The sequence below is a fragment of the Somniosus microcephalus genome, chromosome 30, assembly GCF_052327205.1.
Source record: "Somniosus microcephalus isolate GS21.2 chromosome 30, FLI_Smic_1.0, whole genome shotgun sequence".
NCBI lineage: Eukaryota > Metazoa > Chordata > Chondrichthyes > Squaliformes > Somniosidae > Somniosus > Somniosus microcephalus.
In genome coordinates this window covers 19,051,457-19,295,249 of record NC_141016.1, presented here as the reverse complement: position 1 = coordinate 19,295,249, position 243,793 = coordinate 19,051,457, and the positions used below count along the sequence as shown (strand labels likewise).

Genomic DNA, 243,793 nt, shown 5'->3' with positions numbered 1-243,793 from the left:
GAAAGACTTGCATTTATATAGCGCCTCTCATGGAGGTCCCAAAGTGCTTTATAGAAACATACTTTTGAAGTCCAATCACAGTTGTAATGTGGGAAACGCAGCAGCCAATATGCGCACTGCCACAAACAACGATGTGATAATGACCAGATAATCATTTTTATTACAGTGATGTTGAGTGAGGGACTGACCGGGACCATGAGAACAACTCCCCTGGCTCTTCTTCGAAATAGTGCCGCGGGATCTTTTACATCCACCTGAGAGAGCAGACGGGGCCTCATCCGAAAGACGGCACCACCGACAGTGCAGCACTCCCTCGGCGCCGCACTGGGTGTGTCAGCCTGGATTTTTGTGCTGGAGGCTCTGGAGTGGGACTTGAACCCACAACCTTCTGACTCAGGAGGTGGGAGTAAAAATGGGTAGCATTCATTTTAAAATGGGTAGCATTAATTTTAAAATGGGTAACATTCATTTAAAATGGGTGACATTCATTTAAAATGGGTGACATTCATTTAAAATGGGTAACATTCATTTTAAAATGGGTAACATTCATTTAAAATGGGTAGCATTCATTTTAAAATCGGTAACATTCATTTAAAATGGGTAACATTCATTTAAAATGGGTAACATTCATTAAAAATGGGTAGCATTCATTTTAAAATGGGTAACATTCATTTAAAATGGGTAGCATTCATTTTAAAATGGGTAACATTCATTTAAAATGGGTGACATTCATTTAAAATGGGTGACATTCATTTAAAATGGGTAGCATTAATTTTAAAATGGGTAACATTCATTTAAAATGGGTAGCATTCATTTTAAAATCGGTAACATTCATTTAAAATGGGTAACATTCATTTAAAATGGGTAACATTCATTTAAAATGGGTAACATTCATTTTAAAATGGGTAACATTGATTTTGAAATGGGTAACATTAATTTTAAAATGGGTAACATTCATTTAAAATGGGTAACATTCATTTAAAATGGGTAACATTGATTTTGAAATGGGTAACATTGATTTTGAAATGGGTAACATTAATTTTAAAATGGGTAACATTCATTTAAAATGGGTAACATTGATTTTGAAATGGGTAACATTGATTTTGAAATGGGTAACATTAATTTTAAAATGGGTAACATTCATTTAAAATGGGTAACATTCATTTAAAATGGGTAACATTGATTTTGAAATGGGTAACATTGATTTTGAAATGGGTAACATTGATTTTAAAATGGAGGAGAGACAGAGAGATAAACAGACTTACCACCTCATTGAAGCGCGTGTCCTGGAGGCCCCCGGGTCCCACGCGCCCCAACCGTTAACGGCTTCGGCTCGCGCCTTGCACAGCGCGTGAGACCGAGCGGCCGTTCATTGTTCATTCTTCTTCTTCTTCCACTATCGCAGCTGGGGAGAAAAAAAAACTCAGGTAAACCTTTAGGAAATCGGAACATTATTATTTGCTTTAAAATGCAATCATAGATGGCGCGTGTCCCGAGCTCGAGCACCACTTGCCCTCCCCCTGAAATATCTGCGCCATTTCATAAGCTGTTTTTTTTATGCCTCCTATATATCTATATAAAGATTTCTAACTGCAATGTATATCTTCCCACTGCTCCCCCCCCCACACACAAATTTGACTTCTTTTCACCCCAGTTCAAGATCAGTCAACCATCCTTCAGCTTTTTTGGGGGTTCCCCATGCCTATTTATCGAATGCTTAAAACAAATGCAGTTAAACATTTCATTAAAAAAAAATAAAGACTTACATTTATTTAGCGCCTTGCGCAACCTCGGGACGTCCCTAAGTGCTTTACAGCCAAGTAAGTACTTTTTTTGAAGTTTTTTAAATTTGTTTATGGGATGTGGGCATCACTGGCAAGGTCAGCATTTACAGTATTGCCCATTCCTTATTGCCTTTGAGAAGGTGGTGGTGAGTCGCCTTCTTGAACCGCTGCAGTCCGTGTGGTGAAGGTGCTCCCACAGTGCTGTTAGGGAGGGAGCTCCAGGATTTTGACCCAGCGGCGGTGAAGGAGCGTCCGATATACTTCTAAGTCAGGATGGTGTGTGACTTGGAGGGGAACTTGGAGGGGGTGGTGTTCCCATGCGCCTGCTGCCCTTGTCCTTCTAGGTGGAAGAGGTCGCGGGTTTGGGAAGTGCTGCCGAAGAAGCCTCGGTGAGTTACTGCAGTGCATCTTGTAGATGGTACACACTGCACCCACGGTACGCCAGTGGTGGAGGGAGTGAATGTTTAAGGTGGTGGATGGGGTGCCAATCAAGCGGGCTACTTTGTCCCGGATGGTGCCGAGCTTCTTGAGTGTTGTTGGAGCTGCACTCATCCAGGCAAGTGGAGAGTAAGGCACTCCTTACTTGTGCCTTGTAGATTGTGGAAAGTGATTGGGGAGTCAGGAGGTGAGACACTTGTCGCAGAATACCCAGCCTCTGACCTGCTCTTGTTGCCACAGTATTTATGTGGCTGATCCAGTTAAGTTTCTGGTCAATGTTGAAGCCACAGGATGTTGGTGGTGGGGGATTTAGCTATTGTAATGCCATTGAATGTCAAGGGATGGTGGTTAGACTCTCGCTTGTTGGAGAAGGTCATTGCCTGGCACTTGTGTAGCGCGAATGTTACCTGCCACTTATCAGCCCAAGCCTGAATGTCGTCCAGGCCTTGCTGCATGCCGGCATAGACTGCTTCATTATCTGAGGCGTTGCGAATGGCACTGAACACCGTGCAGTCATCAGCGAACATCCCCACTTCTGACCTTATGATGGAGGGAAGGCCATTGATGAAACAGCTGAAGATGGTTGGGCCGAGGACACTGACCTGAGAAACTCCTGCAGCGATGTTCTGGGGCTGTGATGATTGACCTCCAACCACCACAACCATCTTCCTTTGTGATAGGTATGACTCCAGCCAGTGGAGAGTTTTCCCCCCGATTCCCATTGACTTCAGTTTTACTAGGGCTCCTTGATGCCACACTCGGTCAAATGCTGCCTTGATGTCAAGGGCAGTCACTCTCACCTCACCTCTGGAATTCAGCTCCTTTGTCCATGTTTGGACGAAGGCTGTAATGCGGTCTGGAGCCGAGTGGTCCTGGTGGAACCCAAACTGGGCATCAGTGAGCAGATTATTGGTGAGTAAGCGCCACTTGATAGCACTGTCGATGACACCTTCCATCACTTTGCTGATGATTGAGAGTAGACTGATGGGGCGGTAATTGGCTGGATTTGGATTTGTCCTGCTTTTTGTGGACAGGACATACCTGGGCTGTTTTCCACGTTGTTGGATAGCTGCCAGTGATGTAGCTGTAATGGAACAGCTTGGCTAGAGGTGCGGCTAGTTCTGAGGAACATGTCTTCAGAAAGACAGCCGGCATGTTGTCAGGGCCCATAGTCTTTGCTGTATCCAGTGTGCTCAGCCATTTCTTGATATCACGTAGAGTGAATCGAATTGGCTGAATACTGGCTTCTGTGATGGTGGGGACCTCAGGAGGAGGCCGATATGGATCATCCACTCGGCACTTCTGGCTGAAGATGGTTGCAAACACTTCAGCCTTGTCTTTTGCACTAATGTGCTGGGCTCCACCATCATTGAGGATGGGAATATTCATGGAGCCTCCTCCTCCTGTTAGTTGTTTAATGGTCCACCACCATTCACAACTGGATATGGCAGGACTGCTGAGCTTTGATCTGATCCGTTGATTGTGGGATTGCTTAGTCCTGTCTATAGCACGCTGCTTCTGCTTTTTAGCATGCATGTAGTCTTGTATTGCAGCTTCCCTAGGTTGGCACCTCATTTTTAGGTATGCCTGGTGCTGCTCCTGGCATGCTCTTCGACACTCCTTATTGAACCAGAGTTGGTTCCCTTGCTTGATGGTACTGGTAGGGTGAGGGATATGCCAGGCCGTGAGGTTACAGATTGTGGGGGAATACAATTCTGCTGCAGCTGATGGCCCACAACGTCACAGATGCCCAGTTTTGAATCTATCCCATTTAGCACCGTGGCAATGCCACACAAAATGATGGAGGGTGCCCTCAGTGTGACGATGGAACTTCGTCTCCACAATGACTGTGCGGTGGTCACTGCTACCAATGCTGTCATGGACAGATGCATCTGCGACAGGTAGATTGGTGAGGACGAGGTCAAGTAGGTTTTTTCCCCGTGTTGGTTCCCTCACCACCTGCCGCAGGCCCAGTCTGGCAGTTATGTCTTTCAGGACTCGGCCAGCTCGGTCAGTAGCGGTGCTACCGAGCCACTCTTGGTGATGGACATTGAAGTCCCCAAACCAGAGTACATTCTGTGCGCTTGCTACTCTCAGTGCTTCTTCCAAGTGGTGTTCAACATGGAGGAGTACTGATTCATCAGCTGAGGGAGGGCGGTAGGTGGTAATCAGCAGGCGGTTACCTTGCCCATGATTGACCTGAAGCCATGAGACTTCATGGGGTCCAGAGTCAATGTTGAGGACTCCCAGGGCCACTCTCTTCCAACTGTATACCACTGTGCCGCCATCCCTGGTGGGTCTATCCTGCCGGTGGGACAGAACATACCCAGGGATGGTGATGGAGGAGTCTGGGATATTGGCTGAAAGGTATTGTCTGTGAGAATGACTATGTCAGGCTGTTGCTTTACTAGTCTGTGGGACAGCTCTCCCAATTTTGGCACAAGTCCCCAAATGTTTGTGAGGAGGACTTTGCAGGGTGGACTAGGCTAGGTGTGCCATTGTCGTGTCTGTAGCCAATGCCGAAGTCGATGCCGGGTGGTCCATCTGGTTTTATTCTACTTATGGTTTTTCGTAGCAGTTGTGTTCAACTGAGTGGCTCACTAGGCCATTTCAGAGGGCAGTTAACAGTCAACCACATTGCTGTGGGTCTGGAGTCACATATAGGCCAGACCGGGTAAGGGCGGCAGATTTCCTTTCCTAAAGGACATTAGTGAACCAGATGGGTTTTTATGACAATCCGGTAGTTTCATGGTCACCGTTACTGATGCTAGCTTTTTATTCCAGCTTTATTTAATTAACTGAATTTCAATTCCCCAGCTGCCGTGGTGGAATTTGAACTCGCGTCTCTGGATCAAAGACTAAACTTGATTAAACTAAATAAGACTAAATTTATCCACTATAATTAGAACAAATTGCCAGAGTAATGTTACATTTTTAAACAATATTGCTTGTTGCATATTTTGTGAAGTTGTCAGTATAACCAATAAATTAGTACATACTTGACGAGCAAAAGCCCCCTTTTGCAGCTGCATGGATGGATAGGGCATATTCTAGCATGCAGTACATTCTGGGTCGCGTCATCCGCCATTTATTGCCCATCTCTAGTTGCCCTTGATAATGTTGTGGTGAGCCACCTTCTTAAACCGCTGCAGTCCGTGTGGTGAAGGTGCTCCCACAGTGCTGGTAGGGAGGGAGTTCCAGGATTTCGACCCAGCAACGATGAAAGAACGACGATTAGGGCCCAGGATCGCGGAACGGATCCAATTACGGCCGAGCCGGGAGAATTGCGTTTGGAGCAGGGAATTGATCAGTTGAATTATTACTGTGCGTTCCCTGGCTGCATTTCGGGCCCATCTTATGTGAGGGGGGATGTGAGGGAAAACATTTTTATTATGCAGCGAGTGGTGATGACCTGGAAGTCGCTGCCGACGGAATTGGTGGAAGTGGACACACTCAATGTTTTCAAGGGGAGACTGGATAGGCACTTGAGGGAAATAAATTTACAGGGCTCCGGGGATAGAGCGGGGGAATGGGACTGACTGGATTGCTCTACAGAGAGCAGGCACGGACTCGATGGGCCGAATGATCTCCCTCTGTGCTGTTATGACTCCAGGGGCACGATCTTGCCAGCCCTGGGGAGGCGGATATGGAGGCGGGACTGCCGGGAAAATGGCAGAATCTGGGGGCGGGTGCCCAACCCGCCCCCAACCCGCCTCCATGCCATCTTCCCAGGAAGCGGGTAGCCGACTCGCGCCGGGTCCCGTCTCCTGGAGGCGGGAAGGGGATTACAGCCACTTAACTGCCTGTTAACAGTTAACAGGCCGATAAGAGGATTATCCCCATTTTACCCACACAAGTGCGGGCATCCCGAAGGCTCCGAACCCCGCCAGGGTCAGCGAGGCGAGCAGTGGGTCTGCGGGGGTCGGAGGAGTGCAAAAATGCGCTGTGAAGTTAAGTGATGGGTGCAAGTGTTGAGAGGTGAGTATGTGAGGTGAGTGGAAAGTGTTAGAAAAAGTTTACTTACCTTTGTTTCTTCCTGCAGGCTTCAATCGTTGGGGATGCGGAGAGTCTCGCATCTCACCGGCAGAGATTACAGATGGCTGCTGCATTCTCCAATGCAACAACCATCTAATTTCTGCTAAAGAAACAAGGACTCATCAAACAACAGAGAATGTCAGTGTTTGACAGCTTCACAGAGCTGTCAAACGATGACAATTCGGCTTCCCCTTAATTGGCTTGCTAAGCCCGTTGGGCGGGCTTAACAAGGTCAATCGAGGGAAAATAGCGTGGGTTGGCCAGAAGTTGATGGAGGCGGGACTAAAACCCGACAAGTGGGAGTCCCGTCTCCAATGCGCCCCCATTGGCAAAGTTCCCCCCTCGGACTCTATCTCTGACTCACAAGAAGTGAAAGTGCAAACCACAAATATAAAGTATTTTTCTCCTGGGTTGGCAGCAGTAGGGCCCGGGGAGACCAAACCTCCATTCCGGTATACTCCTGGACATTGTTGAAGGGTTGGCAAACCTAAGTCCAGCAGATATGCTGGAAGTCTGGTCATTTGGATGTTTTAGGTTTAATCAGCTAATAAATTGCTTGCAATTTTGTAAGGGAAGTTGTCTGCTTTCACCATTACAAGGATACAAAGATGCTGGAATTCAATAGAATACAGCAAAGGTTTGCATGTGAAACATGGCATTTGTTTACTGCACACCAAAAACATGACATGTGGGAAACTTGCCTATTTTGATTGAATCTATAAAGGTGACACAGGGCTACCTCAGTGTCACTAACCGGAAAAAAAAAACAATTCTACAAGTGCCACCTCATCTGAGGAGGCATCATTAATATAATAGTCCAAACGTGAAGTCCAATCAAAATAAAACAGGCTACAGGACGATATACGATAGCAAAATACTGCAGATGCTGGAAATCCAAAATAACAACAGAGAATGCTGGAAAAACTCAACAGGTCAGGCAACATCCGTGGAGAGAAATTTAAGTTTACGTTTCGGGTTGAAACCCTTCTTCAAAACTGGAAAGAAAATAAAAAGATCGAAGGCAAAGCTGCGATCGAACAAAAGAAGAAAAGAGACAATAAAAGGTATGCAAAGCCAGATGAGATGGTAATGGGCCTGTGGAGACAAAAGGCAGCTGAGATTAGGTGTGAAGTGTGCTGGCAGGTAAGAGACAGCTGCCAGGTGAGAGAGAGAAACAAAAGGAAAGGAGGGGGGGGCGGGGGAGAAAAAAAGGGCCCAAAACAAAGGGGTGGAAAAAATTTAAAGGAAAAAAGTAATAGAGGCCTGTGGCGGATCGCCACCTAAATGGGCGCAATCCACTTTTCCGTCCGTGGACAATAAATCGGGCACCTTGCCTTTAAGAAGCATGCTGCCTTTAAGGCATGACAAAGGAGCGGGCGTCGCCCTCAGTGTGTACACAAAAGCGCGGGCGTCACCCTCATTCTGTTTTCGGGTTTAGCAGAGAGAAGAGCTGGGGCAGCCATCTCTCAAGAGAATGTAATAAAAAGCCATGTGTTCCTCAGATCGGTTCGGCCTCCATTCGTGTTCCGCGGCAGCCTCAACATTGGTGACCCCGATGCTCAGAACGTATTCCAAGCACTGCAATGGTGGACACGAACGCAGTTTCCGTGAAACTGCCGGAGTTTTGGGAAAACCAGCCCGAAGCCTGGTTCCTCCAAGTTGAGTCCCGATTCCGGCTGCGACACATCACCACAGATGGGACGAAGTATGACTACCTCGTCGCATCACTCGGTAGCTCCACAGTCACGAAGGTCTGGATAGCGCTGCAGAACTCACCAGAGGAGGGCAAGTGTGCACATCTTAAGGCCGCGCTCCTTAAAACATTTATGACCTCGACATACCAGCGAAACTGCCGCCTCCTCGACCTTCCAGGCCTCGGTGACGCCTCACCGTCAGACCTCCTCTCCCACATGCTCTCACTCACCGACGAGAGCCCACCCGGGTCCCTCTTCCGCATGCTGTTCATCCGCCAGCTACCTCCCAGCATCCGCCCAGCGATCGTGGCGTCCGGCCTCACGGACCTAGAAGCCCTGGCCGACAAGGCCGACAAGCTGCTGTCCGCTCACTCCAGCCGCGACGTCGCTCCGGACCTGGCAGCCACAGCCTGGGTGCGCCCCTCACCGGCCACCACGCGGCCACAAGGCCCAGCCACGGGGCCCACGGGGCCTTCGCGCCCCACAAACCCGGGCTACTGTTACTACCACGCACGGTTCAGCACCAGGGCACAACGGTGCACACCTCCCTGCTCCTTCAAGTCCGCCCCCGCGATGGCCGTGGGCCACGCGGGCTCCCTGCTGTACGTCACGGATGACAAAACCGGCCGCCGGTTCCTGTGCGACACTGGAACGCAGCACAGCATCATCCCGGCCTCTGCCCTCGACATCCAAAAGGGCGAACGAGGACAGGCGCTGGCTGCCGCTAACGGCTCGGACATCCGGACGTACGGCATCCGCACAGTCACCCTCGACCTCGCTACCGATGGGAGTTCATCACTGCCAAGGTACTCTCCCCTCTCATCGGCGCAGATTTCCTGTGCGCCCACGGCCTACTGGTAGACATCCCTCGACACCGCCTTGTGGACATGAACACCATGTCCCCCATCCTGGGCGCCATGGCCCCCCGTCAACCCGCCGACATGGCGTCACAGTGCCACGCCCGGGCCACGGATGACTACTCGGCACTCCTGGCCGAATTCCCGGCCCTCACCAACCCGACCTTCTCCGCGGAGGTCGCCAAACACGGGGTGGAACACTTCATCCCCACCACAGGCCCCCCAATGTACGCCCACGCCCGCAGGCTGGACCCGGCCAAACTGGAGATCGCGCAGACCGAGTTTGCCACTATGGAACAGCTCGGCATCATCCGCCGCTCCAACAGTCCCTGAGCCTCCCCACTCCACATCGCCCCCAAACCAGGTGGGGGTTGGCGCCCCTGCGGGGATTACCGCCGCCTCAACGACGCCACCACCCCTGATCGGTACCCCGTGCCGCACATTCAGGACTTCTCGGCTAGACTGGCCGGCCGCTCAGTCTTTTCCAAAGTCGACCTGGTGCGCGGCTACCACCAAGTCCCCATCCACCCCGCGGACGTCCCCAAGACGGCCGTAATCACCCCCTTCGGGCTTTTCGAGTTCCTGCGTGTCGAGGAAATTAATTATCAGACGGAGACTTCGAGGTTCGCTTTAGGAATTTATTCCGTGATATCACGGAGAGTCTGCAGCAGTCCCTACTGCTCACCAGCACTCTAAATTACTAATGTACAGCACTCATAGTTATACAGCAAGGTAAACAACTTCAGGTGATTAGCTTACATTACATTTCAACATAAGGTTTCATAGGTTCCATTGTTCTCAAGAAACAGATTAACATGTTCACATTTTATCACCAGATGTCCTAAGCCAAAAGGTCAGCTTGACTTCATTATGGCAGTCAGCAGTTCTTTTAGTTTTAACTAGTTTAGTGTCCTTTGTTCAATTAGTAAAGTGGTCAAGTATCCCAGCATGCCTTAATGTTTAATACGTTTTCTCCCACACTGCGGATGCCCTTCGGCCTCAAAAACGCGGCCCAGGCATTCCAACGGCTCATGGACTCGGTCCTTCGGGACCTGAAGTTCCTGTTCATCTACCTGGACGACATCCTGGTAGCCAGTTTCTCCAAGCAGGAACACCTCGAACACCTTCGCATCCTGTTCGGGCGCCTCAGCGACCACGGGCTCATCTTCAGCCCAGCCAAGTGCCAGTTCGGCCTGGACAAGATCGACTTCCTCGGCCACCACATCACCCATGCTGGGGCCATTCCCCTGCCCACCAAGGTGCAGGCCGTCCAGCAATTTCCCCGCCCCACCACCATCAAAGGACTCCAGGAGTTCCTCGGGATGGTGAATTTCTACAACCGCTTCATCCCCAAAGCGGCGTCCCTCATGAGGCCCCTGTATGAAGCCCTCCGGGGCAGGAGTGGCAGGATGGCAGTCGAATGGACGGCAGACGTATCAGCCGCCTTCAACTCCACCAAGACCGCGCTCGCCGACGCCACCCTGCTCGCGCACCCACGGCCCAATGCCAGAGTAGCGCTCACCACGGACGCCTCCGACCACGCGGTCGGCGCCGTGTACGAGCAGTGGGTCGACGGCGCCTGGCAACCACTTGCCTTCTTCAGCCGCCAACTACGCCCCCCGGAGGTCAAGTACAGCACCTTCGACCGCGAGCTCCTTGCGCTGTACCTGGCGGTCCGCCATTTTTGGTCTTTGCTGGAGGGCCACCCCTTCACTGCGTTTGTCGACCACAAACCCCTGACATTCGCAATGGCAAAGACAACCGACCCCTGGTCCGCCAGGCAGCAGCGCCAGCTCACGGCAGTGTCCGAGTTCACCACGGACATCCAACACGTCTCCGGCCGAGACAACGTGGTAGCCGACTGCCTCTCCCGCCCCGCCATCCATGCTGCACACCTGGCAGTCGACTACGCTCAACTCGCAGCAGACCAGCTCATGGACCCTGATCTGCTCTCCGCACCTACCAACCTACCAGGGCTACGCCTGGCCGACGTCGCCTGCGGCCCGACCGCAGTCACGGTCAAGTGCGACATATCCCTATCTCAACCTCGGCCCGTCGTCCCAGCGTCCTGGCGCCGCCGGGTATTCGAGATTCTCCACAACCTCTCCCACCCCGGCGCCCGCGCATCCATCAAATTGGTAGCCAACCGCTTTGTTTGGCGCGGCCTTCGCAAGGATGTGCATACTTGGGCCAACTCCTGCCTAGCCTGCCAACTGGCCAAGGTGCAGCAACACACGAAAGCACCCCTCGAGGAGTTCACCGTCCCTTCACGTAGATTCGACCACATCCACGTGGACATCGTCGGGCCCCTGCCGCCGTCACAAGGCCACACGCACTTGCTGACGATCGTCGACCGCACCACGCGCTGGCCCGAGGCAATTCCACTGACCTCTACCACCACCGCCGCCATTGCCAGAGCCTTCATCAGCACTTGGGTCGCACGGTTCGGCGTCCCCTCCGACATGACGTCGGACAGAAGTCCGCAATTTACCTCTGAACTCTGGACCGCCATCGCACGCAATCTCGGGGTGACCATTCACCGCACCACAGCGTACCACCCCCAAGCCAACGGACTGTGTGAGCGGTTCCACAGATCCTTGAAGGCATCTCTTCAAGCCAGCCTCCAGGACGGCGCCTGGACCGACTGACTCCCGTGGGTCCTCCTCGGCCTGCGCTCCGCGGTTAAAGAAGACCTCCACGCATCGGCAGCAGAGGTCGCGTACGGCCAGCCACTGCGCGTACCCGGCAAGTTCCTGCCCACCGCCACGACACCCTGGTCAGCCGACCAGCAACGCCACGATTTCGCCTCACCGGCGCTACAGTTCGCCCCGGTGCCCATTGCCCGGCACGGCAAATCCACCTCACACGTCCCGCTAAGCCTGCACCAGGCACGGTTAGTTTTCGTCCGGCACGACGCCCACCGCGGACCCCTTCAACCCCTGTACGACGGGCCCTACAAAGTGCTACAGGCTGGGGACAAATTTTACGCCCTACAAGTGGGCGACAGGACTGAAAAAGTGTCGGTTGACCGACTCAAGCCAGCACACTCGGAGCCCGGTGAGCAGGTCCCAGCAGCTCGTCCACTGCCACGCGGCCGACCTGCCCTCAAGCCAGTACACCCGGCTGCTCCACGCCCGGCCGTTCCACGTCCACCGGCGTCCTACAAGAGCCGCTCCGGCCGGCCCATCAGACCGCCACACCATCTCGTCCACACCTCCTAAGCGGATTCTAGGGGGAGCTGTGTGGCGGATCGCCACCTAAACGGGCGCAATCCACTTTTCCGTCTGTGGACAATAAATCGGGTACCTTGCCTTTAAGAAGCATGCTGCCTTTAAGGCATGACAAAGGAGCGGGCGTCGCCCTCAGTGTGTACACAAAAGCGCGGGCGTCGCCCTCATTCTGTTTTCGGGTTTAGCAGAGCGAAGTGCTGGGGCATCCATCGCTCAAGAGAATGTAATAAAAAGCCATGTGTTCCTCAGATCGGTTCGGCCTCCATTTGTGTTCCGCGGCAGCCTCAACAGGCCGAGGTTAAGATCTGAAATTATTGAACTCGATATTGAGTCCGGAAGGCTGCAAAGTGCCTAATCGGAAGATGATTTGCTGTTCCTCGAGTTTACGTTGAGCTTCCGTGGAACAATACAAGAGGCCAAGGACGGTGAGGTCCGAGTGGGAATGGGGCGGTGAATTAAAATGACAGGCGACCGGAAGCTCGGGGTCACCCTGACGGACTGAACAGAGGTGTTCCGCAAAGCGATCACCCAATCTGCGTTTGGTCTCCCCAATGTAGAGGAGACCACATCGTGAGCAGCGAATACAGTATACTAGATTGCGAGAAGTACAAGTGAATCGCTGTTTCACCTGGAAGGGGTGTTTGGGGCCCTGGACAGTGGGAAGGGGGGAGGTATAGGGGCAGGTGTTACATCTCCTGCGCTTGCACGGATGTTGCCTGACCTGCTGAGTTTTTCCAGCATTCTCTGTTGTTATACAGGACGATATAAACGGGTTGGTTAGACGGGCAGAACAGTGGCAAATGGAATTTAACCCTGAAAAATGTGAGGTGATGCATTTTGGGAGGACTAACAAGGCAAGGGAATACACAATGAATGGTAGGACCCTAGGAAGGACAGAGGATCAGAGGGACCTTGGTGTGCATGTACACAGATCCCTGAAGGCAGCAGGACAGGTAGATAACCTGTTTGAGAGGGGGAGGTTATGATGGAGCTGTACAAAACGCTGGTAAGGCCACAGCTGGAGTACTGTGTGCAGTTCTGGTCGCCACACTATAGGAAGGATGTGATTGCTTTGGAGAGGGTGCAGAGGAGATTTACCAGGATGTTACCTGGGCTGGAGCGCTTCAGCTATGAAGAAAGACTGGACAGGCTGGGGTTGTTTTCCTTGGAGCAGAGAAGGCTGAGGGGGGACCTGATTGAGGTGTACAAAATTATGAGGGGCATAGATAGGGTAGATAGAAAGGAACTTTTCCCCTTAGTAGAGGGGTCAATAACAAGGGGACATAGATTCAAGGTAAGGGGCAGTAGGTTTAGCGGGGATTTGAGGAAAAACTTTTTCACCCAGAGGGTGGTTGGAATCTGGAACTCACTGCCTGAAAGGGTGGTAGAGGCAGGAACCCTCACAACATTCAAGAAGCATTTGGATGAGCACTTGAAATGCCATAGCATACAAGGCTACGGACCAAATGCTGGAAAATGGGATTAGATTAGACAGGGCTTGAAGGTGGCGCAGACGCGATGGGCCGAAGGGCCTCTTTCTGTGCTGTATAACTCTATGACTCTATGGCCTAGAAATTGGGTATTGCCCCACTTGAGGCGTTAGAACTGGCGCTGCGCAAAGTTTATAGCCAGATGAAAGTTATCGCCGCCTGGCGCGATATTGGGTTGCATCGCCCCCAAAGGGGATTGAGGTGCGAATTCAGACGTTGCACGGGCCTCCTAAGGCGCAAAACTTCCGGCGCTACCCAATATCGGCGTGGACGGGCACAGCGCAGGTGATCTCAATTACCGATAACCACGAGACTTCCAGGCGCCGGCCGGCTCTTAAAGGGGTGGGTCAGTCAGCCTCAGCTTCCACACTCAACGCCCTGTAGGCCTCAGAATCGGCGCTCTTCCTTCTCTGGCAGAAAAAACTTGGTCAGGATGGAGAAGGTGAGACAGAGAGCAGAGCGCTTCAGCACTGAGGGTCTGGAGCAGTTGGTGCCCGCAGTGGAGCGCCGTCGAGATGTTCTCTATCCTGACAATGGCAGGAGGCCGAATCAAAAGGTTATGGTTTCTGTTGACATGACGTTGTTATGCTGGAAGGAAGGACTTTTGTGACAATAAAGAAAAGTTTTAATTTGCAATGGTACACGTAACTATTTACAGTCATGCTGGCCTTCAGAGCCTTTCAAAGATCCGAAGTGCGCAGGACGAATGACACCCATCATTCTGACAGAGGGGCCTGGAACCGAGTCCTGATGAGCCTCTGATGGATGGCCCTTCCACTTTCAGGAGCCCTCCCATCTTCCTCCTCCTCCTCCTCCTCCTCCTCCTCGTCCACATGCTGCTCCTCCTCCTCCTCGTCCGCATGCTCCTCCTCGTCCTCCTCGTCCGCCTGCTCGTCCTCCTCCTCCTCCTCCTCGTCCGCCTGCTCTGCTGGACCTTGAGGGACAGCTGGCATTGGCTGGGTGCGTCGAATCGCCAAGTTGTGGAGCATGCAGCAGACGACGATGTGACCCACTTGCTCCGGCGAGTACTGCAGGGCTCCCCCCGAATGGTCCAGACAGCGGAAACGCTGTTTGAGCACACCAATAGTGTGCTCTACAACGTTCCTGGTCGCCTGATGGCTGCTGTTGTACAGCTCTTCTGCTGGGGTGGCGGCCAAACGGAGTGGTGCCATGAGCCATGGGCAGAGAGGATAGCCCTTGTCCCCAAGAAGCCAGCCTCGTGGGCGAGCCGGCCCCTCAAAAAGGTCACAAACTGAGGTCTGCCGCAGGATGAAGGCATCGTGGCTGCTCCCTGGGAATTGGGCGTTGACTGCCATGATGATTTGGCGGTGGTCACAGACCAGCTGCACATTGAGGGAGTGGAACCCCTTGCGGTTGCGGAAGTCCTCAGGATTGAGTAATGGCACCCGCAAAGCCATGTGTGTGCAATCAATCGCCCCCTGCACCATGGGGAAGTCCGCAATAGCAGCGAAGCCCTGCGCGCGCTCCGCCTGCTTCTCCAGGCTCAGAGGGAAGGTGATGAATTGACGCCTTCGTCTATAAAGGGCAGCTGTAACTTGCCGGATGCAACAATGGACTGCAAACTGAGAGATATTCGCAATGTCCCCAGTGGATGACTGAAAGGATCCGGTGGCATAGAAATTGAGGGCAACAGTCACTTTAACGGACACCGACAGAGAGGTCCAACTGCTCCGGACAGGTTTGAAGGTCCCACGTATTCTAAGGCTAAATTCCAAAAAATCTGCTCCACAGTAGCTCACCAACTCTCTCCAGCAATGATCACAATGAACAGGCCAAGTGGCTGCAGCTTTTATACTAGAGCTGTCCCCTTTAAATAGCACCCCCCAACTACGAGAAGGGCCTGGTAACGTTCCATCGAACTGTCACTAACAGCGCTAGGCGCAAAGGTTCCGGGCGCCACCGAATATCTGGTCCAGGGCGCCAAAAAGGTGTTGCACACTGAAATGACATCATGATCTGCCTGCGCCCGCGGGCGCGTGCAAAGAGTTAGCGCCGGCGCTAAAAGGATACTCAATATGGGAGGTGGCGCTATATTCACTGCGTCCGCCCGAACATTGGGTAACGCCCCAATTCTCGGGCTCTTTAGGCACTAATCGCTGGCGCTACCAACCGAATTTCTAGGCCACTGACTCTATGGGGGAGAAATTGGGTGGAGCCACAAACGGGGCGCCAAGCTCGCCTGGGTGCCGGATTTAGCGCAGTGTTTGGAGCAGTAGCGACTGCCGGAAATTCAGCTTGAGCGCCCCAAGAAGGACACGGGGCGAGGCTCGAGGCACTCCGCGTACCTCTTAGGGCGCTGAAACTGAATATCGCAGCGCAACGTGCCGCAGCGCCACACGCTGCGGCACAGCGCGCTGCGGTACTGCAGGCCTTCCTCCCATTATTAAGGGGGAGGGGCCTGCACCAGCGCGATCAGAGATTGCAAGTGCCGGCAAAAGAGCCCGGCACCGAGGAGAAGTGCCGGGCTCTCGGAAAACAGCCGGCAATGCCGCGGGGAGCGATCAGGAGGCCGGGGACGGAGGTGCTGGCAGGCGGCCGCCGGAAAAAACGGCCGCCCCGCAGCTCCACCTTAATTTGCGCCACTGCCACCATAGGAAGGCCCCGTGAACCGGGCGTCATTTGCGAACGGCACTACAGAGGCGGTCGCTGCCAAATATCGAGATCGGGATGGTAGCGGGGCGCTGCACACACCGATGACGTCATCGGAGGCGGCGCAGTGCAACAGGTTAATGCCGCCATTAGCGCCCCAGCTAAATATCGCAGGAGGCGCGGCCAGTTGCGCTAAAGCCACTGAGTGCCCTCTTTAGGCGCTAACTGGTGGCGCTGCCCATCGAATTTCTAGGCCAATGAGTCCTGCGCCCTCCGACGAGGACTCTCCACTGCTGTCCCTGTCTCCAGAATCTGCTGAGGCTCACTTGTGAGCTGTGAAACACCAGGTGACAACACTACTCTATGTCCCGAAGGTCCCCCCGAGGTGTGAGTGTCTGCGCTGGTGCTGGGTGCGCTTACTTCTGCTGACGCTGCGCCCTCAGAGGTTGGAGCTTCCTCTGGGGAGTCTGGCTGCACAGCCTCTTCCTCCTCCACAGTGGGGACGGGGGCTTTGGATGGTCCTGTGGGGGAGTAGAGGAAGGAGCTAGAGATGTGATGCCAAGGTTACATGCACATTCGAGTTGACATCTGCTGACACCTGCATCCATGCAGCCTTGGTCTCAGTGGGAGGCCTCTTCCTGCCTGACCTAGGGAAGAGGACCTCCCTGTGGGCCCTAACCCCATCCAGTAATGCCTGCAGTGAAGCTTCATCGAATTTGGAGGCAGCTCGGGGTCTGGCACTGGCCACAGCAGCTGCAGGCTCCTCTGCCATCCTGTATGGTTCGTTTGGAAGCCAACAGAGGAAGCAATGCTTGCTGTGGACCTTGAAAGCACCACAAATGATGACATCATACTGTGGGGCTTTCTGACTAGAAATGGACAATTAGCAAGGCTGTCCACATGCTGGGAATTAATTGGCCACTTGAGGGAAAATTGCGTGCAACTGGCTGACATTTTTTTGTGGGTCAGAACCCCACATTCGGGGAATCCGACCATTTCCCACACAATCCACAAAATCAGGCCCCATGACTCTATGTTTACATTAAAACTTAATCTTATTATTATCTCTGTCAAATAAACAGTGTACTGAATGTTCTGCATTACCCACATGTAGGAAGTGTTGTATTAATTAAATGGGAGTTTGTGAGGACTTTGAACCACGTTACTTTGTGTACGGCCTTTGACGTGCTGTTTATGCTTGTTGAGGTGAGTCAGCAAAATACTGATTAATGTTTGATTTGAACTTACCAGGAAATGATACTTCTATATTTGCTAGGTTAACAATTTATATGAATTAGTGTTCAGGAAGAACTCCATGTGAACTACTTTCAGGGTAGTTTTTTTTCTTCTTGTGAAACAGTGGTTAAAGTACTGTTATGTGAAAAATGGAAGATTACAAAAAGTTTTGCATTCACTGAATTGAGAAATTATAGTGCTATAGCATCTGTTTGGGACAATATGCTTTGAAAGAAAAAACTTAAATTTATATAGCATCTTTCACGACCTCAGGACGTCCCAAAGTGCTTTACAGCCAATGAAGTACTTTTGAAGTGTAGCCACTGTTGTACCAAATTGCACAGCAGCCAAATTGTGCACAGCAAGCTCTCACAAACAGCTATGTGATAATGGCCAGATAAACAATTTTTAGTGATGTTGGTGGAGGGATAAATATTGGCCAGGACACTGGGGATTATTTGAATAGTGCCATGGAATCTTTTACATTCATCTGAGAGGGCAGATTGGGCCTCGGTTTAACGTCTCATCCGAAAGACAGTGCAGCACTCCCTCAGTACTGCCCTGGAGTGTCAGCTTGGATTATTTGCTCAAGTCTCTGAAGTTGGGCTTGAAGCCAGAACCTTCTGACTCAGAGATGAGAGGTTTCCTACATTACAACTATGACTACACTTCAAAAGTACTTCATTGGCTGTAAAGCTCTTTGGGGCAACCTGAGGTTGTGAAAGGCACTATATAAATGCAAGTAGGGCAGACGTCGACGACGAAGTTCAACACCGCTTTCAGTGTGCCAGTGCAGCCTTCGGTCACCTGAGGAAGAGAGTGTTTGAAGACCAGGACCTCAAACCCGGCACTAAGCTCATGGTCTACAGAGCAGCAGTGATACCTGCCCTGCAGTATGCCTCAGAGACATGGACCACGTACAGCAGGCACCTCAAAGCACTGGCGAGGTACCACCAATGCTGCCTCCGCAAGATCCTGCAAATCCATTGGCAGGATAGGCGCACCAATGTCAGTGTTCTTGCTCAGGCCAACATCCCCAGCATTGAAGCTTTGACCACGCTCAATCAGCTCCGATGGATGGGTCACATTGTCCACATGCCCGATACGAGACTCCCAAAACAAGCGCTCTACTCGGAACTCCGACACGGCAAGAGAGCCCCAGGTGGGCAGAGGAAACGCTTCAAGGACACCCTCAAAGCCTCCTTGAAAAAGTGTAACATCCCCAGCGACACCTGGGAATCCCTGGCCCAAGACTGCACAAAGCGGAGGAGAAGCATCCGGGAAGGCGCCGAACACCTTGAGTCTCTTCGCAGGGAGCAAGCGCAAGCCAAGCGCAGGCAGCGCAAGGAGCGCACGTTAACCCAAGCACCCCACCCACCCGCCCCTTCAACCACCGTCTGCCCCACCTGTGACAGAGACTGTAGGTCCCGCATTGGACTCATCAGTCACCTGAGAACTCATTTTTAATGTGGAAGCAAGTCATCCTCGGTTCCGAGGGACTGCCTAAGAAGAAAAAGATACTACCGTACCAATAGAGAGTAGTATGGCACCATCAAAATATCAGTGGCTCCAAAACATTGCCAATTAAATTTACAATACGTACCAGCAACCAGCAAAAAGGGAGAATATACTAAACCAGGCTAACAGAGACGGGTAGCTGTATAGATATCTCCCTTTAAAACATTTAGGGAATCTGAGCAATTTGATGAGTATTCTGTCGCATACTTTTATATTCTTCTAAAAATGTATTTGAATGCACATTCTATGTATGTAGAAAAAAACAAGTTTCTTCACTAGGGATGTTTTTATTTGTGAATGTAAGCACAATGAAAAGCAAATTCGATAAAATAACTTTTCAATGATAATTTCAGGAATATTTTAGCTGATAAATTTCACGTCGTTAAATTCTGCTTTCACAGTAAACAACAGATAGCACAGTTTAGAGTCTGTTACAAGGCAATGGCACATTGAAACATTACAGAAACTGGAAGATCAAAACTCATCATAGTCACTTGAATCCTGAGCTGTGTTATCTTTTTGAAATACGCTGTGGTGTTTTATTACGCATGGGAGGGACAGTTTTATTTTTCCAACAAGTTTTTGACTTGCTGGCAGATGTTATGTCATTTTAAGTCTACTGCACCATGAGATTTGAATTGCATTGATTTCGTTGCACATTTCAGAGTAATAGCATATCCTGTATATATTGAATAATGAACAATTGGGAGACTACAAGGTAGTACAGGAAACTCTTTGGTATCCGGCACCGACGGGACCAGGATGGTGCCGGTTGATTAAAAATTCCAGATGACAGAGAGGGTTATCTACCGAGGCTATTTTTAACAAACAAAAATTTAAAAATTCAAGAAATGTGCAGTATACAGTAATTGGCGGATTGGAAGAGACTACCGGCAGCGCGGGAGAGTCAGACTCCTGTTATTGAGGCATTCGGACTTCCGACAGCACCAAGAAGCCGAGTAGTGGCAGTTTGGTGAACTACCCCCACTGACTAACTCAGCCACCGCGGGAGACTCGGACTCGGCAACATTTCCAGTTATTGAGGTGTTGTTTTCGGAGTATGAATTTTGCCGGTTAATAGAAAATTTCGGATATTTAGGTACCGTTTAAATGAGAGTTTCCTGTAAATATAATTAACTACAGGAAACTTTTTTTTATCCGGCACGGACGGGACCGACGTGGTGCCGGTTCATCAAAAATTCCAGATAACCGAACGCTATAGTAAAAGATACGGAGCTGAGAGCTCCATATAAAGCAACACACCCTGTTGCTTAGCTTCAGAACAATGTCCACAAGTTGCAAGCGTCTCTGTAGCTTAGCAACAGCTGCAGCCACACCCTTGCCTTCCTCCATTTGTTGCTGTGCAAGTAATAAAAGTTACCTGAACCGACTCCTGAATTTTGCCGGTTAACCGACATTTCCGGTTATTTAGGTGCCGGCAAATCGAAAGTTCCCTGTACTTTGATTATGTGAAAAATGCAAGTCTTTTAATTCCTGTTAAAATGTATTTTTTTTAGTTTAATATTGAAGAAACTGGCACTGAGTGTGTGTATTCTGTGTCATTAATGGTTCATGATGTTTGCACTGAGCGTTTGCCATTACCTGCAATTTTATCAATAAATAATTTGCATTGACTACTGAAAAATTCTACATTAGTTACATATTATAGTACAATAAATCAGTGAATTTCTATTGATGTCATCAAACGTCATCGATCATTACTTTTTTAGTCGTATCTCGGACACTTTTAAGAAGGGACATGATCCCTGAGCCACCCGTTCCCCTTGCTTCTAAGGCGGATGGGGCTTTCCGTACTATATGTGCTGAGCTATTTTGCTTGTCTTTCTCTGATTTTGCTTTGGCTGCATTTATAGTGATGTAGCGAGTGACGACTGTGATGTGATAGTTCCTTAGATCAACAAGCGCGGCTATGCAGTCATTGTATGTCTCACGTAGAACAGGGCTGCAGCTGAACATGATGTACTCTCGCACGGATGGACCTGAGGTTATAGCTTGGATAAATGCCTTGTGTGATGGAGGCATGTAATCCCTCATCCGGTGAAGGAATTCAGCTGTAATACAAAATATAGCGTCAAATTAGATAATCAGATTGGGAACAAATGTTATCAGTGTTGATTTTTGATTATATTTTTCTAAAAGATAACTGTACAGTTGAGCAGATTTTACACAATATAAGCTGCATACTGTCGATCAGGCAGCCCTTGTAAATGCTATTTTGCATGCACTGTACTCCTGCATATCACTTTCCATCATATGAAATGGATCTGCCTGCAGTTAGTATTGCGAAAACATGATTGTATGTTTTATCATATGGTTGAAAACAAAAGAAACATTGCCTGCTACCCGAGTTTAATATTGATACTGTAATATTGATACAACTTATCGGGTCAAGCCTGCCTGTTGGATAAATACCGTACTTAACAGAGTCACAGCAGTAAACCTCTATTTATAACATTGTTGAAGGCAAACCAGTTAAAATTAAAAATAGGTTCCCTGTTGATAGTAACACAGTGACAAGAGTGACGGCCTTGGTCAGGCCTCACTTGGAATACTGTGTCCGGTTTTGGTCTCCTCACGTGGTGGGTGATATTGAGGCTTTGGAAAGGGTGTAGAGGAGGAGCCACTAGACTAATTCCAAGTTTGAAGCATCTTAGTTATCAAGATAGGCTAACAGAGTTGGGACTCTACACTTTAGAGAAGCGTAGACTTGGCGGGGGGGTGGGGGGCGTTGATCTGATTGAGGTTTATAAGATAATGAAGGGAATTGATTGTGCTCCAGTTGACAGTTTGTTCCAATTAAATAGGTTGGGGAGGACCAGGGGTCACAATTTTAAGCTGTACAAGGCTAGATGTACAGGTTAGATGTCAGGAGGAGCTTCTTTTCCCAGAGTATAGCGGACCTCTGGAACAGGCTGCGGGCTCGTGCGGTGGACGCGGACTCGCTGAATTCCTTCAAGCGAGAGCTGGACCTGTTTCAGGCTGGGGCGGAGATCACCTCTTACAGAAGGTGGGTACTCCAGGGCATTCAGGGCCCGAGTGATCTCCTGGACTAGTTTCGATCACCTAGATGGGCCGGAGAGGAATTTCCCAGATTTTTTTCACCCAATTGGCCTGGGTTTTTTAATCTGTGTTTCCGCCTCTCCCAGGAGATCACATGGTTTTGGGTGGGGGTGGAGTTTATATATTGTGATACACAAGGTATCAGAATTGTGTGAGATAGGCTGGATGGACCCGAGGGTCTTTACCCCGTATCATTGCTCGTATGTAACATAAGTCATTTCAATTCATAGTAACACAGTAACAGTTTCAGGCAGGAGAAGGCCTTCAGTACTTCTAGCCCCCTCTCCACAGTATTCCCTTGGTGCACTTCTAATAATACTGAATTCCATTTATTGACAAGAATCTGTCTAGTTCATTGAACAACATTGTTTTTCAGTTGAAATCTAACAGGTGGCAGAAATAGAATAGGTCACGAGTAGCCATGGATGACAATGGATATTTCCCCTTTTGAAGCAAACTGTACATCACATAAGAACATAAGAAATAGGAGCAGGAGTCGGCCATTCAGCCCCTCGAGCCTGCTCCGCCATTCAATAAGATCATGGCTGATCTTCTACCTCATCTCCACTTTCCTGCACTATCCTCATATCCCTTGAATCCCCTAATATCCCTTGTTCCAGCAGCTGGCTTGTGGAGAAATGTCATGCTGCTGCCTTTGATGCAGCCTCTGTAAACAATAAATACTTACCTCAATGCATTCCACGTGGTTTTTAGTTTATCTAATATATACTTTTTGTACTTGCCCACAGTTTTTAAAAATCTTTTTGTTTCTCTCAGAAGATCATTTGCTTAAGTGGTGGGTTGATGGCATGCATGGTTGCACACATCTGCCTGGCCTGTTGGTCTTTTCCTGCCTTTGATTTCATGCATTCATGTCTACATTCGTATTGATTTAGGACTGCCATTTGTTGATGTCATCATGAAAAAGCTATGGGCCTGAAATTCCTACATGCAACTGCCTAACACATTGGCCTGAACTTTCTTCTATATTTTAGCAGTGATATTAATGGCCCAGAACTTGGTGTCGGGGGCTTGCCGCGCGTGCAAGCCCCCGATGTGCACTTACCCGGCGCGCCGACATCTGAAACCTGGCCCGCAGTGGATTTCCTGTAAGTGGCCCGGTTCTGATCTTGGCGCGCTGTGCTAACCTGACCCAGCGGCGTAGTTAGTGCGATGTGCCGGCTGGGATCAGGTGAGCACTGTTCAGCCAATCAGGGGAGGGGAAACTTCATTCATAAGTTTGATAGTAAAGACTGTCAAACTCATGAAAAGTACGGCACCCCAAAACACTACTTAAACTTTAAATAACATTTTAAAAAGCATCCCAATAATTAAATTAACTATGAATAACTTTAAAAAACTATTTTAAACAATTAATCAAATTTTTGAAAAAAATAAAAAAATTTAAAATAGGGTCTAAAACTAAACTTACCTTACTGTAGATTCTTTAAAAATAATAAACCTGTGGGAAAAAAAATTCTAAATTGTACTAAAAGACCACTTACCTGTAAAACTAAGTAGTTACGTGTGGTTTTTCAATGCGTAAAACCCGGAGCCCTTTACACACGCGCAAATCTGTAAAAATACAGGAAATCCAAGTCGCACGCGCTGCCCGATACCGCGCATGCGTTCAGCCTCTTAACCCCTTGGGTCAGAGGACAGGAAATGCCGGTTTTCAGCGCATGCGCTGTGCATGCTGAAAACCGGCAATTCCTCCTGGCACACGCGTGAGTACCCTGTCCGTACTCACGCGTTGTGACAGGAATTACTGGGCCACTTAAGCTAAAATAGCAGAGGGAGGAATTTCAGACTAATGCATTAAATGTTTACACATTCACACCTCATGTAATTTAAGAGCTCAAGGGGGAAAAATTCGTTATCGCCCCGTTTGGGGCGCCGTTATTGGCTGTGCGCAAAGTTTAGCGCCTGGCGCTAATTATCGCCTCCGACAGCAAACTTGGCTTTTATCGCCCCTGGAGGTGATTGGAGCGCTAAATCAGGCGCTTCACACCTCTCAAGGCGCAAAGGCCGAGGAGCGAGGCGCTACCTCAGAGCGCTGGCGAAGCAAGGAAGGGCAAATCAAAATAAACCTGCAAAGTGCTGCTCAGTACCCAAAACTCCTTCACACAGCGTTGAATCTCTCCAGAAGTCTCTCTCTCTCTCTCTCTCTCAGAATGCGTGGTGCAAAAATGTCACCGACAAAAAAGGGTAGGAAGCGGTCGCCTTTAAATAGCGCTCCCCTAGTCCCTTTCTGACAGCAAAACGCTCCCCTCAACCTGTCGTTGCTAGCGGCAGGCGGTAAGGCAGGGGGCGCCACTCAATATCTGGTCCGGGGCGCTAACGGGGCGTTGCGCACTTGAATGACGTCACGATCTGCCGGCGCAGGAGATCGTGGCGGAAGTGTTTAGCGCCGCCGCAAAATGTCTAGTTAATTTCGCGAGCGGCACAAACATCGCCGCGCCCGGCCTCTAGTTGCCTTGCGCCCCATATAGCGCCCTCTTCAGGCGCTAACAGGAGGCGCAAACAACTGAATTTTTCCCCCCCAAGTATCTTCATGGGCTCTGAGAAGACGTAGGCAAGATATTGTAGGCAGTGCTTACCACTTTCCTTGTTGTGACGTATTCCCAAAAACTCATCAAAGGATTGCAGTGTGGAACTCTGTGCAGCGCTCCCACCTGAGAACTGCCTGGGTTTGTCCCACACTCCCTCATACAACAAGCCTTCTGGAAAGGCCGGGTTATCCTTCCATCTGCAAAAAAGGTGAAATGAATCACAGCACATTTCATATAAAGCTTCAGTGCACTCTCATACAGTTGGGTGAGGCATCAGTTTTTAACTCGGCTACGAAGATGGTACTTGGAGTGCAAGTCATTTATTTGGCTATTCAATTTTTTTTATAAATGCCAGGCTTACTCCATGATATATTTTCTCAAAGCCATGCTCAACAAGTTTGTACAATAGATCTAATTTCAGGAAGAAATAATGGATTTCAGTGAAATAATGAATCTTGCTTTCCACATCCTTGTCTTGTACAGCTCTCCTGATTGTAACAAATCAAAAGACAGTGACCTAACAGCTCGACACAGGCGGTGGTTGCTGGATCAATTGACATTTTCAAAACTAAGATTGATAGATTTTTGTTAGGCAAAGGTATTAAGAGATATGCAACAAAGGCAGGAAAATGGATGTTAAGTTACAGATCAGCCATGATCTAACTGAATGGCGAAAGAGGCTTGAGGCACTGAACGGCCTACTCCTGTTCCTATGACCACAGTTGGAGTGCAGTGTGCAGTTTTGTGATGCACATAATAGGCAGGGTGTTGGGGCAATCGAGAGGTACAGTGGGGATTCGAAAGGATACTGCCTAATATGAGGAAATATAGATACAAAGAAAGACTTGAAGAATGAGGCCTTGTTTTTGTTAGAACACAGGAGATTAAGCGACAATAAAAAGCAAAATACTGCAGATGCTGGAAATCGGAAATAAAAACACAAAATGCTGGAAACACTCAGCAGGTCAGGCAGCAGCTGTGCAGAGAGAAACAGTGTTAACGTTTCAAGTCAAGGACCTTTCATCAGAACCAGATTAAGTGCTAATTTGATACTGGTGTTTAACATTATGAAGGGATGGGACAGAATAGATAGAACCAAACTGTTCTAATTGAATAATGGGTCTAGAACGATGAGTCGTGGATACAAGATTAAATCGAAGAGATTTCTGTCAGAGAGCGGGATAAATGTTTTTACATAGAGTGTTGTGAGGCTGTGAAATGCACTACCACATTAGTTAGTGCGTTGAAGCAGAGACCATCTCAGCATTTAAGAATAGGTTAGGTAGGTGGTTGGAGGGAAAGGGAGTACGGGGAAATGGGCACATAGGATTATGGCTACTGCTCCTACATTACGACAGTGACTACACTTCAAAAAGTGCCTCATTGGCTGTAAAGCGCTTTGGTACGTCCGGTGGTCGCGAAAGGCGCTATAGAAATGCAAATCTTTCTTTTTTCTTTTACGTAGACGATAAACATCAACGCAGATAGGTTGGCCTGAACAGAATACAGGAAACTTTTTTTTATCCGGCATGGACAGGACCGACGTAGCGCCAGTTCATCAAAACTTCCGGATAACCGAAAGCTATAGTAAAAGATACGGAGCTGAGAGCTCCGTATAAAGCAACAAACCCTGTTGCTTAGCAACAGGTTCAGAACAATGGCCACAAGTTGCAAGCGTCTCTGTAGCTTAGCAACAGCTGCAGCCACACCCTTGCACAGTAACACATGGAGGAAGGCAAATAATAAAAGTTACCTGAACCTACTCCTGAATTTTGCCGGTTAACCGACATTTCCGGTTATTTAGGTGCCGGTTAATCGAAAGTTTCCTGTATTTACATGTTGTAATTTCTATGTCATTATATATAATAGAAATCAGGCACATGCTTTAATAGTGAAAACGTACCCAGAAAGAAAGAGCCGAATTATCCCATAAAAGGTTGCAGAATCCACGTGCTCTGGGGAGAAGAGACAGAAAAACAGGTTCTCTATGATTAACTGGAACTTGAACTCCTGGGGAACAAAATGGATCAGTTCAAGGAGTAAAGTTCACATGGCAAGTAGCTGGGCTTTGGACTGAAGGCTGGCTGTAGTCTGGCACTCAATCTGAATTAAGTCCACTGAAGTTTTGTTACAGCCCAACATTCAACCTGACTGAAACATTGGCCCAGAAATTCGGGTCGGGGGCTTCCCGCGGGCGTAAGCCCCCGACCTGCACTTACCTTGCGCGCCGACCGTTGAGCTGTGGGCCCGCGTGGAATTCCGATCCGGGGCCTGGTCCAGCTGCCGGCGCGCAGTGCTTGTGTATCCCAGGGGCGCAGTTAGTTCGATGTGTCCCCTGGGATCACGTGGGCCATGGGCAGCCAATCGGAGCAGGGAATGCTCCATTCATAAGCCTGACAGGAAGTGCTGTCAAGACTTATAAATACTACGGCCCCAAAATATCACTAAACCTTCAAATAATTTTTTTTTTAAATCACATTTTTTAAATAAACTATAAATTATATTAAATAACTATTTTAAACAATAATTTAAATTTTTGAAAAAAATAATTTTATATTCTAACGGGGCTAAAAATAAACTTACCTTGCTTTAAAGTATTTAAAAATAATAAACCTGTGGAAAAAATGTTTTAATTTTAATTAATTCACCACTTACCTTGTAAAAAGCAGGCCTTACGCTGGCTTTTTACATTTCTAAATCCTGCAGGCTTACCCTCGCGTGAAAAACCTGTAAAAAAAAAACTAAGTTTGATGCGCACGCGCAGCCCCTCCTGCGCACGCATTTGACCTCTGAACCCCTTCTTTCAGAGGAACGGAAGTGCTGGTTTCCCGCGCATGCACAGTGCATGCAGGAAACCGGCACTTCCGTTGGGCCTTCGGGTGAGTACCCCATGCGTACTCACCCGTGGAGACCTGAATTTCTGGGCCATTAATCATCACCTAATCTTAACTGAGTTCACGGTTTGGACTGAACTGAAAAAACATCAGTGAATTGTGATAACAGTCCATCATCCAAATGAACCATACAGAGCAAACCTTGTAAGTCTATGTCCTTTTCTGAACTAAGTCTGGGAAAGCTAAAAGGTCACAGATTTCATCCTCCACTTGATCTTTCATACCCTTCATATCTGTCAGATGTGCATCCATCACCCTTTTGATCGTTATTATAGCCTTTGGTTTTCCACATGTTCCAATGAAACACAGTTTAAATAGTGATGCTTCTATTTCAGTCATTTAAAGAACCATGCCAGTTTGATCAGTCAGCATTGTATTTGGATGATCAAGCAACCCAATGGCATCAGTATAATTGTGTCTGAACTTACCATCCATCATCTTGAGAGATTGATTCATCTTCCTAATTGATTCAGCCACATCTTGCAAAGCGTTTTTAATTGATTCATCATCATACTTCAATACTGCTTCAGTTGCAATGGAAACAGCCTGGGGAGGGATGGGTGTATAACATAATTTATTATAAATTCAAATACATAGAAACATAGAAGATAGGGGCAGGAGTAGGCCATTCAGCCCCTTGAGCCTGCTCCGTCATTCAATGAGATCATGGATGATCATCCAAATTCAGTACCCTGTCCCTGCCTTCTCCCCATATCCCTTGATCTCTTTAGCCTTAAGAAATATATCCAACTCCTTCTTGAATATATTTAATGAATTGGCCTCCACTGCCTTCTGTGGTAGATAATTCCACAGGTTCACCACTCTCTGGGTGAAGAAATTCCTCCTCATCTCTGTCCTAAATGGCTTACCCCTTATCCTTAGTGTTGGCTGCTCGAGGAATTCCGGCTCCGTGTTGAAGAGCTGGAGTCCGAGCTTCAAACACTGAGACACATCAGGGAGGGGGGAGAGTTACCTGGACTCTGTGTATCAGGAGGTAGTCACACCAATTAGACTAATTAATTCAGATGTAGTCCGTGGCCAGGGTCAGGATGGTGTGACTAGAAGTGAGGCAGGTACGGGGATCCAGGAGGTAGTGTTGGAGGAGTCGCAGCCCTTGCTCTTGTCCAACAGGTTTGAGGCTCTTACTCCCTGTGAGGATGGGAACGGGGACTGCGGGGAGGATGAGCAACCCGGCCACAGCACCGTGGAGCGGGGGGTCATTCAAGTGGGGGGAGATAAAAGAAATGTTGTAGAGGTAGGGGATAGTATCGTTAGGGGGATAGATAGAGTTCTTTGCAGCCGAGAGCGAGAGTCCCGAAGGCTGTGTTGCCTGCCCGGTGCCAGGGTTAAGGACATCTCCTCTGGGCTGGAGAGAAACTTGGAGTGGGAGGGGGAGGATCCAGTTGTCGTGGTCCATGTTGGTACCAACGACATAGATAGGACAAGGAAGGAGGTTCTGCTGAGGGAGTTTGAGCAGCTAGGGGCCAAATTAAAAAGCAGAACCACAAGGGTAATAATCTCTGGATTACTACCTGAGCCACGTGCAAATTTGGCTAGGGTAAATAAAATTAGAGAGTTAAATGCATGGCTCAAAGCCTGGTGTGGGAGAAATGGGTTTTGCTTCCTGGGACACTGGCATCAGTACTGGGACAGGAGAGAGCTGTTCCGTTGGGACGGACTTCACTTGGCCAGTGCTGGGACTAGAGTCCTGGCGAATCGAATAACTAGGGCTGTAGAGAGGGCTTTAAACTAATTAGTGGGGGGGAGGTTTTTAGAGAGCGAAACATAAAAATGACAGCGGAGAAGGCAATAGAGCAAGGTAGCAGTGGGGGAATTAAAAACCAGAGCGTGTCAGGAAGGGACAGAATGTATAATGATAAAGGTAAAGTAGTAAAACGGGTAAAAGCAGGAATAAATTGTCAGAAAACATATTTGAAAGTTCTTTATCTGAATGCACGCAGCATTCATAACAAAATTGACAAGTTGACGGTACAAATAACTACACATGGGTATGATCTGGTGGCCATTACAGAAACATGGCTGCAAGATAATCATGACTGGGAACTAAACATACAAGGGTATTTGACAATTAGGAAGGACAGACAGGAAGGAAAGGGAGGTGGGGTTGCTATGTTAATCAAGGATGGAATCACTGCAATAGTCAGAAATGATATTGGGTCAAAGGATCAGGATAGTGAAATAGTTTGGGTGGAGATAAGGAATAAGAAGGGGAAAAAGTCACTAGTGGGCGTAGTCTATAGGCCTCCTAACAGTTGCAACTCTGTTGGTCGGAGTATAAATCAGGAAATAGTTGGGGCTTGTAATAAGGGAACAGCTATAATCATGGGGGATTTTAACTTTCATATTGACTGGACTAATCAAATTGGGCATGGCAGCCTTGAGGAAGAGTTCATAGAGTGTATTAGGGACGGGTTCCTTGAGCAGTATGTAACTGAACCAACCAGGGGACAGGCAATCTTAGATCTGGTCCTGTGTAATGAAACAGGATTAATAAAAAATGTCCTAGTAAAGGATCCCCTTGGAATGAGTGACCATAATATGGTTGAATTCCAAATTCAGTTTGAGGGTGAGAGAGTTGGATCTCAAACCAGCATACTGAGCTTAAATAAAGGAGACTATGAAGGTATGAGAGTAGAATTGAGAGTAGAATTGACTAAAGTGGACTGGGAAAACAGATTAAAGTGTAAGACAGTACAAGAGCAGTGGTCTACATTCAAGGAGATATTTCACATCTTTCAAGATAAATATATTCCACTGAGGAAAAAGGAGAGTAAAAGAAAAGACAGCCATCCGTGGCTTAGTAAAGTAATAAAGGATAGTATCTGACTGAAAACAAGGGCATATAAAGTAGCCAAATCTAGTCAGAGGATAGAAGATTGGGAAGCATTTAAAAGCCAGCAAACAATAACTAAAAGATTAATTAAGAAAGGGAAGATAGATTATGAAAGTAAACTAGCAAAAAATACAAAAACAGATAGCAAGAGTTTCTACAGCTATATAAAAAGAAAAAGGGTGGCTAAAGTGAACGTTGGTCCCTTAGAGGATGGGACCGGGAAACTAGTGGTGGGGAACATGGAGATGGCAAAGACGCTGAACAAATATTTTGTATCAGTCTTTACAGTAGAGGACACTAAAAATATCCCAACACTGGACAAACAGGGGGCAATGGGGGGGGAGGAGCTAAAGACGATTAAAATCACTAAGGAGATGGTACTCAGTAAAATAATGGGACTTAAGGCAGATAAATCCCCCGGACCTGATGGCCTACATCCTAGGGTCTTGAGAGAAGTGGCGGTAGGGATTGTGGATGCATTGGTGATTATTTTCCAGAACTCCCTGGACTCAGGAAAGGTCCTGGCAGATTGGAAAACTGCTAATGTAACACCCTTATTTAAGAAGGGAAGTAGACAAAAAGCTGGAAAGTATAGACCAGTTAGCCTAACATCTGTGGTTGGCAAAATGTTGGAGTCCATTATTAAGGAAACAGTAACAGAGCATTTGGATAAACATAATTTAATAGGACAGAGTCAGCATGGTTTTATGAAGGGGAAGTCATGTTTGACAAATTTGCTCGAATTCTTTGAGGATGTAACATACAGGGTGGATAAAGGGGAACCAGTGGATGTAGTGTATTTGGACTTCCAAAAGGCATTTGACAAGGTGCCACACAAAAGATTACTGATCAAGATAAGAAATCACGGGATTGGGGGTAATATACTGGCATGGGTGGAAGATTGGCTATCTAACAGAAAACAAAGAGTTGGGATAAATGGTTCATTCTCGGGCTGGCAATCAGTAACTAGTGGTGTTCTGCCGGGATCAGTGCTGGGACCCCAACTCTTTACAATCTATATTAACGATTTGGAGGAAGGGACCGAGTGCAACATATCCAAGTTTGCCGACGATACAAAGATGGGAGGGAAAGCAATGAGTGAGAATGACATAAAAAACCTGCAAAAGGACATAGACAGGCTAAGTGAGTGGGCAGAGATTTGGCAGATGCAATATAATGTTGGAAAGTGTGAGGTTATGCACTTTGGCAGAAAAAAATCAAAGAGCAAGTTATTATCTAAATGGAGAGAAACTGCAAAGTGCTACAGTACAAAGGGATCTGGGGGTCCCGGTGCATGAAACACAAAAAGTTAGTATGCAGGTGCAGCAGGTGATCAGGAAGGCCAATGGAATCTTGGCTTTTATTGCAAGGGGGATGGAGTATAAAAACAGGGACGTCTTGCTGCAGTTATGCAGGGTATTGGTGAGGCCACACCCGGAATACTGCGTGCAGTTTTGGTTTCCATATTTAAGAAAAGATATACTTGCTCTCGAGGCGGTTCAGAAAAGGTTCACTCGGTTGATTCCGGAGATGAGGGGGTTGACGTATGAGGAAAGGTTGAGTAGGGTGGGACTCTACTCATTGGAGTTCAGAAGAATGAGAGGCGATCTTATCGAAACATATAAGATTGTGAGGGGGCTTGATCGGGTGGATGCGGGGAGGATGTTTCCACTGATGGGTGAGACTAGAACTAGGGGGCATAATCTAAGAATAAGGGGCTGCCCTTTCAAAACTGAGATGAGGAGAAACTTCTTCACTCAGAGGGTAGTAAATCTATGGAATTTGCTACCCCAGAGAGCTGTGGAAGCTGCAACATTAAATAAATTTAAAATGGAGATAGACAGTTTCCTAGCAGATAAGGGAATTAGGGGTTACGGGGAGCGGGCAGGGAAGTGGACGTGAGTCTAGATTCGGATCAGCCATGATCCTATTGAATGGCGGAGCAGGCCCGAGGGGCCGTATGGCCTACTCCTGCTCCTACTTCTTATGTTCTTATGTTCTTAGACTGTGACCCCTGGTTCTGGACTCCCCGGCCATCGGGAACATCCTTCCTGCATCCAGTCTGTCCAGTCCTGTTAGAATTTTATACGTTTCAATGAGATCCCCTCTCATTCTTCTAAACTCCAGCGAGTATAAGCCCAATCGACCCAATCTCTCCTCATACGTCATTCACTGCACTCCCTCCATGGCAAGAACATCCTTCCTCAGATAAGGTGACCAAAACTGCACACAATACTCAAGGTGTGGTCTCACCAAGTCCCTGTACAACTGCAGCAAGACATCCTTGTTCTTGTACTCGAACCCTCTCGCTACGAAGGCCAACATACCATTTGCCTTCTTAACCGCCTGCTGCACCTGCATGCTTACCTTCAGTGACTGGTGCACAAGGACACCCTTCTCCCAATCTATTGCACTTCCCCTTCTCCCAATCTATTGCCGTTCAGATAATAATCTGCCTTCCTGTTTTTGCCACCAAAGTGGATAACATCGCATTTATCCACATTATACTGCATCTGCCATGCTTCTGCCCAATCACCCAACCTGTCCAAATACACATGTTTTGATATCATGAAGTTCTGTTCCAATGAATGTGCAAGGAGACAATGGAATGTAGATCACAGTCCTACATTCAAGTATCAGTCTGGTGAGAATTCAACAAAAAAAGGGCTTATCCTTTTTCACAATAGCAAAATACTGCGGATGCTGTAAATCTGAAATAACAGAAAATGCTGGAAACACTCAGCAGGCCAGGCAGCATCCGTGGAGAGAGAAACAGAGTTAATGTTTCCTCTACATTGGGGTCTCCTCTACATTGGGGAGACCAAACATAGATTGGGTGACCGCTTTGCGGATCACCTCCGTTCAGTCCATAAGGGTGACGCCGAACTTCCGGTCACCTGTCACTTTAATTCTCCGCTCCACTCCCAATCTGACCTCTCTGTCCTCGGCCTCTTACACTGTTCCAGTGAAGCTCAACGTAAGCTCGAGGAACAGCACCTCATCTTTCGATTAGGAACTTTACAGCCTTCTGGACTCAACATTGAGTTCAACAATTTCAGACCATAACCCCTGCCCCCATTTTTTCACATGGCAGCTGTTGATGATTCTGCCGTCCCCATTTGCAACATTTAATCTCTCCTGCCTTCCACCCTGGCACGGACCCTCCCTTTTATTCTTTATTCCTCTCCCCCCCACCCCTCTCCCGGCCTCTGCACCTGCTTAAAACCTGTTACATCTCTAACTTTTTCCAGTTCTGACGAAGGGTCACAGACCTGAAACGTTGGGGTAGATTTTCCCGAACCTGTCGGGAAGAAGGCGGGACTTCAACTTTCGGGTTTTTGACCCGCCTACATCGACGTCCGGCCAATCCGCGGGATTTTCCCTTGATTGACCTTGTTGAGCCCGCCCAGCGGGCTCAGCAGGCCAATTAAGGGCCACCCGGCAACAGGTGACGTCACAGACTGCAATTTCATCTGTCAAGATTTCTTGACAGATGAAATATCAGTGCTTCACAGCTGTTTGAAGCTGTGAAACACTGACAGTTTGAGTTCTACCATGAGTCCTTCTGCACAGACTCGGTTAGAACTCTCACCGGCACTCAAAGCTGAAGGCTGTCACTTTTGACAGATCGCAGCCGTTCAGCTTTATGTTCCGGCTGAGTGATGGTCTCCCGACGCCTAGAGGAAGAAAGGCTGTAAAGGTAAGTACAGGTAAGTACACACTTTAGACACACCAAACACACTTACCTTTGCATTCATGCACCCATCACTCACCTGAGCACCGACATTGCGACCCCTCCAACTCCTTCAACCCGACGGCCCGCCTGCTCTAACCTGGCGTGGTTTGGAGCCATCGGGAATCCCACACGAAACCCCTCAAAATGGGGATTAGGCTAAAAATTGCCTGTTAACTACCTGTTAACAGGCAGTTAATTGGCACTAATCCCTTCCCGCCTGGTTTCGGCGGGTCCCAGTGCGGGGCAGGTACCCGCCGCCCCTGAAAGTTGCGTGGGGCGGGGTTTTGGGCGGGATGGTGTCGGGACCCCCAAATTCAGGATTTCCCCCCCCCCCCCTCACACGCCTGAAACCCCGCCTAACGGCTCGGGGAAAATCGGGGCCGTTAACTCTGTTTCTCTCTCCACAGATGCTGCCTGGCCTGCTGAGTGTTTCCAGCATTTTCTGTTCCTTTTTTAAGTTTGTTAAGCCTGCAGCTTGCCATGCTTAGAAAAAGTGATTTTACTGGGTCATCTGTTTTATGGAAACCTTTGTGAATGGTGTAGTTTAATGTAGGCTGTGGCAGAAGCTTGTCAATGTTAACAAACTTCCAGTTCAGCACATGATGACATATGACTGCATTACAACATTTGTTCTGCCAATAGATGGTACTGTCGCAGCCATAGTTAATGTGGCGGCGCTGATGGCCCTGACCCAAGCTGTTCAGCACTAGACCGGTCAACCATTTTTTGAATGGTGTGATCTTGAGCTGAATATCTCATCAAAAATAAAACTGCTGTTGAGAATAGCACAGTAGACAGCGCTAGTGCTGCTATTAACAGCTTAGGCCGGGTACATAGAAACATAAAACATAGACAAATAGGAACAGGAGTGGGCCATTCGGCCCTTTGAGCCTGCTCCACCATTCAATATGATCATGGCTGATCCTCTATCTCAATACAGGAAACTCTCTTTTTACCGGCACCTAAATAACCGGAAATGTCTCTTAACCGGCAAAATTCAGGAGTAGGTTCAGGTAAGTTTTACTTCATATTAGTGGCCGTGTAACCGGGGTTCCTGCACCTGTTGCCATGCAACAGGGACGCCCGGATCTGTGGCCGTGTACGGGGCTCTCGTACCTTAGTAAGTATACCTCTCCGTAATCCGGACTTTTTGATCAACCGGCACCACGCCGGTCCCGTCGGTGCCGGATAAAAAAAAAGAGTTTCCTGTACCACATTCCCGCTCTTTCCCCATACCCCTTCACGCCTTTTGTGTCTAGAAATCTATCGATCTCCTTCTTAAATATATTCAGTGACTTGGCCTCCACAGCCTTCTGTGGTAGAGAATTCCACAGGTTCACCACCCTCTGAGTGAACTGGCAGGGAAAGGGGGGGGGGTGCGGGGAGGGGAAGAAAGAACAAAAGGAACGGTCTGTGATAGGGTGGAAGGCAGGAGAGGTTAAATGTCGCAAATGGGGTTGGCAGAATCATCAACAGCTGCCATGGGAAAAAATAGAGGCAGGGGTTATAGTCTGAACCGCCACAGCAGGTAGAACCGTACCAGCACCACTTTTTGGCAGATTAACAGCATCTATTAAGTTAAAATGCTGACATTGAGCACAATTACAACTCTTATTTTTCACCAAAAATAGTATCTCCTTTCGCAAAAAAAAAATTAAAGTTGTGAATCAAACGGCCCGAGCTGAGATCGTACGAAGCGGCCGCCATAGCCGCTTGCATTTTCCTGCGTACCATGAGTCGTGCAGATGAAGCGACTCTCTTTCAATCCAGTCATCACTTAATTTGTCCCAACCAAGAGAAGCTTAGGACTGAACGATGAGATTGGCCATGCTGCAATTTCAGGAAGAGAGTGTCCTAAATGGAATCAAGGGGATGTGGTTAAGGGAATCAAGGGGATAGGGCAGGAAAGTGGAGTCAATGTAGAAGTTCAGCCACAGTCTTATTGAATGGCGGAGCAGGCTCGATGGGCCGTATGGCCCACTCCTCCTACTGTGTTCTTATGAGCTCCTCATCTCAATGGTGCTGCTATGGAGAGAGATTGAATGGAGGCCTAGCATTCGCCCTATGGACGGAGGGAAAAATGAGGATAGTCATCCGTAAGGGACCGTCACTCTCTTCCTTGAAGAACAGCCAAGGGCGGCATTGGCAGAGGCTTGGCAGGAGGACACTTGTAAACCAGGCAGTGCAGGGTGCTGAGGAAGAAGATTAAGATAGGCAGGTCACACGAGCTTGAGGAAGATATACTACTCCCAGTTTGGAAATAAAGCAACTACAAACCTCAACATAACGGACCAGCACTTATGAATGGTTAACAGTTTATTTTACACTGTCAGCAATTTGAAAGCCAGTGAAAATTGCCGGATAACTAACTTGAACACAATAAATCACAGTAGATTGTATCAGTTATAGGAATATCAATAAATTCGGAACAATACTCTTGGGCCATGCATCACACTTTTACTACTTCAAACTTTTAGCATGTTTTATCATTTCTTGGATGCTTCTATGTGTACCTTGATGCCTTGTACTGCAGCCAATTCCACCTCCAGTGTCACCAGGAAGAATCCCTTCAAGCTGCCTCCTCCAGGCAGTGCAAAGATAATGTCCAAATTTCTGGAAGAAAGGTATTACCATCTAGTGGCCACACAAAGAACCAGCACAATCTTTTCTTTGCCACAATTTGTTCAACTCTTTCAAATTTTCAGCTGTGGCTCAGTGGGTAGCACCCTTGCCTCAGATTCAGAAGGTTGTGGGTTCAAGTCCCACTCCAGAGACTTGAGCATAATAATCTAGGCTGACACTCCCAGTGCAGTGCTGATGGAGTGCTGCACTGTTGGAGGTGTCGTCTTTCAGATGAGACATTAAACCGAGGCCCTGTCTGCTCTCTCAGGTGGATGTAAAAAATCCCATGGCCACTATTTCGAAGAAGACCCAAGGGAGGTGTCCTGGTCAAAATGTATCCCTCAATCAGTATCACAAAAAACAGATTATCTGGTCATTATCACATTGCTGTTTGTGGGAGCTTGCTGTGCACTAATTGGCTGCCCCGTTTCCTACATTACAACAGTGACTACACTTCAAAAGTACTTTGTTGGCTGTAAAATGCTTTGGCACGTCCTGAGGTCATGAAAGCACTACATAAATGCAAGTCTTTTTTAACTACCAATACAATAGAACATACTCAGACGTACAAACCTTATCTCTGCAGGCTTAATCTGTTAAATTTGTTGAACACCTTTTAAATGGAGCCTCAACACTGAACACCATTGGGAGGGAACTTGTTTGACGAGATTATTTGTTCAATTTTCCAACAGCCCAAATCACTATAACATTTAACATATGGCTGCCTACATACAAGAATATCTCAGCGCAGCTTATACAAGAGGAGGAGAAGTTGCTAGGGTATAAGTCAGTAAACATTAAAATAAAAAATGAAAAACAACAAGTTCTGGAAATCTGAAATAAAAACTGCAAATACCTATCCGTTTAGTTAGCATTTATCGAGAGAAAATATAGGTTACGATATTCTGGGTGTCTGCTCTTCTTCAGAACAACAAGCATGTTTTTTTTCTATTGCAGGAGAAATTAAGGAGATGGGAGGAGAAATCAAGGCAATTAGAATTTAAAGGGGCAATTAGGGAGATGCAGGAAAGCAGGTAGTTTTAGGAAAGAGTTCTAAAGAGTGACTGACAGATCCACTTCCAAAAGTAATCTTGAGAGAAAGAGAAGTGTGGTTCTCTATTGCTGGACGGGTATAAGTTTTGGGTTGGGACAGATGGTGGCAAAACTATGGTTAGATAATGTGCAACAAGACTGTAGATCTCAAAGGCGGTGCACTGGGGAACCTTTTCAGTGACAAAGATAACAACAACAACTTGTATTTATATAGCACCTTTACCATAGTAAAACGTCCCAAGGTGCTTCACAGGAGACAAAAAGTTTGATGCCGAGACACATAAGGAGAAATTAGGGCAGGTGACCAAAAGCTTGGTCAAAGAGGTAGATTTTAAGGAACGTCTTAAAGGAGGAAAGAGAGGCGGAGAGGTTTAGGCAGGGAATTCCAGAGCTTAGGGCCTCGGCAACGGAAGGCACGACCACCAATGATTGAGCGATTATAATCAGGGATGCTCAGGAGGCCAGAATTAGAGGAGCTCAGATATCGTGGTGGGGGGTGGGGGGGGGGTGTGGCTGTGGGGCTGAAGGAGATTACAGAGATAGGAGGGGGCGAGGCCACGGAGAGATTTGAAAACAAGGATGAGAATTTTGAAATCGAGGCGTTGCTTAACAGGGAGCCAATGTAGGTCAGCGAGCACAGGGGTGATGGGTGAACGGGACTTGGTGCGAGTTAGGACATGGGCAGCCGAGTTTTAGATCACCTCAAGTTTATGTAGATTAAAATGTGGTAGGCCAGCCAGGAGTGCGTTGGAATAGTCAAGTCTAGAGGTAACAAAGGCATGGATGAGGGTTTCATCAGTGGATGAGTTGAGGCAAGGGTGGAGACGGGCAATGTTACGGAGGTGGAAATAGGCGGTCTTAGTTATGCTGCGGATATGTGGTCGGAAGTTCATTTAAGGGTCAAATATGACACCAAGATTCAAAACAATGTGGTTCAGCCTCAGACCCCACAAAGAGGATTGGGAAAAAATATTTTCAAAAATAGTCATCTCCCATTCAAGCTTTTATTGGGTGAACTTTCATACCTGCCAAGATGACAGGTGCTAGTACTGGGGACTTACTCACTTTTAGCACCCAGTATCAACATCAAGGACCCCAGGTTGGACATAGCAGAGATAGAGTGTCCCTTCTAAAGGCTCCTTCTTAACATCAATAATGTGCATTAACCTCAATATTGGAAAAGCACCAATTATTGCATCCAGCTTGAAATTTTTCATTTTCCGTAGAATCCATCCTTACAGTCTTTCTGCATGAGATTGCTGATTCATGTTGCAGTTAGACATGCCTTTGCAGCATGGACCCCAACAAAGGCTAACATGCCTCAATTGTGTTCTCCAAGTCAGACTGGCTGCACACCCTGAAAGCTCGACCCCCCTCTCAACTTCACAGCACGTGCATGCTGGACATTGTATGTTACATACGTGAATGCACAAGTGTCCCCAGTTTTATCGACAACTGGTGCAACCGGTCGGTGTCGCCAGAATAATCAGGTTTGCACACAGACATTCCTTCTAGCACAGCTTCTGGCAACCTGAGGGATCAGACTCATGCCCACTGTAGGCAAGTAACAACTAACAGCAATGATAGGAAGGATGTGAAGGCCCTTGAGAGGGTGCAGAGGAGATTTACCAGAATGGTTCCGGGGATGGTGGATCTTAGCTACAAGGACAGGTTGGAGAAGCTGGATTTGTTTTCATTAGGGCAAAGGAGGTTAAGGGGTGATTTGATAGAGGTGTACAAGATTATGACGGGTTTGGATAGGCTAGACAGGGAAAGGCTGTTCCCACTAGTTGATGATACAAGGACTAGGGGACACAGATTTAAGGTTTGGGGCAAGAGATACAGGGGGGACATGAGGAGAAACTTTTTTACGCAGCGAGTGGTGAGGATCTGGAACTCGCTGCCGACGGAAGTGGTGGAAGTGGAGACACTCGATGTTTTCAAGGGGAGACTGGATAGGCACTTGAGGGAAATAAACTGGCAGGGCTGCGGGGATAGAGCGCGGGGGAATGGGACTGACTGGATTGCTCTACAGAGAGCTGGCACAGACTCGATGGGCCGAATGGCCTCCTTCTGTGCCGTTATAGCTGTATGACTCTATGATATGATTATTAGCTTCAAGTGTTGCCATGAAGCCAACATGATGTAAATCTATTGCATCACTGCGGCCACATTTCACCCTGGTACTAGAGTTATGTATCATTCTACAGTGACTTTAATGGGACACTAAAAACAATTATAACGTTGATTGTTGCAAATTGTGCACAGATTTGCCCATGATCTTGTCCTAGTTGGAAGTGAATTGAGACTGCTCAAACTCATTTCATGTTGAACCCTTACAAACCAGCAGGGTGAGAAGGCTTTAATTCTTTTCATCTGATCTAGAGATGAATGGATTGTAGGGTAAATTCAGCCGAGAACTGCATCGCTACCTTCCAAAGATAATACATCAAATACCACAATGAACTCGCAAAAGAGGACAAGCATAAATCCATGTTTATCTGAATTTGGATTAATCAACAGAGGTAAACTTAGTGAGGTCAAGGTGTGTTTCCTCATACACCTATACACGTAAGCTTATGCACTCATACAAATGCAATGAAATTGGAAAGTTACCATTAAAAATTTGAGAAAGCATGGAATGAGAAAAGGCTGTCTGGCCCATCATGCCCTCTTTCACAGATCACTACAAACTAGTCATAGACTTGACTCCACCCAGTTAATCTCCAAAGAGGAAATCCTACCAACTTATCTCCTGAGCCCAAAGCTAGTTGAGTAAAAAAAATCAACATTCCTTGTTAACCAAACTGTTTATTGTGTTTGCATCTCTGCATTTTAAGGACACAGATCGGTTTCCCCTTCAACCTTTCTTTATCTAATGGAAAGACATTGGCCTAGAAATTCAGGATCGCCACGTTTGGGGCGCTACAGCCAGGTGTTCGCTAAATTTAGCGCTCGGCGCAACTTAGCGCCACCTTCGCCGAAATTGAGTTGCATCACCCCAAGAGGTTGCTGCTGCGCTAAAGCAGGCGATGCACGACTATCATAAGGCGCTAAGCCGGCGAGCCGAGACGCTAACACCAAGGGCGGGCACAGCACAGGTGCGGCGAGTTGCTGATTGAAGGCAGACACGCTGGCGCCGGTCAGCTCTTAAAGGGGGAGGGTCGACTTGTTTGGCTGCCATGCCCTGCACACTGTAGCCCTGAAGCAAGGCCTGACCATTACTGGTTCATCAGTTCTACGCCCTGGACCATGGGGAAGCCCGCTATTCTTCCAAATCCCATTGCACGCTCTTGCTGCTTGTCCAGGGTCATGGGGAAGGAGATGTACTGACGTCTCCTTCTGAAAAGGGCATTGGTCACCTGGCGGATGCAACAATGTACCGCGAACTGGGAGATGTTGGCAATGTCCCCAGTAGCGGATTGGAAGGAGCCGGTGGCATAGAAGTTGAGAGCCACCGTCACCTTCACTGCCACCGACAGAGATGTCCTGCTCCTCAGCTGCGGCTGCAGATCTCTGCGAAGCAGGTGGCAGATCTCAGTGATCACCGCCCTTTTGAATCGCAGCCTCTGAACACACTGCTCCTCAGACATGTTCAGATATGAGAATTGCTGGCGGTATACCCTGGGTGGGAAACGCCTCCTGTGCCGATGCCTGTTGGCCCTTCTCCGTCTGGCCATGACAGGCGCTCTCTCACGGCGTCTCTGAGCCCTTTGAATGCAATGTAGAAAGCCAACATTTCCACCCATTGCAGCCCCCATTATATGTGGTGACTCAAGGCTATGGCACAAAGTGAAATCCAAGTGCAAAGCTCTGGCCTGAAGCCAGAAGTACCTGTGCGAGCGCTGAGTCAAAGCAGAAAGCTCTCTCCCTTTGTCTCTCTCCAAATATCCGTCTCTCACAAAGAAGGATTGGCACAAAATGGCTGCCACTTATAATGCAGGAGGAGGCCCCTTTAAATAGCGCCCCCCGTGCCCCGCATCGACTGGGAACCGTTCCCCTCTACCAGTCGCTGGGGGTGCCAGGCGCACAGAAGGGCGGCGCCACTGAAGTTCCGGTTCGGGGCGCACCAAGGGCGTTGCACCGTGAAATGACGTCAGGATCTGCGCACGCAGCTGAGCGGGCGCTGCGGTTTTGCGCCGCTGCTAAATCTTGAGTGAAGTTCGCGAGAGGCGCAGATCGCGCCGCGCCCGGGCGCTAGCCGCTTAGCGCCCCACTTCTCCTCCTCCTAAGGCGCTAGCGGCTGGCGCTAACAACTGAATTTCTAGGCCATTTAACTTTATAAACTTGTTTTCACTGAACTGCAGAAAAGGCGAGAAGGTTGGATCTGGCTCAGATTTGATGGGAGGCTATTCTGTCTCTCATCACACTGCTTCCATACATCTTTTCCCAATTTGAAAGGCAGCATTTATAAGGGGGATAGAACAATAAATAGTCCCAATATTTACCTCAGCTCCATAGCCCTGGACAGATTCACCAAGGATTTATGTGAAAGGAATGAAAAAAAAAGTTAGCATTTTCTACAGTTTTGCATTAAAAAGCAAAAATATCAGCCATCTAACACATGATTTTTTTTTTTTTTTAACAGGAAAGGTGAGACATTTAACACGAAAAGTGAGACATGGGTTTGTGACCACAATTCATACAAACTCCCTCATGAAGCAGCGAGTGGAGGCGAGGCACCAGTGGAGGGTGTGGCATGGAGTGGCTTTGCCCAGCAGTATGCTATAAATTATAATTATTTCACATGGATTTTAGCAAGGCCAATCCATGAGGGTGGAGCTACGGCAACTAGGGTTTCTTTCGTGCTTTGGCTCAAGATCCTGTGGACAATACAAATATACAATACTGGATAGGGACTGATAGGTGAAAATTGTCTGTGGTGGTCACAGTTATTGAACGGGGTGCTACGCCAGTCAAAATACTCTAATAGGCTTCGTTTCAGGCCTGAACTAAAGCAACCCACTCAGAAGGTGAGAAGGATTTTTTTTGTTTGTTTTCCATGCACTTAGGCAATAGAAATAATTCAAATGGATTACCTTCCCGTTGATAGGATTTAGAAATTCCTCCAAGTCATTTGCTTATCGTGGAAAAACCTGCTTGTGATCAGAGATGCAAAAAGCTCCTGGGTCAGGTGTGCTTACTGCAGCCTTTCAACTCACCATAGTTTACTTGTTCCAACAGTATAGCGTCACGTCACAGTGACAAGATGGAGAACGTCAGTGAAAGTAATCACCTGTGTTCCATTCATCCTGATCTTATTAAAGGGCTTAGAATTCAAATACTGCATTTTAGCGATTATTACACTGGTAAATTTATCAGTCACAAAACATAAACAACTTGCTCCAGTAACTCCTCGGTTATCAGGGCAGGTTTTACATTTCCATAAATGCTGTTTTTTTGCTATAGTGTGAAATTTGATTTTTTTCGGTAGACTTGAATGTTAAAATCTCAAAACAGTGAGTAGTTTTTTTTAATGTCTTCATCACGTCACTGCTCAAATCTGGCATAAAGTGCCTTGCAATATGTAACTCAGCACTGGGTAAATGCACTGGCTCGGTGGTATTGAGCCGTTCAGACCCAGAAGATCACAGAGTAATTCTCTGTTTATGCTGAGTTAGCTGATTTCAGATGAAGCAGCTTGAAAAATAAAACAGAAATTCAAGGATTTCTGCTCCTGGCCTACTTGAAATGCGCACAAGTAGACATCAGTTGATGGAGCCCGTGACTGGTTAGCCTGCCAGTATTCATTTACAAGGTTCATACGTGATGAATGGACAATTGCCTGAGGTATTGAATGCCCACCAGCACGTGAGACGTCCCAGCAGGTGTCATCGGCAGGCATTGAAAAGTAAAGGAGGAAAGTCAGGAGGAACTGAAGTGTCTTGCAAGAAACTAGACCAATTCACAACATTCATTGAAGGGGAAAAACACCATCACAACAATAATTATGTCCCTATACCTTGAATACTTTTCCTTTATCAAATAATAGTTCTTACCTATTGGCATCCTTTTTCTTCCAATTTGCTAAAACACAGTCTGCATGAACTAAGATAGGTGGGAGTCCAAGGATTTTGGATACTTCACAGTATGGCACTGCAAGGCTCTTGGGCAGCACCTAGTATTGAAAATTCCAAGCAAAAGAAAAATCAATCCTTTATTGCCAGTCATGTAGCCTTCAGCTTCTTGGGCCCCACACTTTGGAATACTAGTGTCAGCTGTGGCTCAGTGGGCGGCACTCTTGCCTGCTGAGTCGGAAGGTTGTGGGTTCAAAGTCCCGCTCCAGAGACTTGAGCACATAATCTAGGCTGTCACTCTGGTGCAGTGCTGAGGGAGTGCTGCACTGTCGGAGGTGCCGTCTTTCAGATGAGATGTTAAACTGAGGCCCTGTCTGCCCTCTCAGGTGGATGTAAAAGATCCCACTGCACTATTTCGAAGAAGAGCACGGTAGAAGACACTAAAAGCATCCCAGTAATAATTCATAATCAAGGGATTATAAGGAGAAAGGAACTTAAAACAATCACTATCACTAGAGAAAAAGTACTAGGCAAACTAATGGGACTAAAGGTGGACAAGTCCCCTGGACCTGATGGCCTGCATCCTAGGATCTTAAAAGAAGTGGCTGCAGAGATAGTGGGTGCGTTGGTTGTAATATACCAAAATTCTCTGGATTCTGGAGAGGTCCCAGTGGATTGGAAAAACGCAAATGTAACTCCCCTATTCAAGAAAGGAGGGAGACAGAAAGCAGGAAACTAAAGGCCAGTTAGCCTAACATCTGCCATTGGAAAAATGCTGCAATCCATTATTAAGGAAGCAATAGTAGGACATTTAGAAAATCACAATACAATCAAGCAGAGTCAACATGGTTTTATGAAAGGGAAATCGTGTTTGACAAATTTACTAGAGTTCTTTGAGGATGTAATGAGCAGGGTGGATGAAGGGGAACCAGTAGATGTAGTGTATTTGGATTTCCAGAAGGCATTTGATAAGGTGCCACATAAAAGGTTATTGCACAAGATAAGAGCTCACGGGGTTGGGGGTAATATATTTGCATGGATAGAGGATTGGCTAACTAACAGAAAACAGAGAGTCGGGATAAATGGGTCATTTTCAGGTTGGCAAACTGTAACTAGTGGGGTGCCACAGGGATCAGTACTGGGGCCTCAACTATTTACAATCTATATTCATGACTTGGATGAAGGGACCATGTGTACTGTAGCCAAATTTGCTGATGATACAAAGACAGGTGGGAAAGCAAGTTGTGAGGAGGACACAAAGGGCTGGATTTTCATTGAGGAGGTGGGTAGGAGGCGGGACTACAACTTTTGGGGTTGTAGTCCCGCCTCCATTGAGTTCTAGCCAACTCACGCGATTTTGACTTGATTGACCTTGTTGAGCCCGCCCAGCGGGGCAGGTACCCACCTCCTTTGAAACTGGCATGGAGACGGGTTGGAGGCGGGATGGGGTCGGGACCCCCGATTTCAGGATTTTCCCCACACACCTCCAATCCCGACTCCATGGCCCAATGAAAATCCAGCCCACAGAGTCTGCAAAGGGATATCGATAGGTTAAGTGAGTGGGCAAAAATTTGGCCGATGGGGTATAATGTGGGAAAATGTGAGGTTATCCACTTTGGTAGGAAGAATAAAAAAGCAAATTATTATTTAAATGGAGAGAGACTACAAAATGCTGCGGTACAGAGGGATCTGGGGGTCCTCGTACACAAAACACAAAAAGTTAGCATGCAGGTACAGCAAGTAATTAGGAAGGCAAATGGAATGTTGGCCCTTATTGCAAAGGGGATGGAGTATAAAAGTAGGGAAGTCTTGCTACAACTGTACAGGGCGCTGGTGAGACCACACCAAGAGTACTGCGTACAGTTTTGGCCTCCTTATTTAAGGAGTGATATACTTGCATTGGAGGCAGTTCAGAGAAGGTTCACGAGGTTGTTTCCTGAGATGAAGGGGCTGTCTTATGAAGAAAGGTTGAGCAGGTTGGGCCTACACTCATTGGAGTTTAGAAGAATGAGAGGTGATCTTATTGAAACATATAAGATTCTGAGGGGGCTCGACAGAGTAGGTCCAGGGAGGATGTTTCCCCTCATGGGGGGAATCTAGAACTAGGGGGCATAATTTCAGGATAAAGGGTCGCCCATTTAAAATGGAGATGAGGAGGAATTTCTTCTCAGAGGGTCGTGAATCTTTGGAATTCTCTACCCCAGAGAGCTGTGGAGGCGGAGTCATTGAATATATTCAAGGCAGAGATAGACAGACATTTGAGCTACAGGGGAGTCAAGGGGTAGGGGGAGCGGGCAGGAAAGTGGAGTTAAGGCCAAGATCAGATCAGCCATGATCTTATTGAATGGCGGAGCAGGCTCGAGGGGCCGACTGGCCTCTTCCAGCTCCTATTTTTTATGTTCTTATCCCCAGGCGCTAATGATCCCCAGCTTTTAAAAATGTGGGTTTTAGCGCTCCAGGAAGGAGCTCCTTCCTGGAGCGCCACAGGCAGCAGGTGGGGCAGTAGGTGAACAGTGCAGCACAATGGGCCGTGCAGCGTTGCCCCGTTTTAAGACTCCTTCCCTCCCTTAAAGGGAAGGGCCATCGCTGCCGGCCCTGCAAGGGAAAATTTTACCTGGTCCCCAATGGCAGCTGCGATCCGGGCCGATCAGCCCGATGCGCTGCAGCAGGGTGCCGGGCTGATCGATCGCTAGCCAAGACAAAGGGAAAAATAAAGAGAAAGAGCATTTCAGAATGTTTTTTACTTACCTCGGTCACCTCGCCTTTAAGTATCGACCCCGAAGCGCCCAGCGTCAGGATGAAGGCATCGTGGAGGTGCCTGTGTTTTCGACCGGCGATGCTGCAGAGGGCGGAACCGAAGTTCGGGTCCGGGGCGCTACTGGGTCACTGCGCAGCTGGATGACATCACGATCTCCGGGCGCAGGAGATCATGGCGCTAGGGGTTACTGCCGCCGCAAACTGCCAGTTGAGTTCCACAGGTGGTAAGTCGTTAGCGCCCTGTTATCACCCCCCGGAGGTGCTAACGGGAGGCGCTAACCAAATGAATTTCTCCCCCATTGACTTGAATTAGGACACCCATCATTTTTTTTGAGCGGTCAGCACGAATTTGGCGTGCAGTCTAAAACATTAGTGCCTGGCGCTAATTCTCCAACTTTTCTAATGACACCACCCATTCCTGGGCGGTAATGAATTTCTAGCCCCATTACTCTAATTCTTTCAACTATATTCCTGGGGATTGCCCAGACTGTACTTGTTGGGGTATATTTTGACCGTGCTATAATGTAAAACAGTTGATGGCAAATCGGCAGCCTAGGAGAGATGTAAAGCAGGCTGCCGATTCACTATCACTCGTTTTACACTATCACACAAAGTCAAAATCTACCCCATTGTCAGTCCACTGATAGCATGGCCCTGCTGACAAACGTACTATATGAAGAATTGTAGAGTGAACCCAACCTGTACAATGACTCAGTTTAATGGTATGCGGACAGACTGTGAAATCAGGATTTTCTACAGCCCAAAAATATTTTTGTGGCTGTAAGTGCGTAAGAATCTAACAGATGAGTTAATGGACAGTGAAAAAAGAAAGAAAGACTTGCATTTATATAGCGCCACAAAACACAAAAACAGCTGTCTGGACCAAGAGTCAATCTAAGTTACTCTTCCGTATCTCCCTGCAGCCTGAAAGAGAGTGGCATTTGGAGATGTCTATGAGCAGATTTCCTACCTACTCTTTAGCTCAGCGAGAACAAGCCAATCGTAAAATAGAAGTAACTTATGAACAAAAGAAAATAGAAGAATAAAAGGCCTGTAGATGAGAGAAGCAGACATTCATACAGGAAACTTTCGATTTACCGGCACCTAAATAACCGGAAATCTCGGTTAACCGGCAAAATTCAGGAGTAGGTTTTACTTCATATTTTTTTGCCTTACTCCATCTGTTGCTGTGCAAGGGTGTGGCTGCAGCTGTTGCTAAGCTACAGAGACGCTTGAAACTTGAGGCCATTGTTCTACAGTTGTTGCTAAGCAACAGGGTTTGTTGATTTATACGGAGCTGTCAGCTCTCCCTATCTTTTACTATAGCGTTCGGTTATCCGGAATTTTTGATGAACCGGCACCACGTCGGTCCCGTCTGTGCCGGATAAAAAAAAGTTTCCTGTAAAAGTTTTGCTTCTCCTGGTTTTCTCATTTCCCGACATCTGCTGTATTTCAGGAAAAGCAGCAACCATTCACAAGGTTGAGCTAGACATCTGAAAGGTTGTGAACTGATTTCACTGCCAGATATATCCTTGGACTGACTTTCAGTCAAGTATTATAACATAAGAGACAAGCATTCGAACCTTTGTACTGTTGTTCTCCCCCTCCTGCCACACATAGCCCATTGTAATAAAGCCGAGTGCCATGTGTGCCAACCGTAGCTGTTTATGTCCGATTAGGAAATGCGTGCTCAGTAGCTGCATCTGTTAAACAAAAGAGAGGAGAGAAATCATTTTTTTAAATTCAAGAGTCGTATTGGAATTCACCCCAACCGATAAAATGTTTTATACCAGTTTCCCCCTCCTGTTTCCAGTTTGCACCATGCTCTCCTGAGGACAATGTTCTATTTAGTTCTACGTACAGTGGCAACCTACTAGTACCTCACTTAAGTGTGAGCCTGGACACCGATTTACTGGAAAGGCAGCGGGATTAAAATCAAAGCTAACTTTTGCCCCTTCTGGGGAAATTACACAGAGGCCACTTGCAGCATCCCCAAATATCATCCAAGACCAGAGGGTCCCAGGTTTAATTCCAAGTCTGTGTTGGCTTAGCTGATGACAGGAGAGGTGGCCGTAGGGGGCAGTATATTTAGTCAGTGCTTCTAGGCTAGCGAAGGGGAATTCAGCCATGGATTCTGCTCCTGATCCCTATACAGTAACACCCGCTGAAAAGTGTGATTGTTGGATCAGGACAGGAATTCTCAATTGTGATGTTTCCGTGATAGAATTGCCCGTTAACCCTTGCTATCGAGAGTTACTCATGAAGCTTGGTCACTTGGGCAAGGTACCAGAAGGCAACGAGATTTGTTGCACTGTATCTCTGCAGGAGTTCATCTTTCCAGTAGAGGGAGAATGGAGAAAAAGGAAGACAATTGGTTAAAATAAAGCTTACAAAGAAGCATGGAAATGGTACCCAGTCGAAGGAACTTTTACTGTTCAAAAATACAGCTACCTCCAGTCCACCAGGTTACTATACTGTGTCGAACCAAAATAAATCCTTCCCATGCTATCTGAGAATAACATGCCCTGTTACTTGAAACTTGAATGGATGTAATCTTGTCTAAAATGACTTGTTGCATCTTCAGTCCACAGGTCAGAAAGTTCTCTGTTGATTCAGATGCAGACGTCGCGGAGATAAGAAAAAAGATGAATTATGATAAGAAATTCCATGCATCAGCGGCATTTAGTGTTGTTTAACCATCTCTCTTTTTAAAATCTACTCGATTTCACTTCTATATAGCCCATGTCTGGTGCCTGTAAACTCAAATCACAGAATCACAGAAACCCCACAGTGCAGATAGAGGCCATTTCGGCCCATCGAGCCTGCACCGACACATATCCCACCCGATCCCTGTAACCCCTACACCAACACATATCCCACCCTATCCCCGCAACCCCACGTATTTAATCCCCCTAACACTAAGGGTCAATTTATCATAGCCAATCAACCTAACCCGCACATCTTTGGACTGTGGGAGGAAACCGGAGCACCCGGGGAAAACCCACGCAAACATAAAGCAATCTACTTCTATGGGCAGAAGGACAAGTAATTTCAATGCAAAATATTTCCCTCATGTCTTGCACAATGGGTAAAAATAAATATTCATTTAAATCCATGCTCTGTTCCTGTATTTAGATTTGATATTTTAGATCAAGGAAATGGTGGAGCTCTTAATTAGTATTTGAGTTGTCCTTTAAGACGCTCCTTAAAACCTACCTCTTTGACCAAGCTTTTGGTCACCTGTCCGGATATGTCCTTCTGTGGCTCGGCGTCAAATTTTGATTTCTAATGCTCTTGTGAAGCACCTTGGGACATTTTGCCCCATTAAAGATGCTATATAAAACGCAAGTTGTTGTTGTGTCTGAACACATTAATCTGCTGGATAAAGGAGTACTTGATTTTTTTGTACACGCAGGGGTGGAGGAGATTTCCTCGGTGTACTAGATAAGGTTAAAGAGTAGCGATTTTGCCACTCCTAACCACAGAGAAAATCTTCCCCAGTTTGCACATCAAGCAGTTCCATGTCAGATGTAACACGATGAGTACGATGCTCGGTAAAGCACCAGCAGCGTTTGTCAAATAATGTGCCTTCACACTACATCAAAAGAACAAGCTGTACTGCACCAATGTGGTATTTCCATTGTCAAAACAGTTTTCTTTATGGGTTTTTAAAGTGCCAATGACCATGTAGGGAGTTGTGTACTAAAGAGTTGCACAAGGAACTGAGGTGAGACTTTTTGATGAAGTAACAGAGAGGATTGATGAAGGGAATTCAATGGATGTTGTCTACATGGATTTTAGGAAGGTGTTTGACAAAGAACCACATAGAAGGCTAGTTAACAAAATTGAGGCTCATGGAATAGGTAGCAGCTTGGATAAGGAATTGGCTTAAGGATAGAAAACAGTGAGTTGTGGTAAAAGACAGTTTTCAGACTGGAGGATGGTAAACAGTGGTGTTTCCCAAGGGTCAGTGCTGGGGCCACTGCTTTTTTTGCTATATATAAATGACCTGGATATTGGAATACAGAATTTCTAAATTTGCCGATGACACCAAACTTGGGGGTGTGGCAAACAGTGAGGACAGGACATAGAAAGGCTAGCAGAATGGGCAGACAAGTGGCAGATGGAATTTAATACAGAGAAGTGTGAGGTCATGCATTTTGGCAGAAGGAACAGGGAGAGGCAATATACACTTAATGGCAGAGCTTTGAAGAGTGTGCAGGGACAGAGGGACCTGGGAGTTAATGTGCATAGGTCCCTGAAGGTGGCAGGACATATGGAGAGAGTGGTTAGCAAAGCATATGGGATCTTGGGTTTTATAAATAGAGGTATTGAGTACAAAAGTAGAGAAGTAACGCTGAACCTTTATAAAGCGCTGGTTAGGCCACAACTGGAGTATTGCGTCCAGTTCTGGTCACCACACTTTAGGAAGGATGTGAAGGCCCTTGAGAGGGTGCAGAGGAAATTTACCAGAATGGTTCCGGGGATAGGGGATCTTCGCTACAAGGACAGGTTGGAGAAGCTGGATTTGTTTTCATTAGAGCAAAGGAGGTTGAGGGGCGATTTGATAGAGGTGTACAAGATTATGACGGGTTTGGATAGGCTAGACGGGGAAAGGCTGTTCCCACTAGTTGATGGTACACGGACTAGGGGACACAGATTTAAAGTTTTGGGCAAGAAATACAGGGGGGGTGTGAAGAAAACTCCGTCAGCAGCGAGTGGTGAGGACCTTGAAACTCGTTGCCGACGGAAGTGGTGGAAGCGGAGACACTCAATGTTTTCAAGGGGAGACTGGATAGGCACTTGAGGGAAATAAACTTGCTGGGCTACGGGGATAGAGCGGGGGAATGGGACTGACTGGATTGCTCTACAGAGAGCCGGCACGGACTCGATGGGCCGAATGGCCTCCTCCTGTGCCGTTATGACTCTAGGACTATCTCAATTCATTTTACATAGCCAAATGAAAGAGAGGAAATTAATTCATGCAGTCTACGTTCCAAAAGTGAAAGCAAAATGTACCAAACATCATGCCACCCAGTAGCTTTCCTTGTCCCTTGCCCACTGCTCCTTATATTGATCTTCACTACTGGAATTTACTCTGCCTGTAAGAAGCATATTTTGAAAGTTTCATTCTACATGCGCTAAAGGGAACATTTTGAGCTGTACGGTAATGGGGGGGAAGTACTGGTGGTTATAGTTCTGTCAGTAGTGGTGACAGAACTTTGAGACGATGAATTAAGCTTCACACAAGAAGCACTATTTTTTTTTCTGTTTTGTATTAGTACGCATTTGCTAAACAAGCCCAATGCCAACACCGTTCATGCAGTAAAAGAGTGGTAAATGAAGAACCTACATTATTCACTTCATGACGAAGCTGATGATGTTCGATCAGATGGGTTAAATTGTTTGCGATTTCCATCCAAGGTCGGTAGAATTTCGGGAGGTCAGACTGGTAAGAAGAATGTAATTATTAACCAAGTGAGCTTGATGTAAATTTTGCAGAACTTGGGTTGGCAAAAATATCTTTGTGTGGTGCTAAAACAAAGCTACTAATGTGTTTTAATTAATTTATCCCTCAATTTCCACTCTGCCACAAGATAAATGGATTACAGCCCCTCAACTCTCTGAGATATCTGCGCTCCTCTAATTCTGGCCTTTTGAGCATCTCTGATTTCAATCGCTCAAACATTGGCGGCCGTGCCTTCAACTACCTGGGCCCTATGCTCTGGAATTCCCTCCCTAAACCTCTCCGCCTCTCTACCTCTCTTTCGTCCTGTAAGTGCTCCTGTAAACTAACCTCTTTGACCAAGCTGTTGATCATCTGCCCTAATATCTCCTCCCGTGGCTTGTGGTGTCAAATTTTGTTTTATAACGCTCCTGTGAAGCACCTTGGGATATTTTACTAGGTTAAAGATGCTATATAAGTACAAGTTGTTGCTGTTGTTGTTGTTGTGGATGCCACTTTTCCATTGTCTAAGTTAACACAATGAACCTTTGAGTTCACTAATGTTATTAAATTACTGGCATTCTTCTTGCATTTGAGCAATAATGTTCAGTGAAATGCTGAAAAGGATCCATTCGGCTTCCAAGCAAAATACAAGCTTTCCCCCTGTTCACTTTGATTCTGACCAGCCCAATAAATCTAGTAACAAAAAATAAATATTTGAGCAGTTTACTTGAGATAAATTGTCAAAGTTTGTTCGGTGAAGTGTGCAGCAGTGGAACAACAGTACACCTAATTTCTTTAGAAACAGCGGCTGGAATTTTCACATTGGAGAGTGTGCGGGTTTGGGGGCGGGTCGGCGCAGAAATTGACAGCGTGTCGGGAACCCGCCGACTTCCGCCTTTCACTGGGAGCGTGTTTCGAGGCGCGCCACGGACCCGCTCGATAGAGGCGGGCGAGCTCATTGAGGTTGTTAACTGCTCGTTTGCAGACCCTTCACTGCCTTTTTAACATCAGCTTTGAACTTTAGCTGGTTGCGCACGGGATTCACGCACCTCGGGAACCTCGCCTGTGAAGGGGAGGAGGGAGCTCAGTGGCCAGTGTGCAAGTTCATTAAGTGACAGCTGGAAAAAACACATAAATACCTTACACCTGCTTCCTTGCCTAAGGGAAAGGCTCTGGCTGACACCATTTTGTGCAGAGATTTAGCTTTCAGGAGTTTGCAGGTGATTTCTGCAACCTCGGAAGCCACTCTCACCACATTGCTAGTCATTCTCGGTACATTGGAGGATTTAACCTCTGATCTCCACTTTACCTGGCACCTATTAGATCAGCATGGGTGCCGCTTATGCTGTCTCACCTTGGACCTCAGAATCGGACCAAGATGAGCCCCAGTACCAACAACACCAGTCACACCAGCAGCAGCAGCAACACCAGCAGCAGCGACCATGCCAGCAGCCTTCTCCTCAAGGACCGGATGCTTCACAGGAGAGAGGGGATCAGCACGGGATGCTCCACGCCAGAGGTGATACCCCCAACCACAGGCTATACAGGCAGAAGATGAGCTTTCTGGACATGACTGAGCAGCAGTGCTTCAGGAGGCTTAGGCTATCGTGCCAGTTCATCGCAGACATGCGCATGTCGACTGCACACATGTGGCCATCAAGGCACCCCCCCCACATTATGAATCGCAAGGGCTTCCACTCCCTCAATGTGCAGCTCGTCTGCAACCATAAAAAGATCATCATGCGTGTGTGCGCCAGATTTCCGGGCAGCTGTCATGATTCTTTCGTGCTGCGTCAGTCCACCCTCCCTCAGCTCTTCACACCTCCAAACAGACTTACCATCTGGCTGCTTGGAGACAAAGGCTATCCATTGAAGATGTAGTTGATGACACCACTGAAGAGGCCAAACAATGAGGCCGAGGAGCGCTATAATGACATCAGATGTGTCTTAGAGCAAGCAATCGGCATGCTGAAGATGCGCTTCAGATACCTTGGCAGACCTGGAGGAGCCCTTCAGTGCACACCAGCCAGGGTCTCCAGAATCATCGTCGTATGCTGCGCGCTGCACAACATAGCGCAGCAGCGAGGATTGGAGCTGCAGGAGGAGCAAGGCGCAGAGCCTCTTCGGTGGAGGAGGAGGAGGAACAGGTGGAACACAAGGAGGATGAGGAGGGACCTGAGGTGGGGATGGCACCAGCAGCAGTGTACATTGCTGCCCGGAAGGCCCAGGGTGGCCTCATAATGTGCCGATTTACCTAACTTGCACAAGTGCACCCATATGGCTCCCAGATGCTGTACCAACTTCCCTGCCCCGCCAACAATACCACAAAGCAGTCCTACAATGACCAAGCCATTCCTGTCACCCAAACCCCCAGTACTCGAGGTTAAGTAATTCTCACCATTCACTCCAAATGACAAAGCCACTTCCCAGGTAGCAGTCAAAATGGACATGACAGGAAAGTAGTGCAAAGAAATAGATTTATGTGCGTCATAAATAGAACTGAAACTTAACACTAACATTTTGGCAAACACCCATGTGCATACCCTTGTGCATCTACGATTGTATCTTTTTTTCTTTTCCGTGTGCTTCTACATGGTGCTACCCCCTGTGGCTTCAGCAGAGGTAGAGGCAGGCTGCTCACTTCCCTGCTGAGACTGCTTTGACACTTTTGGCGGACGTCCTCTGTGTTTTAGGGCCCATGAGGGCCCCGCCAAAAGACGGCTCCTCCTGCAACTGTGCTGGAGCAGACTTGGCCAAGAGGATCCGAGGCAGCATGTGGGGCTCTGACTGAGAGGGAGGCAAGGGGGGAGAAGTGGGAGCGCTTTGAGCAGAGCCCTCACTTCTATGTCCACTCTCACCATCATCCCTCTCATGGGCCACCCGCACCTCCCTGCTAGCAGGAGCTGGAGAGCACCTTGCTGCACATCAGTGGGGCGATGAACACTCAAGCCTATGTTGGTTTTCCCTCCTCGAGATGAGGTCAATGAGAGTCTGCAATCTGTTGATCACAGCAAGCATGTTCTCGTTCGACTGGCGCATTTGCTGCTCCATGCAGGTGGCCATCCTTTCCAGGGAACTGCACATCCTCACCATCGCCCGCGAGATGGTGGTGCTCATGTTGGAGATGGACTCCTCCATTCTCTGTACAGTCGCACACATCGCGGCTGCAAAATCTGCCAGAGCCTCGTGCATTTGTTGCTGCTCCTCCAAGATCACCCTCTTTCTCAACGGCCCCCGAGGCTCAGCACCTGCGTGCAGCTGAGCAGAGCTGGGAGCGTCCTGCGCCCTCCAGCGAGGACTCTCCACTGCTGTTCCTGTCTCCACCATCTGCTCTTGCTCACTTGTGATCTGTGAGACACCGGGTGACAACGCTACTCTATCTCTCGCTGGATGCACTGAGGTGCGCGTATCTGCGCTGATGCTGGGTACGCATGGGTCTGGTGCCGGTGCACCCTCAGAGAGTGGAGCTTCCTCCTGAGGAGTCGTCTTCCTCCTCTGGCTGGACAGTGGTGGGCCGGGGGGGGGGGGGGCGCACTTGATGGACCTGTGGGAGAGTAAAGACATGAATTAGAAATGTAATGATAAGAACTCACAATGTTACCATTATGCACATGATGACATTTCACTGGCTGCTGACATCAAGTCACCATGAGTGACTATTGTACGCCATGTATGATATTTAATTCTGTCACCAGGTTGCTGGGAGGTCCCTCTCTCTCCGTCTCCCACCGCCAGCAGCTCTGCAATTCCAGAGATCTCTAGGGCCTCCTCCTCTGCTGGAGTCAATGTGCTGTAAATTGAAGGGCCACCTCCAGTTTGTTGCCTCCCTGTTGTTCTGGGCTCCCTTCTCCTGCAAGGAGAGAAAGAAGAGAACTTTGAGTGAAGGTGATGGAATGAGTGTAAAAAATGGATGGGCTACAGCTGTAGAGGGTGACTATGAGGGAGTGGCATGACATTCCCAAATGGCCTCCTTCTGTGACGTTACTTACTATAATTGCATTAGGATGAGGGTGAGTGTCAGTGGTGGTTAGTCAGATGGGGATGTGAGTAGGTACATAGAGAGTGAGGATTGTGTGCACCTTGCAAGGTAGGTCAGTGTGAGGATTGATGTGCAGGAGTGGGCTTGGGAAGGCAGAGTGATGTGGTTAGGGTGACACGCACATCAGGATGTAGTTGAGTGTGGCATTGCACTCACCTTTCCTGACCTCATGAAATCATTAAATCTTTTCCGGCGCTGGATCCAGGACCGCCTTACTACATCCCTGCTGCTGACCTCCTCTGCGATCTCCAGCCACGCCCTCTTGGTGTCTCTGGTTGCTCTTTTGCGCCCATCCCCAGGGAACAGGCCCTCCCTGCGTGCTCTGACTCCCTGGACCAGGACTTCCAGGGAGACATCAGAGAATCTGGGCGCGGCCGTCCGTCACTGGGACTCCGTGTCTGCTTGGACCCACACAAATCTCTGCGATATCGAGCAATCGCCGCCTCTCCCAAACACCTTTAGCTCTCCTCCAACAACCTTCATCTGGGATGTGTGCGAGGCTCCTTTAAATGTCTGAGCTGAAAATGAGGCATCGCTGATGTCATCAGACCCGTTCCATTTAATTAGACCGGGAAACCCGCATGACCGTTTCAATGGATGTAACTGAGTTAAGCGCGCAGTGCAAAACGCGCTATTAAAAACTTCGGGATGGTGACCCGCTACGCGGCCCACACACACCAGTCCCGACTCTCAGGTAAAGATTCCGGCTAGTAACTTCTAGCTGGATCTAATACAGTAGGGGGGAAAAACTCATAATTAAAGATGCGTTACATATAAAATACTAAATAATCAAAAGTTGCAGCAAGATTTTTTTTCCCCAGAGTCCCAGGATACATGTGAATAAAAAAATAAAGCAGCAGTATTACTTTTCTAGCAAGTTTTCAAGCACCAGTAGTTCTTACAACAGCCCCCGTTGAAACCCCAATTAAAGAGCACCGTACTGACTGTAGTGCAGATATAGATTCAGCCAACGATATCGCAAATTTTTATTAAAAATGGCGCCAATAAAATCAATGACAAAACATTTTGTAGCGGCATGGATCGCTCGATTGTGACATCTTTGATTTGAAACCGTATAAATGGCTTGAAAGATACTTCACTAGTTGATAATTCAGCAGCAATTAAAGACAAAATTCCCGATGCGTTAAGTTTCCCACGGCAGTGATAGGTGGTTCTCAACGTGATCCACCTGCCTCTTAATTCAGCTGCAGATTAATGCAATGGGTGGGAAGCAAAAACCTTATTTGGAAGCAGGTGAAAGAAAAACGCCCTCAACTTTACCTAATTGTTGTGATCGTTAAATCTCTGGGTAAAAAGCCTGTATAAAATCATATTAAAAATATGCGTGTTTCCATTGTATACTGAAAATCTGAGAAAGGTAACCAACAAATGGAAGTGGGAAATTAAATTCCGATTCAATATTTAACACCAGTAGAAAAACAAATACGTACCAGTGGGTCTGGCAAAATAAACCCATACTCTTTGGAAACATGAAATTCATTCAGATTTATGTAATTTGTGTCTCTTGCCTCCTTTTCTTCTTTCTCCATTGGTTGTTTGGAAGTACTGATATTTCTGGAGTGGAAAATACTTATCCACCAATGTTGGAATATTCCAAATTGCAAGTCTTGTTTGCAAATCGTATTTTAACCACAGGCAGAGGCTGTCAGCACAAAGATGGTGCAAAAAGACCTAACAAAGTGGGCCGAACGTTGGACTTTGCTCCAGGCCTAGGTTGGTTTGGACAGCCTTCTGAATGGCCAATGTGCATCTCATTTCATTGGCAATCTCGAAGCCTTCTGAAATGACTGGCTGAAATGTAAAATTCAGCCAGTGCTTCAGGGGCGGTATCAGGGACAGCCAAATGATGTTTACTCTTTCAGGAGATAGAGTAAATCAAACGGTTCACAAGATAAGAAAATGGAGATAAAGTTCAATTGCATCTAACAGAAGGCAAACAAGGTACATGCCTGTTGGTTACTTGCATTTGTCTACAGCATTAAATAGATGGGACCATATTTTCCTCTGTCTGTTAATTTTCAGGAAAAAAGCCAGACATAAACAAACAGATGAGTATGACTGGTAAGTGAGCAGTGACTCACTTTCTATCACTGGTCTTGCTTCTTTGCAAAAATGTCAATATGAAAATGAGTAATAGAAATATTTGGTTTAAAGGATAATAGGGCAGATGTTATCACAGGTTCAGTCTGCTGGGATACAATGGCTCACCTTTCCTGAAGCAATCACCTTGAGACAGTAAAACCTCTTCCCCCTTGTGAGGAAAGAACAACCCACTCCACAAGACGCCATGAATGGTCAACCTCTTTTGGCACCGGGAAAGTTGATAATCGCAGCAGACATATTTGTTCTCTTAGATTGTATTGAGCATTAAAAAAAAGGTTTCTGGTAGATGTGATTTGTGACACAACAGCATTTTTGTGTTGCTGATAATGGCCCCGAAATTTGCTGTCACGATGACGGCGAACAGACAGCGTTCGCCGTCATTTCACCTTTGAAACTGACGGCAGCTTCAAGGCTTAGCGCACGCGCAGTCTAACGCCAAAATCCTGAAGCTGCGGCCTGTCATTCACTTCTCCTCCACAAGGCTGCGCTGTGGAAACCGCAATTACAGGCCAACGCTATTTTGCACATGTTCACTTACTTGGCAACTATATTTTACAGGTTACTGCATAATGCGACAGTGTGATCTCTCCCCTCCCCATAATAAACACCAAACAGCCAAGTGTAATAATTAAACAGAAATAATTTTTTGTATGAACAGCAAATGCATACAAAGATACAAACCGACTGCAAGAACCACCCTTACCTTGCGCATTGTTTGTTTTCAGGATCTGTACAACATGTTCTGGAGATTAAGAGGTTGTACTTAGTGAAGACTCTCAGCTGTTTCCTTGTATTGAACGTCGCAGTCTACTATTGTTTCACAGTCTTAAAGGAAGGCGACACTTTTGTGGTCCAGATTTCCTATCGTGGCGCCTTTTTCACACTGTCCCCTTTTTTTCCCCAAAAATAGCTTCAATAATGATTGTACACTGGTGTCTGTGGACTGTATTGGTTAAGTTTTATTAGGGACTGTTACTAAGAGCAAAAGCAATTGGAAAGCTTAAAGTATTATAAATTCTGCCATTTATGAGAGTAGTAGATCCACGCCAGTTAAAATATGTATATATAAAGTTAAAATAAAACTCAGCTGAAGATTTAACTAGCAAAAGTTTCAAACTCAGCAGATAACATCTTGTCCACTTCCAATTTATTTTTTAGTTAAGCTTTTATATACGTTTCTTCAAAATGTGCTAGATGTGATTGGCAATGTGCTCACGTTAGATCACGAATTATAAGACTGCACGCAATAATGTGTCTTTCAAGACATTTTACTAGCAGATGCACATTTCCAAACTCAGTAATAGAATTTTTTTTAAACTGCAAAATTACATTTCCTGTTACAATGTGCCTTGCTCTTTGAATCAGCATGGACTGCAGTCTGTAGGAGTTAGCACCTTCAGGACAGGAGGGGGGGAAATGGAGAAGAAAAATGAATTCATGTAAAGTACTAGTTATACAGCACAGAAAGAGGCCCTTCGGCCCATCATGTCCGCGCCGGCCATCAAGCCCTGTCTATTCTAATCCCATTTTCCAGCACTTGGTCTGTAGCCTTGTATGCTATGGAATTTCAAGTGCTCATCTAAATGCTTCTTGAATGTTGTGAGGGTTCCTGCCTCTACCACCCTTTCAGGCAGTGAGTTCCAGATTCCAACCACCCTCTGGGTGAAAAAGGTTTTCCTCAAATCCCCTCTAAACCTCCTGCCCCTTATCTTGAAACTATGCCCCCTGGTTATTGACCCCTCTACTAAGGGGAAAAGTTCCTTTCTATCTACCCTATCTATGCCCCTCATAATTTTGTACACCTCAATCAGGTCCCCCCTCAGCCTTCTCTGCTCTAAGGAATACAACCCCAGCCTGTCCAGTCTCTCTTCATAGCTGAAGCGCTCCAGCCCAGGTAACATCCTGGTGAATCTCCTCTGCACCCTCTCAAATGCAATCACATCCCTCCTATAGTGTGGTGACCAGAACTGCACACAGTATTTGGGGGAAGTTCTCTGAGTTAGCACACTACTTTCACTTCCGAGATCTCAATTTGAATCCAGTACAGAGAAAAATAAGATGAAAGCTACCTCTTTCTGGTCCGCAAAAGCCCTGTGCAATTAGTTTAGTCACCACCCATCTGATGAGGAATGTGAGCCTGCTGTACAAAACTGTCCTCAATTTGAAAGGCTATGAGGTTGGATGTGTGGGAAATAGGAATTTAGCTACAACATTCTGAGTCTGACTGTAACTTGATTCATCTACATTACAATTATCCAACTAGCCTCAATTGTGAAGGTAATCTTGCTCCCAATCCCAGCCTATTTGATTTCAACCTTCCAGAAAAGCGACCCTATTTTTCTATTACAGTATCGATACACTTCTTAAATGAATCCAGTGTCCTGGATTCCATTATCCTTAGTGGCAGCCCATTTCTGCTATCTCTCCAATAATTCCATGGGTACTCTTGGATTGGCCCCCTCTTGTCTGGTTACATTTAGAAACATAGAAGATAGGAGCAGGAGTAGGCCATTCGGCCCTTCGAGCCTGCTCCGCCATTCAATGAGATCATGGCTGATCATCCAAATTCAGTACCCTGTCCCTGCCTTCTCCCCCTATCCCTTGATCCCTTTAGCCTTAAGAAATATATCCAACTCTTTCTTGAATATATTTAATGAACTGGCCTCCACCGCCCTCTGTAGCAGAGAATTCCACAGGTTCACCACTCTCTGGGTGAAGAAATTCCTCCTCATTTCAGTCCTAAATGGCTTACCCCTTATCCTTAGACTATGACCCCTGGTTCTGGACTCCCCGGCCATCAGAAACATCCTTCCTGCATCTAGTCTGTCCAGGCCTGACAGAATTTTATAGGTTTCGATGAGATCCCCTCTCAATCTTCTAAACTCCAGTGAGTATAAGCCCAATCGACACAATCTCTCCTCATACGTCATTCCTGCCATCCCAGGTATCAGCCTGGTGAATCTTCGCTGCACTCCTTCCATGGCAAGAACGTCCTTCCTCAGGTAAGGCGACCAAAACTGCACACAATACTCAAGGTGCGGTCTCACCAAGGCCCTGTACAACTGTAGCAAGACATCCTTGTTCCTGTACTCGAACCCTCTTGCTACGAAGGCCAACATACCATTTGCCTTCTTAACCGCCTGCTGCACCTGCATGCTTACCTTCAGCGACTGGTGCACAAGAACACCCAGGTCTCTTTGCACTTTCCCTTCTCCCAATCTATTGCCATTCAAATAATAATCTGCCTTCCTGTTTTTGCCACCAAAGTGGATAACCTCACATTTATCCACATTATAGTGCATTTGCCATGTTTCTGCCCAATCACCCAACCTGTCTAAATCGTATTGGAGTTTCACGACATCCTCCTCACAGCTTACCCTCCCACCCAGCTTTGTGTCGTCTGCAAATTTGGAGATATTACATCCAATTCTAGTGTATTTATCACACTTTTGTGGACTGGTAATTGTGGAACCATTTTTTTGTATTGTCACAGTTCCTACCTCGCAGTTAGCTTTATTTTGTTGCCCCCGTGTCTATCTTGACTTTTCAACCAACATGCAGACAACCTTAACACCATAAAATTTGATAAACAAGTTAATGTTCAAACAGCTTTTGTGCCTCAGTAATCATTCTTACACATTGATATTTTGCAACTGTAGTTGGGAGAAATACATTGTAATTTCTTGGTTTCCTTTGCAGTCTTTCCGATCTTAATCTTGAGCTCTTAGCCTCAGTACTAACAGATTTCCTGTGACTTTGCTTATAATACTTCAGAGGATCCACTGTTTTATAGGAACATTCAATGCAGGACATCTGAATTCCACGCTGCAAAGGTATTATTAACTGCTCCACAAATTTCTTCCCCATTTTAATTTTTTCAGTTCCATCAGCCTCTTATACCCCAGTCCCTAGCCACTGTGCAGCATGCTTCCTGTTGTGCCATCCTTGACCTAGCTACCAGAAGGTGCACGAGAGTCGTCTTGGAGATGGGTCTTACCTCAACTGTCGTCAGCCAACTGACAATAGTCAAGACCCTGGGCCATTTTCCCTCAGTTTTCTAACTTCAGCCAAGTAGCCAAGAGTGTAAAGCAGCCATGGCCTGCTTTATACTCGTGCAAGTTTTTCACTAAAATTAGGGAGTTTCAGGTCTGAAGTAGGAGCACATTTTCCGTGAGGAGCTTCTACAATCAGACTTTCATTATAGAATACCAATTGGAAGACACAATCATTATCCAGCCGGGTGAATCAGCGGACTAGTTACAGCGAAGCAGTGGCACAAGTTGCTTGCCTGTCTTCTCAGCTGCAAGATGTCTGAAATGGAAGGAAAAGGACAAAATTGTGGGGTGGAGGATAAAACAAGTCAAGTGTGGTAAAGGTGACAGTTCTGGTCCCTCTTATTAAAAAATGATCAACACACACATTTAAAAAAAAAAAATTCAGATCGGATTAAATGAATACTTCAACTTAGAAAAAGAATCATCTTTATTTCATTATTGCTCTTTATACAGATTAAATAAAAGCCCTTTGTAATCCACAGGCGCATAATATCTTTACATCTTTTAAGAAAAAACAGTATTTTTGAAAAATGTAAAACACTACTTATTTTTAAACACAAAGTGCAAATATTCAAGGGACGAAGAGAGAGTTTGGTTACATATAGAGCGATGGATACCTGGGAGTGAATTGTGCAGCTTCAATCAGTTGGTGGCTTCGGCCAATTTAAGTAACCCCCACCAACAAAGCTTTAATCTGTTTATATAGGTTCTCTAAAACTCTACTGGGTTACCACTTTCATTTACATAGTACATATGATGTTTTGCTGTGAAATCTATAAATAGATAGTAAGAACACCCAGCCAGCTGCTGGCTGGCAGCATTCTGTGTTTCACACCAAAGGTCATTGGTGTGATCACCTGGCTCACGGTAAGGTATCATTGCCACAAAAGCAAAGAACACGTGCCTGGGAGTGTGCTTCAATATTGTGATGCATTTATGTGAAATTCAAATTATTTTATAATTTGGGACATGAACCCCAAGACAAAGACCTTTGACAATGCACTCCTCCAGCCAAATTCCAGTAAATGTTTCAATTACTCATTTAAAACTCATGTTCAAGTTAGTCTTTTTATCAGCATAATGGAATAAAGAATGTTGTTCATCTGTCACTTGGATAAGAGCATAGTAATTAGCAGCAGGAGTTGGCCACACGGCCTCTCGAGCCTGCTCCGCCATTCAATAAGATCATGGCTGATCTTCGACCTCAACTCCACTTTCCCGCTCGTTCCCTGCATTCCTTGATTCCCCTAGAGGCCAAAAATCTATCTCAGCCTTGAATATACTCAATGGTTCAGCATCCACAGCCCTTTAGGGTAGAGAATTCCAAAGATTCACAACCCTCTGAGTGAAGAAATTCCTCCTCATCTCAGTCTTAAAAGGCCGGCCCCTTATCCTGAGACTGTGCCCTCTAGTTCTAGACTCTCCAGCCAGGGGAAACAATTTCTCAGCATCTAACCTGTCAAACCCCCTCAGAATCTTACATGTTTCAATGAGATCACATCTCATTCTTCGAAACTCCAGAGCGTATAGGCCTAATCTACTCATTTCTCATAGGAAAATCCCCCCATCCCAGGAATCAATCTAGTTATTTCAGGGAAAGTCATGTTCTCAAGTCCAGAGTATGTTGAAGCCACCCTAATGACAGAATGTTATGCCCAAATTTATTCCTGGAGTCTACTATCGCCTCCTGAATGAACTTAGAGGGCTGGATTTTTCCAGGTCCCACCTGCACGGTGAGGGGGGACCCGGAAGATGCCGGGAAACCTGGAAGTTCGGGTTTCCCAGCACGCTGTGGAGTTTTAACATCAGGGGCTTGACAGGCTGGCTTCCAGTCGTGCGGGGAACTCAGAGAAGGAGGCCGCAGGACAAGGGAAGTGCTGGGCCTGGCGGGGGTGGCGGGGAGGGGTGGTTCCTGACCCCGGGAAGCTGAGCCATGATCCCAGAGGTGGGGAGTATTCCAGGACCGGGGGTGGGGGGGGGGGGGGGGGGGAGGGTTTCATTCTGGGCGTGGTCCAAACCCCAACCCTGGGGAGGGCCAGGCTGATGGTGGGAGAGCTTGGGGGGCCAGGAGGAAGCACACTTGCTCCTCCCGGCCCACAAGCATTGCCCCCTGAGGCTGAGGCCACCTCGTTGCAGCCACTGGGAATCCTGAGCCGCGGCCCACCCCCCCCCCACCCCATCCGCCTGCAGTAAAACCTGCAAAGCAGGCTAAAGTCAAGGCCTCAGGCCTCATATGTAAATTGCAACCTGCCTCTTGGCAGCCAATTGGCAGCCTGCCCTCCCAGAGCGAAAGATGAAAGTGGACGGGTTGGGGTCAAGGTTCACTTTCAACTTTCACTTCCCCCCCCCACCAATGCCTCCAACCCACCAGTTCTTACCTCTGAAAATTCTGGCCCCAGTTTCAGAATCATAGATTTGAAAGCATTACTGACTGCTTCACTATTAGGATTGCAGCGTTTTATTTTGGGAGGCCAATTCGGTTTTTGTTTTTGAAACATGGCAGAAAAAGGTTTTACATGGCTCAGGGTTGCAATGCCATCAGCCAAGAACATTTTAATGAAAAACAAAGTATTCCTACTGGATTTTAATAACAATCCTGTATATAACAACATCCCAAATCAAAGGAGCGCGCAAACCTGGTTTGTTTTTTTGTTGTACATTACAAGGCTATTTGCTTTACAGAATATGTTACATAACAAATCAAGATAACTTGAATCAGAAATGCCAATCAAAAAGGTGCAGTATATCATAAGCAAACTTCAGTTAACACGTTGTAAAAGTAATTCCCAGCAGATGTCTCACATGCCATGTGTCCAGGGTACGTACATTATTTAACAGGAAATGTACAACCTTTATCAAGTACTGTACCCATCAGACATGCTGGGCAGAAACACTTTTTGGTTACCTATGCTATTGATGCTACCTTTGAATAAATTCTGCTCTGTTACAAACAGCATCTGGCGTACAGCACAATATACAGGAGCTCAGCAAGAGAAATAGAGAAACTTTACAGTACCAGATGCAAGTAACGTGTACTGTACAGTATGAGATTTCCATTAACATTTCATTTTAAAAAAAAATGGATATTAAAATAAACATTCAACACCGCAGCAAAAATGTGTGTGCCAAGTGGCTTAAAGTACTTCGTCTGCATACGGAGGCTACTTGTCCCAACAAGCTTCTCCCGAGTTGCCAGTGATACCAAGGAGCAACTTTTCAGCAGCCAATTGAACACACGAGGCAATGTTGTACCACATGGTGGTCAGATATAGGCTCACACTTAAAATTCACTGCATGATATGCACCCAGTGGCGAAGGTTTTTTAAAAAAAAAACTCAAGTCAAAATCAACTTCGACCAGCCTTCGATACCTCCTTGCTGCAAATTACAAGGCAGCACTGGCCAAGGTTGGCAGCCTCCCATCTCATTTGCAGAGTGTCAGCAAGGGACCCAAGAAAAAGCTGTGTTGAGATGTGGAAACAAACCATAAAATAAAAAGTGGCAAGATAGTGTCACATTTGGGGCCTCGGAAACAGTGTTTAAATTTCATACACTCACTTTAAAATAGGCACATATTTTAAGAAGTTGCAAGGAACACAGCAGAAGATCTTTTACACTTGATGGATTGACAAGACAAATTATTCCCGTTCTGGTCTGTTGCAGGCATGAGGGCTTCTGAATGGGTAACCAACAGAGAAAGACTTCTTCACCAAAGTGAGAACACAATATGGAGGCTATTGCACCTTCTGTTGAAAATCTCAATGACAGAATCTTCCACTGGGCAAAAAAAGCTCAGAGTAATGGAACACACTGCTTGCTATATTGTATTGCAATCTTCAAAATAGTAAAATAAATTAGACGTCAGTAGTAATAATTCCCCTCCATACTATTGTGCATCATGTATCCAAGGACTAGTAACCGTAGGCGAGCTTTCAGTATGTTGAAACAGCAGGATTTCTTCTAAGTAAAGCAAACATTACAATCATTTCAGGCAATTATTATTTTTTTAAAAACGTGTAGGAGGTATTCAGTTGCAAATTCCTTTGAAGATTGGTAATGGCAGACAAGGCTTTCTTGGGGAAAAATGAAGCATATGTACAATACAGAAGCTTTGCATTAACTTTAGTATGGCTCAATCAGTAAAGTCCGTTGACACTCTGGGAGGCGGGGGCAAGATTGCAAATGAGCATACATAATAAAACTGTCTGCACCGAGTCCTGTACAGTGTCAAGTGTAATAATAATCTATACCCTTTGGGGCGTAGGAACAGGTCTTGAAGGTACAGGACGTGGTGGTGGTGGCCTGGAAGGAAATAAAAACATTTTTAGGAGAACAAAAATAAATTCATCATTATGCTCAAATAAATTCTTATAATTTCAATTAAATTACAGGGTAGTTCAGGTCATTAACTTAACGTTAAACCCAGTGATTATAAGCTTGAAGTCCTGTACTGCCCGACAGTTAAACATACGGGTTGCATTTAGAACAGGAAAAAAATAAGTCAATTGATGGATACTACCCTCATGGCTAACAATGGAGAGTTATGGTTGGTCACGAAGGTGAGGCCCATGGGCTGCATCCCCCAAACTTCTGGCTGAAAGCTGCTGCCATTTCAGTTTTTGCATAGCTCACGCTTTGCTTGAGAGCTGCCAAACACAGATGTGGATGTTTGAAGGGAAGTAATGGGACCTTTGGAAAACAAAATAACAAAACTCCCACAGACGCTCCATGTGAGGTCTTAGAATAGAGAACATAGGAGGTTTGCCAGGAGCAACAGGGATCACGTGATGGTCAGCTGAATGTCCCCAACCTGAGAATCAAGATCACATGAAAGAAAACTGGAGATTGGTCCTGAATTTCTAAACTCAATGATAAGTGTAACCCAGCAGTGTCCAAGCGTAGCATTTTGGACCAACTCCCTCTTCGTGGAAGCCAGAGATCTTGGGTTTAGATCCCAGTTGAGCCTTTTATATTTTTAGATTTTCACTCAGCTATTTCTCTCACAGTCAGTGCCAAAGACTATTCCTGTAAGCAAACTCCCACTCCTACAAACCAGATTGTGGCTTTATAAGCACAAAATGTCTGATAATGTAACAATGTCTGTGGTCAAAGGGAAACTCTTGTATTAGCTTTCTGGAACTGACCTGAGCCCTCTCGAGTCTGAAGAATAAACAGTCTATCAGATCAAGAGACTTAAGCTATAAACTACAAACCTGGTTTATTAAAAGTAACAAATATTGGCAAAATCAATGCAACTGATCTCACTTGATTGCAGAACGTTTTAACGTGTATACACAAAAATAAATCAAAAGTGCCAATCAAAAATACTAAACCTAGTCCAGCATCCATAACATGACGAGCATCCGTAACATAAAACTTAAGTAAGAAATAACTTGCATTGATACAAACCTTTCACGTTCTCGGGACATCCGAAAGCACCCTGTAAAGTGCCGGAGTTCTCTCCGGCGTCCTTGCCAATTTTTAGCCCTCATCACTAAAACAGATTCTCCGTTATCGTTTATCTCATTGCTATTTCTGGAATCTTGCTGCGCTTAAAAATTGGCTGATGTGTTTCATAGCAATAACTACACTTCAAAATGACTTCATTTGGCTGTAAAGTGCTTTGGGATGTCCGGTGGTCGTGAAAGGTGCTATATAAATGCAAGTTCATTCCTCTCAACCTATCAGGGCCAACCAATATCATTATAACAATACGCAGTTGTTTCTTCTGTCGACCTGTTTTTTTCTCACAATGCAATTTCTAGCCACCCATTCAGATTGTGGATCCACTTCCGCCCAAAGGCCTTCGGCCTACTAGAACATATATTGGGAACGTGGCAGAATTCCCAAGCATCGTAGGACCAGTCGGAACCAAGAGTTGTGTCCACATAAACAGCAGAAAAGTGAAAGTTTTCCTTTACAGGAAAAGAGCAGGAAAATAGGATTAGCATAGCTCACTCCAGTGGAACAAGCTAGCAACTGCACAGGAACAAGGGACCAAATGGCCTACTTCTGTACTTGCTAAGATTCTAAGTAGAATTACTGATCCCAGTGAACTTCAAAAATAATACAAGTTACCCTCCAGTTTGCCGGAATCTATGGCCTAATGAACCTGGGCTTAGCGGCAGGGAGAGCGGAAACCAAGATTGGAAATTGGTGAGCAAACAGAGTAATCGTCAACTATGATCATGTGCAATTGGGAACAAACATACCTTGATGGTGATTGCTGTGGTGGTCTAACTACATATGTTGGCACTGTGGTTCTTGACGTCTGAACGACCTGATTTTTAAAAAAAAGGTTCATCATTTGGAGATACATTACTCGAAACAGCAGTATTTGTACAGAAACAGTTTCAAGAGATAGCATGCCTTTGTCAGTATTATGTGCCAAACATGGATAAAAGGCAAGTGTGCACAACAACATTGTGGGTTGTTCACTGCCATTTTTATCCCTTTTAAACATTACTCAGTTATGTGAAACTGAGTCTAAGAAAATTCTCCAGCATCAATGTTATAAGTGAAGGGTTCCTCTGTATTTCCACTCTCTGGAGTTAACTTGGATGAGTCTTAGAAAGCTCCAGTATTTAAAAAAGATACAAGGGGAAAAATTCGCTAACGACCATTTTGGGTGGCTAACATTGCCTGGGCGCTAAATTTAGCGTCCAGCGAAAAATAGCACCGCCAAACGTTAAATTCAGTTTTAGCACCCCAAGAGGGAGGTGGAGCACTAATTCCAAGCGCTCCACTTCCTTCTTAGAGCGCTAACCCCGAATATGCAGCACTACGCACTGGGCCACGTAGCGCTGCCACATGGAAGGGCTCTTCCCCTCATTAAAGGGGAGGGCCCAAGCCCACCACTCTGAGGGGGCCCTACCTGGACCACCGGGGAGCGGGGTGCCGTGCCAGCGGCCCGACCCACAAGAGGAGGACTGGGCTGCTGGATCGCAGCACGGACCCCGCGTTCAAAGACGCAACGGGCCGCGACAAGTAAGTCGGCAGATTTGTTTCTTCCCCGCCCGCCACCTCCCCTTTACTTAGCGGCCCGCGAGCCTCCTGCCGCTCCGTTCCCACCCACTGAATCGGTCGCGGTCATTCGCCCGGCACAGATTCAGGGGGCTCGGGCCAATTTTGCAGGCGGGGCGAAAATGGGACGTTGCGCATGGTGATGCCGTCGTCATCGCCTGCGCAGCAGAGCGGGGCGCTACCGGTTACCGCCACCGCTAAACTCCCGCTGAATTTAGCGGGTGTCGTTAGCGGTGCCGCGCCCGGGCGAAAAGTCATTTGCACCCCATTAGTGCCCCCCTAACGAGAGGTGCAACTACACCAATTTCTAGCCCACAATCTTTTTTAATTTGCATTTTTCTATGCTCAAGGTGGCAGATAGCTGAGGTGCAAAATGCTGAAGGTTTCCTCCCTCACTGTTTATACTCATTGTTGGGGGCCAAGCACTGCCTGTTCAGATACAGCATGGTCAGGTCCACAGTAAAGGTTTCCTGATCTGCCTTAGCTCCAAACTCAAGAAAACATCCACTACTGGTCTCGGGTAGACATGTTCCATGTGCCAGCCTTCTAGACTCTCTGAATGGGATTGTCAGTTTAGTCTGAGATTGGGGGTAGTTTTTGTGCTGTGCACTTAAGCTCCTGAGAAATGGGTTGCGATGGCCACCTCTCATTTGACAGGCATCAGCGAGACTGGCCTTTTAACACCTCAACCAGAGGTGGATTCAACCTACTGTCCCAGAGCTGAAGGGGCAGTTACCTGCCACCTGGCCTCCTAGAATGTTTTTCTACAACATTCTCTCCTAGCCTTTCTCTCCTAAGAAGAATCTCGTTCTGCGGCGTACTTGTGCGTATCCTGGCGATTCGCCGGCGTAGAATTTGCTGGAGACTTGTGTAATGGCGCAACTATATCATGCAGCACAAAGAGGAAATTGTGACTAAAGTGACTTACCCCTTTACTTACGTCATGCCATAATTTCAGGGACTTGTACTTGACTCTGCCGTTACCCTCGCCGAAACAGTGCAAAGTTAATCATATCTCCGTCGCCCCCCGCCCCCCCCCCCTAAAATCAAAGACAAATCGCAAATTTCCTGAATGAAGGTACTTTTATCACCGCTGCCACTTAAGACTAAATTAATGTTGCTGGTGCACCCTTGGCGACCTGAAAGTGGTGCGATTTATAGATTCGAAGGATCCATCAACAGTTCAATTTACTTCCACCCCTCCGCCCCCCCCCCCCCCCCACCAGTAAAACTGCAGGAAATTACTTTGGCTACTTGCTGGGAGATTTACAGCAATTTTATTACTTTGGCACATTAAATCAGCATTTTATTATTGTGTTGTGATTTAATGAATGCAGCTAACATGTGACCTGTGGCTATAACATTTTAAACCAGGCAAAACGTTAGCCAGCTTTAGAAATATTACTCCACCCACCCACCCGAAAATATCATTGTCTTGTTTGCTATACACTTCGTTTTTGTCGCATTGCAGTTTAATATAATATAAATAAGCTCAAACAATTTTTGTCAAAGTGAAAACAAGTTTGTTTTATACAATGACAATGGAACTAAAGGGATTGTCGGTCGATTGAAACAAAGTAGGTTTTCCTTTAAACTGACGGCTCTGTTCATTTCAGCTGTGGCTCAGTGGGCAGCACACTCGCCTCTGAGTCAGAAGGTTGTGGGTTCAAGTCCCACTCCAGAGACTCGAGCACATAAAGCTAGGCTGACAGTCCAGTGCAGTGCTGAGGGAGTGCTGCGCTGTCGGAGGTGCCGTCTTTCGGATGAGACCTTAAACTACTGCTCTCTCAGGTGGACGTAAAATATCCCGCGGCACTATTTTGAAGAAGAGCAGGGGAGTTATTCCCTGGTGTTCTGGCCAATATTTATCCATCAACCAACATAACAAAAACAGATTATCTGGTCATTATCACATTGCTGTTTGAGGGAGCTTGCTGAACGCAAATTGGCTGCCGCATTTCCCACACTACAACAGTGACTACACTTAAAAAAGTACTTCATTGGCTGTAAATCGCTTTGAGACATCATGGTCATGAAAAGCGCTATATAAATGCAAATCTTTCTTATTGCCTAGTGAACCAGATGGGAGACACCACTCAGCCAGCCAGTCTATTATTAGAACTAAATTATAACCCTGAACAGACACTCAATACATTCTTAATAACACAACTGCACATTGCGACCACTTTACATCGGAGGTTCACTTTGATTTCCATTATTTCTTTGGAAACATGCTGCAGCGAGTCAGAATGCTGAGTGAAAATGTGCACAAAGCTTTTCTGCAATTTATATGCTGCTGAAGCAGTAAATAAGTCACTGGTGAAAAATCGACTTTGTCATTGTATAAAACAAACTTGTTTTCACTTTGACAAAAATTGTTTGAGCTTATTTATATTGTTTTATTTAATTGTAACGCGGCAAAAATGGAGTATACAGCAAACAAGGCAATTATTTTATTGGGTGAGCTGGAGGAGTAATATTTCGTAAACTGCATCGTAACATAGAAACATAGAAGATAGGAGCAGGAGTAGGCCATTCGGCCCTTCGAGCCTGCTCCGCCATTCAATGAGATCATGGATGATCATCCAAATTCAGTACCCTGTCCCTGCCTTCTCCCCATATCCCCTGATCCCTTTAGCCTTAAGAAATATATCCAACTCTTTCTTGAATATATTTAATGAACTGGCCTCCACCGCCCTCTGTGGCAGAGAATTCCACAGGTTCACCACTCTTTGGGTGAAGAAATTCCTCCTCATTTCAGTCCTAAATGTCCTACCCCTTATCCTTAGACTATGACCCCTGGTTCTGGACTCCCCTACCATCGGGAACATCCTTCCAGCATCTAGTCTGTCCAGGCCTGACAGAATTTTATAGGTTTCGATGAGATCCCCTCTCAATCTTCTAAACTCCAGTGAGTATAAACCCAATCGACACAATCTCTCCTCATACGTCATTCCTGCCATCCCAGGTATCAGCCTGGTGAATCTTCGTTGCACTCCTTCCATGGCAAGTACGTCCTTCCTCAGATAAAGCAACCAAAACTGCACACAATACTCAAGGTGCGGTCTCACCAAGGCCCTGTACAACTGCAGCAAGACATCCTTGTTTCTGTACTCGAACCCTCTTGCTACAAAGGCCAACATACCATTTGCCTTCTTAACTGCCTGCTGCACCTGCATGCTTACCTTCAGCGACTGGTGCACAAGAACACCCAGGTCTCTTTGCACTTCCCCTTCTCCCAATCTATTGCCATTCAAATAATAATCTGCCTTCCTGTTTTTGCCACTAAAGTGGATAACCTCACATTTATCCACATTATAGTGCATTTGCCATGTTTCTGCCCAATCACCTAACCTGTCCAAATGTACTGGAGTTTCATGACATCCTCCTCACAGCATACCCTCCCACCCAGCTTTGTGTCGTCTGCAAATTTGGAGATATTACATCCAATTCCCTCGTCCAGATCATTAATATATAATGTGAACAGCTGGGGTCCTAGGACCGATCCTTGCGGTACCCCACTAGTCACTGCCTGCCACTCGGAAAACGACACATTTAATCCAACTCTTTGCTTTCTGTCCGCCAACCAGTTCTCTATCCAAGTCAATACCTTGCCCCCAATCCCATGTGCCTTAATTTTGCACGCTAATCTCTTATGCGGGACCTTATCGAAAGCCTTCTGAAAGTCCAAATACACCACATCCACTGGTTCTCCCTTATCTATTTTACCAGTTACATCCTCAAAAAATTCCAGTAGATTAGTCAAGCATGATTTACCTTTTGTAAATCCATGTTGACTTTGTCCGATCCTGTCACTGCTTTCCAAGTGCTCTGCTATTACATCTTTTATAATGGACTCTAGCATTTTCCCCACTACCGATGTCAGGCTTAGAAATTGGGTGAGTAGCGCCACCTGTTAGCGCCTAAAGAGGCAGTCAGTGGCTGTAGCGCCACTGGCTGCGTCTCCGGCGATATTCAGTAGGGGCGCTAATGGTGGCGTTAGGCATTTGTCATCGGTGTGCGCAGCGCCCCATTCGTGCCCCGTTCGTGATATTTAGTAGCGAACGCCGCAGTTGCGCCGCTCGCTACCCGCGCCCGGTTCATGGGGCCTTACTGTGCCGGCAGCGGCGCAAGTTAAGGTGGAGGTGCGGGGCGGCCGCTTTTTCGGCGGCCGCCTGCCAGCACCTCCGTCCCCGGCCTCCTAACCCCCCCCCCGCAGCATTGCCGGCTGTTTCCCGAGAGCCCGGCACTTCTCCTTGGTGCCGGGCTCATTTGCCGGCACTCGCGATCGGGGTTCGCGCTGTTGCAGGCACCTCCCCCTTAACAGTGGGTGGAAGGCCTGCAGTGCCGCAGCGGGCCGTGCCGCAGCATGTGGCGCTGCGGCACGTTGCGCTGCGATAATCAGTTTCAGCACCCTAAGAGGGACGTGGAGCACCTCGAGCCTTGCCCCGTCTCCCTCGAGGGGCACTGAAACTGAATTTCTAGCGATCGGTATCACTCCGATCGCTGCGCTAAAACCTGTGCTCAGGCGACTTTTGCGCCACTTTGGCGCCCCAACCCAATTTCTAGGCCTAAAATTCCCCGCTTTTTCTCTGCCACCTTTTTTGAATAGTGGGGTAACATTAGCTACCCTCCAATCCGTGGGTACTGTTCCAGAGTCTATTGACTTCTGGAAGATGACCAGCAATGCATCTACTATTTCTAGGGCCACTTCCTTAAGTACCCTGGGATGTAGATTATCAGGCCCTGGGGATTTATCAGCCTTCAGTCCCATCAATTTTCCTAACACCATTTCCCTACAAATACTGATTTCTTTCAGTTCCACCCTTTCATCAGACCCTATGTTCCCTGGTATTTCTGGGAGGTTATTTGTGCCCTCCTTTGTGAAGACAGAACCAAAATATGTATTTAGTTGGTCTGCCATTTCTTTGTTCCCCATTATAAATTCCCCCGATTCTGACTGCAAGGGACCTACGCTTGACTTCACCAATCTTTTTCTCTTCACATATCTATAAAAGCTTTTACAGTCAGTTTTTATGTGCCCTGAAAGCTTACTCTCATATTCTGTTTTCCCTTTCTTAATTAATCCCTTTGTCCTCCTTTGTTGAATCCTAAACTGCTCCCAATCCTCAGGATTATTGCTTTTTCTGGCCAATTTGTATGTCCTCTCCTTGGATCTTATGCTATCCCTAATTTCCCTTGTTAGCCACGGTTGAGTCAACTTTTTTGTTTTATTTTTATGCCAAACTGGGATGAACAAATTCTGTAGTTCATCCATTCGGTCTTTGAATGTTTGCCATTGCCTATCCACCGTCAACCCTTTGAGTGCCATTCCCCAATCAATCCTACCCAACTCGCTCCTCAGACCATCGTAGTTTCCTTTATTTAAATTGAGGACCCTAGTTTCTGAGTCATCTACTACATTCTCCATCTTAATGAAGAATTCGATCATATTATGATCGCTCCGACCCAAGGGGCCTCGTACAACAAGATTGCTAATTAATCCTTTCTCGTTACATAATACCCAGTCTAAGATGGCCTGATCTCTGGTTGGTTCCTCGACATATTGGTCCAGGAATCCATCCCATAAACACTCCAGGAATTCCTCTCCACAGTATTGTTACTAATTTGGTTAGCCCAATCTATATGTAGATTAAAGTCACCCATGATGACTGCTGTGCCCTTATTGCACGCTTCTTTAATTTCCCTTTTAATGCCGTCCCCAACCTCCGCCTTACTGTTTGGAGGTCTATATACCACTCCCACTAATGTTTTTTTCCCCCCTTAGTATTTCTCAATTCTACCCATACAGATTCCACATCATCAGAGCTAATATCCTTCATTACAATTGTGTTAATCCCTTCTTTAACCAGTAATGCTACCCCACCTCCCTTTCCTTTTTGCCTATCTTTCCTGAATATCGAATACCCCTGGATGTTGAGTTCCCAGTCTTGGCCACCCTTGAGCCACGTTTCCGTAATCCCAACCAAATCATATTCATTTACCTCTATTTGCGCAGCCAATTCATCCACCTTATTACAAATGCTCCTCGCATTAAGACACAAAGCCTTCAGGCTTGTTTTTTTAATGCTCTTAGACCTATTAGAATTATTATTTACTGTGGCCACGTTTGATTTAAACCGTTGATTTCTCTGACTGCCACTTTTGTTTTTCTCCTTCCTATCTTTTGCTTTTATCCTTGTTTCCCTTTCCTCTGTCTCCCTGCTCAGGTTCCCAACCCCCTTCCATTTTAGTTTAAACCCTCCCCCACAGCACTGGCAAACAAACCCCCTAGGACATCGGTTCCAGCCCTGCCCAGGTGCAGACCGTCCAGTTTGAACTGGTCCCACCTCCCCCAGAACCGGTTCCAATGTCCCAGGAACTTGAATCCCTCCCCCTGGCACCATTCCTCTAGCCACGTATTCATCTGAAGTATCCTTCTATTTCTACTCTGACTAGCATGTGGCACTGGTAGCAATCCTGAGATTACTACCTTTGAGGTCCTGTTTTTTAATTTACCTCCTAACTCCCTATATTCCGCTTTTAGGACCTCATCCCGCTTTTTACCTATATCGTTGGTGCCTATATGCACCACGACAACTGGCTGTTCATCCTCCCCTTCCAAGATGTTCTGCAGCCGCTCGGAGACATCCTTGACCCTTGCGCCAGGGAGGCAACACACCATCCTGGAGTCTCGTTTGCGGCCGCAGAAACGCCTATCTATTCCCCTTACAATTGAATCCCCTATTACTATAGCTCTACCACTCTTTTTCCTCCCATTCTGTGCAGCAGAGCCACCCCTGGTGCCAGGAAGTTGGCTGCTGCTACCTTCCTCTGATAAACCATCCCCCCAACAGTACTCAAAGTGGTGTATCTGTTGGAGAGGGGGATGGCCACAGGGGACCCCTGCACTACCTGCCTGCGCCTAGTACTCTGCCTGTTGGTCACCCGTTCCCTTTCTTCCTGTCCAACCTCTAGCTGTGGTGTGTCCAACTCCCTAAACATGCTATTCATGATGTCCCGAGCATCGTGAACGCTCCAGTATGCATCCAATTGCAGCTCCAGTGCCGCAATGCGGTCTGTCAGTAGCTGCAGTTGGGTGCACTACCTGCACACGTGGTTGTCAGGGACACAGGAAGTGTCCCTGAGTTCCCACATATCGCAGGAGGAGCAGATCACAGGGCCGGGCTGTCCTGCCATGATTTACCCTTTAATTAATTGAATTTAAATTAAATCAATCAATCCCACTAATTACACTACAGTTAAATAGTTTACCAACAGTGCCCGCTATACCAGAGAGACCTTAGAAACTATAAACCAGAGTTAAAGTTTAAAAAGGAGAGAAATACTCACCAACCAATCACTTACCTGCTTCCTGCTGACGTCACACTTTGATTACTTTTTACCTCTCTCCCCTGCTGCTGAGTTGGTAAGCCTCGTTCGCTGCCGGTTATAAGCTCCGCCTCGCACTGCAAGTCTCACCCAGGTCCGATGCTCTGGTCGGGCCTCGTTCGCTGCCGGTTATAAGCTCCGCCTCGCGCTGCAAGTCTCACCCAGGTCCGATGCTCTGGTCGGGCCTCGTTCGCTGCCGGTTATAAGCTCCGCCTCGCGCTGCAAGTCTCACCCAGGTCCGATGCTCTGGTCGGGCCTCGTTCGCTGCCGGTTATAAGCTCCGCCTCGCACTGCAAGTCTCACCCAGGTCTGATGCTCTGGTCGGGCCTCGTTCGCTGCTGGTTATAAGCTCCGCCTCGCGCTGCAAGTCTCACCCAGGTCCAATGCTCTGGTCGGGCCTCGTTCGCTGCTGGTTATAAACTCCGCCTCGCGCTGCAAGTCTCACCCAGGTCCGATGCTCTGGTCGGGCCTCGTTCGCTGCCGGTTATAAGCTCCGCCTCGCACTGCAAGTCTCACCCAGGTCCGATGCTCTGGTCGGGCCTCGTTCGCTGCCGGTTATAAGCTCCGCCTCGTGCTGCAAGTCTCACCCAGGTCCGATGCTCTGGTCGGGCCTCGTTCGCTGCCGGTTATAAGCTCCGCCTCGCACTGCAAGTCTCACCCAGGTCTGATGCTCTGGTCGGGCCTCGTTCGCTGCCGGTTATAAGCTCCGCCTCGCGCTGCAAGTCTCACCCAGGTCCAATGCTCTGGTCGGGCCTCGTTCGCTGCCGGTTATAAACTCCGCCTCGCGCTGCAAGTCTCACCCAGGTCCGATGCTCTGGTCGGGCCTCGTTCGCTGCCGGTTATAAGCTCCGCCTCGCACTGCAAGTCTCACCCAGGTCTGATGCTCTGGTCGGGCCTCGTTCGCTGCTGGTTATAAGCTCCGCCTCGCGCTGCAAGTCTCACCCAGGTCCAATGCTCTGGTCGGGCCTCGTTCGCTGCTGGTTATAAGCTCCGCCTTGCGCTGCAAGTCTCACCCAGGTCCGATGCTATATATAATGATATATAATGCTAACTAGTCTTTATAATATTTAAGCAGGTCATTGGTGGTGCCCACATCAAGCTAGAATTACAACACGCACCTTTCCTTTAAGCCTTAATACAAAATAGAAAGACTTGCATTGCACGACCTCAGGATGTAACAAAGCGCTTTACAACCAATGAAGTACTTTTGAAGTGTAGTCACTTTTGTAATGTAGGAAACACAGCAGCCAATTTGCGCACAGCAAACAGCAATGTGAAAATGACCCGATAATCTGTTTCAGTGATGTTAGTTGGGAGATAATTATTGACCAGGGCACTGGAGAGAACTCCCCTGCTCTTCATCGAAATGGTGCCGCGGGATCTTTTACGTCCACCTGAGAGAGCAGACGGGGCCTCGGTTTAACGTCTCATCCGAAAGACGGCACCTCCGACAGTTTTAAAAATTCCACACATTATACATACTCCATGAAACAGATACAAGGAAATTAGTAAATTTAAGGCAATCTGACCTCAAAGTGGGGGGGAGGAAGGGCGTTCTGGTAAAGTTTCTAAATTGCAAGAATATATCCCTCTCAATAGATTTACAGCTTTATAACTCGGGTAACCAAAATTCTGTATTTGCAGCGGTTATATATTAAACAACAACAACTTGTATTTATATAGCGCCTTTAACGTAGTAAAACATCCCAAGGTGCTGCACAGGAGTATTTTAAGACAAAGCAAATTTGACACCGATCCACATAAGGAGAAATTAGGGCAGGTGACCAAAAGCTTGGTCAAAGAGGTAGGTTTTAAGGAGCATCTTAAAAGAGGTAGTGAGGCGGAGAGGTTTAGGCAGGGAATTCCAGCGCTCAGGGCCGAGGCAACAGAAGGCACGGCCACCAAAGGTTCAGCGATTATATACAGGGATGCTCAAGAGGGCAGAATTAGAGGAGCGCAGATATCTCGGGGGGTTGTGGGGCTGAAGGAGGTTACAGAGATAGGGAGGGCCGAGGCAATGGAGGGATTTGAAAACAAGGATGAGAATTTTGAAATCGAGGTGCTGCTTAACCGGGAGCCAACGTAGGTCAGCGAGCACAGCGGGTGATGGGCGAACGGGACTTGGTGCGAGTTTTGGATGACCTCAAGTTTACGTAGGGTGGAAAGTGGGAGGCCAGCCAGCCAGCCGACTATAGTAATTTATTAACACTGATCGTTCTCAGAATTTATGCCGCTTTGTTCTCAATTTATAAAAGGTACATTCCGAAGCAGTTCCTGTTAATGTGTATTGACTCTTTCACAACAATTTACAAACTAATATAGGGCAGAGGACAGCTGGTTTAAACACTGGTGTGCGCAGGTTGGTAACAGTAATGAAAATTCCACAGCCAATCGTGACAGAAATTTCCAAACACCAGCCAAGTTAACCACGGTATCGTGAACTTGGCTTGTGATAATGGGAGTAAATCATTTCCCATCTTCAGCCTCTGCTATCCACAAGGCATTTATTACCTCAGTTTAAATCTCCCCAGCGTTTCTAACATTTGGGTAAGTCACCTCCCATTTTAGAAGGTAATCTCAACCACTTGATTTAGCTCAAATTAGTTCAATGAGTTACTCCCCGCAGCTTTGGTGAAATGAGTAAAAACTCCTCCCCCGCGAAGAACTCTTGTGTATTCTTTTCAACTTGAGGTCTTCTGCGCTCTAGTTCTTAACTCTTCACTTCGGGTTTTCAATGAAAAAAAACCATTCACCAGTAGCCTTCCGGCAATGCCACCATTGCTCCAGCATCTGGCAGATGCCCACTCGTAATCGGTGGGTGACTCATCAGCCAATTCAATTCCTTGTTGCCACTTCACCCGCAGGACACGTCAAAGTCAGAAAATAAAAAGGTGACACAGAATCTGGGAAGGGAGGTTGGAAAACCCGTTAACAACAACAACACTTATCTCATTGAAACTTATAAAATTCTAACAGGACTAGACAGACTAGATGCAGGAAGGATGTTCCCGATGGTCGGGGAGTCCAGAACCAGGGGTCACAGTCTAAAGATAAGGGGTAAGCCATTTAGGACAGAGATGAGGAGGAATTTCTTCACCCAGAGAGTGGTGAACCTGTGGAATTCTCTACCACAGAAGGCAGTTGAAGCCAATTCATTAAATATATTCAAGAAGGAGTTAGATATATTTCTTAAGGCTAAAGGGATCAAGGGATATGGGGAGAAGGCGGGGACAGGGTACTGAATTTGGATGATCAGCCATGATCTCATTGAATGGCGGAGCAGGCTCGAGGGGCTGAATGGCCTGCTCCTGCTCCTATCTTCTATGTTTCTATGCCGTAGCACTCTCGGGATTCTTCAGCTTTTACAGCTTCTGTCGGAAGTGTTAGCCGTGGCTCAGTGGGCAGCACCCTTGCCTCTGCGGCAAAAGGTCGCGGGTTCAAAGTCCCGGCTCCCATGACTTGAAGGCAAAAATCCAGTGCAGTGCTGAGGGAGTGCTGCACTGTCGGAGGTGCCGCCTTTCAGATGAGACGTTAAACCGAGAACCAGTCTGCTCTCTCAGGTGGACGTAAAAGATCCCGCGGCCACTATTTCAAAGAAGAGCTGCTGCATTTCCTACATTACAACAGTGACTACACTTCAAAAAGTACTTCATGGGCTGTAAAACGCTTTGGCTATATAAATGCAAATTTTGCTTTTCACTGTATAAACCACACAACACACAGATTATTGCTATAAAATTCATCACAGTAAAATATATTTTGATGAGTAGAGGAAGATTCTTCTATTTGTGGACCCGCCTAAGTAGATTTGAAGACATCAGATGTGAAATTTCAACTTGCGAGTATATGAAAAATCGAGAGTCCAATAACCTACTTCCTGTAAATGTATAGTAGCTGCAGTCTCGCGAGGTTGATTCCTGAGATGAAAGGGTTAACTTATGAGGAAAGGTTGGGCCTATACTCATTGGAGTTTAGAAGAATGAGGTGTGATCTTATTGAAACATATAAGACACTGTGGGGGCTCGACAAGGTAGATGCAGAGAAGATGGTTCCCCTCATGGGGGGAATCTAGAGCTAGGGGGCATAATTTTAGAATAAGGGGGCGCCCATTTAAGACTGAGAGGAGGAGGAATTTCTTCTCTCAGAGGGTTGTAAATCTGTGGAATTCTCTGCCCCAGAGAGCTGTGGAGGCTGGGTCATTGAATATATTTAAGGTGGAGTTATGGATTATGGGGAGTGATGGGTTATGGGGAGCGGGCAGGGAAATGGAGCTGAGCCCAAGATCAGATCAGCCATGATCTCATTAAATGGTGGAGCAGGCTCGAGGGGCCGAATGGCTGACTCCTGCTCCTATTTCTTATGTTCTTACTGTCTTTCCAGCTTCTTCCCACTAGAGGGCAGAGCACACACACACACAGCCACAATTCATAACTTGAGAACATAAGAAATAGGAGCAGGAGTCGGCCATACGGCCCCTCAAGCCTGCTCCGCCATTCAATAAGATCATGGCTGATCTTCCAGCCCAACTCCACTTTTCCGCCCGATCCCCGTATCCCGTGATTCCCTTAGAGTCCAAAAATCTATCGATCGCAGGCTTGAATATACTCAACGACTCAGCATGCACAGCCCTCTGGGGTAGAGAATTCCAAAGATTCACAACCCTCTGAGTGAAGAAATTCCTCATCTCAGTCCTTAATGGCCGAACCCTTATCCTGAGACTCTGCCCACTCGTTCTAGTCTCTCCAGCCAGGGGAAACAGCTCAGCTTCTACCCTGTCAATCCCACTCAGAATCTTATTCATTTCAATGAGATTAACTCCAGAGTATAATCCCATTCTGCTCAATCTCTCCTCATAGGACATTTTCCTATTGACTTGCCATGCAGGATGAGAAATAAATAATAGGAGCAACCAGGCAGCTGGTATTATTGGAGAGCCAGTGCACTATTCAACGGCAGTATATGTTGGCAGGTGGGTAACGAAAGACACCTTCAAAGTCCCACCCTGCGGAGTGCCCAGTTTGACCTCGACTGCAAACTGTAGGAAGGATCTGGACGGAGGCTGGTCACTTGACCGCATGAGGCCAGAGCATACGACCAACAAAGCAAACTGCAGAAGTCACCTCAGACCAAAGTAATGCACGTCTCGGCACCAAAGCGGTGCTGGGAACAAGTAGCACACCTGTCTTGGCGCGTGCCAGGAAGAAAAATGGCGTTTTCATATCTTCAAAAGCACACGAGCAGGTAGAGCAGTCATCATTTGGCAAATGATGCTTATTGAAGACAGTGGCATCATAATGTGCATTAGATACTCAGAAGCAAATCCAACACTCCACAAATGGGCACTCCAATCGGTTAAGTTAAACAATTGTCGATTCCTGTAGTTCCACCTGATGGGCCAAGAGGGAACCAATTTACTACGGCCATTTTTAAATTTTTGTACGGATTTTAGGTCATGGGTTTTAACCGTCATTCCAGATAATTAAATCTTCAACTTAAAAGTAAAAATTACAGAAATTCAGTGAAAAATATTTGAAGGCATTCCAAGGTCAAATGGAAATAATGGCTTAACAGGTAGCCAAGAAAAACGTCAAGTAAAATTCCAAGAGCTTTAAAATGAATGTTATCACCACTACACCCAGCTAAAAAATGAAAACGCATCTTAATTATTAACTTATGAAAGGTTTTTTTTGTTGCATATTTTCTCTCCTTTTTAACCCTTCTCTCAAGGCATTGGGGTAGATTTTCATCATCAGTGCCTGGGCGTAAAGCAACACCTGGGGCTGGATTTTGCCAATGGGGAGCTTTTGGAGGCGGGACTCCCACTTGCCGAGTTTTAGTCCCGCCTCCATCGACTTCTGGCCAACACACGCTATTTTCCCTTGATTGACCTGGTTAAGCCCGCCCAGCGGGCTCAGCAGGCCAATTAAGGGGAAGCCAGTTACAGAGCACGTCAGCGTATGACGTTTCATCTGTCAAAATTTTTGACAGATGAATTGTCATCGACAGCTCTGTGAAGCTGTCAAACACTGACATTCTCTGTAGTTTGATGAATACAAGACCTCATCAAACCTCTTTCTTTAGCAGAAATTAGATGATTGTCGCATTGGAGAATGCAGCGGCCATCTGTCATCTCTGCCGCGGAGGTGCGAGACTCTCCGCATCCCCAACGATTGAAGCCTGCAGGAAAAAACAAAGGTAAGTAAACTTTTTCTAACACTTTGCACTTACCTCAGATACTCTCCCCTCCACACTTGCACCCATCACTTACCTTCACAGCGCACTTTTGAACCCGTCCGACCCCCGCAGACCCACTGCTCGCCTCGGTGACCCTGGTGGGGTTCGGAGCCTTCGGGAAGCCTGCACTTGTGTGGGTAAAATGGGGATAATCCTCTTATCTGCCTGTTAACTACCGTTCAAGGAGACGGGACTCGGTGCGGGTTGGCTACCCGCCTCCTGACAAGATGGCACGGAGGTGGGTTGGGGGCGGGATGGGCACCCGGCCCCAGATTCTGCCATTTTCCCGGCAGTCCCGCCTCCCCAGGGCCGGCAAGATCGCGCCCACAGTCACAGCGCAGAGAGGAAAATCAAGTGACACAGACCGCACAGCGGTAACCAAGTCCGTCTGATATTCCTCTCTGTGCTGCGTCCAAACAATGCTTTATGCCCAGGCACTAAAAGACATAAAGCAACCCCGTTAACTCCTGTTAAGGTACAGTTTCATAATCAGTCAGCCTTAGTGGTTCCATGGATTAGTGGTTCATTCTTCATGCATGAACTTAGCCCAGAACTGTCCTGACTTTGTCGTCAAGGGCCGCTTAGTTGCATACGACGGAGCTTTGTGAAGCACACAAAGTGTAAATCCATGTTTGCATTCATTTACAAGTATCTCAATAGATCTTAGCATTGTGATTTAAGACTTATCCACCAACGAGGCAAACCTCCAGACCCACAGCATTCACATAGGGCTAACCAGCAAATAAAACATTTCAGTGCAAACAGAACAAAGTTGCCTGAACATCATAGGCTGGATTACCAGGGTTCAGGGAGTCATAGAAACACAGAAGATAGGAGCAGGAGTAGGCCATTCAGCCCCTCGAGCCTGCTCCACCATTCAATGCGATCATGGCTGATCATCCAAATTCAGTAGCCGGTCCCTGCTTTCTCCCCATACCCCTTGATCCCTTTAGCCTTAAGAAATATATCCAACTCCTTCTTGAATATATTTAATGAACTGGCCTCCACCGCCTTCTGTGGTAGAGAGTTCCACAGGTTCACCACTCTCTGGGTGAAGAAATTCCTCCTCATTTCTGTCCTAAATGGCATACCCTTTATCCTTAGACTGTGTCCCCTGGTTCTGGACTCCCCGGCCATCGGGAACATCCTTCCTGCATCTAGTCTGTCCAGTCCTGTCAGAATTTTATAAGTTTCAATGAGATCACCTCTCATTCTTCTAAACTCCAGCGAGTACAAGCCTAATCGACCCAATCTCTCCTCATACGTCATTCCTGCCATCCCAGGTATCAGCCTGGTGAATCTTCACACATTTCCTCGATGGGGCATAATGTGGACAGTCATGACTAAGACCAGCACCTTTTGAGTGCTGAATGCCTTTTGGAACTTACGTGTTATATTAACTGCCAAAAATGGATTTTTCAAGCGCTAGTCATAGTGAAGAGAATCCACACATGCAGGCGTTCCAGCGGAGGGTCACTGGATAGCCATCGGGAGCAGGAAACCCAAGCAGATTTTCCCTGACCGATACCAGACGCACTGAAGTCAACTGCACCAGTCCTACCCCCGCCCTAGCTGAAATCAACCCGCACAGGCCTTCGACCAGCTGAACCATTGCAAGAGCCATAATCTGTTCATTAAAAAAAAAAATTAAATATTTGAAATGTAAACGACAACAGTACAGCTGGAGGGATTACTGACCAGGTGTCGAAACACCCATATATGCAGCTATCAGCCTAAGGTAGGAGACGCTGTTGCTTTATCTGTGCAGATTACTTCATTTGTTGTGTGTGTCAGTGAACTCCCTGGCACGAAATTAAATCATGGACACAGCAATCGCTGACTGACAAAAATAATTCAATTTTTAAATAGAGATGAACAGGAATGAGGGGGAGGAGGAAATAGTACACTCCTTGAATTATAGTTGCAGTAAATAAAGAGGGGCCCTGATGGAGAGACCGAATTCCTCCTGGCAACGTCATTCCAAGGTTCTCTTTGTCTTGCCAAAGCTATTTACTTTTGCACCACATTCTCTGATCAGGAGAGCACTGTCTACACACAGCAAAAAGTAGAATTACACACAGGTCAAAGAAATACTGTGGCCGTGAAGATTAAACCACGGTTCATTACTAACTCATTCCACATTCAATACATTTGCCTGCCCAGGAGCTCTGAATCAGAGCTACCCCCATTAAATCACCATTTTACATGCAGAACTAGATTCAAAGCTTTCTCACAATGCACAAAGCTCTTTGACTCTGAATGCACGTGTCTCATCAGCAATTTGGTGGTCGTAAATGACCAATTATCTTTTAGCTGCACATAGCCTCAATATTCCCAAAGGTCAACGTTTGAAAAAAAGTTATAATTAAAAGTCAAGATTTGGTTTCACAACAAAAAGACTGCAGCATTACAGCGGCGAAGACTGTTTCACGACCTCTTTTTAAATGCAGCTCACAGCTTCTGTTGCTCAGTAAATGCAGCTTAGCTTCGATCTACTTTTTACAGCTGATTTTGAAACAAGTTTTCAGTCGTGCACAGAAGGCAGAGGAGCTTTGTGCGTTTGTATTTAAGAGAAATCACCATATTATTGGCGGGAACATTTCACGAAAGCAGAGACAGAACGCAAAGAAATATGAAGGTTCAATAAGATTCATTACCTGTTGACTTGGCAATAAGTGGACCTGGTATATTGAAAATAACAAAATATTACCGCTATGCTTAAAAGATCGTGGCCAATAATCCTAAATGTTGACATTCTGCCCAGGCAGGGACCAGCTTTGTCTTGTCCTCCTTACCCCCACTATCATGACAAGACTGGAATAACCTGGAGTGAAGTAACTATATAGTTATGGCTTGTTAAACACAATGGTGGTTAAATTCAGGAGTGCCCATTTTTGGGTGCCCCCTTCCCTCTGGCGCAGGGTTAATATCCTGTGCACAAATGGTGAGGTCTGGGGCGAGCCGAATATTGGGCCTCGGACCTCATTACAATTGAGATGGCGCTACGGGAGGAGGCAGCGCAAGTTAAGTGCTCCACGTTTGGGCCGCGCACAGGTAAGTGGTTGGACTCGGGATCGCGGAGGTCAGGGAGGGATGGCGTGCCTCAGAGTCGGGATCGCGGGCTTTGGGGCCGGGAGAGAGGGAGGGGAGGAAGGAGGGGAGGGAATGGGAGGGGGGAAGGGAGGAACGAGGGAAGGGGGGGAGGGAACGGTTGAAGGGAGGGAAGGGGGAGGGAGGGAAGGGAGAGGGGGGATAGGGAGAGGGGAGTGGGGGGTGAAGGGAGGGGGAAGGGAAGGGAGGGGGGAGGGAAGGGAGGGAGGAGGGAGGGGGTGGGAGGGAAGGGAGAGGGGAGTGGGAGGTGAAGGGAGAGGGGAGGGAGGGAAGGGAGAGGGGAGTGGGGGTGAAGGAAGAGGGGAGGGGAGAGGGAAGGGAAGGGAAGGAAGGGGGAGGGGTGGCGGGAGGGAGGGCCAGGAGGGGAGGGAGGATGGGAGGGAGGAAGGGATCTCTAGGACCGAGAGCGGCAGCGATCAGGATGGTGATTGCGGTAAGTACTTACTTTTTATTTATTTATGCGATGTTTAGGGTTGGTTTTCCCTGAGGCGCCAGCGTTGGCTGCATCAGGGTAAACCACTGTTGGAGAGGCAACCTGAAGCAGACGTTGGGCTCCTTATTTGGTTGAGCAAAGGGTCTACCGGTCTAGGTGTGGTGCAGTCTGACCAGAATTGGACACGGATTATGAAAGGGTTTGATAGGGTAGACATAGAGAAGATGGTTTCCCTTGTGGGGGGACCAGAACTAGGGGCCATAAATATAAGATAGTCAGTAATGAATCTAATAGGCAATTCAGGAGAAAGGTGGAGGGGGGAGGGGTGGAAGTCAGAAGTTTTATTAAATCGTTAGTTCTCAAGTAACAGTGAGTCCTGCTGATGGGCCGGGGGTTTAGTAGCAGTTCTTTTAGGTCAAGGAACAGCAACAAAAAGAGGGAAAAACCTTTCATTTTGCTTCACAGAAAATCACCATCTTTGGGTCAAAAGGACAATGAACAACTTGGCACCTGTAATACTTGACAGAAATCATCATTCACCCACACCTGGATACGATGGCACCCAGCTATTAGTCCAATGGATGACTGATAACAAGGAACGTGCAAATCACATTCAGAGAACATTTATGAGAATCTGTTTTGTCAAACAGAGACACTTGTATAAAAGCAGGCACTGAACGGGAAAAGCAGACAGATGGAAATTCATGTCAACTAGACAAGCCTTGCTTCTCGCCTCCAATATACATCACCGTTGTTCCAAGGCATGAATTAATGATGATTTTTGGCCATTTAACAGCCAGGCTGAGATTTACGACATCAGAACTGGGTTGCCACTTAAACAAAGTGACCTTCAGCAGCCATTACTTACCCCTTCCTTAGCCAAGTTGTCTGAGGCACCTCTTGGTTCAGCTCTGCTATCAGACCTAATTTAAACACAACAGAACAACCTGATCAATTTTTTTCAGTGATCCATGCAGCCACGTTCTTAAAAATACATATCTTTGACAGTTTCTATTGTACCGCCGATATAAAGTTACAAATTTACGTTGAATTCTGATGCACAATGTCCGTAGACTGGGATGCAAAATAGGTTACAAAGAAGGAATGAATTTGCATTTATGTAACAAGTTATTATGTCCTCCAGACACCTCAACGCATCTCACAATTAATTAATTACTTTTCAAAGGCAGTAACTGTTGTTTTGTAGGTGAACACAGAATTTCAGAGCAACGTCCTATAAACAGAAAACGAGATGAAATGACCAGTTAATCTGTTTTTTTTTTGGTTGTGTTGGTTGATGGACAAATACTGGCCTGAATACGGAGAGAACTTTCTTCTTTTCTTTCAAAAGTGCCATGGGATCTTTTACATCCACCTGAAGAGGCAGATAGGTCCTTGGTTTAACGTCTCATCTGAAAGACGGCACCACTGACACTGCACACCCTCTTTACAGTGAGGAGGAGGCCACGGTGACGAGGAGGACGGAGCGGCTGAGGGACATCGTGCTCCCACTGCCACTGGATGCCAAAGAATTGACTTTCTGAACACAGTGCTGTAAGAATAGCTGACGTGTCCCGACGGGGAGTAAGCATTCCATTGTACTAATTACATATGGCAAATAAAATTGAATTGAATTGAATTGAATAGTGCACTGAAGTGTCAGTCCAGATTGCATTGATGAGACCTTGCTGTGTGCACATTGGCTGCCATGTTTGCCTACTTAACAACAGGACTATCAAGAGCCAGTGAGAAATCTGGACTGTCCAGAAGCCCAGTCAAATGAACTGCATACATGCTGATCAAGTTAGCTGAAGTCAATCCAAATCACTGGTAGCTTTAATCGCCTCTGAGTCAGAAGGTTGTGGGTTCAAGTCCCACTCCAGAGACTTGTGCACAAAAATACAGGCTGACACTCCCAGTGCAGTGCTGAGGGAGTGCTGCACTGTCGGAGGTGCCGTCTTTCGGATGAGACGTTAAACCGAGGCCCCGTCTGCTCTCTCAGGTGGACGTAAAAGATCCCATGGCACAATTCTAAGAAGAGCAGTGGAGTTCTCCCAGTGTTCTGGCCAATATTTATCCCTCAACCATCAATTAAAAAAAAAACAGATTATCTGGTAATTATCATATTGCTGTTTGTGGGATCTTTCTGTGCGCAAAATTGGCTGCTGCTTTTCCTACATTACAACAGTGACTGCACTTCAAAAGTACTTCATTGGCTGTAAAGCGCTTTGGGACGTCCTGAGGTCGTGAGAGGCGCTATAGAAAAAGTTCTTTCTTTTCACCGAGTACATGTTTGTTCAGGTTAGCTGAAGTCAAGACACATAGAGGTGAAAATTAACGAGTAAGAAGCATGCCCATTTTTGCACTGCTCAAGCGCAAAACCTAAATGATTTATAAGTTACTTGTATCTGTTTAATTTTTTTTTAATTGTACAGATGCCAGGCATACTCCACTGAGAAACAGTTGGATTGTTAGATTCAGAATGCTTGAGAGATGATAAGGTCAGCAGGATGTTGCAACTACATTATGGCACTATCCCATACAGAAGCAACTTGCAGCAAGGTCAAGCTAGCAGAGACAGAACAGAGATACTTTGTGAAACTCGATGGTTTCGGACAAAGAGATTCTACTTGGAACAGTATGGTCCTGAATTGTAACGTGTAGTATCTCATTATCCTTGGCCCTTCTTATTATATAAAGTGATAAGGCTCAAGGGCCTAGAAATTCACTATGGCCCCGCCAGCTGGCTAACGGCCAAAAGTTAGCGCTGGGCGCGGAGCCATGTGCGACCGTCAAATATTCACTTTTCGCGCCCCAAGTCGGAACCGGGCGCTATTCCAGGGTGTGCCCGCCACCGCTTGGGGCACTGAAACTGAATATCAGCGCTCTAAGTGCCGCTGCGCCACCCGATGCGGTGCGGCAGGCTGCGGTACTGCAGGCCTCCTCCTTCTCTTAAGGTGGAGGTGCCTGCAACGGGGAGATCGCCGCTGGATTGTGCCGGCAAATGAGCCCAGCACCACGGAGAAGTGCCGGGCTCGTGGAAAGCAGCCGGCAATGCCGCGGGGGGGGGGGGTGGAGGAGGCCGGGGAAGGAGGTGCGGGCAGGCGGCCGCCGAAAAAGCGGCCGGCCGCACCTCCACCTTAAAGCGCCCCAGTAGCGCAGCAGTACAGCCCCGTTTTTCAATCGCTGTTTGCGGCCGCTGCAGAAGAGGCGGCTGCAACTAAATATGGGGTTTGGGCCGGAAGCGGGGCGGAACCGGGGCACTGCGCACACCGATGACGTCATCGGTGTCGGCGCAGTGCTACCGGCTTCCGCCGCCATTACCGCAGCGCTGAATATCAGCGCACCCTCTTACACTGGCGCAGAAACCCTATTTGGGCAGTAACTGGGCGCAAAGCCCACTGAATTTCTAGGCCAAGGACTTGGATCAGAATGAATACTGGGGGATTATGCTTATTTAGTGGTCACTGCACTTGAGCAAGAAAGTCATTTGTTCTGTGAAGCACGTTGAGGTGAAAATATAAATGCAAGCTTTATTGTCAAGACTGGCATGGCAACTGTCGTTGGACAGCTAGATCAGTCTTTACAGTATCACTGCCACTGCCAGATGTACCCTAGCTACTATAGAAGCTGGCAATTGAGCTCTCAAGTGAGCGATTGACTGTAATGTAATCTCACAGTTCAGATGGTGCGAGCAAACAGCTCCACTCTGTGGAGTTTCGAAGAATGAGAGGTGATCTCATTGAAACATATAAGATACTGAGGGGGCGCGACAAGGTAGATGCAGAGAAGATGTTTCCCCTCATGGGGGAGAATCTAGAACTCGGGGGCATAGTTTCAGAATAAGGTGTTGCCCATTTAAAACTGAGATGAGGAGGAATTTCTTCTCTCAGAGGGTCATAAATCTGTGGAATTCTCTGCCCCAGAGAGCTGTGGAGGCTGGGTCATTAAATACATTCAAGGTGGAGATAGACAGATGTTTGAACAATAAGGGAGTGATGGGTTATGGGGAGCGGGCAGGGAAATGGAGCTGAGCCCAAGATCAGATCAGCCATGATCTCATTAAATGGCGGAGCAGGCTCGAGGGGCCAAATGGCCGACTCCTGCTCCTATTTCTTATGTTCTTATGTATCCAGCATCCACAGTATTTTGCTATTGTCCACTTTGTATCTCATAGTTTGAGATGACCTGCAACTTTCTGTATGTTGCTACAGAGGTTGATCCTCCATCTTTGCTCGTGCAGTAAGAAATAGAGTGTGGTTGTTTCCAGCTGTAAGAGCTATGTTCTCTGCTACATATGTATAATTAAACAGTTGAGTTTGGTTCCTGAAGTCTGGCTTATCTCAGTTTCTGACCTTACCACTCGGATATCACAACAACATTGCTTTTTAAAAAAATATATATAAACATATCCACATCAAAGAGTAAAATTGTTACTTGTGTGTTTGTGAACTTCGCTTTTGACAGAATCTTCTTTCTAGTTCATTTCTTTTCACAAACACATACACAGCCAAAAGGAGCAGAGGTGCCACTAGGAGGAAGAACACCAACAGTCCATCCCGAAGGGTAGTGTCCTTATCTGGAAAGAAGAAAAAATATACTTTTGTCAAAGACTGTAAACATTACTCTTGAGAGCAATTCGCTGGCACCCTTAAGTAGTTATAGAGTTGCACTGGCAGAGGCCTAGACGTAAAGAAACTTTAAGAGAAAGACTAAGAGCAACAGATAAACACTTTACAATCTGCAGTCATCATATTATACACTTAATACCGGCACGGCAAGAGAGCCCCAGGTGGGCAGAGGAAACGTTTCAAGGACACCCTCAAAGCCTCCTTGAAAAAGTGCAACATCCCCCACCGACATCTGGACATCCCTGGCCCAAGACCGCACAAAGTGGAGGAGAAGCATCCGGGAAGGCGCCGAACACCTCAAGTCTCTTCGCCGAGAGCAAGCGGAAGCCAAGCGCAGGCAGCGCAAGGAACGCACGTCAACCCAAGCACCCCACTCACCCACCCGCCCCTTCAACCACCGTCTGCCCCATCGGTGACAGAGACTGTAGGTCCCGCATTGGACTCATCAGTCACCTGAGAACTCATTTTTAATGTGGAAGCAAGTCATCCTCGGTTCCGAGGGACTGCCTAAGAAGAAGAAGATAAACTTAGTCAAGTAACTGCACTGGCTTTCATTTAAGATCTACATTTATATATCAAAAATCTTGTGTATGCATGGATTTTCTGTTATTGCGCCTTTTTATGTCAACATTTAACTTGGAGACTATCTACGCAGTTACAATGGTAATTCCCATCGATAAACAGGTCCCAGAGATGCCAAGTTTGTAGGCTGTGGCTACTAGGTGATATTGTAGCTTTACTGTGAGGAGTGCCACGGGGAAACTACGAGTGATCATTAATGGTACACTCAAATCTCCTCATTGCAGTCTTAAAAAAAAAAACACAAGTACAGGAAACTCATTTTTATCCGGCACCGACGGGACCGGCGTGCTGCTGGTTGATCAAAAAGTCCGGATTACAGAGAGGAATACTTACTAAGGTACGAGAGCCCCGTACACGGCCACAGATCCAGGCGTCCCTGTTGCATGGCAACAGGTGCAGGAACCCTGGTTACACAGGCACAGATCCAGGAACCCCGGTTACATGGTCACTAATATGAAGTAAAACTTACCTGAACCTACTCCTGAATTTTGCCGGTTAAGAGAGATTTCCGGTTATTTAGGTGCCGGTAAAAAGAAAGTTTCCTGTAAAGTGATTTTTAAATCTGAGCTTTGAGAGGTTGAAGTTTGATCTCCCTTGGGGGGTTTCCAATGAGGCAAAAGATTGCATTTTGAAAAATAAACATTTTCAGAATGTGGGTGCCACTGGCAAGGCCGGTATTTATTGACTGTCCCCAGTTGCCCTGCGAAGATGGTGGTGGGCCTTTTTCTTGAACTGCTGTGATGAAGGTAGATCCACAGTGCTGTTTGGGAGGGTGTTCTAGGATTTTGACCCAGCAACGATGAAGGAACGACGATAAATGTCCATGTCAGGATGGTGTGGGACTTGGAGGGGAACTTGGAGGTGGTGGTGTTCCCCTGCACCTGCTGCCCTTGTCCTTCTAGGTGGTGGAGGCCGTTGGTTTGGGAGGAGCTGCCGAAGAAGCCTTGGCGAGTTGCTGCAGTGCATCTTGTAGATGGTACACACTGCAGCCACTGTGTGCCGGTGGGTAGATGTTTAAGCAAGTGGAGGAGGTACTGATCAAGTAGACCATTTGCTTTTATTAAGCTTTTAATATGAACACACATTCTTTTTAAGTAGTTTTAATATTGTCACAAACAAACACTTTTTAAGCCTCATCTGTGTCTGAAAAAAAAAAGGTCTGCTAGCAAAGTAGCTTTCACTTACCATCGTAGGTTGGTCCACTGTCAATGCTTCCTCCATAGCCAGAGTTTGCACAATCTGGGGACGCCCAGCCTCTGTCGCAGTGACAGTTCTTGTTACTGTTACACACCTAAAAACCGACATGCAACTTGGGTCAAACCGATTAACACTTAACCCTGCTGCAACTGCATTTCCTTCCTACATCGAAGGCATGCAAGGTCAGCATTGAACTATACTGAGATTTCCCAAAACTAAGATACTCGGGCCCAGAAATTCGTCCCGGGCGGGGGCGCAAAGCGGGTGGTATCGGATCGGCCGCCCGTTATACGCAGCGCCCGATATTCAGTTCCACTGCAGTCAACGGGCGGCTGATCCAATACCGCCCGCTTTTGCACCACCGCCCAAGACGAATTTCTAGGCTTTGATATTATATTAGAAAAAATTGTCAAGAGTCCGTGCACAGGTGTGTGAATTGGTGTTAATCCTAGTGCTTTATGCCATGCTGGTGACTGGATCGATTTTAATTTAGCAGTCATGTCGTTTTCATTTCATTCATAGACTGGTGTTAGATTAACCGTTTCAGATGTTACTCCAGTGAATTAACCACGTTTATCATCATCCCCTCTTAGCACATGATGGGAACATTTCCTTTCTATTCCCCCATTATCTTTCCCAAGGGGGAAAAAAAAACCAAGTTTGATAATTGTGCAGAACTTGGTCACTTTTGTGGCTCCATTTGTCAATCCATTGGGAACAGAATTGGAAATACTCAAAAACTTCTCACTTCTAGCCCCTTACCGGCATCAGAAAAGAGAGATTTAAGGTGGATTTAAATCCATCTCCTTGAAATTAAAAGGGCACATGGGGTGCTCATTTTTTCAGGAGTGTGAAAGCCCCCTTGTTATTGAGATGGAGGTTAACCCTTTCACTGGAACAGTTGCAGTGCTACAGAAATTAGCAGTGATTTCTTAACTCATTCTGGTTAAGTCCTTGAAAATGTCTTTGCTTGTCACTGATTATTTTCTCAAGCGTGCTCGGCAGGCAATTCTGCCAGTTCTCAAAAGTTAAACTCAGTTTTGAGTTGGGCACAGCACCGTATCTTTTTTACCCAGAGAGTGGAACTCGCTACCACAGGGAGCAGTTGAGACGAATAGCATAGATGCATTTAAGGGTAAGCTAGATAAGTACATGAGGGAGAAAGGAATAGAAGGTTCTGCTGATAGGGTTAGAAGTAGAGTGGGAGGAGGCTCGTGTGGAGCATAAACACCGGCTTAGACCAATTGGACCCAATGGCCTGTTTCTGTGTTGTACATTCTACGTATTCTGACCAAAGTGGGGGGGGGAAAGATTTAAACCACTTTTAATAAACATCAATGAGTGATCTCCAAGTTGTAAATTAATCTTGCAGTAATGAGTCTGCTACTGCCTGGTAAACATTCCATGCAGCGGTTAATCCTTCTACCTTAGTGAAATTTATTGGCAGTCATGTAGTTTTCATTTCATTCATAGAATGCCACACAGATGGAAAACCTGGTATAAGACAGAAGTAAAGGCAGCAGTGCTGACAGAACCGAAGTCTAGGTTCAAGCTAAAATAAAAACTGAAAATGCTGGAAATACTCAGCGGGTCAGGCAGCATCTGTGGAGAGAGAAACAGAGTTAACGTTTCAGGTCGATGACCCTTCGTCAGAACTCTTGCTCATCGACCTGGAACGTTAACTCTTGTCTCTTTCTCCACAGATGCTGCCTGACCTGCTGAGCGTTTCCAGCATTTTCTGTTTTTATTTCAGATTTCTAGCATCCGCAGTATTTTGCCTTTGTATCCAGGTTCAAGCTGTCTGGAGCACAGCTTGTTCAAAATACAAGTATCAGTTCGGCAATGGGTCAGTTGTTCATTCTGGACAAGGGAACACCTTAAAAATAAAGTTCAGAAAGGAACAGACAACAGTATAACATTCAGGTCGACTTTCAGCAGAGGAAGGACTCAAATAGCAGTTATTAAAAGGATATATCCATGTTTTTATTTTAATTACTACTATACACAAGAACTCTTACTTACCCCATGGCTATTGCATTTCATCTGTACATCACAGTCGTACTTTAGGATAGTGGCATCCACACATCTGAAATCCATGCAGATCTAAAACACATCAAAATAATGGGAAACAGCTGAGAATGCAACGCATGTTGGTCTTTACTAGACTTGGATTCATTAATAATGTCAGTTTGGGAAAAGCTGAATTCTTACAATTCTGTGTATTATAGAATGTGGGGATTACTGTAATTTGGTGAAATATTATTTGCCGTTCTGGTAAAACTGGACTATTTCTTTAAGTTAGAGGTGTTATAGACCTATATTCAAGTTCTATCCTTGGCCCCCTCCTATTTCTCATCTACATGTTGCCCCTTGGCGACATCATTCAAAAACACAGCGTCACTTTCCACATGTACGCCGATGACACCCAGCTCTACCTCACTACCACTTCTCTCGACCCCTCCACAGTCTCTAGATTGTCGGCCTGCTTGTCCGACATCCCTTTCTGGATTTTCTCCAATTAAATATCGGGAAGACCGAAGTCATTGTTTTCGATCCCCACCACAAACTCCGTTCCCTAGCCATCCCTCTCCCTAACATTTGTCTGAGGCTGAACCACACTGTTTGCAACCCTGGTGTCATCTTTGACCCTGAAATGAGCTTCCGACCACATATCCACAGCATAAGTAAGACCACCTATTTCCACCTCCATAACATCGCCCGTCTCCGCCCCTGCCTCAGCTCATCCGCTACTGAAATCCTCATCCATGCCTTTGTTACCTCTAGACTTGACTATTCCAGCGCACTCCTGGCTGGCCTCCCATATTCTACCCTACGTAAACTTGAGGTCATCCAAAACTCGGCTGCCCATGTCCTAACTCACACCAAGTCCCATTCACCCATCACCCCTGTGCTCACTGACCTACACGGGCTCCCGGTTAATCAACGCCTCGATTTCAAAATTCTCATCCTTGTTTTCAAATCCCTCCCTGGTCTCGCCTCTCCCTATCTCTGTAATCTCCTCCAGCCCCACAACCCCCTGAGATATCTGCGCTGCTCTAATTCTACCCTCTTGAGAATCCCTGATTATAATCGCTCAATCATTGGTGGCCGTGCCGCTGTTGCCTAGACCCTAAGCTCTGGAATTCCCTCCCTAAACCTCTCCGCCTCTCTTTCCTCCTTTAAGACGCTCCTTAAAACCTACCTCTTGACCAAGCTTTTGATCACCTGCCCTAATTTCTCCTTATGTGGCTCGGTGTCAAATTTGTTTTGTCTTTTAATACTCCAGTGCAGCGCCTTGGGACATTTTACTACATTAAAGGCGCTATATAAATACAAGTTGTTGTTGTTCTGTATGTTAGTGGTTTTCAACATTTTTAGTGTGGAAGAACCCCCCGCCAATACTGACCTGCCCTGGAAGACCTCTGACCTTGCTTCCATAAGACAATACAAGCAAGTCAAAAGTAAACTGTGTTATTGTTGTAAAAAGCAGATTTTATTAGTATACAGCAACAGAAATAATGTGCTAGTAAGTCAAAAAGCCCACAAAAAAATTAAGAAACCACAGAAACGTTTGATTTAGGGAACACTGTGAACAACCGGAGGGGCTAGGAATCCTAATTTGAGAACAAATGCTCTCGGTAAGTCCAAGTCCTGCAGAGCGGACGTGTCCTTTGTGTACTTGCTAAATTGCATAATTACAATCTTGCAGGTTCCGCGGGCACAGAATCTACCTCCCGAGTGATTTCCGGAGCATGGGGTTCCTTGCGTTAAACTTTGTCGACTGCTGTTTTTGAACACACAAGATCAGCCGCTGCATCTCGACCTGTATCGACTGTTATCAGGTCAGTATCAATGGAATTCTCCTATCATGCTTCACTTTCTGGGTACTTCTAGTGGACAATGCAGTAATAAATTCAAGCTTCAACACTAGGTCACCGACAATTGATTCGAGACACAGAGATGACTCATGGGGCTGGATTTTCATTGAGGAGGCGAGACTACAGCTTTCGGGGTTGTAGTCCCGCCTCCATCGAGTTGTAGCCAACCCACGCGATTTTGACTTGATTTACCTTGTTGAGCCCGCCCAGCGGGCTCAGCAGGCCAATTAAGGCCCACCCGGCAACAGCTGACGTCACAGATTGATATTTCATCTGTCAAGACTTTTTGACAGATGAAATATCATAGTTCGACAGCTGTTTGAAGCTGTCAAACACTGACAATCTGTACTCCAAGTTAATTCCTTCCTCTCAGGATGATTTAGAGATCTCCCCGGAACAGAAAGCAGAGGCTGCAATTTTTGACAGATCGCGGCCATTCTGCTTTCTGTGCCGGTGAGATGAGGGACTCCCGAGACCTGAAGGAAGGAAGGCTGGAAAGGTAAGTACATGTAAGTAAAACTTCTTTAAACAGTTTACACACACCAAACACACTTACTTTTGCACTCATGCACCCATCACTCACCGGAACACTGGACATCTCGACCCCTCCAAGCCCTTCATCCCGACGGCCCGCCTCGCCAACTTGGCGTGGTTTGGAGCCGTCGGGAATCCCACATTTCACCAATGAAAATAGGGATTAGACTAAAAACTGCCTGTTAACTACCTGTTAACAGGCAGTTAATTGGCACTAATCCCCTTCCCGCCTCGGGGAGGCGGGTCCCAGTGCGGGTCGGGTATCCGCCTCCTTTGAAACTGGCATGGAGGCGGGTTGGGAGCGGGATGGGTTCGTGCCCCCCCCGATTTCGGGATTTTAACCCCCCACACACCTCCAATCCCGCCTCCACGGCCAAATGAAAATCCTGCCCGTGGTATGCAAAGTGTTCAGTTGCTGATGTTTAACTCCGGCACTTTTGCAACGTTGTGTGTTGTCAACAACAGGACTGAAGCACTCCCGACAACACCACCAAGCATGCCCATGACCAACATTCCCTCTAATCTTTAACTGGCCCATTCAAATTTTCGTGCATGCGTAGGTTATTTCCATTTAAACGCTGGTGAGCTGCCTGCACAAGACCTCCAGACCATTGTGTTGCCGCAGAGTTTAACGGGAGCGTTGCCCATGACCCAACTTTTCATGGGTCCACTGAGTGGAGGTTGGAGGCATGAAAAATAAGTGCCTTCCTCCTTCTGACATTCTGATAGGGGTGGGACGCTGAAGGCACATGAGAATAGTAGATAGCTCACTCCAGGATCGCCCGTTTTCATTAGAACACTCTTCTCCTCCAGTCCCAGCAGTAAACTTGAAGGGGGAGAAATTGGGTGGAGCAGCAAACGGGGCGCCAAGCTCGCCTGAGCGCCAGATTTAGCGCTGCGATCGAAGCAGCAGCGATCGCCGGAAATTCAGCTTGAGCGCCCCAAGAGGGACGGGGGCGAGGCTCGAGGCGCTCCGCGTCCCTCTTAGGGCGCTGAAACTGAATATCGCAGTGCAACGTGCCACAGCGCCACACGCTGCGGCACGGTGCGCTGCGGTACTGCAGGCCTTCCTCCTATTCTTAAGGGGGAGGGGCCTGCACCAGCGCGATGAGCGATCGCGAGTGCCAGCAAAAGAGCCCGGCACCAAGAAGAAGTGCCGGGCTCTCGGAAAACAGCCAGTAATGCCGCGGGAGGAGAACAGGAGGCCGGGGCCGGAGGTGCTGGCAGGCGGCCGCCGAAAAAAACGGCCGCCCCGCACCTCCACCTTAATTTGCGCCACTGCCGCCACAGGTAGGCCCCGTGAACCGGGCGCAATTAGCGAGCGGCGCTACAGAGGCGGTCGCTGCCAAATATCGCGATCGGAGCGGTAGCAGGGCGCTGCGCACACCGATGACGTCATCAGTGGCGGCGCAGCGCAACAGGCTAACGCCGCCATTAGCGCCCCAGCTAAATATTGCGGGAGGCGTGGCCAGTGGCGCTAAATCCACTGAGTGCCCTCTTTAGGCGCTAACTGGTGGCGCAGCCCACCGAATTTCTCCCCCGAAGTGTCTTAGGATATATACGAGCCTACATGCAGCAAGCTTCAAATGTGCCATTTATTATACACTTAAAGCTTACTGGAGCTCAGTCATCTTACTGATGTTAAAATATCCAGTGAACCCATCCAATATCTCATTGAAACATATAATATTCTGAGGGGGATTGACAGGGTAGATGCTGAGAGGTTGTTTCCCCTGGCTGGAGAGTTTAGAACTAGGGGGGCATAGTCTCAGGATAAGGGGTCGCCCATTTAAGACTGAGATGAGGAGGAATTTCTTCTCTCAGAGGGCTGTGAATCTTTGGAATTCTCTACCCCAGAGAGCTGTGAATGCTGAGTCTTGGAGTATATTCAAGACAGAGATCGATAGATTTTTGGACTCTAGGGGAATCAATGGATATGGGGATCGGGCGGGAAAGTGGAGTTGAGGTCGAAGATCAGCCGTGATCTTATTGAATGACGGAGCAGGCTCGAGGGGCCGTATGGCCGACTCCTGCTCCTAATTCATATGTTCTTATGAACCACCAGCAACTGAATCACGGTCTTTAAAGCAAGCATTTACCTACTTGACGGCTATTAGCTTTTCCTGTAGTACCTCACTGCTTGCAATTTGGGCCTTTTGACTCTCAGCTACCATTGGTGTCTGTTTTATGAGGCATTCATTGCAGAAGTCTCCAGTTGCACCCAGCTGAGCCTCCCCAACATAAAAAAAAACCAGGTCAAAGGATCCCATAATGCCAAAAAAAACACCTTTTAACAGGAGGTGAACACTAGGCTCTTGTCATACCTTGCCAGTGTCACAGCGGGTCCCTGGGTTCACCATGCCAGGATCTGGGACATCTGATCCCAGCCGGAAGTCGACGCCCCAACATGTCGTCCCACCAATAGGTGTCTGGATGATGGAAGGCGGGATCCCAAAAACAGGCGCAGAGTTTACGTTCTCACATTGCAGCTTCCCACACATGGAATTTCTAAATAAAAAGAAACAACATAATTGGAGACATTGCTGCATAAGAGAGTAGCGGTATTGTGTAAAACATGACCAAGAAACCAAAAACAACGGTAAATGTGGCAATAATGTTCATGAAATGCATCACTCAGTGGTAGTTTCTACTCGCCCCAGGTTTACTATTAGCAGTTTAGTCTCAGCATTTAATGCTGTGCTTTAAATAAGAGGATTGATTCCTGGGATGTGAGGGTTGCCCTATGAGGAGAGATTGAGTAGATTGGGCCTATACTCTCCAGAGTTTAGAAGAATGCAGTTTTGGTCGCCTTATCTGAGGAAAGATGTTCTTGCCATGGAGGGAGTGCAGCGAAGATTCACCAGACTGATACCTGGGATGGCAGGAATGACGTATGAGGAGAGATTGGGTCAATTGGGCTTATACTCGCTGGAGTTTAGAAGATTGAGAGGGGATCTCATTGAAACTTATAAAATTCTAACAGGACTAGACAGACTGGATGCAGCAAGGATGTTCCCGATGGCGGGGGAGTCCAGAACCAGGGGTCTCAGTCTAAGGATAAGGGGTAAGCCATTTAGGACAGAGATGAGGAGGAATTTCTTCACCCAGAGAGTGGTGAACCTGTGGAATTCTCTACCACAGAAGGCAGTTGAGGCCAATTCATTAAATATATTCAAGAAGGAGTTAGATATATTTCTTAAGGCTAAAAGGATCAAGGGATACGGGGAGAAGGCAGGGACAGGGTACTGAGTTTGGATGATCAGCCATGATCTCATTGAATGGCGGAGCAGGCTCGAGGGGCCGAATGGCCTACTCCTGCTCCTATCTTCTATGTTTCTATGAGAGGTGATCTCATTGAAACATTCAAGATTCGGAGGGGGATTGACAGGGTAGATGCTGAGGGGTTGTATCCCCTGGCTGGCGAGTCTAGAACCAGGGGGGCACAATCTCAGAATAAGGGGTCGGCCATTTAAGACTGAGATGAGGAGGAATTTCTTAATTCAGAGGGCTTTGAATCTTTGGAATTCTCTGCCCCAGAGGGCTGTGGATGCTGAATCGTTGAGTATATTCAAGGCTGAGATCGATAGATTTTTGGACTCTAGAGAAATCAAGGGATACGGGGAATCGGGCAGGAAGGTGGAGTTGAGGTTGAAGATCAGCCGTGATCTTATTGAATGGCGGAGCAGGCTCGAGGGGCCGAATGGCCTACTCCTGCTCCTAATTCTTATGTTCTTACATTCTTATGATTGGAATTCACGTTACTTAAATTGCATAAGTAACACAAATTGTGCCGTGATATGGTTTAGAGTTCAGTTGTCCTGTACTATTAAGAATATTTTCAAGGAGGATTGTACATGGCACTTTAATTTCACAATACAATATCAGAATAAAGCAATATGGCAACTACAGTTAACAAAATGTCATCAAAATGGGAAATTACTTTAAGCTGAACTAGAAATATTCATTTATTTTCAAAATCTTGGACCCTTCTAGTGTATTAACATTGAAAAGGTGGCTCCTCCTGCAATGTATATACCTTTAAGGGGGGAACTACTTTTTACAGCTCATGTATACTGCAGTACCGGCAGTGACCACACCTGTATATAGCACTGAGTAGTAATCTGTACAGTCAGTTCCAGAGTGAGCCACGTTGAGTAAACACCTGTTGTACCGTTCTCCTGCAGTCTGTGTCTTACTACTGACGGACACAACATTGGCGACGAGGCAAATTCGATCCTACCTGCAACTCTACATCACCTCCCAGGGATTCGTTCCTGGAGACCAGTAGATTGGAGGTCAAGGCCAGAGACACGGGCGTCGACCACGGGCAACCGCCCAGTCATCCAGCAGAGACTCGAGAATTGCAGGGGAGGCTGTTGAGAGCCAGGCTTGGCTTTCCAGTCACGGTGGTCCAGCGAAACGGGCTGGCAACAGGTAGTGCGCAGACCCTTCCCGGACAGCGGCGGGCTAGAGCCCGACTGTGCGACACAGCAAAGGGCCGAGCAGCGTCGACGGGAGAGAGAGAGAGAGAGAGAGAGATAGGGCAGAGCGCACAGGGCACAGCCGGTGTTCAGGGGCCGAGCAGCGTCGAGGAGAGGGAGAGAGATGCGCAGAAACCCGCATTGAAGTATCACACGAAGCAGCAGCACGGGGCGTTGCAGAGATACAACAGAGACCGCAAGAATATGGCACAAACGAAATGTCATACAGAACAGAGAAGTGCTATCGCTGCGGCAGAACAACACACGACCACAATGATTGCTGGTTCAAAGACAAAGTGTGCAGACAGCGTGGAAAAGTAGGACACATAGCACGAGTCTGCAGGTCGGGAAAGAAAACCAGCAATAAGAAATCTCCAAAAGAAAAGTACAAGAAGGTACATAAGGTGATGGAGAATAGTTCAAACGAACAAAAGTGTGATACCGACTCCGAAAACAGGGAGCTGAGTTGTCTGAAACTACATAATGTGATCAAAACGGAGGATCACCGAACCATTTGGGTCACTCTCAATATAGCAGGAGTCCAGGTAAAAATGGAATTGGACACAGGATCAGCCCTAACAGTCATAAACTGACGGGACCACAAGCGGCTATTCTCACACATACCCTTGAGAGACACAAAAATTATTTTGAAGACATACACGGGCCAAAAGGTCTACGCCAAAGGAAAAATAAGGGTGACCGTTATATATAACGATAAGGAAACACCAAAACTAGACCTGTAGGTATTGCAAGATGGAGGACCACCATTACTGGGACGTGAATGGATCCGGAAAATACAGCTGGATTGGCATTCCATACAAGCACTGACTGTGGCTGCCAAAAATGACGACGACGTCACACCTGGGCGACTGTCAAAGATCCTAACCGACGCGCAAGAAGTGTTCCAGCAAGGACTCGGAACACTAAAAGGCATGACAGCAACAATTAAAATCGAAGAAAACGCAAGCCCAAAATTTTTTAAGGCCAGACCGGTACCTTATGCGATCCGCCCAGCCGTCGAAGCAGAGCTGGAGAGTTTGGAATGTTCAGGAGTACTGTCCAAGGTAGACTGGAGCGAGTGGGCTACACCCATCGTCCCTGTGATGACAAAGTTGTTGAGCAGCACGCCTGGGGAACCAAGGAAGGTTCGCATCTGTGGGGACTTTAAGGTAACAGTGAACCCGGTCCTTCACACCATACAATATCTACTTCCGCGGATTGAAGATATTTTCGCCTCGCTATCTGGAGGGAAACGCTTCACTAAGATTGATCTGGCCCAGGCGTATCTGCAAATGGAGGTAGAAGAAGCATCAAAAAAATACCTCACAATCAACACCCATAAAGGTCTCTACCAATACAACCGGCTGGTATTCGGGGTAGCATCAGCTCCGGCTATTTGGCAAAGGGCAATGGAACAAGTCCTGCAAGGGATCCCAGGGACCCAGTGTTATTTGGACAACATCCTGGTCACGGGCGAAAATGACAGTGATCACCTCGCCAACCTGGAGCAGGTGCTCACTAGATTGAAGGAATATGGGCTCCGAGCTAACCGCCCCAAATACGAGTTTTTTAAAAAACAGATCTCGTATTGTGGCCACGTTATCGATGAAGAGGGGTTACATAAGTCCCCAGAAAAGATAGAGGCAGTAGTCAAGGCTCCAGCAACGGAAAACGTGTCACAACTGAGGTCATTCCTCGGGCTGGTAAACTACTACCATAAGTTCTTGCCAAATTTGTCTACAATACTACACCCACTGAACACCCTATTGCAAATTGGAGTGCCATGGAAGTGGAGTGATGAATGTAAACGAGCTTTCCAGAAGAGCAAAACACTAATCACATCGAAAGAGGTATTGGCCCATTTCAACCCAGCACTACCAATTCGGTTGGCGTGTGATGCGTCACCCTACGGCATTGGAGCGGTGCTGTCGCACAAATTCTCGGACGGCTCAGAGAGGCCAATAGCCTTTGCGTCACGATCACTAACCTCAGCCGAGCGTAACTATGCCCAGATTGACAGGGAGGCCCTCAGCCTAGTGTGGGGAGTGAATAAGTTCAATCACTATCTGCACGGGCAGAAATTCACCTTGCTGACTGACCACCAGCCTCTTGTCTCCATTTTTAATCTGAAGAAGGGCGTTCCTGTGATGACTGCGCAATGACTACAAAGATGGTCACTCTTTCTAGGGGCGCACCACTATGAGATTGAATATAAGGGCACGAAACAGCATGGAAATGCTGATGGGCTATCACGCCTGCCACTGCCTACTGCGGAGGAAGCACCAGCAGTGGACCCTATCGAAATATTACATTCGACTATAGTTGAATACCTACCGGTAACTAACGCTCGTATAGAAAAGGAGACCCGAAATGACCCGACACTGTCTCGGGTATATGATTTGACGGTGAAGGGATGGCCAACACATGGCGACTCACTGTTGCCAGCATTCTCGACAAGAAGAGAACAGCTGTCAGTGTGCCGGGGGACCTTGATGTGTGGATCCCGAGTGGTAATTCCACCCAAGTTAAGGGATAGAGTGCTCAATGAGCTTCATGAGGGTCATCTGGGAGGGTTAAAAATGAAAAGCCTTGCCAGGGCTTATGTGTGGTGGCCGGGAATCGATAAACAAATCGAGGACCTGACCAAGAGCTGCTCAGGATGCCAGAAAGTCCAAAATGCACCACCACATGCCCCTCTACACCCATGGGAGTGGCCCTCATCTCCATGGCAACGGGTGCATATTGATTTTGCTGGTCCATTCATGGACTCAATGTTTTTAATAGCTGTGGATGCGCACTCGAAATGGCCTGAGGTCATCAAAATGCCCTCCACCACCACGGAGAAAACTATTGCAGTCCTACGGACCATTTTTGCCAGGAATGGCTTGCCAGAACAGATTTGCTCCGATAACGGACCACAGTTTGTGTCTGAAGAGTTCCGGAGGTTTATGCAGAAGAATGGGGTAAGGCATTACACATCCGCCCCGTATCATCCAGCCACAAATGGATTGGCTGAGAGGTTCGTACAAACCTTTAAGAAGGCAATAAAGGCTATGTACAATGACAACATTCCACTGCAGCATAAGGTGGACAATTTCCTGTTCGCCTACCGGAATGCGACACATGCAGTCACCAACCAGGCCCCGGCCATGATGTTCTTTAACCGAAGGTTAAGAGCTCGCCTGGATTTGCTCAGACCAAATGTACAAAGAGATGTTGAGAGTAAGCAATTCCAGCACATCCATGAGAAGCAAACAAGGAGCTTCAATGTAGGGCAACCAGTCTTGGCCCGCGACTACCGAACAGAAAAATGGCAGCCAGGAACGATATGCACACGGCAGGGCCCACTAATGTACACAGTGGACGTTGGGGAGAACATCGTGAGACGCCATGCTGACCAGAACCTAGAGTCACAGGAACAAGTCAACCCCATGCCTCGCCCATACGTACCTGGTGAGGAACCCGACGTACAGGTCGCATCTACCCCAGAAACAGTAGCATCGGAAGCTGATGACCCAACCGACGACAGGGTGCCAGAATCGCCTCCGCACCAAGAGTGAGACACTCGGGAAAGGCACTATCCAGAAAGGATCAGGAAGCCTCCCCAAAGACTGAATATATAAATGGACTATTTTCTGCTAACGTTGTATGTTAAGTGTTAATTGTAATTAGTTTGATATTTAATTGTTAAATGAGTGTTATGGTACTGTTAATCTAAAAGGGGAGGAATTGTAATGTATATACCTTTAAGGGGGGAACTACTTTTTACAGCTCATGTATACTGTAGTACCGGCAGTGACCACACCTGTATATAGCACTGAGTAGTAATCTGTACAACAGAAAATGCTGGAAATACTCAGCAGGCCAGGCAGCATCCGTGGAGAGAGAAACAGAGTTAACGTTTCAGGTCTGGGACCCTTCGTCAGAACTGGAAAAAGTTGGAGATGGAACAGGTTTTTAAGCAAGTGCAGGGGCCGGGAGAGGGGGGAGGGGAGGAAAGAACCAAAGGGAAGGTCTGTTATAGGATGGAAGGCAGGAGAGATTAAGAAACAAAAGGGATGATGGTGCAAGGCAAAAGGAGATGGTAATGGGACAAGTTAAGAAACAAAAGATGGCTCTAGATGAATGATCGACAGCTGCCATGTGAGAGCGAGAAAAAAAATGGAAAAGAAATAGGGGCAGAGGTTAGGGTCTGAAATTGTTGAGTCCGGAAGGCTGTAAAGTGCCTAATCGAAAGACGAGGTGCTGTTCCTCAAGCCTATGTTGAGCTTCATTGGAACAGTGTAAGAGGCCGAGGGCGGAGAGGTCAGAGTGGGAGTGAAGCGGAGAATTAAAGTGACAGGCGACCGGAAGCTCAGGGTCACCCTTACGGACTGAACGGAGGTGTTCCGCAAAGCGGTCGCCCAATCTGCGTTTGGTCTCCCCAATGTCACCGGAAACGTTAACTCTGTTTCTCTCTCCACGGATGCTGCCTGGCCTGCTGAGTGTTTCCAGCGTTTTTTGTTGTTATTTAAGAACATGTTGCTACTTGTTTTTAAAATCTAGGTTCAATCAGCATCCTTATATTTGACTAGAACCATTCAAACCCACATTGCTCAAGAGGAAACGTTAGGAAACAAAATAAATGGGAAAAAAACATATTTGAAGGAAACACAAATAATAGGTTATCGGACAAAACAAAATACCATCACCACTTGGTCCTTACAAAATTAATCCACAGCAGCTTTTATGCATGTTACTCCCGTCACTGAATTACGGAATAGACTGACGTGTACCAACTGAGAGCTCAATTCCGCAGAAGTAAACTTAAACGGGAAAAGGTACCTGATCTCACATTTCTTGTACCCAGCACCAGTTGACCCACAGTTTCCAAATCGGTCACCTTTAGAATTCACTTCCTGAAAACACGTATGTGGAGCAGCTTTTGCATCTGAAAGTTAAAAATAAAATGGATGAGAATAAAAACAGACCTCGCCTCCCCCTCCCCACCCGAAAAATCAAACGCCCCATAGCTTGCAATCACCTGGGGCGCGATCTTGCCAGCGGACTACCGGGAAAATGGCAGAATCTGGGGGCGGGTGCTCAACCCGCCCCCCCAACCCACCTCCGTGCCATCTTGCCAGGAGGCGGGTAGCCGTCCCGTGCCGGGTCTCATCTCCTTGGAGCGGGAAGGGATTACAGCCACTTAACAGGTAATTAACAGGCAGATAAGAGGAATATCCCCATTTTACCCACACAAGTGTGGGCTTCCCAAAGGCTCCGAAACCCGTCAGGTTCACTGAGGCGAGTAGTGGGTCTGCGGAAGTCGGGGGGGGGGGGGGGTCCAAAAGTGTGCTGTGGAGGTGACTGATGGGTGCAAGTGTGGAGAGGTGAGTATCTGAGGTAAGTGGAAAGTGTTAGAAAAAGTTTACTTACCTTTGTTTCTTCCTGCAGGCTTCAAGAGTTGGGGATGCGGAAAGTCTCGCACCTCCGTGGTAGAGATGACAGATGGCCATTGCATTCTCCAATGCAGCAACCATCTCATTTCTACAAAAGAAAGAGGTTTGATGAGGTCTTGAATTCAAGAACTCATCAAACTATAGAGAATGTCAGTGTTTGACAGCTGCCCAGAGCTGTCAAACGATGACAATTCATCTGTCAAAAATCTGACGTTCTCTGTAACCAGCTTCCCCTTAATTGGCCTGCTAAGCCCGCTGGACTGTGGCTACAATGTGTGCTGCCTGCAGGATGCACTGCAACAACTCATCGAGCTTACTCCAACAACACCTCCCAGCCCCGTGGCCTCTACGACCAAGTATTGTTGGAAACGCCATCACCTCCACCTTCCCCTCTAAGTCACACACCATTCTGAATTGGAGATTATTTTACCATGCCTACATCATTGCAGGGTCAAAGTCCTGGAATAATGCACAAATTGATGGTGGGGAGGTAGAAGAATTTGAACCAGAATTAAGGATATAAAAAAAATGCAAACTATCAAGTTTCACAGGCCATTGAAAATAATTTTGTTGTACTTATTTAAAGAAAGGTTAATATCCTTGTGAAGTATATTTTAAAGCTGTGATAAAAGACACATATTAGAGGACTTACTTGGGCCAAACAAAGTCACACACTGGCCGTCATAACTCTGGCATGCTCCATTGTAGCAGTATGAATCGTTGCTATGACAAGGGTGCCCATTCTGCACAAACACATCGGCCTGGCAGATGTGGCTTGTTCCGTTGCAGTACTCGGGGAGATCACATTCACTTGTAGATGCTCGACACACTGTTCCAGCAGCGATGAACTGTAGAGGGGGTGGAGGGTGAAAGGAGGGAGTGCGGTAGAGATGAAGAACAAACAAGAGTTACATGGTAAAGCTCAGACAGGCACAGAACACTACACAAGAAGCAACAATGTGCATACTTACTATATTCTGTAACTACACAAGATTAACACTGCAATCTTCGAACTAGATTCCTGAGATCCCGTTCTCCTTCCACCCCCCCAAATCAATTATGATTGTTTCTCAAACCACCAACAAAACCTTGTAACATAATAAAGACTCACTACACACTTGGTTGTACATAAAGCAAGGCTTTAATCGACTTGTAACAAAACATGGAGGTCTAGTTAGTAGTCACTAGCTTCCTGTTTCCAGATTGTCTCTGGCCAAGTTGGGCCCACGCCCGAGTATTTATACTCCTCGGACGGCGCCCTCAGCTGGCCGTTCAGTAGTACTTCCTGAGTTACTTCTTGTAGAAGTTGCGATTTATGACACCTTGCATTTATATAGCGCCTTTAAAGTAGTAAAATGTCCCAAGGCGCTTCATAGGAACGTTATCAGACAAAATTTGACACCAAGCCACATAAGGAGATATTAGGGCAGGTGGTCAAAGAGGTAGGTTTTAAGGAGCGTCTTAAAGGAGGAAAAAGAGGTAGAGAGGTGGAGAGGTGTAGGGAGGGAATTCCAGAGCTTAGGGCCCAGGCAGCTGAAGGCACGGCCGCCAATGGTGGAGCGATTAAAATCAGAGATGCTCAAGAGGCCAGAATTAGAGGAGCACAGATATCTAGGGGGGGGGTTGTGGGGCTGGAGGAGATTACAGAGATAGGGAGTGGTGAGGCCATGGAGGGATTTGAAAACAAGGAAGAGAATTTTTAAATCGAGGTGTCGCCGGACCGGGAGCCAATGTAGGTCAGCGAGCACAGGGGTGATGGGCGAACGGGACTTGGTATGAGTTAGGACACGGGCAGCCGTGTTTTGGATGACCTCAAGTTTACAGAGGGTAGAACAACAGTTTCATAAATAACGTAAAATGTTCTTGACCCATGTTTTCAATCCTTAAGACAATTTTGAGAGCGCTTATACACAGTGTGAGCTATGGGGGCGGTTTGTGGTGGATGGACGGTATGTGGCCACCAGATGGAGACAAAGCCCCCCTCTCCTCTTTGTGTTTAAACCATAAAAAATACATTAAACAAATAAACTGTAACAAAAAGTCCAATAAACCCCTAAACAAAACTTGACAAATCAAATTAAAATTTGGTTACTTAAATCGATTACGCACTCCAGTCCCCGCGGCGCCCACCGGTAAGCCCCCCTCTCCCTCTTTTTGTAAAACCCAAAAACAGTCATTAAACAAATAAACTGTAACAAAAAGCCCAATAAACCCCTAAACAAAACTTAACCAATCAAATTAAAATTTGATTATTTAACCCGACTACGCACTCCAGTCCCCGCGGCGCCCACCGGTCACGAAAGAGCTCGAGCTCGCCGGTAAGCCCCCCTCTCACTCCAATTCAGGTGACGGCCACACCCACCTCCAACACACCTGAGGCAAATCTACCCATTAGCTCACGAGTTCAAAAGGCAAACTAGTGCATCTCTTCAAGGCTAGTACCTGAGGAGAAGGCCAGTACCGGGCCGGTGCCTGAGGAGAAGGTGAGGGTGAGGGTGAGGGTGAGGGTGAGGACCAGCTTGTGGCTGCCACAGAGAGGTCTGCTATGTTTCTTTTGTGAACGTCATATGTTTTTGGATTTTGCCAGACGTGAACCTTTTTTCCCCGTATTCTAAAAATAAAACACAGCTAACGGCTGTTTTTCATAGACCAATCTTGTGACTGTGCTTGTGTTCTCCCCCTTCCTGCATTAACGCACCCTTTGGTCTAGGGGGTGGTTGATCACAACAGATAAAAATAATTTCTGTGTAACTGAATGAGTAGTTGCCTGGAAACAAGATACAGGATTGTAATTTCAGTGATTAATTCTGAAGAGGCTGCAAACCAAGTGAGTGCAGTTAAGCAGTTGATGAAGGTCAGTTTGATGCAAATACTGATTGGCTGCTCTTTATATATATAAATGTAAAAATAGAGATTGCTGCTATTTCTGGTAGTGGGTTCCCTCTCCTGACTCATACATACATACATGGAACCTCCCATCACGTTGAATGTTCACTGCCAAGTTCTCATTTTGCTCTCGATCTACTTTCAGGTCTGACCCTCCCTGTTGTGTTCATTGCCCGCCCTCTCTCCTGGATCGGCCTCTCTGCTAGTTACTTCTTGCTCTCTTCCCAATCCGTGTCTATTTTGACATTTTAACTTCCACTTTGCCCATTGTCTCGCCAAGTTGGGTGTCATAAATCTCATCATTGAGAAACTACCTGTGAAATAACACTGGACGGCCAGCTGGTGGCGCCGTCCAAGGGGTATAACTACTCGGGTGTCGGCCCCAGCTTGTCAGGGACATTTTGTAAGACAAGGAACTAGTGAAATACAACTAGACCTCCATGTTCTGAAACAAGTTGATTAAAGCCTTGCTTTATACTCAAACCAAGTGTGTAGTGAGTTTTATTACGTCATTAGGAATTCAACTTTGGTCTCCAATTAATTGTGCTGTTCCTCGCCAACTGAACAACTGATTTTGTCCTAACAACAGAAAATGCTGGAAACACTCAGCAGGCCAGGCAGCATCCGTGGAGAGAGAGAAACAGAGATAACATTTCAGGTCTGTGACCCTTCGTCAGAATTGGAAAAAGTTCGGGATGTATCAGGTTTTAAGCAGGCGCAGAGGCTGGGAGAGGGGGGAGGAGGGGAGGGAGGAAGGAACAAAAGGGACGGTCTGTGATAGGGTGGAAGGCAGGAGAGATTAAGGGATGGATTTTCCCAGCCCTGAGGAGGTGGGTCTGCTGGGAAAATGGGAAAAATTGGGAGCGGGTCCCAACCTGCCTCCGAACCATCTTCCCGGGAGGCAGGTCCCCAACTCGAGCAGGGACCCGTCTCCTAGTGGCAGGAAGGGGATTAGAGCCAATTATCTGCCTGTTAACAGGCAGTTTACAGGCTTTTCCCCATTTTCAGCCTGCTGCTGCAGGCTTCCCGATGGCAGGAAACCCCACCAGGGTCAGCGAGGTGAGCTGTGGGTCTTCTGCAGAGTAAGTGTGCAAATGACAGCTGCAGAGGTAGTGTGATGGGTGCAATTGTGCACAGGTAAGTATGACAGGTGAGAGAATGTAGTGAGAAATATTTTTATTGTTTATACGTATCTACAGGTGACAAGATTTGATGTTTCTTTGAAGCCTCATCTGATCGGGAGAATTGACAGATGGCTTCTGCAATCTCACATGCAGCTGCCATCTGTTTTCTCCTAAGGAGAGAGTCATTGGTGAGCCTGGGTGCAAGGGCTCACCTTTGGACAGTGATTGTCAGTGTTTGACAGCACCTCAATGCTATCAAACACTGACAGTTCATCTGTCAAAAAATTATGGGGCCTGTCCCTTTAATAGTTTGAAATTGTTGAACTCAATGTTGAGTCCAGAAGGCTGTAAAGTGCGTAATCGAAAGATGAGGTGCTGTCCCTCGAGCTTACGTTGAGCTTCATTGGAACAGTGTAAGAGGTCGAGGACAGAGAGGGAGTGGAGCGGAGAATTAAAGTGACAGGCGACCGGAAGCTCAGGATCACGCTTACGGACTGAACGGAGGTGTTCCGCAAAGCGGTCACCCAATCTGCATTTGGTCTCCCCAATGTAGAGGAGACTGATCTAGTCCATCTGTTTCTCTACCACCAAATGTGTGTCTTGTGTGCATCGTTTCGCTCCAACTGGCAAATCCACCTTCAACCTTCAGGTTACCTCCAGTCTCAGTTCTGTTTAGTGGCAGCACGGCCATCTCTCAGCTGTAATGTTCAGGTGGATGTTTAAGCGCTATTTTAGGAAAGGTATTGAGGTCATCCCTCAACCAACACCACCTGTTTGTGGAATTTGCCTACAGAACCCTTGGGTTTCAAAAGTATTTCATTGGCTGTGAAGCAGTTTGGGATGACCAGAAAGGCATTTTATTTATTCAAGTCTTTCTTTTCATCGAATCATAGAATGTTAAAGCACGGAAGGAGGCCATTCAGCCCATCGTGGCTGTGTGGGCTCTTTGGTAGAGCTATCCAATTAGTCCCATTCCACTGCTTTTTCCCCTTGGAAATGTAGTTTTTTCCCTTCAAGTGTTTATCCAATTCTCTTTTGAATATTACGATTCAATCTGCTTCCACCGCCCTTTCAGGCGGCGCATTCCAGATCACCACAACTCGCTGTGTAAAAAATGTTTCCTCATGTTGCCTCTGGTTCTTTTGCCAATCACCTTAAATCTGTGTCCTCTGGTTACCGACCCTTCAGCCATTGGAAACAGTTTCTCCTTATTTACTCTATCAAGACCATTCATTTTTTAAATTTGTGACAACTGCAGCCTTGGCCGCAATTGGTCATGCAGAACCATCTCAAACGATGGTGTTGATTCCAGTTTCACAGGAAATGGGGCCACCCCTCTCATCATCCCTTACACTCTGCCAAGTCTTTCCATTTCCACTTGCAGCGTACGGAATGCCAAACTATTGTGTTTGTACCGTACTGGCTCTGCGCACAGCACCGACGCGCTCTGCTTTAAACCTATCTTTTTCCTTTTTTACCTTTTGAAATCATCAGTTTAAAAAATGGAATGTGCGATAAGGTAAATGACTTCACTCCAGTTTGTTAGGTCCCCAAGCACTCACCTTACATTTTTTGCAGCAGACCCCAAATGCACAGTGTGCTCCGTACCTGAGCTTACAGGTGGAGGCCTCACAACAAGGATCTTTTTCGCATTCCTAAGAAATATGGAAAGAGCCATCAGCTTCAGTGTGCCAAATGCAACATCATTGAAATGACCGCAGATCAAAATTACCAGCAGCCGCCATCCTCCTTTTACGCACCTCACACCCCACTTCCCCAACCGAAAAACCAAACCCATCATCAACTCCTCCTCGCCAATGTTCCCTGCGAGCTGTGCTTTGTTCGGCATGGTCCCTTTAAATTTCTGTGGAAAGGAACTTACAAAGGAAAAGCCGGTGAGCGGGCTGCGCAGGGCCTCTCCTTAGAGGGAGCATCGCTCCTCGCCCAATCTCATTCTAAATTCCGCCACAAGGCATATTCAAGTGGCATGTTGGCCTTTATTGCAAGGGGGTTGGAGTATAAGGGTAAGGAAGTCTTGCTACAATTGTACAGGGCCTTGGTGAGACCACACCTGGAGTACTGTGCACAGTTTTGGTCTCCTTATCTGAGGAAGGATATACTTGCCTTGGAGGCGGTGCAGCGAAGGTTCACTAGATCGATTCCTGGGATGAGAGGGTTGTCCTATGATGAGAGATTGTGTAGAATGGGCCTATAGTCTCTGGAGTTTAGAAGAATGAGAGGTGATCTCATTGAAACATACAAGATTCTGAAGGGGATTGACAGGGTAGATGCTGTGAGGTTATTTCCCCTGGCTGGAGTGTCTAGAACTAGGGGGCATAGTCTCAGGATAAGAGGTAGGCCATTTAAGACTGAGATGAGGAGGAATTTCTTCGCTCAGAGGGTTGTGAATCTTTGGAATTCTCTGCCCCAGAGGGCTGTGGATGCTGAGTCTTTGAGTATATTCAAGGCAGAGATCAATAGATTTTTGGACTCTAGGGGAATCACAGGATATGGAGATCGGGCGGGAAAGTGGAGTTGAGGTCGATGATCAGCCATGATCTGATTGAATGGCGGAGCAGGCTCGAGGGGCCGAATGGCCGACTCCTCCTAATTCTTATGTTCTTATGAGCGGGCTGCGCGACACCTCTCCTTAGAGGGAGCATCGCTCCTCGCCCAATGTCATTCTAAATTCTGCCACAAGGCCTGTTCAAATAAGTTTGCTACCTGACCAGCTTGAAAGTAGAGAACGTGGGTTTTTTGAATTTTTTGAATGCTATAAACCGCACAGCAAAACTTTTAAAGTCTATTGTTTCCACTTAATACAGTGTTTCATAATAGAAAGAAATCATTAAATTACAGTTTTTAATGAATTTTCTTCATCAGCAAAACAAAATGCTCGAACCCAAGCCACGATCCCACCTGCTGTCCTGTTCCAATTCTGGACTTGGCAAGGGGTGGCAATTATTGGCAAGGGGTGGCAATTCGAGGCACAAGATCGACTCGCCCAGTTGGAGCAGAAGGACTGCGGGTGCAATACCTCATCCTGCCACTCTGTGGCACACTATACAAGTAGATCAATGCCACAGGATTAAAACAGGGATAGTTTACTCCCATCTGAGGGCTTTACTCAAAGGGAACATGGCTGGGCAATAGCGATACAACCATTCTCCGACCCATGCGCCTTCACGCAGGGCTCCCAGCTGGGGAGAGAGCTCGGGATTGGCGGATTCCCACATTTGTATTGTGCTCAAATCATTTTGAGGTAATACCCTTATTTCCATCTATCATTTTCAAAAATATTATCCGATAAAATGATGCCAAATGCAGTTTAATAACTACGGCACAGAAATAATGGCTCTACTTGGACTCCTGAGGTTGAATCCCAATCATTTTGCCAGTCTCAACCATTGACGGCTGTGCCTTCAGCTGCCTGGGCCCCAAGCTCTGGAATTCCCTTCCTAAACCTCTCTACCTCTCTTTAAGACGCTCCTTAAAACCTACCTCTTTGATCAAGCTTTTGGTCACCTGCCCTAATTTATCCTTATGTGGCTCGGTGTCAGATTTGTTGTCTTAAAATACTCCTGTGCATCGCCTTGGGGCGTTTTACTATGTTAAAGCGCTATATAAATACAAGCTGTTGTTGTTGTCTCAGATAGACCTGGGAGAAGTGAAAGCACTCGGCGGAAAGAGGGCGGATCCTGCGTCATTGACACTGTCCAAGCTCGGCAACAGAAGCAGCAACGACATGCAATAGCTGTGGGCTCGCGAATCCCACTCCCACCTGAGCAGCAAGTGACAGAAGGGGGGGGGTCAAAGGAGGAGCGGGCAAAGTAATACAATTAATCAAATAAGTCGGCATAAAGAAAAGCGTTCCTGTAATGTCCTGACCCCACACTGCGGCCTCCAGATGGCACAGCTGGAATCAGGAACTCACTGAATCCAACTGTGGACACACAGTGGAATGCCAATTAAAACCAGTTTGTCTGGTTAGATCAGGGCCAATGACCAATTTATTACATTTCTACCCAAGCCTATTTAAATATACACAGCAGAACTTCATCTTGATTTAACTACCTTTTTGACTGATGTACAACCAAGAATTCAACATGGAAATGCTGTATGATGGAAGGGAATGGGAAGTGGTTGGGCCTACTTGCCTGTTCTGGCATTTTTCTACAGGAATCCAAAGTGCCCCGCTGTCTCCCCATAATCCTGTATTTTCCTCGGCTTCAAAAGTTTATCTGCTCTTCCAATAAAGGAGCGTTGCCATGGTTTCTGCCTCAACCACTCTGTGTAATGAAATTTCTCCTGACCTCTTTTCTCAATCCCAGTGACAATGTTAAGTTAATGACCCCCCTCGCCACCCAAGTACCCAACCAGATAAAATATTCTTTTCCTATTCAGCCTAGCAAATCTTTTCATAATTTTAAAAACCTCATCAATCTTGTCAGCCTTCCTTGCTCCTGTGGAAATAGTCCCAGTATCTCAAGTCCCTCTTTATTCCTATAGTTTCAGATCCGTGGTATGATTGCAACTAGTTCAGAATTACATGCTCCTCCAATTGGTCAATTGGTAAAGAAGTCGCCCATTGTAGCACTGAAATACACGTACCACAAGCGTCCCAGATTCCATCACAGGTCTTGTAGCTATTCTCGGTTGGCAAGAAAGGCTAGCAGAATGGGCAGACAAGTGGCAGACGGAATTTAATACAGAGAAGTGTGAGGTGATGCATTTTGGCAGAAGGAACAGGGAGAGGCAATATACACTTAATGGCACAGTTTTAAAGTGTGCAGGGACAGAGGGACCTGGGAGTTAATGTGCATAGGTCCCTGAAGGTGGCGGGACATATTGAGAGAGTGGTTAACAAAGCGTATGGGATCTTGGGCTTCATAAATAGAGGTATTGAGTACAAAAATAGAGAAGTTATGCTGAACCTTTATAAAGCGCTGGTTAGGCCACAACTAGAGTATTGCGTCCAGTTCTGGTCACCACACTTTAGGAAGGATGTGAAGGCCCTTGAGAGGGTGCAGAGGAGATTTACCAGAATGGTTCCGGGGATGGGGGATCTTAGCTACAAGGACAGATTGGAGAAGCTGGATTTGTTTTCATTAGAGCAAAGGAGGTTGAGGGGTGATTTGATAGAGGTGTACAAGATTATGACGGGTTTGGATAGGCTAGACGGGGAAAGGCTGTTCCCACTAGTTGATGGTACAAGGACTAGGGGACACAGATTTAAGGTTTTGGGCAAGAGATACAGGGGGGATGTGAGGGAAAACTTTTTTACGCAGCGAGTGGTGAGGACCTGGAACTCGCTGCCGGCGGAAGTGGTGGAAGCGGAGACACTCAATGTTTTCAAGGGGAGACTGGATAGGCACTTGAGGGAAATAAACTGGCAGGGCTAGGGGGATAAAGCGGGGGAATGGTACTGACTGGATTGCTCTACAGAGAGCCGGCACGGACTCGATGGGCCGAATGGCCTCCTTCTGTGCAGTTATGACCCAATGGGGGACAGTCGGCTTCAGCGTCCCTAATGAGCAGATGGTCATAAGCACTGACAGTTACCACATTGGGCGAAGTCAGGTTTTGGGCTCACCAAGACTGTGTGCACGGATGCCCACAGGGAATGGTGACTTGGGCCCACATCGCAAGCAGGAGTCACCACCCTCAGGGCAAGGAAGAAAAAACACGGGAAGACAAAACCATTGCAGCAATATTCTCGGGCTGAGTATCTATTCATCCAACTCTAATCACTGTAGACCTATCGGCATCTACCTGAGCAAGATGTATCCAGGAATGAAAAGGGGGTAAATTTACAACTGACCTTTGGCGATCCACAGTCACATTCCTCTCCGCTGTCCACCAGCTTGTTACCACAGAAGGGAGGACTGTATTCCTCCTCAGGCCTGGGAATGTTCAACAAGCATGAGCCCCCTCTATTTAAAATCATAGCTTCAAAGTCATCAGCACTGCAACTGCTGAAATTCGTGGCACCCCTGTAACAGGATTAGAAATCTAGGAATTAGTCCCCCAAAAAAATCATTTTTAATGACCATTTTACGGTCAACTTGCAGCGCGCCAACCCAATGCAAGTGAAGTGCAGTTTGCTGTATAACATGAGGCAAGTGGCACACTCATGTCACCAAAGCATGGTCCATGCAGAAGTTTCGGTGAGCCATGTACAGGAAACTTTCTGGTATCCGGCACGGACGGGACCGACGTGGTGCCGGTTCATCAACAATTCCGGATAACCGAACGCTATAGTAAAAGATACGGAGCTGAGAGCTCCATATAAAGCAACAAACCCTGTGCTTCAGAACAATGGCCACAAGTTGCAAGCGTCTCTGTAGCTTAGCAACAGCTGCAGCCACACCCTTGCACAGCAACAAATGGAGTAAAAAAAGTAATAAAAGTTACTTGAACCTACTCCTGAATTTTGCCGGTTAACCGACATTTCCGGTTATTTAGGGGCCGGTTAATCGAAAGTGTCCTGTACTTAGTCACAGAGTCATAACGGCACAGAAGGAGGCCATTCGGCACTTACGTGGCTCCAGCGTTCATTATGCAGGCCTTTGCTTCACAGAAGCAGTTTCGGTCGTTGTCGTGGTTCATTCCCAAGTTATGGCCCAGCTCATGAGCAACAATGGATGCAAAATACAGAATGTTTTGTGAAAACTAGAAAACAAAGCCAGATTGAAAAAAACATGAAAACTAGCGCCCAAAACGTCGCAAGTTTAGATGCCGCGCCTCCCCACACATAAAATATACAGCTTCGGAGGACGACTACTTCAAGACATTTAATAAACGTAGGAGATAATCATAAGTGAATACTGAAGGAAACCAATCCCTCACAATCTACACCATCCACAGCATGAGAAACAGAAGCAGGAATAGGCCACTTGGCCCCTCGAGCCTGCTCCGCCATTCAATAAGATCATGGCCGATCTTGGGCTTAAAGCCACTTCTAACAGACCAACCCACTTAATTGGCACCCCTGCCACCAGTCTCATCTCCTCCGCCGCCAAAGCATGCAGGTGCAGCAGGCGGTTAAGAAGGCAAATGGTATCTTGGCCTTCACAGCGAGAGGGTTTGAGTACAGGAACAAGGATGTCTTGCTGCAGTTGTACAGGGCCTTGGTAGACCAAATCTTGAGTATTGTGTGCAGTTTTGGTCGCCTTATCTGAGGAAGGATGTTCTTGCCATGGAAGGAGTTCAGCGAAGATTCACCAGGCTGATACCTGGGATGGCAGGAATGACGTATGAGGAGAGATTGGGACGATTGGGCTTGTACTCACTGGAGTTTAGAAGAATGAGAGGGGATCTCATTGAAACTTATAAAATTCTGACAGGACTGGACAGACTAGATGCAGGAAGGATGTTCCCGATGGTCGGGGAGTCCAGAACCAGGGGTCACAGTCTAAGGATAAGGGGTAGGCCTTTTAGGACAGAAATGAGGAGGAATTTCTTCACCCAAAGAGTGGTGAACCTGTGGAATTCTCTACCACAGAAGGCAGTAGAGGCCAATACATTAAATATATTCAAGAAGGAGTTGGATATATTCCTTAAGGCTAAAGGGATCAAGGGGTATGGGGAGAAAGCAGGGACTGGGTACTGAATTTGGATGATCAGCCATGATCGCATTGAATGGCGGAGCAGGCTCGAGGGGCCGAATGGCCTACTCCTGCTCCTATCTTCTATGTTTCTATGTGGCTGCAGTGTACTATCTACAGACTGTAGCAACCGGTCAACCCTTACTTCAACGGCACCTCCAGCCCTCGACCTCTAAGGGGCTGCGCGGCCGATTCAATTTGCAACGTTTCTTTTGCCATGAGAACCCATGGTGGCTGGCTATGCAGGGTCCTGCAGCTAAACAGGAACATTGTCCAACACCATTGTGGGAGCACCACCACACAGACTGGCAGTGGGTCAAGTCAACCCACCACCACCTTCTCGAGTCAACGAGGGACAGGCAATAAACTGGGCCTTGCCCGCCCTGCCCACCTCGTGAGAAGAAATAAATAAAAATACTCATACTATTTGGACTCGATTTTTAAATGACCCTGAAATTGATAAGAGGCCTAAAGAATTTTCAGATTTTCACTATGGTAAAGTTGCTGTGGTTGTGGCAGGCTGCTTGCAACAAGAGCTTGAGAAAAATGTCATCACTCCCCCATGTGGGATGGGATCCAGACGACCAGGGATTGAATCACGAAAATCAGCAAGTGTCCTTTCTGGAACAGGGTTGTTGGTTTATCAGTTGCTTTGTCCTCAAGGAGCAGAAAAAAGATAGACAGTGGCTGCAGAAAACTCTCTAATCTTAACCACCCCATCCTTCTGGCTAAAGCAGGTAACACAGTCAGACGTAAGGGAGCCAGAGGAGGGGAATAAAGAGAAATCATATGACAAATATTAAACAATATAGATTCTCTGAATGAGCACCTGAGCAGGGTTGCAGAGTGCATTAAGTTCCTTTCACTCCTCTCTAAGGAAACAGAAGGTTTCCGCAATACAAAGTTGTACAATTAGTTGAAGATCCAATCTCAATTAGTTTAAAGACACAAAGCACCATATTTGAAGGCGAGTGTGGGGTATGGAAGAGATGAGTAGAATGGGCCTATACTCTCTGGAGTTTAGAAGAATGAGAGGTGATCTCATTGAAACAGGTAAGATTCTGAGGGGGATTGACAGGGTAGATGCTGAGAGGTTGTTTCCCCCTGGCTGGAGAGTCTAGAACTAGGGGGGCATAGTCTCAGGATAAGGGGTCAGGCCATTTAAGACTGAGATGAGGAGGAATTTCTTCACTCAGAGGGCGGTGAATCTTTGGAATTCTCTAACCCAGAGGGCTGTGAATGCTGAGTTGTTGAGTATATTCAAGGCTGAGATCGATAGATTTTTGAACACTAGGGGAATCACGGGATATGGGGATCGGGCGGGAAAGTGGAGTTGAGGCAAAAGATCAGCCACGATCTTATTGAATGGTGGAGCAGGCTCGAGGAGCCGTATGGCCCACTCCTGCTCCTAATTCTTATGTTAGCACTGAACTATTGGATGGCTGGCTTTTTCCCTACCTGGAATGAAATATAAGTTAACATATCATACATTATGCTAACAATTTTGTATAAAATTAACATGTCATTTCGTGTAACTTTGTAACCAAGCAGATTTTCTTTCTTGGATGGGATATTGCAACAGAATTCACCAGGAAATAAGCGCGGTGCTATAGGCGAGAGCTTCGCAGTGTAAACTGGTGGTGTGCAGCACGTCTAGGAGTCTACGCCTACAGTTCACCATGCAGTGCTCCCAATCTCAGCTGCGCCCAAGTGAGGCGTGGAGCAGGGACCAGACATTCCTCTATTGAGAAAAGGGGCAGAAGGCAGTTCTGCCAGAACACCGTTTCAAAGTAGCATTGACAGAAGCTGAGCAGTATTCACTTTCGGCCCTGCGATTGGAGGCAGTTCAGAGACGATTCACTAGGTTAATTCCAGAGATGAGGGGGTTGACTTATGAAGAAAGGTTGAGCAGGTTGGGCCTATACTCATTGGAGTTTAGAAGAATGGGAGGTGATCTTATTGAAACGTATAAGATACTGAGGGGGCTCGACAGGGTAGGTGCTGAGAGGATGTTTCCCCTCGTGGGGGAATCTAGAACTCGGGGGCATAGTTTCAGAATAAAGGGTCGTCCTTTTAGAACTGAGATGAGGAGGAATTTCTTCTCTGAGGGTTGTAAATCTGTGGAATTCTCTGCCCCAGAGAGCTGTGGAGGCTGGGTCATTAAATACATTTAAGGTGGAGATAGACAGATTTTTGCAAGATAAGGGAGTGAAGGGTTATGGGGAGCGGGCGGGGAAGTGGCTTTGAGCCCAAGATCAGCCATGATCTTATTGAATGGCGGAGCAGGCTCGAGGGGCCGAGTGGCCTATTCCTGCTCCTATTTCTTATGTTCTTATCCACAACATTCTGGTTCACAGTTTTTTGTACGAGAGCTCGTGAGAAGAACATATTCCATACCACATTGATTCCTCCACTGTGACTCCTTGAGCAGATGGTGCTCACGAAGGCCATTCCTGCAGTCTCACCAAATCCCTTTTTCCTGAAAGATATTAAAAAGCAATACAGCAAACAGAAGCAGTTCCCTAAATTTATAGTATTTTCCCCAGTACTGGCTAACAGGCACATGGATTATGGTTCTTTATAGATAAAAAAAAATCTGCCCGCATCCAACTTTTGAATCTTTCCAAGGAACACTATTTATAGTTCACATATCATCTAGTCCTCTGCAAAGTCAGCCATTGTGATGTCCTGTTCCAGCAGCATGAAACCCAACTATTAAAAGGCAGATTTTTGAACGGTCAGGGAGTCGAGGGTTATGGGGAGCGGGCAGGGAAGTGGAGTTGAGGCCAAGATCAGGTCAACCATGATCTTACTGAATGGCGGAGCAGGCTCGAGGGGCCAAATGGCCGACTCCTGCTCCCACTGTCTTCTGTAAAAGCTGCAAAGTAACTGGATATGTTTTTCTTTTCTAAATTAAATGGAAAAAGATAAGAAAATCCAGGTGCATGACAGGGAAGGAAAGAAAAGCATTGAACTTCTGCCTTCCTCCCGCCTTAAACTACTTCTCCTGCTGACGAATAAAGAAACAACTTTAATTAAAAAGAGACTTCTCCTTACTCCAAGCCTTCAACCACTACCTCTCCCCCAACCTCAAGTTTCCTCTTCTCCCCCTGTGCAATCTGCAGGAAACTTTGTGTTATCCGGAGGCTAAGTGTCCGGCAAGCTCGAGCCACCGGCAAAAATCAGGAGCCGTTTTGTTAGGTTTTTTTTTCTTCTCGTGGCTTTTTTTTTCAACAGTCAGGCTCTGGAAAGTCTCTCTGAAGCTGTTGCTAAGCTACAGAGACGCTTCCAAGGTACGGGCCGACTGTTTAGAAGCTGTTGCTAAGCAACAGTGTTTGTTGTCAGATACGGAGATGAAAAGCTCCGTATGCTTCAACATTAACGCTGGTTTGTCCGGCAGTTTTGAGGGAACAGCAACAGCTCGGTCCCGTCGGTGCCGGATAGCACAAAGTTTCCTGTACTCACATCGCTTCCCTAATTGTCGGTCAAGATTCTGATGACACTAATGGAATCACAAAAGACGATAGCAAATTTAATGCGATTTCACCATACCTTTCCAAAATTACAAAAAAAGCACGCAAACGTGTCTCTCAGAGGAGTAAGTTTTGAAAGGACACTGCATCCCACTTCAAGTCATCTGCATTAATGCACTGAACACTCACAGAATTAAATGTGCACTGTCATGCCTGCGACGAGACAGCAAGTTGTTCTCTCTCCACTGTACAAAACGCCCCAACACCTCTCCTGCTCCTCCGTCTATACTGATTTGATTCTGGTTGGACCAGATTTCCAAGCCAACCAACACTATACGGATGTTCAAGGAACTGTACATCTGAGGGGGGGGAAAAGTACAGTTTGTTAATTTATATAGTTCCAATTTATTTCTTGTCTTAACAGACAAAATATCAGCTTAAACAAGGCAGCATTTTCAAGGGCAAAGAAAGGATTCTATATTTTCCACGTTCATGGTTTTTTTTTCCTCTTTGGTTCTCCTTTCGGTTCTGCTCTTTTGACGACACCATTGCATGTGACAGCCTTGAGATCAAAGGCAGATCACAGCAATGGGACTGAGTGACCAAGCTCCTTCTATGCACAGTCCTAAGTCCCCAAGTGCTACAGCAGGGTATTATCTTTTTGGAAAGCACAACAATTTACATTTACAAGGTGACAGGCCAAAAATGACATAAATTTGTTTCAAAATACGGCTCCGTCCCTGATAGAATGATACTGGACTTCAATTCTCAAGAAATTACAATCACCATCACACCAACTACCAGAGGTGAACCAACCCCATTGATTTTCAAGTCATTAACGTTTAGGTGTGCCAGAGCCTCCATGGCCCCAGATTGAGCATCGCTGAGAGATTCCCCAACAGTGGTGTCTCAGAATCCTGCACGGGGGGCGGGGGGGGGGGGGGGTTGTTCACCTGCAGCAACGTCCATTGGGGTGACCAAGTCTTGTGCCTTCTCCGTCCATGCCCGTCAACTTGTTGATGGGGAAGAGAACCTTCTTCCTGATGGTAACTTGCTGTATGTATGTCTACTGCTGCATCGGAAAACCTCTGGGTGGGGGAGGGCGGAGGGTGCCCTGCTGCAACTCGGCCCTCCAAATTTGGGATGTTTCCAATTCTTGCAGCATGTTGCTGTATTCCCCTTTGTCGGAGGTGAAACATTCCCCTAAGACACAGACAGCGAGATGACATCCTGTGGGGAAAGTCCTACAACTGCAACAAAGGTGTCATCTGTGAACCGATAATTCCTAGCCTTTCACCCTCGCAAAAGGGGTGGTTTCTGTACATGCACGGTAAGCGGGTGGTGGGGTGGGGGGGGGGACGAGCGCAGTAGTTACTCGGACGAATCAGCGGGCGACTCATGCAATTCTCCAGGGCACTGCTCATTAACGTTAGCGCAAAAGCAGCTCGCCAACTAGAAGGTGGAAAATCTGGCGCTGTGGCCATTTTTTAAGGGCCTGCTGGAACAGCTTAAAAGAGGAGGTACATTGTTTAGTGTGGGACAGGGAAAGGCAAGACTATGGAGCAGCGGACAACACGAGTTGCAGCCCCCTGCCGCCCCCCCACCCAGAGGTTTTCCGATGCAGCAGTAGACACACATACAGCAAGTTACCATCAGGAAGAAGGTTCTCTTCCCCATCAACAAGTTGACGGGCATGGACGGAGAAGGCACAAGACTTGGTCACCCCAATGGATGTTGCTGCAGCTGAACCCCACCCCCTGCAGGATTCTGAAACACCACTGTTGGAATTTCTCAGCAATGCTCATTCTGGGGACATGGAGGCTCAACCATCTCCTCCGCCTCGGACCGGCTGGGTGAGTGAATGGCTAGCAGCCTCAATCAGATCACAGATGTCCTCGAGTCCGCTCTCCTGCCAATCAGTAGGAGTTCTTAGCCAAGCCAGGTAGCAGGGCCAGTCATGCAACAAGAATGAAGCATGAGGCGATCTCTCATGAAGGCAACATGTCTGAATCCTTGGGACCCCTCCTGAACCGACGGCCGCCCTGGTGCCAGAAAACCGGCTGGGTCAGAGCACCCTGGCCGATGGCGAGTTTCTGCAGCATACAGCAGGCCCTCTCGGGCCCCGAGTCCTAGAGCTCACCGACCACAAGCATTTCATGAGACATTAAATGAACCCCAGCAGCCGTCCACCTCCCATGTGCCAGCCACTTCTACCACTTCGTAGAAGCACTAGAGTTACTAAGACAGCACTTAGGACAGGCACTAAGTGCTTACACTGGGGTAGAAAATTGTGTGCAGGCATTTCTGTGTCAGTAGAATGATAAACCTTTTTGAAAGTTTTGTGTTCGCTGGTGACCCTGCAGTGTTAGTTGAGATGAATATCAATGTTGGTCTGTTGGGCAGATGTAGTTTATTTTAGGTTGGAGGGACTGGGAGATATGTTGGATGTAATGTGTAATGCGGAGGAGCATCAACTGTTCAGATAAAGTGCTCATCACTCAGCTGTTGCCGAAAAGCTCTGGCTACAGGAAACTGTTGGACCCGTCCTGCTTCCTCGCCATCTGACTTTCATCAATGTCCCCTCCCTCATCATGCTCAAGATCCTCCTCAAATAGTTGCTCTATGAGTTGTCCCCATACAACAAACCACTATCATATGGGACAATCTTTGTAGGCGATATTGCAGGGCGCCACCAGACTAGGGCCTAGTCTCGCCAGGGCGCCAGAAGTACCGCCCCGGAAGGAGTCGCGAGCGCCCGCCGGAAATTCAGTTTGAGCGCCCCAAACGGAAGCGCGGCGCTACTCGAGGCACCCCGCATCCCTCTTGGGGCGCTGCAACTGAAAATTGCAGCGCAACGTGCCTCCTCTTAAAGGGGAGGGGCCTGTTGCAGCGCGATCGGCGATCGCGAGTGCCGGCAAAAGAGCCTAGCACCAAGGAGAAGTGCCGGGCTCTTGGGAGACAGCCGGCACAACGTGGGGGGGGGGGGCTCAGGAGGCCGGGGATGGCGGCGCAAAGAGGTGCTGGCAGGCGGCCAGCAGAAAAAATGGCCGCCCCGCACCTCAGTGCCTCTACCGCCGCAGGTAGGCCCCCCTGAACCGGTCACAAATTTGAACCGGTGTTAAAGCAGGGGGCGCTACCAAATTTTGCGATCGGGGCGGTAGCGGGGCGCTGCGCACACCGATGACGTCATCGGTGGCGGCGCAGCACTACTGGCTAACGTCGCCATTAGTGCCCGCTAAATTTCATGGGAGGCGTGGCCAGTGGCGCTAAACCCACGAAGTGCACTCTTTGGGCGCTAACTGGCGGCGCAGCCCACCGAATTTCTAGGCCTAGATGTTTCCACTTGCGGACAAGACCAGAAGTAGTGGCCATCAATATAAGATAGTCGCTAATAAATCCATTAGGGAATTCAGCAGAAACTTCTTTACCCAGAGAGTGGTTCGAATGTGGAACTCGCTACCACAGGGAGTAGTTCAGGAACATAACATAGATGCATTTAAGGGGGAGCTAGATAAACACATGAGAGAGAAAGGAATAGAAAGATATGTTGATGGGGTGAGATGAAGAGGGGTGGGAGGAGGCTGGTGTGGAGCATAAACACCGGCACAGACCTGTTGGGCCGAATGGCCTGTTTCTGTGCCGTATATACTTTGTCAATCAGACAACCACCATAATCGTTGTGTGAGGACTCCAATGAATTACTCGATGGGGGCTCAAGTTAACCCATGGATCTGATGTAGCCGGTTTCCACAGCCAAATATGGGTTCCTAAAATGAGTCATGAGCCAACTGTACAGCGGATAGCCCCCAAGCAGCGAGGCTCTCACTCACAGTGCAGGCTCAAAGAGTTGGACGGGGTGAGGGGGGGTGGAGGGGGAATGCTCGATGACAGTATGAAAGCAGGAAAGTGGGCATAGACCTGCTGGTGATCACACACACAGGAGCTGCACATTAATAAAGTGGAAGCCCTCGCGATACACGAGGGCAGTGGAGTCGCGTGGAGCAGCCTTCATGGTGACACAGGTACAGTCAACGACGCCCTGCACTTGTGGGGGGAGTCCTGAGATCTGTGAGAACCCCCGGAGCCCTATCCTGCTGCTTCCAGCTGTCCACGGGTAAAGTGGCGAATGTGTTTCTCCTAACAAACAAGGCATCAGTCACCTGCTTAATACATGCAGGAGCTGCAGACTGACTGCTGTTGCTGATATCCCCTGTTGCAGCCGGGGAAGGAGCCAGGCGCAAAGAGGTTCAGGCTGCAGTGACCTTGGCTGCAATAGGCTGGATTTTCCGACCCCCGCGGGTGTGTGCGAGGTGTGTACGTGCCCGTAGGGGCCTCGCAAGTGCCGGTTTCAGGCATGCGACGCGCTGAAAACCAGCACTTGCGATCTGTCAAGCCCCGCCTGCCCTGGAGAAGACCCTCTGCGGGGGGAGAGTTCCGCTTTCTGCACAACCTCCGCCCGCAGAAAACCTTTAAAAATCTTACACCTGGTAAAAGCAGGCGTAAGAGTTTTAAAAAAAACATTTTCACTCAGTTATAATTTAAAAATACAGGTTGAGCGTCCCAAATCCGGAGTTCCGGAATGTTTCGGACTCCGGGACGATTGGTGGAAGGGGTCCGGAATCCGTAAAATGTTCCGGAATCCGGACACCCTGAGGGAGGCTTACCAAAAACGCAACCTGAGCTCGGGCGTTTCCAGACTCGGCACGGGTTTCTGATGTCCGAAGTCCGGAAATATCGCAACCCGGGCTCGGGCGTTACCGGACTTCGGACATCAGAAACACGTTCCGAAGTCCGGAAAAACCCGAAAACCGTCTCGGCCTCGGTCCCGAGGTTGCTGGATTCGGGACGCTCAGCCTGTACTTTTAAATAAAGCTAAGTTTATTTTTAGCCCCGTAAAAAACTTTATTTTTTTCAAATTTAATGTAATTTTAACTAATTTTCAATAGGTGATTTAAAAAAAATGTATTTAATGTTTAACTGCTTTTTAAGTGATCCCCATTCATACTTTTGACAGATCTGTGCGTATAGACCTGTCTATAAGGGGGATTCCCTTCTTTGATTGGTTCGCCTGGTCCACGTGATCCCAGCGGTGCTTGCGAACCGCATGTGCCCCTGAGATACCTGGTCCTCTGCTCTACCAAAATACGCAGAGGCCCAGGATCGGAAGCCTCGGGATCTACGGAGCCAGCAGGTAAGTGCGTAGATTTTTTTCCGATCGGAAGCATCCGCCCGCAGGAAGCCTCCGATCGGAAATTCAGGGCCAATGTGTTGCAGCAGCTGGTTGGTGGTCCTCTTGGGACCCAACTCTGGAGAATCGAAAGCTTCTTACGCGCTGCTCCTCAGAGAACGGCAGGTGTGTTGTCCTGGACCTACATAACTTGGTTGGGAGGATAAGGACCCCTCCACGCACACCTCCTTCTATCTGCAGTTCGGTTTGCTCCGTCCTTCTGCCCCTGCTCCTCATCCTCCCAGTGCTTAGAAGGACCCCCATGAAGAAACAACTGCAATGCCAGAAGCCCCTTAAGCAGTAATTACAAGAACATACAAACCATTTAAGCTGAAAAAACTGAATGAAAATAGGGTGGTAATGAGATAAACATCACCCCAAATTTTCAAACACCTCCTAACCAAGGAAATGCAGGTGGAGTTTGGAGAGATTCTGGTCTATTAATAATGGAAGGTATCATAGCCGCTAAGAGAATAGCTTCAATCTCTTGCTGAACTGCCTTGTTCCAATGTGAGATGTATAAGCACACAAACTGCAATGAGCCAATTTCTTACTCTCCACTGCGCAATGTTGTTGCCAAGCCTGTACGCACAGCCAGACCCATAGGAAGTCTCAGAACAGCTGTTCCTGGGACAAGCACACCCCAGCACCATAAGACAGAAGCCTAGAGAGGCCTCAGTAACTATCCCCAAGAAAAAAATAATGTGTAAGCACACTTACGCCGTCAAGGTAATTAGCAAGCTGAACCATCTGTTCCCTCACAGCAGTCTCATTCCTGGTTTCGTCGTACTACAGCAAAAAGAAACACAGCAATTGAAGGAATCCGCAAACCTCTTCAAGGTTTTAACAACAACAGCAACAACTTGTATTTATATAGCGCCTTTAACATAGTAAAACGTCCCAAGGTGCTTCACAGGAGTGTCATCAAACAACGTTTGGCACTGAGCCACATAAGGAGATATTAGGATAGGTGACCAAATGCTTAGTCAAAGCAGTAGGTTTTAAGGAGAGTCTTAAAGGAGGAAAGAGAGGCGGAGAGGCTTAGGGAAGAAATGCCAGAGCTTAGGGCCTCGGCAGCTGAAGGCACGGCCACCAATGTTGGAGCGATTAACATCGGGGTTGCACAAGAGACCAGAATCGGAGGAGTGCGGATATCTCGGCAGAGTTGTAGGGCTGGAGAAGGTTACAGAGATAGGGCGGGGCAAGGCCATGGAGGGATTTGAAAACAAGGATGAGAATTTTATAATCGAGGCGTTACTTATCCGGGAGCCAATGTAGGTCAGCGAGCACAGGGGTGATGGGCGAACGGGACTTGGTGCGGGTTAGGACCCGGGCGGCAGAGTTTTGGATCACCTCAAGTTTACGTAGGGTAGAACATGGGAGGCCAGCCAGGAGTGCGCTGGAATAGTCAAGTCTAGAGGTAACAAAGGCATGGCTGAGGGTTTCAGCAGCGGATGAACTGAGGCAAGGGTGGAGACGGGCGATGTTACGGAGGTGGAAATAGGCGGTCTTAGTTATGCTACGGATATGGGGTCAAATATGACACCAAGGTTGCGAACAGTCTGGTTCAGCCTCAGACAGTTGCCAGGGAGAGGGGTGGAGTCGGTGGCCGGGGAGCGGAGTTTGTGGCGGGGACCGAAGACAATGGCTTCCTTCATTTCATTTATTTTTCAGGAAGCAAGTTTTACACTTACCAGGACCTTATCCACAACCAAAAAGAGCTCAACATATCGAGTCTGGGGCAATATGGCTCGCTTGCTCTATGAACGACAGGAGGTAGAGACTGGTAAGTTTTCTGATAGTAAAGTAATTCATTTCCACTTAAGTAACTACTACAGCAGAGAATATATTTTCCCCAGTTTCAACAATGGCAGAAGGCAATACTACACAGTGACTACATAAGAATGAACCTTAACATGGGATTCCGACCTGTTGAGTATCATCATTAAATGTGCTGTATGTATGTAAATCATTTAAATTAAATTTAAGAAGACGACTTGCATGTCCCAAAGCGCTTTACAGCCAATGAAGTAATTTTTGAAGTGTGTAGTCACTGTTGTAATGTAGGCAAAGCGGCAGCCAATTTGCGCACAGCAAGCTGCCACAAACAGCATTGTGATAATGACCAGATAATCTGTTTTAGTGATATTGATTGAGGGACAAACATTGGCCAGGACACCAGGGATAACTCCCCCTGCTCTTCTTCAAAATAGTGGCCATGGGATCTTTTATATCCACCTGAGAGAACAGACGGGGCCTCGGTTTAAAGTCTCATCTGAAAGGCGGCACCTCTGACAGTGCAGCACTCCCTCAGCACTGCACTGGAGTGTCAGCCTAGACTTTTGTGCTCAAGTTTCTGGAACCCACAACCTTCTGACTCAGAGGCAAGTGTGCTGCCCACTGAGCCACGGCTAACACTTTAAAAACCAGTCAATTTAGGGGTAAGTGAAATACAGCAGTGGGTCATTTCAAGCAACCACAATTTCATTGATTTTAAATAATACCTTAGACACTTCCTCACTTTGTTCATTTTAAAACAAGTCTGCTCATCTGATAACATAGCAGAGCAATGACTTGTGAATGCATTCACATATTAATATGACAAACAGTAATTTTGAAATTATTATATTTCCTCTGTACCCGCTCCTCCATCCTTTGCCACAATGTGTTGTCCCTCGTCAGTAGATTAAGTAGGCGGCCTCTGCCTTCACTCTTAGATCATAAGAACATAAGAACTAGGAGCAGGAGTTGGCCATATGGCCCCTCAAGCCTGCTCCGCTATTCAATAAGGTCATGGCTGATCTTCGACCTCAACTCCACTTTCCTGCACTATCCCTGTCATAAATCGCAACTCCTGCAAGAAGTAACTCAGGAAGTACTACTGAACGGCCAGTTAAGGGCGCCGCCCGAAGAGTAGAAATACTCGGACGTGGGCCCACCTTGGCCAGAGACAGTCTGGAAACAGGAAGCTAGTGACTACTAACTAGACCTCCATGTTTTGTTACAAGTCGATTAAAGCCTTGCTTTATGTACAACCAAGTGCGTAGTGAGTCTTTATTACGTCAATCCCCATAACTCCTAATTCCTCTGGAGTCCAAAAATCTATCTGTCTCAGCCTTGAATATACTCAACCACTCAGCACCCACAGCCCTCTGGGGTAGAGAATTCCAAAGATTCACAACCTTCTGAAGAAATTCCTCATCTCAGTTTTAAATGGCTGGCCCCTTATCCTGAGACTATGCCCCCTAGTTCTAGGCACCCCAACCATAGAAACATAGAAACATAGAAGATAGGAGCAGGAGTAGGCCATTCGGCCCTTCGAGCCTGCTCCGCCATTCAACGAGATCATGGCTGATCATCCAAACCCTAGCACCCGGTCCCTACACCGACAGCCATCCTGCCCAAGCCCTATCCCCGTAACCCCACGTATTTAATCCCCCCTAACACTAAGGGCCAATTTTTATCATGGCCAATCAACCTAACCCACACATCTTTGGACTGTGGGAGGAAACCGGAGCACCCGGAGAAAACCCACGCAAAACCAGGAGGAAACAACCTCTCAGCGTCTACCCTATCAATCCCCCTCAGAATCTTATATGTTTCATAAGCAGAGCAGTGCAAATGGGGTTCGGGAGGAGCAGAACGCTTGCTCCAGTTTTCCCTCCTTTGTGATGACGACTCTCGGCTTGGCAACTCTCTCGGTTGCATGATCAGAACCTCATTCCGTGGGAAACGTGGCTGTGAATCCGGAGTGTCCCACTTCCCAGCACGACTATAGAGCTCCAGTGGACTGCTCCTCCCTGGGAGCACCACTGGTGTCAGCTGTGGCTCAGTGGGCTACACTCTCGCCTTGTAAGTCAAGAGGTCTTGGGTTGAAGTCCCACTCCAAGGGACCTGAGCACAAAATCTAAGTGGACGCTCCAGTGCAGTACTGAGGGAGTGCTGCACTGTCGCAGGTGTCATCAGTTGGATGAGACGTTAAACCAAAGCCCCGTCTGCTCACTCAGGTGAACTTCAAATATCCCATGGGACTATTTCGAAGAAGAGCAGTGTCAGGGTTGGGGAGCCACGGGGCCGTATAAATACGAGGCCGTGCTCTCCAGGCAAAGGTAGGTTCTGGACCCAAGTGCAGAAACCAGACAAGAGACAAATATACAATACTTTGTTTGAACTTTACTAAATTCACACATAACCAGATTAACACAAGGGACACAGCAATATACATAAGAACTAGAGACAAGAGAACTAGAGACAAGTTACAAGACAGCTAGTCAAGATAGGAACTCAGGACAGCTTCCATGAGGAAGCCCACTTGTCTATACTGAGCTTGCAACAAGCTACCACAAGGGGCAACCGGCTTGCCGAGGCACAACTCCAGACAAGCTACCCCGAGGGTAATCGGCTTATCAATGCAAGGCTCAAGACAAGATCCCAACGGCTCCCACATAGCAACACGCTAGTCCAAACAGCACCTTACCAAGACAAGCAGCTCAACAGAACAAGACTTAAATACATCTTAAATCCAGAGACAAGAACACAGACTTAGATACATAGCTCGAGAGAACTAGAACACAAACTTAGATACATAACTCGAGAGAACTAGAACACAGACTTAGATACATAGCTCAAGAGAACTATGGCAGCCAGCTTGTGAAGGCAAGCTGCCATAGAGGAAAGGCTAGTCACACAGAGAACCTAGTCAAGACAAGGCACATTGTCAAGACTAACTCCCTGGTTCACCCTAGTGAGGACTGAGCACTGAGTGAAACAACAACAGAACTTATATACCAAGAAAACCAGGTGCCACCCATAAACAGCTAACAGGCTGATTAAAAACTAACACAGGGTTAGGAACAATTAACACCAGAGAACGAGAAACAATTAACACAGGAGACTGACAAGTGAAGGTGCCATCTAGAGGTTACAAAAAGGAACTGACTGGCACCCTCACAAGCAGGGGCGTTCTTCCCGGTGCCCTGGCCAATATTTATCCCTGAACTAACATCACTAAAACAAATGATATGGTCATTATCACATTGCGGTTTGTGGGATCTTGCTGTGTGCAACTGTCGCGTTTCCTATATCACAACAGCGACTACACTTAAAAAAAAGTACTTTATTGGCCGTAAAGCATTTTTGGCGTCGTGAGGTCATGAAAGATCTTCTTTCTATAGCAACTAGAAATTGGCACATTGTGAAGCTCTGTGGCTCCTGTTATAAAATCTTTTTAAAAAGCCATTAATATCTAAAATAGAATAGCAGTGAGTACTCCAGGTGTCCTGATCAACATTCCTCTCTCAATCAGCACCACCCACAACAAATTAAAGGCTTGTTCATCTCATTGCTGCTCGAGGTATCTTGTTGTGAGCAAAATAGGCTGCCGTCTGTGCCTAAAATGGTCACTCCTCTTCAAAGCAAATTATGTTTGTGAAGTGCTTTGAGATGCTCGAGTGATACCGTATAGGAGTGAACTTTCCAACCAGCACTGGTCCCATATGAACCCTTAATGCCCTCAAGCTAAATTGTGCTGCGTGCTTTAACACAGGTTGTAACTCTTCTGAAGAAAGACTTGCATTTCTATAGCGCCTTTCACAACCACCAGACGTCCCAAACCGCTTAACAGCCAATGCAGTACTTTTTGAAATGTAGTCACTGTTGTAATGTAGGAAACGCGGCAGCCAATTTGCGCACAGCAAGCTCCCACAAACAGCAATGTGATAATGACCAGATCATCTGTTTTAGTGATGTTGATTGAGGGATAAATATTGGCCAGGACACCAGGGAGAACTCCCCCTGCTCTTCTTCAAAATAGTGCCATGGGATCTTTTATGTCTACCTGAGAGAGGAGACGGGGTCTCAATTTAGCATCTCATCTGAAAGACGGCACCTCTGACAGTGCAGCACTCCCTCAGCACTGCACTGGGAGTGTCAGCCTAGATTTTTGTGCTCAAGTCTCTGGAGTGGGACTTAGAACCCACAACCTTCTGACTGAGGCGAGTGTGCCGCCCACTGAGCCATTGGTTGACACTAATTAAGCCTGTTAACTCCTGTGGTAATAAAGCACAGCAAGGAATTCAGTGAGAGTGTTTTGAAGAGTTCACATAGGAATAGAATAGGTCAGAAAATCTTTTAACCACACACGGGTACAGTGAGTTCCACAATTTTCCTGAGTTGACCCTCAGTCCTGCTACCAAAGTCACTATATCCTGCTCCGCAATCTCCGAGGATTATGACTGCTTGTCCATTTCTTTACTCACCAGAACTTGAAATTTGTGTTAAAAAATGTTCAGGGTTAAAAATTAAAATTGTAGAATTAACCAAGGGTTATTTAGATGCGCGCTTTACATCTAAATATGTAGGGAGTGATTTGTAGAGATTCAAGGGGCTGGATTTTACCAGCCCTGAGGAGGCGGGTTTGGAGGCAGGACTGCTGGGAAAATGGCAGAAACTGGGAGCGGGTACCGACCTCGCTCCCAACCCGCATCCGTGCCATCTTCCCGGGAGGCGGGTCCCCGCCTCCTCGAGGCGGGAAGGGGTTTACAGCCACTTAACTGCCTGTTAACAGGTAGTTAACAGGCAGTTTTGAGGCTCTTTCCCATTTTACCCCTGCAAGTGCGGGCTTCCCGACGGCTGCGAACCTCGCCAGGGTCAGCGAGGCGAGCAGTGGGTCTGCGGGGGTGAAAGGGGTCGATATGTAAACTGTAGAGGTGAGTGATGGGTTCAAGTGCGGACAGGTAAGTATGAGAGGTGAGTGTTAAGTTTTTGAAAAAGTTTCCTGACCTTTGCTTCTTCCTGCAGGCTTCAACCATTGAGGATCCGGAGGTGCCTCATCTCAACGGCAGAGATGACAGAATGGCTGCTGCACTCTCAGATGCAGCAGCCATCTGCTTTCTGCTGAGGAGAGAGGTTTTGGTGAGCCTGTGTGCAAGGGCTCACCTTAGAACAGAGAATGTCAGTGTTTGACAGCTTCTCTCAGCTGTCAAACGCTGACAATTCATCTGTCAAAAAATTTTCAGCAGATGAAGCGTCACACGCTGACGTCATCTGTCACCAGCTTTCCCTTAATTGGCCGGTAAGGGCGGGCTTACCAAGGCCAATCAAGGGAAAATAGCGTGGGTTGGCCGGACGTCACTGGGGGCGGGACCAGAACCCGGAAGGCAGCAGTCCCGCCCCCAACCCGTCTCAGTTGGCAAAATCCAGCCGAAGGATTTGTAAGTGACCTGGTGAAACCGTTTTACACCAAATTTTATGCAGTTATCAAGAACAGCACCCAGGGCAGCGAAACAAACCATCAGTCAGATAATAACATCAACAGTGGTATTATGCAGTCAAGATTCTCTCATCTCCATTGTTTACCTCCCTCCATTCCAAGCAGCTTCCATCCAATTATTTTACTCCCCTTCTCTCGGGCTCTGAATTTTAAGTGGGAAAGGGGAAGGTGAGATGCGCGGGGACCTATTCCATTGTCGGTGCAATCGCTGGAGAGGTGATGGGTTGTGCACGCCGCTACCCCGCCTGTATTTCCATATCCTGGAGTTGCCTACGTGCCCTCCAACTCTTTACTGCTTGCACATCAGCTCATACTCAATCATGCTTTTGCACTCGACAATTCTAAGATTGAGAATTCCCGGGGGGAATTTCAACCTTAAAAAACGGGTGGGTTTGGAGCGTGGGGGTAGTTAAATTGTTAAAAATGGGATTCCCGACCTGAACCATGGGAAGCAGGACAGGGGTGAGCAGCCAACCCGCTCCCAAGAGGCAGGACGTCAATTTAAATATGATAATGAGGCTGGAAGCCTCCTTTTTAACCTCCATTTTGTTTTTATCTGCACGTGGCCGGGTTTTAGACAATTCGTAAAACCCGGTAGTTACAGCAGAGCGGGGACTGCTGCATCCAGGAGGTAAGCGCTTTTACACCTACCTCCTGGATCCAGGGTCCCTGCCTAGCCCACCCCACCACGATCGGAGATGCCCCCATGAGTCCTCCGATCGCCTCCCCCCTGGCTTCCCCGCCACCCTCCGCCCCACGGATGATGCTGAGGCCAGCCACAATCTTTCCTTCACCGCCCCAATCATCCGGCCCCCGATACTCTCTTCCCCTCCCCCCCACCTCCGCCCCACCCAATCGTCTGCCCGCACCCCCCCCCACCCGATACTTTTAATGGCCCAGCCCGACCCCCGATCCCTCGCTCCCTCCTCGCTGTGATCTAGTCAATCTGGCTGGCTGCGGGCGGGAGACTGAGGCCTCGCATGCAAATCAGGCCCTGCCTTTAACAATCAGGCCCTGCCGTTAAAAATCAGGCCCTGCCTCCCGGGCTTCTTTACCTCCTCGGAGCTTTCCTCCGCCCCCAACCCGCCTTCCTCCTTAAAATCCAGCCCCATGTGGGGAACAGCAGGCACAAAACATTATCCAACCAACCTGCACCCCCAAACTCATTGCAATGACTTCATTATAATAAAGATTTTTTTTTTTTGCTCAATGTCAATCTGCACGACCCAATATTGCAAACAATCTGTTTTACAGCATATTGAGACAGGTAGGTCCGTCACACTGACAAAGAGTTCACAAGGTAAAATTATCTCCACAGGGAGAATTTTTTAGCCTTCTTGCTTTCCAATGAAAGCAAGCTCTTCAACCATGAAGGGTGGACGAGCTGACACAGACTTGGGGGGGGAATTTTAACCCCCAAGAACAGGTGGGTTTGGATCGGTAAGCATTTTTCAAATCTCAAATCTGACCCCAACCCACCTCCAGCTCACTTCTGGTTTTAACGGAGGCGCATTGGGGGGCGGGCAACCAATCCGCTCTCAGGAGGCGGGCTGGTCACTAAAATCTTTTAAGGAGGCTGCGTGCCTCCATTTTTACAGGGTTTTAAACCCATTTCGGCTGGGATTCCCGGGCATCGGGAAACCCAGCCGGTAAAAGGAGGCAAGGAGTGCCGGATCCATAAGGTAAGTGTCGTGAATCTTATCATTCATGAAGAAAGGACTCATGAAATAACACTGGGCGGCCAGCTGGTGGCGCCGTCCAAGGAGTATAAATACTCGGGCGTGGGCCCAGCTTGCTCAGGACATTTTTGTAACCAGGAACTAGTGAAAGATAACTAGAATCTCATGGTTGTGAAACAGTTGATTAAAGCCTTGTTTTTACTCAAATCAAGTGCTTAGTAATTTTCTTACGTCAGTAAGTGCATTTATAGCACTATTTTTTTGGCCGGGGGAACAGGAGTGTTTCCTCCAGGCCCAACCATAAACCCCTTTCCCCCCAGCCCGCGATCACCAACCCCACCCGCCCCCCACCACGACCTTCTCTGATCCCAGGCTGCGGCCTAGTGCCGCAGGCTTTCCCACATGACAGGTGGGCAGCCTGTCAACCAGGCCGACTGTCGGGCGGGAAACCTGGTGAAAAGCTTTATAAGACGTGTCCGCCTGTTCATTTCAGCAGGACGTCCATACATTCGGGTTTCCCATGCGGAACCCCTGCACCCCCCGCGCTCCCTCCCCATAAATGTGTCAGGCAGGATTGGTGCTATTTATCAAGCGAGGTGAACTGGTCTCTCTGCTCCGCCACATGATGGGATGTTTTGCCATCCGATGGGTCTTCATCCAGTGCCGCAGCTGAGAACCACCGAGACACCCCCAGACATTCAAGTTGACGTTAGACTACCTCGCGCAGAATCCTTTGCAAAGTCATCACCGGTCTTGCTCAAAGCCGCACAGAAGCTGCCTTCTGCACCCCTCTTGTACCATCCTCCTACAATCAGTCGTCGCCTAAACTACAACTGAAGATGCAGGACAATTAATGCATCCGTGCATTCTCATTCATTTTGCGACTTTATAAGCGTGCAACTAATTATGGAAAGAGCACCGACCCCGACTTACACGTAGGAAGCCCGTCATACTGTGGCCATCGTGGGATTGCCATTCTGCACGCTCCTGAGCATCCTGCTGCATGGTGCTGGTCAGGTCAGATACTCCACATATCAAAGGCTCTTCCAGCACATCCTCCATACGATAAACTACGTGTTGGAAGGTATCGGAGGACTCAAGTGGTTCAATTGCATAGTGTGTGTCAGCTGTGTGCAATAGTCCCCTGCGGAGAAACAAGCAGAGCTATGTTTTGGTTATAACAGTCATTTTTCAATACACTTGATGTACATTGTCCATCAATTTTGTTTTCATTTGACATTTTTATGAAATAGAAGTAAAACTGGACGTCTATCTCTCTTGCTCCAGTGGTCACAGGTCCCCATCGAATTACAGAGTGAAATGGCATTAATTGTGTAGCGTGAGCTTCGACCTCCCTCGAGGACAGTGGACAGCACTCAATGGAATCCGCACAGGGGCATCGGTGCTGCGGCCACCTGCTCCACAAGTGGACGATGAGGGACGACCCGAAGTGTCCCAGGCCACGGAACACACCGCGTCAACCCGCCCACTGAGATCTGTTGCGGGAGGCACCTCGTTTCTCCACGCGACATCTCTCAGCAGGCCGTCGAATGGCTCGCCAAACTAGACATCCCGTCATAAGCTTTTCCCGCCATTGGGAACAACAGCAATTGGGCAAGATTGGACTGTATCATGACCTTTTCAGCCAGGGGAGGGTGTGGGGATTGGAGGGAAGAAAGTAATTCTTCGCCCTTTTGATACATCTCTGCCTGGTACTACACCAATCCTGGCTCAGAGAAGGAGCTATGCCGCGCTCGAACTTTTTGCTCTGTAACCAGAAGCAGAGACACACAAGAAAAGCTCGGGCTGCTTGCCCTTTGATTCCCCGACATCTTCCAGAGGAAGTGGTTGGCCCCCCCACATACAAAAAACTGCCTTCAGTTACATCGCCAACATTAACAAATCAACAGCACAAATTGAATTTATTAGTCTGTTTCCATCTGAATCATATGTGGATAACATGGCTGAATTCCAAACTAAAATCTTCCTCCTATCCCAATCAAACGTGGCTCCTATTAGTGATTGCACACAGTGATCAGCCCCTATTCCAGTAGCGAATTGGACCTAGCTGTCTCGGGAGCACTCATCAGAGCCCTGGTGCAATTGCAAGTGGTTTGAAATGGTTAATGCGACAACACAGCCATGATTTTGTGCAGACAGCCAGCCCTCTCTTGATTAACGGCACTGCCATGTGGAGATTTAATGGGCGTCATAAATCTTGACATCATTGCATTAAGTACCGTCATCGTAATTGGACTAGAAATTGTAACATTGCGTTTCATCAATGCGATTTGTAAGTAGGTATGTCAAATGACTTTTTTAAAGCTAGATTTGAAGAGCTCTTACAACACGAAGCCATTTAATCTGCATGAATTCCATTAGGTAGATGGCACTGGCCTCAGTCTGAACCTGGTGCATCGCAGGAGCAACCTCATATAAACCATATACTGCAAAAAAGGCTAGCCGTGCACATGCTGTGGGCTGAGACTTCAAGCTGGTAGCCTTTGCCTCACAGCAAAACAAAATCCAGACCCTGTCCCTTTTGAATGAGATGCATCTCCCTCAGTGCTTTTGAAGTTCGTCCTTGTCATAGACGTTTCAAAGATTCATGTACCAACTGTGACAAAAATGAAGCTGAAATGAATTTGCACCAAATATGCTCTTTACATAAATTTCATAACCAATTTCAACTGTCAGCCACATGCAAGGAACTGCCGCAAACCCCAGTACATTTAAAACCATATCTTATACTAGGTGAGAGGTCAGCGGCCTGAAACGTTGGGCTGGATTTTGTCAATGGGGGCGCATTAGGGGCGGGACTACTGGTTTTCGGGTTTTAGTCCCGCCCCCAACGACGTCCGGCCAACCAACGCTATTTTCCCTTGATTGGCCGTGTTAAGCCCCGCCCAGCAGGCTTAGCCGGCCAATTAAGGGAAAGCTGGTGACAGAGGACATCAGTGTATCACGTTTCATCTGTCGAAAATTTTTGATAGATGAATTGCCAGCGTTTGACAGCTTTGAGAAGCTGTCACTCAAACACTGACAATCTCTGTTCTAAGGCGAGTCCTTGTACTGAAGATTCACCAAAACCTCTTTCCTCAGCAGAAATCAGATGGCTGTTGCATCTGAGAATGCAGCAGCAATTCTGTCATCTCTGCCGTTGAGATGAGGCACCTCTGGATCCCCAAGGGTTGAAGCCTGCAGGAAGAAGCAAAGGTAAGGAAACTTTTTCTAACACTTTACACTCACCTCTCATACTTACCTGTCCACACTTGCACCCATCACTCACCTCCACAGTGGACTTTTTGATCCTTCTCACCCCCGCAGCCTCACCGCTCGCCTCGCTGACCCTGGCGAGGTTCGCAGCCATCAGGAAGCCCGCACTTGCAGGGGTAAAATGGGGATAAGCCTCTTAACTGCCTGTTAACTACCTGTTAACAGGCAGTTAAATGGCTGTAATCCCCTTCCTGCCTCGAGGAGACGGGTCCCTGCACAACTCGGGGACCCGCCTCCTGGGAAGATGGCACGAAGGCGGGTTGGGAGCGGGTTCGGTGCCCGCTCCCAGTTTCTGCCATTTTCCCGGCAGTCCCGCCTCCATACCCACCTCCCCAGGGCTGGGAAAACTCCCCCCGTTAACTCTGTTTCTCTCCCCACAGATGCTGCCCGACCTGCTGAGTGTTTCCAGCATTTTCTGTTCTCATTTCAGATTTCCAGCATCCGCAGTATTTTGCTTTTGTCTTCTACCAGACGTACCCTACTAAAATGGCGATTATCCCAATCTGATAAACCTTTATCATGCAGCATGCGTTAAGACCTTAATCATCCTACTTTCTCCAATCGTGGAGTTAATACATGGCAGCTGGTAAATAACACATCATTAATAAACAGCACTTCTACATGCACAGCCTCACTTACCTCAGAACGCCTCAACGCGCGTCGCATGCAGTGACTGCTGTTATGTGCATAAATACAGGGAGGAGCGTGATCTTTACCTGAGCCCATTGCAGGTGCTGAGAGCAACCATGGACTTATCCATGCCTTCCACATACCCCCGGAAGTGACAATGGTCCTGGAAAAACAAACAGTACGGAAATATGAAAACACACCATCCAGAAACTGAAAGACTGGGACCGGGCGATTTTAACTCTTCCTGATCGGCGCGAACAGAGCAGGGGAGCAATGAAAACGGAACGGCTCCATTTCCCACTCCGTTCCTGCTGATCTGCTATTTTAACACCGCTGGGTTTTTTTGTGCCGGGGGAGGCACGCCAGCCAGTGCATGCCCCATTAATAAATGCGAATCGAGGACCCATAATGTACACGTGCTCCTCTGGGTCCCACAGGAAAGTCCGGGCATCTGCTGTGTCCCTGCGTTTTGCGAGATAATCAAGATTTCACCTTGCGACATCGTCACCAACAGATAATGGAATGGTTGTGATCAGATCAAAATACGCAGTAAAATGATCTTTGCCTCTCATAGAGTCATAACGGCACAGAAGGAGGCCAGTCGGCCCGTCGAGTCCGTGCCGGTTCTCTGTAGAGCAATCCAGTCAGTCCCATTCCCCCGCTCTGTCCAGAATCTGGCTCATAAACCAGAAACGCTGTTTACGGAGGTCACGGTCCATCATCAAAGACCCTACCCACCCCAGCCACAGTCTGTTCGCCCTCCTGCCATCTGGGAGACGCTACAGATGCATTCGCACCCGTACGACCAGATTTAGGAACAGCTTCTTTCCCAGGGCTGTCATCCTACTGAACTCCACAAATAAACTTTAAAGCCTGCACATCTGCCAATGCACTTTATTATGGTTATGTTTATGTTAATGTATTACAAGCCAAATGTATGTTGAATGTTTAAATGTCTTAATCTAAATGTACACTCTCGGGAGCCGCAAGCCTACATTTCGTTGTACTGCACTTGTGCACTAACAATGACAATAAAAGTTGATTTGATTTGATTTGATAGCCCTGCAAGTTTATTTCCCTCAAGTGACTATCCAGTCTCCCCTTGAAAACATTGAGTGTCTCCGCTTCCACCACTTCCGTCAGCGGCGAGTTCCAGGTCCTCACCACTCGCTGCGTAAAAAAGTTTTTCCTCACATCCTCCCCTGTACCTCTTGCCCAAAACCTTAAATCTGTGTCCCCTAGTCCTTGTACCATCAACTAGTGGGAACAGCCTTTCCCCGTCTAGCCTATCCAAACCCGTCATAATCTTGTACACCTCTATCAAATCACCCCTCAACCTCCTTTGCTCTAATGAAAACAAATCCAGCTTCTCCAACTCAGATCCCCCATCCCCGGAAGCATTCTGGTAAATCTCCTCAGCACCCTCTCAAGGGCCTTCACATCCTTCCTAAAGTGTGGTTACCAGAACTGGACGCAATACTCCAGTTGTGGCCTAACCAGCGCTTTATAAAGCTCTCAATCATCTCTAAAAAAAAATCAAGACCTCACATCACAAGGGGCAATAAATCACAAATAACGGACCCCAGTAGAGAGGATCATTACTGTGGCATAAATAAAATCATGCATTTGGGAGAGGGTCACAGCGACCCGACCAGAACTTCTCCCCCCTCCACCGCCCCCCACCCCGGTTTGGAAATCCCACCCCAGTAAATATTGAGGTCATATTTCTCCAGTGGAAGAAAAAAATAAAATTGGTTCTACACCATGGCCCAGAAATTTGGGTCTCCACGGGCGAGTACGCATGGGGTACTCACCCATAAGCCCAATGGTAGTGCCGGTTTCCTGCATGCGCGGGAAACCGGAACTTCCGTTCCCCTGAAAGAAGGGGTTCAGAGTTCGAACACGTGCGCGGGAGAGGCTGCGCATGCTCATCGAACTTATGTTTTTTTTGCAGGTTTTCCCGGGAGGGTAAGTCTCCAAAAGTTACACATTTAAAAAGCAGTCGCAAGGCCCGCTTTTTACAAGGTAAGTGGTGAATTAATTAACATTAAAACATTTTTTCCACAGGTTTATTATTTTTATAAATACTTTAAAGCAAGGTAAGTTTACTTTTAGCCCCGTTAGAAAATTAAATTATTTTTTTCAAAAATTTAAATTATTGTTTAAAAGTTATTTCATGTAATTTATAGTTTATTTAAAAAATGTGATTTAAAAAAAAAATTATTTGAAGATTTAGTGATGTTTTGGGGCTTATAGTATTTATAAGTTTGACAGCCCTTCCTGTCAAACTTATGAATGAAGCATTCTCTGCTACCATTGGCTCTCCATGGCCCACGTGATTCCAGGGGACGCATCGAACTAACTGCGCCCCTGGGATACGCAAGCACTGCGCGCCGGCAGTTGGAGGAGGCCCAGGATCGGAATCCCACGCGGGCCCGCAGCTCAACGGCCGGCGCGCTAGGTAAGTGCAGGTCGGGGGCTTACACCCGCGGGAAGCCTCCGACCCGAATTTCTGGGCCATGGCCTAACATTTGAAGACTGGGCCTGCTTGGATTTCCGGTCTGTGGCCCGGTCCAGCTCCCGGCGCACTGTGCGTGCGTGATCCTGCGGCGTACTTAGTGCGATGAGCCGGCTGGGATCACGTGAGCACTGGGCAACCAATGGGAGTTTACAAAAGTCCATTCATGAGTTAGACATAAGACCTGTCAAACTCATGAAAAGTATGGGCGCCCAAAACACTACTTAAACTTCAAAAAAAAGTTAAAAAAACATTCCAATAATTAAATTAACTATTAATAACTTTAAAAAAACTAATTTAAACAATTATTCAAATTTCTGCCCAAATTTTTTTTTCAATACATCGGGTCCAAAAATACACTTACCTTACTGTAAATTCTTTAAAAATAATAAACCTGTGGAAAAAAATTTCTAACTTTAATTATTAGACCACTTACCTTATAAAACTAAGTCCTTACGTCTGCTTTTTACGTTCGTATAAAGTGGAGGCCTTCACGCACGGACAAACCTGTGAAAAAAACCGAAGTTCAACGCGTACCCGCTGCCTCAAACGTCGCTAGGGAACCGCCTCTTAACCCCTTGGTTCAGAGGAGAGGAAATGCCGGTTTTCCGCGCATGCGCTGCGCATGCTGAAATCCGGCACTTCCAACCCCAAGTACTGGGCCAATGTTTTTATTCTCTACTCTCTCTCTTTCCAGCTGTGTCTTTTCCTTTCCAGAAGGCACTGTACAGTTACAAACCTGCAGCCTCCTGTACCTTTCTTAAATAGCCATTCTTCCTGTTTGAGTCAAGACAGTGAGTGTCAGCAGACTATTTGACTGATGGAACTGGAGGCAAGGGAGCATCATAACTGAGTTTGATAGTGTCCTCACTTGACACCTAACAGTCACGCCAGCAATCAGTTGCGTAGCTCGAGGGTAGTGACCTCAACTGAAGTTGGCTAACTCGACCAGGGATCAACCTGCATATTTCCCAGTCTGTATTTCTCAGTACCACACGCCAGGTGCTGCATTTACCAACTGAATCATTGGAACAGCCATGAAAAGCCAATTTAAATACATTAATGTGTATCTCTAGACTGATGAGATTTACCAAGGTAAAACAGCTGTTGCCATCTCATTAAATACCTGAATATCTGGCTGATATGAGATCAAATTTCCATCGTCACTGTAAGTGAACATGGTGAAGTCCTTTGGAACAACATCTCTGAAGGAAGAAAACAACAATCAGAACCATACCTTTCCACATTCAACACAACTCAATAAATCCAAGATCTTCAAGATCCTGGGGCTGTAACGGAAACTTTCAAAAGCAGATACTCATTGGCCATATATTCTGTGTGACCTATTTGAGGGAACCTCCAACAATTATTTATTCATTTGACACACTTGTTTTTAAAATGTAATCGTACTTTCAAAATGATGAACGATACTTTTTGAACAAATTGGCAACATCTTCATACGAGAGCAATACAAAGCGAGATGTCTCTGATCGAGCCAAGATATCTGTGGTTAAAGCAGAGCCCTGTTCAATTTGGCTCATAATCCAGGCTGATACAGAACAGAGGAAGTGCTACATTGTCAAAGGTGCCGTCTTTCAGATGAGATGTCAAACCGAGGCCCAGTCTGCTTGCTCAGGTGGACGTAAAAGATCCCATGGCACTACTGGAAGAAAAGCAAGGGAATTCTCCCAGTGTCCTGGTCAATATTTATCGCTTCTACCAACAGAACCACAACTGATTATCTGTAAGATGCTTTGGGATGTCCTGAGGTTGTGAAAGGCACTTGAATTTCTTTATATGGTGCCTTTAGTTCTCTCTTTCAAATTAGTTTTGGTGTGAGTAGCTTGGTCTGGTGATGTAGTATTTACCACCTCTTGAGGGAGATAGAAGAACACGGTGGGTGACGTAATAAAACTCACTACATATTTGGTTTGAGCATAAAGCAAAGCTCTAATCAACTTGTTTCAGAACATGGAAGTCTAGTTGTATCTCACTAGCTCCTTGTCTTACAAAATGTCCTTGGGAAGCTGGGGCCACACGCCCGAGTATTTATACTCCTTGGACGGCGCCACCAGCTGGCCATCCAGCATTATTTCATAAGTAGTTTCTTGATGATGAAATTTATAACAGTGGGTATCTTGCGTGGTCACCGGTGCACTATGTTCCATAATTAATGGTTAAATGTTAATCCCTTGGTGCGCTGTCCCACTATGCCATATTTAAGAGCACAGATTTCGGTTTGAGAGAGACTCGGCCTACTTATAGAAAGTGCCTTTGTGCCCTGCACACTCGACTTGGGAGGAAAGAAAGAAAGACCTGCATTTCTATAGCGCCTTTCACGACCACCGGATGTCTCAAAGCGCTTTATAGCCAATGAAGTACTTTTGGGGTGTAGTCACTTGTTGTAATGTGGGAAATGCAGCAGCCAATTTGCGCACAGCAAGCTCCCATAAACAGCAATGTGATAAATACCAGATCATCTGACACTGGACTGTCAGCTGAGATTTTTGTGCTCAAGTCCCTGGAACGGGACTTGAACCCACAACCTTCTGACTCAGAGGCGAGGGTGGCACCCACTGAGCCATGGCTGACACAGGAAACCCGAACTGTGGCGGCATCGTCAACGAAGATTTTAAGATGCACAGTCAGGACTAGATTGCAGGACGGGAGAAGTTGTGCATTTGAGAACTCCCTTTCAGGAACACACTGCTACATGCATTGGTCCACCTGCCACCACTATCTGGAGAGAACGTATACGAGTGTGCATTCATCGTGTGAACTTAGAAGTGCATGACCCAACTCCATTGATCCATTTATTTTGGAAAATGGCAGTACTGAGCGTTGAGCTGGCACACAAAAAACAAGTGCCTCACATTTGAGACAATTGGACAATCACCAGAACAACCCGAGAATTTGCAGGACCAGCTTCAGTATTCTCACGTACGATTAGTGTGAAAAAAGAATCAACGAGAAGGCCAAAGGTGAAGAAGCTGTTGGATTCCCTGAGCTGTTTGGAAGTACGCCAAACAGGGCACAGATTGGGACATCCCAGCACGACAGCCTCGCAGGCTCAGCCTGTGTCAGAGTCACGCGATACACAGCAATGCTCCTGCTCCGTTTTTCGCAGCATTGTGACGCGCAGCAATGACTGGGCACTGTTCCCCCATGGCTGAACACATACACACACACACACACATACACAACCTGGAACAAAAAGAAAATAGGCACGTTTCCAAAGAAACGACGACATTATTCACTTGCTGTTCTGGTTCAGAGAAACACAGCAATGCGCATGCTTGCCAATATGCAGCCTGACTTGGCAAAAACACAGAAGAAAAAAACACAAGCACAGCAAAACCTAGTTTCCAGATGGTCACAAACACTTCCAATTTATATCTTTTGCTTTGAGTTATGAATTCAGTGCAGTGTAGGTTTATTGAACTGACAAGCAATGTTAGATTAGAATTGTCTAATCTGATTTGAAGGAAAGTATATATCACATCCTCAGAACATCCCAAAGTGCTTGCAAGCCCGTGAATTGGGGTCCCTGTTGTTATGTAGGCAGATGCAACAGCCAATACATGCACAGCAAGGTCCCACAAACAGCAAGTGAAAGAACGACCAGCTAATCTGTTTTATTTTGGTGGTGATGGTTAAGAGAGGATCGTTGGCCAGGGCACTCGAGGAACCCCATGCACTTTTTCCCCCAACAGTGTCATGGGCTCATTTGCACCCATCTGAACAAGCAGATGGGTCTTCAATTTAAGATCTCATCTGAAAGATGTTACAATAACAAACTTTCAAATGTTGGTGTTCAGAGAGATTTGGGTGTCCTCATGCAAGAAACACAGAAAGCTAGCATGCAGGTATAGCAAGCAATAAGGAAGGCAAAGTATAAGAGTATATGAGTAAGGAAGTCTTGCTACAGTTGTACAGGGCCTTGGTGAGACCACACCTGGAGTACTGTGCACAGTTTTGGTCTCCTTATCTAAGGAAGGATATACTTGCCTTGGAGGCGGTGCAACGAAGGTTCACTAGATTGATTCCTGGGATGAGAGGGCTGTCCTATGATGAGAGATTGTGTAGAATGGGCCGATACTCTCTGGAGTTTAGAAGAATGAGAGGTGATCTCATTGAAACATACAAGATTCTGAAGGGGATTGACAGGGTAGATGAGGAGAGATTGTTTCCCCCTGGCTGGAGAGTCTAGAACTAGGGGGGCATAGTCTCAGGATAAGGGGTCGGCCATTTAAGACTGAGATGAGGAGGAATTTCTTCACTCAGAGGGTTGTGAATCTTTGGAATTCTCTGCCCCAGAGGGCTGTGGAGGCTCAGTCGTTGAGTATATTCAAGGCTGAGATCGATAGATTTTTGAACTTTAGGGGAATCAAGGGATATGGAGATCGGGCGGGAAAGTGGAGTTGAGGTCGATGATCAGTCATGATCTTGCAGGCTCGAGGGGCCGTATGACCTACTCCTGCTCTTACTTCTTATGTTCTTACAATGAGGCTCCATCTGCCTGTTCAGGTGGATGTAATGGCATGGTTGTTCTGCACCCAAATAGGCCCACTGCCCTGGATTAAAGCAGATGATGGCATCAAATGCACAGCTTACACTTACACATGAAAGCGCTGGAATTCCCTCCCTAAACCTCTCCGCCTGTCTTTCCTACTTTAAGATGCTCCTTAAAACCTACCTCTTTGACCAAGCTCTGCCCTAATTTCTCCTTAGGTGGCTCGGTGTCAAATTTTGTTTGATAACGCTCCTCTGAAGCGCCTCGGGACGCTTTACTACGTTACAGGCGCTATATAAATGCAAGTTGTCATTATGAACAAAAGGCAAGAGTCAGGCCCAACAATATTTGCCCTGTCCAATAAATAAAGACTGAAAAGACTTGGGGCTAAAAATTGAGTAGCACCCCGCTAACTTCGCCGGGACGCTAAAAGTAGCGCCTCAGAAAAATTAGTGTCCCCGCGCCAGAAATTGAGTGGTTGTGCCCCAAGAGGGAAGCGGGACGCTACTGGAAGTGCCCCGCATCCCTCTTGGGGCACTGTGAATCAATATTGCGGCGTTATGTGCCGCAGCGCGCTGCGGTATTGCAGGCCTTCCTCCCCTTCTTAAAGGGGAGGGGCCTTGTGCAGCACGACCTGGGGCCCAGGGGATCGGGAGTGCAGGCAAAAGAGCCCGGTACCCAAGAGAAGTGCCGGGCTCTTGGAGCGCAGCCGGCACTCCGCGGGGGGCGGGGAGCGGTTCAGGAGGTCGGGGACGGGAGCGCAGGCAGGTGCTGGCAGGCGGCCAGCAACAAAAATGGCCGCCCCGCACCTCGCCTTTAAATTGCGCCTCTCCGGCCGCAGGTACGTCCCCCTGACCCCGTTGGACATAGCGTCCGGCGGTAAGTCAGGGGGCGCTCCTGAAGATCGCGGCCGGGGCGTGAGCGGGGCGCTGCGCACACCAATGACGTCATCGCCAGCGGCACCACTAACCTCCCGCTGAATTTTGCGGGAGGCGTGGGCAGTGCCGCGCCCAGGCGCTAGTTGCTTTGCGTCCCGTTAGCGCCCTCTTAAGGCACTAACGGGAGGCGCAACCAAGTGAATTTTTCCCCCTTGTACTTATGTAGCCCCTTTCATGGCCGCAGGATGTCCCAAAGCCAGTGAAGTACTTTTTGAAATGCAGTCACTGTTGTAATGTAGGAAATGGCGCAAGCAGCAATATCCCTCCCTATGGAGAAGGCAAATAAATGGAGGGGGAGGGAAACTCTAGCCAATTTCAAGGAAAGTCCTGGAAGGTGCATAGGTGACCACGACGATGAGAGCTCTGTGCTCCCACACAAACATGTGCCAGTGTTTCCGCTAGCGAGAAAAGAATGGAGATAAAAAGACAAAGTATAAACTGCACGCGCTGAAAATCTAAAATAAAAACAGAACATGCTGGAGAGCAGCTTTATCAACATCCACAAACACGTCCTCTCGGAGGCCTGTTGTGTTTTTCCAGCCTTTTCTCCCTTTTTAAAAAAAAATAACAGGAGGAAACGTGACTGTGGCATTGTGGAGTTTGAAAATTCAGGTGGTCTGCTTGCAGTGAATGCTGCTGGGCATTGGTCACACTCGGTGCAAGATATTTTCCCAGTATGTTCAGAAGCAGTCTCTCCAGCGTGGTTTCAGTCACAGTAGGATCCGCACGCAGGAACGGCTGGACAGCTGAATGCAATTAACACAATATTTTGCGATTGAAACTTAACTGTGTAACCGCTGTGGGTCCAAAAGGAGTGAGGGCCACAAACAGACCTCTCCACGGACTTCAGCGGTTTAAAAGGAAGGGCCGCCTCCAGCTTCTCAATCAGGACAAGTGATGGTCAATATGTGTGGCCTTGCCAGCAATGCGCAGAAGTCAGAACAGATTAGAAAAACAAGGGCTGGATTTTCTCAATGGGGGTGGGACTGTTGGTTGTCGGGTTTCAGTCCCGCCCCCAACGCGCCCCCATTGAGAAAATCCAGCCCTTGTTTTTCTAATCTGTTCTGCCAACCCATGCTATTTTATCTTGATTGACCTTGTTAAGCCCGCCCTGTGGGCTTAGCCGACCAATTTAGGGAAAGCCGGTGACAGAGGACGTCAGCGTATGACGTTTCATCTGTCAAAAATGTTTGACAGGTGAATTATCAGCGTTTGACAGCTTTGAGAAGCTTTCAAACGCCGACAATCTCTGTTCTAAGGTGAGCCCTTGCACACAGGCTCACCAAGACCTCTCTCCTTAGCAGAAATCAGATGGCTGCTGCATCTGAGAATGCAGCAGCCATTCTGTCATCTCTGCCGTTGAGATGAGGCACCTCCGGATCTCCAAGGGTTGAAGCCAGCAGGAAGAAACAAAGGTAAGGAAACTTTTTCCAACACTTTACACTCATCTCTCACACTCACCTCTCCACACTTGCACCCATCACTCACCTCCACAGCGGACTTTTCGACCTCTCTCACCCCCGCAAACCCACTGCTCGGTTCGCAGCCGTCGGGGAGCCCGCACTTGTGTGAGTAAAATGGGGATAAGCCTCTTAACTGCCTGGTAACTACCTGTTAACAGGCAGTTAAGTGGCTGATATCCCCTTCCCGCCTCGAGGAGACGGGTCCCGGCGCGACTCGGGGACCCGCCTCCCGGGAAGATGGTACGGAGGCGGGTTGGGCGCGGGTTCGGTACCCGCTCCCAGTTTCTGCCATTTTCCCGGCAGTCCCGCCTCCATACCCGCCTCCCCAGGGCTGGGAAAATTCCACTCCCCCCCCCCCAAGTTTCCAAACAATTGGCTAGCCATTGTCAAATCACAACCTTTTAGCCATCATTATTCACCTTTAGATCACCAGAAATATATAAAACAAAACTGGAAAACTTATTTTAATAGTGCGTCAGCCCCGGGGACTCTCTAACACTGGAAAGTGTGCATTATCTCTCATTCATTTTCAAAACACGTCAACCCCCAGGTCTCTCCAACACTGTGCGGTGCGGGTTATCTCAGTTATTTTCAAAAGACGATCTTTTGAAGATCCGCTTTCCTTGCTTGCCAACAGCAACATTCAGAAACCAAGGCTGAAGTCCCACGCGGTTTACCTTCTTCCCATCCCAGTCGGGATTGTTTGGAGAGGCCCCAGCACATGATAGCGGGGCGGGGTGGAGCCCAGAGATCTCCGCCAAAACTTGGAAATGTGCCATTTAAAATTTGCTCTTTTCTTGGGGGTTCTTAGATTTATACAAAAAAAAAACACCGCACCACATGGTGGCAATTTAGAGATGACTTCAGGCAATACAAGGAAAATATACAATAGACCGCACGCTCTTAATTGAAATTCTTCCAGGAAACAGTCACCACAGTAACAGCTCCTGACTATCATGTGGGGGATAGAATTTACAACAACTGTTTATATATAGCGCTTTTAATTAGACTTCACTTACAGTTAGTTATTCACTCTTCCACCAGTACTACCGTGAAGTGGTAGGATTATCGGACTCTACAAAGACACTGCCATGCCATCCCTGTAATTCCACCATTCAGTACAGAAGGTAGCTGTTTCAGAAGTGTCAGGTGTGGCTCAGTGGGGTAGCACACTCGCCTCTGAGTCAGAAGGTTGTGGGTTCAAAAGTCCCACTCCAGAGACTTGAGCACATAAATCTAGGACTGACACTCCCAGTGCAGTGCTGAGGGAGTGCTGCACTGTCAGAGGTGCCGCCTTTCGGATGAGACGTTAAACTGAGGCCCCGTCTGCTCTCAGGTGGACATAAAAGATCCCACGGCGCTATTTCGAAGAAGAGCAGGGGAGTTATCCCCTGTGTCCTGGCCAACATTTATCCCTCAATCAACATCACTAAAAAACAGATTATCCGGTCATTATCACATTGCTGTTTGTGGGAGCTTGCTGTGTGCAAGTTGGCTGCCGCCTTTCCCAGATTACAACAGTGACTACACTTCATTGGCTGTAAAGCACTTTGAGACATCCGGTGGTCGTGAAAGGCGCTATAGAAATGCAAGTCTTTCTTTAGGCATGCTCCTCCTGATCTTACTTTTAAAATTGAGGAGTCACGCATGTTCTTTTACTAAACAACAGGACAGGCGTGGGGAGCGGGAACATTGGCCAAGGTTCCACTCCTTTGCAACACAATCAACTCTAGCATAGTTGTAGTATTTAATGAGGAGGCAGCTTAGGCAGGCTGCTGCCTGAACCATGTGCTAAAGAAGAAGTAATTATGTGTGCTTGAAATGTTGTTTCAATAGCTTAGAACCTGCATGCTTCTCGATTGAGTCAGTATGGTGTTTTGTTCTTGAAACACATCTGGTCGGGGGAATTGTTGAGGTGCCGAATGGGCTGCTCTGCTGAGGGTGCAGTCAAAGCATATTATTGGGGCAGACTAGAGGAAGCTTGACCCTGCACCAGACACGTGCAGCCTGACCTGGGCGCAGTTGATGCAATTACTTGGTAGAAAATGAACTGCGGTGTTCCATTCCCCAGCACAAACGTCTGAGTGAGCACAAAATTTGTCTCGCAAGAAAGAGAGAAAAAAATTAACTGAATACATCATCACCTTCGTGAAATCAGCCCGTGTGACTAAAACATGATTGTTTAAAGTCATCAACAAGCACTCAATAATATCCCATTCACTTCCTGATCAGTAGCACTGACAGTGAAACCAGCACCAATGACAAGACTGTTAAAGCAGTAATGGATTTCTTATCAGTCGCTGTGCTGTCTTTGCACCATTTCTTCAAAGGCTTCTAAATAATTTAAGGTCGTAAAAAAGATCCTGTCCATTACCCTTGTGGGTCTGCCGGCAGAACTAAAGCTCGCAAAAGCTTGACTACTGTTTGCAAAGCTACTCAGAGCACTTTGCACTTTGCAATCCGTATCATTCAGCAAACCAAAGTTCAGATGGCTTACTGTCACTGAAGTAATATTAAGAGAATTTCTATTTTCACAGGGTCTCAGTGTGTTCGTAGGTAAATGCACAGGCAGGTGTGGGATTGACTCATCCAGCCTAAGACACTCACCAGTTCAGTCCCCAATCTGTGGCCCATTAGCTGCTCTTGGCAGGGTTGGGTGTGGAAATGCAGTAGGGAAATGATCAGCAGATTTCCCTGCTTCTAATCTCTGTGCAGTGACACGTGTTGAAAAGTACATGTCTGAATCTCAGCCAAGGACTGGCTTCATCTCTATAGCCTAGCAGCAGTCGGTCCCGGGGCTGGCGCCTATTTTAGTGAGATTCCAGAGACCTGGTGCCTGTGCAACTGTATTTAGCAATGAGAGTCACTCCCTTCATGAGAAAAAAGTGTGGGGTGGGAGGAGACTTCATTTGTCTCCTTTTGGATCTTTCAGTCCAAAGCACCATTTCCCAATTAAAAGGTACAGTAATGTACTAGTCATTGTTACTGGACTAACATCCCAGAGGTCAAGGGTTCAAATCTCATCACGGCAAGTTGTGAATTGAATTGAATAAATCTAAACGGAAAAAAGTACCTAGTTTGTTAATGCCCTTCCTTCAGGAAAGGCAATTTCCCTTCCCTATCCACTCTGGTTTACTCGTGACTCTAAGTGGTTGGCTGTTGAATGTCCTCTCAGAACGTCTAGCGCCACCTCATCAGGGCAGCAAGGGACGGGCAATGATTGTGGCGCCACCCACATCCCGAGAGGAAATCTTTAAAAAAAAATCTGAGGATGGCCTTCTTCTAGCCCTTTGGCAATGTGACTCTGGTATCACAGAAGGAATAGAGTCATCTTTGCAATCATGGGTTTAACCATCAACAGACACAGATCATAGACCCAACATTGTTGTTGATATGAAAAGACAATACTTACTCATTTCTCTTCAGATGAACGATGTACTCAAGGCCTTCCACCTGAATGGCATACGACAGCCTGTCCTGAGGCATTCAGCACAACAAAGAGCAACTATTAGCATACTGTTTTAAGATCAGCATAAATAATGGTATTGACAAATTTTCAGTAGGTTACTTGTGTTGAATTGAGACCTCTTCCTTGGACACAAACCAATCAGAGGAAGTATTAGTTTAATGGAATCCTGTAACACTGGGATTGGTCATCGATGGTAGTTACACTAATGAAGTCTGTAACAGACGGGCATGCGGGCTTTCAACTATGACTGTTCACTTGCTGAGCAACCGATCTCAATCAGTAGAGGAGAAGGGTTTCACAGTCCTGAGGTGAGGAAGAGCACTAGATAAATGCGAGTTCTTTATATTTACTTCTGAAATAAACACTAATTTCTGTTACATAAACAGCAAATGGTAACACAGCTGGTGAATGTGATAGTACTTGAAGGTTGGGGCCAAGAAAATAATGAATAGAGCAGTTTTAGTTATACACGCTGCTCAACTCTGATTCAAGTTTGTGTTGCAGCAGATGAGATACCTCTTGTGTTGCGAACTTTTGACAATGTGTTTCAAAATCTGAATCATTGTTTTCTTCAATGTCATTGCATTGTGAACTTAATGATTTCCCAAACCCTCTGCTAATTAATATTGAAGTCTTTCACGAAAAAATATTTTAAACAATAAAAAAGTTTCTCAAGGCACTTGAGCAGTGTCCCGATAAAAATTTAGGAAAAATAACACGCACATCAAGGAAAGCCCCTCTTTCCAAAATCAATTGCCGCAGAGAACTTGACCATTATGTTACTGCAGAAAATCAGAGGGTCCATGTCAGGAACGTGCCAGCTACACTTTGAGCAACACACAAGGCACTTCACCAACTGGTGGGCTATAATGTCACATGTGCGTGCTGGATGACGGTCAAGCCCAATAGGATCCTGCACCGACAAAAAAAACCCCATAAATAAATGAAAACAGCTTGAAGTGCTTGGATGTTTGTAATAAAACCCAGTTTATTTTTTTTACTGCAGACGAAGGTTGTGTGGCAAACAATGAATGAATTCCTAAGATAACATAGCGGAAAATAGGCCAGCAAAATTCCACGGCTTAGGGACTTTATCTGCTGGGCTGAACAATGCAGTCCATTGTTTAAGTTACAGTGCATACCTTAATTTTAGTCAGTTTTTCCTCCTATTGTTTCATTGACTCAGCCAGAAGCACAACGGGTCTTGTTGACCAGGTCAGATTGTTTCATGCAGCAACTACAGGGAGACCTCCGAGGGGCCGTGTCGTGAAAGATTTCAATATTAATTAGCAGAGGGTTTGGGAAATCATTAAGTTCACAATGCAATGACATTGAAGAAAACATTGGCCCAGAAATTCGGGTCCCAACGCGTGAGTACGGACGGAGTACTCACGGGTGGACCCGATGGAAGTGCCGGTTTCTTGCATGCACTACGAATGCGCGGGAAACCGGCATTTCTGATCCTCTGAACCAAGGGGTTCAGAGGTTGAACGCGTGCGCGTTGAACTTCCGCTTTTTTTTTACAGGTTTGCCCGTGCGAGAAGGCCTATACTTTTTGCACATTTAAAAACCAGACGTAAGGGCTTCATTTTAAAAGGTAAGTGGTCAATTAATTAAAATTGGAACATTTTTTTCCACAGGTTTATTATTTTTAAATACTTTACAGTAAGGTAAGTGTATTTTTAGCCCCGATTTTTTATTAAATTATTTTTTTCAAAAATTTAAATTATTGTTTAAAATAGTTATTTAATGTTATTTATAGTTGATTTAAATAGTGTGATTTTTTTTCAAATTTATTTTAAGGTTATGTACTGTTTTGGGCGCCCGGAGTTTTCATGAGTTTGACAGTTCCTTCTGTCAAACTCATGAATGGGCTTTTCCCTCCTCCGATTGGTTGCCCAGTGCTCACGTGATCCCAGCCGACGCATCGCACTAACTACGCCGCTGGATCACGCAAGCACAGCGCGCCAGGAGCTGGACCGGGCCACAGACAGGAAATGCACGCAGGCCCAGGCCTCAACTGTCGGCACGCTAGGTAAGTGTAGATCGGGGGCTTGCACCCGCGGGAAGCCCCCGACCCGAATTTCTGGGCCAATGATTCAGATTTTGAAACGCATTGTCAAACGTTCGCAACACAAGAGGTATCTCATCTGCTGCAACACAAACTTGAATCAGAGTTGAGCAGCATGTATAACATTAATAAAACAGGATGTCACTGTATATGGGGTATTTATGGCCATCGCCAGTCTCAATTTTCTTTCCCCACCATTTCTTCCTTCTCTTTTGAAGGACTTTTTCTGGGGTATTGTTCAACTAGAGCCAGCAGCACTCAACCAAGTGGCCATTATTCACCCTCGTCCACTGGGCAGGCAATTGAACGGAGGTGACATCACAGCCAAGCTCAGTCATGCCCTCACTCGACATACATCTTTCCAGCAGGGATCACTGGATAGCCATCAGAATCACCAACCGTGGCTCATCTTTGCCCTCTCCACTCCAGGGGTGCTGAGGTCAATGGCACCAGCCCAGCCTGCTGCCACCAGGTGAGATCATCTAACTCAGCACAAACGGAGAATCAAACCTGGATCTTCCAGCGTTTGGCTTGCTATGGCACCATATGGCTTTAGCAATAGCAACATCCTGAGGCTACGATGGCATCAATTAGAATTGTGAAGGTAGTGGGGTGGAGGTAGCAATGTAATCGGGCAATGTTTTGGAGGTGGAATAACATGGTCTTGGTTGTTAGAGTGGATGTGGGATAAAAAGCTCAATTCAGTATCAAACAAGGTTACATATGTTGGATTCAGTCTGAGCAGGCAGTTGAAGCGGGAGTCAATAGGTATGAGCAGAAGCCGAAAAAGAAGGCTTTGGTTTTGCCAACATTGAGCCGAAGGAAATTTTCCCTCATCCCGAACTTTACAGTGAACATGCCATCAAAAAATTCAGCAAAATAATCGAAATTAACGTGCCAGTGGAAAACTCAACTGGACATTGTTGGCATACTTGAGGAAACTGACTCCATGCTTGTGGTTAATATCACCCAAGGGGAACATGTAAATCGTTAATAGAAGGGGACCGAGAATGGAGCCCTGGGCACACCAGAGATGATTGGCTGGACACAGGAGGAGAAACTAAGACGATTTTGAGACTGTATTACGATAGGTATGAGTAGAACCACAAGAGAACTGTGACACCAAGATGGATAACAGAGTGGTCAGTGTCAAAGGTGGCAGAGAGACCAAGAAAGATGAGAAGGGGCTGACGTAAGAAAACTACTAGGCACTTGGTCTAAGCGTTAAACAAAGCTTTAATCAACTGTTTTACAACATGGAGGTCTAGTTGTGTCCTTCACTAGTTCCTGTTAAGAATGTCCTGCGCAAGCTGGGCCCGTGCCCGAGTATTTATACTCTCCCTGGACAGCGCCACCCGCAGGCTGCTCAGTATTATTTCATAAGTCTTTCTTTCATGAATGACTGATTCATGTCAGGGGCAACAAAAGAGTTTCTGCAGGCACTCAGGATGTTGTTCATGGTACAGACAGGGCAGGAACTGAAAGGGAGTGACTTGAACTGGGAGAGGTGAGCACTTACTGGAGTAACAATAATAAGTTCAAAGACCTTGAACACAAAGGTTAGCTTAGACATGGGACACTTAGGGGGCTAAATTCGGTTGATTTGCGCCTCCCATTAGCGCCCTAACAGGGCGCAAATCAACTAGCGCCTGGGCACGGCGCCGCTAACGTCTCCCGCGAAATTCAGTGAGCAGTTAACGCCGCCGGCAATGACGTCATCGCCCTGCTCGTGCCCCAGCTGTAATATTGGGTGGCGTTCCCCCCCCCCCGACTTACCGCCGGACGCTATGTCCACCGGGGTCAGGGGGGGCTTACCTGCGGCCGGGGCGGCGCTAGTTAAAGGGGAGGTGGTGGGCGGTCATTTTTGTTCCTCTTGAGTGCCGGGCTCACAGTGCCCCAAGAGGGACGCGGGGTGCCTCCTCCCTCTCGAGGAGCTACCTGGGAAAATCGGCCGTGGGGGCGCTAACTTTTTCGGGGCGCTAATGGCGAAGATTTCCACTATTATGTGTGGAAAAAATACTTCCCGATTTCACTCCTAAGTGGGCTAGCTCTAATGCTAAGATCATGCCCTCTTGTTCTGGATGCCTCCATCAGAGGAGATGGTTTCTCTTTTAAAATATCTTGATTGGATCACCCTTAAACATTCTAAACTCAAGGGAATACGAGCCAAGTTTATGCAACCTGTCTCAAGAAAAAATGCCCGGTATAAATCTTCATTTTTTTCCCCCCCAGTAAAAACTGCACAACACAGTTGGTACAGACAGGCGGATGAATGGTCAACCAGCACAATGATTTTCCAATATACCTGAGTAGTGGGATCTAGGCCAGCATCTCGCTTCTCTCTTTCTGTCAACTGCCGTGGGATTGTAATTTCATAGGCAGACAGCTTCGATGTTTGGTCGGATGTTGGATGCAAATCATCTATGAAGAAAAAGCAAGAATATGAAATTCAGTGTCTGTTGAACAGTACAACATTGCAATTAAAATTCACACAGAAATTTATTCTGTAAAACACAGTTCATAAATTGCAACCAAATGTAAGTTTTTTTAAATCCCTTAGGAACTAGCGATGTATCATTTGATCAACCTTTTTCAAGCTTGGAGTGATCTCCTGGACTAGTTTCCATCGCCTAGATGGGTCGGAGAGAAATTTCCCAGATTTCCCCCCCCCAAATTGGCCTGGGTGTTTTAATCAGGGTTTTCGCCTCTCCCAGGGGATCACATGGCTTCGGGTGGGGTGGAGAGTTTATATATTGTGATACACAAGGCATCGCGATTGTGTAGGACAGGCTGGATGGACCCGAGGGTCTTTACCTGTTCATATGTCATGCCTAAGTGTTGTGGAGAAACCTCTACTTAAGCACAAAATTCCAGGCTGACACTTCAATGCAGTACTGAGGGAGCGCTGCACTGTCGGAGGTGCCGTCTTTCAGATGAGACGTTAAACCGAGGCCCTGTCTTCCCTCTCAGGCGGACGCGGAAGATCCCATGGCACTATTTTGATGAAGAGCAGGGGAGTTCGCTCCGGTGTCCCGGCCAATATTTATCCCCCAACTAACATCACTAAAACTGATTATCTGGTCATTATCACATTACTGTTTGTGGGAGCTTGCTGTGCGCAAATTGGCTGCCGCGTTTCCTACGCTACAACAGTGACTACACTCCAAAAGTACTTCATTGGCTGCAAAGCGCTTTGGGACATCCTGAAGTCATGAAAGCTGCGATATAAATGCACGTCTTTTTCTTCTTAGCTATTCTAAGTACAATGTTATTCCTGATGAAAGTGCCATTTTTTTCACTGTCCCGGCCTTCTCGCACCTGGTCCCTTCAGCTCTTATGAACCATTCACATCCGTCACTGTACTGCCACAGTCCGCAAGCAGTCTATGTTGCAAAATCACAGGAACATTCAACTCCACTCAGCTCACTTACTGAAAAAAAACAGCTGTCCAGACAGAGCACCCTTTATTTCCAAGTTCCTGTTCAGCGTTTAATCACACTGCTAATGTTGCAAAACAAAAAGTGTGGGGGAAGAGTTTTAAAAAAAAATCGAAGTGCCTAACAGCTTCCAACTTTTTAAGTTTCACAATAAGAGTGACGGCTTTTCATGTCAAAGGCAGCAGGCCCAATTCATAACTTCTCTATCGAGATCGACTCCACTTGCCACTGTCCCCAAGTGGATTTCTCAGCTACATCAGTCCAAAGAAGTCCTTGTTGCCATGTGCTACCACGTGCTTCATACTTCAGACATGACGGCCAGAAATGCAAATGTCACCCAATATTTGATGTGGACTTGGAAAGGGCCATCGTGTCACACTGCAAGAGCAGCCCCTTTCATTTCTGTTCTCAGAAGTTTGTGCAGCTTTGCGGACTCACACAGCTAGAAATTCTTCCATGCAATATCCCATGACCAGTCATATTGGGTAAGTGATTTTGCCCGTGGGATAAATGTAACGCATGGGGGAATTCTTCTTAGGCAGTCCCTCGGAACCGAGGATGACTTGCTTCCACATTAAAAATGAGTTCTCAGGTGACTGATGAGTCCAATGCGGGACCTACAGTCTCTGTCACAGGTGGGGCAGACGGTGGTTGAAGGGGTGGGTGGGTGGGGTGCTTGGGTTGACGTGCGCTCCTTGCGCTGCCTGCGCTTGGCTTCCACTTGCTCCCGGCGAAGAGACTCGAGGTGTTCAGCACCTTCCCGGATGCTTCTCCTCCACTTTGTGCGGTCTTGGGCCAGGGATTCCCAGGTGTCGGTGGGGATGTAAAACTTTTTCAAGGAGGCTTTGAGGGTGTCCTTGAAGCGTTTCCTCTGCCCACCTGGGGCTCTCTTGCCGTGCCGGAGCTCCGAGTAGAGCGCTTGTTTTGGGAGTCTCATATCGGGCATGCGGACAATGTGACCCGTCCATTGGAGCTGATTGAGCGTGGTCAAAGCTTCGATGCTGGGGATGTTGGCCTGAGCAAGAACATGGGGGAATACCCATCCAACTGCAAGTCATACCATAGTAAATGTTAAGTCTGTGTGTCCCAGTTATGCTTATTATAAATCACTGGACACAGACCACAAGAATAACTTTTAACAGGTCTTTACTATTCGGAGGTCAGGGCTGAACTGCCCAGCAAATCCCTACACAACGTTTATATACCAGTGTGGTCACCACCGGTATTACAGTATACAGCAGCCAAGAGAAAGTAGTACATCTCTTAAGGTAGTTCTCTTAAGGTGGAACAGGTTACATACACCATAGTAAACACTGTTGCTCATGCACCAAGAGTTAAAAGGACATTGTCTTGAAGAATGTTTGGCACAAGTGTTCATCTGTGACTGCAGGGCTTGGATTCTGCTACTCTTAGTCACATCCAAGACTGAACCATGTTCATTCTGGCATTTAGGATTTATTTCTGCTTATGTTAATCACCCCTATAACTGGGCTGGAGTTTAATGTAAAATTAATCTGTTTTGCTTCAAACACACAGTGTGACGAATATTTGGTTTCTCTGAGATAAGAGACCAACTGATGTCCTGATACCGACAGTTCCATTTTTGGCTCTCTTCTCCTCTCCATTCCTTTTTGTCACAATGGCAGGACCAACTCGCTACTTCCTGATTTACCTTACCTTCTCCTCTAACTCTCATCAACTTGGTCATGCCCTGCAAAATAACCTTGGTTTTTCAGCTGAAGAAACCTGTCCAAATATTGCCAAGGATTGAAGAGACACTTTGAGTCAAACCGCATTGGGAAAGTTTCCAAAAAATGCTTTAATGGAAACATTGACAAGCTGCTAAGTACATTTGAAGGTTGCTGCACGACTCAAGAGTCACTATTTGACCTAGACCCTATAGTGACTCCAACAATTATCAGTGTTAACCCTCACCACTTTCACCATTTTTAACTTATAAAACTCCCATTGTTAGAATAAAATTGAAGGTTCGAGGGGTTAAATAGCAAAAGATTGTTTTGACTGGTTGGCGAGTCGGTAACAAGGATCGACGATTATTACCAGAAGAAGGAAGTTAGAAGTTGGCTTCCTCCACCCACACAGGGGTTACTAGAACATGACTGATTTACCACAAGAGGCTACTGAGGCTAAAACGATATTTAAAAGGAATTGAAGTTCAAGAGTTCACACTAGCACAGACACGGTGGAATGAATGGTCTCTTCCTGTTTCTTGTTATTTGTTCCCAGCATGTGGGGAACACTGGCAAGGTCACATTTCTTGCCCACCCCTGGTTGCCTTGAGGTGGTGATCGATTGGCCACCTTATTGAACCGTTGCTGTCGCTGCAGTGCTGGCGTTCCCACTGTGGTGTTGCAATTTGTATGAAAAGTAAAAAACGTTCACAGTTCAGCAATGAAACCGTGGGTCAGCACCACACCCAAACAAACCAAAATGATATCTAGAGCCAGTTCTCTACTGTGATATTGCTGCCAGCCCATAACCGACGGGCCTCGGGCAGCTGGCTACGGCAGCGCCACTTTGGTCGGATCTGTGGAGCCGTGCAGCTGGATTTTTACCGGGTCTTTGTGACCACTGCCAGTCCTCAGAGCTGGATAGTGCGTGCAGTAAATGCGCGTGGCATGCTCAGCTCACGTGCTTAGGTCATGCTTTCGATTCACCCCAGCCTGAACTTTAAATGACCCCTATCAGCACTGGAGGCCTCTCACTCTGCAGCGCAGCCACTGTGTTCAAAGTCATTTGATCCCAGGCAGGATGGCCAGAGCGATGGCAAAAGAAAAAACAGATGAAGAAATTAAAGGGGGAATTTTAGCTCCAGGGCGGTCAGATAGAATTGGTAAATCGCCTGCCCCCAAAACGGGCACCCAGGGGCAGCTTGCCAAGTTTGGGTTGGCGCTATATATCGAACTGCCTGGCCATTCGAGGGTTTCGGGGAAAATGGGAAGGAGGAGAGCCCGGGATAGCAGTGACCCATGCTATTTTTGTGGAGTGTTTCTCCTGGCCCCACAAAATGAAGTCATTTTTTTTTAAACTTGGAGTGCCTCTGCTTCTGGTCCGACAGCTTCTACTGAGCGGGGCGTCCGCGGCCAACCCTGATTAGCACAAATTCGCGAGGCTCCTGCCCGAGTCAGGCGGGCGCTTCAGCCTCCCAGCTTTAAGACAGCCTCGAAGCGAAAAGTGCAACGAGACCTGGGTGTCCTTATGCACCAGTCGCTGAAGGTAAGCATGCAGGTGCAGCAGGCAGTTAAGAAGGCAAAAGATATGTTGGCCTTCGTAGTGAGAGGGTTTGAGTACAGGAACAAGGATGTCTTGCTGCAGTTGTACAGGGCCTTGGTGAGACCACACCTTGAGTATTGTGTGCAGTTTTTGGTCGCCTTATCTGAGGAAGGATGTTCTTGCCATGGAGGGAGTGCAGCGAAGATTCACCAGGCTGATACCTGGGATGGCAGGAATGACGTATGAGGAGAGATTGGGTCGATTGGGCTTATACTCGCTGGAGTTTAGAAGAATGAGAGGGGACCTCATTGAAACTTATAAAATTCTAACAGGATTAGACAGACTAGATGCAGGAAGGATGTTTCCGATGGCGGGGGAGTCCAGAACCAGGGGTCACAGTCTAAAGATAAGGGGTAAGCCATTTAGGACTGAGATGAGGAGGAATTTCTTCACCCAGAGAGTGGTGAACCTGTGGAATTCTCTACCACAGAAGGCAGTAGAGGCCAATTCATTAAATATATTCAAGAAGGAGTTGGATATATTTCTTAAGGCTAAAGGGATCAAGGGATGTGGGGAGAAAGCGGGGACAGGGTACTGAGTTTGGATGATCAGCCATGATCTCATTGAATGGCGGAGCAGGCTCGAGGGGCCGAATGGCCTACTCCTGCTCCTATCTTCTATGTTTCTATGAAGAAACAACAGTACATGGCCCAGTTTCCACCGGGCAGAAGAAGTTAAAATCGCCCTAAAGGGAGGAGCACTACGCTTTTTATATGTAAACATGGGACGGGGATGGGGGTGTGGGGGGGGTCGGATTGGGGGGTGGGGGGGGAATTGGGGGGGTGGGGGGGATGGGATGGGGGATTGGGGGATGGGGGATTGGGGATGGGGGGGATTGGGGGGTGGGGGGGATTGGGGGATGGGGGGATTGGAGATGGGGGGGATTGGGGGATGGGGGGATTGGGGATGGGGGGGATTGGGGGGTGGGGGGGATTGGGGGATGGGGGGATTGGGGATGGGGGGGATTGGGGGATGGGGGGATTGGGGATGGGGGGATTGGATTGGGGGATGGGGGGGATTGGGGGATGGGGGGATTGGGGATGGGGGGATTGGATTGGGGGATGGGGGGATTGGGGGGTGGGGGGATGGGGGGATTGGGGATGGGGGGATGGGGGTATTGGGGGATGGGGGTATTGGGGGATGGGGGGATTGGGGATGGGGGGGATGGGGGGATGGGGGTTATCAGTCATGAAACTCTCTCTCTTGAACCACAAAATACATAAATGGCTTTAAGGAGACGAAACGCCATGGGTTGAATGATCTATTTTTCTCCTTCCCCGTTAGACAGCAAGAAGAGTTATTTGAATGATCTATTTTTCTCCTTCCCCGTTAGACAGCAAGAAGAGTTATTTATTCAATGCAATTATTAAATCAAAGACGTTGGCACTTTTTTCTAATGTTCAAATCAGAATGTAGAACTTGGTCCTCGAACATTTTCTAACATATAGTAAATTCTTAGAAACTACCTGGACCTAGAAAACAGAGCATTCCACCCCATCGCACACCCAACTCATCTCCAGTAACCAGAACCAAACGAGCGGCCTTAACCCCTGGGCCCACACAGCTCCCAGTGCAAACACATTCATTCCAAGAAAACTGGATGTATAAACGTACTCTTCCCACAAGCACTTTGCAAACAACAGGTACAATGGCTTCATAAAGTATAGATGTCAATGTACTCTCATCCTTTTCACAATTGAGTAAAAAAATGGACTTTGACATTACAATTGAAGCCAACTAAGATCTTAGCAACTGTTCAGTCTAGATCTGGACAGGAAATCATGTTTAAAAGGGCTTAACTTAAAGCTTTTTGATATTATTAAGGATAAGACACTTTGGGCTGGATTTTCATTGAGGAGTCGGGTAGGAGGCGGGACTACAACTTTCGGGGTTGTAGTCCCGCCTCCATCGAGTTCTAGCCAACCCACGCGATTTTGACTTGATTGACCTTGTTGAGCCCGCCCAGCGGCAACAGGTGACATCACAGATTGAAATTTCATCTGTCAAGACCTTTTGACAGATGAAATATCAGCGTTTCACAGCTGTTTGAAGCTATCAAACACTGACAATCTGTACCCTAAGTTAATTCCTTCCTCTCAGGATGATTTAGAGATCTCCCTGGAACAGAAAGCTGAATGCTGCAATTTTTGACAGCTGGCGGCCATTCTGCTTTCTGTGCCAGTGAGATGAGGGACTCCCGAGACCTGAAGGAAGGAAGGCTGTAAAGGTAAGTAAAGGTATGTAAAACTTCTTTAAACACTTTACACACACCAAACACACTTACCTTTGCACTCATGCACCCATCACTCACCTGAGCACCGGACATCTCGACCCCTCCAAGCCCTTCATCCCAACGGTCCGCCACCTCTAACTTGGCATGGTTTGGAGCCATCAGGAATCCCACACTTCAACATTAAAAATAGGGATTAGGCTAAACACTGCCTGTTAACTACCTGTTAACAGGCAGTTAATTGGCACTAATCCCTTCCCGCCTCGGGGAGGCGGGTCCCAGTGCAGGGCGGGTATCCACCTCCTTTGAAACTGGCATGGAGGCGGGTTGGGTGCGGGATGGGTTCAGGACCCCCGAGTTCAGGATTTTAACCCCCCACACGCCTCCAATCCCGTCTCCACGGCCCAATGAAAATCCTGCCCTTTAAAAATAAGGGTTCCCTCCTTGGGTTTCTTTGCTCCCTACAACGTTCCTGGCCAAGGGGATAGGGAGTCGATGTCCTACCAGGCCAGTGCCACTCTGAAACAGGCTATTTCCGTATGCAGGGGCTGGGTTGCCCTCCCATGTTGTAGCTCTTTCTTAGCAGCTGCCCACCATAACACAACTTGACATCGCTCTCCCTCATCAGCTATCGTTAAAAAAAAGTTCTGTTTTAGGATGGTAGTGAGTGCAAAGAGACAGTTAGCCAATTCCAAGCTGCAGCAAAAATATTCTGTGACAGAAGTAAACGTTAATTAGACAGCAGGAAATGTTCACGTCCCACCCATGTTAGAACACTTCTTAGATCTGTCAGGAGTGAGCCAATCTCAGCCAGGGACATCGTAACGGGCAACAGCATTGAACATCGCTCCCCAGGATTGATGGGGGGAGGGGTGGAGATAGATATGCCCGGGGCTCCCGCTCCCGAACGCCATCCTCTGACCCCCATCTTGAACTATGAGTGTCAGCCGTGGCTCGGTGGGTAGCCTCTGAGTCAGAAGGTTGTGGGTTCAAGTCCCACTCCAGGGACTTGAGCACATAAAGCTAGGCTGACACTCCCAGTGCAGTGCTGAGGGAGTGCTGCACTGTCAGAGGTGCCGTCTTTCAGATGAGACGTCAAACCGAGGCCCCGCCTGCCCTCTCAGGTGGACGTAAAAGATCCCGCGGCACTATTTCAAAGAAGAGCAGGGGAGTTATCCCCGGTGTCCTGGCCAATATTTATCCCTCAACCAACATAACTTAAAAAACAGATTATCTGATCATTATCACATTGCTGTTTATGGGAGCTTGCTGTGCGCAAATTGGCTGCCGCGTTTCCCACAGTACAAAAGTGACCACACTCCAAAATGTACTGCATTGGCTGTAAAGCGCTTTGAGACGTCCGGTGGTCGTGAAAGGCACTATATAAATGCAAGTCTTTCTTTCTATGAGCGTGAGGACTTCAAGATTGGGCTCGGCGGCGATGCCTCCTGCACAGGAATAGCCAGTTGACACTCGCCTCACAAGGAACACTTCAGTGCAGCGGCGTCCGCTAACAGAGAGGTTGTCAGCGGCACAGCAGAATGTGCAACATAGAAAAGACAAGGCAGGTGTTAAAAAGTCTACAGACCCAGTTGCCAGCTTAGCTGCTGTAAAAACCAGAAAGCTGCACAGAGCATGTTCAAAGTTTGAACATGACCTTTTTTTTTGAAGAAAGTTAATCTAATGTTCTCACGCAGCTTCACTGGCACCTACTTTGTTCCCTTTCCTTTAAATGTCAATAGCATAAAGCTTTCAGCAAGTCTCATAAACACTGCACTCTGCGGACTGAAGAATAAAATCTTTGTTTGTAGAAACCCTTCAGATTTGGTAGCGTTATTGTGCTTCGTTACATGAATTTTTTCAGTGTCTTACTGATTTCATAAAGGGTCTTGCAGAGTCTGTCGACAGCACATTTCTTTCGACAGGATAATTGTACATTTTCTTCATTTGTTGAGAATTATTACAAAGACTGTCTTGTGGTGAAAGAGAAATGGATTCAAGTGACTCAGTAGCACAATTCATCTCTTTTTTTCCCGCAAACACCTACACATGTACACAAACATGTTTATTTTCTCTCCTCTTGGAGCCTATTTTCTATTCCCTGAGTGAGGTTCACAAACCTCCGTCAACTGGCCCGCGAGGTTGATAAGATCATTACCAGCGCTTACTCCACCCCTGGGAATGGCCTGGCCTCTGAGCCACATCTTCCTGGGTTGTGCCACTGATTTCACCACAGGTCATAACACTTGGCACAGAAGTTCAAAACAACAATTTCAGTGAATCAACAGCCAGCCAGGCAAACCTGCCCTTCCAGTACTAACGACAAAGGCGACTGTTTTTCCCAGTTGGGAAAAGTACAAGTGCAGGATGAATATATTTAAGGTGGAACTAGACAGATTTTTGAACGATAAGGGAGTCGAAGGGTTATGGGGAGCGGGCAGGGAAGTGGAGTTGAGGCCAAGATCGGATCAGCCATGATCTTATTGAATGGCGGAGCAGGCTCGAGGGGCCGAATGGCCTACTGCTGCTCCTGTTTATTATTATGTTCTTATATGACTTCAGTGAGGCATCATTTCAATTTTAACACAAAAGCAAAATACTGCAGATGCTGGAAATCTGAAACAACAACAGAAAATGCTGGAAATACTCAGCAGGTCAGGCCGTGGAGAGAGAAACAGAGTTAACATTTCAGGTCGATGACCTTTCGTCAGAACTGGAAAAAGTCACAGATGTAACAGGTTTTAAACAAGTGCGGAGGCAGGGAAAGGGGAGGAGGGGAGGAAAGAACAAAAGGGAAGGTCTGTGATAGGGTGGAAGGCAGGAGAGATTAAAAGACAGAAGGTGTAATAGTACAAAGCAAAAGGAGATGGTCAAACACGAGAAGGGAAACAGAAAGCAATGAAGATGAACAAGGTGAAAGAGACAAACGGAAATCTCGTCAGAGAGCAGGGCAGAACTTCTTCAAGGTAGGCATTCCTAGAAGAGAAGCGGCAGTGAATTAAACACGAATACAAAATCAAAACACTGCAGAGGCTGGAAATCCTAAATAAAAACAGCAAATGCTGGAAATACTCAGCAGGTCAGGCAACAAAATTTTGTTTTAAGATTGGGTGGAGCATCTATTTGAACGCATCAAAACCAACTTGTGCACATCCATCAAACACAAAAATATTATATGTGAGGCTAGACTAGGTTGGCATTTCAAAACGGCAAATGACGCACAGGAAACTTCAACCCAGTTGGTGGCCACCATCATGGTTGTTGGTTTATACGAGATCGCGGTGCATCATAGGGCTTACCGCTTTCTGCTGGAGCACAGAGCAGAACCACAGATCGCATCGTTAACTGAGTGGATCGTGAACAGAGTGGGAAGTTTAGAATTTGGCGAGAGTAGGAATTTGGTGCAGAAGGGGGAAGGAGGAGCTTCTATTTACCTTTAACACTTGGAGTGGCTTATGTAAGCTTGAGGCAGCAAGTGTCATGAATCTTATCATGACTCATGAAGTAACACTGGGCGGCCAGCTGGTGGCGCCGTCCAAGGAGTATAAATACTCGGGTGTGGGCCCAGCTTGCTCAGGATGTTTCTGTAACCAGGAACTAGTGATGTAACTAGAATCTCACGGTTGTGAAACAGTTGATTAAAGCCTTGTTTTATACTCAAACCAAGTGCTCAGTAGTCTTTTTACATCAGTAAGTATTTTAAAATTGGGTTCAGTGTTTTAGCACTTACTGCAAGTAAGTGTGTCAAAACCCACCCAAAAAAACCTTGTTAAAAATTCATTATGTTTGAAGTTATTCCTTTACTTCACGTTCCTGTGAGCGTTTGATGCTATGGTATTTTTCTTAGGTGCTTAAAACAGACTAAAATGTAATTATCTATAAACAAATATAGACTAAGATAGGGTAAGGACCAAAGATAAAGAACTAGGATAACTAAACCAGGTTTCAAAAAGCGTGAGATTTCCCTGTAGCATCCATTCTAGTAAGATGGGGGGAGGGATCTACAAGAAACGTAACCAGCCTAATTATGAACAAAACAGGAAAAGAGAGCATAGGAAATAATAAAGTAAGGGAGGACACTGATGGCAAGGGAATAAATAGAGATACAGAACAGGAGTCTAAAAAGATGGTTAAACATAAAGTGAGAGGAAATCCTATTAAAAATGAGTTAAACTGTCTGTACAGCAAGGCACACAGTGTCCGTAATAAAACAGGGGAGCTGCAGGCAATCATGCGATGCGAGGAACCAGACATAGTAGGGATTACTGACACATGGCTACAGAAAAATCAGGACTGGGAATTAAACATTGCAGGGTATAACATATTTAGAAAAGATAGAGAACAACTACAACAATAACTTGGATTTATATAGTGCCTTTAACATAGTAAAACATCCCAAGGCGCTGCACAGGAATATTATAAGACAGTAAATTTGAATCCGAGCAACATAAGGTGAAATTAGGGCAGGTGACCAAAAGCTTGGTCAAAGAGGTAGGTTTTAAGGAGCGTCTTAAAGGAGGAAAGAGAGGTAGCGAGGCGGAGAGGTTTAGGGAGGGAATTCCAGAGCTTAGGGACTAGGCAACAGAAGGCACGGCCACCAATGGTTGAGCGATTATAATCAGGGATCCTCAAGAGGGCAGAATTAGAGGAGTGCAGCTATCTCGGGGGGGTTGTGGGGCTGAAGGAGATTACAGAGATATGGCAGGGCAAGGCCAGGGAGGGATTTGAAAACAAGGATGAGAATTTTGAAATTGAGGCGCTGCTTAACCGGGAGCCAATGTAGGTCAGCGAGCACAGGGGTGATGGGCGAACGGGACACGGGCAGCTGAGCTTTCGATAACCTTAAGTTTACGTAGGGTAGAATGTGGAAGGCCAGCCAAGAGTGCGTTGGAATAGTCAAGTCTAGAGATAAAGGCGTGGATGAGGGTTTCAGCAGTGGATGAGCTGAGGCAAGGGCGGAGACGGGCGATGTTACGGAGGTGGAAATAGGCGGTCTTTGTTATGCTGCGGATATGTGGTTGGAAGCTCATTTCAGGGTCAAATATGACACCAAGGTTGCGAACAGTGTGGTTCAGCCTCAGACAGATGTTAGGGAGAGGGATGCAGTCAGTGGCTAGGGAATGGAGTTTGTGGCTGGGACCGAAAACAATGGCTTCGGTCTTCCCAATATTTAATTGAAGAAAATTTCTGCTCATCCAGAATTGGATGTCGGACAAGCAGTCTGACAATTTAGAGATAGAGAGGGGAAAAGGGGAGGTGGAGTAGCTGTACTTATTAGGGATAACATAATGGCAGTAGAAAAAAGTGATGCAGCTATCAACAAAACAGAAATAGAATCCATATGGATAGAGATGAAAGATAATAAAGGATCAATCACACTAATAGGTGTAGTCTACAGACCACCTTATAGTGGAAGGGAGGTGGAGGAGGAAATATGCAGACAAATTAGGGAAATGAGTAAAAAACATAGAATAATAATCATGGGGGATTTCAACTACCCTGATATTAATTGGACAGAAGAGGTAGGTAAAGGGGATAAGGGAATGGAGTTCCTACAATGTGTACAGGACTCCTTTCTAACTCAATATGTAAAAAGCCCAACAAGGGAGGATTCGCAATTGGATCTAATAATGGGGAATGAACCAGAGCAGATAAGAGGAGTAAAAGTAGGGGAACATCTAGGCAATAGCGACCATAATATAATACACTTTAAGATGATAATTGCGAAGGACATATTATGACAAAAACCAGGGTAATAGATTGGAGAAAAGCTGGTTTTGAGGGGCTGAGAATAGAACTTGGGAAAATAAAATGGGCAACAATGTTGGCAAACAATGATGTAGAACAGCAATGGGAAACATTTAAAATGCTGTTCAGCAGAGTGCAGGAACAATATATTCTGCTAAAAGGAAAGAACAAACTATACACTAATGAGACTCCATGGATGAATAAAGCCAGAAGGGAACAATTGAGGGTAAGGAAAGAGGCATAAATTAAGTACATAGACAACAGGAGAGTGCATGATAAGGGAGAATATGAAGAGATTAGGAGAGAAATCAAAAAAACAATTAGGAAGGCAAAGAGGAACTATGAAGTTAAATTATCAAGGAACATAAAACAAAATAGTAAAATATTTTACAGGCACATCAATAAAAAAAGGAAGGTTGGGATGGGAATAGGGCCATTAAGGGGTAGACAGGATAATACCACAGGTAATGATAGAGAGATGGCAGAAATATTAAATAATTATTTTGCTTCAGTATTTGCCAGGGAGATAGAACAGGTGGACATGACATTGGATGATGAGATTAGTAATGAGATAAGTGCATTTAAAATAAAGAGGGGATATATTAAATAAACTAATCAAACTCAAAGAGGATAAAACCCCTGGTCCGGATGGATTGCATCCATGCATTTTAAAAGAATCTAGAGAAGAGATAGAGGCATTACAGTACTACAAATATTTAATAATTCATTAGAAAAAGGTGTAGTGCTGAGGACTGGAGGATAGCTAATGTAATACCTATATTTAAGAAGGGGGATAGAACATGTCCAGCGAATTATAGACCAGTCAGCCTAGCATCGGTGGTAGGAAAATTAATGACATCCCTACTAAAGGAGAAAATAGAAGAACATCTAGAAACCAAGAATATAGTAATGAATAGTCAGCATGGATTTCAAAAGGGAAAGTCTTGCTCGACCAACCTCATTGAATTTTTTGAAGAGGTAACAGAGAGAGTAGACAATGGCAATGCAGTAGATGTAATTTATCTAGATTTTCAAAGGGCCTTCGATAAGGTATCCCATTATAGACGGATGAACAAGGTCAGAGAATGCGGAGTCAGGGGACAAGTAACATACACAGACCCTTAATTTTTAATTTTGGTATGTATTGAAATGCTTTGCCAGGCCAAAAGGTTTTTCGAAGTGAAATAAAGTTTGTGAATGTAACAGATGGTCTTTCACTGATAAGTGCACATGGAATGTGCTTTACTCAAAGGCAACAAACATTTGGGAGCAAATGTGCTTTCAAAAGAAACTGTTGGATTTGGAAGCTGCTTTGTGATGGAGATATTTCAAGAGCTGTGTTTTGAGTAAGCAGATACTGACAGAACAAATGGTTGTGACTGCAGGGGGTAGTCATAGTGGAGGAGAAGCATCCGGGAAGGCGCCGAACACCTCGAGTCTCTTCGCCGGGAGCAAGCGGAAGGCAAGCGCAGGCAGCGCAAGGAGCGCACGTCAACCCAAGCACCCCACCCACCCGCCCCTTCAACCACCGTCTGCCCCACCTGTGACAGAGACTGTAGGTCCCGCATTGGACTCATCAGTCACCTGCAAACTCATTTTTAATGTGGAAGCATGTCATCCTCAGTTCCGAGGGACTGCCTAAGAAGAAGAAGAGTCATGGGCAACAGAGATAAACAACCCCCCTTAGATTCGCAGACTTCGTGTCTACAACAAAACAGGCTACAAGATTGTAGAATGACTTTTGGTGGCTAAAAGGGAGGAGTCAAATCTTTCAAGTCCTGAAATACAGGATGCGATGTAACACATGCAATGTGACCAAGTGGTTTTTCTGCCACGTTTGTAAACTTTTATGAGCGAATGAACAATTTTGGGCTTTGATAAAGGCAGTTAACAGATAGCCTCACAGGATGTGTGAGTGTGAAAGTTTGACAGCTCAAACAACTTAGGTCGAACATTAAAGGGACATCTCACAATCTCTGAATGATTGATGTACTGAAAAAGGCAAGGACAGCTGTATAAAAACCAGTGACGGAAAATATCGGCATTGCAGTCGGAAGGAGGGGCCTGACTGAGTGTCTCAACTCGAAGAGCTGCAGTCGAAAGGCAAAGAGCTGCAGTCGGAAGGAAGTGGCCTACAATCAAAGCTGGACTGACCATCGGCGGGTGGCTGTATGTATGATTTCTTGTAACATTATTGGTGTACGGCTCAAAGAGTGAGAAGTCACACAACACCAGGTTATAGTCCAACAGCTTTATTTGAAATCACAAGCTTTCGGAGCGCTGCTCCTTCGTCAGGTGAAGTGAAGAGATGCATATAGGCACAGCATATATAGTCAGAGAACACTGCCAGATGATTACAGGTAATCTTTCTAACTGCCCTTTATCACACCTCGGCAGAGAGATAATCACAGCAATCAAAGGTGTGAATGGTGTCCAAATAGGTTAGTCAGGAAAACATTACATCAAAGAACAATGAGGTGGGGTCACATTTGACCCCTTGTGACCCCACCTCATTGTTCTTTGATGTAATGTTTTCCTGACTGACCTGTTTGGACACCATTAACACCTTTGATTGCTGTGATTATCTCTCTGCCGAGGTGTGATAAAGGGCAGTTAGAAAGATTACCTGTAATCATCTGGCAGTGTTCTCTGACTATATATGCTGTGCCTATATGCATCTCTTCACTTCACCTGACGAAGGAGCATCACTCCGAAAGCTTGTGATTTCAAATAAAGCTGTTGGACTATAACCTGGTGTTGTGTGACTTCTCACATTTGTCCACCCCAGTCCAACACTGGCATCTCCACATCATGGCTCAAAGAGTGGTTGGGGTTTTGAATTTGTCTTAGGAACAATAAAAGGTTAAAGGCAGAACCCGTGTGTCTGGTGTAATTTCTCATGAGTCTCAAGTCCGAACTCTTTAACCTGTTGGACGGGCGAGGGGTAATTCCCCACGTCCTACAATGGATAACTAGCTGGCTTCAGGACAGAAAGCAGAGAGTAGGGGTAAAAGGTAGCTATTTACAGTGGCAGGATGTTGGTAGTGGTGTTCCACAGGGATCAGTGCTGGGACCACTGTTGTTCACCATTTATATTAACGATATAACAAATCAAAAACACAATTTCTAAATTTGCGGATGACACCAAATTGGGAGGGGGGGGATAGTCAATACTGAGGAGGACTGCAACAAATTACAGGAGGACATTAATAAACTTGCAGAATGGGCATATAATTGGCAAATGAATTTTAACACAGATAAGTGTGAGGTATTACATTACTTGGAAAATAAGAATCTAAATGGGGTAGAGGAGCAAAGGGATCTGGGAGCACAAATACAGAAATCACTAAAAGTAGAGAAGAAGGTTAATAAGGCCATAAAAAAGCAAACCAAGCACTAGAGGGATGGAATTGAAAAGTTAGGGAAGTTATGCTAAACTTGTATTGAACCTTGGTTAGACCACACTTAGATTACTGCATACAGTTCTGGTCGCCATATTATAAAAAGGATATAGAGGCACTGGAGAGGGTGCAGAGAAGATTTACAAGGATGATGATACCAGAAATGCGAGGGTATACATATCAGGAAAGGATGAACAGGCTGGGTCTCTTCTCTCTTGAAAAGAGAAGGCTGAGGGGTGACCTAATAGAGGTCTATAAAATTATGAAAGGTTTTGATAGAGTAGACACAAAAAGACTGCTTCCACTTGTGTTTGGAGAACTTTTACAGCGGAAAAATTATTGTTGATGCGGTCAGAATCAGAAGCTGAGGCAGTTACAATATTAAGGGGGAAAAATTCAGTTGATTGCGCCTCCCATTAGCGCCTTAAGAGGGCGCCAATTGGGGCGCAAAGCAACTAGCGCCCGGGCGCGGCGATGTTTGCGCCGCTCGTGAAACTAACTAGACATTTGGCGGCGGCGCTAAACACTACCGCCACGATCTCCTGCGCCGGCAGATTGTGACGTCAGTCGAGTGCGCAATGCCCCGGACCGGATATTGAGTGGAGCCCCCTGCCTTACCGCCTGCCGCTAGCAACGACAGGTTGAGGGGAGCGTTATGCTGTCAGAAAGGGACTAGGGGAGTGCTATTTAAAGGCGACCGCTTCCTGCCTTTTTTTTTTGGTGACATTTTTGCACCACGCATTCTGAGAGAGAGAGAGAGAGAGAGACTTCTGGAGAGATTCAACGCTGTGTGAAGGAGTTTTGAGTACTGAGCAGCACTTTGCAGGTTTATTTTGATTTGCCCTTCCTTGCTTCGCCAGCGCTCTGAGGTAGCGCCTCGCTCCTCGGCCTTTGCGCCTTAAGACAGGTGTGAAGCGCCTGATTTAGCGCTCCAATCACCTCCAGGGGCGATAAAAGCCAAATTTGCTGTCGGAGGCGATAATTAGCGCCAGGCGCTAAACTTTGCGCACGGCCGATAACGGCGCCCCAAACGGGGCGATAACGAATTTTTCCCCCTTATAAGTTTCTAATAAAAATATTGTACATTTTGGTTTGGCTTCGGCTGTCACGACAGATGAAGGAGAGTCAAAGTAAAGAGGTGCAATACAATTTAATTTCAAACGCCTTGCTCATCGAACCACCAGATCGAGACAAGTGACTTGGTGCTGTGATTCCTCCTAATTCCAATATCCTGAGCAGCAAAAGGTTATTTGCTACAAGGTGCTGTTCTTGTGCTGGGGTTGTTTGAAAGTGCAGGAAGCCGTGATTATTTTGGCTCGTGCACTGCCATTAACCTCAGCTCCTGCTGTTTATACAAAGACACCTTTGAGGCCTCTTTGCAGCTGTTTAACTGAAGAGATGATTTTTGGTTGCCAGATGAAGTGGGTCATTTTCACATCAAAGGAATACCACCAACCATCGCAACAGCACTGCAGACAGGAAGAAGTGTAACACCACCCTTTCTCAAAAACAGGTTTAATCGCTAAACTACGGGACAAATTAAATCAGTTTTAAAAGGACAGCTACAGTCTACTATTGATAATGCAAAGCCATGCATTGCACTACAAATGTGAATTATCCAATAACTTGAATGAAGCAACGTCAACACACAGCTAAGTAGCAAAGTTGGTTGCAAAAATATTTGAATTATTGGATCATTTGAAGTAAGCAACTTGACATTAAAAGTGGACTATAATGGCCCGGAATTTGCGGTGGGTCATGACAGTGAACTACCAGCGTTTGCCATCATTACCCCGCGGAAACTGACCGCAACTTCAGGATTTGGCGCGTGCGCATGTAAACGCGGAAATCCTGAAGTTGCGGTCAGTCAGTCACAGCTCCGACACTGGCTGCGCTGTGGACCCCTCATAGCCAGCAATCAGGGAAATCAGTGAAACTGACAAAAAGGTGGGCTTTTCCGGTAATATCGCTGTTAAGTACTCCATTAAAGGTTAGGTCTTGGTGGAATAGGTGCAACTGCGATTTTAACAGCGTGTTGACTGGTGAACAAACGTTCTGGCCTTGAAAAACTAAATTTTCATATTTGTGGAGTGTCAAATTTCTCCATTATGATAAACACAGAAACATAGAAGATAGGAGCAGGAGTAGGCCATTCGACCCCTTGAGCCTGCTCCGCCATTCAATGAGATCATGGCTGATCATCCAAATTCAGTACCCTGTCCCTGCCTTCTCCCCATATCCCTTGATCCCTTTAGCCTTAAGAAATATATCCAACGCCTTCTTGAATATATTTAATGAATTGGCCTCAACTGCCTTCAGTGGTAGAGAATTCCACAGGTTCACCACTCTCTGGGTGAAGAAATTCCTCCTCATCTCTTTCCTAAATGGCTTACCCCTTATTCTTACCATTTTTTTAAACTTAAAAAAAAACATTTTAAACATTGTTTATGATATTTCAGCTTCGAGCTTGTCCCCATGTGGAAGTCCCAATCTTTATTCCGCTCTCCGTAACATTTTTTAAAAGTCCAATAAAAGCAGCTTCTCATGGCCTGGTTTCCAGTCTGTGAAAATTCTTCAATGTGACTGGCTGCTTAGCTTGTTGCCGTCACTGCAGCATCGCCATAGTAATCCCCCTATTCACCGCACTGCACGTCGAAAAAGGCAAACTTCTCACCACAGAGAGCGCGAGAGTGCCTTTGCTTCCCCGCTGACCGCAAATTACGGGCCAATGACATTTTAATTGTGGCGTGCTCACACCATGGGCTGGATTTTCTCAATGGGGAGCTTTTGGAGGCGGGACTCCCACCTGTTGAGTTTCAGTCCCGCCTCCATCGACTTCTGTCCAACCCACGCTATTTTCCCTTGATTGACCTTTTTAAGCCCGCCCAGCGTGCCCGGATGCCTAGCCCAGTTCACCACACACCTTGCACAAGCACACACGCACGCATGCACACACACACACACGCACACATGCACACACGCACACACACATGCACACACACGCACACACACACACACGCACGCACACACGCACGCATGCACACACACACGCGCACACACGCACACACACACACACACACGCACGTACATGCACGCATGCGCGCGCATGCACACTGAAGCAACTCCCGTTGCAAACTCACAGTGGCAACATGCTCATTGAAAGCCTCTGGATTTCTGCAGTGCATAACCACCACAAATCATCGACTGGTTTTATAAATTGCCCATTCCCTCCGAGGTTACGGGCATGCGAATTTGGGAGCTGACAGGTGGAGCTTTCTGTATACACCACTCTCTGACGGGAGAGGTGGTGGTCATTCAGACTCTCCTAATGAAAGCTGCTTCCTTAGAATCCAGGATCAAATAGGAAATCAGCCTCATTATATTCAGCAGAGGGACCACTGGAAGCCCAGTTTCAGGAAGGATGTGGTATAATATTAAAGACAATAAATTGAGACACTTCCTGTTCCCTTTATATTTTTCCTCGACTTTCCCAATTAATGGAGATACAAAGTTCAAAGCTTCGCAAAACATTCCGGACCTGGGAGTTTCCAACTGTCTGGGACGGGGAAAAAAATGATGAAAACACAGCTGCTGTGGGACTTTCCCCTCACTCCCTCTTCCTAGACATCTCAGGGAACAAAAGCAATTCCCGGTGCACGATTGAACCACTCAGACTGCAATGGCCCCGGGTAAACACTCTGGTCCTTGCTCAGTTTGTTGGTTTGAGCTGGGGTCACAGTTAGAGGGTGGCATCAGAATCTTGGTGCTCATGGGCTCGAGAAACTGACAAGAGTTCCTGGTTCACGATGGAATAAATGGGAGGTGCGTGGAGCTCGAGTGAGGCCTGCTGAGTGGGCCCAGTCATGAACCTGTCTCGGGTTAAATAGCGTCCCATTACTCAATTAAGTTCACAGCTGGAGAATGGACACTTGGGTGAGATAAGAACATAAGAACATAAGAAATGGGAGCAGGAGTCGGCCATTCGGCCCTTCGAGCCTGCTCCGCCATTCAATGAGATCATGGCTGATCTTCTGCCTCAACTCCATTCACCGGCCCTATCGCCATATCCCTTGATGTCTTTACTAGTCAGAAATCTATCGACTTCTGTTTTGAATATACCCAATGACTGAGCCTCCACAGCCCTCTGGGGTAGAGAATTCCAAAGATTCACCACCCTCTGTGTGAAGAAATTTCTTCTCATCTCAGTCCTGAATGGCCTACCCTTTATCTTGAGGCTGTGGCCCCTGGTTCTAGACTCCCCAGCTAAGGGAAACATTCTCCCAGCATCCATCCTATCAACCCCTGTAATAATTTTGTATGCTTCAATGAGATCCCCTCTCAATCTTCTGAATTCAAGAGAATACAGGTCTAGTTTACTCAATCTCTTCTCATACGACAGTCCCGCCATCCCAGGAATCAATCTCGTGAACCTTCATTGCACTCCCTCTATGGCAAGTATATCCTTCCTTAGGTAAGGAGACCAAAATTGTACACAGTACTCCAGGTGTGGTCTCACCAAGGCCCTGTATAATTGGAGTAAGACTTCTTTACTCCTGTACTCAAATCCTCTTGTAATGAAGGCCAGCAGACCATAATGGAGAAGAGACAGCATCTGTGTAACTCTGCTCAGAACGAGTCACAACTTTCAGGAAGAAGATAATAAACTGAAGACAATGATAAAAACAAGTGAAGACACCTGTTCGTCATCATATTTGCTGTTTAAGAACATAAGAATTAGGAGCAGGAGTAGGCCATTTGGCCCCTCGAGCCTGCTCCGCCATTCAAGAAGATCATGGCTGATCTTTTACCTCAACTCCACTTTGCTGCACTGTCCCCATATCCCTTGATCCCCTTATTATTCAAAAATCTATCGATCTCTGCCTTGAATATACTCAACGACTGAGCCTCCACAGCCCTCTGAGGTAGAGAATTCCAAAAATTCGCCACCTTCTGAGTGAAGAAATTTCTCATCTCAGTCCTAAATGTCCAACCCCTTATTCTGAGACTCTGACCATTCTCCAGCTGTGGTCCCTGGTTCTAGACTCCCCATCCAGGGAAAACATTCTCCCTGTCAAGTTCTGTAAGAATTTTGTATGTTTCAATGAGATCACCTCTCATTCTTCTAAACTCTAAAGAATATAGGCCTCAATCTCAACTCATAGGACAATCCCCTCATCCCAGGAAACAGTCTGGTGAACCTTCATTGCACTCCCTCTGAGGCGAGTATATGCTTCCTTAGGCAAGGAGACCAAAACTGTACACAATACTCCAGGTGTGGTCTCACCAGGGCCCTTTATAATTGCAGACGTCTTTACTCTTATACTCAAATCCTCTGGTAATAAAGGCCAACATACCATTTGCTTTCCTAATTGCTTGCTGTACCTGCATGTTAACTTCCAGTGACTGATGTACAAGGACACCCAGGTCCCTCTGCACACCGACATTTCCCAATCTCTCACCATTTAAAAAATACTCTGCTTTTCTATTTTTCCTACCAAAGTGGATAACTTTACATTTCTCCACATAACATTCCATTTGCCATGTTCTTGCCCACTCACTTAGCCTGTCTATATCCCCTTGAAGACTCTTTGCATCCTCCTCACAACTTACATTCCCACCCAGCTTTGTATCATCAGCAAACTTGGATATATTACATTTGGTCCCTTCATCCAAATCATTGATATACATTGTAAATAGCTGAGGCCCAAGCACTGATCCTTGTGGTACCCCACTAGTTACAGCCTGCCAACCCGAAAATGACCCGTTTATTCCTACTCTCTGTTTTCTGTCCGTTAACCAATCCTCAATCCATGCTAGTATATTACCCCCAATCCCATGAGCTCTAATTTTGTTCAATAACCTCTTGTGTGGCACCTTATCTGAAAATCCAAATACACCACATCCACTGGTTCCCCCTTATCTATTTTGCTAGTTACTACCTCAAAAAACTCTAACAGATTTGTCAAACACGATTTCCCTTTCGTAAATCCGTGTTGACTCTGCCCAATCCTATTATTATTTTCTAAGTGCCCTGTTACCACGTTCTTAATGATAGATTCTAGCATTTTCCCTACTACTGATGTCAGACTAAGTGGTCTGTAGTTCCCTGATTTCTCTCTCCCTCCTTTCTTAAATAGTGGGGTTAGGTTTGCCACCACTTTCAAAACCCTAGGATGTAGGCCATCAGGTCCTGGGGATTTATCGGCTTTCAGTCCCATTAATTTCTCCAGTACTATTTTTTTTACTAATACTCATTTCTTTCAGTTCCTCATTCTCGCTCGAGCCTTGGTTCTCCACTATTTCCGGGAAGTTTTTTGCGTCTTCTTCCGTGAAGACAGACACAAAGGGGGAAAAATTCGATTGCTTTGCACCACGTTAGCGGTCATTTTTTTTGGGGCCGCCTGCCAGCACCTGCCCCTTCTCGCTCCTGCTGCAGGGTGCCAGCCACGATCCGTCAGCCCGGCACTCCTCTTGAGCGCCGGGCTCCTTTTTCGGCACCCCGCTGGTCCAGCAGGGCCCCGGTGCGCGCTGTGCTAGGCCCCTCCCCTTTAATCAGGGGAGGGAGGCCTGTAGTACCGCGGCGCTACCTGCCAACATGTGTGGCGCTGTTGCACGTAGCGCCGCGATATTCCATGGGAGGGTGGGAGGGGGAGCGCTTCCAGTCATGCCCCGCCTCCTGCTCGGGGCGCTACCATTCAATTTCTGGCGCGGGTTGTTAACTTTTTCAGCTGCTAAAAGTAGCGCCCAGGCGAAGTTATCGCCCCAAAGGGGGCGCGAGCCAATTTTCCCCCCAAAGTATTTGTTTAATTTCTCAGTCATTTCCTTTTATTCAGGGAATGAGGGGAAAATCCCAAACAGTGCAAATGACATGTCATCTCATGCACTGTAACATCTCAATAGCCTTTCCTCGTTCAGTACTTTCACATCACTTGCATGACATCTGTAACTCAGTGGGCAGCACTCTTGCCTCTGAGTTAGAAGGTTGTGGGTTCAAATCCCACTCCAGCGACATAGGGGGTGATTTTCCCAATGGGGGCGGGTTTTGGTTTGGGTAGGTTCCAAACCCGCCTCCACTGAAAGGTGGGGAAAAATTTGCGATTTTCCCCTAATTGGCCAGTTGATTTCAGAGGTGTGGGTTCCCCTGGGCCAATTCATGTTTTGGGACTGAAACTCACTTATCCAGCTTCATTTAAGGGCTGCTTGCTGCCTTGGCTCATTCCACTGGTTTTTTGTCGATGCTGCACCACCTCCAAGCTGTTACCTCCTTGAAACATAGAAACATAGAAGATAGGAGCAGGAGTAGGCCATTCGGCCCCTCAAGCCTGCTCTGCCATTCAATGCGATCATGGCTGATCATCCAAATTCAGTACCCGGTCCCTGCTTTCTCCCCATACCCCTTGATCCCTTTAGCCTTAAGAAATATATCCAACTCCTTCTTGAATGTATTTAATGAATTGGCCTCAACTGTCTTCTGTGGTAGAGAATTCCACAGGTTCACCACTCTCTGGGTGAAGAAATTCCTCCTCATTTCTGTCCTAAATGGCCTACCCCTTATCCTTAGACTCCCCGACCATCGGGAACATCCTTCTTGCATCTAGTCTGTCCAGTCCTGTCAGAATTTTCTAAGTTTCAATGAGATCCCCTCTCATTCTTCTAAACTCCAGCGAGTACAAGCCCAATCGACCCAATCTCTCCTCATACGTCATTCCTGCCATCCCAGGTATCAGCCTGGTGAATCTTCGCTGCACTCCCTCCATGGCAAGAATATCCTTCCTCAGATAAGGTGACCAAAACTGCACACAATACTCAAGATGTGGTCTCACCAAGGCCCTGTACAACTGCAGCACGACATCCTTGTTCCTGTACTCAAACCCTCTCGCTACGAAGGCCAACATGCCATTTGCCTTCTTAACCGCCTGCTGCACCTGCATGCTTGCCTTCAGCGACTGGTGCACAAGGACACCCAGGTTTCGTTGAACTTCCCCTTCTCCCAATCTATTGCCATTCAGATAATAATCTGCCTTCCTGTTTTTGCCACCAAAGTGGATAACCTCGCATTTATCCATGTTATATTGCATCTGCCATACTTTTGCCCAATCACCCAACCTGTCCAAATCATCCTGGAGTTTCTTGGCATCCTCCTCACAGCACACACGCCAACCTAGCTTTGTGTCGTCTGCAAACTTGAAGAACGGCCAGCTCCAAGGCAAGGGCCTCCCCGAGGTTCTCGGATGAGGCTCTGGGTATTCTGGTTGAAGGGGCGAGAACTAGCATGGAGGTGCTCTTTCCCTCATCTGGGAGGAAGAGGCCTCCCAAAGAAACCAAGGCTGTGTGGGTTCAGCTGGCAAGGGATATAACCTCCAGATCTGTGTGCAGATTGGGTGATTGATTCTTGTTTATTGATGAAATGCCAACCCTGTGGGAATGTATTAAAATTAGGTGATGGCAAACTGTTGGCGTGGTGGCATCTGTTATTTCGGCTTAGGCAGCTCCACATTGCGGGCTCCGCGACACTTGCGTGGTCAGGTTGGTGGTCAGAATGAAAGGAGGCCACAGCGTCATGTCCATTGTCTATCATGTGTTAAGAAGGAGCCAAGCACATGTGCCACAATGGGTAACCTATGCAAATCTGGCCAGGATGAGTGCATTCCTTGCACGACGTGCTTCCATGCGCTGGCGCCTTCTGCCCTGTGCAGCATCAGGTGGGTGAGCAGGAGGTTGGGGCTCCTGCTGCTGTTGCTGCTGAGCTGCCTGGTTCTGCTGCTGCTGTGGCTGCTCCTCATCAGATCCTGAGGTCCATGTTGAAAGGAAACAAATGGTTCCCATGCTGCTGGCAGATACCTCTGTTGGGGAAGCGCTCAGTCCAAGCAGGGAAAGGGTTTTCCAAGGAGGTCCCACAGTTGAGAGATAGAAGCTGCAGCACCTCCGACTTCGGTAGGCCTGCTAAAAGTGCTGAAAGACCTGTGGAACAAAAGCTCTGCCATCTGCAACTGCTCCCTGATGAAAGCTCCGTTTTAATGGTGGAGCTGCAGCTGTGAGGGGGCCACCCACTTGTCAACCCACCAGGATTAGCTGGCGTGGTTTAGGAGGGTCGTGCAACACGCTGAAAATGTGGTAAAATAGCGAAGGCCTGTCAAAATAGGATTATAGAGGCCCTTAACTACTATTTAAGGGTCTTAACTACCTCTCCTGACTGATGGAGGCGGGACTGAATCGCACCCATCAAACCCGCCTCCGACAAAATTGCACGGAGGCAGGTTGGAGGTGGGTTCCGAACCCGCCCTCAGTTTTTTGCCATTTTGCCAACTGTCCCACCTCCAAACCCGCCTCCTCAGGGCTGGGAAAATCGCCCCTGTAAGCATAAAAATCTAGGCTGACACTCCAGCGAAGTGCTGCACTGTCGGAGGTGCCCTCTTTCGGATGAGACGTTAAACCAAGGCCCCTGTCTACTCTCTCACGTAAAAGATCCCGCGGCACTATTTTGAAAAAGAGCAGGGAGGTTATCCTCGGTGTCCTGGGCCAATATTGATCCCTCAATCAAAATCACTAAAACAGATTATCTGGTCATTGCTGTTTGTAGGAGCTTGCTGTGTGCAAATTGGCTGCCACGTTTCTTACATTACAACAGTGACTACACTTCAAAAAAAGTATCGCATTGGCTGTAAAGCGCTTTGAGACGTCCGGTGGTCGTGAAAGGCGCTACATAAATGCAAGTCTTTTTTTTAAATCTTTAATACAGCTTCCACCTCCAGACAAAAGTGCACATGATTTTTCGGATGTATGGCAATCTATTTTCAAAATTCTAACTGATAGTACTGATAAATGGGTCCCTTCTTGCAAAGGATATCAAACGCCCCACCTCACTCTTCACTGCGCCGTCGATACAAACACACAGTTCATAGCTCTCAAAGTTTGACCTTCCTGTAGCCTACTCACTAAGCAGATTCCAATAACAGCTAAGGCAACGTGCGGCCTACTTTAAGAAGAGGCGTGCACAGGACAACCATTTAACAACATGTAACGTGGATTCATCTGTTATTTTCGGAGAGCCGGCTGGGCCCCCTCATTCCTTCGAGTAAACAGAGCTGTAAGAATTCTGCACTCAAGGCATACATTACTGAAATTGCTTTCTCTCACTTTTGTCTAGACAGGCTAAACGGAGCCCGGTACAAGTTGCTGAAAATGACCGCCGAGCATTTCATAACTCCAGGCCGACAGCAGGAAATTAGTACAAAGCCAAGCAAGTGGCAAATGCTGCAACAAAGCAGGCAAATTGCTTACCTGTTGTACTCCATTTGTCTGCTGTCTTCAGTATGTCAGTTGATGAATGACGATGTGCACAAAGAACATACTATTAAAATGGAATTCCCTGGCTTTTTATAGCCTTTAGTAGACAGAGGTTGTATAATTCACCACAATTACAGCAGCCATCGCTATTACCGGTCATGTTGCATTGGTTTATACTGTCCCTGGGTTCAAGACTTCCATTATTTGTGGATTATAAAACACAGAGACACAGGACATTTGGCCCAACCAGTCCATGTTGGTATTTATACTCTATCCGAGCAGCAGTCTTAATCCTAAGTGCCCACCCTGTACCCATATCCCTCATCCCCCTTTCCTTCAAGCACCTATCTAACCGATTCTCAAGCATTAACATTGGGCTTGAATTTCCAAGCCCCGCGGAGGCGGGAGTGGTGGGAAAATTGCAGAATCGGGGGCAGGACTCAAGCTAGAAGACAGATTGTCAGTGTTTGACAGCTTCACAGAGCTGTCAAACGCTGATTTTTCATCTGTCAAAAGCTCTTGACAGATGAAATGTCAATCACTGACGTCACCAGTAACCAGGTGTCCCTTAATTGGCCTGCTGAGCCCACTGGGCGGGGCTTAACAAGGTCAATCAAGGGAAAATCACATGGGTTGGCCACAAGTCGATGGAGGCGGGACTACAACCCAAAAAGTGGGATTCCCGCCTCCATCACGTCCCCATTGACAAAATCCAGCCCATTGTCTCTGTTTGAATCACTAACTCCAGTGGTAACAGCCTCACAACTCCGTGTAAAAAGAAGTTACACTTGCTCTGTCCAAAATTTCGTACATATAATCTTCTATCTATGTCCTCAATCACTGGAAATAGCCTGGTTCTCTCTATTCCTGTTAAATCACCTTGTATTCTGACAAAAACAGCCCCAGTTTTTCAAGTCTTATTTCTTTTTCCTCATACCAGGCAGCATTCTAGTGAATCTGTGTTGTCCCCTCTCTATTGCCTCAACATCCTTCCTATAGTGTACATCCCAAAGTTGCATGCTGTCATCTTACTTTATGTAGAGACACCATTACATCTTGACTATTATATTGTATACCTCATTCCATAAAACCCAGTATTCTGCCAATTTTTTTTTAAGGCCTTATCCACGATTTTTTACATTCGTTCATGGGATGTGGGCGTTGCTGGCAAGGTTAGCATTTATTGCCCATCCCTAACTGCCCTTGAGAAGGTGGTGGTGAGCCGCCTTCTTGAACCGCTGCAGTCCGTGTGGTGAAGGTGCTCCCACAGTGCTGTTAGGGAGGGAGTTCCAGGATTTTGACCCAGCGACGATGAAGAAACAGCAGTATATTTCCAAGTCAGGATGGTGTGTGACTTGGAGGGGAACCTGGAGGTGGTGGTGTTCCCATGTGCTTGCCGCCCTTGTCCTTCTAGGTAGCAGAGGCTGCGGATTTGGGAGGTGCTGCCGAAGGTGCTGTTTTTAATATCTCACCAACCTGAACCCCCAAATCCTCTGTTTCTCCACAGCACCCAAACTTCCCTCATTAAAATTATGACTCTTTTTCCCCACCAAAATGTTCCATCTTGCACTTGCTGACATTCCACCTGCCACTTTTTTGCCCATTCCAGCATCTTATTGATGTGGCCTTGAAGCTTCCTTTGGTCCTCAGAAGTATTTACAACGCCTCGTATTTCAGTATTTTCTGCAAATTTTGACACTACTCCCTCTAGTCCTATATCCAACTGAGCCGTGGCTCACTCGGTAGCACTCTCGCCTCTGAGTCAGACAGTTGTGGGTTCAGGTCCCACAAAAATCTAGGCTGACACTCCAGTGCAGTGCTGAGGGAGTGCTGCTCTGTCGGAGGTGCCATCTTTCTGATGAGATGTTAAACCGAGGCCCTGTGTACCCTGTCGGGTGGACATAAAAGATCCCACGGCATTATATTCGAAGAAGAGCAGGGGAGTTATCCCCGGTATTCTGGCCAATATTTGTCCCTCAATCAACATCACTAAAATGGTCCTCATCACATTGCTGTTTGTGGGAGCTTGCTGTGTGCAAATTGGCTTCTGCATTTCCTACATTACAACAGTGACTACACTTTAAAAGTACTTCATTGACTGTAAATCACTTTGGGACATCCTGAGGTTGTGAAAGGTGCTATATAAATGTAAGTTTTTCAAGTCTTTCTTTCCAATCACTGCGAAACTAACTGAAACGTCTACTCACCCTTTCCTCCCTTCTAACCAGTTATTAATCTAATTTGCTCGCCCAATTCCATAACCTTATGCAATGTGGTACTTTCTAATAGGCTTTCTGAAAGTCCATGTAAACCACATCTACTGCATTACCCCCAACCACTATATCTGGCACCACCACAAAGAACTCTTGTCAGTTTATCAGGAATGATCTTTCTTTCTGAAGTCTGTGTTGACTATTTCTAATTGTTTTCTCTTCATTTAGATATTTAGTAATTTCATCTTTAATTAAAGATTCCAATGTATTCCCTACCACAGATGCTGAAGTAACTGACCTGTGCTGTAATTACCCATGGTAGCAGTCTCCATTTTGAAAATGGATATTACACTGGCCACTTCCAGACCTCCAGCACAAATCCATATTCAAATCCATGCAGGCACACGGGAACACCACCACCTCCAAGTTCCCCTCCAAGTCACACACCATCCTGACTTGGAAGTATATCGGCCGTTCCTTCATCGTCGCTGGGTCAAAATCCTGGAACTCCCTCCCTAACAGCACTGTGGGAGCACCTTCACCACACGGACTGCAGCAGTTCAAGAAGGCGGCTCACTTCCACCTTCTCGAGGGCAATTAGGGATGGGCAATAAATGCTGGCCTTGCCAGCAACGCCCGCATCCCATAAACTAATAATTTTTTTTAAAAATAGATCCCGGATGTATCCAGTCAGGTTCCTCCAGCCCTTTATCCTCCTTTAGCGTAACTAACTTCTCTAATACTTTTTTGTTATTTATAGTATTTCTTATCTGGCTTTATCTTTCTTTCATCTCACTTTTAACCAATTCAGGATTTACCGCTCACTAATATCCTTCTCTTTGGGAAACACTGTTGCCAAATTCTTGTTAAGTATCCCCGTCCAATTTGCAATGAACAAATAAACTAACTCATTCATTCCCCCTCATTCGCCCATCACTTTCCTGTTCTCTCATCTCCCCCCTGGCAATTGTGGCCTCAAAGATGCATTGGCAACCTGGCCTCTACCCAGTCGTGTAACTGCAATCATGAAGTAGAACGCAGGGTATGAGTCAAGCAGCTGGTCCGTCAACTAAGGTCCATGCATCACATGATCCATCAGAAAAAGGAACACGGCACAACCCGGTTTCAGCAGAGTCAATCTGAATCATTTTAACAGGCTCCCTGTGCGCAGGGCACTACAGCAACAGGTGGGTGAGGAATGAGGAGTGAAGAAGCTCTTAAATGGTGGGTACCTCATCCAACTCATTACGACTCATGTGTGAGCCTTAATAAAAGACTTGCATTTACAACTTTCACAACCTCAGGACGTCCCAAAGCGCTTTACAGCCAGTGAAGTACTTTTTGAAGTGCAGTCACTCTTGTAATGTAGGAAACGCGGCAGCCAATTTATGCACAGCAAGCTCCCACAAACAGCAGTGTACTTCTGGTGTTCTAATTCTGTGTTAGATTTCAGGAGATGGTTCTATTCCTGTTCCTGGCTGGGGTGGAGATCACCTTTTACAGAAGGTAAGTACTGTAGAAAATATAGGGACAGAGTGATCTCCTGGACGAGTTTCGATCGCCTAGATGGGTCGGAGAGGAATTTCCCAGATTTTTTCTCCCAAATTGGCCATTGGGTTTTTTAATCTGGTTTTTCGCCTCTCCCGGGAGATCACATGGGTTCGGGTGGGATGGAGAGTGATAGTAGATTTGAGGTTAGGATCAGATCAGCCATGATCTTATTGAATGGTGGAGCAGGCTCGAGGGGCCGAATGGCCTGCTCCTGCTCCTATTTCTTATGTTTTTATCAGCCATTCCTGATCGCTATCCAGCAACCAACGTTCACAGCCAACGTTCCCCGTAAGCTGCACGGCCGGCAGCGCTCCAGGGAACCCGTGCAGCCGGCTTTTCAATGTAAAAACCGCGCATGTGCGGTATTTTGAAGGGGCCAAAAAAAAATTACAGGGAACATTGAGCACAGCTAAGCTCAATCCTGTCGTTACCTAAGGTCCGCTCATGTGGACTTCCAGTAGGGGTTGCTGGATAGCGATCAGGTACGGGAGCCCTGGCTGATAAGAACATAAGAAATAGGAGCAGGAGCAGGCCATTCGGCCCCTTGAGCCTGCCCCGCCATTCAATAAGGTCATGGCTGATCTGATCTTGGCCTCAACTCCACTTTCCCGCACCCCCCCCCATAACCCGTGACTCCCCGGTAGCTCAAATATATGTCAACTCCTAACCCAGGGGCACTGAAACCAACACGATGGCCCCCACCCCTGCCCAGCTGAGGCCAGCTAACTCAGCACCGACCAAGGAGTAAATCTGAGGCTGGAGGACACTGGATTAATTAGCTGTTCCGTCAGGGGATCTCATTAACAGTTTCCTTCTAGGCATCATTCTCCCTGTGCCACAAATTAAGGCAATTCCTAGATCAGATATCACAAGTCTAACAAATTCTGATGTAAAAAGCTGTATTGAAATTCCAAGGACAGAAGGATGTAGCAGCAGGACTTGGGGGGACGTGCTGGCACTTTCCGACATCATTCAGATCACGGCTATGATGTCAGGAGATGCCTGCGGAAAACCTGGTGGCTCCCCACAGGGAGAGAGAGACAGCCAGAAGGCAAGTTCGCCTGGGCTGCACTCACTCAGAAACTCATCCACTCACGGGCAGCTCCGCCAGAGGCCTTCGACCAGGTGGCGCACACAGTCTCAATCGCCAGAATATTGTGCGTCACACGCAGACAGGGGAGATGGAGAAATTAAACCTTAAATCAGCAAAGAGACCCTCAAAACAGGATGATGTTGAAATTGCTTGTGGATATACTGGGAACAAATTTCTCACTCACGCTGAGCTCTGCGACCCATAGTGGTCTGAATTTAAATTTAGACTTGGCTGATAGGCTTTGTATTATTTTTAGTCACAACTGCCTCCACTGGTGATTTAGAGATGATCTTCAACTAGGACTACAGAGACAGTGGTGACTCATACCAGATTCCAGTATTAATGGACAGGTGTTCCATTACTCCTCAAAGGAATAACACCCCTACCAAGTAAGTTTACAGGTTTGCTTCATACTATCAACACTTTCACATAAGCCTAAGAGGGAGGCCATGAGTCATTTGTCCAAACATTAACAGTTGACTGGGCTGGACAACCAGAATGTTTATCTTGGTAGGTTTTGTAGATGCTCTCGTGTGCTGGACAATTGGAGAGAGGAGGGGTCTTGAACTGTGGATCCAGTCTCAATCCTGTTCTTTCATGTTTGTCCCACAAGTGTGCCACACCCAATAGTGGAGCACCATCACACTGATCAAAGATAGGAGACGAAGAAACACGCAAGAATTGAAGAGAACAATGGTTTTGCTTCCGATAAACGAAAATGTATCCACGGGTCAGGTGTACTTTAATGCATTTTTCCTTTCTCTGGCTCTTTCTCTACATCGTATACCGTTTCCCAGAGATGGGAATAGGAAAGACCTACCAAACCTCATAGTACAATTTTCGAGTAGGCTTCTTTGAATTCTGCAATGATAGCCCTGCAAAATTCGCTTGTACTTTTCTTGCAAGGCTTTGCACATGTGGAATGTAAGGGTGCATTTACACTACAATGACAGCATCAATGTGAAGCATTTTTCCTTTGCACCCACAGTCTGATTCTACTGTCAGGAGAAAGGGATCTCATTCTATTTCAGAATCAGTTCAGCATCACTATGAAATAGTTTCAATGCTAACCTTCTGGAGTGTGAATGCACTGTAACGTAGGAACAGAAGGAGGCCATTCAGCCCTTCAAGCCTGTTCCGCCGTTCAATGAGATCAGGACTGATCCGTATCTTAACTCCATCCACCCGCCTTGGCGTCATATCCTTTTATACCCTTGTCTAACAAAAATCTATCAATCTCAGAATTGAAATTATTAATTGAGCTAGCATCTACTGCTTTTTGTGGGAGATAGTTCCATACTTCTAACTTCTCTCCTGAATGGCCTGGTTCTGATTTTAAGGATATGTCTCATTGGATCAGTATGTTGAGGAACTAGCTAGGGAACAGGCTATTTAAGATCTAGTATTGTGCAACAAGAAAGGATTAATTAATAACCTTGTAGTAAAGGGGCCATTAAGGAAGAGTTACCATAATATGATAGAATTTTATATTGAGTTTGAAAGTGATTTAGTTAAATCCGAAACTAGGGTTTTAAATCTAAAAAAAGAAAACTACATAGGTATGAGGGGCGAGTTGGCTAAGGTAGATTGGGAAACTACATTAAAAGATATGATGGTAGACAAGCAATGGCTAGCATTTAAAGAATTAATACATAATTTACAACAAACATACATTCCTTTAAGGCACAAAACCCACCACAGGAAAAGTGGTCCAACCGTGGCTAAAAAAAGAAGTTAAAAATAGTATTAGATCAAAGGAAGAGGCTTATAATGTTGCCAAAAGAGCAGTAAGCCTGAGGGTTGGGAGGATTTTAGAATTCAGCAAAGGAGGACCAATAAATTGATAAAGAAAGGGAAAATAGAATGAGAGAGTAAACTAGCAAGAGACATAAAAACAGACTGTAAAAGCTTCTATAGTTATGTAAAAAGGAAAAGATTAGCAAAAGTAAATGTGGGTCCCTTACAGGCTGAGACAGGAGCAATTATAATGGGGAAGAAGGAAATGGCAGAGAAATTAAACAAATACATTGGGCTGGATTTTACCAGCCCTGAGGAGGGGGGTCTGGAGGTGGGACTGCTGGGAAAATCAAAAAGAATGGGAGCGGGTCCCAAACCCGGTCCCAACCCGCCTCCAACCAATCTTCCTGGGAGTCGGGTACCCGATTTGCACAGGGACCCGACTCCTAGCAGCAGGAAGAGGATTATAGCCACTTAACTGCCTGTTAACAGGAAGTTAACAGGCATTTAAGAGGCTTTTTCCCATTTTGAGACTTCTGCTGCGGGCTTCTGGACGCCGGGGAACCCCGTTAGGGTAAGTGAGGCATGCTGTGGGTCTGTTGTAATGTTTGTGTATAGTTGACAGCTGCAGAAGTGGTGTGAAGGTTACAATGGGACACTGGTGAGTATCAGAAGTAAGGAAATGTTGGGAAAGTCATTTTTAATGTGTTTAGATTTTTCTGTAGGTGACAAGCTTTGAAGTGTTTGTGTGGCCTCACCTTATTGGGAGAAGTGACAGATTGCTTCTATACCTTCACCTACCATCTGTTTCATCCTAAGGAGAGAGTCATTGGAGAGCCTGGGTGCAAGGGCTCACCTTTGTACAGTGATTGTCAGTGTTTGACAGCACCTCAATGCTGTCAAACACTGTCAAATCATCTGTCAAAAATAAATGGTTCATGTCCCTTTAAGAAAACCGGCAGACAAAGTTTGAAGAAATTAGTATTAATAAAAAAATAGTACTGGAGAAATTAATGGGACTGAAAGCTGATAAATCCCTTGGACCTGATGGCCCGCATCCTAGGGGTTTGAAAGAGGTGGCTATAGAAATAGTGGATTGTCATTTTCCAAAATTCCATAGATTCTAGAACGGTTCCCACAGATTGGAAGGTAGCAAATGTAACCCCACTACTTAAGAAAGGAGGGAGAGAGAAAATGGGGAACTACAGACCAGTTAGCCTGACATCAGTTGTGGGGAAAATGCTAGAATCTATTATTAAGGACATGGTAACAGGGCACTTAGAAAATAATAACAGGATTGGGCAGAGTCAACACGGATTTATGAAAGGGAAATCGTGTTTGACAAATCTGTTATAGAGTTTTTTGAGGTTGTAACTAGCAGGATAGATAAGGGGGAACCAGTGGATATGATGTATTTGGATTTTCAGAAGGCATTCGATAAGGTGCCACACAAGAGGTTATTAAACAAAATTAGGGCTCATGGAATTGGGGGTAATATACCAGCATGGATTGAGAATTGGTTAACAGACAGAAAACAGAGATTAGGAATAAACGGGTCATTTTCGGGTTGGCAGGCTGTAACTAGTGGGGTACCACAAGGATCAGTGCTTGGGCCCCAGCTATTCACAATCCACATCAATGATTTGGATGAGGGGACCAAATGTAATGGCCCAGAAATTCGGGTCTCCACGGGTGAGTACGCACAGGGTACTCACCCGTAGGCCCAATGGAAGTGCCGGTTTTCTGCATGCACTGCGCATGCGCGGGAAACCGGCACTTCCGTTCCTCTGAAAGCAGGGGTTCAGAGGTCGAACGTGTGCGCAGGGGAGGCTGCGCGTGCGCATCAAACTTCGTTTTTCTTTACAGGTTTTCACGCGAGGGTAAGCCTGCAGGATTTCGAAATATAAAAAGCAGGCGTAAGGCCTGCTTTTTACAAGGTAAGTGGTCAATTAATTAAAATTAAAACATTTTTTCCACAGGTTTATTATTTTTAAATACTTTAAAGCAAGGTAAGTTTATTTTTAGCCCCGTTAGAATATAAAAAAAAATTCAAAAATTTAAATTATTCTTTAAAATAGTTATTTAATGTAATTTATAGTTCATTTAAAAAGTGTGATTTTTAAAAAATTTATTTGAAGGTTTACTGCTATTTTGGGGCCGTAGTATTTATAAGTCTTGACAGGTCTTCCTGTCAATACTTATGAATGGAGCATTCCCTGCTCCGATTGGCTGCCCATGGCCCACGTGATCCCAGGGGACGCATCGAACTAACTGCACCCCTGGGATACACAAGCACTGCGCGCCGGCAGCTGGACCAGGCCCCGGATCGGAATTCTATGGGGCCCTACAGCTCAACTGCCGGCACGCAAGGTAAGTGCAGGTCGGGGGCTTACACCCGCGGGAAGCCCCCGACCCGAATTTCTGGGCCATTATATCAAGTTTGCTAATGATACAAAACTGAGTGGGAATGTAAGTTGTGAGGAGGATGCAAAGAGGCTTCAAGGGGATATAGACAGGCTAAGTGCGTGGGCAAGAACATGGCAAATACATTAAAATGTGGAGAAATGTGAAGTTATCCACTTTGGTAGGAAAAACAGAAAAGCAGAATATTTTTTAAATGGTGAGAAATTGGGAAATGTTGGTGTTCAGTGGGACCTGGGTGTCCTTGTACACAAATCACTGAAAGTAAACATGCAGGTACAGCAAGCAATTAGGAAAGCAAATGGTATGTTGGCCTTTATTACCAGAGGATTTGAGTATAAGAGTAAAGACGTCTTACTGCAATTATATAGGGCCCTGGTGAAACCACACCCGGAGTATTGTGTACAGTTTTGGTCTCCTTACCTAAGGAAGGATATACTTGCCATAGAGGGAGTGCAACGAAGGTTCACCAGACTGTTTCCTGGGATGGGGGGATTGTCCTATGAGGAGAGATTGAGTAGACTCGGCCTATATTCTCTAGAGTTTAGAAGAATGAGAGGTGATCTCATTGAAACATACAAAATTCTTAGGGCTTGACAGGGTAGATGCAGGGAGGATGTTTCCCCTGGCTGGGGAGTCTAGAATCAGGGGTCACAGTCTCAGAATAAGGGGTCGGCCATTTAGGACTGAGATGAGGAGAAATTTCTTCACTCAGAGGGTGGTGAATCTTTGGAATTCTTTACCCCAGAGGGCTGTGGAGGCTCAGTCGTTGAGTATATTCAAGACAGAGATCGATAGATTTTTGGATATTAAGGGAATCAAGGGATATGGGGATAGTTCAGGAAAGTGGAGATGAGGTAGAAGGTCAGCCATGATCTTATTGAATGGCGAAGCAGGCTCGAGGGGCCGAATGGCCGACTCCTGCTCCTATTTTTTATGTTCTTATGTTGTCCTAGACTTCCCCACCAGCGCCAAAAAATTCTCTCTATCTACCCTATCCATTCCTTTCAAAATCCTAAAAACCTCAATCAAATCAACCCATAACCTTCTATATTCCAGGGAATACAAGCCTAGTTTATGTAATCTCTCCTCATAATCTAACCCTTGGGGCACTGGTAACATTCTGGTGAATCTGCACTGCACTCCATCCAAGGCCAGTTATTTCCTTTCTAAGGGTCGGTGCCCAGAACTGTACACAATACTCCAGGTGTGGTCTAACCAGGGCTTTCTATAGCTGTAGTAAAACTTCCTCCCCTTATATTCTAGCTCTCTAGTTATAAAGGCAAATATTCCATTAGCCTTTTTAATTACTTTTTGTACCTGGCTACTACATTTTAGTGATCTGTGTACATGGACCCCGTACATGTTTTTAGCTTTTCACCATTTAAACAATACTCCGATCTGTCCTTTTTTGGTCCAAAATGGATGACCTCATACTTACCTGCGTTGAAATCTAACTGCCACTGTTTTGTCCACTCACTTAATCTGTCAATGTCCCTTTGTAGTTTTACGCTCCTGTCTACACTACTTATTATGCCACCAACCTTTGTATTATCGGCAAACTTGGATGTATGGCTCTCTATTGTGTTATCTAAGCCATTAATGAATACAGTGAATAGTTGAGGCCCCAGCACAGATCCTTGTCACTTCCTTCCAATTCAAGTTCAACACCATTATCCCTACTCTCTGTCTTCTACCACCTAACCAATCTCCTAACCAGGTCAATAGTTGGCCTTCAATTCCACGAGCTTTAATTTTAGCTAACAGTCTCTTATGTGGAACCTCATTGAAAGCCTTCTGGAAGTCCATATAATCTACATCCATAGACATTCCCCTGTTTGCTACTTTAGTTACTTCGTCAAAAAATTAAATTAGATTCTGACATGAATCAGTCATTCATGAAAGAAAAACTTATGAAATAATACTGAGCGGCCTACGGGTGGCGCTGTCCAGGGAGAGTATAAATACTCGGGTACGGGCCCAACTTGCGCAGGACATTTTTAACAGGAACTAGTGAAGGACACAACTAGACCTCCATGTTGTAAAACAGTTGATTAAAGCTTTGTTTAACGCTTAGACCAAGTGCCTCGTAGTTTTCTTACGTCAGGTTCGTTAGACCTTTTGCAAATCCTAAACTGGATGACAACACCCAAACTGACTCTCATCAGGAGATGCACGAGGCTGGACTGGAACGACTCACCCTCACATTCCCTGCCACACATTGCGCTGCACTACGGCAGATGAGGGACTCGCTGTGTAAGTATTCCAACCATAAATATGCTTCCTTCACAAGAAATCCCATGACTGTGGAGATCACAATCCAGATTTCAACACTCACAGCAGAAACAGGACATGTGGATTTTGAAGCAGTAAGTCCACAAAGCAGATGCCAAGTACCAGTTTTATGCAGCTGCCTGTTAGATGACAGGGGGGCAAAATACATGTCGAGAACTGCCTTGATGTAATGCTGCAGAAAGTATTCCCAGACAGACAAATGGGCACAGGCAAGGAACATGCGGAGAGAAAATATAAAGATAAAAGTAGGAGTGGAATTGTGTGTAAAGCTTAGTGTGAAACGGGAAGCACTGATAACTTCTGCAATAACACTAAAGTGCAACTCAGTCAGACAATAAACCAATTTGGAAGTGGAAAGAAATGTGGGCAAGGCAGTTTCCGTCAATGTGCTGACTAAAATGCTTTAGGTATCCGTGCGAAGAACCGTTGCAGTGTCTGAAAATGTACTGATTTGAGGTGATTAGGGAAGAGGAAGGGCACAAAACTATGGAGGAAGCTTCTGCTATTCACTGTAGGGTAAATTCACCGATCCCCATTACTAATGAGGAGTCAGGAGACAGGGCTACAGTACTGTGGCACTGATTCGCCAACTGTGGTAAACCACTGTTTGTATTCCACTGTGTACATGCCTGGACATGCCTCGGCTGACTCCTCCCACAAGTCCTAGTATAAAGGTGACTGCTCCCCAGCCCTTTGTATTTCTGGACCGGTCGACCACTCGAGGCAGACCTTCATTCTTTTGTTAATAAAAGCCTTTAGTTACTCTCTTAACTCTCAGTCTTTTATGAGTAATTGATAGCGCATCACCAACCCATGCTACCTTTCATTAACGGGAGTGTGGGATCTGTGAATTTATCAAAATCATAACTACATTCTTCATAATCACATTTGATGCTGAGGGGTTGTTTCCCCTGGCTGGAGAGTCTAGAACTAGGGGGTATAGTCTCAGGATAAGGGGTCGGCCATTTAAGACTGAGATGAGGAGGAATTTCTTCACTCAGAGGGTTGTGAATTTTTGGAATTCTCTGCCCCAGAGGGCTGTGGATGCTGAGTCTTTGCGTATATTCAAGGCTGAGATAGATTTTTGGACTCTAGGGGAATCACGGGATATGGGGATCGGGCGGGAAAGTGGAGTTGAGGTCGATGATCAGCCATGATCTCATTAAATGGCGGAGCAGGCTCGAGGGGCCGAATGGCCTACTCCTGCTCTTATTTCTTATGTTCTTATTTACGATTTCACCACTAAAAGCAAACAAAAGGAACTTAATTTCCTTCATAGTGTTCAAGAGGCATAGTGGCATAGTGGTTAGCACTGTTGCCTCACAGCGCCAGGGACCCGGGTTCGAATCCGGCCGCGGGTGACTGTCTGTGTGGAGTTTGCACATTCTCCCCGTGTTTGCGTGGGTTTCCTCCGGGTGCTCTGGTTTCCTCCCACAGTCCAAAGATGTGCAGGTTAGGTTGATTGGCTATGATAAAAAAAAATTGACCCTTAGTGTTAGGGGGATTAAATACGTGGGGTTACGGGGATAGGGTGGGATATGTGTTGGTGTAGGGGTTATGGGGATTGGGAGGGATATGTGTTGGTGCAGGCTCGATGGGCCGAAATGGCCTCTATCTGTACTGTGAGGTTTCTGTTTCTGTGGTTCCAAAAATCTGGCCTCAAGTGCGTCGCAACATTAGAATAAGCAGTCAGGTCATAGAATCATCGAATCCTACAGCCATTCGGCCCGTCGTGCCTGTGCCGGCTCTTTGAAAGAACTGTCCAATTTAGTCACACACTCCAGCATTTTCCCCATTGCCCTGCAAGTTAGTCCTCCTCAAGCACATGTCCAATTGCCTTATGAAAGTTCCTATGGAATCTGATTCGACCACCCTTTCAGGTAGTGCGTTCCAGACCTCTGTGCGAAAACAATTCTCCTAATTTCCCCTCTCGTTCTTTTGTCAATTATTTTATATCTATGACCTCTGATTACCTACCACTTGCCAGAGGAAGCAATTTATTCCTACTTGCTCATAATTTTGAAAACCTCGATTAGGTCTCCCCTTAACCTTCTCTGCACCAAGGAGAACAATTCTCCAATCTCTCCATATAACTGAACTCCCTCGTCCCTGGTATCGTCCTGGTAAACCTCCTCTGCACCCTATCCAAGGCCTTGACATCCTTCCTAAAGTGTGGCGCCCAGAATTGTACACAATACTCCAGCTGAGGCCTAACCAGAGATTTGTAAAGGTTTCGCGTAATGTCCCTGTTTTTGTATTCAATGCCCTTATTTGCAAAGCCAAGTGCCCCGTACGCTTTCTTAACTGCCTGATCAACTTGCCATTGTCAAAGATTTGTGAATATGCACCCCCAGGTCACTCTGTTCTTGCACCCCCCTCAAAATAGCACATTTGGATTATACTGCCATGTTGTTTCTCCCAAAGTGCATCATTTCACACTTATCCACATTAAATTGCATCTGCCATGTGTCTGCCCATTTCACCAGGCTGTCTACGGCCTCCTGAGGTCTGTTACTATCCTGCTCACTACGTTGCCAAGTTTTGTATCATCCCCAAACTTTGAAATTGTACTTCCTCTACCCAAGTCCAGGTCCTTTATATACGAGAAAGCAATGGTCCTGGTACAGACTCCTGGGCGACCCCACTGCATACTTCCCTCCAGTCAGAAAAACATCCATTCACCTCTAATTTCTGCCTCCTATCCCTTAGCCAAAATACATAGCCAAGTTACCACTCCCCCCCCCCTTTAATACCATGTGCTGCTGTTTTCCAAATAAGTTTGTTATGTGGTACTTTAACAAATGCCTTTTGAAAGTCCACGGGGGAAAAATTCAGTTGATTTGCGCCTCCTGTTAGCGCCCTAAGGCCTGCAGTACTGCGGCGCGATGTGCCGACGCACATGGCGCTGCGGCACGTAGCGCTGCGATATTCACTCGTAGCGCCCCAAGAGGAAGGCAGGGCCCTTCCAGTAGCCCCCCTCTGTCATGAATCTTATCATTCATGAAGAAATGACTCATGAAGTTACACTGGGCGGCCAGCTGGTGGCGCCGTCCAAGGAGTATAAATACTCAGGTGTGGGCCCAGCTTGCTCAGGACGTTTTTGTAACCAGGAGCTAGTGATGTAACTAGAATCTCATGGTTTTGAAACAGTTGATTAAAGCCTTGTTTTATGCCCAAACCAAGGGCTCAGTAGTCTTTTTACATCAGCCCCCACCTCCCTCTTGGGGCGCTACCAGTGAAGTTAGTGCCCCAAAGGGGGCGCGACCCAATTTTGCCCCCCATATACAACATCTACTGCATCAACCCACTCTGTTACTTCATCAAAGAACTCAATCGGGTTAAGGGATATGGGGAGAAGGCAGGGACAGGGTACTGAATTTGGATGATCAGCCATGATCTCATTAAATGGCGGAACAGGCTCGAGGGGCCGAATGGCCTACTCCTGCTTCTATCTTCTATGTTTCTATGTTAGTCAGACACGATATACCTTTAACAAATCCGTACTGGTTATGCTGTATTAACCCATGTTTCCCCAAGTGAGCTTCTCCAAGTGAGAATTAATTTTGGCATGAAACATTCTCCACCTTACACGTCAAGCTGCATTTCCAAAGATGAGTATTACAAATTATCACATAGGATACCTTGCTACTACTCCACAGTGCATTACTCCTCAATGTACAATGCCATTGCTGCACCCCCCAACCCCCACCAAAAAAAAATCAGGAATACAGAGTCAAAGAAAATAATCAGAGTTGATTCAGTCTGTGTGCTGGTAGTACTGACATGAAGATTGTGGGCCGTGTCTCCAACACACAGTCCACCAGGATCCCAAAATACATCATTTGCATAATAAGTCGATGCCAATTACTTTTTTTGGCTTTCATTTTTAACAAATATAATTAAAATAAACTAACAGAGTTCTGCATGCGTTGCTTTGCATAGAAACATAGAAACATAGAAGATAGGAGCAGGAGTAGGCCATTCGGCCCCTCAAGCCTGCTCCACCATTCAATGCGATCATGGCTGATCATCCAAATTCAGTACCCTGTCCCTATTTCTCCCCTGAATTGGCCTCTACTGCCTTCTGTGGTAGAGAATTCCACAGGTTCACCACTCTCTGGGTGAAGAAATTCCTCCTCATCTCTGTCCTAAATGGCTTACCCCTTATCCTTAGACTGTGACCCCTGGTTCTGGACTCCCCCACCATCGGGAACATCCTTCCTGCATCTAGTCTGTCTAGCCCTGCTGTGGCTCAGTGGGTAGCGCACCTTGCCTTTAAGTCATGAAGGTTGTGGGTTTGAGGCGGGAGCATAAAAATCAAGGCTGACACTGTCGGTATTGCCGTCTTTTGGATGCGACATTAAATGTCTGCTCTCTCAGGTGGATGTAAAAGATCCCATGGTACTATTTCGAAGAAGAGCAGGGGGAGTTATCCCCAGTGGCGTTGCCAATATTTATCCCTCAACCAACATAACAAAAACAGATTTTTTGGTCATTATCACGTTGCTGCTTGCTGTGCGCAAACTGGCTGCCGCGTTTCCTACATTATAACAGTGACTACTTGCATTTCTACAGCGTCTTTCACGACCTCAGGACGTGAAGCAGCAATGTGATAATGATCAAAAAATCTGTTTTTGTTATGTTGGTTGAGGGATAACTATTGGCAACGCCACCGGGGATAACTCCCCCTGCTCTTCTTTACAGCCAATGAAGTACTTTTGAAGTGTAGACACTGTTATAATGTAGGAAATGCAGCAGCCAATTTGCGCACAGCAAGCTCCCACAAACAGCAATGTGATAATGACCAGATAATCTGTTTTAGTGATGTTGATTGAGGGATAAACATTGGGCAGGACACCGGGGACAACTCCCCTGCTCTTCTTCAAAATAGTGTCGCGGGATCTTTTACGTCCAGCTGAGAGAGCAGACGGGGCTTCGGTTTAGCATCTCATCCGAAAGCCGGCACCTCTGACAGTGCAGCACTCCCTCAGCACTGCACTGGGAGTGTCAGATTTTTGTGCTCAAGTCTTTGAGCGTGGGACTCTGAACCCACAACCTTCTGACTTAAAGGCGAGAGTGCTGCCCACTGAGCCAGGGCTGGCACTGAGGGGCTGAATAGTTTACTCCCGTCCCTATCTTCCTCTGACTGTCAGATATGGAAGCCGACAGAACGGCCCCGCTCAATTAGTTCAGCCTTATCCAAAAAAAAAATGAATCAAATTGCTCAGCAACATTTGGCCAATATTTATCCCTCAATCAACATCACAAAAAACAGATTATCTGGTCATTATCACATTGCTGTTTGTGGGACCTTGCTGTGTGCAAATTGGCTGCCGCGTTTCCTACATTACAACAGTGACTAAAATCAAATCACAGAAACCCCACAGTGCAGATAGAGGCCATTTCGGCCCATCGAGCCTGCACCGACACATATCCCACCCGATCCCCGTAACCCCTGCACCAACACATATCCCACCCTATCCCTGTAACCCCACGTATTTAATCCCCCTAACACTAAGGGTCAATTTTATCATAGCCAATCATCCTAACCCGCACATCTTTGGACTGTGGGAGGAAACCGGAGCACCCGGAGGAAACCCACGCAAACACGGGGAGAATGTGCAAACTCCACACAGACAGTCACCCGAGGCCGGATTCGAACCCGGGTCCCTGGCGCTGTGAGGCAACAGTGCTAACCACTATGCCACGACTACTTGCATTTCTATAGCGCCTTTCATGACCTCAGGACGTCTCAAAGCGCTTTACAGCCAATGAAGTACTTTTGGAAGTGTGGTCACTGTGGTAACCAGCGTTCACCTGCAGGGTTACTTTAAAACACAGAATTTCCCTGGCAAGCATTTCACTCTTTTAAAAAAAAACTGACTTCTTCCACTAATTGTTGCATTTGGACGGACAAACTGCTTCGCTTAATCTTTGGGTAGAGCTACACTTGCCTGTATTTAAAAAAAAACTTCCCAAAAACAACTCAGGTTTAAGCAGAGTCTGTGACTTCCTTTCACAATGCTTGCAATTCAACATCATGGCCTGGAAATCTGTCTCAGGCGGTGGCACAAAGCGGGCGGTATCGGATCGCCCCCCGCCCCCGTTATACCCAGCGCCTGATATTCAGTTCCACTGCAGTCAAGGGACACATATATTTTCTGTTCTTTTTTTATTAAAAAACACAAGTTCTTTCATGCACAGTTGCACAATGAATTACTCGCGATGGTAATCACACCCATAAACTACAGTCAGGACACTGGAAATAGCAACTGCCTTTTTCAAAATCAAATGCAAGTCAAGGCCTACAGTGTCTTCAGAATCAGAGAGCTTTCTCGGGAGTTAATGAACAGCAGTTGACACGATTTGGTCTCCGTAGAATTAGACAAAAGCTGACTTTGATCAAAACAAACGGATCTCAACTTCTGCCTTAAATAGCTTCACCCACAGTCATCCTCAGATGCAAATGATTTTTTAAATCCCATTTCAAATCCAGCTTCCTCCCCCTCCCCTTGTCTATCCAGCTACCATTTTCTTATTCAGGCAGTTGTGGCTCAGTGGGCAGCACTCTTGCCTCTGAGTCACAAGGCTGTGGGTTCAAGTCCCACTCCAGAGACTTGAGCACATAAAGCTAGGCTAACACTCCCAGTGCAGTGCTGAGGGAGTGCTGCACTGTCAGAGGTGCCGTCTTTCAGATGAGACATTAAACTGAGGCCCCGTCTGCTCTCTCAGGTGGATGTAAAAGATCCCATGGCACTATTTCGAAGAAGAGCAGGGGGAGTCATCCTCAGTGTCCTGGTCACTACTTATCCCTCAACCAACATAACAAAAACAGATTATCTGGTCATTATCACATTGCTGTTTATGGGAGCTTGCTGTGCGCAAATTGGCTGCCGCATTTCCCACATTACAACAGTGACTACACTTCAAAAGTACTTAATTGGCTGTAAAGCGCTTTGAGATGTCCGGTGGTCGTGAAAGGCGCTATATAAATAAATGCAAGTTTTTCTTTTCATGAGGATGGGATCAGCTTCTCGGAGATGAGATTTACCCACAGGGTCAATGTTATTCCACCAGTGGCCAAGGTGGGACCTGTCCATGAATGACGGAGGCTAGCCTTAACCCTAACCCGTCATTTCTGCTAATGGGACTTGCTCTAATGAGTCGGACCTGTCTAGAATTCACAGAACGAATCCCACAAGGCGGGGGGGGGGGGGGGGGGGAGTCGAGTTAATAAGGGAAACTGATACCAGATCTGTGAGGTGAAAATAAAACTATTAATAATGTAGAATACAGAAAGGTGGGTTTTCTTCCTCTTGGAACGTGGACCACTTTCCATACCTCAGGAGCCTACTATCAACAAGGGCAGACATCGACGACGAAGTCCAACACCGCCTTCAGTGTGCCAGTGCAGCCTTCGGTCGCCTGAGGAAGAGAGTGTTTGAAGAACAGGACCTCAAACCCGGCACTAAGCTCATGGTCTACAGAGCAGCAGTGATACCCGCCCTGCTGTATGCCTCAGAGACATGGACCATGTACAGCAGGTACCTCAAAGCACTGGAGAGGTACCACCAATGCTGCCTCCGCAAGATCCTGCAAATCCATTGGCAGGATAGGCGCACCAACGTCAGTGTTCTCGCTCAGGCCAACATCCCCAGCATTGAAGCTTTGACCACGCTCAATCAATTCCGATGGACGGGTCACATTGTCCGCATGCCCAATACAAGACTCCCAAAACAAGCGCTCTACTCGGAACTCCGACACCACAAGAGAGCCCCAGGTGGGCAGAGGAAACGCTTCAATGACACCATCAAAGCCTCCTTGAAAAAGTGTAACATCCCCAGCGACACCTGGGAATCCCTGGCCCAAGAATGCATAAAGTGGAGGAGAAGCATCCGGGAAGGCGCCGAACACCTCTAGTCTCTTCGCCGGGAGCAAACGGAAGCCAAGCGCAGGCAGCGCAAGGAGCACACGTCAACCCAAGCACCCCACCCAGCCGCCCCTTCAACCACCGTCTGCCCCTCCTGTGACAGAGACTGTAGGTCCCGCATTGGACTCATCAGTCAGCTGAGAACTCATTTTTAATGTGGAAGCAAGTCATCCTCGGTTCCGAGGGACTGCCTAAGAAGAAGAGGTACTAACTGATCTCCTCCTGGCATCTTCTGCCCACAGCAACCATCTGCTGCGATGCCACAACCGCCTGCCTACAGACCCGCAGACTGCCAGCCCCGGCCACCGAAAGGTGCCCTGTGGGCAGGGACCTTCCACTGGGCAAACCAACTATTTGCACCCTTTCACCTTGGCATGGGGCATTCCCCCAGCACCAGCCCCCACACCAGCTCTGCGTCTATCGGCCCGGCCAGAGAAGATTAAGGTCAGTCTGAAATCTGGCACAACTTCAAAAAGTACCAGGAAAATACAAATGCTTTCGCCCACTCCACAAGAGCTGATCCACTCCAGCTTATAGTAATCGCCACTTAAAACATTGCTTCAAAATGTCAGCGAGAACTTCAAATAATTAGACAATAATTAGATTTACCGTCCAATTAAAAAAAAACACTTGGGCAATGAGTGCCTTAAGAGAAACCCTGGAGGTTCTGGAGAGGCCAGTGCTATTTGCTGTTACCCCCAGTAACTCACCGATCTTTGCTATTACCAGGCACAGGAGTGCGCTGAAAGTGGATAACAAGACAGCGGAGTATTTCCTTAAAGTTCGAGCCATGTTCTTCTCGCCTTCTGCCCGTCCAGCCCCCAAGCCAGTGATTTCCCAGCAGGAGCAAGCCAGGCGTTGCCTCTGCTTTAAGAGCGCAGGGAGCGATGCATCTTGCCCTTTAAAACTTCGCTTCAAAGGAAAGGGAGGTAAGGGGGAGTGCAGATTCCGGGTGCAATCGGGTCAATCCACCACTGTACCCTGCAATCTGCACACACACACACACACGATCGCTGTTTGCCAGGGCTGTCCTTCCTGGTGCGGTTCCGTTTCTCGCCCATTCATGAGCCAGAGGCTGCAGCGACGCATGCGCGCACCCCCCCCCCCCCCCCCCCCTTGCTCAGCACCTTTGTGCAATGCACTGAAATCTGTCCTGTCACAACAGAAAGGACTCGCACTTCCACAGCGCTTCTCCAGCGACCACCGGACGTCCCAAAGCGCTATTGCTGCCAATGAAGTACTTTTTGTTTTGCAGTGTGGTCACTGTAAATAGCTAGAGGCAATGCCGGAAGCACTCAGCAAATGCCAGGCAGCATCACTGGAGAGAGAGAAACAGAGTTAACGTTTCAGGTCTGGGACCCAAAATCTGTTAGCCTTTTCCAGTTCTGATGAAGGGTCCCCAGACCTGAAACGTTAACTCTGTTTCTCTCTCCAGGGATGCTGCCTGTCCTGCTGAGTCAGTCCAGCATCTTCTGTTGTTATTTCAGATTTCCAGCATTCGCAGTATTTTGCTATTGTGTTAGTGTTTGGTTCACTGCCACCTCTCTTCCAGGAATGCCCACCTTGAAGAAGTCCTGCTCCTCCCTCCCACGGGATTTCCGTTTGTCTCTTCAACCTTGTTCATCTTCATTGCTTTCGCTTTCCCTTCTCGTGTTTGATCAGGTATCTGATGAAGGGTCACAGACCTGAAATGCGAACTCTGTTTTTCTCTCTCTCCACGGATGCTGCCTGGCCTGCTGAGTATTTCCAGCATTTTCTGTTGTTATTTCAGATTTCCAGCATCCACAGTATTTTGCTATTGAGATAATATCTAGATTGAGGCTTCAGCACAGGGTTGAGGAGTGACTGCACAGTTGGAGGTACCGTCTTTCAGATGAGACGTTAAACTGAGGAACTATCTATCTGTTCAACTGGCACTTTTTTTAAACAAGTGCAGGGAGTTCTCCCAGTGTCCTGGGTGACGTTTATCCCTTTACCAACACCACCAAAACAGATTAACTGGTTGTTAATTGGGACACCTTGCTGTATGCAAATTGGCGGCCATGTTTGCCCACATAACCATGATGGCCACACTTCAAAAATAATTTGTGGTCTATGAAATGCTTTGAAAGAAAGACTTGCATTTCTATAGCGTCTCTCACGACCTCAGGACGTCCCAAAGCACTTTACAACCAGTAAATTACTTTTGAAGTGTAGTCACTGTTATAATGTAGGAAACGCAGCAGCCAATTTGCACACAGCAAGCTCCCACAAACAGCACTGCGATAATGACCAGCGAATCTGTTTTTGTTATGTTGATTGAGGAATAAATATTGGTCAGGACACCGAGGATAACTCCCCTGCTCTTCTTCGAAATAGTGCTGCGGGATCTTTTACATCCACCCGAGAGAGCAGACGGGGCCTCGGTTTAACGTCTCATCCGAAAGATGGCACCTCCGACAGTGCAGCACTCCCTCAGCACTGGGAGTGTCAGCCTAGATTTTTGTGCTCAAGTCCCTGGAGTGGGACTACAAACACACAACCTTCTGATGCTGAGGTGAGAGTGCTGAGTCACAGCTGACACTGTGATGTGTGGGAATTTACTGCCATGTCTGCTTATACAAGAACCTGCATTTATATAGTACCTAATAGTGCAGAGAGATTTACTAGCATGGTACCAGGGGCTTTAATTATGTGGAGAGGCTGGAGAAACTCGGGATAAAAACAGAGAATGCTGGAAACACTCAGCAGGTCAGGCAGCACCTGTGGAGAGAGAAACAGAGTTAAGGTTTCCATCAACCTGAAAAGTTACCCCTGTTTCTCTCTCCACAGATGCTGCCTGACCTGCTGAGTGCTTCCAGCATTTTCTGTTTTTATTTCAGATTTCCAATATCCGCAGTATTTTGCTTTTGTATTAGAGAAACTGGGGTTGTTCTACTTAGAGCAGAGAAGGTTAGGAGGAGACCTGATAGAGGTGTTGAAAATCATGAGCATTTTCGATCGAGTAAATAAGGAGAAACTGTTTCCAGTGGCAGAAGGGTCGGTAACCAGAGGACACAGATTTAAGGTGATTGGCAAAAGAACCAGAGGCGACAGGAGGAAACCTTTTTTTTACACAGCGAGTTGTTGTGATCTGGAATGCACTGCCTGAAAGGGCGGTGGAAGCAGATTCAATAGTAACTTTCAAAAGAGAATTGGAGAAACCCTTGAAGGGAATGATTTACAGGGATATGAGGAAAGAGCAGGGGGAGCGGAACTAATTGGAGAACGCTACCAAAGAGCTGGCACAAGCAGGATGGGCTGAATGGCCTCCTCCTGTGCTGTATCATTCTTTGATTCCATGATTTAACATAGTAAAACGCCCCAAGGAGCCTAATCAGACAAAATTTGACACCGGACCACATAAGGAGATTTTAGGACAGATGACTTGGTCAAAGAGGTAGGTTTTAAGGAGCGTCTTTAAGGAGGAGAGAGAGGCGGAGAGGTTTGGGGAGGGAATTCCAGAGCTTAGGGCCTCGGCAGCTGAAGGCACGGCTGCCAACGATGGAGTGAAGAAAATCAGGGATGCACAAGAGGCCAGAATTGGAGGAGTGCAGAGATCTCGGAGGGCTGGAGGAGGTTACAGAGATAGGGAGGAGCGAGGCCGTGGAAGGATTTGAAAACAAGGATGAGAATTTTAAAATCGAGGGCTTGCCGGACTGTGTGCCAATGTGGGTCAATGAGTACAGGAGGATGGGTGAACGGGACTTGGCGCGAGTTAGGATATGGAGCAGCAGAATTCTGGATGAGTTCAAGTTTACAAAGGGTGCAAGGTGAAAGGTCAGCCACTGGAATGCTATTCTTCAATTCTTAGGGGACCATCATTCCAAATTTGTACTTTAGTTTTTTCAGTTTTTCTCCCCTCTTCTGAGAGTGCTGACTCTTATTGATGCATGGCTCAATGGGTGAAAGTAGCACTTTGTTACCTCACTAATGGGCCATCTCACAGATATGCACCTTAATGGTAAATGTCAGTGTTATTTAACCATGGAGGGCTTGACAGTCATGGGATGTGGGCATCGCTGGCAAGGCCAGCATTTATTGCCCATCCCAAATTGCCCTTGAGAAGGTGGTGGTGAACCACCTTCTTTAACCGCAGCAGTCCCTGTGGTGAAGGTGCTCCCACAGTGCTGTTAGGGAGGGAGTTCCAGGATTTTGACCCAGCGACGATGAAGGAACGGCCGATATACTTCCAAGTCAGGATGGTGTGTGACTTGGAGGGGAACTTGGAGGTGGTGGTGTTCCCATGCATCTGCTGCCCTTGTCCTTCTAGGTGGAAGAGGTCGCGGGTTTGGGAGGTGCTGCCGAAGAAGCCTTGGCAAGTTGCTGCAGTGCATCTTGTAAATGGTACATACTGCAGCCACGGTACGCCGGTGGTGGAGGGAGTGAATGTTTAAGGTGGTGGATGGGGTGCCAATCAAGCGGGCTGCTTTGCCCTGGATGGTGCCGAGCTTCTTGAGTGTTGTTGGTGCTGCACTCATCCAGGCAAGTGGAGAGTATTCCATCACACTCCTGACTTGTGCCTTGTAGATGGTGGAAAGACTTTGGGGAGTCAGGAGGTGAGACACTCACCGCAGAATTCCCAGCCTCTGACCTGTTCTTGTTGCCACAGTATTTATGTGGCTGGTCCAGTTAAGTTTCTGGTCAATGGTGACCCCCCCAGGATGTTGATAGTGGGGGATTCAGCTATGGTAATTCCGTTGAATGTCAAGGGGTGGTGGTTAGACTCTCGCTTGTTGGAGATAGTCATTGCCTGGCACTTGTGTGGCGCGAATGTTACCTGCCACTTATCAGCCCCAGCATTGAAGCTTTGACCACGCTCGATCAGCTCCGATGGACGGGTCACATCGTCCGCATGCCCAATACGAGACTCCTAAAACAAGCGCTCTACTCGGAGCTCTGACATGGCAAGAGAGCCCCAAGTGGGCAGAGGAAATGCTTCAAGGACACCCTCAAAGCCTCCTTGAAAAAGTGCAACATCCCCACTGACACCTGGGAATCCCTGGCCCAAGACCGCACAAAGTGGAGGAGAAGCATCCGGGAAGGCGCCGAACACCTCGAGTCTCTTCGCCGGGAGCAAGCAGAAGCCAAGCACAAGCAGCGCAAGGAGCGCACGTCAACCCAAGCACCCCACCCACCCGCCCCTTCAACCACCGTCTGCCCCATCTGTGACAGAGACTGTAGGTCCCGCATTGGACTCATCAGTCACCTGAGAACTCATTTTTAATGTGGAAGCAAGTCATCCTCGGTTCCGAGGGACTGCCTAAGAAGAAGGTCAGCCCAAGCCTGAATGTCGCCCAGGTCTTGTTGCGGGCATGGACTGCTTCATTATCTGAGGAGTTGCGAATGGCGCTGAACACTGTGCAGTCATCGGCAAACATCCCCATCTTTGATCTTATGATGGAGGGAAGGTCATCAATGAAGCAGCTGAAGATGGTTGTGCCTAGGACACTACCCTGAGGAAATCCTGCAGTGATGTCCTGGGGCTGTGATGATTGACCTTCAACCACCACAACCATCTTCCTTCATGTTAGGTATGACTCCAGCCAGTGGACTAATACTTGTCATATTTGAAAAGCAGCTTTTGCCTGTTGCTGTCTCCCCCCACCTCAGTGTTTTGGACAGCCTTATAGTGGTGTGTGCCTGTCTTCTCTCTCTGGTCCTGAGAAAGAATCTCAACTAGAAATGCTCACCGCTGTTACCTCGTTCAGCTGTTGACTGGCCTGTTGTGTATTTCCAGCATTGCTATTTTTATTCCAAAAGATTTAATATTGTGCAATCTCCTTTTCAAGGATCAGTGCAAATCTGTGTTCAAAATACAGTACTACAAATGTCTGTGTGTGTTTTTCATTTCCATTTTCTGTTTATATTTACATTCAATCCAATTTCTTTCATTATGTTATTGATTACATTTAAAATTAATACTGCAAGAGGGATGCAGAAACCTTTGGATGTTATCAAAGTCAGCTTCAGAATTTGACTATGAAAAATACAGATGACATTTAATATCACTGGGTTTTAATTAAAACAGTACGGAAGGCTTTCTTAATAGTGTCAGTGCTAGTCATTGAGGACTGGATTATTGAAACAGCTGTTATATCTTTCCCATATAAACCCTTGTCATGTCGCTGAATAATTTAATAGGATTAGATCAACAATAGCTCAAAACAATGGCCGACTGTCCTACATCAGCTTTTTGCGTCTTGGACTCTGTGTCTAAGTTTGCATAACTTCAAAGGAAACCGTTTATATTTAAGAGTAATTCACTAATTAAATAGCTTCAGAAAAATCTCCCAGGATTTTCTTTAGTGCTGTAATCTACTACTTAATACTTTTAAAATTAAATTTTCAACTGCTTACATTCATATATGTATCAACATTGGCTCAGTGGGCAGCACCCTTGCCTCTGACTCAGAAGGTCGTGGGTTCAAGTCCCACTCCAGAGACTTGAGCACAAAAGTCTAGGCTAACACTCCAGCGGAGTGCTGCACTGTCAGAGGTGCCGTTTTTCAGATGAGACGTTAAACCGAGGCCCCATCTGCTCTCTCAGGTGGATGTAAAAGATCCCATATCACTATTTCGAAGAAGAGTAGGGGAGTTATCCCCAGTATCCTGGCCAGTATTGATCAACATCACTGAAACAGATAATCTGGTCATCATCACATTGCTGTTTGTGGGAGCTTGCTGTGCGCAAATTGGCTGCTGCGTTTCCCACATTACAACAGTGACTACACTTCAAAAAGTGCTTCATCGGCTGTAAAGTGCTTTGGGCCGTCTGGTGGTTGTGAAAGGCGCTATAGAAATGCAAGTCTTCCTTTCTTTGTGCTGTGGGAGGAGTAAATATATACATCAAGGTTTCTTGCCTTGGTTGTACATGCAACTGGAGCAGTGTAGGTTGAAGCAGTTTATTTGTTCTTGGTCTCTGGGGTTTAGGTAGGGCAGAGGAACAAGGAGGCTCTGCTTACTTACCGTTCTGATCATTAGTGTCGCTGTCTTTGGGTGGCTTCATTAATTTGCCACCTGCGCTTTTTGCTTCCTCCTCCTGGGAGATGGGTGTGGTACGAAACGGATTGTGACAAACAAGCCTCCAAGATCAGTGTCAAAGCACCAGTTGCAATTACTATTTCAGTGAGAATAGATGTATTTGAGCAAGACCAATTAAATTAATCGGTAACAAACCTCTTCAAGTCAGCTGTGGCTCAGTTAATAGCACACTCACCCCTCAGTCAGAAGGTTGTGGGTTCAGAGTCCCACTCCAGAGACTTGAATGCAAAAAAAAAAAAAAAAATCTGCAGGAGTGCTGCACTGTCAGATGGTTCCATCTTTCAGATGAGACGTTAAATCAAGGCCCTGTCTGCTCTCTCAGGTGGATGCAAAAGATCCCATGGCACTACAGTATTTTGAAGAAGAGCAGGGGGAGTTATCCCGGCTAATATTTATCCCTCAATCAACACCACAAAAACAAATGATTTGGTCATTATCACATTTGTGGGAGCTTGCTGTGCGCAAATTGGCTGCTGTGTTTCCTACATTACAACAGTGACTACACTCCAAAAATACTTCATTGGCTGTAAAATGCTGAGGGTGTGAAAGGTGCTATATAAATGCAAGTCTTTCTTTGTTTTTCTTTTTCAAGAGCATTCAAAATAGGCACTGAATTTCTTCAACGGGACACACAGAGTGTCGGTGGACTCAATCTTTCTGTACAATGCAGGCTCTGAATATTAACAAGTAGCTATGCAGTATTCGAAATCATTGTCTGGCCTGTCTTCACAACAAGGTATGCCTGTGTGGAGAGATCAAAGAAGGGACAACTGATTATTTGCCACTGCAGAATGGCATGGCTAACTGGGAAGCGGCTCCATGGACCTCTGCAGCAGGAAGAGCTACATTGAGGAGCTCCACCTAGTCACCTGCCACAGAACTAGCCATGCTAATTACACTGGACAGGAGTCTGTTAGAGGAGCGGTTCTTATCAAATCACTCAGTTTCTTAACCAGTGAAAATCATGTGTCATAAATTTATTAAGCACACAACGCATGCAACAGTACTTAACCATATACTTCAAAGGGCGTATGTTATCCTTTTCAACTGCTAAGAATGATACTGAAACAGATTTACAATTGAAGGTTTCACTTGGTAGTATAGCAATTATATGGATCAGGAGCGAAACTATCGATAAGAAAACAAGATAAGGGAGTTATACTGTTGGCTCAATGGAAGAAGAGCTCACAGAGTAAGGAAAACTAAAGTTATTGATAAGGGATAAGCCAATTAAATTCTCCTTATATGGAGTTTTATTCTAACTTTGACATAATTATGTCTTCTCCTTCATAGGCAGTCCCTCGGAACCGAGGATGACTTGCTTCCACACTAAAAATGAGTTCTCAGGTGACTGATGAGTCCAATGCGGGACCTACAGTCTCTGTCACAGGTGGGGCAGATGGTGGTTGAAGGGGCAGGTGGGTGAAGTGCTTGAGTTGACGTGCGCTCCTTCCACTGTTTGTGCTTGGCTTCCGCTTGCTCCCGGCGAAGAGACTCAAGGTGTTCGGATGCTTCTCCTCCAGTTTGAGCGGTCTTGGGCCAAGGATTCCCAGGTGTCGGTGGGGATGTTGCACTTTTACAAGGAGGCTTTGAGGGTGTCCTTGAAGCATTTTCTCTGCCCACCTGGGGCATTCTTGCCGTGTCGGAGCTCCGAGTAGAGCGCTTGTTTTGGGAGTCTCGTATCGGGCATGCGGACGATGTGGCCCATCCATCGGAGCTGATCGAGCGTGGTCAAAGCTTCGACGCTGGGGATGTTGGCCTGAGCAAGAACACTGACGTTGGTGTGCCTATCCTGCTGAAGTGGGGTATATTAAATAAACACTCGACACCAGGTCTGCATTCGAAGATTCAAGCAGTCTTTATTTGCACCGGTGGGGAGACAACCTGCTGTCGGTCTAGCCAGGCTTCTCTCCGCTAATACAAAGTTTTAAGCAGTCTTTTATATAAAATATAGATGCATGATTAGCCTCGTGCATGATCCATCTTAGCAATTTGATTGGGTTTCACCCCGGTGCACATTTACTGATTGGTTACATAAAATAAAGCAGAGCTTACATTAACGCCGCCTACCAACGCGTGACATCAAGATACCGCCTTCATTACCGGAAAAGCATATGACCGTTATCACCGCAAGCTGTTGCTGCAACTATAACATTGTGTTTATGCCAGGTGGGGTTTCACCAACATTGTACATTCTTCTAAGAGGAAGACACCTGACTCATTGTTCTGCTTTCTGCCCCTCTAGGCCTCTTGTGGTTCAGTGGGTCGACTAGTTGCAATTATCTCCAAGTCACACAGCTAGTCGCAGTTAATCATTCTAACACTACTGCGAAATCAACATGTCATTCTTAGCGTTATCTCAACTGTCAGTTCAGCAACTTAAGACAGCTTACTTCTGCAAAAGAACTTCATCATCGACGTCTGCCCTTGTTGACAGTAGGCTCCCGAGGTATGGAAAGTGGTCCATGTTGTCCAAGGCCCCGTCGTGGATTTTGATAATCGGAGGGCAGTACTGTGTGGCAGGGGCAGGTTGGTAGAGGACCTTTTGTCTTACGGATGTTTAGTGTAAGGCCCATGCTCTCGTACGCTTCGGTGAAGGTGTTGACAATGGTTTGGAGTTCGACCTCCGAGTGTGCGCAGATGCAAGCTACATAATTATGTAATGCAGAATTGTGTGAATTGTTACGTAGTGGGATTAAGAGTAATATATAAAACTGGCTCTTTGTAATGTGTATTTGGATTTGTTGAGGCCGAAGATACAGAGCTCAGAGCTGTAACCCGCTTAAATCCCCAACTAGCCATCGTTAGGTTTATATGGCTCAATCTTATACCATGGGGGTACATTTTTCCACAGAGCCATCATCTTGACATCACGATACATAAAGTCCCAACACAAATAATTAGATAACAGAAAAAAAGACTTGCATTTATATAGCGCCTCTTATAACCTCAGGATGTCCAATTAGATACTTTTGGAGTGTAGTCACTGTTGTAATCATGGCAGCCATTTTGTGCACAGCAAGCTCCCACAAACAGCAATGTGATAATGACCAGATAATCTGTTTTTGTTCTGTTGGTTGATGGATAAACATTGGCCAGGACACCGGGGATAGCCCCCCTGCTCTTTTTCTAAATAGTGCTGCAGGATCTTTTACATCCACCTGAGAGAGCAGACAGAGCCTCAGTTTAATGTCTCATCCGAAAGATGGCGCCTCCGACAGTGCAGCACTCCCTCAGCACTACACTGGAGTGTCAGCCTAGATTTTTGTGCTTAAGTCTCTGGAGTGGAACTTGAACCCACACGGGAGCACGGTGGCATAGTAGTTAGCACTGTTGCCTCACAGCGCCAGGGACCCGGGTTCAAATCCGGACTTGGGTGACTGTCTGTGTGGAGTTTGCACATTCTCCCCGTGTTTGCGTGGGTTTCCTCCGGGTGCTCCGGTTTCCTCCCACAGTCCAAAGATGTGCGGGTTAGGTTGATTGGCTATGATAAATTGACCCTTAGTGTTAGGGGGATTAAATACGTGGGGTTACGGGGATAGGGTGGGATATGTGTTGGTGCAGGCTCGATGGGCCGAAATGGCCTCTATCTGCATTGTGGGGTTTCTGTGATTCTGTGAACCTTCTGATTCAGAAGGCAAGGGTGCTGCCCACTGAGCCACGGCTGACACATAAATCATATGCAATCCAAACACAACTAATTACATGGCAAATGTGTAATGAATTATTCCTGTATGTTTTTCCTGCTGAATGCTGGAAGAAAAGGGCCTCATTGTTTGTTTTAAAGGGTTTGTCAGTGAACCGCTGTGATGCAGGATACACATTGGCACATTCAAGTCCTTGTATTGCTGTGTGGAAGGATAAGCTTGCTAAAAATAGGTCACTATAATGGTATCAGTAAGGCAAACGGTCAGAAAAGAAAGTGGGAAATCACCCAGAGCTGGGCAGTGGCAACCATTTCACCTCTGGAACCTGGGTTCGAAACCAGCCCTAACCAAGGGAATGAAAATCTCCAGTGCCTGCTGGTTTTAAGGATCTTACGTGAACTTAGTTTGGGTAGTCTTCATCCTGCTCCTGGTAGCAAAAGGTCTGCAGCAGAAAAAATTGACCTTAATTCATAATTAATTGTTTTTAAATGGGCAATCTCACTAAGAAAGGCCGTAGGATGGCAGGTGTGGGAAATTGAGAAAATGTTTTAACGATGCACAAAGGAGGTTTGTTCTAAGGCTGGGCCTAAAGCGTATTGTTGGGAGCTTTATTCTGTCGCGAATTAACCTGGCAGTGATTGATGTTGACATTGGGTGGGTGAAATGAGAAGTTTTCCATTCCCCACACCTCGTTAAGTCCAGAGATTTACATTGAGTGCTGCAGATGTGTATCAATTGGTATCACAGTTTGTTTTGAAGGGTTGTGCAGTCTGCTACAGGATATATATTAGCACACCCAGGTCCACCACGGCCGTGTGGGGAGAGATAAGCTTGCTCCAAAAATAGTCCACTAATAATGGTTTGATAAAGTCAGAAATAAAAACATGAGGTAAGTTAGATTTGAGCAGAAACAGGATGGTGAGAATCACCAAACTGTTGTAAATCAAGAATCAATAACTTACTCACGCTGCAACTGTATAAAACTCTGTTTTGCAGAGCTGGAGTCTTGTGAAATCTGGAAAAAGTTTCCATGAATTAAGGGCTGGATTTTGCCAATGGGGAGCTTTTGGAGGCGGGACTCCCACTTGTCGGGTTTTAGTCCCGCCTCCATCAACTTCTGGCCAATCCAGGCTATTTTCCCTTGATTGACCTTGTTCAGCCCGCCCAGCGGGCTTAGCAGACCAATTAAGGGAAAGCGGGTTACAGAGCACGTCAACGTATGACGTTTCATTTGTTAAAACTGCGAAGCTGTCAATCACTGACATTCTCTGTAGTTTGATGAGTTCTTGAATACAAGACCTCATCAAACCTCTTTCTTTTGCAGAAATGAGAAGGTTGTTGCCTCGGAGAATGCAACGGCCATCCGTCATCTCTGCCGCGGAGGTGCGAGACTCTCCGCATCCCCACCGATTGAAGCCTGCAGGAAGAAACAAAGGTAAGTACACTTTTTCTAACACTTTGCACTTACCTCAGATACTCACCTCTCCACACTTGCACCCATCACTCACCTCCACAGCACACTTTGGCACCCCTCTGACCCCCGCAGACCCACTACTCGCCTCGGTGACCCTGGTGGGTTTCGGAGCCTTCGGGAAGCCCGCACTTGTGAGGGCAAAAAGGTGATAATCCTATTTTCTGCCTGTTAATTACCTGTTACCAGGCAGTTAAGTGGCTGTAATCCCTCTTGCCTCCAAGGAGACGGGACCCAGCGCGGGACGGCTACCCGCCTCCTGAGACGATGGCACGGAGGCGGGTTGGGCCCCCGCCCTCAAATTCTGCCATTTTCCCGGCAGTCCCGCCTCCAAACCCGCCTCCCCAGGGCTGGCAAGATCGCGCCCTAAGTCTTTATAACATTTAAATGTCATTTGAAAGTATGAGAGAAAACGGGGAATTATAGACCGGTAACTCTGACATCGGTAGTGGGGAAAATGCTAGAGTCCATTATAAAAGATGTAATAACAGAGCACTTGGAAAACAGTGACAGGATCGGACAAAGTCAACATGGATTTACAAAAGGTAAATCGTGCTTGACTAATCTACTGGAATTTTTTGAGGATGTAACTGGTAGAATAGATAAGGGAGAACCAGTGGATGTGGTGTATTTGGACTTTCAGAAGGCTTTCGATAAGGTCCCACATAAGAGATTAGCGTGTAAAGTTAAAGCACATGAGATTGGGGGTGAGGTACTGACTTGGATAGAGAACTGGTTGGCAGACAGGAGGCAAAGAGTTGGAATAAACAGGTCTTTTTCCGAGTGGCAGGCAGTGACTAGTGGGGTACCGCAAGGATCGGTCCTAGGACCCCAGCTATTCACAATATATATTAATGATCTAGATGAGGGAACTAGATGTAATATCTCCAAGTTTGCAGATGACACAAAGCTGGGTGGGAGGGTGTGCTGTGAGGAGGATGCCGAGAAACTCTAATATGATTTGGACGGGTTGGGTGATTGGGCAGATGCATGGCAGATGCAGTATAAAGTGGATAAATGCGAGGTTATCCACTTTGGTGGCAAAAACAGGAAGGCAGATTATTATCTGAACGGCAATAGATTGGGAGAAGGGGAAGTGCAATGAGACCTGGGTGTCCTTGTGCACCAGTCGCTGAAGGCAAGCATGCACTTGTGTGGGCAAAAAGGTGATAATCCTATTTTCTGCCTGTTAATTAACCTGTTACCAGGCAGTTAAGTGGCTGTAATCCCTCCTGCCTCCAAGGAGACGGGACCCAGCGCGGGTCAGGTGCAGCAGGCGGTTAAGAAGGCAAATGGTATGTTGGCCTTCATAGCGAGAAGATTTAAGTACAGGAGCAAGTACAGGGCCTTGGTAAGACCACACCTTGAGTATTGTGTGCAGTTTTGGTCGCCTTATCTGAGGAAGGATGTTCTTGCCATGGAGGGAGTGCAGCGAAGATTCACCAGGCTGATACCTGGGATGGAAGGAATGACGTATGAGGAGAGATTGGGTCGATTGGGCTTGTACTCGCTGGAGTTTAGAAGAATGAGAGGGGATCTCATTGAAACTTATAAAATTCTAACAGGACTGGACAGACTAGATGCAGGAAGGATGTTCCCGATGGCGGGGGAGTCCAGAACCAGGGGTCACAGTCTAAAGGTACGGGGTAAGCCATTTAGGACAGAGATGAGGAAGAATTTCTTCACCCAGAGAGTGGTGAACCTGTGGAATTCTCTGCCACAAAAGGCAGTTGAGGCCAATTCATTAAATATATTCAAGAAGGAGTTGGATATATTTCTTAAGGCTAAAGGGATCAAGGGATATGGGGAGAAGGCAGGGACAGGGTACTGAGTTTGGATGATCAGCCATGATCTCATTTAATGGCGGAGCAGGCTCGAGGGGCCGAATGGCCTACTCCTGCTCCTATCCTCTATGATATGTTATGGATAATATCGATTAAAGTATCAAGGAAAACAGCTGAGCCCCGTTGTTAATATTGGAGGTGCACTGCCCCCTTCAGCCAGAAACAATTGCCTTTGCCTAACTCAGAGAGGGCTCAGAGAGGTACTTGATGGCCAGCAGCTCGTGTCCACGCTTGCAGTTAAATCAGCGGATTCAAGTGGCCTGTGCTTTAGGGAGCCTCTCCACCAGTCTCCATAGCTCGCTGAGTGCAGGAAATTAGCCTTCATCTGTGCATTTCCTAACTCCCTGCAAGAGTCCTCCTCCAATAGCCAGCTATCCGATTTGATGGTAAGTGCGATTTCATTATTTCCTGACTTGTATCCTTTTGAATTGCGTATTTGTGAACGTGTGCTGTGAATAAATTTGGCACAGACTATTTGCAAAGGAAGGACAAGGGGATCAGTGCGCACTTGTGAAATGTCTGATCAGTGATGTTATGTCACGCCTGCAGTAACAGAATACCCACAATGCTTTAGCCTAACTGCCATTTAGTGACCTGATGGTGCAGACTTTTAGATCAAGGGGATCAGCATTGATATAAAATGAATAGGGATGGTGATATAGCTGTTAGCATTCAACCTCCCTCTTTCTACGATTCACAACAACGCGCTTCGAGTAAGCACAAGACACTTGATGGTGGAATATACGGAATAGACTTTATTAATGCCTCGTATAAGTGATCGGCCCAACTAGACACAGAGGGCGCAATCTAGCCAGCCCTGGGGAGGCAGGTTTGGAGGCAGGACTGCCGGGAAAATGGCAGAATCTGCGCCCCTAACCCGCCCCCGTGCCATCTTCCCAGGAGGTGGGTAGGTGACCCGCGCCGGGTCCCGTCTCCTGGAGGTGGGAAGGGGATTACAGCCACTTAACTGCCTGTTAACACGTAGTTAACAGGCGGTTAAAAGGATTATCCCCATTTTGCCACCAGAGGCGCGGACTTCCCGACGTCGGGAAACCCCGCCAGGGTCACCGAGGCAAGCAGTGGGTCTGCAGGGATTGGAGGGGTGCAAAAGTGCACTGTGAAGGTAAGTGATGGGTGCACGTGTGGAGAGGTAAGTATGTGAAGTGAGTGGAAAGTGTTAGAAAATGTTTACTTACCTTTGTTTCTTCCTGCAGGCTTCAACAGTTGGGGATGCGAAGAGTCTCGCAGCTCACCGGCAGAAATGACAGATGGCTGCTGCATTCTCCGATGCAACAACCATCTAATTTCTGCTAAAGAAAGAGGTTTGATGAGTCTTGAAAGGACTCATCAAACTACAGAGAATGTCAGTGTTTGACAGTTTCACAGAGCTGTCAAACGATGACAATTCATCTATCAAATATTTTTGACAGATGAAACATCATACGCTGACATTCTCTGTAACTGGCTTCCCCTTAATTGACCTGCTAAGCCCGCTGGGCAGGCTTAACAAGGTCAATCAAGGGAAAATAGCGTGGGTTGGCCACAAGTCGATGGAGGCGGGACTAAAACCTGACAAGCAGCAGTCCCGCCTCCAACGTGCCCCCATTGGCAAAATCACCCCCAGAGAGTGGCTTTCGTTTTCTAATTCTATCTTTCAAGCCCTCTGAAGACCTGTTGAAAACCAGGCTCCTTTACACACCATATCATGCCTACATCAAAGATACATGTCATAGATAAGATCTCATGACATATGTATTCCTGAATCCCTTGGAAACAGCCTATTCAAGTAAACACTTCTAGTTGTTTACTCCAGAGCTACTTCCCTGAAACAAGACTTCCTGATGTAACTGTTCTTAACCCCTTTGAAGAACAGGCTTTATTAACCATTATCTTTCTATAGTATAGCTAATGGATCCCTCTACCTCTGTTTACTACCCTAGCCACTTTTGTTAGACCTTAATTACTCATGGCTGACTTCATTACTGCCACTTATTTCCTTGCACAAGCTCTTTTCATATATAACACTCAGGCACTAAAAGCAGAAGACAAGCCATGCTTTCTTCTCATGATGCTGCAAAGCCATCCTGTTTATCTTAGACACCGCTGGCAAGGTCGGCATTTATTGCCCATCCCTAATTGCCCTTGAGAAGGTGGTAGTGAGCTGCCTTCTTGAACCGCTGCAGTCCGTGTGGTGAAGGTGCTGACTTTGTCATAGTGGTTTGGTACAACTGAGTGACTTGCTAGGCCATTTCAGAGGGCAGTTAAGAGTCAACCACATTGCTGTGGGTCTGGAGTCACATATAGGCCAGACCGGGTAAGGGCGGCAGATTTCCTTCCCTAAAGGACATTAGTGAACCAGATGGGTTTTTATGACAATCCGGTAGTTTCATGGTTACCATTACTGATGCTAGCTTTTTATTCCCGATTTATTTAATTAACCGAATTTAAATTCCCCAGCTGCTCTGGTGGGATTTGAACTCACGTCTCTGGATCATTAGGCCATAAATCAGACAAAAATTACTGCATGTAAATTCTGATCTAGGTATCCTGGCCAATATTTATCCCTCAACCAACACCACTATAAAAAAAAAATTGGTCATTATCACATTGCTGTTTGTGGGATCTTCCTGTGCACAAATTGGCTGCCGTGTTTCCCTACATTACAACAGTGACTACACTTTCAAAAGTACTTCATTGGCTGTAAAGCGCTTTGGGACATCCTGAGGTCATGAAAGGCGCTATATAAATACAAGTCTTTGTTTTTTTCTATTTTGAATTAAACTGGCTGAGCACCAATGAACAAGTGTTTGAACGAACAAGTCAGGAAGGATCATCTCTGCAGTCACAGCCATGGCAGTGGCACAACCAGTAATTCTTATATTTGTGAAAAAGTCGCGTCTTCTGTGGTAAATGGCATTACGTCCTGCCCCGCCTTAATCCACAGTAAATCTGACCCAATCTCTGATGCTATTCTACGAGGACTGAGGGTGCAACAGAGATGGTATCAGTGTGGTTTGTAAACTATCAGATGAGAAGGTCTTCAGGACATGACTGACTGGCTGTTCAGGGGATGGTGGCTGGGGTGCCCATGGGCTGGCCCTTTCAGGTTCAGCAATTGTGTTGAGGTTCAAAACACAAGTAGCAATTCCGCTGTTTATTTGATTGAACAACAACAACTTGTAGTTATATAGCGCCTTTAATAACATAGTAAAACGTCCTAAGGCACTTTGCAGCAGCATTATCAGACAAAATTTGACACCGAGCCACATAAGGAGATATTGGGACAGGAAGAGGAAGGTTTTAAGGAGCATCTTAAAGGAAGAAAGAGAGCTCATGAGACGGAGAGGTTTAAGGTTGGAATTCCAGAGCTTATATTTCCTATATATACACATCTATATACATCATGCCTGTGGCCTATACCAAATAATTTCAGAGAATTTTAATTCAGTGAATGCACCCAACATCACTAAATATTTGTGAATGGGCCGTTGAGTCCCCGGTGTATATCGCTTATTTGTAACCAGTACTTGTTCGGAACAGTTACCCAAGGAGTGGACCCTGCCCCATAATGATGCTTTCATTATATTCTTATCCCCGGTGTCCTGGCCGACATTTATCCCTCAATCAACATCATTAAAAAACAGATCACCTGCTCATTATCACATTGCTGTTTGTGGGAGCTTGCCGTGCGCAAATTGGCTGCCGCGTTTCCCACATTACAAGTGACCACCAATGTTCCCTGGAAGCTGCGCTTTGTTCTGGGCGGCCTGTTTCTTATAATGCGTGGATCCCTTTAAATTTCTGCGCATTTACAATGTAAAACCCAGTGAGCGGCCTGTGCGGGACCATTCAGATGACTGCGCGGCCACATGCTTGCACCTTAGCGGAAACATTGGTAACTACACTTCAATTCATTAAATATATTCAAGAAGGAGTTGGATATATTTCTTAAGGCTAAAGGGATCAAGGGATATGGGGAGAAGGCAGGGACCGGGTACTGAATTTGGATGATCAGCCATGATCTCATTGAATGGCGGAGCAGGCTCGAGGGGCCGAATGGCCTACTCCTGCTCCTATCTTCTATGTAAAAGTACTTCATTGGCTGTAAAGTGCTTTGAGGTTGTGAAAGGCGCTATAAAAATGCAAGTCTTTCTTTCATGTCGCTTGTGTGTAGACAGGGCTATTAAAAACATACCAGTGTCCCAAATTGTATTTATTTCTGAATTTATCCATTCAAATTCCACTTAGAATCCCCAATAAATTTTGATGTTAGCATCATAACAGAAGACTTCATTATTGCTGCATCTACAAGGAACAATGACAAACAAAGATACAAAAAGAAAATACTGCAGATGCTGGAAATCTGAAATTTAAAAAATGACAAACAAAGCATCAGCTGGCAATCCCGCCCACTCCCGCTACTGATTGGTCGTTTACGAGTTGTCAATCAGCTGCCTCGCGGGCGGGCAGAGTGACGCGCACGAGGGCAAGGGACAGGGAGCGCCTGATTGGGCAGCGACCGGAAAGCGGGCGGTCTGATTGGGCCAGGGCAGGCCCCCCTCTGATTGGGCGGCGGCAAGGCAAGGAGGCCGCTTGATTGGGCGGAGGGTCCCGCCAATCAGCCTCTGGCGAGTGACGCGGACGTGGGCGCGAGGAAAAGAGGGAGGCGGCGTCTGATTGGGCGAGGGCCGGAAAGTGGTGCCGCCTGATTGGACGAGCCCCGGAAAGGGGTGTCGCCTGATTGGGCTGCGGCTCACGCCAATCATCGTCTGGCTAGTGACACGGACGTGGGCGAGGAAAGGGAGAGCCTGATTGGATGAGGGCCAGAAATGGGGGGGGCGCGCCTGATTGGGCGGCGGGTCCCTGCCAATCAGCGTTCGGGCGAACGATGGCGGTTGTCCGGCCGGGTCTGCCAACCATCCTAATGGCGGCCTGAGGGGGAAGCGTCGCGACCGGGAGGAGGAGGATGTCGGGCGTGTCGCTGGGCCACCTGCTGCTGGGTGGCCAGCTGGTGCTGTTCCTGGCGGCCGCCGCCCTGCTGCAAGGCCGGGCCGGCTCGCTGGCCCACAACGGCACGGCCGAGCCCGGGGAGAGCGGGTCCAACCACACCGAGCTCGAGTACCGCGACCCCAGCTCCCCGCTGGTGCTCTGCAGCTTCCTGTGAGTCGCTGGTGGTGGTGGGTGAGGGGACTGTCGAGGCCTGGGATGGACGGACGGACTTGCATTTCCATAGCGCCTGCTGGGCGCCAGTGGTTGGAGGGATTCAACAACAACTTGCATTTATATATCACCTTTCACATCGCCCCAAGGAGCGTTCTGACAAAAAACATTCACACCCAAAAAACATAGAAGATAGGAGCAGGAGTAGGCCATTCGGCCCCTCGAGTCTGTTCCGCCATTCAATGCGATCATGGCTGATCATCCAAATTCAGTACCCTGTCCCTGCTTTCTCCCCATATCCCTTGATCCCTTTAGCCTTAAGAAATATATCCAACTCCTTCTTGAATATATTTAATGAACTGGCCTCCACTGCCTTCTGTGGTAGAGAATTCCACAGGTTCACCACTCTGGGTGAAGAAATTCCTCATCTCTGTCCTAAATGGCTTACCCCTTACCCTTAGACTGTGACCCCTGATTCTGGACTCCCCCCGCCATCGGGAACATCCTTCCTGCATCTAGTCTGTCTAGTTTCAATGAGATCCCCTCTCATTCTTCTAAACTCCAGCGAGTATTAAGCCCAATCGACCCAATCTCCTCTCATACGTCATTTCTGCCATCCCAGGTTATCAGTCTGGTGAATCTTTGCTGCACTGAGATATTAGGGCAGGTGAAAGACAGACTTGCATTTCTATAGCGCCTTTCACAACCTCAAGACGTCCCAAAGCGCTTTACAGCCAAGGAAGTACTTTTTTGAAGTGTGGTCACTGTTGTGATGTAAAAATACAACAGGGAATTCAGAAGCAACTTTACCCAGCGACTGGTGAGCATGTGGAACTCGAAGCCACGGGAAGCGGTTGTGGCGAACAGTATAGATGCATTTAAGGGGAGGCTAGACAAACACATGAGGGCGAAGGGAACAGAGGGTTACGCTGGCCGATTTAGATGAGGACTGACGGGAGGAGGCTCGTGTGGAGCATAAACGCCGGCATGGACTGGTTGGGCCGAATGGCCTGTTTCTGTGCCGTCTATCCTATGTTGGAAACGCAGCAGCCAATTTGCGCACAGCGAGCTCCCACAAACAGCAATGTGATAATGGCCAGATCATCTGTTTTTAGTGATGTTGGTAGAGGGCTAAATATTGGCCGGGACACCGGGGATAACTTCCCTGCTCTTTTTTGAAATAGTGTCCTGGGATCTTTAACATCCACCTGAGAGGGCAGACGGGGCCTCGGTTTAACATCTCATCCAAAAGACGGCACCTCCAATAGCGCAGCGCTCCCTCAGCACTGCACTGGAGTGTCAGCCTAGATTTTTGTGTTTAAGTGTCTTGGAGACATTAGTGACTATCGTATATTTATGGCCTCTAGTTTTGGTCTTCACCACAAGTGGAAACATCTTCTCTATGTCTACCCCCATCAAACCCTTTCATAGTTTTAAAGACCTCTTATTAGGTCATCCCTCTGTCTTCTCTTTCCTAGAGACAAGAGCCCCAGCCTGTTCAGTCTTTTCTGATGGCTCTTTCCTCTCAGTGCTGGTATCATCCTTATAAATATTTTGTTCAGCTTCTCCATTGCTTCTATAACCTTGCAATATGGAGACACAGTACACCCGTCGCATCTGAAAGACGGCACCTCCGACAGTGCAGCCCTCCCTCAGCACTGCACTGGAGTGTCAGCCTAGATTCTTGCACTCAAGTCTCTGGAGTGGGACTTGAACCCACGACCTTCCCCCTCCACCTGCTGGAACATGACTCCCATGGCTTTCGTTCTCCTCGAAATATGAGCTTAATTTTTCCCCTACTCCCTGAGCCCAGGAGTACCTTTTTTGCCTCTTTCTCCCCAACCCCGCCCCCCCCTCCGAAACAGGAGTCCAGGATCTTCTCTTCTCTTCCCCCCCCCTCCTAAACATGAGACAAATGTCTTCTCCTGCCCCTCACCGAAATATGAGCCCAGGTTCCACCACCACCCCCACAAAACATGAGGGTCTTCTCGTACCCTATTCAAACATGAGCCCCGAGTGTTGTCTCCTCCGCCCTCCCCAGTTTCTTGAACCCAAGATCTCTGCCTGAAACATTAAACCTGCGTATCTTTTGGGGGACATTTTGTGTCTGGTTGGAGCACAAACTCGTAAAATTCAAGAAAACGGTCTATGCTGGCAAAACATATCAGAACGGAAGTAATGTTGCACTTACTTTGAACAATCGCCGCAAATCTTTGTGTGTTTGGTTTGTTGAACGATAGTTGTTTGTATTTTTAATTTTGTATCTGGTCATCTGTATTGGTTGCAGGCCAGAAGAATTTGTTCAATGTGATGGGCCAGTGGACCTTTTTGGCAATGTGACTGCATACCAAGAACAGGGATATGGCTGTGTAAAAGTAAGGAAAATGGCATTTTCTACCTCCATCTCTTGGCAATTTTTGTTGGGTGTTTATGTAGGCTGGTAAAACTGCCAATCACACACTGCACATTAGGAAAGCATTATACCTGAAATGTTAACTTGCCTGTTCCCTCTCAAAATGCTGACTTTCCCCCTTCTGAGTGTCTCTAGCACTTTCTGTTTTTGTTCTGTATTAGGAAATCTCTCATATATATTCACAGTTGCAGCAATGAGGCTGCTGCACTTGCCCTCAGTGCCACTGGTGAGGGTAATTAGTAATCAGCCCCCCAGCTCCTGATGACTGTTCAATGACTCCACGATCTTGATATTAGGCAACCCATCTGTGGCTGACGTTTGAGCTTTATACCGGAAACTTTGGTTTATCCGGAGGTTAACTGTCCGGAATGCTCGAGCCAGCGGCAAAAATCAGGAGCCGTTTCGTTAGTTTTTTTTTCTTTTCGTTGCTTTTTTTTTCACCAGTCAGGCTCTGCAAGGTCTCGCTGAAGCTGTTGCTAAGCTACAGAGACGCTTGCAAGGTACGGCCGACTGTTTAGAAGCTGTTGCTAAGCAACAGGGTTTGTTGCCAGATACGGAGCTCAAAATCTCCGTATGTTTCAACATTAGCGCTGGTTTGTCCGGCAGTTTTGATGGGACGGCAACAGCTCAGTATAGCACAAAGTTTCCTGTACCGGAATTCAAGTAACCGCAAGCTATCTCTCTTGTGCATTGAAACAAAGAGATTGATTTCATATGGGTTGTTCATTGTGCGACCCTAAAACTGCATATAATTCAATGGGGGCAAGGCAACAGAAAGTTGAAATATCATTGAAAAAGGCTGCCGACAAGACCAAGCCACTTGGATCTAATGTATGCTGTATTAAAATACTAGAAAATCCTGTGTAGAATGGAACCTTTTGTCTGATTAATGGTGTTAAAGGGGTCTTGCTGATAATCTAATCACACTAATATAAAAACAGAAAACGCTGGAAATACTCAGCAGGTCAGGCAACATCTGTGGAGAGAGAAACAGAGTTAATGTTTCAGCTCAATGACCTTTCGTCAGAACTGGAAAACGTTAGAGTTGTAACAGGTTTTAAGCAAGTGCAGGGGCGGGGAGAGGGGAGGAATGAACAAAAGGGGAAGGTCTGTGATAGGGTGGAAGGCAGGAGAGATTAAATGACAAAAGGGATGATGGTGCGAGGCAAAAGGAGATGGTACTGGGACAAGTAAAGAAACAAAAGATGGGTCTAGAGGAGGAGTCGATGGGAATAGCAGAATCATCAGCAACAGCTGCCGTCCAGAAAAATGGGGGCAGAGATTATGGTCTGAAATTGTTGAACTCCATGTTGAGTCCCGAAGGCTGTAAAGTGCCTAATCGAAAAGTGAGGTGCTGTTCCCTGAGCTTGCGTTGAGCTTCACTGGAACAGTGTAGGAGGCCGAGGACAAGAGCGGTGGGAGTGGGGCCGAGAGTTAAAATGACGGGTGACCGGACACTCGATCACCCTTGTGGACTGAACGGAGGTGTTCCGTAAAGCGGTCACCCAATCTGCGTTTGGTCCCCCCAATGTAGAGGAGACCGCATCGTGACCAGCGAATACAGTATACAAATTTGAAAGAAGTACAGTACAGGAAACTCTCGATTTACCGGCACCTAAATAACCGGAAATCTCGGTTAACCGGCAAAATTCAGGAGTAGGTTCAGGTAAGTTTTACTTCATATTAGTGGCCGTTCCTGGATCTGTGGCTGTGTAACTGGGGTTCCTGCACTTGTTGCTAAGCAACAGGGACGCTTGGTCTGTGGCCGGAGTTCCTGCACCTGTTGCTAAGCAACAGGGAAGCCTGGATTTGTTGCTGTGTACGGAGCTCTCGTACCTTTTAAACTATACCTCTCTGTAATCCGGACTTTTTGATAAACCGGCAGTACGCCGGTCCCGTCGGTGCCAGATAATAAAGAGTTTCCTGTACAAGTAAATCGCTGTTTCACCTGGAAGCAGTGTGGCGAATGGAGTGTTTTGTCTGATTAATGGTGTTAAATGGGTCTCGCTGATCTAATCGCATTAAAGGATTTAATATATTTTACTGTTGCTGGACATGAGTCGCATGATGCTAAATGGTTTAATTAACTTTTTACTTTGCTCAACAGTTTGGCGGGCAGGCTTACAATGAAGTGGAGCACACGCCAGTGCGTTGTGCTGCATTAAAGGATATAGAGTGTGCCGGACCACGCACTTTCCTCAGAGGAAATGTACCATGTATCAAGTAAGAAATGAATTTGATAAATATTTGACTTAAAAAAAAAAAAATCAATTAGCTTTGAATGTTGATTAATATTGTCGTATTTCCACCATCAAATCCGAAGGGGGGCAGGAATCAGCATTTTATCTGCAACTGGGTGTTAATTTTTTATGTCACCCACCCCCAACCCCACAGATTTATGTTCATTTTTGACCAAAGTGGTTTCTAAATTTGAACTCTGCAGTGCCCGTGCATTGAACGGAAGCTCTGTGATTTTTAGCATGACTTTTTTTGCCTCAATTATGACTTGACTCAGCTGACTGTTTTTGAAATTGGTCACATTGTACACAAAACCAGATTTAAAAGATAATGAGGATATTACAGACTGCACTTGCGTAACAGTATCACACTATGTTGAAGTAAAGTTCATTTTAAGAGCAAAAGAAAAAAATTGTCCCGCTCATGGCTCAAACTGCGCACTTAAAACCGTTTCATTTATATTGTTGCTGAAGTATTTAACAGTAACTTTCAAAAGGGAATTGGATATATGTTGAAAATGAAAATTTGCAGGGCTACAGGGAAAGAGCTGGGGGAGTGGGACTAATTGGATAGTTCTATCAAAGAGCCAGCCCAGGCACGGTGGGCCGAATGGCCTCCTGCGCTGTATCATTCTTGTTGATGTAAAATAAAAATTGGCTACTTTTTGCTTGTTAACGTAAAATAATGACTGACGTTTTTTTTTATATATATATTTTAAACTATTTAAATCTTAAGATGGTGTTTCAATCTGTTGAAGCATTAAGATTGTAAAGGATGTGAAGTGCCAGGGCGATCAAGCTACAATATACCCAAACATTGTTGCACTGTCTGCAGTGTGTATTTGGTGTGAGGGAAGGTATGGGCCTAACAAAGTAATATAAAATCTGAACCGCACCAAAGTAAAAATGTAGGGTGGCGCAAAATCTGTCTGTACAGTGTTCAGTGGATGTCACAGGTACTGCACGGCTCTGTCAGGCCTTCGCGCGAGCAGCAGGACCAGAAGTAGAGGGGATCTCGGAGTGGGATTCCAAGATTTTCCTGAAATGCCGTTGCCATGCCTCCAACTTAGAGTCATAGAGTTATACAGCACAGAAAGAGGCCCATCGTGTCCGTGCCGGCCATCAAGCCCTGTCTATTCTAATCCCATTTTCCAGCACTTGGTCCGTAGCCTTGTATGCTATGGTGTTTCAAGTGCTCATCTAAATGCTTCTTGAATGTTGTACCAGCTCGCTTCTCTAGCTTAATTCCAGAGATGAGGGGGTTGACTTATGAAGAAAGGTTGAGCAGGTTGGGCCTATACTCATTGGAATTTAGAAGAATGAGAGGTGATCTTATTGCAACATAAAAGATACTGAGGGGGCTCGACAGGGTAGATGCAGAGAGGATGTTTCCCCTCGTGGGGAAATCTAGAACTCGGGCACAGTTTCAGAATAAAGGGTCGCCCTTTTAGAACTGAGATGAGGAGGAATTTCCTCTCAGAGGGTCGTAAATCTGTGGAATTCTCTGCCCCAGAGAGCCGTGGAGGCTGGGTCATTAAATACATTTAAGGTGGAGATAAACAGATTTTTGCAAGATAAGGGAGTGAAGGGTTATGGGGAGCGGGCTGGGAAGTGGCTTTGAGCCCAAGATCAGCCATGATCTTATTGAATGGTGGAGCAGGCTCGAGGGGCCAAGTGGCCTATTCCGGCTCCTATTTCTTATGTTCTTACCTCTTCAAGTGTTAGTTGCTTTATTGATTTTTAAGGAAGGAACGCCAGTTCTACAATGTTCTGATTGTGGTGTGTGTGGGGGGCGGGGGGAGGAGGAGGAGTGTGTGGGGGAGGGGGGGAGGTGAAAGAAGACGAGGAGGAGGGCAGGTTGGTTCTTGGTTGAAACTGAAAATTGTAATGGTAGGCGTGTGGGTTCTTCTCTGGGCTATTATGTAACCAAATGTAATATTTCCAAGTTTGCTGATGACACAAAACTAGGTGGGGTTGTGAGGAGGATGCAAAGAGGCTTCAAGGCGATTTAGACAAGTTGAGTGAGTGGGCAAATACATGGCAGATGCAGTATAACACGGATAAATGTGAAGTTATCCACTTCGGTAGGAAAAACAGAAAGGCAGAGTATTATTTAAATGGTGATAAATTGGGAAATGTTGATGTACAAAGAGACCTGGGTGTCCTTGTACACCAGCCACTGAAAGCAAACATGCAGGTCCAGCAAGCAGTTAGGAAGGCAAATGGTACGTTGGCCTTCATTGCAAGAGGATTTGAGTACAGGAGCAAGGATGTCTTACTACAGTTATACAGGGCCTTAGTGAGACCACACATGGAATACTGTGTGCAGTTTTGGTCACCTTACCTAAGAAAGGATATACTTGCCATAGAGGGAGTGCAGCGAAGGTTCACCAGACTGATTCCTGGGATGGCAGGACTGTCGTATGAGGAGAGATTGGGTCGACTAGGTCTGTATTCACTAGCGTTTAGAAGAATGAGAGGGGATCTCATTGAAACGTATAAAATTCTGACCGAGCTAGACAGACTGGATGCAGGGAGGATGTTTCCCCTGGCTGGGGGGAGTCTAGAACGAGGGGTCACAGTCTCAGGATACGGAGTAGGACATTTAGGACTGAGATGAGGAGAAATTTCTTCACTCAGAGGATGGTGAACCTGTGGAATTCTCTACCACAGAAGGCCGTGGAGGCCAAGTCACTGAATATATTTAAGAAGGAGATATAGATTTCTAGACACAAAAGACATGAAGGGGTATGGGGAGAGAGCGGGAATATGGTATTGAGAGAGAGGATCAGCCATGATCATATTGAATGGCGGAGCAGGCTCGAAGGGCCGAGTGGCCGACTCCTGCTCTTATTTTTCTATGTTTCTATTAAGTCATGCTCACTGCCTGTTATAAAGCAGAATACACAATAATATATATGTATGTGTTTGTCTTGAGCCAAATTTATTACAAAAGGGCTGTCCACACATCTTGCATGCGGGCATTGATTTGAATAAAGCCCCTTCCCTAGAATTACACGGGAAATGTGTAATTAACGTGTAATCCAATCCACAGACAATCACAAAGATTTAAGTTTGCTGAGCAATCCGAAGTCTAATGACTTGTTTTAACATGTTTTTTTTTTAACTAAGCCCTCTAACGTGTGTGTATTTTGCAGGTACACTGGACACTATTTTGTAACAACTTTGCTATATTCCTTTTTCCTGGGGTGCTTCGGTGTTGATCGATTTTGCCTGGCACACACGGGCACCGCGGTGGGCAAGCTGCTGACACTCGGAGGTCTTGGGATATGGTGGTTTGTGGACCTGATACTGCTGATCACGGGAGGCCTGATGCCCAGCGATGGCAGCAACTGGTGCACTTATTACTGAAGATGCACTTGAGTTGAACTCTCTGAAGTCTTTTTTTGGGGGGTTTGGGCGGGGAAAAAGGACAATGTGCATCAGGAGCCTGTTTGTCTTGCCGCGGATCTATTTACAGTTGGTTCGGACACGTGTCTGAATCCCAACGCCTAGATTCTTGGTGTAATTTTATCCCTCAAATGTTTGATCTATCGCTAAGGGCATATGTAAGATTATAGAAGTCTCATTTGTAGGCTGGAATAGCTTATGTGTATCATTTTTATGAAGTCTGTAAATAATGTACAGGAAACTTTCGTTTAACCGGAGGTTAAATGTCCGGAAAGCTCTATCTACCAGCAAAATTCAGGAGCAGTTTCCTATAAGTTTTTTTACTTCTCGTTGCTTTTTTTTTCCCAGTCAGGCTCTGCAAGGTCTAGCTGCAGCTATTGCTTAGCTACAGAGACGCTTTTAAGCTGTGGCCGACTGTTTAAGAACATAAGAAATAGGACCAGGAGTAGGCCAATCGGCCCCTCGAGCCTGCTCCGCCATTCAATAAGATCATGGCTGATCTGATCCTAACCGCCAATCCACTATCACAGAACCATCTCCTGAATCTAACAGAATTAGACACACGAAATAGGAGCAGGATCAGGCTACACGGCCCCTGGGCCCGCTCCGCTTTGAAGCTGTTGCTAAGCAACAGGGTTTGTTGATTCTCACGGAGCTGAAAAGCTCCGTATGTTTTAACATTAGCGCTGGTTTCTACGGCAGTTTTGATGGTACGGCACCAGCTCGGTCCCGTCAGCGCCGGATACCAGAAAGTTTCCTGTAAATTGTGCAATCACGTTATTCTGTACTTGATTGTAATTTCCTGCCTAGCTGCAGTATGAGAAATTAAGTGCACATACACCAGGATAGACGCACTGGAATATTTACGATAGAAATTAGAACATTCTGCAACACTTTCCACCTGGTTGAATTTTTTGCGAGGTGACTATTGCTGCCTGATACTTCACACTGCTTTTAACAAACGATGCAAACTCAATCTGACATTTAAGCGGTTGTAGTTTAAGCTGCAGTGGAATTCAATATGCACAGCATAGAAAATATTTAGGGGAGTTAAAACCCGGTTGGAAGGCAAACCAAGGACTTGTACAAATTATGTTTTCAAACAAGGGTAAAGAAATTCAAGTGTGTGCTATTTAACATATAAATCCACCAGAGGGCATAATGTCTTACTGTTTAGCAGGCCAAAAATGACCAATAAAATATTGCATTTTTTTGGAAATGTATACTTAAATGTCTGTGTGAAACATGCTTTTATTTTTGGTAAATATTGAAACGGTTTCCCATAGCAGGACGGACCTGAGATTTTACAGTAGTTTAAGCAGGACAAAGCTAAGTGTTACTTTTTATTTAGCAGGAGGTAGGGTTGCATTTGTGATGGGTTTCTGGTTACCTGTTTGATTTGGCCGATGCGTGTCAGATTTATTTCACACTGCTTCATAGCCACCATCGAGCAAGTATAGTGGCAGCAGCCTTGCTTCAACTGCCCTTTCTAACTTATTTTCTCATTGTGGGAGACTGGTTAGACTGGCAGTTGTCATAGTGTAAAACTGAGATCCGCAGGTGTGACTGTGCCCAACCAAACTGTGGGGCTGTACCAGGGATGGTAAATGGTAACAAGTTCTAACGTTTGCAGTTCAGTTCCATTCGCAACTCCTCAGATAATGAAGCAGTCAGCGCCCCCATGCAGCAAGACCTGGATGACATTCAGGCTTGGGCTGATGAGTGGCAAGTAACATTCACGCCACACAAGTGCCAGGCAATGACTATCTCCAACAAGAGAGAGTCTAACCGTCGCCCCTTGACATTCAATGGCATTACCATCACCATCCTGGGGGTCACCATTAACCAGAAACTTAACTGGACCAACCACATAAATACTGTGGCAACAAGAGCGGGTCAGAGGCTGGGTATTCTGTGGTGAGTGTCTCACCTCCTGACTCCCCAAAGCCTTTCCACCATCTACAAGGCATAATTCAGGAGTGTGATGGAATATTCTCCACTTGCCTGGATGAGTGCAGCTCCAACAACACTCGAGAAGCGCAACACCACCCAGGACAAAGCAGCCCGCTTGATTGGCATCCCATCCACCGCCTTAAAACATTCACTCCCTCCACCACCGGCGTACCGTGGCTGCAGTGTGTACCATCTACAAGATGCACTGCAGCAGCTCACCAAGGCTTGTTCGGCAGCACCTTCCAAACCCATGACCTCTACTACCTAGAAGGACAAAGGCAGCAGGCACATGGGAACACCACCACCTGCAAGATGCCCTCCAAGTCACACATCATCCTGACCTGAAAATATATTGCCGTTCCTTCATCGTCGCTGGGTCAAAATCCTGGAGCTCCCTCCCTAACAGCACTGTGGGAGCACCTTCACCACACGGACTGCAGCGGTTCAAGAAGACGGCTCACCACCACCTTCTCAAGGGGCAACTAGGGATGGGCAATAAATGCTGGCCTTTTCAGCAACGCCCATAACCCAGGAATTAATTTAAAAAAATTAAAAGGGATGTCAATAACTAATGGGCATAGTTTTAAAGTAATTGGTCAAAGGATTAGAGGGGAGTTGAAAATGTTTTTCACCCAGAGGGTGGTGGGGGTGTGGAACTCACTGCCTGAAAGGGTGGTAGAGGCAGAAACCCTCATCACATTTAAAAAGTACTTGGATATGCACTTGAAGTGCCGTAACCTACAGGGCTACGGACCAAGAGCTGGAAAGTGGGATTAGGCTGGAGAGCTCTTTTTCGGCCGGCACAGACACGATGGGCTGAATGGCCTCCTGTGTCGTAAATTTCTGAGATTCTTTTATTTGCATACCTTCTGGTGTGTGTCACAAAATCCATGACATTTAATTGTTGGTATCTGGCAAATTATCTCCCCGGCCTCATTTCTTTTTCGTGATGACCTGGCACTCTTCACTTTGTCTACTGATCCATATATTTTATGGTCTGTTGCTTTGCACAGTGTCGTGCTGGCCTGAAAAAGATTAGTGCAACAGCACTGAAGCAGGACAAACTTTGCCTCTGGTAGTTTAAATAAAATCTCTTCAAATGGTTGAAGTAACGGGCTTAATTGCCTCTATTATAGTTGCATAGAGGATAGCAGGGTTGGATAATGGAACACACTCCATTTTTGTCGCCCCTTTAGTATCGCGTAGATCCAATTCAGGTGTAGCAGTCAGATGCAGAGTTCCGACAGCTTTTCTCTTCTCGAACAATGGGACGGGCCTTCTGCTGCTTTGGTGAATTTATTGACCGCTCTCACCAGCCGCCCTTGTTGCTTGTTCAAATTCTGATTCCACAGGTGGAAATACAGTGTGCTTAACCTACTGTGACATCGTTTGTACTCTTATCAGGTTTAGAAAGTGCATTAAGCAGGTCGATGGTGTCTTTCCTCATTGTAATTTGGCATTTTTTAATAAAGTATTTTGAAAATGAACAAATGCTCCTTTTCTGCAAGACTCTTATTCTTCAATTTAGGGGGATTGACATGGTAGTTGCTGAGAGGTTGTTTCCCCTGGCTGGAGTGTCTAGAACTAGGGGGCATAGTCTCAGGATAAGGGGTCGGCCATTTAAGACTGAGATGAGGAAGAATTTCTTCACTCAGAGGGTTATGAATCTTTGGAATTCTCTACCCCAAAGGGCTGTGGAGGCTCAGTCGTTGAGTATATTCAAGACAGAGATCGATAGATTTTTGGACTCTAGGGGAATCAAGGGATATGGAGATCGGGCGGGAAAGTGGAGTTGAGGTCGAAGATCAGCCATGACCTTATGGAATGGCAGAGCAGGCTCGAGGGGCCGTAAGGTCTACTCCTGCTCCTAATTCTTATGAAGCATACAGCTTTTAATTGCCACCTATATGGAGTTGACAGAACGGACTCTCATTCGCAACTTGTTGATTTGACAGTTGAAAAATATGAACATTCTAATGACTAACAGCTGTCAGAGACCAAGAGACAGGTTCTTCCCTCTCAATTTGAGTTTATCCCCTCCAAACACAGGCTTGATTTTGAAAGCTCTAATCACCTATGTTTTGTTGGCAGTAATTATAGTATTTACATTTTCTTGTACCTGTGAGGGACAGACAAAAACGGAGGGGGTGGAAACTGAATCACGGGTTGAGGCAGAGGAGGTGGGAAGCAGACACAAGACGGTGAGGTGCAGGGTAGCGAGAAGGGAGGAGAGAGGCAGGTGGAGGTGGGAAGACCTAGGAAGAGGGAGGGAAAAGGAGCCAGAGACACGGGAAGGCAGAGAGTAAGAATTAGAGGCGGGCAGGGAGAAGGGCAGAGGGAGATAGAGCTCGAATTAGGGAGGCCGGGGCTGGCAGAGGGAGGGGGAAACTGGTGGACATGAAGAGGCAGGCTGAGGCCAAGGCGGCACGGAGAGAGAGAGAAAAGTGGAGGCAAGGGCTGGCAGACGCAGGCAAACAGCCAGCCATAAAAGCAGGTTGACGAGCGGAGGCAGGCAGAGAGGGAGAAGCGAAGGCAGACAAAGGGAGCGGCAGACGGAGCGACAGGCAAGCCGAGAGGGAGGTAAAGCTTGAGAGTCAGAATGTAGAGACACAGACGGAGGGAGCGAACGATGGAGGGACAGAGGTGGTGAGTCGGGGCGGCCGGAGAGGCTGAGTTAGAAGCTGACACTGAAAGACTAAGGTAGAGACAGAGAGATGGAGCCGGGGCAGAGAGGAAGGCTGGCAGAGGTTGAGAGAGAAAGGCAGAATGGGAGATAAAGAGCTGAGGGGGGAGGCATGTGGGGTGGGGGGAGCCAGAGTTGAAGGTGGACAAAGGAAGTGGATATGGCAGGTAGAATGAAAGGTGTAGCGAGGTTCGCAGGCAGAGAGAGAAGCAAACGGGTATCCAGAAACCCATCACAAAACATCAAATCGAATTCTTTCGAAGATCACAAAGCATAGCTGCCAGACACTGGATCCACACACCCAGTGCTGCTGGGCCCAGACCTTGCTGCTCCCCTCACTGCTAACAGACACCAGGAATTCCAACAATGAGCCAAAGCTCACATCGAACCCCCAGTTGTGCCAAACCTCTGGTTTCTTCTCGACAGCGAGTGTGGATTCAGTTCCTGTAAGTCAGTGGCCCTGATGTCACCGGACATAAACACCATAATTGTGAAACAGCAAATCCTCTGACTCAGTGAGAGCAGTACCAAGCTATCGACTGGCTTTAAAACAGACACAATTCTTAGTGAATAGACATTTCAAATCTAGAGGTTAATTACTTAAAATAGGATTTCCCCCTAAAGACTTGCTTTTAGCTGAAGTTTTGAGGATTCCCCCCACTCCTCTAAACTGTGGCTTTGATCTTTGTGCTTAAAGTGGCAGCGGGACTTTGAATCATAGAATGGTTACAGCACAGAAGGAGGCCTGTCGAGCCTGTGCTGGCTCAACTTGCTCAGTGTGACCTGCATTTGTGAATCTTGATCATTAAAAGCATTGTTTTGTTTAAAATTAAAACGACGTCTTATGCTGCAACTACTTTTCCAGAGACAGATCGTCGTTTAAAAACATTGTAAAGCCAGCCTTGCAGTAAGTAGTTTATCTGGGCTGAGCATGATGTTCTCTGTAAGTTATTCCCCTTCATCAGTTGAAAACTTGGCACTTGTTTACAGTAACTCTAAAATTACGCAAGTTCACTTCACTTCATGCTCGGTGAGGTCTAAACAGCTGAAGCCGCTGACATCAAGCTGTGGTAACGTTCTGCGGGCATTTGCAGCCTGCGAGGAAGCTGCCCTCATGGCTGCTCTCAACAAGCGAGTCTAGACGATGAGTATTGCTAGGGTTTTGGGCCAGAGAGGACATTACACCGAAATACAAATATGACACAAGTCTTTCGTAAAATACTGAGCTCCGTGTTTATTAAAAACACATTACAGGAAACTTTGTGCTATCCGGCACCCATGGGACCGAGCTACTGCCGTTTTTTTAAAAGCTCCGGAAAGACCAGCGTCAATGTTATCAGATAGGAGCTTTTCAATCGCAGTATCTGGCCACAAACACTGTTGCTCAGCAACAGCTTGTAAACACTCGGCCCGTGGCTTGGAAGCGTCTCTGAAGCTGTTGCTAAGATACAGAGACGCTTTCTAGAGCCTGCCGTGTCTGACCGTAAACACTGGGCCCAGTAGCTTGGAAGCATCTTTGAAGCTGTTGCTAAGCGACAAAGACGCTTTCCAGAGCCTGCCTGTGAAAAGAATGCTAGGAGAAAAAAAAACACCTAACCAAAACGGCTGCTGATTTCTGCCGTTAGATCAAAGTTGCCGGATATTCAACTTCCGGATAGCACAAAGTTTCCTGTACATGGTGTACAAATTGAGTTGAAGGAAGAGCTTCTAGTATATAATGTTTTACAGGAAACTTTCGATTTACCGGCACCTAAATAACCGGAAATCTCGGTTAACCGGCAAAATCCAGGAGTAGGTTTTACTTCATATTGATTTGCCGCCTTCCATCTGTGCTGTGCAAGGGTGTGGCTGCAGCTGTTGCTAAGCTACAGAGACGCTTGAAACTTGAGGCCATTGTTCTACAGTTGTTGCTAAGCAACAGGGTTTGTTGCTTTATACGGAGCTGTCAGCTCTCCCTACCTTTTACTATAGCGTTTGGTTATCCGGAATTTTTGATGAACCGGCACCACGTCGGTCCCGTCCGTGCCGGATAAAAAAAAGTTTCCTGTATCATGTCCTTGGGCTGTCCCAAAGCACCTTATCAACAATGAAGTATTTTTGAAATGCAGCCATGCTTATGCAGGTAAACAAGGCAGCCAGTTTGCACGCCGCAATGCTGCACAAACAGCAAATTAAGTGAAGGACCAGTTGATCTGTTCTTGGTGCTGTTTGAGACAGGAATGTTGGCTGCAAAGTTAAGAGTGCTCCCTCCTCACATAATGCCATGGGATCTTTTACATCCACCTCAACAGCCACGCAAGGTCAAAAATGGCACCTCTGACACTGCAGCACTCCTTCAGTACTGCACTGAGGTGTCCCCTTGTTTGCACACTCAATTTGTTGGTTGGGGTTAGACCCAGCACTTTCTGACTCTGCACAGAGTCACCACCTTCAGGCGAGGGAGTAAACTGGCAAGAACTAAAGGGTCTTGTTGCTGTATTGCAAAGCTACCACACAGGCTAACTTTCTGGAAACACCTGTGTCAAAAACCATCATGTTGGATCTAATAAATTTGTCCTTCTGTGTTGCACACGTTTGCAATAGCGGTTGGTGTAAGTTTTACATAGAACTTTACAGCACAGAAACAGGCCATTCGGCCCAACAGTTCTATGCTGGTGTTTATGCTCCACACGAACCTCCTCCCACCTTACTTCATCTCACCCTATCAACACATCCTTCTATTCCTTTCACCCTCACATACTTATCTAGCTTCCCCTTAAATGCATCTATGCTGTTCAACTCAATCACTCCAGCGAGTTCCACATTCTCACCACTCTCTGGGTATAGATTTTAGCACTGATAGTAAATATATTGGGGAAATATGATCCAATCGTGTACTTTTTTTCCACCGAGAAGCCTAGGTGAAAGCCAATCCTGTAAAACAAAGAATGCCGCCAGGCTGGGAAGAGCAGGAGAGAAAACAAGATAATTCAAGAGGCGGTGATTTGGTCACGCCAACCTTTGGTTTTAAAACAACCTACTGATGGCAGCTGGGAGATAGCATCGAAGGAGGTAAGAAGTTCCATGGCTTACAGGCACTGGGAAAGAATCAGTTAGAGTTGGAGTCTCAGCGATGATGGAGAAAGCCACAGCGCAGGCACATGGGCAGTTGACCGTCTCCCAGACCTTTGCCATTGTAGTCTTCCATGTGGTGGAGCTTGAGACCAGAGCGGTGGCTTGTCCTCTGGTTTGGTGGAATAGCATCTGGACTCTACACCTCATTGTAACTGCATAGCTGAAATTGAAAACTTGGTGTGCAGGAAACTGTGATGTGAACACTAAAATATTACCTTGATGTGCCAGCATAGCAGGCTGCACTGTGCTGAAGTAGGTTGTCTTGGTGTATTTTTATCCAAAGTTTATGGCTCCAGGAAGTTGGTCCGCATGAAAACATTCCAACGCAGCAACAGGACACTTTTTTATTTCCAATGATCTCCCTTGCCCCCCTCTTCTGAAGGCATTAACTGTTTGCTGGGGTACAGTTGTAATGTTGACAGACGGCCACCATACCTTACCCAAGTAGCCCCTGTCCTTTACCACAGGCGTCCTTCAGTATATCTTTGTGCATGTGTGATTGTTTAAGTGCCTCTGTCTTGCAGATTGGGTTCCCGAAAGGCAAGACTAGAATTCTAGGCTTTTATAAGTGGACAATTTTAATACACTAGTTAGTTTCTTTCTTGACCAGATCACAGTTGGCATGGAGATAAGACGCAACTCCATAGGTAGGAATGCCTTCGTGATTGCACTCCAGGGACTTGAGCACATAAAAAGCTAGGCTGACACTCCAGTGCAGTGCTGAGGGAGTGCTGCACTGTCGGAGGTGCCGTCTTTTGGATGAGATGTTAAACCGAGGCCCCATCTGCTCTCTCAGGTGGATGTAAAAGATCCCACGGCACTATTTCGAAGAAGAGCAGGGGAGTTATCCCCGGTGTCCTGGGCCAATATATATCCCTCAATCCACGTAACAAAAACAGATTATCTGGTCATTATCACATTGCTGTTTGAGGGAGCTTGCTGTGCACAAATTGGCTGCCGCGTTTCCCACATTACAAGCGCTTTGAGATGTCCGGTGGTCGTGAAAGGCGCTATATAAATGCAAGTCTGTCTTTTTACAAAGGAATAAATGCAGGAAAAGCTGGAAGGGGCGCGGTTAAAAAAAAAGTTTTCAGCAACGTTTCCAGGAGAAATGTGTGCTTTTCTGCCATCAGTGCATGACACTTCAATAATTACCACCCACCTCCGGGTTGGCAAGGGACAAAATTCTGTGAGAATCACAGTAAAGCCTTTACAGTGGCAGCAGTCAGCTCTCGACGAGGTGCAGGGAAACACTGCGATACTGAAGAGCATCACAACCTTATGATGCACGAGTCAGTTGTCCTTTGCATCCCTCAAAGGTGCTGAACACTCCGGGGTAGATTTTGCCGAACCTGTCGGGAAGAAGGTGGGACTTCCCCTTTTGGGTTTTTGACCCGCCTACTTCGACATCCGGCCAATCCGCGCGATTTTGCCTTGATTGACCTTGTTGAGCCCGCCCAGCGGGCTCAGCAGGCCAATTAAGGGCCACCCAGCAACAGGTGACGTCACAGACTGAAATTTCATCTGTTAAGAGTTCTTGACAGATGAAATATCAGTGTCTCACAGCTGTTTGAAGCTGTGAAACACTGACACTCTGAGTTCTAAGCTGAGTCATTCTGCACAGACTCAGTTAGAACTCTCAGCAGCACTCAAAGCTGAAGGCTGTCACTTTTGACAGATCGCAGCCATTCAGCTTTAAGTGCCGGCTGGGTGATGCGCTCCCGACGGCTACAGGAAGAAAGGCTGTTAAGGTAAGTACAGGTAAGTAAAAGTTCTTTACACACTTTAGACACACCAAACACACTTACCTTTACACTCATGCACCCATCACTCACTTGAACACCGACATCGCGACCCCTCCAACTCCTTCAACCCGACGGCCCGCCTGCTCTAACCTGGCGTGGTTTGGAGCTGTCGGGAAACCGACACGAAACCCCTCAAAATAGGGATTAGGCTAAAAACTGCCTGTTAACTACCTGTTAACAGGCAGTTAATTGGCACTAATCCCTTCCCGCCTGGTTTCGGCGGGTCACAGTGCGGGGCGGGTACCCGCCGCCCCTGAAACTTACGCGGGACAGGGTTTTGGGCGGGATGGTGTCAGGACCCCCAAATTTGGGATTTCACCCCCCTCCCCACACGCCTGAAACCCCACCTGACGGCTCCCCGAAAATCTAGCCCTCAGAGAAAGAAGCCTCTGAGAAGACTGGCGCTTCCAGAAGTACTCTTCCTGCACCTGATCCACCCATTCTGTCATGACATCTTGCTCAAGCATCAGCTTAGATGAACCCATTCAGGGAGGTGGTATTACTGACAAAGAGCAGATATTACTGGGTGGATCCCAGAGCAGCAGTGAGCAGGAGGAGCAGGTAGGCAACTTTGAGGAGCCATCTGTCTCTCCCCCAGAGGTGACATAAGCAAGAAGTCCTCAGCTGAGGGTTCCAAGACCAAGATCTCGGAGGTCTAGTATGATAGCAAAATACTGCGGATGCTGGAAATACGAAATAACAACAGAAAATACTGGAAAAACTCAGCAGGCCAGGCAACGTCCATGGAGAGAGAAATAGAGTCAACGTTTCAAGTCGAAACCCTTCGTCAGGACTGAGAAAAAACACAGGAAATGAAACAGATTAAAAGGCCAGTTTGGGGGCTGGGAGAGAACAAAAGAGAAGTGAAGAGACATTAAGAGGTATTCAAAACCAGACGAGAGGGTGATAGGACTAGTGGAGACAAAAGACGGCTCTAGATTAGGTGTGAAATGCGCTGGCAGAATGGGAGACAGCTGCTATGTGGGAAAGTGAAAAAGGGGGAAGGGCCAAAACAAAGGTATGGATAAAAAATATATATAAAAATGTAATTGTCTCTTTACTAGTCCTATCACCATCTCGTCTCGTCTTGAATATCTCTTAATGTCTCTTCACTTCCCTTTTGTTCTCTCATCCCCATTTCCCAGCCCCCAAACTGGCCTTTTAATCTGTTTCATTTCCTGCTTTTTCTCAGTCCTGACGATGGGTTTCGACCTGAAACGTTGACTCTATTTCTCTCTCCACGGATGTTGCCTGGCCTGCTGAGTTTTTCCAGTTTTTTTCTGTTGTTATCTCCGAGGTCTAGCCTGTCGAAGGTCAATGATTCAGAAGCACGGGCGGGCAGTGGAGACAATCTCTTCTCCCGTGGCACTGAGGACGGGACAGCTGGAGGAGTCCAGAACCCACATCCGCAATGCAATGAGGGAGACAGGACATGAAGTGAGGAAGACCCTGGTGACTGGCAGTCCAGGAGATCAATGTAGCCACCAGCCAGACATTAATAAGGTACAAGAGCTGTTGTCACTCCTGTAATGGCAACAGTTACTGCTTCCACTGATGGCAGTCTCACAAAGTAAGCCTTGACTGTTCAGAAACTGCAGTGACGCCCGGTCAAATCTGTTTTTAAGCATCACACCTCTGTACTTGCATTCGCAACCTCGACATCCTATTGGACCACGAGCTGAGCTTGCGACCTCATATCCTCTCATTTACAAAGACTACCTACTTCCACCTCCGCAACATTGCTTCTCAGCGCCATCTGCTGCTGAATGCCTTTTGTTACCTTGACAATTCCAACACTCTCCTGGCTGGCTTGCCACCTTTCACCCTCCATAAACTTGAGCTTATCCAACACTCTGCTGCCCGTTTCCTAACTCACAGCAAGTCCCGTTCCCCACATCGCCCCCCCGTGCCGCGGACCTACATTGGCTCCTGGTCCACCAACACCTTGATTTTTTAAAATTCTCATCCTCGTGTTCAAAACCCTCCAAGGTCTCACCCCGTCTAAACTCGGTAGCATTAGCACTGTGCGTTGCGTGAACTTCCAAGTGTTAGTGCTGTGCGTTCTCTGAACTCCAGTGTGTTGGCGTTGTGCGTTCTCTGAACTCGATAATGTTAGCGCTTACGTTGTCTGAACTCCCGACAGTGTTAGCGCTGTGCTTTCTGTAAACTTGGCAGTGTTAGCGCTGTGTGTTCTCTAAACTCAGTAGTGTTAGCGCTGTGTGTTCTCTAAACTCGGTAGCATTAGCACTGTGCGTTGCGTGAACTTCCAAGTGTTAGCGCTGTGCGTTCTCTGAACTCCAGTGTGTTGGCGCTGTGCGTTCTCTGAACTCGATAATGTTAGCGCTTACGTTGTCTGAACTCCCGACAGTGTTAGCGCTGTGCTTTCTGTAAACTTGGCAGTGTTAGCGTTGTGTGTTCTCTAAACTCGGTAGTGTTAACGCTGTGCGTTGTTTGAACTCCAGAGTGTTAGCGCTGTGTGTTCTCTGATCTCGGGAGTGTTAGCGCTGTGCGTTCTCTGAACTCGGGAGTGTTGGTGCGGTGCCTTTTCTGAACTCTACAGCCTGCCTGACAATGACTGGATCAAATTACACATTCCTGACAAAGTGCTGGGTGAGTATTGTCCTCCCCATTCCTATTGGTGAGAATAGAAATGACTATATTTGCATCACAGTGGTGCCAATAGACACAGCCTACTTTACGCCACCTTATTCAATTTACCGCCGTAAATGACCGCCAGAGGGCGCCACATAACAACACACCAAAACGGCCACAGAAAAATAACAGAAGGAACAGAAAAATTAGAAATCCATCACAAAGCAAATAGATAAAAGACTCCAGACACAGAAGCTAATTTTGCAATTTCTCGATGCAAATATTAGATCGGAAGTTTGGAGAAACAACAGTGTTCATCAATGAGCTGCAGCATTTTTGGCAGTCCCCCATTTTTAATTTAATGAACTGGGAAAAAAAGGATTGTTAATAACCTTTGAATCTTTGTAACTTTGGCTTGACCTAAAAGAAATCAATTGAATGCCTTTTCAAAAAAGGGGTGAAGGAGGTTAATCTGGTGCATGAAGAAGATTTATTAAGTACTGAAGTCTGCAAACTTGGCATTTCCTCAGTAATTATTGTTTTAGAATAATGACTTTAATTGGTCAACTGTGGACAATAACTGCAAGTTTTAAATGTTTAAATGTCAGCCTGGCTCAGCTGGAAGCACTCCCGCCTCTCAGTCAGAACTTGGGCAGATAATGGGCCGGATATTCCGATCCCTACGGGTGTGTACGCGCTGTGCACCCACCCGTAGGGACATTGGAAATGCCGGTTTCAGGCGTGCACAGCGCATGTGCTGAAAACCGGCATTTCCGATCTATCAAGAAAGCTCTTGACAGGTCGGATGCCTGCCCCGGAGAAGGGCCTCTGCGGGCGGATAGTTCTGCTTTCTGGAGACCCTCCGCCCGCAGAAAACCCTTAGAAATCTCACGCCTGGTAAAAGCAGGCGTAAGGCCAGCTTTGACCAGGATAAGAGTTGAAAAAAGTTTTAAAAAAAAATTTCACTGACTTATCATTTAAAAATACTTTAAAAAAGGTAAGTTTATTTTTAGCCCGTAAAATACTTTAATTATTTTTTTCAAAAAATTAAATTTTTGTTTAAAGTACTTAATTTATTGTAATTTCAAGTCATTTTAAAAATGTGATTTTTTTTCTTCATTTATTTAAAGTTTTACTATGTTTTGGGGATGATCTCCATTCATATATTTGACAGGTCTTCCTGTCAAGTGTATGAAGGGAGATTCCCTTCCGTGATTGGCTCCCCATGGCCCACGTGATACCGGGGATGCTGCAAACCGCCTGCGCCCCTGGGATACGTGGGCCCTGCGCACTTGTAGTTTGGTGAGGCCCAGGAGCGGAAGCGTGTGCGTCCCGGGAGCCCTCCGGTAAGGGCGCAGATTTTTCCAGATCGCAGCCCTCCGCCCGCGGGAGGCCTGCGATCGGAAAATACGGGCCATTACCTAGATTGAGGCTTCAGCACAGGGTTGGGGAGTGACTGCACAGTTGGAGGTGCCATCTTTCGGATGAGACGTTAAACTGAGGAACTATCTATCTGTCCAACTGGCACTTTTTTTTAAACAAGTGCAGGGAGCTCTCCCAGT

At 46.8% G+C, this 243,793-nt stretch overlaps 3 protein-coding genes across 5 annotated transcripts; 1 reads left to right on the top strand and 2 right to left on the bottom strand.

Moving 5' to 3' along the window:
• Positions 1 to 19,165: 19,165 nt before the first annotated feature.
• ido1 (indoleamine 2,3-dioxygenase 1) lies at positions 19,166 to 57,651 on the bottom strand. Its single transcript, XM_085971180.1, has 10 exons — positions 57,398 to 57,651; positions 51,812 to 51,907; positions 48,042 to 48,161; positions 43,684 to 43,802; positions 42,133 to 42,147; positions 36,523 to 36,622; positions 27,848 to 27,965; positions 26,429 to 26,480; positions 24,574 to 24,722; positions 19,166 to 20,964 (listed from the first exon to the last, which is right to left on the bottom strand). Exons 1-10 carry the CDS (start codon positions 57,494 to 57,496, stop codon positions 20,594 to 20,596), a joined length of 1,239 nt encoding a protein of 412 aa, XP_085827306.1. The 5' UTR covers positions 57,497 to 57,651; the 3' UTR covers positions 19,166 to 20,593.
• A 4,883-nt stretch (positions 57,652 to 62,534) lies between these two features.
• LOC147097984 (disintegrin and metalloproteinase domain-containing protein 9-like) lies at positions 62,535 to 203,907 on the bottom strand. Of its 3 annotated transcripts, XM_085971177.1 has the most exons (23): positions 203,550 to 203,907; positions 157,508 to 157,623; positions 153,075 to 153,139; positions 143,875 to 143,953; positions 140,317 to 140,393; positions 137,258 to 137,468; positions 129,070 to 129,135; positions 128,096 to 128,164; positions 122,338 to 122,507; positions 121,073 to 121,154; positions 117,610 to 117,740; positions 116,890 to 117,061; positions 112,631 to 112,723; positions 107,711 to 107,906; positions 106,445 to 106,550; positions 99,464 to 99,647; positions 94,750 to 94,830; positions 92,716 to 92,821; positions 90,755 to 90,896; positions 87,186 to 87,240; positions 85,431 to 85,454; positions 68,337 to 68,404; positions 62,535 to 66,426 (listed from the first exon to the last, which is right to left on the bottom strand). In XM_085971177.1, exons 1-23 carry the CDS (start codon positions 203,629 to 203,631, stop codon positions 66,369 to 66,371), a joined length of 2,433 nt encoding a protein of 810 aa, XP_085827303.1. In that variant the 5' UTR covers positions 203,632 to 203,907; the 3' UTR covers positions 62,535 to 66,368. The 3 variants fall into 3 exon arrangements, with proteins under 3 accessions (XP_085827303.1, XP_085827304.1, XP_085827305.1); XM_085971178.1 differs by lacking the exon at positions 85,431 to 85,454; XM_085971179.1 differs by lacking the exon at positions 129,070 to 129,135.
• A 17,800-nt stretch (positions 203,908 to 221,707) lies between these two features.
• tm2d2 (TM2 domain containing 2) lies at positions 221,708 to 231,315 on the top strand. Its single transcript, XM_085971176.1, has 4 exons — positions 221,708 to 222,023; positions 224,311 to 224,398; positions 226,544 to 226,659; positions 229,832 to 231,315. The coding sequence occupies exons 1-4, from the start codon at positions 221,830 to 221,832 to the stop codon at positions 230,043 to 230,045; spliced, it is 612 nt and encodes a 203-aa protein (XP_085827302.1). The 5' UTR covers positions 221,708 to 221,829; the 3' UTR covers positions 230,046 to 231,315.
• The last annotated feature ends 12,478 nt before the right edge of the window (positions 231,316 to 243,793 follow it).

Coding starts and splice junctions, on each gene's coding strand:
- ido1 (XM_085971180.1), bottom strand. CDS start 57,496: ATGGAGAAAGAAGAAAAGGAGGCAAGAGACACAAATTACATAAATCTG. Junction 48,162..51,811: donor TTCGTCATGAAGTGAATAAT/GTAGGTTCTTCA, acceptor TTTGTTTAACAG/ATGCAGCTACTGAGCACGCA. Junction 20,965..24,573: donor ACGTCACAACAAGGAAAGTG/GTAAGCACTGCC, acceptor TTTGTATTACAG/CTGAATTCCTTCACCGGATG.
- LOC147097984 (XM_085971177.1), bottom strand. CDS start 203,631: ATGGCTCGAACTTTAAGGAAATACTCCGCTGTCTTGTTATCCACTTTC. Junction 128,165..129,069: donor TGGTTGTGGATAAGGTCCTG/GTAAGTGTAAAA, acceptor TTTTTGCTGTAG/TACGACGAAACCAGGAATGA. Junction 94,831..99,463: donor CCCGCTGTGACACTGGCAAG/GTATGACAAGAG, acceptor GATGTGTTTTAG/ATCTGCATGGATTTCAGATG.
- tm2d2 (XM_085971176.1), top strand. CDS start 221,830: ATGTCGGGCGTGTCGCTGGGCCACCTGCTGCTGGGTGGCCAGCTGGTG. Junction 222,024..224,310: donor CTGGTGCTCTGCAGCTTCCT/GTGAGTCGCTGG, acceptor TATTGGTTGCAG/GCCAGAAGAATTTGTTCAAT. Junction 224,399..226,543: donor AGGGATATGGCTGTGTAAAA/GTAAGGAAAATG, acceptor TTTGCTCAACAG/TTTGGCGGGCAGGCTTACAA.